Genomic DNA, 284,820 nt, shown 5'->3' with positions numbered 1-284,820 from the left:
ACTCCATTGACTTGATTGTCGGAGGCGGATCGCCGATCAACTCGATCGGCTCTGTTTCTAACTCTGTTCTTCAGGTCATTCGCAAGTTAGCAATGATTCAATCAACTCAGACCAAAGCAATCCGACTTGGTATGGTCTACAATCTTGGGGGATTCAACACCAACATTTGGTGTTGTATGTGGGAAATAGAGCAAGAAGTTATTGACTTGATACCTCTGTTGTCTCCTCATAGACTGGATATTCGAAACAGGCCCAAACCCTCCACATATTGCATGATAACAATGGGTTTGTGTCTCCTCATAGACTGCATACCTCTGTTGGACGCCCACAAAACCCAAGCCACTGCTATCACAGGTCACTCAGCTTCAATACATATGCCGAAAAGGGTAGTGAGCATGCAAAAAGGTAATCTAGCCATGCATTTAGACACCTAATATAATGCACATAAATGACTAGACAAAAGTAAAAGCGGCAGGGGCAGTGGGTGAACCACAACTTCGAGTTAATATACATGCAATGCATTATCACCCAAATTTGCAACACATCACATTTACAACCATAATTCAAAAGGAGTTGGATAATAGATAAACACAAAATATCACCTTACCATTTATCCGTGCAAAGTCTCTTGCAATTCACAAGAAGATATTTGACATTTATCATAACATGAATTACAATCATATAGAATACACAACATACATGAAATGTTGCTTGATAAATTAGTCTCCAAAGCCCAATAGTTCCACAATTAAAGAGTGTCAATAACCCATAATTAACCTAGAAAACAAAAGGGTTAAATTAGGTTTTAATTGAAAATCGAATTGGACATCAATTGGACTCAGGTTGACCGAGCGGCAACTCAGCCTCACTGGGCCAATTGGCTCATCCGGTCACTCACCCAGTTGACCGGCCAGTCGACCGCCCACCTTGGCTACAGGTGAAAACACTCAATTTCGAGCTCATTTTGAAGCCGATGCAAATGGGGGGGGGGGTTTAGAGCTTCAAAAGGGAGTTGAAATACGCATTCCATTCCAATAAAACCCACCAATTTTATCAATACATCAAATCAATCCACAAAATACCAAGAAAAATGCTTGAAAAAGGGTTTTGTAGAACACACTTGCCTCAACACACGATTACCTTTTTTATTCACGTTTTGGCACCTTCAATCACTCAAGATCGACTCCAAGATCCTTCCTCTTTTCTTCTCCCATGAACTCAACCTCCAAACACACCAAAAATCCCGTTTATGAGGTTAGAGAGCAAAGATATAGGGTTTTAAAAACAAATTTCCGAAATTACCCTGATTTTGGGCAAGGGAGGGGAGTCGGATATAGACCAACCACCCCAATCGACCGTCCTTATATCTATGTGTTACATCTCTAATCTAGCTGATAGATGAGGTGCTACTTAATCTTTTGAGCCTTCTCGAAAACTTAGACTTCCGCTGATATACAATCTTTCGTTAAACTCTTATAATTGATTTAATTAGACTAATTTAGGATGATGACTGTGATATCAAATGTTGGATAAGTGTAATAACATTTTAATACTTATCACTTTAATCTTTTCTTGCTCTTTGATTAGACTATATCGTGTTGTGTTATGGATTTGATCGTAAACCTAGATCCTATAATGTATCACCCCTATGGGTATTCAGGTAATATCACATCCAGTTGGGTGGGGTGTGACATTGATAAAGCAAAACTTTTGCTTGATAGCTGAAAATGATCAGGGGGTTGAGTATGTTCCCAACACAAAAAGATCAAGCTAGATAAAAATGCTACCAATCATCGGATCCCTAGGAATGTCATGTGTCAAGGGGCTAAAATCCTACCACGTAGACCTCAAAAGCGAATTAATCTAGTAACTCATCTCAAAATTATTTTGATGAACTCTCTCAACTGAGATGCACTCATAATAAATTTAAAAGAATCTAGCGAAGATTCGTTGTGTTCGGCCCCCCCCCCCCCCCCCCCCCCCCCCCCCCCCCCCCCCCCCCCCCCCCCCCCGAACCCACCGAATAGAACAATCGCAAATAAGAGAAAAGAAGAACACAATAATAACAACTAAGAGAAAAGAAAGACACAATAATATATGGGCAAGAGAGAAAACTCCACTATAAATAAAGAAATATCCAAGAGAGAAGATATTTGGGATGATTAAAGAAGAAGGAAGAGGCATTCTTTATAGCCTCTTCCTCTCCACATATTCCCACATCGGTCGATGTGGGACTAATATTACAACAATCTCCCACTTGGAGATTAGATTGAGAACCAATCAATCTCCACACCGCTCTATCTTGCCACCACCATGTTGTCTATGTCTCTATCAAGCCATACAAGGATCTGCACCAAATGAACTTGTCGGTATTGATTGCTTTTGTCAATGCATCTGCTAGGTTCTCTTTCGTGTGGATTTTCGCATATCCACCCTTCCGTCTTCCACCACTTCACAAACAAAATGATATTGTACTTCTATGTGTTTTGTCCCGGAATGAAAAGCTGGATTCCTTGCAATGTGCAAGGCACTCGATGTCACAATACAAGAGAATCTTCTCGTGTTTGTGCCCAAGTTCTTCCATGAATCTTCGGATCCGGATTGCTTCTTTACAAGCTTGTGTAGCGCCATATACTCACCGTTGTAGACAGTGCTACAACGCCGTAGTTTAGATACCCACTCACGGCTCCTTCGCAATTGTAAACACATAGCCGTAGTGGATTTCCTTTTATCAAGATCCCCGCAAAATCGGAATCAACATATCCCTCGACAGAAATCAGATCCTCCATAACATAGAGCAGCATCCAAGGTTCCTTTAATGTATCTTAGGATCCTCTTCACTATAATCCAATGCTCTTGTCCTGGATTCGCCATATGCCGACTAATCACTCCCACCGCATGTGCAATGTCCGGTCTTGTACATATCATAGCGAACATCGGACTTCCCACGCTGATGCATACGGTACTCGAGACATCTCCATCCTCTCGCTTCATTGCTAGGACACATACTTGAGGATAACTTGAAATTAACGGGAAGAGGAGTAGAAAGGCACGCCAAGAAGGAAGACCAAGAACCGAGAAGCAAACCGAGCGGGAACACCAGAACGGGGGCCGACACAAACAGCAAGAGCAATGCGATGAGGGCAACACAACATATCAGACAAAACAGAAAATGATGAAATCATCATCACCAAACCCTGTAATACGCACAAGGGTCTAAGCAAGTCTGTTGATCCAAGGCCAATATGAAGGAATCAAACTCTATACCAACATCTTGGCGCGAAGCGATAGAGAGCAACCAAACCAAGCCCGGTCAAAACCGGGGAGAAAGATCCAAGATCCCAGAAGAAAGCAAATCAACGCCAAGATGAGATCAAACGACACAAAGGCGAACATCCACAAAGAGAAGCGAACCGGAGAAAAGATGGAAAGACACCCCGAGCAACCGATCACCAGCAGAACGCCACTTGAACAGGGACGAAACCCATACAAGGGCCGCGGTAAAGGTACAAGCCAGACATGAAGAGCTCTAGTTCCGAAGCGCATCCAAAGTGACGCCGAGCAAATCGCAAATGTTGATGGTCACCATCTCTGTAGAAGACAAGATGCAAGCTCTCCATAATAGGAAAGAATGAAGGTAGGGGTAGGTCATTTCAAGAACCGTCGAACTTCTACAATGTAGACTCAACTTATTGTTCCCATTCGAATCTCGCCAAGAACCGAAGGACCCCCCCGAAAACCGAACAGAAACAACACCAACCAAAAAGACACCGAGACAACGGCGGGACCAAACCCACCAACCCAAGAAACGGAGACCAACGAAACGAGAACACACGACAGGACCCCAAAGCGGAAAATCACGCGCCAGCCACATCTCCACGGTGTCTTCAAATCAACGATCGGGGACGAAACACAACAGGGACGCACCCCAAAGGACAGCCATACGCGTCTCAACAGTCTCGCGAGAGAGTTCATCAAGCCACCCAGGAGGAGGAACCAGGAGGCCGAGCCCAACAAAACCAAAGAAGACCCGAACACCGCCAGGCGAGGCAGACGCAACTCCAAGGAAAAAACACACACCCGAAAAACACCCAACACTGGAAAACACAATAAAGATACAAGACCCCCCCGAGAGAACCGGCGCCAACACAGGAAAACGAAACACCCGGAATCGGATGCATTGAACTTCAATCACGCCAACACGCCACAAAAGGGAAGAAACGAGACGGAGAAGAGAACCAACCCCACAGGCCAAGAGCCACAACCCAAAGGATGAACGACCACAGCCCAACGACAAAAGGCCCCACCAACAACAGGCCCACACCAACAGAGGCACCCAACACAAGCCCAAAGACAAAGACAAGCCCACACACAGAATAGTCACCAACCACGACATCTCAACATGGTGCCAACTCCAACAATCCCAAGGCAGACATCCAGACAAGACACGAGAGATAGGTTCAAAGCTGAAACCAACCGCAGAGGTCATGTCCATGTTGCGAATCCAAGATCAACACACTAGTCAACACCGCAGAAAAGAAACCACAACACAGAGTCGAAACAAGAACGAAGGTCCCCCCACAAGAGCAAAACCACCGGAGACCTCAACTCCCAGGAACAGCGACCCGAGCAAACAAACGCGGTGAGCTGACGCCGACCCAAGAAACACGACATCACAAATACCAAAAACGGAGAGGATATTCCGGTTAAAGATAATGATTGGGTCAATGAATCGGAAGACTTGGAGTAGAACAAGCTGGTGAAACATTAGCAACGTTGAAAGTTGAGAACAAACGAAATCGAGTATGTAAGTGCTCTCAGAATCGATGTAGATTCGACACCGTAAGGTATACAACTTCCTTCAAGAAGATTTTGTTGTGAAGTGATTTGGCTCATACAATTTGATGAGGTGACCAAAGCACCCTAAAATATCATCAAAGCAGATGCAAAAAAAGCACAACCACGGAACCAACAGAGCAACAATAAGCACCAACAAAGAGAACAAAGAGCAAAGACACAGGAAAAACCACACAGAAAGTCCAGACTCCACGGAATTAACCAAAACACCAGAAAACGAAAGGAGGGACACAAGCCCAAAAACAAGACAAAACCAGACACACAACACCCAAAACCCAGGAACCCGAAAAAAACCACGGAAAACAGAACTCAGATGAAAAACAATATCACACCGAGTGAAAGATCCACCAAGGGCAATCACAGAGCAACAAAGAGAACCACACCCAAACCAAACAAACAAACCCCCAAGGAACCCGAGGGAAGGAAAACAGAGCAAAAAAACCGGAACCACGGAGAAGAACCCACAATAAACAACACAAAAAGAGAAAAGAAGAACACAAAAAACAACTAAGAGAAAAAAAGACACAATAAAATGGGCAAAGAGAAAACCCACATAAATAAAGAAATACCAAGAGAGAAGATATTGGGAGATTAAAGAAGAAGGAAGAGGCATAATACATATTCCCACAGCGGGCAAAAAATGAGGGGGGAACGGCAAGGGGGGGGGCCGGGTGGGGGGGAGGAAGAAGAAGAAAATCGATTAGTATCCACAGTGGATATAACTGTAACATATATTAATACGTGTCTCTATCAGATTGTGATGCATCCAAAATCTGCTCAAACTCCAAATCCTTGAGGAATGACCTGCAAAATAAGGTTAGATGTGGCCCAACCGCACGGTCGAGTGGCCACCTTCGAAGGCTAAGTCGGTAATGAACTGATTACAGGGCTTTGACGAGTTGTAGAGCTTGAATTGAATATAGTAATGGAGGGAAACGATTCAGATACCTTCACTATGCGTAACTTTCTTGTTTAAATAGGTTTTACCTTTTGATTCTCGATCGTTGGATTCGTTCGTGCTTCCTCTTGATGGCCGTTCGATTTTAGGGTTTTACCCTTTTTTCGTAGATGATGACAGTTACCATGATTAGCACGATTGTCCAGTTACCATGATTAGCACGATTGTCCACTTTGCATAATGGTAGTTACTGCTTATAACTCGATCACATATCCCTTATTCTACAGGATCATGCTTATCTTGATAATTGTAAAGTCTTTTTATCCTCAAGTCTGGTTACTGGTCTGAACTCTAGACCGACCTCGACTGGGTTTTTTGACCCGACCGTGGTCAAACCCGGCTCAACGTATCTTATCATCAGATTGTATTAAAATACATTGGTGAGTACATATAATATTTAGCACAAGATGATGCATCTCTTAAAATCACCTTGTCAATCTAATACTTAATACCAATAGCTTAAATCCTGTCTGTGACAATTGAGATTGGTTGATGCCGATTCCAATATGAATTTGGTGGCTCACTGGTTCAGACTTAGGTAGGTATCAAATCAAATCCAAACCCAAACCCAAACCAGAACTGTTATAGAACATCAACAACCATCGGATTGGAAGCGAAAAAGATCAGTCTGCACAAATCTGGCAATTGACATTTGACAGAACAAAGTAAAGAGAAGACATGCCGTCATGTCCCCATCAGGATTTTTGTTCATTGAGATGATCGAACGGTACAGACCCTAATAAAGTGGCTCACATCAACTTGTAGAGAATAAACATGCAAGGCTCAGAACCTTTTTCTTGTCCCTTTTTCGTAATTTAAGTTACTTTTTCTGTTTTGAAATTTTACCAGTGTGAACTTTTTTTGGTATGAACCTGTAAACTATCATATGACAAGAAGTCCCGAACCATTATACTCTAATAATGTATTTTGACGGAATCATTTTGTTTTGGCCAAAAAAAAAAAAAGTATTTTGACGGAAAAACCCCCTTTAAAACAAAGACCTTGCTTCAGTCGTATGCATTTAATGCTCTCAGAATACTCAAGCCGTACATCTTGATGCGTCGGATCGAGATCTTATAGAGATTTCGGATCCAACGGTTTAAAATTTCGTTTAACCTTCATGCACACTGAAGCAATTTCATTAAAACAATCCATCTCTAGATGGGTACAATTGTTATCATTTTTATGTAAGTTTCAGGAGATATCCATATACGAGTTCGGATTATCTTCCTTGACGGTTGTTGACTACAAATTACAGGGGGACTCATAGGGTTAGGAGTAGTTAAGAGAGCACAGACTGTCAGGAGAGATGATCTACACTTTCAATATACATTGAATACTAATTGAAACAATGTTTTACTTGAATTAAGTATTGAAAGTGAGTATTCTTAGAAGACTTTGTGTCATTGTCCCACCGGGAGCCAATTACTAAAGCTGAAACCTGGGGTTGGGCCACACTGAGCCCAGAGCAACTTTCCTAGTTTGTCTTTTGTCCAATGAGTTGATTGGATATAATTAATTCCATGGACCATGGGGAAGGTCACGTTTTTTTTTTTTTTTTTTTGTAAGGGGACATACCATATTAGCCAAGTTTTCCAGCAGGTTTGGTATCATTAATGGGGTTGCCTCTGAGTTAGGTCAGCTTTCTTATTAGCATTAACGTACTAACTTAATTGATTTTTTATTCTTTTTTAATCAAAAGAAAGCTCATATTAGGCTTTCTAGAAAAAAAATCTATCAAAGGTACCAAGAGAAAGCAAAGCAAAGTAATATAAAGTTCATCCCGGGGAACCCACCGGGAGACCCCCCACACAACCACAAAAACACCCAAAAAAAAAAAAAAAAAGAAAAAAACACCCCCCCCCCCCCCCCAACAAACCAACAACCCCCCCCCCCCCCCCTATTACAACACCACCCCCCCCCCCCCCCCCCACAACAAACAAAACACCCCCCCCCCCCCCCTTTCTTAATTATAATTAAAAATAACCATTAAAAATTTAAAAAACCCTCAAAACACCCCCCAACACACCATTATTTTTATTTTTTTTTTTGATGCGGATCACTTATGCTTCTGGATCCGGCTGAGTCACCTCTCGTATCCGGGACAGTGAGTCCTGCAAAAAGGGTTAGATGCGGGCCGGCTTGTACGCCGGGCAACCGCCTCCGATGATGAAGTCAGAATATGAAGAGCGAGAGGTCTCGTGTTAAAGCTACACAAGAATAGACTCAGTGTGTATTGGTTACCTACCAGAGGGGTGGTTCTGTGCATTTATAGTGTGGGTGTTACCTTTTATGTATTTGGTAAGTCCTGACCCACACAGCCGTGTTAGTCCCACATCCGGAGATCTGCCTCTACGGATGATTAGTCCCCACCTCGGCGGTGAGCGGACCGTTGACTATCCTTATTAGGTGAGTATCTTATTTGGGATGGTGTCCCGTGGGTCACCTCAACGGGTCGCCCGACCAGACAATATAAGCCCCCCCGGGTTATACCCGTTTTAACCATAGAGGTTCCATATCATAAGCCCCCTATCCCGATCATTGTGTGCAAAGTTCGGGATAGTAACGAGGTTCCACCTGATGTCTGTACCGATGATTATTCGGGAAACTCCCCGGCCCTTGATCGGAGTATCGTCTACTCTTGCTGTTTGTGCAAAGTTGGGGATAGTAATGGGGTTCCATCCGTTCTGGACAGATGGTTATTCGGGAATTCACCCGATCCTTCAATGGAGTATCGTCTGCTCTTGTTGTTACTCCACGTTAATCGGGAAGTATTTAAAAACATTAACTCAAGATGCATTAAATGCTCGTCATGAAGTGACCGGCCGTTTTTTCCTTTTTGTAACGGCTCCTCGAGTTCCTCGCCCAGTCTGCAGTTGACACGTCAAATGCTACAAGTAGGCTCATCATGAGCGTTTTCCGGGAGTCGAACCGTCCTCCTTTCATAACCGTTGATCATCAATGGGTTTTAACTGTTCCATCAAAAGGTGTAACGCCTCATTCGGTTTGTATAAATAGGGGTTCTCCTCTTCATTTCTTTTCACAACGCTTGCTCTGCTCTCGACCAAGGACTGATCCCGCCTATCTCTCAACGTTTCTTCCCGTCTCCAATCAGTAAGTATTCTTCCTCATTCTTCATGGCGCCAAGAAAATATAAGGCCCCGAAGAGACCAAAAGTCAGTTTGAGGGGTTTTAGGCATCAGCCTAAGGTTCCCATTCCCGTCTACCGGGAGAAACGTCGCCGAGCCGAGGGATACACTAGTGAAGGTGATAGTGATCAAACCCGAAAATTCAACCTTACCGGGGATCGTCTCAAGGACCTTCACGAACAAACCTCAGAGGAGCGATCTGGTTCCTCTAGCGGTTCTACCGAAGATGATGACCCTCGGGTTGCTTGGGAGATTCATGAGATGTTCCGTAAGGACAGAGAACAACGCGAGGCTCAAACCCAGACCATTCCCGCGGCTCAGGGCGAAGTAGAACCCGAGATAGGGGCCATTCCCAGCGTTGAGTCCCGAGAAGGTCCTGACCGGGATTCAAACTTGAATCCAGCCCCTGCTGCTGAGTATGCTACTGCTTCCATTGAAAGCGTGTTGAGACCCGAGTCCACTGCCACATCCCGAGATCCTCCGGCTTCAACTTCACAAGCTTTTCCTCATACTCACATTCCATCTACCTCCCGGTCGTCAAGATCAAAAGCTCCGCCTCGTCCTCCTTTTCAACGCCCAAGCGGCTCGGGGCCCATTCCTCGTAAGCCCGATCGCAAAAAACTGGACTCTGCCGCTCTAGCGTTGGCCGAGTCTGAGCCTCTAAGTCCTTGGCACGTCGATTTTGTCCAAAATACCTCGGGACCAGAGTTCTATCTCTGTTCCCTTTTTCCCGAAGATTTAGAAAGGTTTAAACTTAGCTTTGGTGTACCCGAGGGATACCAAATCATTCTCCCGACGGATAATCAGAGAGTGAACAGTCCTCCGAAGGGATTTTATCCCTTGTACTACGATGCTTTCATCGGGGGGCTGCGTCTTCCTCTGCACGATCTTTTTATTGACGTGCTTGACCACTACGGGCTTAGCCCGTCTAATTTGAGCCCGAACAGTTGGAGGATCATGATCGGGTTCGTTGGCTTCTGTAAGTCCCTAGGAGTCTTCCCGACTTTCGGCCTATTCCATCATTACTACTCCCTTCATCCTCACAGCCAACGTGGTTGGTTTTTTCTATCCAAGAGAATTTCCCCTTCTCAAGGGAATTTTATTTTAAAAGACACACAAAGGGTTTTATCGGGTCAAGAAGAAGGAGATATGTTGACAAGGACGAGGGGGTGGGAGGGAGATCAGGAGAACGAAAGATCAAAGAAAAGTAAAACCGAGTGTGAAAAAGCGGGCGTAAGATGGGTGATGAGTAAGCCCATGTAGGCCCGGGATCTGGTTAGAGGGTATTGGGAGGAGAAAGAAGAGGATCAAATGTAAACGAATAAGTTTAATGAAGTAGGTCTAGAAAGGAGAAAGAAAAAAGAGCCCAAAAGAAAGTAAATATAAAGGGAAGTCAATGACAAGAAGTCGAAGGTGTCAAGATTTAGGCCAGCCTCTTATTGGAGAAGAATGAGAAGCCAATAGAGACAAGTTAAAAAGTTGGAGTCTGGAGAAGCCTTAGCAGGTGTGTTGGAGGAATACTTCAGACCAAGAATTTAAAAATCTCACTTTGGCTATGTACGCTTTAAGAGAGGTATGCAGTGCCTTTAAAAGGCCGAGCAAGGATCTCCCCTAGAGTTGGAGAAGCTCTGGACGGTTTATGATGAGAGTGGAGGTCTGAGCTTGAAGATTTCCCTTTGTGCTATGGATTATATTGATCTTTCCCAACCCGAGACAGAGGAGGGAGGGTGAAGATGAAGAAACACAGCCGAGAAGAAATTAGTGAGCTACAAGATGAGCAGATCGGGAGAGGAAGAGGTCAAGGTTCCCGGATACCGTAGGTATGCTGGAGTCCCTTGAAGGCGCGACTGAACCAGCTACTGGAGAAGATCTTCCCGGGAGTCCTTCTGTGAAGATTGACTAAGGTTTGATACCAGATATTGTGATCCTCTTTTGGTTTCCCTTTTTGTCCCGACCTAGAATATTGTAATCCTTTTATGAATGAATCAAGTTTTCCTCTATTTCTTGTTGCACATAAGTGACCAAACAACTGCCCTCTGTGGATTAACGAGATAAACCCGAGTGATTTGTGTCTCTTAGATGTAAGTTCCTTCAAAAAAGAAGTAATTGATCAAACGGTAATAACCCGAGTGACTTGTATCTTTTAAGAAAAGATGTAAGTCCTGAAAAAAGGAATAATTGTTCAAACGGGAGTGACCCGAATGACTCGTATCTTTAAGAAAAGATGTAAGTCCTAAAAAAGGAATAATTGATCAAACGGGAGTGACCCGAATGACTCGTATCTTTAAGAAAAGATGTAAGTCCTTAAAAAAGGAATAATTGATCAAACGGGAGTGACCCGAATGACTCGTATCTTTAAGAAAAGATGTAAGTTCCTTCAAAAAAAGGAGTAGTTGATCAAATGGTAGTAACCCGAATGACTCGTATCTTTAAGAAAAGATGTAAGTCCTTAAAAAAGGAATAATTGATCAAACGGGAGTGACCGGAAAAGAAGGAGTGACTCGTATCTTTAAGAAAAGATGTAAGGCTTCCTTCGGACCAAAAAGGAGTAGTTGATCAAACGGTAGTAACCCGAATGACTCGTATCTTTAAGAAAAGATGTAAGTCCTTAAAAAAGGAATAATTGATCAAACGGGAGTGACCCGAGTGACGTATCAAGAAAAGATAAGCAAGGAAAGAGACGTATCTTTAAGAAAAGATGTAGAATCCTTTAAAGGAGTAATTGTAAACGGGATGGACCCGAATTTATTGTATCTTTTCTTAGAAAGATATGGTCTAGTAAAAGACGTCGGCACAAATGGAACAGACCCGATGCCTATAATGGTTATTGGTAGAACTTTCTCAAATTGGTGGAATGCCATGAACGATCAATTGGTTTTCCACTCTCCACAGTCTTCAGTCGGTATGATCCCGGCCTTGTTTCTTTTTCTACCAGGTAAGGTCCTTCCCATGTTGGAGTTAGCTTTCCTTGATTTCTCGGGTCTGAAGCCCCAGTACGACTCAAAACCAGATCTCCCTATCGGTATCTTCGGTTCTTAACCCGAGAATTGTAGTGATGTGTTGCTCTCCTTTGGTACAACAGATTCTTCTGTTGTGCTCTTGTCCGGGCTTCTTGCAAAAGATCTAAATTCTCCCTTAGTCCCTGATCATTCTGTTGCTCATCAAATGCATCATAACGCAATGATCCAGCCAATACTTCCACAGGAGCTAGGGCTTCAGTCCCATAGGCTAAACAAAAAGGGGTTTCGCCAGTCGGGGTTCGCACCGTAGTTCTGTATGACCAGAGGACACTCGAGAGTTCCTCGACCCACATTGCTCGATTATCCTCCAACCTTTTTTTGATCCCATCGAGAAGCATCCTGTTGGTGACCTCCACTTGCCCATTGCTCTGGGGGTAGGCAACCGGAGCGAATCGATGTTCTATATGATACCTCATACAGAAGGATTTGAACCCTGCGCCTTCAAATTGTTTACCATTGTCCGTCACCAAGATCCGGGGTATCCCGAATCTGTATATTATCTTCTCTTCAAAAAACTTTTCCATCTGTTTCTCCGTGATGGAAGATAACGGTTCGGCCTCGACCCATTTTGTGAAGTAATCTATTGCGACCACCATATACTCCCGATTTTGGGAGCTTTTGGTAGTTTCCGACAAGGTCCATTCCCCACATCGCAAATGGTGTCGGGTTTGAGACAGATATCATGGGGACTGCTGGTAACTTTGGGACATTAGCGTGTTTCTGGCATCGTTCGCATTTGCGGACATATTCAATCGCGTCCTTTTGTACTGTAGGCCAGAATATTCCCGACCTTAATACCTTTTGTGCCAACGCCTTCCCGCCCATATGTGCGCCACATATCCCCTCGTGGATCTCAGCCAGGGCGTAACTTGCCCGGGATGGCCCAACACACTTCAAGAGAGGATTTGTAAACGACCTCCTGTACAGCTGGTCCCCGACCATGGTGAACCGAGCGGCCTGATTCCGAATTTTTTTCGCTTCCTTTGGATCAGTCGGGAGAAGGTCGTCCCGAATATACGCAATCAGAGGTGTGGTCTAGTCCGGCTCCTTATTGATCTCTAAGGTTTCTACCTCCTGGATGCTCGGGCTGCTTAGTTCTTCAATGTAAACCGCCGAGTCCAAGTTTTTGTAGCTTGCCATTGACAATCGGGAGAGTTCATCCGCGTTTTCATTTTCTTTTCTGGGTATTTGTCGGTATGTTACCCGTTCGAAGAAAGTTTGAAACTGTCCGACCTTGACTAAATACTTAGCCATTCTTTCATCCTTTGCTTCATACTCCCCCTTGATTTGGTTGACAATCAGTTGAGAATCACTTCTTACTTCTAGGTCCCGAACCCGAGGGCTCGGGCCACTGAAGCCGCATGACGCTTCATACCGCTTCATTGTTTGAGGCTGGGAATTTAAACCTTATAGCATAACTAATAGTGAAGTTCTCGGGACTACAGAGGGTCAAGCCTGCTCCCGATCCGGAAACATTGCTCGAACCATCAACGTGTAGAATCCACAAGTCGGATATTCCAGCCGTTGGTATTTGGTCGTTCCTCTGTGGTAGGGTGCTTTCGACAACGAAGTCGGAAGTACCGAGCCTTTATGGCCGTCCTCGTCTAAACTCGATCGGTACTCGCTAAGCTCCACGGACCACCCGACCATCCTCCCCGCACATCCGGTCTTTGTAGTATTTTCTTTAGTGGAAAATTGGTCGGGACTATTATCGGATGTGATTGGAAGTAGGGCCTTAGTTTCCGTGATGCCATGAGGAGCGCCAACTCCTGTTTATCGATGTCCGGGTACCGTTTCTCAGCATCTATAAGCACATGGCTCACATAATAGATCGGGTTTGAACGGTATCACCCCGAACCAAAACTGCACTGACCGCCATTGGCGAAATTGCCAGATAGACCGTAAGAACTTCCCCGGCCAGGGGTCGGGCCAAAACAGGTGTTGTCCCGAGATAAGTTATAAGGTGATCAAAGGCCTGTTGGCATTCCGGTGTCCAAGTGACTGTTCCCGAGCTTGACGTAGTTTTCAAGGCTTTGAAGAACGTGTTGCATTTTTCTCCAGCTCGGGATATGAACCGGTTTAAAGCGGCTACCCTCCCGGTTAAACACTGGATTTCTTTTATTGTAACGGGTGGTGTCATCTCGATCGGTCTGGATCTTTTCGGATTAGCCTCGATTCCTCTTTGAGAAACCATGAACCCAAGGAACTTTCCCGAGGAAACCCGAAGGCGCATTTTCGGGGTTCGGGCGCATTTGGTACGTTCGAGTACATCAAATGTCTCTTCCAAGTCAGCCAAATGCCCTGCCCGAACCAAGCTTTTTACAAGCATGTCGTCTACATAAACCTCCATGTCGCCCGATCCGCCTTTGAAAAATTCTATTGAGTCTCCGATAAGTTGCCCCCGCATTTTCAAACCGAACGGCATTACTCGGTAATAATAACTCTCCCGATCATCATAAAGGAAGTGTGTTTCTCATCCTCCCGACTCATCAAGATCTGGTTATATCCCGAGTATGCGTCCATGAAACTAAGGACTCGTGGCCTGCGGTGGCATCGATCGAAGATCAATCCTCGGGAGGGGTAATAATCCTTAGGGCAGGCTTTGTTCAAGTCGGTGTAGTCGGTACACATTCTCCATTTCCCGTTCGCTTTTTAACCATAACTACATTGGCCAGCCAGGTCGGGCATTCGATTGGTTCTATGAAACCCGACCTCTCTAATTTTCAACCTCGACCCCGATTGCTTCATGCTTTTCAATCGCAAAATTTCTTCGTCTTTGGATGACCGGGTTGCATCCTTCGTATCCGAGTTAGTGCTCGCTACCCCTGCTATCCCGGGCATATCATTTGCGATCATGCGAAGATATCCGCATTATCACACAAGAACCGGGTAAGTTCTTCCTTGAAATCTTCCGATTGCCGAGCCAATAAACGTTCCTCGGTCGGGAGAGATTGACTAAGCTGGATCCTTTCCAGCTTTTCCACGGGTTCGCCATTGCATGCTCTCCTCATCACGATCGTCCCGAACCTCGACTTCATGGCTGTTCCCGAACTTTCGGCTACGCTTTTCCTTCAAGTAGTTTGTATAACATTGGGGAAGCCGATTGATCTGAGCAACATTCCCCGACTCTTGATTCGGTCGGGAACTTTAACTTCATATGTCGGGGAGACACGACTGCTTCAAGTGCATTCAATGTTGGTCGTCCCAGAATAACATTATATGCCGACAGCTCCCTGACCACCATGAAGTTCACCCGAACCAAGGTATCTTGGGGTGACTTTCCAACTTTGAGATCCAGATGGATCGTTCTTTCCGCCACTGTGGAGGATCCTGCGAAACCATACAGTGGCGTTGACGACGGTGTCAACAGATCATCAGCCAACTTCAATCTTTTGAAGGCATCATACGAGATGAGATCAACAGAGGACCCTGTGTCCACCAGAACTCGGTGAACCTCCCGATTTGCTATTTTAACTTTGATGATAATCGCGTCATCATGTGGCGACGTGACACCATCTAAGTCCGCGTCCGTAAAAGTTATTGGTTCGGGACATGCCGGATTTTGCTTTTTCTTAGGCAAATGAACAGCCCCTACGAACCGAGCCTTTTGCTTTGCCTTTCTGATTGATTCCACGGTTGGTCCCCCCATAATCACGTACACAGGTGATTATGCGGATCACTTATGCTTCTGGATCCGGCTGAGTCACCTCTCGTATCCGGGACGGTGAGTCCTGCAAAAAGGGTTAGATGTGGGCCGGCTTGTACGCCGGGCAACCGCCTCCGATGATGAAGTCAGAATATGAAGAGCGAGAGGTCTCGTGTTAAAGCTACACAAGAATAGACTCAGTGTGTATTGGTTACCTACCAGAGGGGTGGTTCTGTGCATTTATAGTGTGGGTGTTACCTTTTATGTATTTGGTAAGTTGACCCGAAAGGAGCCGTTATCCATCCGGAGATCTCGCTTTTCCGTTATTAGTCCCCACCTCAGTCGGTAGCGGAGTTGACTGTCCTTATTAGGTGAGTATCTTATTTGGGATGTGTCCCGTTCACCTCAGTCGGTTACGTCCCGACCACATATAAAGCCCCACACGGGTTATACCCGTTTTAACCATAGAGGTTTCATATCAATTTTAAACCCTAAATTACAGTAATCACCTTAGTAGTTAAAATACTAAATTACCCTCAATTAAAGTAATTATTAAAAACCAAAACATCATAGTTAAAACCCAATTATCTTTAATTATTAAAAGCCCAACATACCCTTTTTTTTTTTTAAATTATCAAGCAATTAAAAACACCCAAAATAGTAGTACGTGTTTAATATTTTCAACATACCTTTTTTTTTAATTGCATTTTTAATTTTACTTGATAGTAGTATGAGTTTTTTTTAATTGTTTGATAAATTATAAATTAAAAAAAAAGAAGATATGTTGGGCTTTTAATAATTAAAGATAATTGGGTTTTAACTATGGTGTTTTGATTTTTAATAATTATTTTAATTGAGGATAATTTAATATTTAACTATTAGGATGATTACGGTAATTTAGGTTTTAAAATAAAAAATATTTGGGTAAATATCACTTACCTCCCCTCTTAGCTGGACAAATATCACTTACACCCCCTCTTAGTTGGATAATATCACTTACCTCCCCTCTTACCTAGCAAATATATCAAACACCTCCCCTCTGTTAACTTTCTCGGTTAAATTTAACTTTTACCGTTAACTATTTTTCTAAAACCCCAAACTACCCTTAGCTAAAAATCTTTTTTATTTTAAATCCTAAATTACTGTATTCACCCTAACATTTAAACTACTAAATCACCCTCAATTAAAATAATTATTAAAATCAAAATAGCATAGTTAAAACCCAAATTATATTAAATTATTAAAAGCCCAACATACCCTTTTAAAAAAAAATAAAATTATCAAACAAGTAGAAAAACCCAAAATAGTAGTACGTGTTTAATTTTATCAACAAACCCTTTTTTTTTTCTTCTTTTAATTGCATTTTTAATTCTACTTGATAGTAATACGTGTTTTTTTAATTGTTTGATAAATTTAAAAAAAAAAAAAAAAAAGGTATGTTTGGCTTTTAATAATTAAAGATTTAGGTTTTAACTATGGTGTTTTGGTTTTTAATAATTATTTTAATTGAGGGTACTTTAGTAGTTTAAATGTTAGGATGATTACGATAATTTAGGATTTACAATAAAAAAAAAAGGCCAAGGGCGGGGTTTTAGAAAATATTTAACGGAAAAGTTCCGGAAAGTCGGGGGAGGTGTTTGTATTTGCTAGATAAGGGGAGGGGTTATCCAACGGGGGGTGAGTGCTATTGCCTAAGAGGGGAGGTAAGTGATATTTACCCAAAATATTTTTAACCAAGGGTAGTTTGGGGTTTTAAAAAAATTTAACGATAAAAGTTAAATTTAACCAAAAAAGTTAACAGAGGGGAGATGTTTGATATATTTGTTAGGTAAGAGGGAAGGTAAGTGATATTATCCAACTAAGAAATGATGTAAGTGTTATTTGTCCAGTTAAGAGGAGAGGTAAATGATATTTACCCAAATATATATTACGTCTCTTTGGAGATATCTAATAAAATTGGAACGATGCCAAGAAGATTAACATGAACGTTGCGCAAGGATGATAAACACAAATTAGGAAATGGTCCAAATTTTGAATAAAAAATAAATAGATATATTACAACAAGATGAGTGATAGTATCTATACAATATCACCTCCTTCCTTGGTTACTTGAAGGTAAAAGATTATCCTCCCTTAACGTGCTGTCCACCACACGTTCCGGAATGAGATTTATTTCTAAATACTAACAAGTATATCCCCTTGAATATATTATAATAGGAGATCAAAGTAGGATTATTCTCAGACAAAGAAGCCTGACTCTCATCACCATGCCCCTTCCCTAGACAATTGAATTGTTGAACGGATTCCTCATTATTAGTCTTGTGCATCGAAAGTTGTAAGTACCCTCGCCCATAAATAAGCCCACCAAGGGAAGTAGATCAGAACGAGAATATACCCGTGGTTGTAAAACAGATCAGAAACGAGATTCACCTACACAAACGGAATGAGATTTAGGTAAGGGGTGAAACCGGAGTTTAAAAAGCTATACATTGCACATTCACAAAACCACGACAAATAGTTTTTAGGTAAACCCGATCATTCCACAACCAAACATCTAATTATATAAATTATAACTCCATAGATTTGAAATCTCTAGACATTTGAAATCTCCAGACTCATGTAACCAAACAGGCCATAAAGCAATTTTAAGAAAGCATGGATGTCATTGAAGTTGATAAACTTAATATAAATGAAATGAATATGCAAAGATGGATGACTGACAAAACTATGAAGGATAAAATAAGAAACGATCGTATTATAGTTGATATTGGAATAGCTCCAATAAATGACAAGTTATGATAAAGTTATTTGAAGTGGCACGGCCATGCTTAATGTAGACTTGTAAATGCCCCTTATACGAAGAACTGATTTAATACAAATTGAAATAACTAGAAGAATTAGGGGTAGACATAAGACAACCTTAAGAGAAGTGATGAATGATATGCATAGTTTAAGCCTTGCATTTAGTATAACCTTAAATAAAACTACTTAGAAAGCAATAATTCATGTAAGAAACCTATTTAATTGAAACAAACTTGGTGTTGTAGTAGAATTATTGAGATAATCGAGGTTACAATGTCAAAACTATCATATAGGAAGGAAGTATAAGACTATAAAATTAATAAAATAAAACTTATCTAATTGGCGCGATATATAATATCCCTATTAAAGTTGAAGAAGAGATTGATGACACTGTTATGCATCTTCTAATACAATCCTATACATGAGTTGAGTTATATAAAACGTACTCTCTTTAAAGTATTTGAATGTCCATTTGTTGCACAAACCATGTTACCCATAGCATCCTCACCTTCAAGATAAAATAATTCTCTAGTTTCAATGGCATGTACTTCAAAAAAAATTACTAACAAAGAAAGTATTTATGTAGTTAGTAGAAGAAACACCTATAAAAGATATCACCAAAAGATGTCTCAAATCATGTATTTTCCCTTGAGATTTTTGTTTTTTAGCCATTTAAACAAGTTTATTCATAAAATATCCATTAATTATGGTTTTTTTTTTTTTGGTTACAAAATAGGGTCAAAAGATCCAAAGAACAAAACCAATCAAACTAAAGCACAACTCTTGAGAAAATCCTCTCTAAGGATGTCTGTCATTTCTTGTGAGGGGTCATTGAAAAAGACCAGATCATCTTTTCCAATTAGCCGCCTCTTAGACAATCAATCAGCAGCCTTGTTATTTTAACGCCTCACATGACCAAATCTAACATGGCCTCGAGAAGCAAATAGGCTTCGAATTTTAGCAACTAATCTTCCCATCGATCCTTGCTCGTTAACTTCTGGGTCCAGTAACCTTATGGCCTTCAGCGAGTCTGATTCTATTTGGATTGGCCATGCTCCCATATCCAACGCTACCTTTACCCCTTCTTTGATTGCGCGCATTTCCGCCTCTATTACATGGCATAGAGGAATCTTGATAGCAAATCCTCCTCTAAACAGGGCCTTCGGATCTCGGATCACCCTAGCTAATTGAACATAGCATTCCTTCACTTTCACAGCAGCATCCGTGTTGCACTTGAACCATCCTCTTCTAGGGCATGTCCACCCTAAAACTTCCAACTCTTTACTTGGATCAAGAACAGGGCTTCGGCATGTTGTCCAAGCTTCCTTATTGGCTCGATAAAATTTCTCGATAATGAGCACACCATTCTCTGGTCTGGAAAAATATACCTCATGGATATCTCGATTTCGCCATCCCCAAAGAAATTGTAGGGTACACACAAATCGCTCAAGCCAATCGTGGCTCCATTTGGCAGCAAACCCACAGATATTGGCATAGATCCATTCCTGTTTTTTGCACCTAAAAAACCATATTTGATATCGTGGTTTAACCATACGTTTCCAAATGCTTCTTGCAAAACAACAATCCCTAAATACATGTAATACATGTTCCACCTCTGTCATGCAAAGATTGCATTTATCATTATCGTGAAGATGCAAGTGGCACTTTCTAGCATTAGTCATCAACCGATTCTTTACAACTAGCCAAAAGAAACTGCAAAATCGGTTTGGGAGATGAAGTTTCCAAGAAGTATTCCAAGATTTTTCATCGAATATTCCCATATCTATAGCTGGTTCGTTCTTTATCAATGTCTCATATGCGGAGCGTATCGAAAAATTACTTTCAGTGGATGGGATCCAAGACATGACATCAGATCCATTGTTACTAGAGGGGAGTGGGAAATCCTTTAGTTTGGTGTAGATTTCTGTGGGGAGGTATCCCTCAAATTTTGTTGTCCATTCCATGCCATTACTTTCTAAGTATTGGTTAACGACTTCCCACTGCCACTGACTGGGAACTGGAGAAATCACATGGTCTTCCAAATTACCTTTTATGTCTAACCAATTGTCCCTCCAAAAAAAGTGTTCATTCCATCTCCAATTTTTATTTTGCAATGCTCTTTCATTCTATTTTCAACTCTGCAGATAGCTCGCCACAATGGAGAATCAGGAGAGGCTACTTTAAAGGGGTGTTTATACATTTTTGATCCATATTTATCTTGAAGAAATGCTGACCACAGTGAGTTCTGCTTTTTAAGCCCCCAAGCGAGTTTCATGATAAAGGCTTCATTCATCACCTGAAGCTTCCTAAAGCCTAAACCGCCTTCCACCTTCGGTCTACAAATCTCGTTCCAGCTCACAAGATGTGCCTTTTTTTTCTTCTGATTGGACTCGCCCCATATAAAGGCTCGAGTTAGTTTTTCAACTTCACCTAGGATCCCTTTTGGAATCAAAGCTGTATGCATCGAGTAGTAAGGCATAGTCATTACAACTAATTTTGCCAAGGCAACTAGTCCCGCAAGGGAAAGCGAAGAAGCTTTCCAACTGGAGAGCCGATCTGATACCTTGTTAATAATGTATTGATAACTACCTTTCTTGCCTCTTTTATAGTGAATAGGTACCCCTAGATATCTGCCCAAATCATCTGTCATGGTAAAGCCGCTTCTTTGTGCAATCTCCTTTGCTCTCTGACTCTCTACATTTTTGGAGAAGAAAATACGGGTTTTCTCTGTGCTCACTTTGCTTCCCGATGCATTGCAAAATTTATCCAAGCATTCCTTCTCAATGGTAATTTGCTCTAGGAAAGCTTCTGCAAAAAAGAACTACATCATCAACAAACGTAAGATGGGAGATTCCCATACCCCCTTTACGAATACGACCAAGGATCCACTTCCTTGCAGCCAATGCATCTTGGATACAGTGGGTTAATCTCTCCATGCAAAGGACAAATAAATAGGGCGACAAAGGGTCCCCCTGGCGAATTCCTCTGGAAGGTTTAAACTCTTTTGTACCTTCCCCATTCCAGAGAATTCTAAAGGTTGTACCTGTAACGCACATCATAATCACATCGACCAGTTTGGATGGTACTCCTGCTTTCAAAAGTGAATCAGCAACAAATTCCCACCGGAATCGATCATATGCCTTTTCCAAGTCCATTTTAATAGCCATCTGATGGATTTTTCCTCCTTTTCGCTTCATGGAGTGAAAAAATTCTTGTGCAACAATGATGATACAATGATATTATCTTGAATATTCCTTCCAGGAACAAAACATACTTGATTGGGTGCAACAAGGTTAGGCATAAACTCTTTCAATCTGTTAGTTATCAACTTAGTCAGAATTTTGAGGCTAACATTACAGAGAGATATAGGCCGGAATTGTGTAATCTTCTCAGGTTTGTCTATTTTGGGAATCAATACTAACAAAGTTTCATTGATCTTAGTCTCCAACTCTCCATGAAAGGCTCTGGCTACAGTCCTGCAAACATCTTTACCTGTAATACTCCAAGTTTTTTGATAGAAAGCAGCTTGAAAACCATCTGGTCTTGGAGCCTTCCATGGACCAATTTGATGAACAACATGATAAATTTCCTCATCAGTAAGCTCATTACCAAGGATAGATAACCAATCATGGTCTAAAGCTGGGAAACTATGATCTGTTTGGAAAGGATCTGGATCAATATCATCCTCAGTAAAGAGACCTGTGAAATAATTGACAACATGATTTTTTAGATCTGCATCCTCAAAAATCCATTGATTATCTTCTCCCTTGAGGCCTTCAATTTTATTTCTCTTTCTTCTATTTAGAGTAGATATGTGAAAATACCTTGTATTCCTATCACCTTGTAAAGTCCAACTTTTCCTCGATTTTTGGGCCCATAGAATTTTCTCTCTCTGCAAAACTTTTTCAAGTTCAACTATAAGACCCTCTTCCAATCTCCCTAAAAAAGAGTTATAGGGTCCTACTGCAAGTTTTCTTTGGATTCCCCCTAGGCGAGCATACAGACTTCTTTTCGCAGCTTCAATGTTCCCGAAAGTTTGTTTGTTCCAAGTAGACAATTCTTCTTGCAAATGATGTAAGGCAGCAGGCAAATGATGGTTTGTTTTCCAGCCCTGTTGCACAATATCAACAAAATCTGCATGGGTGAACCACATAGCTTCTAATCTGAACGGTCTCTTTTTGTAGGGACATCTAACTGAGTTCTTCTCAACCAATAAAGGATGATGATCGGATTTGAGTCTGGGCAGAGCACTCTAACTATAGCATCTGGTCACAAGATACGCCACCCACCTGAACAGAGTGCACGGTCCAAACTTCTATAGATTATTTGATAACCGTTCCACTTGGGTCATCTCCAAGTAAATTTTGGACCCACAAATCCCAAATCTATAAGATTGCATAGATTTAAATTTTTTTCTAAACTTTGTACATTTTCTGATCGACACCGGACTTCCACCTCTTACTTCAGATTGATCAAGTACATCATTTAGGTCTCCCACTACTAAATATGGATAATGATAAAAATTCAATATAGTAGCCAAATCCTCCCACCCTTCATGCCGATTGGATTCAATGGGGCTGGTATATATAGCCACAAGACCCCACCTATTATTATTGACAGTATCCAAAATTTCAATAAAAAGAAATTGGGTATGTGTATGAATAAGAAATACCTGATAACTTGTATTGAATAAAATGAACCATATGCCTCCTGATAGCCCAACTGCATCGCTTTTAAAATGACGCACACCCTTAATTTTAGTTATGACACGCTCTGCCTTCTCTCCACTTATTCGAGGTTCCATAATGATAACACAATCAAGATTATGCTTTTGTCTATAATGCTAAAGAGTAGTGGCAAATGCTTTATTGCCCGCTCCCCTTGAATTGCATGCAAAAACCTTCATAAAGAAACTTGATATGGGTTTTGGTTACCGTCATTCATCACCACATCATTCCCAAGGGAATGGTTTTGTCCTTCATTGAGCATCGGTGTTTCGACCACAATTTCATCCATATCGTCAACTTCATTAGGAGGTTTACCTTGTTTAGGTAAGAGAGCAAGAGAGCAAATTGAGTGGTTACTTTTTTCAAAGCAATTTCCACTTCTTCCAACCATTAGATTAGGATCAAAATTCTCCACATCCTCTTTTTCTCCTATTTGGTCCTGCATCTGAAGTTTCTTCTCATTTACAACTTCTTTAGTCAAATTTGTTATCATATTACTTGCCTTCTGTAACTTCACTGATAAAGAGTAGTTAATCACATGTTGGCCACTTGACGGAGGCCTTGGACTTTTTGAGTTCTCTTCATTCTCCTGTCTAGTTTCTAACACACCTCTTTGATTATGATTTCGAGGAGCCATCACGTCTCTACCCTCTCTTTGATGTGTGATACGCTGCCATGTGGCCGAAACACAAGTCGTGTTAGTTTCCATGTTAGATACTACTTCCTGATATTCTTGGGAAACCATTGCAAGTGCTGCAAATCTAGAGCCTGATCCCACTCCACTAACTTTATTTCCGTCTTCCGTACCACTCTGGCTTCCTCTTTCCGGTCCGCCATTTTTCTCTCCGGCATTATCAGTAGGGCTCCGGTGATTGTCTTTTCTGAATTTTGTTTTCTGCACATGTAACCACGGACCATATGTATCTATTGGTGCCCTCTTTGCCTCAGAATTTTTAATGGTTTCAATCGCCTTTTGTGCAACCTCTTCGGGTTCAGGCGCTGGTACATCTTCCTCTCCGCCATAGAAAATAGAGCATTGTTCTTTATGATGGCCATATCTTCCACAATCATAGCACAACAAATTCATTGACTCGTAAGGAATTTGGTGAACACGGCCTTTGAGTCTAAACTTGAATAGCAAGGGTTTGGATAAATCAATCTTGACACAGACCCGCGCATACTTACCGTGGACAGCTTGGGCTGTTGTTGAATCAATTTTAATTACCTTTCCTACTCGGTTACCCAGTCTATTAAAAAATCGAGTATCAAAGTACTCTATGGATACGCCAGGGAAACACACCCATACTGCCAATTTCTGCAACATTTATTCCTTGGGATTGAAATCCGATTGCCATCTCCTCACTCATAGATAATGATCAGCAATTACCCAAGGACCATCAACTAGGGTTCTCTAAAAATCTTCTTTAAAAGCAAATTTTGCAATATAATAATCATTGCCAATGTCAATAAGCTCCAACGCTCCTGTAGGTTTCCATAGGGCTGATAATCTATCGGACAAAAACTTAAAACCCACCGTTTTTCCTACCAATTTAACAATGAAGGTCTGTTGCCATGGTTTCCGCAATTTTTCTTTTTCTTTTTTGGACAAGGTAATACTAGGGCAGAAAGCATCGTCTTCCTTCTCGCCATCATCCTCATTCTCATCGTCCGTGTCCCATTCAGAATCGGGTTGGTTCAAAAATCCATCATTGTTGAGACCGTCGATCTCCTCAATCTCCATACCCTCTTCTTGGCTAGGGCTAGGATAATTCCTAGTCACCATCTCTGCATACGATCGTTGCACCTCCACCGGTGGAAGCTTTACATATGTTTCATGACCTCGCTTAACTTTCTTATTGCTTCGTTGCATCTGGTCAATTTCCTCATTCGATGCTCCATTCAAATTCGTTTCAGCAAACGCATCTCCCGCATCCAATCTTTCCATCTCTATCGTCGAAATCCTTTGTTTCAGTGGAACCCTTTTCCACCGGAACCCTCTTTCAGCAGCAACCAGAAACCCTCTTTTCCAGCGGCAACCAGAAACCCTCCAATTTCCATTATTTGCTTGCACTCTCCAACCGATAAAGGAATTTATCACAAGGTTCTCCAACTCGGTTCTGGTTTCTGGAGTAAATTACTCGATCTTTATCTCACCTTAAAGGCGAGATCACAGGAAGAGAGATCGAAAGAGATTGTGGGTTCTCAGTTGTATAATTTCCAAAGAAAACTGTTGTGGAGAACATATAGCTTGAGGGGGGGCCCGAGACGAACGTACACCCCCACTCGGGATAGAAAAGTCTTCTTAAGGGAAGTCCTTTTAGGAGGATTCTGAGAATCCCTTCTGGAGTAAAACACATACCCCCTCGGGACATGTGTCTTCTGCATGCTCGGGAGGAATAGTGTTCTCCCTTGAGAAGCATAGAAAACCCCCTCGGGACATGTGTCTTCTGCATGCTCGGGAGGAATAGTGTTCTCCCTTGAGAAACACAGAGAACCCCCTCGGGACAGATATTGAAGCTTGGGAGGAAAGGCTCCTTGACCGAGAAAACCCCCTCGGGAGGAAGCTTATTGATCCCCTCGGGAGGAAGCATATTCACCCCTTCAGGGAACATGCACGGAATAAGCTCAAGAAGCCCAGTTGGAATAAGTCCAAGAGTGACGTTACAGATGGCCAAGTCAGAAGAGTTAGTTACAAATAACTACTCAATGAGGTCGTTCCGAGAATTGGGGAGACGAGTCATTATATAACGGCTCTGTCTGGTCTGACAAAGAAGGAGCTGTTATTCCGAAGATATTTCACTCACTCTTCAACTATCGATCCGAAACTCAAGGAAGTGCTGCCTTCAGGTAACCTCTATATAAACCCACCTCCTACATGGAGAAAGGGACGAGAATTCATCTGATCATTAATGCATTATGTTCTTGTTGAGAACTCTCTCAAGAACCCTTATTGTTGCCTTGGCTGATTTGGGCGTCGGAGGCGGTTCTCCGGTCAAAACTTGGCCGGACCGTTCTTGTTTTCTGCGTAGGTGTAGGTATCTCAGTTATTACAACTTGGCTGAGGAGCTCTTAAGGCGATCATCTCAGTATTCGGCCCCCAAAGAAGTTCTAGACTCAACAAATACGAAACCAGATAAACTCTGTAATTTTCAGGAACCCTGTATAGATTTATGATGATATGTCACACGAGGAAGCTTTCCGCGACCCCAGCTACCAAGTGTTGATGTCGAGCAACCAGGTTCGAACAGAGTATGCGAGGCATTAATTATGGTATCTAAATAAGGGATAACATCATCACGATATAAGATATTTTAAAATTTGTGTGTTTAAAAAATTAATTTAAAATTACGACATACAAGAATCGGTCGGGTCCCATTCGAGTCGGAGTATCCGATTCGACCTCTTTTAATAATTTTCCTCCTCTACTAGTAGGGTTAATTTCGTCAATCGACGTGTCTATCAAATCAAAGACATCCTTCAAAAGCAAATCAAAAGCTTAAAAGAAATAAATTGCGAGAAAATAGGCTTTATAGTTAATAGGTGTGATCATAGGTACCCCTAGGGTTTCTGTACTGACGTGATTGAATGACGTAAGTTGATGAGAGATTGTCGTCAAGTATAGTTGAATGTTTTCTCTTTGTGGTCTCGTTTTTTCAGTTTTTGGAAACTCTGAAAAAGCTTTTTGCCTTTACTCTTTTGGCGTATAAATTATTTCCAACCAATTTTTAATTAATTTCAATAAATTTTTATTATCTTAATCTACTGCACGTCTATCACTGACAGGGTCTCTGGTAAGTAGTCTTTCAAGAAGATTGTGTACACGATCTCTCGTGGGACCCACTCATTTAATTCTTACGAACTTTCTTTGTATATTACAACATTGCCCCCCCTTCTTTTCTTTTTTTGATATATCCTCGGGTTTCCTGCCAGCCGTCAGATGTTAAACAAAAGTTCGAATCTAGCGGTTTGCATGTGAGTCACGGATCTTATCGTAATTTTGGTAACACGGGTGATGTTCTCCTAACGTTCTAGGAAGACAAACGAGACTTGATTAGATACGTCCGTACATCTCTACTGCTTTCACTCCTGACTTATTATCTCTGCTCTACCAAAAAAAAAAAAGACTTATTATCTCTGCCTTCCTCGGTAAATGGTGATACATCTTAAACCCCCAGCAAGTAAAAGATCTGGTGAGACTTGAAAGGCAACACTCAAACCCAAAACCAATAGAAACCATTCATTAATTTATAAATACAAATTTAAAACCCCTCGAGAAAGCCTTCTCAGTGATCCAATTCCACCCATCACCTCTCTCCTGAACATTCCGCTGTTTTTGGGTGTCAAGAAAACCCTGCCGGCCTGACCGGTTCAAAACAAATTCCGAGTCTACGGGAATTCTTGGTTTAAAATATTTCCCAATACAATATGATATTAGTCGATATATATTCATACTTGACTAAATCGATACGATACATCTTGATAAGTCTCTCTATTAAATTACATTAAACTATATTAACCAGAGCTATACAATACTCGATACAGGATGGTACGTTTCTTAAAATTACCTGACTGATACAATATTCGATACTGATATTTTAAACATTGCTCAAAATAATAGTTTAAACAAGGTTTATAATATCCCACAATATCATATGATACTTGCTGATATGTATCTATATTTGACCCAATTGATATGATACATCTCGATACGTCTATCCTTTGAATTACACTAAAATACATTAGCCAGAATAATACAATATTCGATATAGGACAATACGTTTCTTAAAATCACCCGATCCGATACCCATACTTTAAACATTAGATTTAAATTATAAATAACTTATATAATTATTTAAACAAGTATTTAATTAATTATATTATTAAATTAGTTTAGCTGGCAAGCATTAATATGTTTTAACTAAAACAAAATAGAATCTTATAGGATAGGGATAGGGTTTGGTTTGGGCTTTTCAAACCTTAGTTCGACTGTATAGTATAGGGTATGAATTCGGGTTTTAGGGCTATGAGATTAAAATGTGCTTCTAAAATAAAATAGTAAGTGCAAGAAAATTATGGGTTCGTACGTCCACAACTACTACACCTTCTCCCCCTCCCTTAGGCCTACCGGCCTAGTCATCTAGTCGCTACAATTGGTTGACGAATATCCTAAAAAATGAAAACCGAAAATTGTCAGGGGTTTTGTTGTATTTTATTTATAGAAAAGTGGCGGTAGCGTGTTATTTGGAAATAGGAAATTAGGAAGTCTGAGAAAGTTTTTTTTATTATTTAAAAATCAAGTCTAGAAAGTTATGGGTTCGAATCTTGCCACCACCGTATTTTTACCCTTCTATCTCCGTTAGGCCTGTGGGCCTAATCACTATAATTGGTTTACGATAACCCTAAAAAGTAAAAACCGAAAGAATCGCCAGGGGTTTTGTTGTATTTTACTTAGCTCCAAGGTTACTTAATTACTTATTTACTTTACATCCCTGGTTGTTACAGGGGTATTTTCGTTTATCTACGAATACATGAATGGTTTAATTGTGGTTGGTTCCTCATTTACTACCCATCGCTTTCAGTAGCTTTTCCTGGTCTCCCGGCTGTGCTTTAATAGCGCGCGAATCATTTATGGTGATAAAAGAGAAGTCTCTGTAGCTGTTCGGAGGTTGAGGGGAAAAACTTCTTTCTAAGGTTTTTGTTTTGGAGCCTTTCGGTCTTGCATTTACACCAAAAACTCCAACAAACCGTTTCATTTCGACGTTAAATTTAACGTCCGGACAAGAATCTTATGGTTTACTGAGTCAGCTGATGGGAAAACGTTAACCATAATTAACGGCGATTTGATTATCTTTTTTTTTCGCCATTATCGTTATCGAGCTCCCTTCCCTGCTCGTACAAAGCTTGTTGATTAGGTTAGCTTTGCTTTAACGTCAATTCGGATTGCTCCTTGCGAGCAAAATTGCTGTGCTTTTCCGCTTTCAGTTGAGTCTTAATCCAAGCTCTATGACGATCTTTACACGCGAGGTAATCATGAATCTTGTTGTTACATCTTTTCCACTGGTCACTTCGAGATTCCATGCTTTCTCATCCTTGATCTACTTTGCTTTCTTCTGTATCGGTGTTCAACCATATTCGACGGTTGAGGAATCATCATATTTTGAATTCTTCTTGCTTTGCTGATCTCAGGTCACTGTTTCTCCTTGGAAAGGGAAATGATTTGGCTTCGGGAATTATTGGATGTGTTTGAGCTTTGAGAACTTATTCTTGGATCCGGTACTATGAAGTCGCGATCACCGACTCCCGAGTTCAATTAATTCAGATTGTTTTTTTCAGTTCCTGTGAGAAAAGTCTTGACACTGCTAATCTTCTTTGTAAGGTTAGGGTTTTGTAATCTGGAAAACACTTTTGAACACTTCTTTTCAGTTCTTACTGTATGCTGTTCATTGGACGGCGTGCCTTATTTCTCGTGTTCTCTGAAACTTTGGTTTCGCTTTTCTCGTGATACCTGAGGCTTTCGTGTTTAAGTTACCTACAGTAGTTAAACTGCACTCTTTTGGAAACTTTCGGAGTTTGGAGTTTATGACTGGAAGTGAAAAGCTTTTTTGTCTAAAGCGCTACACAAACAGCAGAGAAGCGATGTGAGTGTATGAAAAGGAGAGAACTAAGAAGTCACTGTCTTTTTGCTTCGCCTTCGCACCTTCGACGATTCATGTGATGTCGCTGAAATCGGAGCACTCGGTAAAGTCTCCCGGGTAAGTGGTTATAATTATATGGGTTAGCGATATCTTTTCTGTTTTGTTTTGGTATATTACAAGATTCTAACACTAATATTTATTTTTGCCCCTCTCTCGGCTCGCTTTGTTGTTTTCTTGTGCTGTCTGTCTTGTGAGGAAGTTGTTGATTGGGTGTGTAGAGAGAGAGAGAGAGAGAGAGAGAGAGAGAGAGAGAGGATTCTGATACGATAATAAATTATGGTGCTGCAGGTTTGAAGGGTTTCTGAGCTTAAATGTTTTCCTAATAATGAGGCTACCTAATTCTATGTTGTATGAGGTTGCAGGAGTACGACGTGAGATTTGGTCTAGCAAAGCTTTGAAGTGAACTGGAGCTGAAATAAGAAATCGAGTACGATCCATGTCTGACAGATTCGAATCGGATAGATGCTTCAACCAAACGAGTACGAGCTTCGAGACTTCGCTTCTGGGATTAAGCAACTGTAGGCCTGAATCACATGTAGCTCAACAAAGTCGCCGTGACAAGTTAAGGGTTCAACATCATTCAAACCCATCTCTCCCTGAATCTGATTTCTCAACCCACTTGTTACAGCCATCTACCGATCTTATTCAAGTGCGGAATGTTAGGAGTTGTGATCTGCTTTATGATCCAGCAATGTATTCTTCTTTGGGAATGTTAGATTATTCAACGAATAGCCACGGTTTGGTAGCTCACAGGGATGCAATGCTGCAGCAAGAGGCAAGTGTTGATAGAACTGGTAGGTCAGTGGGGGCTGAGGATACCCCGTTTGTTTCCCTTCCGGTTCATTCTGATTTCACCTCTCCTGCTAAGGCTGGTGAAGGCAACCATCCTGGATACTGGAAAGGCTTTGGGTCACAACAAAACTGCGATTGGATTGTGAATTATTTAGGTGGGTCAGCTGACAACGGTTGCAATCAGAGCCCCTCATTTGTAGGGGAAATCTTACCAGGAACTAAACCTGCCTCCATTGGTTATGAAGATTTAAGACCTCCTTTGGCGAGTTCATCTAATGAAATATCTGAACAAGAGAGCATCAAGCATTATGGAGAAATGCAGTTCAGTTCTTTGTACCAAAATACCCTTCAAGAAGTTGTGACTTCTTCAAGTATGGCGAGGCAAGGTTTTGCAATGGCTGCTGTTTCACAGCAAAGAATTAATGAAGTTGGCTCATGGATTAATGATGGAAACGAACTGGTTCTTTTTCCTTATGGAAACCAGAATAATGGTTCCAGTGTTGATGCTTCTGCTGTGTTGATGCATAAGGCAGTAGATGGTAATCTCCAGTTGAAGTCCGAATTAGATTTTGTGGCGAATAAGAGTGATTCTATGGCCCAGGGCTTGTCACTGTCACTTTCTTCTCATCGACCATCTGACATGCTTTCTGTTCAGTTTGGACGAAGTTTTGGGTGTGACAATTTCCCGTCTCAAGCGATTGGCTCAAGTAGTTCTCAAGGATCATTCACTAGTGGCTATTTGTGTTCAAGTTCAAAATCACCTCTTTCTATAGGCTTTGGGAGTTCCACTCAAGGAAATATGAGTTCATCTTCTACAAGTGTTAGAAGAAATACGACTCCTCTTGGTCCCTTCACTGGGTATGCAATGATTTTGAAATGTTCAAAGTTCTTGAAACCTGCCCAATATCTTCTGGATGAATTTTGTGATGTGATGGGTCAAATGTTTAAAACAACGGAGAAGGGTTCAAGAAACATTATTAATACATGTGATACCGCCAACAGTGAGACTGATATTGGCACAAGCTCTGGAAGATCTGGCATCTTCTCATCTTCATTCTACGGTTCTGATAAAGCTGGTGGTGAACGTGGAAGTGGACCTTATCTCTCATGTCATCCTGAGTTCCAGCAAAGGAAGGCAAAACTATTGTATATGCAAGAAGAGGTAAGTCATACTTCTGCTCCTGCTATACAGCTTAGTGGATTTTGTGATATTATAAGCATGGCCTATGAAACTTTTGGAGTACTTTAGGGTTTATTTGTCTTGGTTAGGTAGCTGTTCAATCACCATGCTTGGGCAGTGAATCCGGATCTCCTTTTGACTTCTTTTGTATGAACATTGATACAGATGTTCCCACAAAAAGGAGGGGGGGGGGATTTGGTTTAATTAATCTTCAACTTGGCTTTCTTTTAATGAGTATGGGAAGAAATTATTTTTTGGGTAGAAAGTACGGGAAGAATTCAAGTTATGGATGTATGTAAATGTACGTGTATTAATGTCACATCTCACCCTAAATGGGCCAGACCTAATGGCGTGACCCTATGCCACCTGACATTGTCTTCCGATTCGGATCATCAATGCAACATTATAACCATACAAGTCCAATCATGAAGCAAAGATCAAATGACATTTACACAAGTGATTCCAAAGATTGCAATATAAGAAGAGTAATCATATGGAAGATTAAATAATAACAATATAAGTGTAATAGGTTTCTCTCTAGTTATACATCACATATTCAAGCATAAACTGAGAAAGATAGTATAGTAAATCCGAATATAGACAGTCGAGTATACTGCATCGAAGAGCTCTGTTGAGTGTATGCACACGGAGCATCATGCTCCTCAACCTCATGCCCCATAGGCTCATCCACATTGTAATGGTCCATCCCATATGCATCTTGTTCTGCAGGAACCTCTACTCTTGCGTTATCATCTGAAAGAAGAGGTTTCCATCGGAGTAATCTCCCCCGAACTCTTGAGGGGAAAAAACAAGCAAATATAGTATAAATGAATGTATAACCATAACCTACATGCCAAAGAATATATGTCAATGCAAGTCCACTACTTACATGTTTTGTCTATTGCATTGGTAGCCAACCTTTATGGATTTGGCTTTTTGAGCTAGCCCCCACTTTGATAACCCTACTAAACTATCGGATGTCTCTCAAGGATTGGACCTTCACTTTGAACACTCATGAGTAGCTAGTTAAATGGTATATTGGTGTTAGTTTGTGGCCCCTTGGAGATTCGCCCTCACTTTGGGAAATCCCACAAGTAATAGTGTGGACATCATCACATTGACATTGACCAATCTATACCAGGTAAGAGCCGTAACATTGGAAATACCATAGCCATGTATGGGTCATCTATTTTTTTGTGCTTCCCAATATACATGGGATACTAACCCGTACAAAGTCGGCCTTCGCTTAGGTTCGTACCCCCAATAGCCCTACTAAGTTATATTGTGGCCCCTTAATGATTCAGCCTTCACTTTAGGAAGCCCACGAGTAACCTAGTCACTGGTACACACCTATGTTACCTTGTGACCCCTCACAGGTTCATCTGCTTGGGAAAACCCACAAGTAACATGATGAAACCCAGGAGTTCTGGGCCAGTCTTCAAGATCTTAAGTTAGGTTCAGCAGCAGTCTTTTCTTAGGATTCTGTAATTAGGTTTTTTGATTGAATTTTAATAGGACAGCAGTGAAATTAGGGTTTCAGGGGTCTGTGGCAAAGGGGAAATAGCCTTTGGACCCTGCGGTTGGGTAATCTAGGCCTTGGGGACTTAGGGCTGCTGTAGGGTTCTATTAGGTTCTGCCAATGCTGATTTCAAAGTAATTTACTGCTGTTTTTAATCGGCAGTCAGAATTCTAGGGTTTGTTTTTGAAAGAGGAAACTGAAACTAGGGTTAGGGCTTCATGGTTGGGGTTCTACTTGAGGTTGAAGGTAAAGGGGAAGGGTGCGATGGTGCTTCTAGGAGGGTTTGGGTTAGGGATTAGGAAGTTGCTGCGATTTAGGGTTTGGGGAGTTTCCAGGTGCCACAAGCTTTTGGGAAGAAAAAGGGAGGTAGAAGTGGGGTATTTGAGGTGGGGTGGGGTTAGGAGTGTTCTTACTTGATGGAGGACTGTTGTAGAATGAAGCATGAAAAAGAAAAACCACTGTACTAGGAGCTGCAGGGCTCCTAAGCCCTGAAGCATTTTTGCGCTCTTCCTGCTGCAACTCTCTTTTCAATAATTTTATTAACTGGTTTGAGTTACAAGCCTACATCTGTATTTATAATCTACTACAAGTGAATGCTACTTGGACTCTAACAATTAAGAATCCCAAACTAACCACTAATAAGACTTCTAGTTAGGCTAGCCAACTTAAGGGTCCTCAACTAATTAACTAATGGACTCCTACTTGGACTGAAACTCTTTAATAACATAACCAATAAGAATTTAAATAACAAAACTAAATTAGATTGACTCCATAATATTCTAGCTAATTAAACACTGATAGGGACTTGAACTAGGGATGGATACTGACCAAAATACCCCTAATATGGTTCAGCCCCTACTGGAAGTGCTGCAGGCTAGCTGCTGGCTTAGGTCTTCTTTTGAGCTTTCCTACGTCATAACACTTCAATCCTGTCATTTGTGCCAGGGGTCACCCAAGACCATCACCTATTGTTGTAAGTCTGGAGTTTTAAGTAAGAAGGGTAGTTTTGTCTGTTAGGAGTTTTATTATTTTAGTCCCACATTGGGTATTCTTGTACTCTCTCTTTCATTCTAATTAAGGCTTACAGTGTCATACTGACATATGCAAGGATTCATTCAACATTCCAACATGGTCTTAGAGCCATGTCAGACCTAGGGCACCACCATCCCATTGCAAGTCATAGCAGCCATCAACGATCACCATCCCAGGCCTCAGAGAGACCAGAATAGCTTCTGCCACCACCATTTACCTCTGTAACTGCATCCCTCACCATCACCAACCCGAACACACCTTAATCCTCCATATCCTTCATTGCCCTAGCCTTACGAAAACATCCCAATCCTGATTGAAACACCAATAACTCTTTTTACTTCCAACGATGGATCCTAGAAGAGTCGCTGTAATTTTTTTGACTCTTCTAGGGCCATCGATTGCCTCTCATGTACCCTAAAATCACCTGTAGTCACTCCTAGGAGTGTCGCCTAGCCTTTGCGACTCTCTTGGGATGATCAAAATCTCCCATTAAACCCAATACTCGTTCGATTGTTCTCTTTTCCCCTTTTTCTGTAGTGGTAAGCCGCTAATAACTAGAAGGACCTGAATCCTATAATAGTCCATGTAGTTTCTATTGTCTTGCCTATTCAGACTTTTTGAATATTCCTAGAGCCATGAATGTCGCTTAAGGGTGTTTCCAGGTTCATCGCAATTAGCCTTCCATTATCAGATTTTTTTCCTTTCTCTAAAAAAGTTCCGTTTCTAATCTATATGGGGTTGTGAGTATTTTTTTTAAGACCAATAAAAATTATTTGCTTCATCCTTGAGTAATACCTTGTTCTTGCGATGGCTGATCCCACTACACCTAATTCTTCTAGTACATCTAAGGATTTTTCCGTTTCCTTTATTCCTCGGGATCGTGAGTTTTCTCTACTTCAGATGACTACTGTGAGACTTAATGGGACCAATTATCTTTGACGGTTTCGTTCTGTTCTCTTGCTATTGGTGCTCGTGGTCTTATTGGCCATCTGGATGAGACTTCTACCAAACCTTCTGTTCTTGATCCGCAATATACAAAGTGGTGTACAAATGAATGTTTGGTTCTGGAATTTCTCCCTAATTCCATTGAACCAAGCGTCAAAGACAGCTACCATCTTCTTTTTTATGCTGCCACTATTTGTAAAGTTGCTCTAGACACATATTCCAAAGTAAGTAATGATGCACAATGTTTTTGAGATTAGAAGAATGATTCAGCAGCTGCAACATAAGGAACTCACTCAGTCACAGTATTACAACACACTCAAAGGGTACTATCAAACACTTGACTTTTATGGAAAATTTATCCCACCTAATTCTCTGGGCGCTGCTTCATATCAGAAGTGGGAAGACAAGCTCCGAGTTTATGATTTTTTGGTAGGCTTGAACATAAAGTATAATTAGATTGGGGCACACATTCTTTCCTGGGAGCCTCTACCCTCTCTAAAGTAAGCCTATACAATGATTGATGCAGAAGATAGTCAGCGGACAGCTATGGTGCATGCACAGACTTCTGAGAGATCAGCTTTAGGTGCTGGTTTTGGAAATAACAAGGCTGGTTTTGGTGATTTTCAGCCAGCTGTGAAGTGAATATTGTGGGAAGGAATGTCATACAAAGGAGAAGTGTTGGAAGCTGTATGGACATTTAGCAAATTCTTGTGGAGGTAAAAGTGGTAATAGGGGCAACAATCAAGCATTTGCCAATCAAGCTATTTTAGACACCCAGAGTACTCGAACATCTCTTTCCTCAAATGAGATAAAAAATCACTTTCAGTTGATGACCAGGCTGGATGTATCCTCTTCAAGACCGACTCTCAATGCAAGTGTAGCCTCTGCTGTTACTTCCACTACTGACTCTTGGCATTTCCCAAGTTTTTTCAGTTGTTACAATGTCAACTCTGTTTATCTATCCTGGATAATTGACTCTAGGGCAACCAACCACATGGTAGATTCATCTTCTTTATTTCTTTCATACTTATCTATTCCTTTTGGTTAGGATGTTAGAACAGATGATGGATCTCTCTCCCCTATGTTTGGAAAGGGTTCTATTATCTGTTCTCCTACACTTACCCTTTCCTTTGTTTTGCACGTTCCTAGATTTTCAGTTAATCTTTTGTCTATTAGTAGCTTTACCCATGATATGAATTGTAAAATAACATTCTTTCCCACTCATTGTGTTTTTTAGGACTTGGATATTGGTAGTGGTAGACAGAAGGGGGGGCTCTACTTATTGAATGGATCACCATTAACTTCTTCTATGGCCTCTATATCATCCTCTCCTACACTTTCATCTTTATTACAATGACATTCGCCTTGGCCACATTTCTTTATCGATTTTGTCTATATTATTTTCAGACCTAGGTAAAAGATGTAATTTGAATGACTTTTGTTGTGATGTTTGCATTTTGGCTAGGAAAACTAAATATGTTTATCCAATTTTTGATAATAGTAGTAAAGTTTCTTTTTCTATTATTCATTTTGATGTGTGGAGTCCTTCTCAGATTGTGTCTATATCTAGTCATCGTTGGTTTGTTTCCTTTATTGATTGTTGCACTAGAACCACATGGGTTTATCTTTGTTGAGAAACACAAAATTGGTAGAATGGCTTATTGATCCATGATCTCAAGCCCTCTATTTATAATTAAGTGGAAAATACACTATTACAAGGAATATAATTTTACATGAATTCAAACTCTAATTTAACTCCTATACAAACTCTAATTGGACTCCTAGTAGAATCCAACAATCTTCTTAACCAAAAAGTGATGTGTTTTCCTACTTTCAGAATTTATATAATATGACTAGGACCTAGTTTGGGGCTATTGTGAAAATCCTTCGGACCAATAATGGGACTGGAAACTCGGATGGGCCTTCGGACCATTTTGGGCAGCCGTATCCACGCAACTGGTTTGATGTATTATGCCAGAGTCAGAGAGATATCTTTGAAATTCACCATCAATATACTCAGTGCCATTGTCACTGCGAAGGATCTTCACAGTGGCATTGAACTGAGTTTTAATCATATTATGAAAATCACGAAAACATCGGAAAACCTCATTTTTTTGTTTTAAAAGATAAATCCATGTAGAACGAGAGTGACAATCAATAAAAGTAACAAAGTACCTACGACCAGTAATAGACACGTCGGCAGGGACCCCACACATCAGTATGAATTAGCATAAAAGGAATAGGTTTTCTATTATGAAGAGAAGGTAAATAAGTAGAACGAGTCTGTTTGCAAAAATGCAGGCTTTGCAAAAAAAATTATCCTCATTACAAGAAGAAACCAAATCAGGAAATATTTTCTTAAGAGTTCCTAGAGGGGGATGACCTAGCCTACGGTGCCACTGATGAAGGTCTGATATTACCGAATGGATCGGATTAGAAGATGTAGTCAAAGCAGACGCAGATTCTCCAATTGGCTCAAGCAAATAAAGTCCATTGTCTAGTTTACCACATCCAATCTCCTTCCCCGTGACCAGATCCTGGAAGACACAGTAAGATGGAAAAAAAGTCACTTTACAATTCAAGTCATGTGTAAGACTACTGATAGAGAGCAAGTTAGTAGAGAAAGAGGGAACATGTAAAACTTTAGACAAAGAAAGTGATGGAGAATGCTGAATGGTCCCTTTTCTAGCAATGGAAGAATAGGAGCTATCAGCGATCCGAACTTTATCCTTTCCAGAAGTTGGAGAATATTGTAAGAAAGAGGAGGATAAACCTATCATATGACCTGTGGCTCTTGTATCAATGATCCAAGGAGTAGAAACTGAAGAAGCTTGAAAGCTTGTAAAAGTTTTACGCTTGAAAGCTTGTAAAAGTTTTACCTGAAGTAGCAAGGTAGGAGTTTGTATGGGGAGTAGATGAAGCAATGGACGAGGCTGTACCGGCAGTAGAAGACTGCAGAATACGTCGCAGAGTAGCGAACTCCTCCTGTGAAAAACCAACGTCTGCAGAGGGTGTGGTGGAAACTGTCTCAGAAAGATTAGCCTTTGGTTTTCTCTTTCTTTGTGCTCGTTTTTGCTTAAAATCAGCAGGCTTCCAATGAAGTTTCCAACAATTTGCCTTGGTATGATATGGTTTGTGACAGTGCTCACACTTGACAATCTCCTTAGCCGGATTAGATTTAATGCGAACAGAATGTAAATCTGATTTCTCCATAATAGGAGTATGAAGTATGGCTAATCGACGACTTTCCTCACACTGAACAAGAGCATAAGACTGTTCTAGCGTAGGAAAGGGAGAACGACTTAAGACTTGCACTCTGACCTGATCATACTCCACGTTCAAACCTACCAAGAAGTCATATACTCAAATCTTATCAATGTGCTTCTTATAAGTCGCCACATCATTTGGATTAGTGGGGTGATTGATCCAACTCTTGCCAAAGAGATCGCAACTTAGCATAATAGTGGGCCACAGCCAGTTCCTTTTGGGTAGTCTTATGAAGCTTCTTTCATAGCTCATAAACCTGTGCATCATTCCCCAACTGTCCATATGTTTCAGTAGTAGCCTTCTAGATTTGGGCAGCAGTATCAAGTAATAGATATCCACGGGCAATATTTGGAACTATGGAATTCAAGAGAAATGACATAATAAGAGAGTCATTCGAGATCCATTTATCCTGTGAAATGCCTGTGGTAGTAGGTTTGATGGTGGTACTCGTAATGTGTCCAACAAGTCCTCTTCCAGCAATAGTCAAGTAAGCAGATTGGGACGAAATCAAATAATTTGTCCCATCAAATCTTACTGAAAGAAGATGAAGAGTGAGGTAATTTTCAGAGCTAGTGGGAGCAGGAGTATCATCAATAGTTGTCATGTTGACAAAATTATTTGCAGTTCTTCAGTCTTCACCTTTTTGAAGTAACAGAACAAAATAGGATTTCGAACAGGACAATTGGGAACAAATTATGGTTTAGAAATGTGGTTTGGTTTGGTCCAGGTGGGCTTAGTTGGAGAATTGAGGAACAAATTATGGTTTAGAAATATGGTCTGGTTTGGTCTAAATTTGGAGAGAACAAAAAATGTGGTCTAAATTTGGTTTGGTAATTTGGAAAAAACCAAAATATGGTTCGGCCAAAGAGAACCAAATATATGGTCTAAAGTTGGTTTAGGAATTTGGAAAAAAAGAAAAAAAAAAAAAAACCAAAATCGAGAATGGAAGAAAACCAAATCGAGACAGTGATGGCGATGGTGTAACTTGGTTGATGGCCGATGGCTGAAGACAGCGATGGCGATGGTGTTTAATGGGATTTCAGGATTGCAGAAGCATCCTCCCAAATCGAGAATGGAAGAAAACCAGAGCAAATCGATTTCAAAAAGGTTACCTGGGTGATGGCGGTGGTTCGATGGAAGAAGCAGATCGATGTCGATGAACTTTTTTTCTTCCCTTTTTGTTTATTTGGTCGATGGCGGAAGCAAGGTTGAAATGAAAGCTCTGTTAGGTGCGATGGGATGTTGCAGATGAAGAAGAGATGTTCGGTTGCAGCGGTGATGGTATAATTGCAGCGGTGATGGTTCTTCTTCTCTTCTTCTTTTTATTCTCTTTCAAGGATGAAAAAAACGATGGCTGCTTGGAGAGACGTCTCGGTAATGGAGGAGGTAGGTTTTCCTCACCGAGATTTTTTTTTCTCTTTATCTTCCCTAATCGAACTTCGGCTCTGATACCATGTTGAGAAACACGAAATTGGTAGAATGGCTTATTGATCCATGATCTCAAGCCCTCTATTTATAATTAAGTGGAAAGTACACTATTACAAGGAATGGAATTTTACATGAATTCAAATTCTAATTGGACTCCTAGTAGAATCCTACAATCTTCTTAACCAAAAAGTGATGTGTTTTCCTACTTTCAGAATTTATATAATATGACTAGGACCTAGTTTGGGGCTATTGTGAAAATCCTTTGGACCAATAATGGGACTGAAAACTCGGATGGGCCTTTTTCTTTCTTATCTTGCTGCTCATGGGATTATCCATCAAACTAGTTGTGTGGATAGTCCTCAAAATGGGGTAGCTTAGTGCAGAAATAGACACCTCCTTAAGGTGGCACGGTCCCTTGTGTTCACCATGCATATGCCTCCTCGGTATTGGGGTGATGCAATTCAAATTGCCACATATTTGATTAATAGGATGCCTTCTCGAGTTTTAGATCAATGCTATCCTCTTGAGGTTCTTTTAGGGATCAAATGCTATCCTCTTTTACAATTCCTCCTAAAGTGTTTGGGTGCGTGGCTTTTGTTTGCAACCATCATAGTCATGGTAAGCTAGATCACCGTGGGTTACGGTGTATATTCTAGGTTATCCATACACAAAATGGGTATAATTGTTATCATCGTGGATCTCGTTGGTTTTTTGTATCTATAGATGTTGTCTTTTGAGAAGAAATTCCTTTCTTTTCGTCTACTCTTCTTTGAGGGGAGAGTGTTAATGAAGAACTCCAATGTTTCTTGAGAGTCCTCCTGAGGTTCTTACTGTAAATTCTCTTTCGGAAGATGGAGTGACCAGACAAGAGTAGCCGGTGGATAGTGTGCTAGGGGAGACTAAACCTCTGAAGACCTATCAAAGGAAGTAGTAATTACCCCCTTCTGAACCACGCCAGTTGGGAGCACCAACTCCTAGTTCTAAAGAAGGCGTTCCTCCTGGTGAGTTTGTCTCTGACCTAGATCTACCTATTGCTTTGAGAATTAGTCGCATACTTTTACTAAACGCCCTATTTCTAATCATGTTTCATATCAGTCCCTATTCCTATAATTTCAGATCTTTATTTCCTCTTTGTCCTCCACCTTTATCCTTGACTTGCGGTAGGAGGCTCACTCAAACTGGAAGAAGGCTAAGGATGAGGAAATGCAAGCCCTGGAAAAAAAAAAACAAAACGTGTGAATTGGTGTCTTTTCAAGAACTGATTGGGAAGTTGATTTATCTGTCACATACTAGGCCAGATGTTGCTTTTGCAGTCAACCTTGTTAGTCAATCTATGCATGATCCTTATTTTCACATCTTGAGATGCTTAAAGGCATCTCCTGGAAAAGGCATCTTAATTTCTTCTCATAGGCATTTTAGAGTTGAAGCACATGCAGATGTAGATTGGGCAGGATGTTCAGATGACGGGAGATCTACATTTGGTTATCGTGCTTATGTGGGGGCTAACTTGGTGTCATGGAGGAGCAAGAAACATGCTGTAGTTGCTTGATCTAGTGCTGAAGTGGAATTTAGAGCTTTGGCTCAAGGCATTTGTGAGGTACTTTGTTTGAAGGGTCTGCTTTAGGAAGTTGGGGCAGATCTAGAAGAACCTATAAGGGTGTTTTTTGAAAGCAAATGAGCCATAACTGCAGCCCATAAAGCTCAGCATAACAAGACCAAACACGTAGAGATTGACAGACATTTTATCAAGGAGAAGGTTTTGTTTGGGCTGGTTTAGATTTCCTTCGTCACATTTGATAATCAACGGGTTGATGTGTTCACGAAGAGTTTGAGCGTAAAGTTATTCAGTAGCATTACTAGCAAGTTGGGCATGTTAGACATCTATGCACCAACTTGAGGGGGAGTGTTGTAGTTCAGGAGTTTAAGTAAGAAGGTTAGTTTTGTCTGTTAGGAGTTTTATTATTTTAGTCCCACAATGGGTATTATTGTACTCTCTCTTTCATTCTATTATTATAAATAAAGGCTTGCAGTGTCACACTTACCGATGCAAGGATTCATTCTACATTCCAACACCCGTGTTAGTAGGGTTGTAGCATGTTTGGGGCTACCTACCATGCATTCTAACATGATACCATGCAAGGAAACATATTCAAGATACCATAATTCACATTCGTATACACATCCCCTTGCTCTTTCACATCCTCATTCTCATGATAACATATCAAATCCAGTGTCACAACATAGTAGATGCATGAAACAATATAAATCATGATAAATGATCTGTTACGAGAAGGACTTATTAGTACCTCTTGTACTGGTGCTAGCGCTAGAATCGAGAGGTATAAAAATCTCTCTTGTATTTCATCTTGAACTCTTTTTATTTGGTTTAGGAATGGGGAAGAGAAGCTGCAGATGGGAGAAGAAGGAAGAGGGTAGGGCTGGGGGTGGCGCTTCTTATACTTGTAGGAGAAAGAGGGCCTGAAGAACTTGTAATCTGCCAAAAATTATAAACGCACACAGCCATAAGTCTTCCTTCCTAGGGGAAAACCCATGACTTTACTCCTTTGCACCTTCAATCTCAGATTTGATTATTCATTAAATCTGTCTTTTACAAGCTATGGAGGCTTTATTGATCACTTAAATGAAGGAACTCACATTAGGACTCAAACTCAGAAGGTGATTCTAATTAGGACTCTACTTGAACTAACGACTCTCTTTCCAACAAGGACGTTGCCATCACTCAACCTAGAGTGATCCAAATTACAGATTAAGATTAGATATGGATTCCTTGTAAGAAGTGGACTGTAACTACGGGAATCCCTTTGTAGTTGGGACTCCTAGCCTAAATAGGACTCTTCAATGACTTGTCCAAAAGTCAACCAAATTCAAAAACAGAAGTAGATTTTTGGATCCTACTATCCAACTGAGCCCAAATTTGACTCGACTATAATAATGCAAAGTTACCAAAATACCCCTGGTTTTACTAGAGGGCTGTAGGGTGTTGGGTCATCACCCTAGGCCCTATTGCAGCCCTGATTTTGGTTCACATAATCTTTAGTTAGTTGGGTAATAAGGTCATTCCGGTTCCTTTTTAACACACTTAATTGTACCAACAGGTTGATTGGTGGATCAACCGGTTGATTCAACCCAATCAACTGGAGCACTCTGATAGTAGTAGGGAATCTGACCCTATCTGCTATTGGCGCCATAACTCATTGATACAAGATGCCCTGATTCTTTTTGCATTGTGACTTAGACTCAAAGGGTTTCATTTAATGTGAAGAACCCATTTCAACCTATTACCCCCTCCAAATGGGCTAGAACCTGTCTCTTCACTCTTCAGCATACAACAAAATGCTTAAGGATTCAAGCGTGCTACCTGGTGGTTGGGGTCCAACATCCTCATCTCTTGGAAGTGGGTGATCCATCCCCTTATGCATCCTGTGCACACACTGTTAAAGCCTCTCCTCTCTATCTAGATGATGGCCATGTCTGTGGAATCACCCTCATGGGCCTCATTCATCTTTAAGGATTCTGGTTCCATCTCTATGCTGTTCACCTGTATGGACCTCAACATGCCATTACTCGTACTTGCAGGTTCGGGTCCTAAACATGTCATACAAGTTAGGAATATTATGGTATTATGATTGATGCATACAGCATGAGATGCAGCAAATTTTGATTGTTACCGGGGTGTCAATCGGTTCAGTTTAAGCCATTTGGTTCGGTTTTATGGGATGATGGTATGAACGAAAAGAACCCAATACCCGAGCTGGTTCTAGAATTGTAATCAAAACCCAACCTACGAGGATTCAGTTTTGTACAGTCCCAATTTGGTTTTTAAAGAGGTTCTAGTGACGGTCTGAATTCGGTTATATATTTTGGTTCTTATCCAATTTGCTATGTAGCAAGTCAGAAGTCTATGAGTTTGTGAAGTCTAAAGGTTAGAGAAGCAGTTTATTTTTTTAAATGAAAGAAAAGCAGGTTAAGCAATTGTTACTACAACCTTGTATACATACGGCCACAGGCAGCCTTGCAGTGTGATGGTATCTTTTGAGGCTGTGATCATGCGATTGAGGATTGTGAGATAGTGAAGGGAGTTGAGAATTGAGTGAGACAAAAGTATATCTTTACAACTGGATTTGATCACCTCATCCATTGCTTTTTATTCAGCAAAAATCAGCTAAGCCTGAGAAAGAGACAATACATGCACAATGTTCTTGAAAAAGTGTTATTTACCCCTCCTTTGGTTGGGGGTGGGGTGGGGGAGTGGACAAAAGGAAATTGACATCAACTCTATGGAGTCAAACCCTGTTAGCTGCAAATCGTTTTTTGACTCCCTTACATTTTGCTCCAAGTCTCCAAGAGTTTTTCATATTACAACAACAAGATCACAATACATTCCGACTAATTGCAGTTGAACACATGGATCTTAGATCTCAAATCAGCTCTATTTGTGGTCATAGTGAGGGTAAATCTTAGCTAAACGTCTCTTTCCTTACCCCATCACTTAAGGTTACCTTAGCCTTGTCCTTGGTTCTTTTGTCACTCCTTTGGACTGCGGCACCCCCTCCCCCCGGGCGGGTGCCGCCACCACCGCATGGGGGAAGGCCATTGTTGAACAATGCCGTACCACCTCAAACATCTCTCTTTAATGTTATAATGAACTGGAGCAATTCCCAACCTGGCTGCAAGTTAATCATGGCCATACCCTTCCATGTATCATTGTTCACCATAAATTTATTGTTAATAAAAGATTTTTATTTTAATGTTATTGCTCAAGTAGAGCGGGTATTAGCTACAATATCAATTCTTGGGAATTAGATACCTGAAGACACTCGTGACTGTATTATGAACTTTCTCAAAGATTTGCATTTATGATATGACCTAATTTGCACAACTTGGTTTATCCTTAGTCTGATCAGATATTTGATTCAATAATGATTCCTTTTCCTGTTGTATTCAAAGATTTGCAGAAGGTATAAGCAATACCACCAGCAGATGCAAGTTGTGGTATCATCATTTGAATCAGTAGCAGGTCTAAGTGCTGCCACACCCTATACCACCTTGGCTTTAAAGGCTGTTTCAAGACATTTCCGGGGCCTGAAGAATGTCATCTCCGATCAGCTTGGACACATAAACAGGGCCACTGGGGAAGGTTTGTTGTTCCCTAATACTGGTACAAGTAGTAGCAGAGATACATCATCACCAAAGCTAAGATTCAGTGACCATGTTGTTCAAAAGCACAAGTCAGTTGGGGACAGTCCAGGCATCCTTCAGCCCCAACAGCACATCTGGAGACCACAGAGGGGTCTCCCAGAACGCTCAGTTGCTCTTCTTAGAGCCTGGCTGTTTGAGCATTTCCTTCACCCGTGAGTGATTTCTCTCCTACTCTCCTCCCATGTGTGCACACCTTCCTCTATTGTATATAATGGTGGTTTATTTTTGTAGGTACCCAACAGACACAGACAAGGATATGTTAGCTTCTCAAACTGGTCTTACTCGAAACCAGGTGGATCCTTTTGATAATTCCTTTTGATTCAGATTTAGTTGGTTCTAGGTATTTGATATAATTCACGTGTTTTTTTTTTTTTGAGTCTGAATGGTTCTTAAAAATGAGGCATTTTGGCTCTGAAGGTTTGGGTCATTCCAAATAGTTAAGGAGCCATTCAATTGGCCCGAAAATTTGGAACCATTACAAAGCATCAAGTTTAAAGTTAAAACTAAGAAAATAGACCAGTATCTATGTAATAATTTAATATATAGAATATAGATTAAGCAGAACCTTACTTTTGTTATTATATTATGCTTGTCTAACCAAAAACTACACGATATATTAACTTTTTTTCTAGCTTTCATGTTATTATATTATTGAATCCAAGTTTACTGTGGATTTTATAATTTATATCAGTCCACTCTTTTTTTTTGGTTGCCAACCCCGGTTTCCAAGGCTTTGCCTTGACTAATCCGGTGTTCGACTTGGGTTGCACACCTAGTTGTGGTGGGTGAGTCTCCCAGCGGGGATTTTTTGCATCCACAAGGTTTCGATATCAGTCCACTCTATTCCTTGTATTTTGGCATAATAATTACAAGTAAAATATTAAATCATGTACATTGTTATTTTTCTTTCCTTGCATTGGTTAAGCATGGTCCGAGATGGGGTAAAGCGTAATGCTTTTCCTATTGATGGAATTTGAATTCACTATTGTAGTAGCCAAAATCGACCTCATATCTATAACTACTGTGCAGATAGAGTGCCTAGAAATTATGCATTACTAGAGACATTGGATTCTTTCGGGGTTTTTTTTTTTGTTTGTTTTGTTTTGCAGGGAGAAAATAGGTAAGAGACAATTAAGTGTTGAGACAAGAAAATGAAAGTGATATTCAAATTAGAACTACAAAATAGGAGGATGGTAGTATCTTAAGGACTGGAAGAAATAGTTGAAATTAGAAGCAAAAAGATTGTAGGTGAACCAAGGAGAAAGATGAAAGTAGAAGATTGAGTAAGGGGATGGAGGAGTTCAAGAAGAATAGAGATGATGGAGCAATGTTGTGTGGAGCATTCAGACAGCATCACTACCACATCCCAAACGGAGGGTCTGCTCTTACCTCCTTTGATTTGACTCGTTTTGGACCGTTCCTATGCCTTTCAATCCCTCTTGGGTTTGGAGAAAACTGCTCCTGTTGAGATCATGTGCTCTCACTGCTGTCTCTACCTTATTTCCATTGGCTCCCCTACCTCCTTTTGGCTTGACCCGTGGCATCCGATGGGCATTGTTTTCACCTTTTTTGGACCCTGTGCTGTTAATGTTACCCCTAATCCTCAAATCCACCCCTCTTTCCTCCATCACTAATGGCTCCTGGGCCCCTCTCCCCCACCCTAGTCTCACACAGGTTTGGGATTCGCTTCCCACCCTTTTGGATTCCCCTCAGGACCTCACTATTTGGCTCCCTTCCCCAACCAAAATTTTCTCCACTGCTTCAGCCTGGAACCTCCTTCATACCCCTTCCCCTCAGTCCTCTTGGCCCCCTTTGGTTTGGTTTAAAGGCCATATTACTTGTCATTTTCTCACCTTTTGGGGAGCCCTTAACCTTGCTTTCCCCACCCAATCCTTCCTCATTGGTCGCCATATCCTAGTTAGCCTCAATTGCATCTTTGTTGGAATGCTTTAGAGGACCTAAAGCACCTATTCTTTTCTTGCCCTTTTCTCTAGTACCCTTGGGGAAAAGCCCTAACTTCCATTTGGTCATGTTTGAGGCGTTCTTTTGGCTTTGCTCGAGATTGGTCTTGGGTTTTGAGAAACTTTTCAGGTTCCTCCATTTGTGACCGGATTGGTAAGCTAGTCTTCTGTGTCATTGTCCATCATCTGTGGTGGGAGTGTAGTCTTAGAAGATGGACCTCCAAACTTGCCCTTTAAACATGATTTGGAATGCCATCTAGTTTGATGTTTCTGCCAGGCTACTTTCTATCCCCCATCCCCCATCCCCCATCCCCCATCCCCCTTGTGGGTGATACACCAAGGAACATGCTCATTGTTGTCTCTTAGGGTCTTAGCTCCTCTTTTCGGTCTCCTTCTTGAAGGCTGGTCTCCCTTGTCTTTTCTTGGTTTTTAACTTAATTATTTATTTATTCAAAAAAAGAGAGAGCAGGAATTACGTGCACCTTCCTAGGGAGATAAAAGCTAAAAAGGAAAGTTACAATATAAAGCAACTAGATGAACTCTTTAACATTTCACCTCAAGCTGGAGATTAATGTCATAGATTCCTCGGTTGCATGAAAAGTTATCATAATGATAAGGGATTAGCCTCTTGCTAAAGATTTCAGCCGGTGATCGCCTATCTTAAATACGAGTTGATGTTGCCAAAGTCAATCTTCGCTTTGATGAGGTGCATTGCCACCTCAATATGCTTTGTCTGTCATGTTGCGCAGGATTGTGTGGGTTAAATTATGGTGGCCTTGTTATCACAATAAGCTCCTACTGCTTCAGTGACGAACGTCAGCTCTTGAACCTCTTCTACCATAGGAGTGCATAAACCCCATGAGCTATAGTCCTAAACTCTACTTTTACACTTGAGTTGGCCGCCACAGGTTGCTTCTTGCTTCTCCAAGTGACTGAATTAGCACCTGTAAATGTACGACAACCTAATGTAGATAACCGGTTCAATATGCATCATCATAGCTTTTAATTTTCAAGGGGTTGTGTTTGGCATATAGGTGGCTGATATAGGATTCCACGGCTGCCCTAGGAAGACTCAAGGAAAGTCCAGGGATGCCGCCTAGCACTGTGCAGCCCTGCCAGCAGCATAGGGAACTTGGGGCAACATGAGGGGCTATTTGGTAATTTTGGGTTGGTCCTAGTCAAACTCAGCTAGGTCCAGTTGGATTTAGAATTGTATTAGGAGTTTAGTCCTACTCTAGTCAGCTTAGATTGAGAGAAGTAAGAGTCCAAGTTGGAGTAGGGGTCCTAATTATATTAGAAGTTCTTTATTTTGGTTTCGAAGTTGAGTGCTAGTAGGATGTGTTTAACAAAGGCAATAAATACGGCCTATATAGGTTGTAACCAAATTAGTTTTGATGAAAAAAATTTGTGCAAAGGAGCTTCTGCTAAGGGAGAGTGCGGTTGAGGTCCTGCAGCAGCTTGTGTGTCTGTTGTTCTTCTTCAAAGTTCATCCAGCCCCAACCTTCTACAGCAAGTGACCTCCCCTAACCCTTCCCCTCTCCTAACCCCATCATAGCCCTAAATATTCCCCCTTCTCTCTCTTGCGGCACCTTCTCTCTTTTTCCCCAACCCTAGTTTCGAAGATCTCTTAATCCCACACCCTTTTAGACTCTTTGCCCCCTCCCCTTCCCTAACACTCGATCGTTAGAAGCAGCCCCATTCATCCCTCAAGGCATTAAAGAAAAAAAAACACTGGACTTTGAAATTTGAATCTGAAACCAAAACATCTAGGTCAGATTTAGATCTTCATCAGCCCTGAGCTTCTACGCCACTACCAAACCCCATATACATTCCCCTTCTACCTTGGAAACTCTGGCCGCAGAGGGTGTAGGAATCCTAAATACCCTAGTGGTAGGGTCTTGAAACCCTATGTTTGCTTGTTGGTTCATTATTAGATCCTGGATTTGGCCCTCCTATTGGGCCTACATCAGTGGTATTTTCCAAGGCAAGACTTTGTATGTACCTAAGAATCCAGTACAACATGTAGGTGCATACTTTTGTGGTCATGCATTTATGGACTCACCACCCAACTACATAAGCAAAATGTGGGATAGTCAATGAAAGATAAATCAATTTTCTCAAGAGTCTCTCGCACTTCCCTGCTTCAACCAGTGGAAGTCCACAATATTCCCCTAGCAGATTTATTGACATGACATAGTTGGCACACCCAAACACTTGATGGCCATCAAGTTTAGTAGGCATGCGATTGATTGAAAAGCCGACAAGAAGGGTATCAGATCGAAAGGTCTTGGGGACATGCATGCCAAAGAGGAAACTCCTGGTGACTTCCAACAAATGGTACCCCCACCCCCACCCTTCTCTTTCCCCCTCCTTCAGCCTCCCTATTCTACTGAGGTGTGAACAAGCTAACTAATGGAAAGTGCCATCATAGTAAAGAAATCTTAGAGTCCATATGCTTACTTCCAACCTTTATTAGATGCAATTTTGAGTACCAAATTGAATAAATATAGGATGACAAAATTTGAAAGCCTGCATGGACATTACTTGTGTAGTTTTTTTCACTAAATTTTTCCCCAAAAAAAAACTCATAAAAAATGAAACAAAAACAATGATAACCAGACATAGAAGTAACGGAATTAGCCCCATAATGTTAGGTTGCACAATATGAAACGATCACTTAATCTACTACCATTATAAGGATAAGAAGAATGACTACATTTACCAAACAAAGGGAACTTGGAATAGAAGACATATGTGGAAAAAGAGGGCACTCTGCGCTTGAGAAGGATGACAAGTATACAACAGAACTCCACATACAAAATGGTTTGGACGGTAAAAGGAGGGTATGTGGCTGATTTTATATGGAGGAGTTTTTCTTTCTAATCTACACCCAATTACACTAGAGATCAGGCCTTTTCTCCATTAGTTAGTGGTTGAGTCACTGGGATGGAATATGATAAGAATACTTTTGGCTGTAAAAAAGCCTTTCCACTTGCTCAGAACAGGCTTTTCTCTGTAGAGACTTCTTTCAAATGGCATAATTGTCTTCAAATGCACTTCGATCCTCAAAGAAGATTGACTTTTACTCTCCTGTAGGATAGGATCATCGATGGTCCTTTCACTGTTGACCTAACTGTTTTTTTGGAAGTTTTTAGGGGAATGCTTGTGGGACTTGCTTTTCGCTCTCAAGACAGCCATCCTTCTTGTTACAGTGAAGCAAAGCACATTCCTCTCGTAATACCGAATGAAGGTGGTGAAACATTGATGCCACAAATCACAGTTTCAACAATGTTATTGTCAGTATGTCCACATGAGTAAGACTAAGCAATAGGTAGAGAGAATGTTCTTGGTTCAAGGAGGTAGAGTCCTTTTTCCTCATGTCCACTGTTTTTTGTCACCAATCCTTGAAAGCACCATGAGATGTGAACGAAATGACATAACAATTTGGTTATATGTTTAGGTAGCTTTTAGATTTAGGGTGTAAATGGATAACTGAAATCCACTCTTGAATTCGTATCCTCCGTCCGATTACCAATAGGATGCGGATATGGTATACCCCTTTCCTACCGATTATTGTCTGTCTGATAAAATTATCCAATTAAGTTACTTATTTGAATTTATTTTTCTTACTTTTATAATTTTTTACTTGAGATATGTGACTATTTTTATAGATTTTCTACTAAAAAACTACCAAAGTTGCTAAATTCTTAAATTTCAAACGTAGTCTCACAAATAAAATGGAAAAGATGTCAATAGGTAGTCAAAAATTTGTATTCATGCCCATTTAAAAGAATCTTTTTAAGAAAATTTCTATCCGAATATCATCCAAATCTGTCTGAAAAATCGACAGGATATTATTCGAATCCGTATGAATTTAATAGGATGCGGATTTAGTATTACCATTTTCCGATTCAAATCCTATATGCTTACACCCCTGAATTAGATTAGAGGTTATTGTTGATTTTGGGAAGATGTAGAACATAGTCGAGGGAAATAGAAGTGACACAGGCACTAATATGAACCATGAAACTAAGGTGTGTTCGTCATAGGTCATTGGGTGTAGAATCAATGACGCATGGAGGGCAGTAGAAGAAGTAGATGTTGAGGTCTATAAGGTGGAAGTTGAAGAATCTTATGTTGCATGATAAGAAGATGATTTATCTAGATATGACACAATCCTGTGAAATACTCCAATATCATCCTGAGTGAGAAAACTCATGTCTGTCTGCAGTCCAAATAGATATCCATTAAGTATACGCAAGCCTCAGTCATTATAGTGCATGCTATGGCTCGTCTTCTCTTGGTGCGGTGCATACCAGGGGACAACAATAAAGCATCCTACATCTCTCCCTAGTGTGCCTAGATTTCCCCCAGTGATAATATCTAAATAAGCTTGAGTGCTATGAAGTCTTAATCAGTATGAGAAGCTCCACAGCCCTATCATGGAATACTTTTCTCTCCTCTGTCTGTCTTCTTCTCTCTTCCTCAATTCTTAATCTTATTTACAGGAGAATGAGGAATAGGTACAACTAAGTCCTGCGGTTATTGAGCAATCCAAGTTAATTTGATGGCACAGAGAACCAAAGAATGATGGTCAGCCTAATGAGATTAAAGGATGAGTGACAGTGGGTATCACTTGTCATATGAAAGTGACACCAATTGTACCACAATAGATCAAAGACTTCGTCTGAAGATACAGCTGCTTCTAGTGCTTGAAGAACATCACCTGACAAATGATACTAATCATATTATCTTGTTGTTGTCAACGCTTGACAATAGAGTGGTTAGGATCAAGGAAATTTTTTTGATCGATATGAACATTTCGACCTTGGAAAAGGTCGAAATTTCGAGGTTTAACTGGATACTGTTTTCCTGATTCTTGAAAACTCAATTTCGAGCCTCAAATGCACTCATATTGATTTGGATTTTTGCATACTAGCTATTTTAAGCATAATAAACACTATAAAACTACTAGTTTACTAAAAAACTACTGAAAATGTAACATCCAACATTCCAAGTATATAGTACATGAATTAGAGAAGAAGTGGGAATGTTATTACTTACAAGTCTATTCTATTCAAGCCTCAAGGTCTCCCTCTTCCATCTGCACCCCATACAAATGACAATATAACTCCCATGATGTTTGCCCCCGCCCGGTATAGTTTTGGACATAGTCAAGAACTGCATCTCTGTATGTGGCCTCATCTAAATGCATAAGATTCCCTAACGGTGGGAAGTTGTGAATCTCCAAAGGAACTGGTGGTGGTGGGCCTTGTGGCTGTGGAATAGTGTGGAAGATCTGCTTAACAAATGAAAGATCACCCTGGCTCTCAGGACTAGGAGAAGGATAAGGATACTGATAAGGTCCCAGTGGCTAACTCCGATAATTGACAATGGGAGGGACACCATAAACTCCATAGGCCGCTCCATAACCATAAGGCTTCAGTCGTGGTTGACTGGCCTGACCCTGAATCTGATAGCCAGGAGGGACACCATATGGTCCATAACCATAAGTCAACTCGGTAGAACCAATACTCTCCACAACAGTATCATATGAGGACTCTGCAGGCCTATGCCATCCGGATCCTCTGGAGGTGGAGTCTCTAGCATCATCAATGCTCATCGATCTCATAGATCCCACCAAGCTCTCGGCATCGGTTGGACCCATATGATGGTGTGTCCTCTGTGCTCCAGTCGTGCTGTCTCCCCTTCCCCTTCCTCGAATATGTAGAGGAAACATTTTTGCTTCGAGATGCAGCTCCAGTATGGACTGAATCCTGTGTCGCGTGGGTGAACTGACTCTCTCCTGTGAATCTCGGTGGTCGTCCGCCCCCCTGACTCTCACGTACTGCTGGTGGTGGTCTGTCCCTAGGATCAGCTGAATCCTGATCACAAGGTCCCACACCCTCCTCATCCCCTCCATCATCACCGTCAATGCCATCGTCATCATCACCACCATTGTTGTCATCGCCGGAGGCCTGAGTCACCTCATCCTCAGTGTCGGACCAGAAAATCAAATCCTCACTCTGGGTGGATGCACTAGGGTGTGGCACGAAGGGACGGGCGGGCTCTGCATGTGGCCTCCCCTCCTGGGCCATGAAGTCCCCCACATCAACCCCCATCTCCTCTGCAATCTGACTATTGGGAAGACCTCCCTCCTCATCCAGCAATCCGTGTCCACTATCCCTGATCTAGTCAACTACTGGGTTATCATCATCATCATTCTCAAATATGTCGGCCAACTCGATATTGGTGCTCTCTCTATCCATCCCCTGTCTAATATGATCCTCTCTCAGTCTCATTATAGTGTAGGTAGACAAGGTCCTCTAGACGCTTCACACCTGATCGGTTGCGCCTCTTCGAGTGAATGAGCTGAAGATGCTCCAATTTCGCTCACAACCAGTGGAGTAACATGTCTGGGAGAGCACTTTGCTTGCAATCACACTCAAGTGGTGTGAGTCACGTCCAAATTGCAACCACCACTCAACTGCAACAAACATAGACTCCAAGTCATTTTAATACTTAAATAACTAAATTAAAGATAGAATATAATAATTAAATGTATAATGAAATAAATGAATGAACTTACCCGGAGGGGCGGTTTCCCGTCCCGATACAGCCACAGCACGACCGAAGCGCCCAGTGGCATCCTAAAAGCCTTTTATCTAATATATAAAGAGAAAAAACAATAACTAGTTACTAGGTTAATGACTTAGTATAAAACTACGAATTGTAAATATCAAATGATTCAAATCATTATCTTACCTCCATAAGGATGATTGCTTGTTTAGCTGTTTCCGGTTCGAACTTCTCCACTACAGTTTGGACAGCATCCATCAAATCTTGCCTCATCCCAAGATTGTCCTTGTAATGGTACTTGGGATTTAAATAGTATGCTGTGTAAGAAAAAGTATGTCATAAAAGGGAATAGTTAATACTTAATAGTGTGATAACATAATGAAAATTAAATTAAATACTAGACTTAACAACTCACCAGCCTTATGCAGTGGATGCTGCAACATAGACTCCCATCTACTGTTGATGATTTGAAGGACTTTCTTGTTGCTGCATGGGTGGACCTGAGCAACTTGTTGCTTCATCCTATCTACTGCAGCAAATATGTGTGGTAGAGTAGGTTTTCTCTGCTGATCTACCATATTTAACACATTCACCACAGGCTCAAGCATCTTCACCACTATCTTCACATTGTGCCAGAAAGTCTCATCGAGGATGGTCAACTGTGCTCTCCTTCCTCCCACTGATGAAAAACCCTCCTAGTTAAACCACTCCTCTGATGCAAACATACTCCTAAGGCCAGTCTTCCTACTCTTAAAGCTCTACAGTGCTATCCAATTAGTAGCAAATCTGGTTATGCCTGGCGTCACTAACTCACCCTGACACTTGTCCCTCATCATCCTTAATGCATAGGTGTGGTTATATATGAAGGTGCTAACATGTCAAGCTTGGTCCACAGTATGCTTCACAAGCTTGACCTTTCCAATCTCCTTCAACATTAAGTCAATGCAGTGAGCAGCACAAGAAGTCCAAAAGAGCCTATATCTGTCCATCCATCAAGGCATCAAGCCATCAATACAACGTTATAAAGTATACATGTATATGTGTAATGTAAATATATGTATTTACAAATGAAAATTAATACTATATGTTTAGATACCTGGAGTTCTCCTGCATCTTCAACCCAACTTTCTTGTAGTTGGAGCCATTATCAGTCACAATCTGAACCACATTTTCCACTCCAACCTCCTTCACCACTTGCTTCAATAATTTGTAAATGTATTTTGCATCCTTCTTCTCACCGGATGCATCTACTGACTTGAGGAACACTGTTCTCCCATCACAATTCAACATGAAATTGATGATGGACTGTCTAGTGGGACCAGTCCAACCATCAGCCATCAGAGTCACTCCATAATGATTCCACATGGGCTTTAATCCCTTAATGTACTCATTTATGACCTCTTTATGCTTAGGCAAATACACATTATATATCTCATATGGAGTGGGGCCCTGTACACCACTCCCAGCCCTGCCTATCTGCTCAATCATATCTCTGTAGTAGGGCCCCTAGGCTGTATGTGCTGGAACACTATAGTAATGCGCCCATTTGGAGAAAACCATCCCCACTTTCTCCTTCACAATCCCCCATAAGTGCTTGAACTTTCTCTGTTTATGCTCAGGCCTCGCAAATAGGGCCGGATCATTGCAAAGAATCTCAAGATCCGGATCTTTAGTATGTGCTGAGGAAGCTCGACCCCTTGTAGGGGCCCGTGGGATAGGAGCCTCCTGCGTCACACTCTGAGACCTCATAAGGACTTGGGAGCCTCCTGTGCCTCCCATACCTACTGGCTCTCTAGAGGACCCACAACCTAGACCCCTCTGTTGCCTCCTCATGTCATCAATCCTCTGTTGCTCCCTACTCATCATCATCGCCCTCCTCAGCTGATCGGCCTCTGGATCAGGGTCACTATCTCCTGGCTCATCCCTACCATAACCCTCAGGATCTGAAAGGTCATCTAAGCAAGCATCCTCGAACTCATCCCTCTCTGTTCTCTTCTCTTTCCTCTTTTGCTTTGTACCAGTAATATATGAGGCCATTGCCCTCTTGACCTCTACGGGCACCTTTGGGCACCCTGTTACATCTCTGTTGCCACCAGCTAGATGCACCTTCAATTTAGTGGCCCCACCTCCTCCTATTTGTTTCTTACAATAATTACACTCACTCTTCCTCCTATCAGCTGTCAGTGGCCTCCCATGTTCCCAAGCTATGTTTGACATCTTTAAAATAGAGTGCCTGATAGAAAAAACACACACTAAGTATCTTGAAAAGCTCCACAATATGCTCCAAAAATGACATACATGCTTCTAATAATAACCTCCTATTGTTAATTATAAAAAAAATATATGTATATAAGTAGTTTTTAATATATAAATAATTTTAAAATATATAAAATACACACAAACTATCTTAAAAATAAATATCCACAACATGCTCCAAAAATTGCATACATGCTTCCACTAATACTCCGCTATTTTAAAATTTAAAACAGAAATTAATTGTTTTTTTTTAATATTTAAATATATATTAAATACAGTAAAATTACATAATTAACAGAAAAAAAAATTAATTCAACACCATCACAGCAATATGGTGTCTCAACTCTGACATACATTCATTTGAAGCTTATACATGTACTATACATATACATTTTTAGCAATATACATAATTTAGTAAATAATTTTTTAATAACAGAAAAAAAAAAAATAGTAGGAAGAATAAAAAAAATATATTGACACTACAAATTCATAGATCAACACTCTAAAGTAAACATATATAAATTTGGAAGCAATCTAACATGATTTAAGGCACAAATGAAACAAAAATAAAAAAATGAGGAAGTTGGTTACTCACCTTGCAAGATTTGAGAAAATGCACAAATGGATGAGCAAATCAAGTGTTTGATGGAAATGGAATACTAGAAATTAGGTGTGGAAGGGGATGAAAACAAGAGAAATCAGCAAAAAATTTAAAAGGAGCTCGAAATGGCTCTGGCGATATGGCTCGGTAGGTCGAAACAGCATCGAAATGTCGAAAATGAGCTCGAGTTGGATACTTTAAAGCCTACGCAGGTATCATTTCGGCCCGATACCATATCGGGCCGAAATATCGACTCGTACCGACTGAAATATCGGTCGATACGAAACGATACATGATACATTTTGTGCCTACTACTACATTTCGTTTCGATTTTGAATTTTGTAGGCATTTCAGTCAAAATTTCGACCATTTCGATCGAATTTTTTTCCATGGTTTGGTCCGAGTTTGACAACATGTTGAAGAAGACTAGGAAAGGACTGAAAAATGGTGGAGCAGGTGCAGAAGATTTGTTGTCGTTTTTAAGCTTGGGTGTTTGCTGAAACTACCTGACGATAGAGATACTAGGCGCTGGGTCTGTATTCTGTACGGTACAAAGTCTCGTCATAATTTTCAAGAGATTCTGCTTTAATACAAATGATCTTAGAAATAAAGACAGAAAAAAGAAGTGCTGAAGTCTAGTGTTATGACCTTGTTGGGGGCAGTTAAGATCTATTATATGAAACAAATTTATTTTTCCACCAGGAATAAGTTGTAAAAGAAAGTTCATTCCACTGAATAAAACCACGTGCCTGACTGTTAAAAGCGATTATAGCCATTTCCAATTCATTGATTCCCTCTGCTGTTGTTTAAACCCTCATTGACCAACAAAGGTAAAATTGTGGTCAATTATCTCCTCTTTTTCAAGATAGGCGTGAAGTTAAAATTCCTGACTAGGATGGGCACTACAGAACTAAGTGAAGGAGGGATGCGTACTTTGGACCTCGTCCAGTTGCACACCATGAAACTTTTTCTTCTAACTCTTGACTTTTGAATGGCAATGAGTCATACTGGATGTAAATTGTCTGAATTATAGTCCTCAGCAGAATAATACCCCATCTTAGAAATATGCAGCTTCATTCATAATGTTCATTCTGTATCTTCTATAACTTGTGCAAAAGAAACCATTGAAGGTCTTCCAGATATCTCTTGCTGTGGATAATCCAACAATGATATAAAGGCAAGATATAGTCAACTTGCTTAGGCTGTCGTTATACATACAGACTTTGTAGGTTGTATTTACTGTTGTCTTCCTTGTTACTGATAAAGCAAAGTTAAGAGGATTACTTATGTAAGCCCAATTCCTGCTCCTTGCAAGTATGGATTGGGTTCCACATCAAATCAATTCATACAAGTCAATTTGAGTCTAGCAAAGGTTAAAAGATGATGCAATTCGTCAGCTGTAATCTTCATAACTGAATAAGATCAGTTGAAGTACCATTCACCCTATATTCTGAACTCGAATGATAGTTATAATGTACTCAAATGCACTTCAGAACAAAATGGATATCTTAGGCTTTGGTTATATTTCATTTATAGGATATAGGAAAGAGTACAACCAGTTAAGCTTTAAAGCTGGAGGGTAAAGTTATATTCAAATAGAACTCTTTATCATAAGAGGAGAATTTCGTTCTTTTAAATGTGGGAACAAGTAGGGCCTAGTTATCTGCTTGATTTCTTGCTCAACCCAGTTGTCTGGTGTGAAAAGTAGAAGTTCTAGCCCTGTCACTTGTTATATGTCAGTGATATCATAAAGCACATGACCCACCTTGATGCTGCTATGCATGGCTTGGTGTTTGGGACCTGGGTCAATGCATTACGTCATGAGGTTTTAATTCTCCATCTGGTATAATGATCTTTTCTGTCACTACTAGCATTATACTGGTGAATGAGTTAAATATGGGGTCAACAATGCATGTGATCGCTCAGTTTCCATGTATGTCCATTAGTTGAGAACTTCCCAATCATGAAGGTTTGGCAGCCAAAAGGAAAAATGTTTAGCCTCTGTTACCATAGCTAATTATTTTGCATTAGATTTACTGGTGGTTCTTATTGTGTGATGTATGTTGCTCCAATAAATGCTTGGCCTTGATTTTCGATTTTCAGTGTCACCAACTGTTGTTTTGTACAGGTATCAAACTGGTTCATCAATGCTCGAGTGCGAGTGTGGAAACCTATGGTTGAGGAAATTCACATGCTTGAAACCAAAGGATCTGCTGAGACCAACCTGAACTCAGGTTGTAATGTTGGTGAACCTACGGCAACCAATGGTAGCAGTGAGCGCATGGGAGATCATAACCTAAACAAATTCGCGGTAGATGTGGTGTCTGAGAAGGGATCCGAGTGCTCGGGGGTGGTAGCATTGCCATGCAGGGAAGATGATCAGAGTTCTGAAGAGAGTAATCAAGGGAAGCGTTTGAGAACCGACGATCAGTTTCCAGCTGATGTTTGTGGGGGCTTGATGGGATTTATGCCATTCAACCAAAACAAGCTAGAGATGGGTGGGGTGGGTGCTGTGTCACTTACCTTAGGTCTTAGACACAGCACCGAGGGTGCACAACAGCTGCAGCACAGACAGGTTAGACATCAGGAACATGAGCTAATCAGTCATTTCGGTGCTCAGATGGTCCATGATTTTGTGGGTTGATTATGGTTTTAAGCAGAGGGGGAGTCATGAGAGAACTGAAGATGGATGGAAGAAGATGATTTGTTGCCATATATTTTTTTGGCTTCATAATTGCGAGAATAGATATGATAGAAATGATGTATGAAGTGCAGAGAGTTGATCTAGGGCAGTCGATCACCATCAAAAGATTCTTTGGGTATGATGTGTCTAGCTATTGTAGGAGGTGTCCAAGGCACATTGGGGTAAATGGAAAGAAAGGCAAAGAAACAATTGGCGTCATGGGGTACTGTAATGAGTCCTTTATTGTCTGCAAAGCTCAAGAGCTCTTACAAGTAAAGTATTTCTCTTAACTTTTCCTTCTTTCTTGCCTTCTTGTTAATGGTTACTGCCTTGGGCTGTGTCTGGATGTTGGTTGCAAAAGAAAAGAAAAGAAAAGACGTTATATCAAAAGTAGTAGGGGTAAGAGAAGTAGTTACCTATGTGAGTTATGGATCTCAATCCAGATCCTGGTGTCTTCATTAAGCCTGCCATTTTGGCCCTCATTGGGTAGCTCCACTCTTTAGACTGGGCTGGCAATGCGTTTGCTAATGAAATTCTCTCCATTTCTAGGAAAATTCTCTACTGTTTCAGTTTGTAAATAGAGTTGAAAAATCCCCTTGGTGAGGATTCAAAACATTTAATCTTTCTCATGTTTGGGTTGGCTGTCTCCCCCAACTTTATTGTGGATAACTCTTGTTGCTTCCAGTGGCTTTTCCGATGGCTTTATGTATGTTTCTTGTTGACCAATTTTTTTTTAAAGAGAGAAAAGGAAAACCTAAAATTTGAATATATATATATATATATATATATATATATATATATATATATATATATATATATATATATATATATATATATATATGAGGCACCTTGAAATCTAGGGGATGCGCCTATCAGGTTAGCAAGATCTTGATCAAATGTGAATATTTATGGAAACTTGCTCTCCAAGAAACCAACTTCAGAAATCTAGATTTGCGGTAAGCTTAGGGTTGTGAACGGACTGGATTCGGATCGGATAGTGATATATTCATATCCGCATCCTATTATATTCGGACGGATTCAATAATATCCTATTGGTTTTCGGAGGGATTCTGTCGGATTCGGATGATAATCGGATAGTTATTTTCTTAAGTAGATTCTTCTAAACGGACATAAGTATATGTTAAATACAAGTTTTCGACTACCTGTTCACATCTTTACCTTTTTATTTGTGAGGACTAGGTTTGAAATTTAAGAATTTAACAACTTTAGTAGCTATTTAGCAAAAAATCTAGAAAAATAGTCACATATAACGGGCAAAATTTATAAAAATAAGAATAGGACGGATAATATTCAGTAAGAAAGGGTATACCATATTCGCATCCTATTGATAATCAGACGGATTCGGATACTCTTAAACGAATGTGGATGCAAAATCGGAAGCGGATTTCGATTATCCATTTACACCCCTAGATAAGCTCAGGATATTGACTAAACGATTATCCATGCACCTGACAGGATCTTCCAAGTTTCAGTTGTCTCTTAATTGAATGTTCAATCTACTCCTCTACCATGAAAAAGAATGTTCAGTCTTGTCTTATTATTTATGAATACAAATTAGATCAAAGAAAAAGCTGAATGAAAATAAGGGGAATTTCAATGCCACCCGAGTTAACTAGTTAATATTAACATCACTCGTTATTCAACTTATTAGTGAGACCTTTTATTATTACTACCATAAGTATTAGTTAGTTTTTATTTTATTCATTTTTAATATTACTCATATTTTAGGATTAGTGTTTATTTATTCATTTTCAATATTACTCATATTTTAAGAGAAGACAGCAAAGGAGTGGAAAAAAAATTCATATCAGGAGATACAAGAATTGGAAGAAGTTTAACTTTTTTACATTGATATGGAACTTTGAATTTTTAGAGGGGTCTAATTGATAAATTAGATAACTAAGGGAGTGATACTAATTAAAGACGCGGGTGACGCTAAAAATTTCCCTCAAAATAATGTTTGCATGATAAAAGGGGAATCTTTTGGGAGATACAAACAACTAATAAAGTATAGCTCAAATTCTCACCATCCAACGGGTTGTCCTCCCATCTTCCTCGTCTCACAGTTGGCCGGCACAAGCCTACCTGTGTGATAAGTAAAAATAATGATCACAAACCAAACAAGTTGAACCATGGTCGGATCGATTTATCTCTGTTGAGGCCGGAACGAGAGGTCAACACGGAAGTGCCTTGAGCACAAAGGGACTCGACGATTATGGAAAGAAACGTGATCCTGCCAAATTCGGGATAGGCAATCGTGCCTAAAATAGAATTAACAACTAACTCAGATTGGGGGAATCAAAACCCTACGATTGTGTGGCTACAAAGGAGATTCGTGTATCTATCCAACAGTAAAAAATAGGAGATAAATCATATATAAATGAATGAATAACACAGAGAGTTAACTGAATCGTTTCCCTCCATTGAATCTTTCAATTAAGCTCTGCAACTAGCCAAAAATTTTTGTTGGTGCAATAATTGACTTATTGGAGGTGGCTTCCTGACTGCTGATTTGGCCCATGTCTGACGTTTGTTTTGTAGGCCTCCAACGATTGGATAATTTGTAGTCGCATCATTTGGTGTCGTCTATAGGAAACGGTTTAGAAAAGTCATGGTAGAGACTAGATTGACATTTCTGAGAAATCAAAATTAGGTTTGTCCACCACCTTAAAGGGGGACCCAATCCTTAAGGATGGAGATCCGTTACAAGAGATTGAGGAACGAGAAGAAGAAGATGTAAAACCCAGCCCTAACCTTGACCCGGAAACCTTGTTATTTGTAGGTCTCATGACCCGAAGTAAAGTAAGAAGTCAGCTTTGGGCCATCCCGGGGAGGACTTGGTGCGGCTTTGAATCCATGAAAGTTGATGATGAGGTTCAGGAAACTGAATCCCGATGAAGATCTGATTACTGATGGACTTGGAGTGCTCTCTATCTTGGTTTGAAGGCATTTCTACCTATTAGGTAAGTCACTTGACTTGTGTGCAAAACCCCTTAGGATTGGATTTGATCCGGACCTTCAATCCGTTTGGCTGCGGCATTGGTCGGATTGGTCGACGGGCCGACGACCAATCCACTCGACCAATGAGCTGTCTTTGGCAATTAGGTTGTTCTTGCTCTATTTAAGTCCAATCTCGAGTCCACCGTATTGCGCCTCCAAACCCGGAACGAACAAAGACCCGAAGCACTCTCTGCATCCTTGGTGTCTGACGGATCTTCGCGAAACTCTTCTTTTGCATCAAAAGGTATGTCTACCTCTCTTCTTCTCCTCCATCTTTGTTTTTCTTTCCTTTTGAGTTGAGACAGTAGAAGAGATGCTGCATCCGTTGCAAACACCGAACATGTTCTCATGATCATCCTAAGGATTTGAGGCAGAACAATGATCTTAACCAGACAGCAAGCTTTTGAAGGAACATGATCAAACCAGATCAATCTTTGTTAAACTCAATCGAATCGATCTCTTTGGATCTTCTATGTTGATCATGTTAGTAGTTAATTACGTGTTTTCCTCCATGATCCATAATCTATAGATCTCTAGTGTTCTCTTCTACCTTACTATGTGTTCTTCATGATGCATGGTAGTTACATATATGGTAGGTTTTATTTCCTTATTTAGATTTATGCTTCTAAGCCTTGTTCCTTGAAGATCTAAGTATGTTTTCATGATACCTTTACCTGAAGCAATGATCCATCCTCCTATTGTTCATGTCTTTGTTTTCTATTTCAAATTCATCAAGATCCATGGTTGATTTAATTATGGTAACTTTTGTTTCCTAATTTGGATCTTGATATCTTGATTTGATTGGTGTTTTGAGGTCCCCTATATGTTAGAATACTACGATGTAGTCTACCCCTTGATTAGTACCCTTTGAACCACAAATTCGGATTTCATATCTTAAAACTCGATTTTATAGGCAGTCGCATTGGTGATGATTGGTCGTTGGACCGTCGACCAATCCACCGACCAATGAGTCAAGAACTCGAATTGGTCTATGTTGGATGTTTTGGTATCTTTTCGTTAGGGATCTTTCCTAATATGTTGTATATACTTGTTTAGGACCTTCTTCTCAAGTTTGGAGATCTTACTTGACTTCTTAGGATTCCTTTGCGAGTTATAGAAGGTAAGGATGGTTATTTCCTTAATTACATAGATAGCATGAATCTAGTTTCTATATTTGAATATCATAGATATGATTCCTAAATTAGATTCTTACAATGATATACTACTGTTGCATAACTTTGATTACAATAGCATTTCTTATTCATATTAAATTGATTCATGTATGATTTACTTACCAATGTTATAAAAGTGATTGTAATTATTGATTTCTTTCCATATATGAAGTTACCATATATGTGATGATATGAATTGATGCATGTGTATGCTTAAGTATGGTTTGGAAAGGAGAGGTGTCCTTTTGACACTCGTCCTTGGACTACTACGGGAATATTATGGGATGTTTCCGGAGATGCCCTCGGACACCTTCCTAAACTGTTGGATGACATATCTAGGATTGTCTAGTAGTGTTTGGCTAGGATGTCCTGTTATGTCGACCCTAATCGGAGGGGTATTGAGACCGAACGACCCGTGGTAGCAATGGGGATTCATAGGCGCTCAAGACCGGTAACCAACCCGTGAGAGGACAGGAATCACATTGTGGGGGCCATTTATTGATAGGGTTGCATATGGTTAGACTTGGGCTCACGGGCGCTTAAGACCGGTAACCAACCCGTGAGAGGACGGAGAGCTTCCCGTTACCATATGTGGATGATCAATAGGGTTGATGAGTCCGTAGTCGGGGACTATGAGGACTCTAGTGTGAAGGATACCGGAAAGGATCGTCGGGGACGAGGAATGGAAGTATCTGGATTCGACTTGATGTAACTAAGTAGAAGACTTGCATTTGGCTAGATTTTACCCCCGACATGCGCCAGACTTATACCAAATGGTTGTGAGAGAGTGTGTTGACTTAACCCCCGCCATGGTTTGTCCCGAGGGATGAAGGACCCATTACCAATCGGCTGCTCAAGACCGGTGAAATGATCCGTGAGAGAATCCAAGATATCTTAAATGGTTGAGGATGTGAGTGGACCTTCCTAAAGAAGTACGGTGCTATGACTTAAAGCATGTCGCCAATAGAGACCAGCATACATAGAGTTAGATTCATTCATTCATTGTTTGTCTCATATCATATTGCATTTATGTTTGTTCGGAATCCTGCCATTTATGTTATTATGGATTTTAATCGCCTTACCGAGTTTCTTTGAAACTCATTCCTTTATTGTACAATGTTGTTAGACTATCCTGCAGTCGAGTACTATGACGGTCCCTATGAAGAAGCGCAAGGCGAAGAGGCATATCTCCGGGAAGGTGATTGCGGTTACCACAATTACTCGAAGATCCCGCGAGTGGTTATGCTCCGTACGATGCTTAGTCCGACCATTGAGTGGAAGCGTCCTTGTGCCATTTATGAGATTTACACTTACAAGGATGTTGTCTATAAAGTGGAGAACAATTTAGTTACCCAATGTACTAGCTCTTGGGATTAGATTTTATTTAGTTTATTCTCTTTAGAGCTACTTTCCCCCGGTTGTAAAGTGGGATTTTTGCCTCACTTTACTTATCAGTTTGATACTCGATTATATCTATTATTCCGATTCATTTATGATTCATTCTTTCTTTATTGGATCTATGATTTATCTTCCGCACTTTTATTATGATTGTTCATGATTATGTTATTGTTTATGTGGGAGGTTGATCACTCGATACCGATCTTCGGGCTGTGGATCACACTCTCGGGTATGCCGGATAGGGTACCGGCTGGGAGGGCGTGATGATTGGTATCGAGCCGGTTCGAGGAGATCCTAACCACAAAAGACAACAATGAACATTCCTGAGTCATTGATCCGAAATGACTCTTCTACTCTTAGAAGTGAATAATAGAACACCGAATTAGAAACTTGACCTTTGAGGCATAACGAACATTTCGAATAACATACCATAATTATACTTGAACAAATGTCACTAATGCAAGGAAAAGAAAGTTGCATAACATACAATAATTAAAGAGGAACAAAATGAACTTCATTAATTTCAAAAGTTTTTACAATGATTACATCCGAAATGCATAAATGGAAATCCTAAGGGCAAGGGAGAGGAAGGGAGGAGAAGGGACATCCCGAAGGGACACCAGCAGGAAGCACGACAGGCCCAAGAGAGTGGAGGAGGGAAAGTGGATGAAGGAAAGGAGAAGGGCCGAAGAAGGCTGATCACACAGGAGAACCCCAGAGACCAGATACAACCACCCGAGGGAGAGAGGGAGAGAAGGGAGTCCCAAAGAGTATGGAGGGCCGGGACCGAAACCAGAAAGGAAGAAAAGGAGCCCAGCAAAGGGAGAGGGGAAAAGGGACGGAAGAGAGGAGAGACGAGAAGAGAGATGCGGAGATGACTAAGGCCCCAAGGACCGATGGGATGTCGGGGAAAGCGGCGACAGGAGAAAGGGAAGATCCGTCCGCGGCCAGGGGAAGCAGACGGCTATCCAAGCGAGAGCAACGGGCCGACGGCAGGAGGGGAGCGGGGACCACACAGGGGAAGAAGGAAGAAGACGGGGGGAGAGAAGGAAGAGGAAGAGGAGGACAAGCAAGGGAGCCGGCCGAGCGGAAGAAGGGAAGAACAACACAGTCGGAAGGAGATCCGGAAGAGAGAGAGAAGGGAACGGAAAAAGGCGAGTGGCGAAGGAAGAGAGCCACAAAGAGAAGAGGGGAAGGCGAGGGGAAACAGGGCAACCGAGGCAGGAAGAGCCAAGAGCACCAGAGGACCAGACCCACGCCGCCTCCCCTGAAGTGTACGTGAAAGAGACAAGAGACAATCCAATTAGTGCTAAAGATTGAGCCAAAAGGGATGAATTTTGGAAAATCAAATTTGGGGGAAATTGATGAACAACTAGCAGGGAATACGGAATTCATGTCTATGAAGTTGTTTGATGAAAATCGATCGAAAACTGGATTAAAGGAAAAATCAGCAAGAAGGAAATTTGGGGATTTTGCAATTTAGGTCAAAATTGGATTTTTGAAAAGTTGAAATTGGTTAAATCAAATGATGGACCTATCTACAATGTCACTGAGCAGAGCATTTGATCTCAGGAAAACAAGGGGAGAGGAAAGAAATTCAAAGATAGATTGGTATAAAACGGAGATGAGCACCAATAGTAAAACTGTTGCTATGCAGGCATGTGTTAAAACCTAAGGAATATGTTTCTAAGCATTCCTAAGCATGATTCTAGCATGGATACAAGTAAAGCAGGATGAAATGCAAGCAGAGAAGATGAAAATGGAAGGAAGATTAAGAGGTTTACCGTTGTGAAGATGGTGGGTGGTGTGTGTGAAGCACTAAATCACCCAAGAACACTTGTGGGAACTCGGAGATTTCCAGAGCTCTCTCACCGGAAGAAGTTAGAATGAGGTGGAATGTGAAAATGAGGCTATAAGGAAGAGAGGCGACTCATTGGTCGAGGGAGACAATCACCGACCAATGGCAGAGACCATGGGAATTGGAAAATGTGATTTTGCAGGAATAGTGATGACATATGGATATATTGAGCATGATTAAGTTCAAACATTGGACGTGGTAGGAACGAAACGGAGATGTCCGGGGAGAATGGTTACGAGAAGTGGGGGGGAACCAGGGGTCATGGAGGTGGGAAATACCTCGGGAGGTGGTGAAGTACCTCAGGAGGTGGTGGGATACCAAATGTTGAGGGGACCAGAGATCGGTGCCCGAATGTTGGAAGTGAGATATTGCCAATATAGGGAAATGAGAGAGAAGAGCGGCAACGGATGTTGGGGGTAGAGCAAAGAGACGGGGGCAAGTGAACAGGAGCCCGAATGCGGGAGGTAGGAACTCCAACGGATGGAGAGTAAGATGCAAGACCACAGGAGTACCAAGGACCCCTGTTTCCAACAAGTGGCCGTGAGTTGGAGAAGGCGACAGCAAGCGGAAGCGGAAGAGGGAACGAGTGAACAAGAAGCCGATGCATGGGGATCTCCACGCGTGGAAGGTTTGCATGCAGGAGTTGTAACGGGAGTTATTCAAAGAGGCGATGAATTACTCGAGGCGGAAAAGATGCGAAGGAAGGAGTTAGATCGACTCAAGGAACGCGGGGAGTACCAAGAAGTGAGGAGCATTGCTGATGAGGGAGACCGGAAAGCAAAGAAGTTCTCAAAGGAGGCGCATAAAGCACCCAGCAGATAGTGAGCAGCCAAGTGGGAGAATGAAGAAGTGGAAGAAACAGAGAAGGAAAGGGGGCAAAAGCCGGCGCAAGGAACGGTTGGGGATGAAGAGCGGGAGACCACACCACCCCACCCACCGGAAGAGTGAGGGAAAGGGAGAGAGGGGTTAGACAATATGGGAAACGACCACAAGGCAAGGCAAGTGCAAGTGCAAGGCCTTGTGAAGCCGGAGCCACGTGGATCAGAATCGTTGCTCAGCAAGAAGGGCATGGGCGAAGGGGCAGAGGCCTGCCGGGGTGAAGAGTGCTGCTCCTCCTCGGTAGAGTTTTAGATTTCAGTGCGAGCAGGATCCAAGCCAGATGTGATTACAGGTACATTGTTAGTCGCTCTATTGCATTTGTCTATTTGATACGGGTGCATCTCATTGTTCATGTCATCGCATTCATCAAGAAGACTAACCAAGCCCCGAGAAGTTGTCTAGTTGTTTATTGATTAGTACACCTACGGTCGTTGTGAAACTAGATAAGGGGTTATCTAAATGTCGTGTTGATTGGTGAGAAGAACTTGGAAGCCAATTTGTGATTCTTGACATGAAGGACTTCGATGTTATTTTGGGAATTGATTGGTTGACAGCCCACAAGGGTGTTCCTTTGTTCCTCAAAGAAGACAGTCCATATTTGTGGAAGTCCGGTCTTTGAATTTAGGGTGAAAAGAGAAGGGTTTGTAAGAAGGTGCGTCGGACGATGCAAGTCTATGCCCAGTGGATGATGCTTCATCCGAAGGCAAGGGTATAGTGGAGAAAAGAGTCGATGAAGGAGTTGTCGCGACTTTGTTGATGTCTTCCCGATGATCTATGGGAGTGCCTCCGGACGGAGATGTCGAATTCTCTATTGATCTCGCGGTGGCCGGTATCTAAAGCTCCGTACAGGATGGCTCCACCGAGTTGAAAGAGTTGCAAAACGGCTGAATGAGCTCATTGATAGAGGTTTCGGCAGCCTAGTGTGTCACCTTGGGGAGCTCCGGTCTTGTTCGTCAAGAAGAAAGACGGTAGTATGCGCTGTGCACGACTACCGTGAGTTGAATAAGTTGACTATCAAGAATAGATATCCGCGCCCGAATCGATGATCTCTTCGATCGGTTGAAGGGTGCAGTTGTGTTCTCAAAGATTGACTTAAGGTCCGGATATCACCAATTGAAAGTGAAGTCTAGTGATATCTTCAAGACAGCTTTCCGAACGCGGTATGGTCACTACGAGTTTAGAGTCATGCCCTTCGGATTGACCAATGCTCCGGGTGTTCATGGACCTCATGAACCGAGTATTTCATGATGTGCTTGATAAGTTCGTGATTGTTTTCATTGATGACATCTTGATCTATTCGAAGAGCGATGAAGAGCATGCGAGTCATCTAAGTTTCACTTTGCAAAGGTTGCGAGAAAAGAAGTTGTTCGCTAAGTTTAGCAAGTGTGATTTCGGCTTAAGAGAGTGGTATTCCTTGGTCATGTAGTTTCAGCCGAAGGTATTCGTGTCGATCCCGAAAAGGTCCAAGCTGTGGCTGATTGGGAAAGACCGAAGTCGAACGGAAATAAGAAGTTTTCTTGGATTGGCGGGTTACTACCGAAGGTTTATTGAGAACTTTTCTCGGTTGGCTGCTCCTATGACTAAGTTGACCAGGAAAGAAGAAAAGTTTGTTTGGTCCGACGCCGTGAGAAGAATTTCCAAGAGTTGAAGGATAGATTGACAAGTGCCCCGGTTTTGACTATACCCGATAGTTCCGGTGGTATGACAGCTTATACCGATGCGCCAAAGATTGGTTTGGGTTGTGTACTGATGCAACATGGCAAGGTCGTAGCCTATGCTTCTCGGCAATTGAAGGATTATGAGCGGAATTACCCCACTCACGATCTAGAACTTGCCGCCGTTGTCTTTGCTTTGAAGATTTGGAGACATTACCTTTACGGTGAGAAGATTGCCATTTTCACGGATCATAAGAGTTTGAAATACTTCTTTACCCAAAAGGAGTTGAACATGAGACAAAGGAGATGGTTGGAACTAGTCTCCGATTATGATTGTGATATTCAAGATCACCCCGGGAAAGCAAATGTTGTTGCCGATGCTCTTAGTAGGAAGAACCGAAGAAGACTTTGGATTTGAATGCTTTGAGTTTACCATTGTGGTCTTCATTGAGAGTTTTGATTTGGAAATCGCCCAGAATTCTGATTTTATTCTTTCGCCATGACGGCAAGATCTGGTCTTAGAGATAAGATTGTTGCTACAGAGTTCGATCAAGAGTTTTTGATCAAAGTTGAGAAGATTTAACCCGAGCGGACCCCGACTTTGGATATCCATGGATGGTGCTTGTTGTTTAGAGGAAGACGGCGTGCCCGCAAACGAAGAAGTTAAGAAAGAAATATTGAAGGAAGCACACCAGTGGCACTATACACCCGGAAGCACCAAGATGTACAAAGACTTGAAGGAACATTTTGGTGGATTGGTCTAAAGGCGGATGTTGATGATTTTGTTGCCAAGGTGAGACTTGCCAACGGTGAAAGCCGTCGACAACCTCCATCTGGATACTCAGCCCTCCATTCCTAGTTGGAAGTGGAGGATATCTCCATGGACTTGTGACTAGCTGCCTCGGACAAGTAAAGGCAATGACACCGGTGGGTGATTGTTGATAGGTTGACCAAACAGCCCATTTCATTCCAGAAGACACTCAACACTGGATAAGCTAGCAAGGCTTATGTGGATAATGTGGTTCGCCCGCATGGTGTGCCATTGAGTATTGTTCGGATCGGATCCAGGTTCACCTCAAGGTTTTGGAATAGTTTGCAGAAGGCCGGGAACCCAATTGAACTTGAGTACAGCTCATCATCCACAGCCGATGGACAACCGACGACAAAGACATTGGAAGACATGCCGATCTGTGTGGTGGATATGGGTGGTAATTGGGATGAACACCTAGCTTGGTTGAGTTTGCCATAACAACAGTTATCAAGCAACAAAGGCATGGCTCCATTCAAGGCTTTGTATGGCAGACTGTAGGACACCTTTGACCGGACCGAGACAGGAAAGAAAAGTCAGGTCCGAGATGATTGAAGCTACAAGTGCTATGGTAGATATGATAAGAGAAAGGATTAAGTCCCCCGAGACAGAAATCTAGCCGATAAGAGAAGGACCGATTTGGAATTTCAAGTTGAGAGAAAGTCCAAGGTCTCACCAATGAAGGGTGTGATGAGATTCAATGTTAAGGGAAAGCAGCCCTCACATTGGACCCGAGATTTTGGAAAAGGTTGGACCCGTGCGTATCGATAGCAACCTCCGCCTCTTTGGTGTTCACAATGTGTTTCATATTCGATGCTCCGAAAATACATAGAGAACCGAACACATTTTGCAGCAAGCACCGAAGGACTTAGTGCTGATTTGACCTATGATGAAGAACCGGCCGAAATCTTGGATAGGAAGGACAAGCACCGAACGCACCATTCCTTGGTGAAGACGGTGGAAGAACCAACCCCAAGAAGCTCGGGAGAAGGAAGAAGAATGAAGGAGAAGTTTCACCCTTTGGAAGCACAGTACGCCAACGGGGACGAAATTTTAAGGGGGGAGAAGTAAAACCCAGCCCTAACCTTGACCCGAAACCTTGTTATTTGTAGGTCCGATGACCCGAAGTAAAGTAAGAAGTCAGCTTTGGGCCATCCCATGGAGGACTTGGTGTCCGGCTGAATCCATGAAAGTTGATGATGAGGTTCTATGGAAACCGAATCGATGAAGATCTGATTAGTTGATAGACTTGGAGTGCTCTCTATCTTGGTTTGAAGGCATCTACCTATTAGGTAAGTCACTGACTGTGTGCAAAACCCCTAGGATTGGATTTGATCCGACCTTCAACCTGTTGGTCTTGCCGAGGTGACGAGGAGGCCAACACCAATCCACCGACCAATGAGTCCGTTTGGCAATTAGGTTGTTCTTGCTCTATTAAGTCCAACTCGAGTCCACTGATTTGCTGCCTCCAAACCCGAACGAACCAAAGACCCTGCAAGTCATCGCATCCTGGTGTTTCGACGGATCTTCGTGAAACTTCTTTGCATCAAAAGGTATGTCTACCTCTCTCTCTCCTCCATCTTTGTTTTCTTTCCTTTGAGTTGAGACAGAGAAGAGATGCTGCATTCTCGTTGCAAACATCTCCAACATGTTCTCATGATCATCCTAAGGATTTGAGGCTAGAACAATGATCTTAACCATGATCATTGCAAGCTTTGAAGGAATCATGATCAAACCATGATCTAATCTTTGTTAAACTTCTAATCGAATCCGATCTCTTGGATCTTCTATGTTGATCATGTTAGTAGTTAATTACCGTGTTTTCCTTCCATGATCCATAATCTATAGATCTCTAGTGTTCTCTCTACCTTACTATGTGTTCTTCATGATGCATGGTAGTTACATATATGGTAGGTTTTATTTCCTATTTAGATTTATGCTCTAAGCCTTGTTCCTTGAAGATCTAAGTATGTTCATGATACCTTACCGAAGCAATGATCCATCCTCCTATTGTTCATGTCTTTGTTTTCTATTTCAAATTCATCAAGATCCATGGTTGATTTAATTATGGTAACTTTTGTTTCCTAATTTGGATCTTGATATCTTGATTTGATTGGTGTTTTGAGGTCCCCTATATGTTAGAATACTACTGATGTAGTCTACCCCTATTAGTACCCTTTGAACCACCAAATGGATTCAATCTAAAACTCGATATAGGCTAGGATTGCGACGATTGGTCGATTGGACACGACCAATCCACTCACCAATGAGTACAAAGAATCAGAATGGTCATGTTGGATGTTTTGGTATCTCGTAGGGATCTTCCTAATATGTTGTATATACTTGTTTAGGACCCTCTCAAGTTTGCCGAGATCTTACTTGACCTTAGGATTCCTTCGAGTATAGAAGGTAAGGATGGTTATTTCCTTAATTACATAGATAGCATGAATCTAGTTCTATATTTGAATATCATAGATATGATTCCTAAATTAGATTCACAATGATATACTACTGTGCATAACTTTGATTACAATAGCATCTTATTCATATTAAATTGATTCATGTATGATTTACTTACCAATGTTATAAAAGTGATTGTAATTATTGATTCTTCCATATATGAAGTTACCATATATGTGATGATATGAATTGATGCATGTGTATGCTTAAGTATGGTTTGGAAAGGAGAGGTGTCCTTTGACACGCCTTGACACTACGGGAATATTATGGGATGTTCCGGAGATGCCCTCCGGACACCTTCCTAAACCGTTGGATGACATATCTAGGATTGTCTAGTAGTGTTTGGCTAGATGTCGATGTCGACCAATCGGAGGGGTATTGAGACCGAACGACCCGTGGTAGCAATGGGGATTCATGGGCGCCAAGACCGGTAACCAACCCGTGAGAGGACAGGAATCACATTGTGGGGGCCATTATTGATAGGGTTGCATATGGTTAGACTTGGGCTCACGGGCGCTTAAGACCGGTAACCAACCCGTGAGAGGACGTGAGAGCTCCCGTTTACCATATGTGGATGATCAAAGGGTTGATGAGTCCGTAGTCGGGACTATGAGGACCAGGTGAAGGATACCGGAAAGGATCGTCGGGACGAGGAATGGAAGTATCGGATCTGACGATGTAACTAAGTAGAAGACTTGCATTTGGCTAGGTTACCCCGACATGCGCCAAGACTTATACCAAATGGTTGTAGAGAGTGTGTTGACAACCCCGCCATGGTTTGTCCCGAGGGATGAAGGACCCAACCAACGGCGCTCAAGACCGGTGAAATGATCCGTGAGAGAATCCAAGATATCTAAATGGTTGAGGATGTGAGTGGACCTTCCAAAGAAGTACGGTCATGACTTAAAGCATGCCGCCAATAGAGACCAGCATACATAGAGTTAGATTCATTCATTCATTGTTGTCTCATATCATATTGCATTATGTTGTTCGGAATCCGCCATTTATGTTATTATGGATTTTAACGCTACCGAGTTTCTTTGAAACTCATTCCTTTATTGTACAATGTTGTTAGACTATCCCGCAGTCCGAGTACTATGACGGCCCATGAAGAAGCCAAGGCAAGAGGCAACTCCAGGAAGGTGATGCGGTACCACAAACCAAGATCCCGCAGTGGTTAGCCCGACGATGCTAGTCCGACCATTGAGTGGAAGCGCTGTGCCATATGAGATTTACACTTACAAGGATGTTGTCTATAAAGTGGAGAACAATTTAGTTACCCAATGTACAGCACGGGATTAGATTTTATTTAGTTTATCTCTTAGAGCTACGGGTTGTAAAGTGGGATTTTTGCCCACTTACACGTTGATACCGATATATCTATTATTCGACATTTATGATTCATTCATTCATTGTTGCCATATCATATTGCATTTATGTTTGTTGGAACCCGCCATTTATGTATTATGGATTTAACGCCACCGAGTTTCTTTGAAACTCATCCTTTATTGTACAATGTTGTAGACATCCTGCAGAACGAGTACTATGACGGTCCCATGAAGAAGCGCAAGGCGAAGAGGCATATCTCGGGAAGGTGATTCGGTTACCACAATACAAGACCCGCAGTGGTTATGCTCGTACGATGCTAGCCGACCATTGAGTGGAAGCGCCTGTCCATTTATGAGATTTACACTTACAAGGATGTTGTCTATAAAGTGGAGAACAATTTAGTTACCCAATGACTAGCACCGGGATTAGATTTTATTTAGTTTATTCTCTTAGAGCTACTTCCGCTGGTTGTAAAGTGGGATTTTTGCCTCACTTTACTTATCCGTTTATACTCGATTATATCTATTATTCGATTCATTTATGATCATTCTTTCTTTATTGGATCTATGATTTATCTTCCGCACTTTTATTATGATTGTTCATGATTATGTTATTGTTTATGTGGGAGGTTGATCACTCGATACCTGATCTTCGGGCTGTGGATCACACTCTCGGGTATGCCAGATAGGGTACCGGCTGGGAGGGCGTGACAGAGGCCTCCAACGATTGGATAATTTGTAGTCGCATCATTTGGTGTCGTCTATAGGAAACGGTTTAGAAAAGTCATGGTAGAGACTAGATTGACATTTCTGAGAAATCAAAATTAGGTTCGTCCACCACCTTAAAGGGGGACCCAATCCTTAAGGATGGAGATCCGTTACAAGAGATTGAGGAACGAGAAGAAGAAGAAGTAAATGGAGGTGGGCGCTTGGACAACCAAAATGGAGATATACGAATTATCACGGCCATCCAAGAGCAGATGAATCAAAGTCAGCAATAGATGAACCAAATGTAGGCCCAATTCCTCGAGATGTAGGGGCTACTTAGAACAATGGCAAGACAACTAGGAGCCCAACGGAATCCGAACCATTATGATCAGGCGAGAAGACAAGCTCGGGCACGAAGGAGGGCTTCACCCGTGAGAAGACTCTCCCTAGGAGGAAAAAGGAACCTGGCCGAGGGACAAAATTTTTGGCAACCTCCTAACAGGAACCCAAGGCGTCATAAGAGAGAAGAAGCCAAAGCGAACGCTCGGGGGTACGAAGAATAGGAGAATTCCCCCAGAGGATGATGTTGATGTGCAAGACCGATTGCAAATCAATTGAATGGGAACTCTTACGAGATATGAAAGGGGTGTCTAAACACATTACAATACATCATGATGCTCTGACGGGGGAAGCGTTTGAACACCCAACGTTAGAGTTGTTCAAATCGATCGGGAATTGGCGGATATAAACCAAAAGCTGGGACAACTCATGAAGGGAAAGAAGATAGATGACATTTACTTGATCATCAGGAAAACCCCATTCGTCGATGTGATCGCCATGTATGAATTCCTCTACAATTTTAGACTCTTGACCTTCTCTCTATTTGATGGATTTGGAGATCCAATGACCATATAAGCTACTTTTAGCAAACAATGGCAGTGGTTGGGAATTCATACGAAATCTTATGCAAAATTTTTGAATCTTCTCTTATAGAAGCAACACAAAAATGGTTCTCAAACCTACACTTGGGAGGAATTTTTGGATTCGATGAACTTGCCCAAAAGTTCATCAGTCGGTTTCAAAGTGGCATACAAACGAAAATATTGAGGAAACTCTATTTACCATCAAACAAGCAAAGAATGAACCCATTCGGGATTACCTACAAAGGTTTAATAAGGCAACAATGGAGATTGAGAATCTTAATGAACAGGTTGTAAAAATGGCTCTCTTCACAGGAATTACCCATAGACGCCTCCTGGAGCTGTTACTACAAAATATGCCGACTACATATGCCGAACTGGTCTAAAAATGCTAGAAGCAAGTAAAGGGGACCAAAATCTTTGATGCCTGACAAGGAGAAGCAAAGGTAGCAACTAAAGAGAAAAAAACTTTTGAGAACGGCCAAGGTTTTAAAGGACCAAACAATGATGGGGGAAACAAGGGGCGAACCAATTGGAGGCAACGATCTCCTAATAAAGAAGAATACAGACCCCTGAATGCTTGACAATCTAATATTTTAATGCAAATCAAGGATAGGGACATATTGAGATGGCCGCCGAGATGGTATCCAAGCCTGAGGAAATAAATATGAACAAGTACTACAGATTCCACAGGGATTATAGGCATTACACTTGTAACAAGCCCCGTATTTCTAACCCAGGATCCGTATTGCAGGTCCGAGTACCCGAAGGTTCAACCGGAATAAATTGTGGAGTATCTGGATTGAAGTCTACGATCCATACCCTAAACCCATGGATCTAGATCCCACCGATGGAGAACCTGCGTTACTAGGAATCCGAAGAAGAACCTGTAGAAACCCTGATGGACTGGGAAAGTGGATCATCAGTCGGAGTCAAGTTGTGATTGAAGATGTCCCAGATTAAGGTAAGAAGACCCCAACATGTTAATTAAGATTAGGTTTGAGTTGGGGACCAACCGATTGAGCAAAGCATCCAAGTACTAAAAAGTAATAGGGGGCGATTTCTTAAGGTGGTTATTGATCAACCAATTGCCCCAAGTGACCGGCCAGGTTTGCTTATGAGAATTAAACCCTATTTTGCTCCAGTCCACTACAAATAGGTAACCTCAACTTATTCACTTATTATTATATTTGGGATTGCTACTGTGGACAGTTAGGAGGCAGAGAGCATGTGTTGGAAGGTGAAGGACGCGTGATTTGCGAGGAAGATCCAATCCTTCGTCAGTTTAGCTAATCAATCGGAGGTAAGTTAATATCACACTCTCTATACCTATTCCTCTTCTCTTAGAATAGTGTGAATCCTCCTCCTATGGTTCTGTAGTTAGTTATTTGTGATGGTTCTATTCCTCTTGATTGGATCATGTTTGAAAACGGATCCTTACGCTTGAATAAATGATTGATCTAATTCAAGAAAATGATGTGGTTAATGAATCATTAAATTTCTAGGGTTTTAGTTTGTGCTTATGTTGTAAGCTCTTTATAGACAAAATTTGGATTTAGATCATCCCAAAATCGGATTAAAATTGGAAGATCAAAAGTCGAAATTTCGGACTTGAGTTGCTCTTCGTAATAGGGGTTGTAGCTCAGGGCGGTTGATTGGTCCAACCAACCACCATAAGCGACCGGCTGGCTCACAGAAGCCCAGTCAGTCCAATTGTTGCTCTGTTTCGACTCTCATTCATAATGTAACTTTGTAGTCTTTCTTTAGGTAATCTCTTAGGAATACTGACGAAAAAAAGAAAAAAAATTAAGGACAGCTGCAGCCCTTGGCCGAGAGACCCAATGGCCTCACCCTGATCCACCCGAGACCGCCAACTCCATTCGACTCGCGCCCGAGGGAGTGCCGGCCTCACAGACACTATAAATATAAACCTCACCCTTGGTCAAAAGGGCATTCTCTCTCTCTCACACTCTAGAAGCATCGAAGTATCGGCAGCGCAGCCTAACACACAGACACAGCGAGCAATGGCGTCTCCAGCTCCACCGTTGCCTCCACAACCAACCCCAGATCCACCCATGACATTGCCGGAAAACCCCATCGGAAACCCACTCTTCGTGAGAACTCGCCTTGGTAACAAAGACGACGTCCCAAGCATACACAAGCTCATCCACCAAATGGCGGTGTTCGAGCGTCTCACTCACATGTTCGCGGCCACTGAAGCTTCCCTCTCCTCCACACTCTTCAATTCCCCACCTTTCCAATCCTTCACCATCTTCGTCCTTGAAGTTTCCACTCATCCTTTCCCAGAGGATCTCCATCACAATAACCCTCTTTACACTCCTGTCGTTCGCATCATCAATCTCGACATCCCGATCGACGATCCAGAAGCTGATTCGTTTCGATCGGCTGAGGGTATTGTGGTGGCCGGTTTCGTTCTCTTCTTCCCCAACTACTCCACTTTCTTAGCGAAACCTGGATTCTACATAGAAGATATCTTTGTGAGGGAGTGTTACAGGAGGAAAGGCCTCGGAAAGATGCTTTTGTCGGCGGTGGCGAAGCAAGCGGTGAAGATGGATTACGGGAGAGTCGAGTGGTGCGTGCTCGATTGGAATATTAATGCTATTAAGTTCTATGAGGAGATGGGTGCTGACGTAATGCAAGAATGGCGGATTTGCAGGCTAACTGGTGAGGCTCTCCAAGCTTATCGAAACTGGCTTTAGGATTCTGGTTTTTTCATTGATATCGTGGAAGAAAGGGGGTTTGGGGGAGAGTTTTTATTATAAATAAATCAAGTTTTAGGGTTTAGTTGTTTTTATTTGGTGGCTTCAAAACTTCGTTGCTGACAATTTAGTGTGTTTTGAGGACCATTTTGAGAATTTGGTAGCAATGAGTACTGGAGTAAGTTAGGGAGATGGTCATTGATGCTTTCAAGTGATGTTTTCACTTCTTATTGTCAAAAGTTATGAACCCAGAAGTTTTAATTTGTTCTCATCTACTCCTTTTATGGGCTATACCAATTGAAGAGAATCCCGTAGTTTAATGGAAGTTGGGATTCTCATCATCCCACAATTTTATACTTGATATTGCATTTCCATTGTATCCTTAGTGCTTGGGAACTTGGAAAATGGTTTGATTTAGTTCTTCCGTTGTTAGTTACCTTTCACTGGTTACATTTTGTTTGGGCCTATAACTGATTATATTACCTCCTTGTCTCTGTGATTTCTTCAAGTTCTCTCTCTCTGCCCCCATGTAATGGGAAAGGCTGAACAGCTCTTGTGCAAAAAAGAAAAAGGAAAACTATTTTCTGTTTCAGTAGTTACAAGTTTTCTTCAATTCAAGAAGAAATGGGAATGCATAATCTATTTTAGAAGTTAAAGCCCCAAATGGATAATTTTGATTTGGGAAAATTTCCTCCTGGATTTAGGTTTAGGGTTTAGGACAAGTGTTGTAATGCACAATCCATTCAAGGATTACAACATTTGTCCATGTAGGTTGGTTTAGGATGATGTGTTTTGGGTGTTAGGGTTATAGTTTTTTGTGTAAATTGAAGATTTTACAGTTTGGGGGATGTTTTGTTCAAAAGGGATTTTCCATTCAGCTTTGAAACTTTGAATGGGGGTTAAAGTCTTTTTGAGAGCAATTAAATTGAAATCAACATCATCCATGATCATCTTGATCTACCAAGCTAAATGAACCTTATGCTATAATACCACAAAGATGGCTCGATAGGGAAGATAATGAACTGAACGAAACTTGATAAAGAAAATCTGGTTGAGCGCCCCTTTCTCTGAGAGCTTAAAACCTGTGCTATTGAATTCCCTCTCTAATTGTTTCATGACCATACTTTCATGGATCTATTCTCAGGGTCGAGCTGATTCTTGAGGTTGCATTTGAGAAAATTGACATAAACCTTGAGTCCTTTCTCTTAGTAGATTACATGGATGGCTTCATAGAAAATAGTCAAAAGCACATGATTGAAAAAGGATTGTGATGTTGGAGTGTAGATCCCTTTTCTGGCCAGTTCTGAACCTGTTAAAATTCACCATTCTCTCTTGCTCTCAGATGTTATAGAAAAACCACCATTAATAGAGTCGGCTGAGATAGAGAGGGTGAGTTCCAGAGCTATGGGGGCAGTGGAGTGCGGCAGTGGAGTGCAGGTTAAAGTTTTGTATTATTATTATTATTACCAGAAAAAAAGGAGGTTGAAGGGTTGTAGAAGAGGAAGGGTGACAAATGATTTTATAATCTCTAGCTAGTCGGGAATTCAGGTTTTGTTTTATCCATCTCAAAACATTCATTGCTTGCATTCAATTAGTGAGGAGGCTAAGCAATAACTGGGTGGTATATCATCATGGCCTTGTACAAGACCAGCACCAGCAGATCATGTCCTCTTTGTCAAAGGACGTTGGCACGGTCATCACCAGCAGCCCTTAGGTTTTTTTTGTCTTTCTGTCTACCCAGCCTAATTCCACTTCAGTGTTGCTGTAGTTTCTCTTAGGGCCTATTTGGTTACATGAATCTAGAGATTTGAAATCTCTAGATTCATGAATCTGAGAATTATACCTGTTTGGTTGTAAAAATCTCTAGATTCATGAAATCTAGAGATTCACCTTTTTACACTAAAAACGTGAGCCTGTAGATTTATGTGTAAGGGGTTAAATCCAAAGATTTCAAAAAAGCTATACTTTTGCACATTAACAAAAATCACATCGATCAAATAATTTTTTAAGATTTTTTAAGATTAATGTACATATTTCATTCCACAACCAAACATTTAATTTTATAAATTATAACTCCATAGATTTGAAATCTCCGGACTCATGTAACCAAACAAGCCCTTAAGTATTCTTATTTTTTATTTATATATATATATATATATATATATATGAGAAATAAAATAGAACCTTACCTGACACCAAGGTTTAAAGTATCCTATGATACTATACAATATTGGTCGATATGTATCTATATTGGACACAGTCGATATCATATATCTCTCTATTGAATTGTACAAAAATACAGTAAAAAATACGATACAATAGTCGATATGGGACGATACGTTCTTAAAATCACATGATCGATACGATACTCAATGCTGATGCTTTAAACCTTGTCTGATACATCTAAAAATTGTTCAACCTTCAGAGACTTGTAAAACGAATGTTAGGCTGACTCTGGTGGAGAAGCCACCTTCGATGGTTAAATCAATAAGTGCACCACCAAAGAGCTTTGGCGAGTTGTAGAGCTTAGTTGAAAATTCAATGGAGGGAAACGATCCAATTACCTTCTGTTTGTGCTATTCTTTTACTTATGTATGATTTATCTCTTATTTCCGACCGCCGGATCAGTTCACTAATCTTGTCTATTGCCGTGCGATCGTTGGTTTAGTTCTCCTAATTCGAGTTGGTTGTCGTTTCCTTCTTGAGCACGATTGCCCATCCTGAATCTGGTAGGATCATGTTCTTTTCCATAATTGTCGAATTCCTTCATGCTCAAGGCACTGCTAGGTGGGTTCTCGTTTTCGGTCCTGACCGAGATAAATTGAATCGACCATGGTTCGACCTAGTTGGTTTGTGATCATTATTCTTACTTATCACTACCATATGCCTTGTAGGTGTAAGGATGCCAATTAATTTTTATTTATTTTATATTATGTGACATTATAAAATACTTTAATACTGTATACATAGCAATAAAATCTGTTTCACATTCTAATTGAAATTTTTTGAAATTTAAGACTTTATTTGGTACAACCACAATATCGGAAGAATTTAGAGTCCAACTATTGCATGTTTAAAGCTAAATAAATATATATCATGTTCAGGAGAGAAAGAAAGTGGGTAAAGGGGCATTAACATATCTCAGACTGGTTGACTCCGTGAAACTAACTTTCTAAAGCATGCCAAGTGGATAATTTTCTGAGAAAAAAATGAAGAAACAGCTAATCGATGAACGATATTTCCACAACTAGTTAATTGTCAAAGTCTAGTCTTGGTGAGTCTTACCATAGACCTTAGAGACAGCTGGCGGCTACTTTTGAATATATTTCCTTTACTCATGTGTTTAGGGAGGACAATTCAGTGGCAGATGCTTTGGCCAAGGAAGAGGTGTTAACAGAGGAAGCTTTCTTATAGGTGCACACACCCGCAGATTATGTTCGATGGTTAATGCTTTTTGATGTATTATCTATAGGTTGTAATCGCGGTTTCTCTATCTAATAAAGTGTTTCCTTGCCAAAAAAAAGAGTCTTACCATAGAGATTGATGTCACAAATCATCGCACGTGTGATTACCTTCGAGGTAAGTATATGCCTTGCTATACTACCAGTTATCATTCTTTTCCCCCTTTCTTATATAGGGTAGGAAAAACTCCTAGTAACATTAATGTGTTGTTGGGAATCTCCTCAGGAACTTTGGATTAAGTTACTGAAAAAGGCTTTTCAGGCTATGGAGGGATAGCGAGAGATCATGAAAGTAATATGCTCCTTTGTTTTGGTCAAGGTCGTGGCTTTTCAGAAAATCCGTAATAGCTAAAGTTCTAGTCATTAGACAAACTGTAAGATGGGCCAAGGACAAACAAATCCATCGGCTTATCATGGAACGTGGCAATAAGGGCATTGTTCGGCTTCTCAATTCCCTCTCTTCAGCTCCAGGATGTAAAGTTAGTGTCAAAATGCACGACATCAAACTCGTCTTGTCATTCTTTTCTACAATTCAATTTCAGCACTCTTAGAGAAGCCAATTTTGTAGCTGATGTAGCTGCAAAGAACCAGTCTCAGTCGCAGTTTGTACCCGTAAATATCCCCACCTTCCTTTCTTGGGCATGCATTACTGTTAGATAGATTACCTTGTATACTCCCCTTTGAGTTTGATAAGTAACTAGCTATTTACAAAAAAATTTTAAAAAAAATTAAAAAAAAAAAAAAAAAAAAAAGAAAGGAAAAAACTAATATTTCTAGGTCAATAGGAAAGGGTACACTAGCAACTTCTCTCACCTCGCATGAAAGGACCCCTTTCCCCTAGTATACAAAACAAATCAGTCACACCTCATTGGTGCTTCAGTCAACATACATTACTTGCTTGTTGAACCATCTCAAGTGAGGCATTGAAGTCACATAATTTCCAAGAAATGTAAACGTAACTATTTGCAAAGATATATAACTTGCCTTACTGCTGAGGGTCTTTTAAGTTTTAAAAAAATACATTAACCATCAACAAAGGGAAAAAAAATTAACATTACCTTAAGTGACTTACGTCCAATGTACAATGAGGACACCTAGCAAAACGAGCTAAGAAAGCAACCATGCATGTCATTTTTGTTGGAGTTTGATAAGTTGCTCAAAGACTATAAACCCATTGGTTGTAAGCGGATAAGACCAAGAAGGATTTCCAAAGAAAGATAGAGAGGTTTACAACCAGACTGGTAGCTAAGGGATTTACTCATAAAGAGAAAGTTGACTGGTGAGAATTTTTCATTTATCTCTTCTATGAACTGTTTCAAGGTGATCATGGTATTAGAAGCTCACTTTGATATGGAGTTACACCAGATAGATGTGAAGACTATCTTTCGAATGGTTGTTTCACATTGCATTTTCCATTGTATCTTTAGTGCTTCATAACTTGGAAAATGGTTTTTTGGCTAAGTGTTTTTATTGTTAGCTTTCACTGGTTACATTTTGTTTGAGACTGTAACTGATTTTAGTATCCTGGTGTCTGTGATTTCTCCAAGTTCTCTCTCTCTCTCTGTGCCCCCTAATGTAATGGAGAAGTCTAACAGCTCTCCTGTCTGAGAGGAAGAAAGAAAACGATTTTCTGTTTCAGTAGTCAAAATTTTTCTTCAACAAAGAAATGGGAATGCACAGTCCATTCTTGTAGTTAAAGCCCCAAATGTATAATTTTGATTTGGGGAAACTCCCTCTGGATTCAGGGTGTAGGATTTAGGACGAATGGTGTATATGCACAATTCATTAAGGATTACAACATTTTTTCCTCTATGTTGGTTCAGAATGATGTGTTATGGTATCAGGGTTGTAATTTTTAGTGTCCAAAAATGAAGATTGTATAGTTTGGGGATGCTTTTGTTTAATAGGGTTTTTCCTTAAAAGGTTTGAGACTTTGGATGGTGGTTAAAGGTTCGTAGAAGAGGATGGATTACAAATGATTTTCTAATCCCTAGCTTAGTTGAAAATTCTCGAATGTTTACTTCTTCCTTATGGGTTCAAAGGCCATAATAGTTAAAGATGGTGTTCTCCTATTATAGTTGTAGTTGTGGGGATGCTAATTTTAGTTTGGTTGTGTTGGTGCAGATTTCGTCAGGTTTGTGAACTGGGAATCTCACACCAAACACTCAGATCTTGATCGATTTGGTTCGAACTCACACTTCCTGCAAAACGAATGAAATTATTAGAAATAGAGCCGATCAATTGGATCGGCATTCCATCTCTGACGATTGAGTAAGCAGTTGATCTGAAGAAATGCTTCAGAGCTCACTAATAACTTCTGAGGAGGTTTAATGGAAAATGAGCAGGAAGAGTGTGAGTCTTTTATGAAAATTAGAATGTGTTACCTTCTGTGTGTGTCTTGGCTCTATTTATAGGCCTTCCACGTGACTCTTCATTGTTGATAACCGTTGGATGGGAAGTTCGGATCGGATGGTCATGATTTGAACTTTGTCTAGCTTTCGGGCTGACCCGCAAAATGGCTTGTATCATTAGTCGAATCCGGTTGAACCAGTGTGAACTGGAGTTAGGGTAATTTATTCACAACAAGCTGAAACTGGCCTACTAAATCAGACCCATTTGTTAAACACGTTGGGCTTAGCAGAGGAAAGTGAGCACAAAATGAAGGCTTGAACCTGCTCCATGTCGGCCTTGGTGCAAAGATCATCTCAAGCTCATTAAGAAGCGCATGACCATATGTTCCTGAGAAAGGTGAATCTCATCTAGAAGGTTTCTACACGAGCAAAGTCTACAGCATGACCTGAGCCTTGTCAAACATGTCCATAGCCTAAAACCTAGATTGATCGGGCTTGACTACCTTAATGGTTTGGCATGGTGTAGTCTGTTTACACCACGGTTAGGCTCGATTATGCTCAATTAAGCTCGATCAAGTACGATAACCGTGCCTAACACCCATGTTACTTGGGAAATTTTTCAAGACCATTTCCTTATCAGAAATAGACCATCCATTTCCTTGACATCGACAAAGTATGACCTTGTGCATACACATAAGGCCATGCAAAATGACTATAACACAAGAATATTCCACCAAATAATTCACGGATATACATGCATGTGGCGTGAACAAGAAGATATTGAATAGTGAACGTAGATCGATACTGACAAATTTGTACTTCCCTTTTTCCTAAAGGAAGAGAGAGAGAAAAAGAGAGAACCCTTTTCTTTCTTTCTTTTTTGGGTAGACTGAGAGGGAAAAATAGGATGAAAAAGAGGTGTATGAATCTTCACCAATAATAGAAACTCAATAAGGACATCTTCTTTTGTTAATTTTAGAAATCTTTGGCACTATTTGTTTGTAATGAGGTGATGAAGAAGGAAAGGAAATAGATGAATTTTATGAAAAAACATTAAATATAAATTTTATTTTATTATTTTTTACAAAATTCATCTATTTTGTGAGATTTTAAAAAGACATGGAGTGAGATAGTTAGTATGCCACTTCAACGAGAAAATTTGTTTGCTAATTTTCACATTCTAGTAAACTAAACAAACCACACTTTGAAATATTTATTTTTAAATATTTTTTTACCTTTTTTTTCCATTTCACATTTATTCTAACAAACAAACGTTTTCTTTTTTTTTTTGGTAATGACAAACAAACGTTTTCTTATAAAAAAGAAAGTTATCATGTTCAGACTAAGCAAAAGAAACAAATTTCAGGTTGAGAAGCAAAAAAAGAAAAGTGGGTAGAGTTGCAATTGATCTTTATGTCATTTTCACAAAGTGGGTAAAGTGGCATTGACCTATATGTAATTTTCACTTTGACAAACTGGTTGACACCGTGGAACTAATTTTAAGCATACCAAGTGGATGACCTTTCAAGAAAAAAGACAGAGAAACAACTAATCGATGTAACAGAAATATGTCTAAATTAATCAGTGTTAGTCTTAGCCAGTCTTACCATAAAGGTTGTTCTTAGATGTAATGATAATTAAAGATAATTTCATTGTGACTAAGTGATTATAGGTTTCGATTCTCTCAAAGTATTTTGACGGATCTTACCCAATGTTTAAAATATCGGTATTGAGTATCGTATCGGTCAAGTGATTTTAAGAGATGTATCGTATCGGTTGAGTCAAATATGGATACGTATCGCATGGTATCATGAGATACTTAAAACCTTGACCTTACCCATATAGTAATTTTGAATATGAATTCATCATAATACTTCTTGTATGATATGAAAAAGTCATTGATATGTGTTGCGTTTAAGATCTGATCTTGGCCCCAACCAAGCTGGATTGAAACTCGAGTGATATCCTCAGTGTAAAGATGATGGAACCTGCAAAAAGGGTTAGACGCGGGCCGGTTAGGATGTTGAACAACCGCCTCCAATAGCTAAGTCAGTCAAGGATCAGATTAAAGTCTCGAGCGAACGCTGCTCAAGGATTAACTAGAAAATATCCGTGTCTTACTTAAGGATCGAATCCTTGTTTAATAGAGTGTGGGTTACCTTGCTTAGAACCGACAGGAGTTTCATGATTGTATGAAACGATCAATATGGTCAATCTGATCTTGAACAATATGTCACTTGTCATATTTTTTCTTGTCGAACAGATTTTCTAATTGGTCCTCTTAAGGTCTTTCATGTGGCTGCATCGAGCAATTGCTTTCATACCATAATTTCCATCTTTCACCAATTAAATTTCAGGTTTTTTTTTTTTTTTCTCCTCCTGATTATTTTATATACAGGAATTTATCTCTGACCCATAAAATTCGAACTCTTGACCTTATATGATGAATCAATGGTCTTTACAAATCAACCAATCTTATAAATTTTAATTGAATCTCAGGATTTTTTCGCATAAAGAAAAAAAAAAGAGGTTTTACATTTGAAGATTCTAGATGAATCATTTTCTTGTGAATAGTAAATATGAAGTAAATAAATAAATAAACAAATAACAAGGTCAAGAAGTTGAAGGATATCCTTTTGTAAGAAATTTTTTGAATTGCAACTTAGTCTCTTATCTTTATCTAATTCTAGTAAAGTTGATTATTTTACTGACACTAAGATGACAAGAAAAGATATTGAAATCTTTACTTAGTGTGAAGATTTTTCTTCTTTCATTTTCTGTGTTGGAAGCACTCCACTAAATTTAATATCTAGAACTTATTAAAAAAAAGACTAATTAGAATATATTGGAGAAATTATTTCTTACACGTATATACCAAGAGGGCATGAATACATGCCACTTTTCTCAAGTAGATTGAAAAATTGGTAAACCTTACATTGAATAATTAGGGATTATATATGACTATCAAGTTTGGATTGGTTGATTTGGATATGAATAAACCATGATTAATTGTGATTTCACTTGACCAATTCTTGATTCAGAATTAATGAATTTTTAGATGTGAGAAACATTTTGATGCATCATACTCTTTAAACGCGTAAATCTTTAAGTATTCATTTGATTAATTCAATTCTTCGAGATAATTAGCTTCAAAGGAATAGTCAAATTGACAAGGAATGATTGTTTTGGGTTTGACTCCTCATATCCTATCTTCAAACCACTCACATAAGGTGTTTAATGCTCTTCGCTTCTTTAATTGAAAATTGAATAGTTCTCATTTAAACTCAGTACGACCTGCTACATGCAGTTATGAGATTGATATGAATTAATGAGAACATTCACCCTTAGTATGAACCAACTAAATAAAATCAAACTTATGATTGACCAACCATCATTTTCATGGATTGAAAGGGGAAGGAGGCCAGGAAATCACATAATGCCTCTATGAGTTAATCTTTTCTAAGAAGAATTAGTTCCATCATGCATTTAATGTAAGCTAGTACATATTTTGCTTCTAGAATCCTGTCTTTTTATCTCCATTTATTGGAAGGTTCTTACAAGAACACCATAGGAGAATGAAATTCACTATGTTTGTAGTTTTCTTTGGTTTCTCATCCCTTGGCTAGTTCAACTACGTACGCTATTCATAGCATCTCAAAAGGTCGTCTATTGGCTCCGGCTTGAAACATTGAAAAGACTAGTTGTGTATTCTGACTTCCATTCTTGTCGAGAACCTGAACATCTCAGAAAGTGAGGTGAGGTTATTTGTATTCTGGAGAAACCTCTGCCCGCCTCACCATTCAACATTTCTTTGCCCACTATTAGTCGACCATACCATAGGGAGAAGAACGAGTGAATGAAAGAAGGTGATGTACTTTGGCAGACGTAGGAGAGACCCTTAGTTTGAATTCATTATTTGTTGCCCCCCCCCCCCCCATCTCACTGGCCAACCTTGACCCTCTTTTTTTTTTTTTTGGGGGGGGGGGGGGGGATCATATCTAGTATTTAAAGTTTGCATCAACTTGGTACCACTTTTACAGCCTGAACCAAAACAATACTTTATCCATAGATGTTCTGTCAATACTATGAATATTGAGTTGGGATCCTCTAACACTCGAGGTCTGTACTCCCCTCACATCCTCCATGGCTCCACCACTTAAGAGTGGACTCACCTCTAAATTACTAAAAAATTAAAGGTTAGTCGGAGAAGTGTGAGAAGAACACAAACGGTTGAAGATTCAAACTATGAATATTAAGTGATAGTCAAACACCCTAAAGAGATATTTAATTTTCGAGAACAAACCGAATTACACATACATAGTTTGAATTGTTTATGTTCCAAAAATATGGAGAGGGAAGAAAAAAACAAGAAAAAAGAAATGTTGACATCCAACCCCTAAAATACAAATTTATCAAAAACATGCAAGTTTAAAAAATATATTTTTAATTATTCAAAAAAGATTTGTCAATAAGAATCATGTGTGACCCTCATTTTATTAAAAAGAAAGTACAAAGCATGTCTCTCTTCCACTCTACCTCTATAATATTTAATTTATAGATATGATTAATTATTTGTTATAAAAAGATTAACTTTAAACTAGACAGATAGCTACCCGCAGGTCTTATACTCTCTGACATTTTTTTAATTCGGAAAGAGAAAACTACAAAACTGATAATTAAGGCTTGTTTGGTTGCCGAGAAAAGAAAGAAAAAAAAAAACTTTCAAAATTTTTTTGTTTTTAAAATCTATGAAAACAGATGGACATTCAAATTTTAGTTTCTTTTCTTAACAACGAGTCAAACGAGTCTGGGACTCTAAGTATGCGTTTGGTAACGTTTCTGTTCTGAGAAATCAATTCTTATGCAAAACCGTTTTTTAATGTTTCTGTGCCAAAAGATTGTTCTTTGCTTGAAAATGGGCATTTGATAAATCCATTCTGAAAATATTTTTAAAACACTAATAGAATATGTCAGTTTTTTTTTGAAAAATAAGTTGGTATTTGATAAACTTGTTCTAAGGCTTTAATTTGAATCAATTTTATCACTTTTGTTTCTGTTCTTTGGTAAAAACATCTTTTTCATGTTCTACAAAAAGCGTTCTTTAAAACACTTTTCTAGCCGGTCCGTTCTTAAAGAACAGAAGAACGAACCGTTTTATCAAACGTCGCTAACCCGTTCTTCCGTTTCCAAATAATAGAAGAACGCCAAAAACATTTTTCAAGAACATTATCAAACGCGCCCTAAGATAACTTCCCCAAAACAAACACGGAAACTCATGTCATCTGAGTGTCTAAGACTTACGTATGAACGCGAATTCGAATTCCAAATGTATTTTTGTTTTTCTTTTTAAATTTTCATTATTTTTGCATTTTTTCGTTGCTATCATCATTTTTATTATCTGAAAAAACTTTTCCACCGCCTTTCCAGCGCTGCCTCGGCAGCAGTGGAAAGAAGCCGTATGTGGATTCAATGCTGCTTTCGACCGCCAGCTCCAGCTGCGCAATCGACTTCTTCTTCTTCTCTTCCACCACCTTCTTGTTCTCATGCTCAACCACAATCTCAATCTGGCATTGCCCAGATTTCTTCTGCAACGACTTCTGCTTCTATTAATCCTCATATCTCATCCATTCCTGAAGACCCAATTCACAGAAACCACAGCAGCGCATTGGGTTCTATCTTCCGCATGTGTAGATCAAAATCGAGAACCGATGCAACAGAGCCCAGAACCCACCTGGGCATCCACAGTTCTCGATCCTCACGACCTTCGAAACGCTCTTCCGCCATCGATTCTCCAACTCCTCTGTCTACTTCAACTTCCAGTGCTTTGCCTTCCACCAGCAGAAGCAACCCTTCGAGCTTTGCTAACACTACCGGTTCCAGCGCTTCCAAGGCTTCTACTTCCAGCAAAACTTCCCTTGCAAGCCTCCGTGAAGCCCTACCCGAAAACCCCCACATCTACGGTTTCGCTGAAATCTGCACTGCCACCAACAATTTCTTGGCCAAACGGTTTCCTTCTTCTTCCGCAGCTTGGCGTTGTTCTCTCCATGGCAAAGACGTCGTCATCTTCCAACGCAGGCTTCGTCGCTCCTTGGAAGATTCCAGGCTTCGCGATCTCTTGTCCTTGATTTGTAGAAGCCACCACGCTTGCTTGATCAACCTTCTCGGCGCTTCCACCTCCGGCGATCACATCTACCTCGTCTACGATTACGTCAACGGACCCAGCCTCGCAGATTGCCTCCGAAACCCTAAAATCCCAAATTCCAACATTCTTTCCAACTGGATGTCGCGAATGGAGGTCGCATTAGGTATCGCCAACGGGCTCGATTACATTCACAACTCACTTGGCAAGACTTTCGTCCATAACCACATCAAGAGCACTGGCGTGATCATCACCGATCAACCCTCTTTCCATGCGAGGATCTGTCATTTCGGTACGGCAGAACTCTGTGGAGAAATCCCCGAATATCAACATCAGAAGAAGCAGGACAAGGAGATTGCAGAGATAACAGAAGCTTCTTCTTCTTCTTCGTCGAAATTGAAGAGAACAAACAGTAAAGGCATGAGATTTGAAGGTACGAGAGGGTACATGTCGCCGGAATTCCAAGCTTCCGGCATCGGAACTCAGAAATCCGACGTCTACGCGTTCGGAGTTATTCTCTTGGAACTTTTATCGGGAGAAGAACCCTTGAGATACAAGATGGACAGAGAAACTGGGAGTTACAGAAGAGTTTCGGTGATCGAAACGGCGAAGGAAGCGATGGCGGAGGAGAGTACCGGTACGGGGAGAGATACACATACAGGTGAGAGAGGCCGGTTGAGAAGATGGGTGGACCGGCGGTTCAAAGATTCGTTTCCGTTAGACGTGGCGGAGAAGATGACACGTGTCGCGTTGAACTGTGTTGACGTGGAACCGGACCGGAGACCTGACATGCGTGATGTCGTTGGACGGATTTCGAAACTCCACTTGAAGTCTCAACAGTGGTCCAACCAAATGGGCGTTCCCACGGATTTCACATCGTCTTTCGCTCCTCGTTAATGTAAGTTTGACACGTGGAGCTTTGCTGATTTGGCAAGGATATTGCTTGCGGTTGTGGTTCGTGAATTGTGATGGTTAACGTCACTGGTGACAACAAGTTAGATTGATTTTCACTGGGTTTGGATTTGGTATACCAATTATTTAAAAGCACGTGGCTTGGAATTCAAAGAGAAATTCTCAAAAGTATAATATGATTGAAAAGTCATGAGGTAGGCCCGCTCACATTAATTAGTTTGTAAATTTTTAGAATTTTATTCGTTTGGTTATTTTATTTGATTTTTTGTTTTCTTTTGGTTGAACGTTTCTATTTGACACAACAAAGACATCATTTGATACGTGAAGATCATGGAAAATGTTACATTGAATGAAGCTTTATTTGACTTAGAAAAACTTTATAACCCCCTTCTATTTGGGGGAAAATATTTTGTTGGCAATTTCTTCTGGTGTTAAATAATCTATGGGTATTATAATTTTTAATTCTTGTTTTAGAATAGCTTCTAAATTGTTCGATGAAATTAATATTTATCAAATATTCCAAAAAAATATATGAACCCAGTCATTCAGGTGCAGAATACATCTGCATATTCGATGGATTTGAATTTGGTGGTAACTGAATCACTTGTAGTATTAGTCAACTGTGTGGCATTGTTTTGTTGGGGGGATTGACACTTAATTACTTTTAGAGCAAATTACACGGTACTCATTATTTTTTGGGTAAAACTGGTGATTACTCACTATTATTTCATAAATTACATGACACTGACATGCATAATTACAAGTTACACATAGTTAAATTTGTTGTTAAAATATATAATAAAATTACTTAAATGTCATTTATTGTCAATATCCAACTTCTAAGAGGGAGAAGCACCCATCTTCTTCCCATTCCTGGCCCAAAAACGCTCACTCATATTTTCTTGTCTTCAAATGTTTGAGTTGATCGCATCATCAGAATGGAAGAATATTCAAAGTAAGACATCGAAATCTCTTAGGGCCTGTTTGGTTACATGAATCCAAAGATTTCAAACTTTTGGATTCATGAATCTGAGAATTATACCGTTTGGTTGTAAAAATCTCTAGATTCATGAAATCTAGAGATTCACTTTTTTATACTAAAAATGTAAATCTGTAGATTTATGAGTAAGGGGTGAGATCCAAAGATTTAAAAAAAGCTATACATTTGCACATTTACAAAAGTCACGTCGATCAAATAGTTTTTTAGGATGAATCCACTGATTCCATTCCACAACCAAACATCTAATTTTATAAATCATGACTCCATAAATTGAAATTTATAGATTTGAAATCTCTAGATATTTAAAATCTCCAAACTCATGTAACCAAATAGACCCTTAAGTTATTTTTCCGATTCCTAAGTTTGAATAGGAAAGTGTCCAATTGGTGGATGAATCTTTTACGAATTGACCTGTTAAATTGGATACAAGAACAAGTTGAAATTTTTAGCAACATCGAAATGAGTTCCACTATTTCCTTCCCATGTTCCATATATTTGGGCTCTCCATCATCACCCATGCACGAGTTGCAGAGGGACAACATGGTTCTAACACTCGGGAAGTTCGATATGGACATGGTTTTAAGCGCAGTTGAGAAGTATAAGGTGACCCATTTGTTAGTATAGAGAGAGAGATGGGGGCGGGCTGTGGTTGCCGGCGAGGAGGGGATCTGGTTGGCAGCGGGCAATTTTCAATGGTGGTGAGCATTTTCCGACAAGGGATGGGAAGAATCTCTCTTCACCCACCTAGGGGTTGGGTATTGGCAACAAAAACATTTAAGTAATTTTACTATCTATTTAATAACAAATTTATTTGTGGGTAATTTGTAATTTTGCATGTGGGTGTCATGTAATTTATGAGACAATAATGGATGGTCACTAGTTTCACCCCATATATAGTGGGTGCCGTGTAATTTGCTCTTACTTTTATTATAAGTTGAAAAATTTTCCAATTCTATTAGAGTGAACTAGCTAGTGCTTCTACCTTGTGATTGATTAATGGTGTTTGAATGGTGGGGTGCTTCTCTCTCATGGTTTTCCTTGCGGTCGGCCAGATGGCCATTTGTCGATTGCCGCCGGTGGTCTCTGATATGAATGCTATCATGTCTTCTCCTTCTTATGAAAGGGATTATCAGAAAATCTAGGTAGTGTTTCGAGGGTAGACGAATGGTTGAAGGAGATGATTCTCCTCATGCGTAGCCAGTATTGATTAAGGAGAAGGAAAAACAGTCTCTGGTGTTTCTTGCTTTGTGAATCTTCATACTTAGTAGACAAACCACGTTGGTTGGTGATGCGCCAAAACCCCGCCCGGAGCCCAGCGGGGCGCGGGGGGAGCCACCCCGAGGCAAGCGGAGACTAACCGAGCCCCGGGAGAACGGGAAAGGACAGACGGGCGAGAACCGAGCACGGCCGACCCCCACCCGAGAGGAGGTAAGAGGTACCGAATCTCCTCAGAATGAACTGAGCCTCTCGGGAGTCGGGATCTGCGACCGGAGCAAGACCACAGTTGGACAGAGAGGACCGAAAACCAAGGTCGATATTATCCTTCGAGATTGCCGCCGCTCCTTAGGGTTCCCTATCCATGTGGTTAAGGCGCGAGCGAATAAGAAGCCATCTCGATCCGGTCGCTCGGGCACGTCGGCCCCCCTCCGGTCGGGGATCGACCCGATCATTTTCTCTGTTGGGAATCAGCTTTGGTTAGATACATGGTCGGGCCAAAACAAACACACGCTTGGTGCATTAAGAAAATTAAGATGGCAAACTAGGGGTAAAAAAACGAAGAAGCAATAATGCATCATGAAAAGACACTATATAAGAGAATTTATTTTGAAGCTAAAACTCTTATATCACCATGATGCATTACAAGATCTCTATTCCAATGAAAACAATGACCAAAAAACGAATTCCATCTTCTTCTTTTTTTGGTCAAAAGCTGGAATCTTTCATTAAGAAAGAAAAGCTGTTAATGCCAAGAGACATGGACGACAACACGGACCTATCTATGATAAAGAGAGGTGGAAATGACCACCAAGATCTAGAAAGGAAGTGCCACATGCACTACGAGCAAGAAAATCTGTCAAAACATTGAGTTCTAAGAACATAATTAAAATATGTAGTTTAATCTTATAATCTCATAAACTAAACTAATGCTCATCCAATCCAAAGAAGATGAAAGATCCTGCAAAGCTAGCCGATAGACAATCTGAGTTGATTTGCACACTCGAGATTCCTAAGGATTTGCTAATGATAAGGGCATTTGCACCACCTCAAGCTCCATGATATAACAGCTTGGGTAGCCCAACAAAAATTACACTGAGCTGCAATGAAAGTCCCTCCTGCATCCCAAACGATGCAACCTCTTGCACCCTTTTTTGAGTTATAACCTTCCCATGAACCATCTACAAAAATCTAAAGAGATTCAAACCCCAGTGAAACTAGCATCACCTGATTCTCTCCTCTATGTCCTTAAGAATATCTGCACAAAGGAAAGAAAAATTAATCATAGTAAATTAAACACAAGCCTCAAGACCACGAAAAAGAATTGCATTCCTAATTTAAAAACCAATTCCATCTAGCAACTAGGGCAATTGGGAGTAAAACTAGAATAGAAGGGGTGGGGAAATCCAAAATCGCTAAAATTATCAATGTAACTATACGATGAAAAAATATAAAGAAACAAGTCAAGTTTAAGGTCCTTCATTCAAGGTTATTCTTATCCTAATTAACTATATTACACAAGGAAACGGGGAGCAAAATCACCCACGGGCAAAAAAAAAAACCAGAGGGCAAATAGAGGCAGGGGCCTGAATATATTTATAAAAGACGCGATTAGCTTGGGCAAGATGATATCAGAACAAGGGGCAACATTTAATTGTGATTTCTTAAATGTAGGATGTCTCTTTAATATGGGTGGATTGATAAAAACCTGGTTCTTTCTAGCCACCATTTTTTCCGATTTTTATTTGCAGCAGCGGCTGTCTCTGTTGCTGCCAATGATTAGAATTGGCCACGTAGTCAAAACTAAATCAAATGGCTATAAAAGAAAGTGCAGGTATATATGTAAATATAAAAATATTTTTACATTTAAAGGTTTAAAAGTTTTCAAATTTGCAAAATCTAAGTCCTTGAATCTACCAACCCAATAATTCACAAACCTTCTTTTCTCCAAAATCATGCTCTCCCATAAACCCCCAATAAAATGCAGGTTTTGGGTCATGGCCAATAACAACCCCAAATCAAAAATTTAGTAATGGGAACCTAATATGAACTTACATGGAAGGACAAATGTCATTTTCATTTTTTTTTCTCTTTCTTTTCATCCTCGTGATCTAACAGCCATAGCTATATCTGTTCTTTGGAAAGCAACTGTGTAGTTCTCCTTTTTTTTTTCTCTTCGTTTTTCTATGTCCATGATAAGTAGCCATAGTTGTTGTTCTGTTCAAAATTCAAACCCCCAACCCCCCGACGGCCGGCCCGGGGGCCAGGCGCGCCCTCTTACTTTTTTCTCCACGGGGGGCCGGCGGCCCCAGTGGGTGCCTTGAATTTCTTGTCTTGCTTATTGACAGGATAGTTCTACTACTAGGATTTTAAATATATACTTTGAGGTAGAATCAGCCCAATTGTTAACAATCATGTCTCAAGAATGACTGAATGAAACAATTTTTTTTTTTTCTCCTAATTAGTATCACTGGATAAATCATGCTGCACTAAGTATTGATCCGGCATGAGATGGGTGAGAAAACACATAAACTAATGGATCTGAGTGATTATTTACAATTTTCCAAGAAAAAAAAAGTGATTATTTATAGTTAAAATACCATGCAAATTCTATTGATTGCTTTCTTTATTAACTGCAATCTTTTGTCACCACAGAGTGTTATCCTACCTGCAAACCTTGTTCCAACCAGCTGTGAAACGACAAGGAGGTGAAGCGGAGGAGCAAACAACGTTTGGAAATTTGGGAATTGGATGGGTTAAATTTAAGGACTTGATTTTGTAAATTTAATTTTTGAGCAAATTACACTGACACCCAAAATGAAGGCTTAAGAGCACTAACCACACTCTTTGTTTGAAAAATACAGACACCCAAATTCATTAAATACATAATTCAATTATGTTAGTGAAACAGTTAACCCATTGTTTATTTTTCTTTAATTTCAAAATTGTCCTTACTAAAATCTGAGGGAAAAAAAAATCCAACAACAATGTCTTCATCAAATAACCTTTGTAAGTGGTAGAATGTCTTTTTTTTCTTTGAAAAATGAGTATAAGATTTCTTGGAAGGATATAATAGTCTTTGCGATAATATAACTAACCATTCTAATAGAATATAACGTATGTATTAAAAAAAGTAAAGTATAAGTGCTTTAAAACTTCTATGGTGTCAATGCAATTTGTCCTAGAAGGGCTGGTGGATGGATTAATCCTAAGGAATGATGGTTCAAAATAAATGTAGATGCATCACTATGCAAAGAAGAATACAGTCAGATAGAAGGTGTAATTCGCAACACAGAAGACAGCTTTCTTGGAGGATTCATGAAGAGAAAAATGAAGATGAATATTTTAGAAGCTGAATTGGGCGATCTATGAAGGAATTAATATTGCATGCGAAAAAAATTTCATGTCTTTATATGTGGAATCAGACTCTTTCAAAACTATTGATCCGTTAAAGTCTAATGCAAGAATACAAGAGAAAGTAACAAGAGTGGTGCATGCAGTAAAGGAAGAAGTGGGAAGCTATGAAGGAATTAGATTCCAACATGCGTACCATGAGTCCAACTACGCTACTAACTAGATCACGAAGAGACCAACTTCTTTAGAGGAACCTTCACGATTCTTTCTGGATCCACCCCAAGATTTGGAGGACATCCTACTGGCCGATAAGATTTGCATGCTTGAGTAGTTTTCTTTTTCAGGGTTACTAAACCCGTGTATTTGTATATTTATTTGTATATACATCCCTCTGCATTTTCTTTTAAAACAATTTTATTTAATTTTTTTAATGGCCAAAGCCTAACATTTGCAGCGGCTAAAAATCCCATTTTCTCAAACACACCGCACGGGAAAACTCTCGAACACAGAACACGCAAAACTGCCGTTTGTAACGATTCTTGGCGGGCAAACTACTGAACCCATTCCTAAAAATCTCTATGACAAGGGCTTTGCTGTCTGGGTCTGCGAATTTAATTCGAACTCTGCCCCTTCGGCTCTCTCCCAACATCATCTCTGTACAATGCCGATCAACCCTTTTAGGGACTACTGGCAAACTCCATTTCTCTTCTATAACTTCGATTTCCAAAGCTCCTAGAAGGTACCAAGGCGCAACCAGGGTGTTGAAGCTGTATCAGCCTCGAAGCTGCTATACAGACACCATGGTTGTTACTAAAGATGGTCTTGTACGGGAATAAACAGGTTATTAGTCTTACGCCTCAGCTTTATGATTACGTTCTTGCCAATGTCAGAGAAACAAAGGTAAAACCCATTTCTCCAACTAATATTTCTGAGCCCATGTTTACAGTTTGGAGGTTTGCTTCTTAATTTTCGGTTATTGCAGATTCTACGAGAGCTTCGTGAAGAGACTGCTTCAATGCCTGGGAGTCAGATGCAGGTTAGTGATAATCTTGTTTGAACTTCTAAATTCATTAAATGTGAAACAGTGGATTGCCCATGTCCTAAAGTTACATGGATTATGTACGGTATATGACTTACTTTGTTCTTGTTGCTTTAGTTGTTCTTCTCCATAAACCATAACCTGATGTAAACCAAGGAGAGGAAAGGCTAATTTTACTGCTGTGGATGATTAGCAACAAAATTTAGGGGGGATTAAAGGAAAACTGCTATCCAGGTGTTTACTACTTGAATCTTTCTTTCTTTTATTTCTTTTATTTCTTTTATTTCAATCTTGACTGATCTTGAATCCTCCAACTTAGGGTTAGGGGTTGCTCAGGGTTTAGGGATCAGTTCTAGGGTTTCCAGGGGTGGGATGGGGCTGCTACCCACAACCGAAGGGTATAGGGGTATGGGAGGCTGCTGCTAAAGAGAATTAGGTCTAAGAGTGAAGGGACTGGTGTTTCTTGAAATTACAACAATAAGAAAATTCCAGAAGGTTGCCGCTGAATCAGGGGAAGGGTTAGGGCTAGGTAGGGGGATGGGAATCAGACACTTACTTGCTGTTCTTGAAGGAGAAGGGGAAGATGAATTGCTCCTGCTGTTGCTGATCAAGAATCAATCAAGAAAATGAGCTCTCAAAGATGCAAAAGGGTTCCCCTCAATGGAGCCCAACGTGATACCTTCTTGGCTAGAAATTCTCAGCAATTTCATGCGATTCAATACTGATCTGTCAAAACTTTGGGCCTTGATTTTATAGCCAACAATAAAAACTCCAAGTAGGACTCAATACTAGAGAGTTTACTCTAGAAAGATCTAGGATTTAAGACTTGAACTCAAACTCCTAATTGCAAATTACAATCTGAAATCAATAATAGAAGACTACTAATAACTCAGTTATGAGTCTTTTATTTAGAAAGAATCAACTCGACAAATACAAGACTAAAAGAAGTTGAATTTTAACAAAAAGACCAAAGTACCCTTAAGGGTTGCGCAAAAGCTTGGTGGCAGCTATGGCTTCTTGCGGCTTCTGTTGGGGGCAGGGACGTTTGGAGATTACATCACAACCCCACCCCAACACAAGTGCAGAAGCAATCATACAGGAGATTTTTCTGTGCTAGGGAGGGGGAAAGCAGTGAAAAATCCCTTTTAGCATCAGTTGTCTCTAGATAAGAAATGTGATACTCTTCCAGTATATTTCCATTTGTACTGCTCACTTGAATGAGAACTTTCCATGTTACTACACATTTGTCAACAGGTATCTCCTGATCAGGCTCAACTACTTGCAATGCTTGTTCAAATTCTTGGGGCAGAGCGATGCATTGAAGTTGGCGTTTATACTGTATGTATTTGAAACTCAATTTCCTGCCAACAAATTGTCTTCTTAGTGTTGAGTCTACCTGATTCCAAAGTTTCTGGTCTTTACTCGCTTTTTCTCATGTGAAAATCCATATATTTGATAGTTTTGTTTATTTAATTCCTCAGTTTTATAAGAGGACGTCACTGACTCATATATTATCATCATATTTCCTCAAAGACCTACTTTAATAAAACAAAACAATGTGTAGAGTACAAAAGTAGCAACTGAAAACAATTGCCTAGAATGCAATTCTTTTTAATCAGAAAGAAATGGGCCTAAAGCAGAAATACCACGGACGGAAGGATTGGAGAATGTTAATTTAATTATAATAAATGTTCATATTAATTTTACCGAACATGTCACAAAGCAGTTGATGTGGTGATTGCTTCAGTAGTTAATTCTTTTGCTTTTTCCCAAACACCCCCCCCCCCAAAAATAATAAAAACCCAAAGAGTCTCTTCTCATCCAGTTTGAATGTAACTTGATGATTGCTCTTAATTCCTTTTAGCTATGTTTCCCCGCTCTCCTATTAGGCAGCCTCTTGCTAAATTTGTGCTTATTGATATTGACTGTGACTTGATGATTTCTCTGTTTGTTGGGAACTGAAATGTATATTACTTATTTCATCTTCAGGGATATTCATCATTGGCTATAGCCTTGGTCCTTCCGGAATCAGGTCGATTGGTTGCATGTGAAAGAGATGCAAAATCTCTTGATATTGCAAAAAAGTATTATGAGCGAGCTAAAGTTTCCCACAAGGTGATTTTCCTTTTTATGAATGGACACTAGTTTTAGTAAGTGAAAGTGTTGTTAATAAATTGCCAAGCAATCGTCTCAACATTTGGATTATCTTTTTTTTTTTCTAGTTGACCAGCTATTTACCGTAATAATCATTTGGTAAACACACTTCTCAAGAGATATCCTGTGAAAATTTAGAAGGCATCAACCAGCCACCACCCAGGAGCTGTGTTTGCCATCATCATTGTCTTAGCCTCGCCCAATTAAACTGTACAAGTTTCATCTTCTACTGCTGCAAAATATCTACTGGGGTTATTTTGGTTGATTATAAATAGAATCAATAACTTCCTCTTTCACCTTGTTCTTTTCTTTTTCTTTCCTCTCTCTTTTTTTTTTTTTTGTTTGGGGGGGGAAGGATGAATAGGTTGTTCTGTTCTACAGATATCGAATCATTTGCAAAAGTGGATTCATTTTTAGGCTTAAGAAAAACTGCTTGAATTTAGCATTTATTTTGCTTCAGGTGGACGTGCGACATGCATTAGCAGCAGACACTCTAACGTCCTTAATTGATAATGGAGAAGCTTGCAGGTATCTTTACAAAATGCAATTATTTAAATTAGCAAATAATGTATTTAGTGCTTTATGCACATTTTGATTTATTTTTTCCATCCTTAAAAATGAGCCAAGTTTGATGTACAACACTTTCTAGTTCAAGCTCCATAAAGAACTTGAATGGATTAGGTAAGATTTCTCTGCCAAGTATCGGGATCCAATACACTGACTGGATGGAATGGGGGGAAAAAAGTAGTCAAATGAATAATTTAAAAGTTTTTTTTTTTTTTTTTTGGGCGGCTAGCCCAATGAAGCATGGTGAGTTTAGGAGGATCTACAGAGGAAGTGAGATGTCAAGTCATGGGTACTGAACTCATTTGCACTTCTTATCATAGGTTGGCCCAATAGAGTTTAAATGCAGGGAGTAAATTTTTGTATGTGCTCTCTCCAAATTTACACTTTTTTTTTTAAAGTAAAAATTTAAATATTTGTGTGATACTATAAAAAAAATGTCTGCTACATGAAATATTTTGCTCCTTTCCCGTTTTATCAATTATTTATTAGCCTTCTTTCTTGTTTTCCTTTAAAGCTCAAAGTAAAATTCTATAATAAAAATCCTATAGGACCGTCATATGATCAACTATGATGTGTGTTGCAGATTGTTGGACTATTTTGAAACATCATATAGATAAACTCAACGTAGCATAAATGAGGATGCTACTATGAAGGATAAGGTTAGGAATGATCATATTGGAGCTGGTTTTGGGAGTAGAAATGATAAGCTAAGAGAGAGTCAATTGAGGGTGGCATGGGCACATTCAACGAAGGCCTTTAAATGCCCCTATAGAAATAATTTAATTAATTTAGATAGAAGGAATTAGAAGAACTAGGGGCAGACCTAAGATAACCTTAGGAGAAGTGGTGAAAAATGATATGCATAGTGTAGGCCTTGTATCTAGTATGGCCTCGGTAAGCAAGGGTCCATGTAGCTGATCCCATTTAGTTTGGACAAGGCCTATTCTTCTTGTTGTTGTTGTAGACAGTGATCGTGGATTGCATCTTGATTCATCCCCTCATTATGCAGTTATGACTTCGCATTTGTTGATGCTGAAAAGAGAATGTATCATGAATATTTTGAGCTGCTTCTACAATTGGTAAAACAAAATTTCTTTTTTTGTTATTCGTTCCCATTTGATCCAAAATTTGGACCAGCTGCTTGTGGGGATATAATTTTTCATTCATCACACCCTTTTGTAGGTAAGGGTTGGAGGTGTAATTGTGTTTGATAATGTTCTTTGGCATGGAAAAGTGGCTGACCGCCTGGTAAGGCAGCACCTATTTTGTCCTGAAACTTTTACTGCTGGGAATTTACATATATTAACATGTTTTGGGCAGGTAAATGATCCGAAGACTGTTAGCATTAGAGAATTTAATGAAAAAATTATGGGGGATTCTCGTGTTAGCATCAGTATGGTAGGTGCTTGGATTTCCATTGCAATGATTTATTGCTATTATCATTGGCAAAACATTTTCTAAATCCTCAGTTATACTTTGACCTCGGAATGTTCTAGGTACCCATTGGAGATGGAATGACAATATGCCGGAAAATATGACCTGTTACAGATACCCTGTTTCATGAAAAGCTTGACCTGTTTCATGTCATTGTCCTTTGATCATTTCTCCTGGATACCTTTGGCAATGTTGGCTGGCTGCAGGAAATTGCAATTGAGGAGAGTGCATGCAAGAGTGCTCGGATTTATTCACTAGCATCCAGAGCCTCCTGATAAACATCATTACTAATGGAATATTCTGGGTATACACTGTAGAGTTGACATTTCTTGATTTACTGGGGGGGCTCTAATTCCTGGAAATGTGAATATTTAAACATCCCACCCCTTCTTGATAACATGATTCTGTAGTTTTTTCAGGGTAGACTGTTTGAAATTGCAATTTGGGAATGCCGTGTTAATCCACTTTTACTAATAATGCTAGACACCAGTTAATTCTGAAATGCAGCTCATCACTTGAGTTTCTGTAAAAGTAGATTATGTAGCTAAACAATTCTGGAAGCTCCCTGACACAATAATTGTCTTGCAGGCCTGTCTATAAACCTTTTTTTTGGGGGGGGGGGGGGGGGGGGTTAACTTGTAATTTTTTTTGGACAGAAAACTTGAGAGAAAAGTTTCATATTATTGAAAAAGTAAGTCTACCCATTTTATTCCATGTTATTGTCAACAGAAATATTTGCTTTACTTGAGGAGACTGATTGTTCTCACACTTATAACCTTTGCTTCACGACTGAGGTTGAATTTGGCTTCACTGCCTGGATGACAGATCCAAATGCTATAGCTTTGTAAATTGAACAGCATTCTGAATAAGCTTGCTAGGGGCACTGGACTTACTTGCAAAGCATCCATTGTTTTGGTGTCGGCTGCTATATTTTTCGCTCCAGGACTTCGTGGAGAGTGGACCAAACTAGACTTTTTTTTAAGTCTCTTGCCTGCCCCTCAGAACCATTGGATCCTTTACTCATTAAACCGGATCCCTACTTTACATAGATAATTAAGATATCTTGTCTAAACCAACAAAATTGCAGTTCCAAGCTACATGATTCTGCATGACAACCAAGTCTTTAGGTGAAGAGTATAATTAGAGGGAGGGAGATAAATTAATCTTATAAAAAAAAAGTGGCTCTTCTTGACTGCAACAACCAATTAAATTGACTTAGAAAGCTTCCATTGGGACATCCACCGAGGTATAATGGATATGATAGGAGAGTTGACCAGCACTCACTCACTCTTCATCTTTCCGCCTCTGTTGACAAGTCATCAAATAGCAAGACGTTCTCTCCGAACAAAACAAGGGGATGACATTATGACAACGTAGTAGAGAATTCATCTTTTGCGTCACTCTTACCAACTCTTTGTCAATTTGTGCTGCATCTTATCTATTTAAAGCTAAAAGAAGAAGGGTTTATGAATTGATGGAACGCAATTCCAGGCTTCCCTATACTCCGAAAGTCCAAACTCGCAATCATAGCTACCACTAACACCAACCACCACCAACAATTCATTATTCACATGATGTTTCAAAACCCCCATCATCGCCCTTTGCCCGGTAGCCTCTTTGGCACCAGAGAAACCATCTTTTGAGTTAATTCCTCATAGCGGTATACCACCTTGTAGTCTTCAAGGTAGGAATTGCCAGATCTGCCTCAATCGTTAGAAAGGGAATTCCAACCAATCAAAGAAATTATGAATCAAAGGACATTTTCTGTTACAAGGATCCTTGTTATACAAAATTTGCTGACAATATTAAAACTGATAAAAACTGTTACATGTATGCATGAAAGTTACCATAATTTTTTTTCTTTTTCCCCAAGGAGGCCACCCTCAATCCAGAAATCTGAGACATGACCGATAAAACTGCAAAAAAGTTGTACTGAGCAAGACAAAAGTTCGTCTATTTTTACAACTGCTGGCATCTGCAGCAATGGTTTTCCAATGTAAAGTGGTCATATTAGAAACTGTACATATGAAGAAGCGAACCAATAGCCGGAGACTGGGAAACCACGTATCTCACTTCGACTTCCATTGTCAAGAAAAAATGTTCCAGCAGCAATCTGTTGACCCCATGAAACAGTGTTTCCTTCATCCAACTAATTTCAAGATTTGACTTTTCCTCTGGACTGTGTGCGGCTAATAGGAGTACTGGGAGCAGAAGTAACGGGAGCAGCAACTGGGGAAGCATACGAGAGGTTGGTCTTGCGCTCTCTCGGGTATGGATAAACGATGGCAAGTTCATTCACACGCTGTAGTACATATTGTGGTATGGGCCGGCAGGAATTCTTCTGTCCTTCAACCTACAAACACATTTTATAGATCATTTATTTTCTATATTAAGGACGAATAAACCAATTAATTTCTACAAAGAAACAAACCAACAGCCCTAGCAAGACTTTCTTTCATGGAGACATCAGATGGTGGTAACATGTATTCAATATCCACTTAAGCATGGTACATACAACAAAGGGAGGAATACAATTTAGTTCAGTGTAAGCTCATGGAACCCGAGTCAGTGTGCAAATATTAATATTTGATACTGATAATTCATTATGGACTACAGGAACTACATACACATAATGGCCAAACATGGTTTCTCAAATTTCGCAAATTGAAGCAACAACTTCAAGAAGTTCACCATTCAATAAATCACTTCACACACCAAAATCTATTCGAAGTGGCACCAACATTACTTATTTTGTCTGCTTACATATCCCATCAGGGAAGGAAATCATTCATTAATGGTTACCGTTCATCGGCCAGATTAAGACATGAATTCATTCTAAGGTCCTATGTACTACAAAACCTTGCAAGACTTTGAATATCATAAAAAATTTAAGGTTTTTACATGACTCACTTCATCAGAAAGACATTGAGATGCAGCAGGACAGTAGACATCTCCATCTATAAACTGTGTGTGTATAGCCTTTAACCATTTATCTCAAGTCAAAAAAAAAAAAAAAAAAAAAAAAAAAAAGGAGACCTAACTTTCAGTCAATGGCTGCATCCACATTCAAATCAACCCAAATTATATTGGTAGAGTTGCCAAGGTACTACTCTCTGGATTAGCAATATACAATTATCAATAAAACTGTTGAAGTATACGTAAAAACAAATTCAGCAACCTTAGGCCTGAATAGGAGAAAAAAAAGGTTTGCAGCAAAAAAGAGGTAACAAAGGTATCCAAGTTCTGGAACGTGTAAGAGTAAGATAATAGGTAGAGAGAAGATCAATTCACATGAATATCTGATCTAACAGTCCATAATATACAGCATTAGGTGGCTACACACCAAGGAAAACAGAAAAAAGAACTTCGGAAGAGAATATTGAGAACACTATTTTGATTCAAAAAAGCTCTGATACCATGTTAGAAAACAAGCTTTAAATAATCAAAATAGTGTTGTTCTCAATATTCTCTTCTAAAGTTCTTTTGATTCAGATGAATGTTTCTAAGAGTTATTGGTGTGATGCAGTTTTGACTGCTGGTCATTTAATTAACCGCATGCCTATGCCTTTGCTTTCTAAAAAGCTCTCAAGACTTATGTAGCAAGACTCCCACATTAGAAATAGAAAATAGAATAAAAACAATAGCATAATACTATTCACGTGAACAGATTTTATCCCAAATTTACGTAAACTTCAACAAAAACCAAGTCGCCCAAAGAGCTCTTGCCTCCAATCAGGTCGTGGGCAGCTGATCGAGCTCCCAGAACAAAGATAAAAATTATGAAAAGATCAACATATCCTTCATTCCAGAATCCTCAAGATCAAGAATACAAGTAATGTAACCCAAGTTCTGGGTTAATCTCCAGGACCTTTCTGTAGTTAGAACTAGCAATAAATGAGCTGGGAGCTTTTGGGTTAAGGGATGTTCAAAAAATCATGGGTTTTCTTAAGGGGGGGAAGTTTTAGGGTTTTAACATATGTTAATATGGGCTAATAGTTTAGAAATCAGTTAGGATTCTAACAAACCCTAATGGATGGAACTTTGGAGAGAAAACAGTTCAACTTGTGGAATGGGATGGGGAGGGTCTAACAATTAGGGAATAAGGAACTTGGTTGGGTATGGGATGGGTTCTTGGGGATTTCTTGATCTTGCCTTCTTCCCTCTTTCTTTCTTTGTCTCTTATCTTTTCTTTCTTTCTTTCTTCCTTTCTTCCTTCTTTCTTGTTTTTCTTTTCTTTATCTTCTCTCTTTTCTGTTTTCTCTTTTATCTATGCTGCCGCAAGATCAAGATGGACAAGAAGGGGAGGGAATGGGGAAGAATGGTAGGGGAGGGATGCCACAAGGTTTGGTAGGGGTAGGCAAGGTGATGCAGAATTGAAGACATATTTACGAAAGAAGAAGCCCATTGGGTTAGGCCCATCAAAGGCCTAAAGTTGTCACCTGAATCAGCCCATGGCTTTCATGGGCTAGGGCTGTTTTAGTGGGTTAAAGTTAGCCCACATATGTTGAACTTCATAGTCTAGACCTAAGCCTAAGTCTAGTTTTTGGAAAGTCAATAAAAGGGGCTTTAGTTTGAAAATAAGAGAACTCATTGTCAAAGGAGTTCTCCTTTGTCAAGAGTTAGGTAGTAGACTAGTAGTTGAGTTATTAATAGGTAGGTGGTGTTAGCTAGTGGTTGGATGTTGCCATTAATGTTAATGTCTCTTTAGAATGCTATATAAAGAGACTTATGTAAGTGGTGAAGACACAACTTATGAATTGAAATCAAATTGCTTGCTAGCATTCTTCCTCTTTGGAGAACCCTTGTGTTTGATCAAGGTAGGTTGGTGTTCGATCCAATCGATCCACCTTGCGGTGTGAAGCCCGGGTGTTACATGTTACATTGTTATTGTCACTTTCTTCATTATAGTTCTTTCCCTATTTGAAGATCTATTCAGCCCGTTATAATACCATTCTAGTTTCAGCCCCTCTTTCCCATCTAAACTTTGTTTCACCTTAAGTCCATCAAATTTGAACTTGATTCCCTGAAAAAGGTCCTATTTGGCTACTGTTTTGATCATTCAAATACAGTACTACATTACAAGGCTTCTTGGGAATGCCACAGGGTAGAGGAAGAGGGGTTGGAATGGAAGGGGGGGGGGGGGGGCTCGCTGATGCACTTACAGATTAGGAGGCTGCTCTTGCACTTGAGCTGAAGAAGGGAATCACCAAGAGCATTGCTAAAATTTCAGAAAATACTCAGCCCAGCTCGTGTGGTATCTTCCCACGACTCCACACCTTCAATTTGCGTTAATCTTCAACCATCCTTCTTCCATGGAGTTGGAGGGCTACAAATAGCCTTACATGGGAGGAAAAAGGATTAGAACTTAAACAAAGAAACCAAATTGGACTCAAATAGGGAATCATAAATAGATTAGGATCCCCTTTACAACTCAATAAATGTATAACTTTCTTAACTAATAACCAAGACCACTAAAAATATTAAGGGAAAAAAATTGTCTAAAAGGAATCTTCACAAATAGAATCCAACTAGGACTCTCACATAGACTAGGACTATTATCTTAACCATGACATAATCAACTAAAGAAAATAAAATAGATCTAGACTCGTCAAGGAATCTAACTGGACTTGGGAGGCCCCAAGGAGGGGCATGAAAAACAACCAAAATAACCCCCTAGCACATTCAGCCAACCCTAGTTGCTGCATGGACGGGACTGATTTGGGACCAAATTTCAGGCCTCCATGGGCCTGCTGACCCTGGTTACATTAATAAGTACCACCAGTAAATGCATAAACCATTATTTCTTACAAAATCAGGCTAGGCTGTTGTTCTTGGATATAATACTAGAGCTTTTTGCCCTGCCTTTTGGGGGAAAAAACTGAGGATCAAACAGAATTACACCAACAAAATAAACACTAAAGTCATCGCCATTACCTCATCCTCAATCAAGTTCAAGCATATACCAACACTACAGTTATCACCATTATCTTGTTCTCAACCAGGTACAAGACATTCTAGCGTAAGCTAAATCCCCAAATGTTAGCTAAATGTGAACTCAAAAACATCTCTTCACTGTGTACTGTCAGCATTATAATTTTTTCATATGAGGATGATTTCATGTGTAGCAGCATTAAACAGTTATTAAAAGGATGATCAGATGTTGCCCCAACATTAAGGTGGTTTATAAGTACCCGCGGATCGAATATGGAATTTAATATTAAAACAGAGAAATTAACAAAGATAAACAGGTTACAATGGTTTGCTGCCCCTCAGCCGCAGGCTGCCCAAACACTCACAAAAGCATTGCCAACCTTTTCCTCACACTTCCCCTCAATTTATAATCCCCCAATCACCTCCCTCCCTCTCTCTCTTCTCCACAGGGCCTGATCTCATGATCCCCAGGCCCTAACATTACCGGCCCCTTGAAATTCACCTTGTCCTCAAGGTGAAGGAAATTTAAAGTTTGATCTTCACATATTTGCCATACAGCCATGCCGATTAAGCATCATTCACATAGGCAGAATAGCAGGCACATTTCCAAAGACCCAACTGATGTCCAGTGTCCTCTTTCCATTTCACCCTTGTCCCTGGTATTTTTGAGGTGCCCACGTCAAAGAAACCAAAAGTCTTCAAAAAACTTGGCATCTTCAAATTGAGGGTTTGGAATGATAGTAAAGGGAATTGTTTGCCCCGAGTTCACCTCTGCCAACGAACTTAGATACTCGAAAACTTCTGGTTTTCATCGCTCAACAAATTCCTAAGTGCAGAAGGAGAAGCAGTTACCAAGATCTAGAGTAGGTTTGTTGATTTCATCAGCCGTCGGGTTCACCATCATCGCCCTTGCCCTTAGTGTGAACCTCAGAACAGCCACCCAAGTATCATTGATAACTGTTCCTTCGAGCACACCTATCCCAGCATCCTGTCCCTATGTGAAAAAAATCAACTTAGTGAGAGGCAGAGTCCTTGCTTGCCTGGCTATGAGCAACTCCTCCAAGATTATGGAACAAAAATTGTGTCAAGTCTTCCGCACCAAGACCGAAACAGATCTGCAAGAAATCTGGGGGAAATAGCATCAGATCTAGCGGCAATCCATTCGATCTTTTTGCTTTTGTCGCCAACAACGAAACCAACACCCAGCTCAGCCACAGCTGCCTCATTCTCTCCTCCACTGCCTCAACTTTGTGAGGATGAAGACGATGGTTCCCACTTTTGGCTCGGTCAAACTGCAGCTTTGGTGATTCCTTGGTTCAAACCGGTCCTAGGGTTGGACCATGTTCTATCTGAATTATTTGGGCCCAAGTTAATGAAGAGAAGGCTTGGGCCTTGGGTTAACAAAATGGGCAACGTTGGTGGTGGATCTTTTGAATGGTTGGGGCCCAAATACTTAAAAGCCATGGATCAAAAAAGATGGGTTGGACATCGGGTTAATGTAATGGCTAGGCCCAAGGGGAGAAAACCTAATGGCCTAGTCTTCAAATCTGGTTTGCCTGGGCTTAATTGGTCCTTGGTCTTCAGAGTTCGTATCAAACTGGTGAATCGGCTAAGGGATGATTCAAACTGAAAGGTCTCCTTCAACCTCTCTTCTTCTTGTTTGTTGAGCTGCAACCCTAGCCGTCACCTGCTGTTTTCCGCCGGCTGCTCTAGGCCTCCTTCCACTCCACTTCTCATCGTGGTTTGTTGATCCAACCTTACAACTAGTAGCCTCTAACATCGAGCCTCCCTTCTGCTTTCTTCTCTCGGTTCGGTGAGAAGGAATCCTAGCAGTCTGCCACTGATTTCCTCCGCCCTCTGTTCCACACCATCTTCCAATATGTGCCCTCCTTCTGTCTCTAGAGTCGAACTCAGCTTCTCCAATTTCTGAAGGGTAGACCTCGTAGACCTCCAAGTCCCAGTTCTGCTTTACATCAATCGATCTGCAAAACCTCCTTGAAACTCGCCCAATTCAACACTAACCATTTCTTCCCGTAGAGCAACTCAGGGCTTCTCCTTCAAAGTGTTGTACAGCCACCCCTAGCCTACGCTTCACTTTCAAACTGGTGCTCCCAACAGAATGGCATAACTTTGAGAAGCCATCTCTACCCATCCCCTTCGCCAGAAAACATGGACAATCCAGTCTCCATTAGATCGAAACGTGCTCTAATACCATTTGATAAGTACCCTTGAATCGAATATGGAATTTAATATTAAAAAGAGAAAGTAACAAAGATAAACTGGTTACATTTGTGGTAGTCAACCCCACAGCATATTGTTGCCCCTCAGCCACATGCTGCCAAAACACTCACATAAACATTGCCCTACCTCTTCCTCACACCTTCCCCTCTATTTATAGTCCGCCAATCACCTCTCCTCCACTTGGCGTGATCTCATGACCCGATAGCCCTAACAGTAGTCAATTGAAAATCCCACCAAAAGCCCATGGTTCTTGGAGAATATTCTACGCAGATTCACTAGACAGGTGATTGGATTGATCATCTAGATCACTGGTACATAGGGCTGACCAATCCAAAGGCCATCTCATCATTATGTGTGTTGTAAACCTAGTACCTTGGACTCGTAAAACTATCACTGAAAATTTATGCAAACTATCATAGCTGGACAAACATAACAAGAAGTTAAAGTGAACCTAATGTCCAATCAAGGTGGTCATCCATAAAAAAAACTGTAAAAGAGAGATCCAACCAAGATTTCAAGCAACAAAGAAGTCAACGATGGAAGTGGTATATCTGTCAATGTAGTTAACCATTATAGTTTTAAGAAAGCCTAATAGTAGGTTAGATCGTTCAGACTATTTTATAATTCTCTAAATAAATAAGATTTTATTATATTTACTATATTTATTTTTTCATTTTTTTAACACCCAAGAACTCAGGAAACAAACTTTTAGAAGAATGTGATAGCCTCACATCAGTCATACCCAAGCCATTGATGTAATGCCCATTACTAACTGCTAAATTATTGTTATTCTGGCATGAAGCGATCCTAAGACACCACATTTATCAGTGAGGGCAAGTGTAAAGGTGAACTAAAGGCTAATACTTACTGTTATTGAAACTGAATTTTACAGAGCGAAAGAAAAAGGAAAAAAAACTATAAAATGCTAACCTCCCTCTTGCTTCGCAACTGTGCACAGCTAGCCCTTAACAGATTTCGCCATTTATCCTGCAAAGTGTGTAAATTGGTAAATAAATTTACAGAGTCTGGAGATAATGGGTTTTTTTTAAAAGCCAATTTGGGTTTACCTTTAGATCAACAGATGTTCGATAAGCAGATGAGGAAAACAAAGACCTCTTTATTTCAGTCCATCTTCCAACTCCATATTGCGAAACACCATCAATCAATTTCATCACTTCAGAAAGAGTCCACAACCTGTGGTGTTTCCGCCTCATCCTGCCTTTTGCAGATTTATTTGTCGTGACACAGTCATCAGACATGTCATCTTGTGATTCCACAGCCGTCTCAGTACTCAAATTTCTACTGGGAACTATAGGTAATTTGTCTTCCTTCATACCATCAGAGTAATATCCCTGAGAAGAATGTCATCAATTAAATACTAGAATTTAAAAAGAGCAGCATATATTTGCTATTCTAAGATGGGAATGGGCGCTCTTCCAACTGCAGGAAGGGGAGGATTGAAAAACACAAATATCTCAATGGAAATTTAACAATGTGATCTAGGCTTGCAAAGAATTCTTATCAGCTGTCTATTTCCCTATAATTTTTAATCTAATAATTAGTCTGAGACAGACAAAGCCCCCATGCTAAGGCCACCCCATTTGCTATGAGAAAAAATTGATCAAAGAGCTTTATGTCATCCGTTTGAGCGAAAATTTCGTGAACAAATTGATTCTTTCCTTAAGGCAGCACTTCCCAACTTTGCCTATATTGGAAATGTCTCAGTATGTAAGATATGTTCATTGGAAGGGTCTGCAGCAAAGTTCCTTTCTGGAACACATCAAATGTCCAACTTCAAAATGCAAAAGTAGACATTTCCAGCAGTCCGGTGCCTAAATGTAAACATAGAGGTTGCAGAGATCCATATACGGAGGAGAACAAGGACAAGGCAGGATATCAGCAGCTGTGGCAGGCTGGAACACAACAAAAGTATATGGAACAGAGAAGAGTCTCTGAACTTCAAATTTCTTGCCTAAAGATTCAAACAAAGAAAATAAACAACGTAGAACCAAGGTCAAAAACCCCATTTGGGTTTGCTATGGGTCCACTGAAGTGGCCAAGGGTCAAGTACACAGCAGCAGTCTTGACTTCGACTGCAACTCTCAATGAAAAAGGTCACAGGAAGGAATATGCCAACAGAGGAGTTTCCCACCCAAGGGTTTGATCTGATTTGGATGGGTAAATAATACTGCAAACTGTACACTGATCAGAAACTAATCCAGCAACAAGTAATTCAACCAAAATGTGCCAACAGTCGCAGAAAATTTGTTTCGGGTTTGTTATGGGTCAACTGAAGTGTACAAGAGCCAGGTATAGAGTGGCACTCTGAATTTTGACTGCAAATCTAAATGGAAAAGGTCACAGAAGGAATGCCAACAGAAGAGCATTTCACACCCAACATGTACCAATAGTCACAGGAAATATATTTGCGTTTGATCCAATCTGGATGGGTAATAAGTACTGCAAATATAAGTTTACCACCCAACAAGAAGTAATCCAAACAAAATGTAATAACAGTCACAAGAAATATGTTGAGGGTGGGTCTTGACTAGACAACTAGACAGCCTAAGATTAAACATATCTTAATATAAGCTTGTGAATAGATCTCATCTGACATGTCACATTCGCAGTTGCCATCCTCTGTCTGTGAATAAGCAATGACCTTTTTCATTCTCGACAAGTGAATCTATTAGGTCAATCTCTTCTTCTCACTAAAACTTGACTGGGGGTTGCAGACAAAGAGGAACCATGAAACATAGGAGGTCTACCAAGGAAAGGAGAATGAGCAAGAGAGATAGAGAGAGAGATCACCAAGGAAGGAAGAAGGGGAAGCATATGCCAGGCCACACAAACACTCAAACAAAACCAATATTATTCCAAATCAAATCTTTGTTCTTGGTTACATAAATACACTACTTGTACATATAAGATAATGAAAAAAAGACCCTTAATCCTAAATTCAAATTTTAACAGAACCAATATCTCAAATTATTTTTAAAAAAAAAGAAGAAGAAAAGGAATAAAACAATACCACACTCCATAGCCTAAGTACAACAAATGGTAACAAGATAAATCCAGATAAGTAAATAAACTACTCTATCCTACCAGACCCATATCCCAAATTGGATTGGTTCTCAGTCGGGGCTCTCAAACAGATTCAGCCTAGTCGAAGGAAGTCCTGCTGCTTCCAGAAGATAGCCTTCCAAAATAGTAGTTGGGTCATGGCCATCAAGAAGAACTGGGAATGGATGAAGACAGAGCATGTTACCAGAGAAGATGCTCGAAATCTTTTTTTTTGGAAGAATACTGAGAAAGAAAAGCTCGGTAAGGTGAAACTAGTGACAAGGATCCACGTCAAGAAGATTCAAAAGTAATTTCTTAACCGTAAACTCAATAGTTTGGAAGTAGCCCACAACTGAAGAAGATATTATTGTTTTTGCTGAGAAACTCAATTGCAAAGCCCAGCATGATTGACCTGGCCACAAGGCATCTCCTAAAATGGCAACAAATTTCAAAATTTTCTATTAAAATTCAGAACCTGAATAGCAACTTGATGATGGACCAAATATATAATGCTCCAGCATGAGAACTGAAATTGATTAAATACAAAATTTTGCAATGAGTAGGCAGGACTCCTTGTCTAACCGGGAGTATCAGCCGGATCTGGATCCAGATCCAAATACTGACGGTATTTACTTAAAACCTGTAGTAGGTATCTTGTGCCTAAACAAGACTAACAGAAGAGATTTGAACCAACAAGAAGAACCCTGTAAGTTGATAGACTAATCATGAAGGATGAACTGGATGACGAGATCACCAAATCCAATGATATCCAGCAAAAAAGTAGCTTGCTAGAAGTCAAAATGGAAAGCACATGAAGCAAACTCTCTGTTTTCTTCCCCTGTAGTTCATGTTTTTACTTGTTCTTCTGTCTGTCCTGGATTTCTAAGTAAACGAAAACCGAATCATCAACATCAAGAAGCCAGGCAAGGCTCAATTCATGAGGACAATTTGGTAATGCATGGATTAGAGGAAAAAATGGGCAGGACAGAGCAGAAATTAGACAACAAGAACCTTTGGAACATGAAACCACCCTTTTTGTCAAGATTCTTACAACTACCCTAGCAATTGGTGATTTCTGTTGATGCATTTGATTGGAGCCCAGGAGGTAACGATAGAACCATGTTTCAAAGTTTTCCTGCAACGGAGCCAACTGCAACACCTGGGTCTTACCAAGTTTGAGTTGAAATATTTCAAACCAGGATACACAGAAGTAGAAAGTAGCTCTAGTTAGGAAGGGGCAACAAACCAAAATGCATCAACCAGGTAAAGGCCTTTCACATTTTGTATAAATAGCTAAAAAAAAAAATTAAATAGTGCCACAGGAAGTCTGTCTTCTTTTGATTATCACTGCCAATGAAAGAACATCAAAAAATAATTAAAGGCATCCGAGGTTGGAAAGCTTATTAATATGGTCAAAGCAACACGCTGAAGGCATTAAAAGTTTCGATATATATACAGAGGTAATAATCATAAATGCTATCAGATTTTATGTTCCAGTTTCAATAGCTTTGTATGAAATATTCCTTATAATACAATTTCCAATTGGATTTTATAATATAACCTTTTAAATCTCACACAAGAAATTAAATAGACAAGTTTAGCAACAGCTACTTGGTGTTTTTGTCCAGGATCTGCACTTCCACTGTCTTGTTGTTCTAAATTTTGCATTTTATTATATAATTGACAACTGTAAGATCCTGTGGCTGTGGTTAGGCAGTGATATTATGATTGAAAGTGTTTCATGCCTTTTCAATTATCTCCTAAGCATTAGGGAGTAACTCCAAGAAGGCAGAAAGTTTCTTTACATTTTTCATATATATCAACATAGAATTATATCTACAGATATCCACCTCAAGTACCAGACTAATAAATCCTACTTAGCAAAAGATACCAAGTCTTTCTTACCGAAGCATATCTACTTTTCTTTGGACGCCCTTTCCGAGCCCGATGACCAAATGGCACCTGAATACCAGAGCCACCAAGATAGTCCTGCCGACAAACCAAAGCCCTGGCTCCAAAACCCCTCAGCTGATGCTGATATTTAACTGGGAAAACCTTGTCTCTCGAACTGGTTGTGGGAACTTTCAAAGCCGGTAACTCTTCAATGTACCTCCGTGTGGGCTTGCGCAATCTCTTCTGTCTCAGAAGCAAACTTTGCCCATCTCCGAAATCCGCTTCAGCAGAAGTTGTCACTAATTCAACACCCACAGAAAGGTTTTCCCTTTCCATACCTCTGCTGAATGATGTACTTTCACTCCCTTGAGCATCTGGATAGAGCTGATGCATTCGTCCCAAAGAACCACTACTACAAGTGAGCATATTGCCTTTGTTCTCATTAGTTTGCACTCCACACTCCATTAAGCTTGAAACATTCTCACACTCCATTAAGCTCGAAACATTCTCACACTCCATTAAGCTCGAAACATTCTCAAACTCAACAAGGTCTTGTAAACCAAATGAGATACGCCGCTTTAACCACTCCTCGTCTGAGACAGAAGTTTCACTTCCAAATGTGCTCCTGAATGTTTCATGCAGGTCATAGATGCCGATCTTGTCAAGTAACATAGCATTTGGATCAGATGAAGTTTCAGGAACTGGAATAGTTGATGTTGGCAATTCTGATAACAGAGGAGTTTGAGTGATTCTCCCACTCCATTCAGAGGATAGACCTTCCAACTCCATAACTCCCAGACAAGACCCTCCGCATGAACCATTATTCAAATCAGAAAATTTACCAGCAAATTCAGCATCTGAACACATGAATCATAGGATATAAAAACTTTTTAAGGAAATTTACGAGAACCACTTTCAAATCGAGGCTACCAGAGGAATGCTTACCTAACAGATACTCATCACACATAGTAGGAAGCCCATTTGTTTTATGAAGATCCCCCTCCCCATCAACTCCATTCAACACTCCATCTGGAAACTACAGATATTTCAATCTTGTCATGATGCCATCAAAGAATGTGTATCAATGAAACAAAAGGGGCAGTAACCATTTATAGGGCTGTCACTCAAACACACAAAAGGGGAAAGTACATCATATCCTTTTTATTATTATACAGAAGTAAAATAGCACCAAAAAGGAAATGAGATTAAATTATATAGTTTTACCACAGAAACAAAGTCTGAAGATTTCTCCAAAACCAACCATTTCAACGGAAACCTGATTTTTTCTGAACTCCAAAGATGAACTATTAAATCTTAAGAAAACCAAAATATCATAAAAAGAAGCCATTTGCAGGCATGAGGTTGTTAAATTCATAGCAGTAATGCAAATAATATCCAACCTCAAATATTACAACAACTCTTGACACCTAAAGACGGAATTTGTAACTGATGCAGTAAATCAGAAACATAAGTTTCAAGAGCAGAACATATGGAGGTCTAATTTCCCAGGGATAAGCCAGCCAAATCAAGCATTAACACCATTCCCCAAACATTTTGTATTCATCGTAACTATTTTTGGCCAGGGATTAGATTTTCTATTCAGACAATTGTAATTGAATTTAAATTTTTAATTATCGCTATTAACCTAACTTGGAGACATTTCAGTGCACAAGGCTCCTGCCACTGCGGCATCTGGGGAAGATCACATATATGCAGCCTTCCTCTGCTTTGCAGAGAGGTTGTTTCTTGAGACTCAAAGCCAATGACCACTAGGTTAAAATGAACTTGCACAACGAAATAACATAAAATAATTTCTTTAGTCAATTAAACAAATTAGAAATAGTGCACTCCTTATAACCAAGGAATAGTACTAACAGTTGACAAGAGAATGGAAAAGTAAACTTTAACTAAGTGGTGAGGAAAAAGATAAGTTATGCCATAAAGTAGAGTTTAAACACCTGGTTCACCACTTCACCGAAAATCTTAAACTGCTAGAAAAAGGCGAACTTCCCCAGGTCAAACACTTGACCTCCCTGTTTTGATATTGTATTTGCTAATGTTTCACCTAAAGCTCAAACTAAAGGTAAGGGTAGCATTAATAAATATGTTAACATATCCAACAAACCTCATATATTTAAGATTTGGGATGGGATGAGATGAGTAATAATATCTACACAAGAAAAAGAAGAAAAAAAACACTCTCAGTAATTTAGAATAGCCCCATTTATTTATTAAAATAAAATAGGGTGCACCAGACCATGGCTTCTAGCCTTCTACCACTACAAGGTCTAGGGAGGGTCATGAATTGCGCTGCCTCCACCATGCTTTCACACAAACATAACTACTAGCTTGCAATGGAGCTTACCATCGTACCAAGGACTGTCTTCACCAATTATTCAATTAAATACGAAAGGAATTTTTAACATCTATGACAGAACAAACTACTTGAGTACCAATACGAGATTAGAGATGTGGTCTAAATAAGTACAAAAGAAAATGAATACGTACTTCAAATTCTGATTCCTCCTTGCCTCCTTGAGAAGTCTTAAAATCCTGTGTTTCTAACCAATAGATCCCAAGGAAATGCACATGCATTAGAATGACCAAAACCTCAAGAGAGGCAAAGAAAAGAAACATAAAGTAGAAAATAAAATATGCCTGAGACCCAGAAGATGAAAGGAGTTAAAAGAATAGTCTCGACAAAATGAACTAACTTCCTGTCAAATAGTATCAATCAAACAGAAACAACTATAGCAGCCAGTCCAATGACATTTCACACAAAAGACAACTCAAGCAATGCAACGAGTATGTGCGGTGGGTGCTCAGAGGCAGGAATAATAGTAACGCGACCACCATTATTCAGTATAAGTCAAGACATCTAGTGATCCTCCATAATAAGGGAAACTTTTTCTAGGGTTTTCAAACCACTCTCACAGCATAACACACGAAACAAAGGGATACCATTTTGCAACCAGCCATCTGATAAAAAAAGACACATTGAATAGTTTTAAAGGCAAGTTTGGAGACTTTCATGTCTTTTGCTACTTCAGGAAGATTCGGACAGTGATTTCTGCCTTTTTAAAGGATGCAAAAACACCCTTCCCCCTGTTTTAATTGATCAGTGACAGTCTTGAAAAACTGCTCTAGCTCACAAAAATGAACAGTCCAGCTCCCACCATCTCAATAACCTCCTAACTTTTATGTTGCAAAATATGGTGTAGCTGGACCATCAATCTGAAAAATGAATCTTGATCTCCAAGGTGTCATTACCAAAAATATTAATTATAACTTTGGACACTGCTCTATCTCCCAATAAATACAGCAGTCATATATTTAAAAGTTTTAGAAGAACAAAAACAAACCCTTTCTTTTTTAAGCTACATGACAAAGGCTAGTTCAAAAAAATGCAGTGCAGAGGGATGTCTAAGCAGAAAAAGAACTGAATCCATTTCATGGTTGCCAACGAAGCCATCATGCACAAGCCTCCCTCCCTGAGCAGAAGAAGTTTAGTTGAGACTAAGACTCCTATTAACTGTGGTTTTTGCAATGAATAGCAGTAAACTAAATGTGATTAATGAATCAAAATATATAACTGGGACATACCAATACTGTAAGGATGGGAAGTCACAAATGAAAGCTTTTTTCAAATAGAGAAGCCCTAAGTCAGATCGGGAAGTAAAAGCAACATTAGTCGACAGCATTTCTAGGCTGAACTTTTCATGATAATAGAAAACCTAAAAAGTCATGAGGCATCCAGCTTCCACTCCAGAAATACGAAGACATAAAAACCAAACCTTCACACCATCCCCCGACAAGTCTTTATGTCGGGGACCAACCTTTAGATCAAGTTTCAAAGACTCCTAACATCCAGAGTCCAAGCAACCATTTACATATTGGATTCAAAATCAGTAGCTTGATACCTGTCATTGAATCCTCTAAGTCAAATTCTATCTTCTTCTTTTTCTTTTTCTTTTTCTTTTTTCCTTTTTTTCCTTTTTTTTTTTTTTTTCTTTCTTTGTTTGGTTTTAAAAGTTAACAATAAACTTAACATTAAAAAAATAAAAAGGCACCTATTATAAGAACAGAAAAACACTACCCAGCAGATACATTCATATAACTACACGAGGGTCATACAGACTCTACAAGAGACCTCTTCCACCCTCTGACCACTGTATATCAGACAGATTTAAAAGGGTTATTCTTAGCCATCAAAGCAAACTGACCCTAGAGTTTGCATCCTATTACGCTTTTGAAAATTTCTGAGACCTAATCACTAAAACTTCTAGAAAGACATTGACATCATGCAAGAATCATTATGAAAATTTGAATGAGCAGCTGTGTTGAAAAAACAACCATACGTTTAATAACGTAATAGTCAAGGGTTCACCTAGGTTCCCAGTTGCCTAGGCACCTTGTTCATGTCTTCTTGCATCCAGGACTACTGAATATGATCGAGTCAAGTGAACATGAAAACTTCATTTTTAGACACTTACCCTTATTTGGGTTGACACATAAGATGTTATCCATTATAACCGTGCCACTCTTTGGTTCCACAAATAAATGCTCAACTTCCATGACATCCTCTTCTGAAGCACAAAGAAAGGATACATCATCCTCAACCTAAACAAGGCATGATAAATACATCAGAAACAATAGTCCAAGTTACAAAGGTCTCATCTGTCTATTCTCCATTAGCAAAACAGCAATGTCAAATGAATAGCATCTCAGAAGTAAGCCTACCAGAGAACACATTTGGGGGGAAAAAATGCAAGATCATTTACAAGATTTGAGACCATGAGAATATATTATGATTTGATGGATCATTTATCCATATATTAGTGGACAAATCATTTAGGCATAACTTAGTATATGAAGGAAAATTTTCGTACTTTTGGCAGTTCCGAGTACATCTTTGATATCGGCAATTATCAATAAAACTTTACCATGAAGAAGAATAAATTTGCCTTTTTCCCAGTTTTTTGACAGTGCCTTTCCCAGTTTTTTGGCAGTTGAGCGGACAGCCTTGAAATTGATAATTACTTGAAAAAAGTTCACCAAAGAAGAATAAGTTTGCCTTTCCCTGCCTTCGAACTGTTTTCATATATCTTGAAAACCCAGATGGGTGTAGGACTAATTAAGACCAATGCCCCAGTTCAGTTTTTTTTTTTTTTTTTTCCCTGTGGAAGGAGAAGGGAATCAGTGTCATATGACCAAACCCAAACCAGTTCAAGAGCAATCAAATGGATCTATCTTAGTATATAAAAGGGAAAAAAGTTTTTTGTTCAGAAAAAAAGGAAAGAAGATTCTCAAAATATTTTCCCATTTAATTTAAAAGATATTTTATTGTATTCTTTTGTGGGTTAAGCAATAGGTCCCAATGAACATAGAGATGCAAACAGAACCAAAGAATAGCAGTTATAGAATATAAATTTGAAATTAATAAAAAAGGAGAAATTTTAACTACTATTTTCCCCCTTTTTTCCTCTTTTCCGATACACAGTGACAAAGTGAATTTAATCAATTTATTAAGACTAAATGTACGAGGCATCAAGGAAAAATAAAACATTAAAGAACCATTATGCACCAAAATCATATCCACTTCTGCAAATTCCTTCTTCAAAGCCCAGTCACATGACTCACATCATGCATATCCTTAGGACTTTACATACATCAAACATTCAAAATATCCGGTTCCTCTTCGTACAACCCCATAATGTTGCAAATGTAACTAGTTGCCACAATCTCAACCCTTTATCCCCATTGTAAGCTTGGAAATATCATCTTCAACTCATGCATTGATATTTCAAACAGCTCCCAGAAATTTTTCAATAACAGCCACAACCAAGAGAGTCAAATGAAAAACTTTCCCTACTTCCTCATTGCAAAAGACCCCCGGTGAATTTGAAAGCCACCCTTACTTTTTTGGTTCTAAGCATCCTTATAACCCATGTAAATATCAGGACGTGTAAACAATGCTGTTATTAAAACACCACAAAGAAAATCATAATATCATTCTCTCGCGTGGAAAATTTTGAGTATTGGTATCAGGTAGCATATCAGAGTGGGTCATCTAGTTAGAGATGTCTTTGTCAGCAAGAAATGTTAAAAACATGAATGGAATTAGTCAATAAATGCATGGATGAGCTTATCACACATACAAAAAAATTAAAGCATAGAACACTTTCTTATGCAGTATAAATATATCAGTTTGATGCACGGATTGAGTCGTTTTTATCTGATCTAGTGATGCATAACCAGAAGGGGGGGGAGGAAAAAAAGAAGAGCAACTTAACCACTTCTTCATAATATTATGATTCATGATTTGATCAATATGAGTCCCCAGACCTTGTTGAAACAGTGAAGATCAAAGTCCTTTTTATGTTAGATGATTTTCCTACAGCACAAATCAAAGAGAAAAACAACTTTCCAAGATCTACATGTCTCTCAGCTTCATATATCTCTCTCAGTTTCTGTTTCACAGGTTATCCAAAAGGAAGTTCATCTTACTTGTATTAGACCATATCAGATCCATACCAATGGATACAAAAATTTCTTTGAAAAATTAAGATTAAATCATATGCAGGGGTCTGCGCTTTTACCACACATTAAAAAGGGCTATACCAGTGCAGAGCGTTCCAGCATTTGTTAGGACTGGGAAGGGTCAAATGTACAAAGCCGTTACCCCCTGTTTCCAGAGAGAAACAGTTGTCCAGATATGTTTTATGATTCTCATTTCAGCAACAGCTCTTGGGCCTTCAACAACAAAACAAAAAACACTGAAACCAAAAGACAGCAACTAACTTAGTACTTGCTTTTTTCTGATTTGGTCTCCTATTGTATATTTTTCCACCACAACCTCCCAAAAACAAACAAACAAACGAGAAAAAAAAAGCCCAAACCAAGAGAAGGAAGGTCATTGTTGACATATACATTTAAATTGCCCTTTCCTAACAGTTTGAGCATCTAGGTGAAAAGATAGTTAATTTGGTATCAAAGCAGGTAGATCACCTGTTCGACCCCTCGAAGTGCAATGGAAGTCTCCCCCCCCCCCCCAAAACAACATTTCTTCTCCCTAGGGACCATGTGATCTTGGCCACATGCGAAAACCAAGAGTGTGGGGGATTGCCAATGTATAAATTTACACAACCCTTCCTCAACAGTTTGAGCTTTTAATTGAAATGATAGCCATCAGTTATATAAAACAAAAGGATCATCAGCTATTTAATCCATCAACAAATAGCATCATCATAATACAAGAGTCAGAAAGAGAGAGAAGATGTGGAATTGCAGAACCCCAGTAGATGTAAAGGATAGCTACATCATCCAATTTTTTTGAACAGGAAAAACTAGAAACCAACCAGCTAACTGGAAGAAAAAAAAGGTAGCCAGTGTCAGTTAATTGTGAACCAACCAGCTAACTGGAAACCACAAAGGTAGCCAGTTCTAGTTAACTGTGATTAGATTGACCATAGTTACCAAATAGCCTAGGCAACCAGGTTTTAGGAAGCCCAAGGCAATGGCCCACATTTTGTCTGTAATAAAATGTATGCACTATGTCACTAGGCGAAGCCAAGGCAATGCCTTGTATGCCATAAGGCAATTATGGGCTGAGCAGTTGCTTTTTTAACATTTTGTATATAGGTCATGTTTTTTAGGATTTTCTAAATGATCAAAATATGTTCCACACTACATACTATTGGTTGTTCACTTTTTTAGCATGACCTTATTTTACAATTAAAGAAATTGTGTCGACTGAGGGCTGAGGTCATCTTTGGAATACATTAAATTTATGTAAATCATAATTACTTGTTATTATGCAGTGTTGCTATTGAATTATGACAAAATGAACTTATTTTTGTTTATTTTAATTTAATTAATGAAAATTCACACAATTATGAATTTAAAATTATTTAAAACTTGTTTAGCTTATAAGCAGAATAATATAAGTTCTAATATGCTATTTATGCCACATAAAATAGCATATTAAAAGTTACGCAATTCTACTTATAAGCTCAAATAGAGGCGGGCCTAGGTACAATCGTCAGTGGTGACCGTTGTAGCTTGAGGTCAAAGCCTCGAAACAACCTCTCAGCAAAAACTGCTGTGGTAAAAGTCTGCATAGGAAATTGCTCCCCTGACTCTGCTGGTATAGAAGCCTCGCACACCTAGTTTGCCTTTTTATTTATACCACATAAGATGGTTGCACAAAAAAAAATGTACACTAAAACATTTTGTCTGCCAAGGCAATGCAATACAGCTGCCTAATCACCCTGGCTCTCAGGAGAGCCCTCAGATGCCATGGTCACTTTGCCACTTTAATAGTCATAAGGTAGACCAATTTCAGTTCTTAAATCAATAGGGCAGCTAACGCCAATTTTTCTTATTTAAAAAGTGCTGGAAACAGAAAAAGAGAAACATGAATTAAACTATGAAGAAATAAATACAAGACACCATGGCAAGCATAATAGACAGAAACTTGACAAGCACCCTATATGATACGGTACTTAAAAATAACAAACCGACATTGTTAACGTTTTCCAGAATCAGCAAAATGTTTTATTTATGCACATAAAATAGTTGATTAATAGAAAAATGTTAGTCAAGGATTACAAACTGAGACAAGCAGGTGGAATGCTTTAGTATTACAACAACATGAGTAAGTCAAGAAAGCAGAAAAGACCATTTTCCATCTAAGGTTAGACAATGGCACTCCATACCAGAAATTTGCACATCACGGTATTTGTTTCGTCACTTGGAGTCATGGAAGTGTCTTTGTCTCCTCCAGCAGAATGAGGCACTATCTCTGATACAGGACTCTGTTGCCTGTTTCAGTACATTTCCTTTAAATGGAAGCCACACTAAAGAACCATGGAGAAGGAAAAAGTAACATTTCAACAAAATTAATACACAAAGGGTTGCACCTACTACAGTCATCACTCATCAGGGCCATAGTCCTCATGGAATATAAATAAATAACAGAATAAGGAGAATTAAACCAGAGGAATCATGTTCGGCAAAAAAAATTATGTACATCATGAACCTCAAAGATAAGCCAGTCATTATTATTTCATAAAATAAACCAAACCCCAATCCCTACTCTAGTCATTTCCCTGGCAGGATATAACAGGGCTGTCACTGCCTTTCATTCCAATATTCCTGTACGATAAAATTCCCGATTTAAGATCAAAGATCACCGACTAAAGCACTTACTCTGCTAGCAGAGACCTCCAAACATTATGTTGCAGCATACATTCAACCTCTTTTTCTTTTAATCCAAAAGTAACTCTACAATATCACAAAATGAACAAAGTAGCAAATCATATAGAATACTTAACCTACTTCCCTACAAAAAAAATCCTTGAAATTTTCTAAGTATTGCTGACATACCCCTTCTACTAGATATGTCAATGCTTCTTGTCAAAGAATCCCCAAGAAGGAATACCTTGGAACTCATACAAGATTTACTCATCTAATTATTGTTCTGTTTGACCTTTTATGTCCCTACTTTTCCATGACGGTTATGTCATGATGCTCTTAAAGTCTTAATCATCAGTTAAAATGTTATTTCTCAAATTTCAACGGTAATGCCCCCATCAATGTTATTAACATCAAAAAAGGAAGACAACTGCATTTTATCATGAATATATGGCAACTAGCCAAGAAATATTTCATTGCATAGATAAAAGCATTGACGAGCATCTCCCTCTGCAATCCTCTCTACAAATTCATTGCAAAGATCCCTACCAATTGCCTTCTAAAAGCCATTCCCTCTATGGTTAGCCCTAACCAGTTTGCCTTCATCTCCAGCCACAATATCTCAATTAACATCCTCCTTTACTCAGAGATCATGCATGGCTTCAACCATAGGCACTCCTTAATGTAGTATTGTATTTGATTGATCAAACCAGTAGCCAAATAGGACCTTTCACAGGGAATAAAGTTCAAATTTGATAGACTTAAGATGAAACAGAAGTTAGATGTGAAAGAGGGCTGAAACTAGAGTGGTTTTATAAGAATAATAGCATAACAAAACGGGCTAAATAGATCTTCAAAACAGGGGCAAAACTATGATGAAGAAATTGAAAGGACAATATGAGAGAATTGAAAATAACAATATAACAACCAGGCTTCACACCGCAAGGTGGGTCGATTGGATCGAGCACCAACCTACCTTGATCAAACACAAGGAGTCTCCATAGAGAAGGATTGCTAACAAAGCAATTTTATTTCAATAGATGAGTTGTATCTTCACCTCTTACATAAGTCTCTTTATATAGCATTCTAAAGAGACATAAGCATTAATGGTAACATCCAACCACTAGCTAACATCACCTACCTATTAATAACTCAACTACTACCTAACTCTTTGACAAAGGGAAACTCCTTTGACAATGAATTCCTTTATTTTCAAACCACAACCCTTTTTATTGACTTTTCAAAATTCTAGACTTGGGCTTAGGTCTAGACTATGAAGTTCAACATATGTGGGCTAATTTTAACCCATTAAAACAGTCCTAGCCCATGAAAGCCATGGGCTGATTTGGGTGATAGCTTTAGGCCTTTGATGGGCCTGACCCAATGGGCTTCTTCTTTCTTAAATATGTCTTTAATTCTGCATCACTCCTCCACTGCAACCCTTCTCAAAATTGACATTCACAAAGCTTTTGATCCTTGCGTTGGGACTTCTTCACCAAGGTTCTCAACCAAATGAACTCCCCCCCCCGTTTCTCCCACAAGATGTTTTTCTTGTGTTTCTTCCCTATCCTCTTTGCACTTGTGAATGGCTACCCAACTGGCTTCTTCCCCCTCCAACGTCAAGATTCAATAGGGTGGCACTTTCCCCCTACCTCTTTTCCCTGAGTCCAATCCAAAACCGACCTTCACCTCATCTCGCCTCTACCCAGATGCAAGTCCTTTAAGCTTACCCACCTTGCTTTTGCAAATGACATCATGATCTTCCACAAAGTTGATATCTCGCTCCATCTCCAACATTATGGCTTCCCTCTAGCTTCTTGAATCCCTCTCTATCTAGCCCATTAACCTTCTCAAATCTGAACTTTTCCACTTTGGCACCTCCAATTCCCTCCCCTCATTTCCTACACCTAACTGGCTTCTCTCTTAGAACTCTCCCTATCACGTATTTCAGGCTCCCTCTCATCTGGGAAAACATCCTTTGTTGTACACATCTCTCTACAGTGCACAGCTATATAATTTTGTACCAAATGGTTGGCTGAGAAAACAAAGCAAATACAAGACTATTGAGGATTCTAAAATTTAAAAATTAAGCTTTTAATATTAGCATTGTATTTGGTACAAAAGTGCATTGTGCACAGCAGAGAGATGAGCACAACAGAGGATGTTCTTCCCTCTCATCCCCGCCTGTCTCCTTGCCCATCGTTGACCCCCCAGTGACCAAGTTCGCAAAAAGCTTTAACTCTGAAAGTGCAGACTTGTATCACACACCGGGAGAGTTGTCCTAATCAAATCCATTCTCTAACCCTCTTATAAATACTAGTGTGGAATTTTTTCTATGCCAAAATCCACAATCCACGACAAAGTCCCTCTTCTGTAGCTTCCTCAGGAAATGCCAAGGATCTCCGAACTTCATCCACCGCACCAATTGGGCCTCCATCTGCAAACCAAAATCAAGTTGAGGCCTTGGCATTTGTAGAATCAAGGACCAAATATTGCCAGCCTCCTCAAGGTAACCTGGAAAGTTCCCTCTAAAGAGGACTCCGTTTGGGTCAACTAGGCCTCCTCCAAAAGGAGATATGGACCATCACCCCCTAACTCCTTCAAGACTTGGAAAGCCCTCCTCTCCCTCCACCTGCTTGCTATTACCATTATTTCCTACTCCATTGCTGACGGCTCCAAGATCTTCTGGCTCAACCTTTGACAACCACTTGGGATTATCTTCAATGTTGTTGGTGCCAAAGCAGTCTACTCCTCCAACATCCCCAAAACTACCTCCTCTCCTCATCCATCTCCAACAAAGTCTAGTAACTTCCCCTCTCCCCACCCTTTTAAGCTTGATCAGATATGGACCCTCACCACCACCCCCCCCCGGGTAAAAAAAAAGAACCTCTCCCACTCCCAAGGATAACCTCCTCTAGCTCCCCTCTAGAAAAGCTTTGCTCGAAATCTCACCTACACCCCCTCTCCCAAAGTTTTCTCGTATAACCTAGTTTGGTTCAAGGGACATATCACTAGCCTTCACAGCTTAGAGAGCCCTTTACCATTGCCTACCCACCTAATCTTTTCTCATTAGCTGCTTTATTCAGCCGGTCGATTGTCATGCGAGAATTTTGATTACGGGGACTTTTTGGGAAGATAATGGATTGATCCAATTTCCTTTCTTAACCGCCCTAAACCCCTTCCATTCCAAAGAGGATGAATTAGAACGATTTGGGGGGTTTTGGGAAAGGAACTCCAGAGAATTTGGGAGATGACCAGCGTTACACAAGCTTCCAGGCAATTTCTTGGAGCTCTGTCCATTCGTGAAGTTTCCTTCTTTCTTTTAAACATCTCTATTGCTTTCATTAGTTGATGTTTACAATAGAGATGTTTTAAGTTTTCATTTAGTGTGTAGATGATCATTTTATTTTCATGATAATTAATTGGATCTTTTATACAATTCATGAATATGAATTCTTGACCAACATGACTATAAGGCACGTAATTGTGAAGCTTTCGTATAGGTTAAAAGGAATCAGAACAGTGAGTTTTTACATCTAGCGCATAGTAGTTCTAGGTGTCTTTTTCAGCCTTTCCTAGTTTTCCATAATCTTATTGTTGAGTTGATTCTTGACCGACATGACTATGAGCTGATACTTGATAGGATGTTCCAAGTGAATTAAGAACATCAGCACTGTCATAGGTGTGATTGTCCAATTTTGGGGAATTCTGCCAACGGGAAGAGAGATTGAGTGAATTGTGTAATAGAATTGATTGGTTACTTGTGCAACAATTGGTGAAGTCGAAACTCTGATATTCATTTTGATATTTGAGTTGTTAAATTCTTGCTCTGTTAGTTAATAAATTAATTATTTTTAATTATTCCCCGTAGAATAGTTTAGAATAAAATTGATTTCTCAAATTATTGATCAGCTAAACAACTATTTCAAATTGGTCTTCGTTGGGACGATACTCGACTTAACTATATTACTTGTCTCAATTCCATACACTTGCAGATTGCATCAAAAACAGGTACCAAAAGGTGAAAAGGAAATGGGAAGATCAATACGCAGTTCACCGATGCTCCACAAGGAAGTCAATGGAAAAATATATATTTTTCAAGTACTATCAAGCAGGAGGTGGTCAGGTACCAGAGTAGGTCAGTCCACGAAGAAGGTGGTAAACATACTTAGGTAAGAACTCTGACCAAGTTCCTACAATGGTTATCTCACAGAAAATATTCAGATCAACATATGTCAAATCCAACCAGCAGCTTAAAGTCAAACTCATCAGCACATAAATGGCAGCCCAATTTCCCCCGGGGGGGCGGGGGGGAAAAAAGGGCGGCCGGGGGGGGGGGGGGGGGGGGGGGGGGGGGCCATTTTTGGGGGGGGGGGGGGGGTCCCTTCCTTTCTTTTCCCCCCCCCCCCCCCCCCCCCCCCGCCCCGGTGGTGGGGGTGGGCCCGGGGGGGGGGGGGGGTGGGGAAAAAATAAAACCCAAGGGGGGGGGGGGGGGAGGAGGGGAAAAGAAAAAAAAAAAAAAAAAATGGGGGGGGGGGGGGGGGGGGGGGCGGGGGGGGGGGGGGGGGGGGGGGGGGGCCCCCCCCCCCCCCCACCCCCCACCCCCCCCCCGGGGGGGGTCCAACCCCGCTCTTCCCGGGGAAACGCACAAGCTTAAGACATAAATGGCAGCCCAATTTCACTGCAGGCTCGCAGTAGAAAATTAGCTAACTGCTGATCTTGCAGGACAAGGTGTTGCAAGGCCAATTATTTTTGGGAGGGTTGATGTTCCTCTTAATGTTTCTATTACACCAGTCTTCTTAGACTCCCTCAGTTTCAGCTTGAGGGACTCTGACCTCCCTTGCTGTTTTTGTTTTTACTCATAAATATATGACCTTTTTTCTTTTTCCACTTTTTCCCTCCTAAATTTGTTATTAAGTAACAAGCACACGGTTTCCCATTTATGTCTTGTAGCCTCCTTTTTGAAAACAAACTCCTAGATCAACCATCCTGGATATGAAAAAACCAATTATTTCTAACTCCTCAGCACTACAGGTCACTTGAGCGATATCTCTAAAGGCTAAGGCAATAATTCTAACTGGATGATTCTTGGATGTTATGTATGATGCATAATTGACATTACCATGTTCAAATGTTGAAATATTCAAGGTTAGCCGTTCACTCTTGCAATCAAAGCGTAAATCAACGTTCATAAATAATCACAACCATTATCAGATATCTTCCATGCATGGCCAGGAAGAGGCCATGCATGCCAGCATTCATCAGATTATCATTTCTTAATGTAACTACCATAGGCACTAAACACAACATTGCATGACCTTCAACCACCAAATAATTTCAAACGCAGCAACAGTAAACATTCAAAAATCTCAGAGCAACAAAAGTAAAGTCAGAACCGGATAACAAAACAAGTAAAGAAAGAAAAAGAAAAAACAACTTTACACAATAATCCAAGCATTATCGCAGCAAACTGAAAACAATACAATTTAGAAATGCCTGGTCATATATATCAAAATCAAAACAGACAACACTATACTCTCGGCAAATCCTAGCATCCACATATAAAGCTTCAAACTTCACACTGTAAACAGTACAAGTTAATTAAAATGTAAGAAAAAATCAAAAAAGCAAAAAACTCGGAAAGAAAACGAAACCCGGAAACGAACCAAACAACTGATCGAAGTCTGGTAGAAAAATATGGAGAACACAAAACTGAAACCAAACTTGGAGAACAAAGTATGAGTTAGATGAACACAAAAAGAAATGCACGAGATCTTACCTCGAGTGGATGTGGCGTGGAAGCAAGTGAAACTGTGGGAAAAACGCAGAGAATGAGAGGGAAAAGAAACTTGAGCAGTAAGCACTCACTAGTGAGAGAGTGAATGAAGCAGCACTGTAGAAGAACAGCTGAAAGGCGGTTTTACCATTTTCCACAACGGACTCCAAATGATTCATAATCATAATAGAAACTTTGCTTTGGAATCCGCTGCTTTCACACGCGGATAAGTGCATTGACGGTTATTGTCGTCTCCGTCCACGTAGTTGACGACGTTAATACGGACAAGGAATTAGAGATGGCGCCGTCAGTATATCTGAAACTTACTCTGGAAAATACTTAAATGCGGCGCTCATCATTCCGTTATCCCTATTTGGGATTATGATAACATAGACCTAAATTCATACCCTATCATACGCATGAATATGGAATCTTAAACCTAAATTTCTATCTGTAATAGAATATTGTGTATTTAATCAGATAAAATCATATTGCCCTAAAATATACTAAAATGATGGTGTCTGACAATGGTCTATAGTGTCGGATGTGGTCCCCTTATTTGTTAGGAGGTATCAGCAAACCTATGGAATTGTTTTATTTTTTTTTTTTGAATGAGTTTCATCCGGCCAGCTTGCGCATACTACGACTACATCCTCTAAGGCGCTTTTTTATATAATTAATATAGGCGGGGCGTCGCCCCTAGCCCTGAAGGAATTCAAACTCTGACCTCCTATGTGAAAACATTGCTCTTTACTAATTGAGCCACCCATCGGGGTTGAATTGTTTTATTCCTGTGCATTTACTATCGAGCTGAATTTCAGATCGTCGGATCCGAAATTTCGATTCGACGGTTGAAAATGTTTTGCCACATTAAATGCACAGGACTGAAGCAAGGTCCACAAACCTATGCGCTTAATTCTGATAATGGCTACCTAGGGTTGCTCCATTTGTAAGGCAAATATCTATTAGACTATATATATTTGCCAAAGTGGAATGAAAAAAAATAAACACGTAGATCTCATATATAATAGGATGAGAAAAAACGAAAAGTCAATAATAAATTTTGTAGAAAAGTGATAACTATGAGTTCTACTTTGTTGTTTTTCATAATTTTTCAAAAAATTACACTTATTTTGTGGAATTTTGTAGTAGAGTTAGCAGTCAACTTAGCAGACAAGATTTTTTAATTTAAATAAGTTTGTTTATCAACTTTTATAATAAAAAAAAAAAAAAACCACACTTTGAAATTTTATAAAAAAATTTGTTTTTTAATTTTTTTTCTCAGCCTACTTTTATTTAAGTAAACAAATGGTGCATTAATGAAGAGATCGATTCTGCGTGATGGTATATTTTGTAAAACTTGCATCTCCAATATATATAAATCGTCTATTCTAAAAAAAATCCAAGAATTATTTTCTATACCAAATCTTTTAAATACAAATTAGAATATTACAAATATTAAAGAAAGGAAAATCTGTCCAGGCTCAAACCAGTAGGAAATATATTTTTTTCCAATGTGCGTGCAATTTCTAATTGATTCCATCGAGTAGTTTAATAATTTGGATTTAATTTTAATAATATGGAACTGGTTTGATTTGTCGGCCTCTTATAATAGTTGAAACCGAAGGAAACCAATGGATTTGAACTTGGCATTGGCTTTTCATTTTTGTCGATCATGAATGATATTGTTTTTTTTTTTTGGCTAATATGAATGACATATTTTATTCTTTCCCTTTAAGATCTTTGCAAATTAGAACTCATATGTTCTCCATGCCTCCTTTTAAAATCACAATTTAAAAAATAAAATAATATATGGATGGAATTTTGCATACAATTCTAAAAGAGATAAGCCGTGAAGCGGCAGAACTACTTCTTATTGAAGATTGGTATCATTAGGACCGAATCGTTAAAACCGAACCGCACCGGCCCGTTAAAACCGAACTCAAATCGCACCAAATCGAAACCGGCCCAAAACCGTTATTTTGCACAAAAAAGTTTACCCACTTAAGAACCCAAAAGCAAAAGGTAATTTTTATCTGGCCCTAAGGTTTGATATATGTTATTATTTTATTTTTTTTTTGAGAAAATGAGACTTTATATTCATATAAATAAATAAAATACAAACAATAATACAAGATTAGGTTCTAAAAAATCTACGACCCTGTCGCTCTTCTACAACATATTGAGAGAGCTGAGTAGGGAAAGAGAAAGGATCCAACAAAATTTCTTGGTCCGACGTTGCCAATCCAACTAAAAAATCCGCGCACCTATTAGTCTCCCTAACACTATGCACTAAAATATACTCCTGAAACAAAGATCTCAAGTGAAGAATATCCTCAACAATGTGTAGTATCCCCCCAATGTGGACGGTAAGTACCCAGTAAAGTCCTAATTGCCACTTCGGAGTCTAAATGCACCAAAACCTTATTGCAGCCATATTGCTGAGCAAATTGCAAGCCACACCGAATTGCAAGCATCTCAAAGCATGAAAAACACCCACATTAGCACAGCCACCAGAACAAGCAAAAATAACATCACCTCTGCAATTTCAAGCCATAGCAACATACCCTCCAATATGTCCCCGGAGAGAACCGTCACAGTTGATCAGAATCCAAACCCATGGCGGTGGTAACCAATAATGAACATAACTCTTAACCTGGGCAAAAAAAACCGAAATACCCCAACTAGAGAAGAATTGTCTCTGTCTCTCGCAATCCTCCACCACTAGCTTTGCAAACTGAAACCGTAAACGGGTCACTCCGAGAGCCCTTCTGAAAGGTACGATTATTCCTTTTCTGCCACAAAAAGTAAATCATGGTAACAAAGTGAATCGTCTCAAATCATTCAAGCTATCGGATCCCTTGAAATGCTCAATGCACCATTGCAAGGCATCTGCCCAAGAGAGAGGATCAAGATTCTTGAGCCCATGAAGGATCATGAGACGACTCCAAACACCAAACGAGAAAGGACCAGAGAAGAAGATATGAGCATGTGATTCTCCTACCGATTGGCATAACGAGCAAGTTGGGTCAATATTCTTACCCCATGAGATTAATCGGTCCTTGGTATATGTTATTTGTAGTCTCAAAAAACGATGACTTTCCATCTGCCTGCCCTGTGTTATAGAAAAAATCAATTTGAGAACAAATTATCACTTATAGGACCAATTTGTCTTTATTATTATTTTTTTTAATTTAATTTTTTTACATATATACCTCCACCTACCATGATAAAACTCATGATTCATCTTTTAGTCCAAAAATTATAAAAAAAATCATAGTATTCAAATAAATTTTAAAATATGAACAAAATACCCTTATATGTTAAAATGATTCAAGTACCCCTTAGATTAAACCCTATTTGCAAAGTAGAATCTTAGTCAAGATGGATATAGATTCCCCATTCACCCATCTTTTTCATCTCCATTTAAGGTTAATCTGTAAATAGGATTTAAGGCTTTAAGCTAAGGGGTACTTGAGTCATTTTAACATATAAGGGTATTTTGGTTATATTTTAAAATTTATTTTAATTTTAGGATTTTTCTGTAATTTTTTTACTTAAAGGGGAGTCATGATTTCATGGCAGGTGAGGGTGTGTGTAAAAAAATTAAACTAAAAAAATAATAAAGGCAAATTGGTCATAAAAATTATAGTTTGTCCTTAAATTGAATTTTCTATAGCATAGGGGAGGCAGATGTAAAGTCCCAATTTTTTTGGACTAAAAATGACATAAACCTAACCTTAGGAGTTCAGATAAAAATTACCCAAAAGCAAACTACCCATTAATTATAGTTGTCCAAAATTCTGAAAATTTTGGAACTCATAGTTTATTATTTATGTTAATATAAATAGAGTAAAACTAAGTGATCAAGATAAAATTTTACATGATTCATTCAAAAATTGTCCAGTAAAAAAAGGAAGAAGATTATGATCCTATCATTTTCTTTTATTTTTTCTATCCCTCTCAGCTCTTCTTAGGAGACTATAAATAATTACAAATGAAATATCATACTTCGAATGGACTATGGTAAAAATGTCCATGTACCCAAAAGGATGCCAAAATCACTACAATATTTTTTTTAATTTTATAAGTCAACACAATATTGTATATTGCAACAACTCCCTTTTGTATTCCTTCTATTCATGGAATCTCCAAGTCCACATAATATTGCATATTGTACCAACTTCCTTGTATACATTGTTTATATATGGAATCTCTCAATCAATGCAATCTTTTCGGACGCTTTTAGCCGTTCAAACGGGCTCTAAAACATTTCACATGGTGAAAATTGGTCTTCACTGTAACCGTTTAAATTTGTCTTGACCTTGAACTAGAACAATAAAAGTCAAACTGATCAATAGCATAGAATTAGATCAATCAACACCCCTAATTAGCTTCGATCAGACAACTTACCACCCAAAGAGATCAAACTTAAGCACACTCCAATGCTTCCCAGTTCAATATTCCATATTTTATTTTCGTTTAGCTGTTGTAACATTCTAATTTGATCGAGTAAATTCTAGTTTATAATTGAATTCAATGTAAAATTAATATAATTATCATTCGAACAATCCTTAAACAATCTCTCTCCTCTCTTCTTCATCCTATTTTTTTTTCTCACACAAAATCCGAATGATAATATAATTAAGATAATTAACTACTATATGCAACCCAATTGAATCATTCATAAAAAAAACAATATGATCATTTTGTGCGAGGAAGAAAAAGATAAATCCAAAGGTATGTTTCCAGTGTGCACAGAATCATCAATAGGTAGGTTTTTTTTCCTTTTCAAAGGGGATATGTGTTGGTATTTGATCGCAGCCATTTTTCCTTTTGCCTAACTCATATAAACTCTATTGAGGCAGCCAAAGCATTGGGGGGGGGGGGGGGGGGATGATAATCCAAGATGGCACACTTTTGATATGATTTTGAAATGCATTCCCAGAATCCAAACAAGTAAGCTATTTGTGTTTCTCATGCATTCTATAGTTCCACTTTTATGGCTATAGAAACAACTATTTTTATCTTGCAATAACGCAAAATGACGTAAATAGCATTCCAATATTGCATACCAAATGCCACATTATTAGTTTTCTTGTTTACAAAATTTCCCACCATGAGTTTAGATACAATTCTGGTGTAACAAATATACAAACATTGATGACAAATGACTCAACTTTCTTGAAAAACAATGTTTTCACTATAAGGATCACCTATAAATTCAAACACTCCATGGCCATCTATAGGGTTGTTGTGCATTGTTTTGAATATTCAAATAATAGAAACATGATTTTTTTCGATGTTTGTATACAATATAACTATCATCTTCCAAAGAATATTTAAAATGTCACTTCCTTCTTTTCTTTTCTTTTTTTAAGAAATGTCACCTATGGTGGCTGCAAGAAGGGAGGAAAACTACACGACCAACAAATACTGAAACTCAAACTCATATGGTATCTTATCAATGACATCTGATAACTTGCTGTTTACCCTAAGGCATTCAACCATTGATTTTCTTAGAGACCCAGATGCTGGTAATTGGTGGCAGATCCAATCAACTAATGTATTGAAATTGGTAGCAAAATCAACCATGTTTCGAAGCAAGAGCTCTGGGATTAAGATCTTTCTTGTGTTTGTCACCACTATGGAAGCTTGTAGGTACTCCAACTTTGATTTCTCCAACTCAGATGAGATACTTTCAGCTGTGTATATCCTTACCTATGCACACAAAAAATAATTTATTTTGATACGTGTGAAGACATAAAAGATTAGGGAAGAATAGATCGTCAAAAAGTGTTAAAGAGGAAAGAGAATGTGTGAGAAAACATAGACGACTTACAGCTGGAGAAGAACGAGTCCCACAACATAGAGCAAATGTCACATTTGGCTCTGGATACTCAAGCCCATAGATACTCCTTACCATATCTTCTTTGTCATCCATCTCACCCTTCTTGTAGACCTGTTAAGTAGGACATTATTATTTAACCCCCAAAAAAAACATAAAACCTTATTTGAGGGGTTCAAAACCTCAACGGAAAGATACAAAAAGCGTGAATTAGTAACACCCCAATAGATCTCCTTTTAGAACATAACAAGTTATTTTAATTCCCCTTATCTTACTAAAGGATTTACTTTAAGATACAAGTATTACAAGGATTTTGTGAATAAATGATTTGGACCGTCGGACGTAACACATCCTTGTGTCATTGTAAATTACAACTTTTACTCCACCAGTGTTTGTTGCTGGTCCCAAGCTAGGGTAAAGGAGGATAGTTGGTGCATTAGGATGGAGGTAGGCATTGGAAAAAAACCAACTAAACCCTTTTTACATGGATTCGACAACCTTATATATTTAATATTGGCTCAAATAGAACGAATTGGAAGGCAAGAATCCATTTAGTGACCTCCATTTAGTTGGGACAAGGCTTTTTGTTGTATTGCAAATCATAATTTTCAATAGAAAAAGAAAAAATGCATTGCATGTGTCAATAGAAGAAAAACAAATTATGCTATTGTCATACTAAAAGGGCAAAAGAGTATGATAACATATTATTTGAGGCCATGAAGAATGTTAATGAGATAAACTCATGTATCAAACTTTAGTATACTTACATCTTTTAAATTGGAACTTGATCGATGCCTCAAGATGAAATGCTCTATTGCTAGAGCATTTATTTTGTTGCCTCCAATATTCAATGTCGCCTAACCCATAACACGTGAATTCAGATTAAGATTAAAAACTATATTGCTAGATGAGATTAACGTAATGATGACTAGAGGATGATTAAGGCTGAAGTAACTAGTGTACCTTGTTCATCAATGTTAGGAGTTTTTCTGTACTTGATGGCACTCCATATTGAAGAAAACCCTGAATGCAATGTAAAAAGCAAATATATGAGATTAAATCAATGAGAGCACTTGAACAGATATATAGGAATGAAAATTGGATTTGATCATACTATACATGCATGATGCAAGCATTGTACATATTGATCCAAAATGCTAATTTCTGTTGATAAGTCAAAAACCTCAAGTCCAGCTTACTTAAGTTGTTCATTAAAACCCTGCAAGTCAAGAGAACAACAGTAATAAAGGATGTGTTTATCAAGTAACTAATCCCACTTAAGCACAGATTATGGCAACGATCTATAACCTACCTTAGCTTTTGCAGTAAAGGAACAGAACTGGAACTTGAGATGTTTTTCGGGTCCAAGGAAGTTGATGTGAATCTCACAAAATTCTTGTATGGACCAATGTCTCTAGGAATACAGTCTTCAACATCAAAGATGCCATATGGGTCTTGCTGTCTTGATCCCTTTTCTAATGAAAGGCCAGATTTGGAGTTCAAGCTAACATCAGCTCTGAAACTTCTGGATAAGGATGAGAAATTATTAGACTTGGAAACCGCACCGGCCGCCAACTTCTCTAGCTCCATTGCTCTTGATGTTCTGATCAGTCTTACAAAAATAAAGATCAAACATTTCATGATATTCTCAGATAGCTTGTTTGCTTGCAACTTTTGACCAGTTTCTTCTAATGGACTTGAATTCGATAGAGATTTTGTCTTGAGTTGTGTTGAAACCTCTAGTTCATGTTCCATTGGCTGAAGAGATTCATTGAAACTTCAAATCATTAGAGAAGAAACTAGTTATTAGTTTATATCTGAGCATCTGGTAGAAGAAAATTGTGGCTAACCTTTGATGTTGATTGCTTCGGCAATAAGGTGGGTGAAGTTGGTTTTTGTATTCCACTTTTTCTTGAAACCTTGTCTTGAAATCTGCTTTCTCCATTTGCAATAGTACTTCCTTTCAAATCATCATCTCTGTCCTTTTGAGTGCTTATGTTCTCATTGTTAGAGAAGTAGTCAAGTGTGTAGTCACCCTTAATGGCTTTGCTTATAAAATGTAATGCCTTTGTGTCAACTGCTTGCCTTTCAGGTATCCGTTTGGGAAGAGGGGTTGGATGCCTTGGTGGGGAAGAGTACTGTCTACGAGGATTGATGCTTGGGGTTGCATGTTGCATTTGTATGGATTTTGATTCCTTGAAGGTCTCCTGCTGCTCCTGACTTAAACCATTCTGAAGACGGCTTATTTCGGTTTCAAGTCGAGTTATCTCATTCTCAACCATTGCCAATTCTGCTAAGAGCTCCTTGGTCTGCAATTCATTATATGTACAGTTCTGCTCAATTTTCATTAAAACACAAAAAAAGTGCTAGGCTTAAGCACAAAGTTGCTTAAAGCATTACACCTTGAATATCTAATTTGTAATACTAAGGCAGTTGTTTCCAGCTAATTATAGACAATGGAATGGATCGTAACCAATTTGATAGCCTATGGGCATAACTCAAAGACCTCAACAAGAAAGTCATAAGAGAGGTGGAAGTGGAGGTCATCACCTTATGTGGAAGGAAGCTTGGGATTTGAACAGCAGAGCCAACCTGTCGATTTGCTGCATGTTCTAAAATCCGGCGAACCTTTTCTTCCCGATCAAGCATCCTCTGAAGCATAGAGACCTAGTTCATGCAACATAATCATCATCATCTTCTCAAGGCTTGACAAAGATGAGCATGTATGTAAGAGAAATGAAAACCCAGAAACGATGCAAAAAGTTAATTGAGATTGCAAAATAACAATGCAACTACCTCATTTTCAAGATCCTCTATTTTCTGTTGCCCGTTAAGCTTCCTATTTCTCTGAAATTTGAGAAAGATGATAGTATCATGAGAAAAATATAGCTGTAAGATACCCATATATCATATAAAGGAGCCGACGAAAATTCTGGAGTTCTTGTGGTCTATACATACTCTTACAGAGAGAGGATGTGCCGATGCTTCGGCCTGATCGGCCATTAACGAGATGAAAGAGTGCAACTGAGCTTCAAACTAAGATAACCTGATATGAGCGGAAGGTGGAAACACCATGAAATGGCATGCTATTTGTCTTAAGGTATGGTTGGAGAAGAGAGAAGACTTGGAAAGCAAGGCAGTGTCAAGGGTCATTGTTGCAGTTAGATTTGGCAGGAGAAGAACTAGTTGTGCTTGGGAAGATGAGAAAGAGCTTTCAGAAGAGTCGGTTTGATAGAGTATGGCATCATTCAACTGGTGCTTTGGGTTTCCGTAACTTGCAATTGCAGTTTTGGGTAGTTTCAGTAGTTAATCTCTCTCTCTCTCCCCCATATTTACTTTTTGAGTTTTAGTGTGTATTTGAAGCTTAATTATTAATTAAAATCTACAAGAACTACCAAAGCACCAATAGCTTCTTCATAACGACTAATAATTTTCTTTTCTTTTTTGAGTTTTATTGTGTTTTCCGTAATATGCATGATGGTAACATCTAATTAGAAAATAGAATCTTAATTTATCCAATGAACTCTAAAATGAAATTAAGGAGTTGACTTGATTTTTTTTTTCTTCTTCTTTTTCCCTCTCTGTTGGGTTTTATGGCACCTGTACTTGGAAGTTGAGAAGATGAAATCTTGGGAGCTAAGGAGGCATAAAAAAGTGATGGGGCTTTGCTCAATTTAGCTTTTTCTTGTTAGGTAGTCATTCTCTAGTGCTTGTTTACCCAGAAAAAGATATATTCCACTATTTCAAAGAGTTGAAACAGTGAATAAGAAAAGACTCTGCAACTACCTTCTTTCCCTTTTACATTTGTATAGTTAGAGCTCTCAAATAAAATTGTTTCATTACTTTTACAAGTGTTGTTTCCAATATTTTATGCATTAAAAGTTTCTATCGTTTCTTTAATAATTTTTTTTTGGGTAAACTTCATTTATTTAATACAGAGGAAACCTTAAAACCCTAATTCCTGCAGAATTATGTACATGCTGGATAAAGACAAACTCAACCAAATCAAAGATATAAGTTGAATAATAATTACAAGGACCTACAAATATAAACACACCCAACTCTAACAATCTCCAGATTTTCTTTAATTCTGCAAGTGAGCTTAGGAAGGCTAGTGTTATTGTCAATTTTGCACCCTCTATTATTATTTCTAGTTATCCTCACAATTATATGGGGTGTCCCATGCAACTCATCACAATATGGTGTGACTTGATTCTACTTCTCCTATTCTTGCAAGGAAGGGTATCAATTAAGTACCGAAACTCATATTGAATTGTTTCAAGAATTGTATAATCCGACTTTTGAAACAATAATGGCGTTATAGTATGGAAATAGTTTTTGGGTTGAAACATCGATACATACCAAAACCAAGGTTTGAAATGTTAGTTGAAAATCATGTGTCGGTGGCTGGCGGCACCACCAACATGACGACATTTCGGCAACTTTTGATGGTGGAACTTCGGTAAAAATGTTGGAGTTACTCGAATCTTGTTGCTGCTTCACCTTTGTTTTCTTCATCTGGAATTGGATGTCTACAACTAATCTAAACTGATATGGGAAATTTGAAGATCAAACTCTGCAATTTCATTGACTTAAAGACTGAAACGAGATCCTTGCAGACCATATATCATCACAATCTCTTTTCTGTTGTCAGACATTGTTTCTACTATATATATGTTTTAGGGTATCGATTCTTTTCCCTTATGGTGAATGATCTGTTTGTATAATTTAGGGTTTTCTTTGGTTTTGTTTGGATTTTGAATTATTGATTTTTGCTTGGCATTTTTCCATCATTCTTCATCGTGCTTCACCTAAAATGAGAGAGAGAGAGAGAGAGAGAGAGAGAGAGAGAGAGAGAGAGAGAGAGAGAGAGAGAGAGAGAGACAGGAGAAAAGAGTTGCAGCGGTGAGGGCTATGAGTGTTGAAGTTGGAGAAGGTGAAGGAGAAAGCTTCAAAAAACACCTGCAATAGAACTTATCCCGCCGGTAGTGAAAGCTTCAATTTTTGCCGATATTTCACTAGTTTGGTGATTTCCAGCAACTTTTGGTTGCTTTGGTTTCGATGCTTAGTTTCATGTCACTCCCTTGAGCGACATGCTGATTTTTTCGCCGAAATGCATATACCTTGACCAAAACTATCATGTATACTATTTAGAGGGATACATGTAAAATCACAATCAAAAGAACATAAATATATAAATAAACAATTAGTCCTATAAATTGATCCTTGATTGAACATATATGACATGACAACTAGAATTTTAAACTTAATGTGAGGTTTCCAAGGAGTGGAACCAAGATTCAACATGGGGGGGGGGGGTGAAGAATGAAAGTCCAAAACCCCTTCCTATTGGAGAAGCATTAATGTTTTTTAACCACAGATATTGTGTGGACCCTTATAAGACCCATTGGGGGTCCCACCTCTAAATGATTTTATTATATTAAGGCTTAGGTCCACATATATTTTGTGTGGCCCTCACACATTTTAAAAAAATAGGTAAATTATTGACAATGACATGGTTGGAGGTATGAGATGCAAACTAGTGGTAGTTATTTACCTTACTAACTATAGACATTTTATTCACGTTATAAAATCAAATAAAAAAATTGCAGAATAAATAAAGAAATATATAATATAAAATCAAATAAACAAGAATAACAAAAAATGAGAAAAAGATAAAAAAATAAATAAAATAAAATAAAGAAAGAGAAAGAGTACTAATTGTGGAGAATTGTTTTTTTTTTTTTTTCAAATTTTCCTTATCCCACACTTATAGAAAAGAAAAAGAATAAATAGGAAGAAGAGATGAGAGAGTAGAGAGGAGAGAGAGAGATAATAAATAGGGATTGAGGAGTTAGTTTCTAATTAGGCATGACATTTTAAATAACTAATAAGATTTTTTTTCAAAAATTTTCTTAACCCAAATTTTTAGAAGAATAAGAGAATGAACGGAAGAAAAGATGAGAGAGAAAAGAAAGGAAAATAGATAAGGATTGAGGAGTTAGTTTTTAATTGTGAATGACACATACATTAATTGGAATGACCGGAGGTAAATAATGATATTTCACATGTGGGAACAAACCATCATCCCTCACTAACCTTCCATCAGCATTCTCAAGAGTTCAAGTAAGTATGGAAACAATCAGCTAAAACAATAAAAAAATGATAAATATCACTTACCTCCCCTCTTAGTTGGACAAATAGTACTTACATCCCCTCTTAGTTGGATAATATCACTTATTCCCTCTCTTACATTGGGAATATATCACATACCCCCCTTACTATACGGAAATTTAATTTGGACCATGAAATATTTTTCTAAAACGGCAAACTACCATTGACTATTTTTTTTACACCCTAAATTACCGGAATGACCTAGCGTTAAAATGCTAAATTACCCTCAAGTGAAATAATTGTTAAAAACCAAAACACCATAGTTAAAACCCAAATTATCTTTATTATCAAAACCCCAACATAACCTCTCTCAAAGTATCAAACAATTGAAAAAACCCAAATGGACGCTTTAATTTATCAACATACCCTTTTTTTATTGCATTTTAATTTTACTCATAGTACGTATTTGTAATTGTTTGATAAAATTTTAAAAAGGAAGGGTATGTTGGGTTTTTAATAATCAAATACCTAAACCGGGTTTCAAATATAGTGTTTTGATTTTTAATAATTACTTTAATTGAGGCTAATCTAGTAGTTCAACTGAGATGAACAATAGTTTAACATCAAAAATTCTTTTTGCCTATCGTAGTTTGGGTTCTAGAAAATCTTTAACTACTTAATAAATTTAACTAAAAAATTAATGGGGGGGGGGGGTTTTATAGGATCTGCTAGGAACTATGAAATTCCAACAAATGGACTAGTAAAAATAGATAAGAAATATTTCCCTAAAAAGACACCCCCAATTAAAGTAAAACATTAATGATAAAACATGGTCAACTAAAATAGTCTTGCTATAAAATGCACGATGGGCACACTAAATATTCAGGACACCCTAAGATATAAAGTGAAACACATAGATTCCTCTCAAGTTTGTTTATTTGGTAGACAACTCCAAATGTTAATTCAAACTGTATAATAGCACACTAGGAAGCGGGGGAAGGTGGGGGTGGCAGTGATTTCTTGTAAGGAGTAGGAATTAGATGTGAAGGAGGAATTCATTCCCCCACCTAATGGTTGATATAGAATGAAACCCATGGTTAATTTAGTAACTTAATATTAGAAGTGTATTTTGATCATTTCATATTGGAGTTAACTGACACTTACGACTGTTAAGCTGTGAGCTAGATGCAATTTAGTTGTAGGTTACACAAAATTTAGACCACTTAGGAGAGCTAACACGAATTTTGGCACAACTTAAGTGGGTACACATAAAAAACTTATAGTATTTTTAAATTTATGATGTGAGGGTAGTATTGTAAGTGATTAAATAGAAACTAATTGAGACAAGCAGTGTTAATAATAAATGTTGGTTTGATAAATTAAATAACTTAGAGGGTTGTATAAGGGCATAAAAAATTACCCTGATTTTATGCTGAAGAGGGACAAATTGAAGGGTGTATTAACTATTAATTGACTTCTCAACCAGGAAGATATATACATGGGTACAGTAGTAATTTGAACCATCAAGGGTATAATGGTCTCTTTCCAACTGCCTAACCAGTGATATTACCAATCTGGATCATCTTCCCGTCGAGGGGAGCACAATGTCTTCCTGACCACAAAAACCAGTGGGTCCCACTGGCAAAATTTTTTTTTGTTTTTTTCAAAAAATGTTTTTCACCGTGGGCCCCACAGGTTTTTGTGGTTAGGAAGTGTCGGGGTGTGCTCCCCGTCAGGTGCAGATCCGGACTCTGATATTACACATTTACACTATTACCAGAATAGGGGGAGATTGTTAATTCGACAAACTTGTGGGTGTTTATGCCTTTTAACATATCTTGGGGTATACCGTATACGTATATCGCTGAATTTTCCCAAAATTGAAAAAGAAAAATAATAAAAATATTTCTTTCTCTGCTGCTGCCTCCGAGGTTCGGAGTTTGAACTCCGTGTACTAAATATCGAGAACATGGCACCTTGTATTCCTTCCATTTCTTCAGTTTACAGTAGTCGATTCTCAGCAACGAATTCCTTGGCAATGGCGGGTTTGTTCACTCACATATCGAGAAGCCAAGCTCCTTTTTCTATGTTGAAAATAACGAGAAGCTTCGGTTTCACCTCGCTTCCCACCGCTAGAAAGCCATTCAGAAATTCCTTTCAAGGTTCGTAATTCCTTCATCTATCCATCTTTTTTTCTTGAGAAGTGTTCAATTTTTTTTCACATTTTAATGTGAATCTTATCGATTTTATCTATTGAGTTTTCTTGTAGCTCAAGAAGTTGTCATATTGGTTTGATGGTTCTCTTTTCCGGATTTTCCTTTTTCACAAGTGAATTAGAGATAATATAATTCAAAACTTGAAAACTTGAAAAAAATAAAATAAAATGAAATAAGAGTGATTACAGAAGGATTTGGCTGATAAAATTATGACCTTAAAGAATGTAAGTGGACATTGGTGGAAAGCTCAATGCCTTAGCTTTATTTATTTTTATTTTGTGTTTATAAAAATATGGCCATGACTCATGGGAACGATGGAAAGAGCTTGAAAGTTGACTCTTTAAGATTTTATTCCTCCCTCAATTTTATAGTGAGAGCGGTCGCCACTCCTGCTGAAGCTGTTGTTGGTTTTGATGAGATGGCTGCTGGAACACAGCGGAAATACTATATGTTAGGTGGGAAAGGAGGGGTTGGAAAGACAAGCTGTGCTGCATCTCTTGCTGTTAAATTTGCAAACAATGGGCACCCCACTATTGTAGTATCCACTGATCCAGCACACTCCCTCAGTGACTCTTTTGCCCAGGTACCAACAGGTCATGTTCTAAAATTTGATCTTTTTGGAAGATTGATACTAGTAAACTTAAATTTGTTCAAAATTTCCATGCATTTGTTGTTTTGCTTTAAGTTTGGTAGAGATTAATGTAATGGGTCACATTTTATTCAATGTTGCTAGGATTTGACTGGGGGGACACTAGTACCAGTAGATGGACCGGAATCTCCACTGTTTGCTCTTGAGGTATATTGAAACTTAAGAGGTGAAATCAGAGTACATTGGCTTCCTCATGTAGAACTTTGCTAGGCATATGTTTAATTGGTAATATTTGTCTACAGATCAACCCTGAGAATGCGAAGGAAGAGTTCCGCACTGCTAGTCAGATAAATGGTGGGACTGGGGTCAAAGACTTTATGGATAGCATGGGTCTTGGGATGCTTGTTGAGCAGGTAAAAACTTTCTGCAAGACTTGGGTTTAGCAAGCTTGACCATCTTTCTTGATGGTGTTATTTGATTTTGTGTTTGTAGAAACAAGAACGATGTTACTAATGTTCCTCATGTTATTTGTTCAAGTTAGGAGAACTAAAACTAGGAGAGTTGCTGGACACACCTCCTCCTGGTCTGGATGAAGCTCTTGCAATTTCCAAGGCATGAGTTCTCTCTGCCTATTATTCCCCTGTGTCACCCATAATACAAGTCTGGTCCCATCTTCATTTCTAAATATGGAGCTGCTTTTCAGGTTATGCAATTTGTTGAAGCACAAGAATACAGTATGTTCACTCGGATAGTTTTTGACACTGCACCCACAGTAAGTGAAACATGAAGTGCATCTAATAGACTTTCTTCCAGGATGTTCTCCATCTTACTTATGGACTGCCTTTGGTAGGGTCATACTCTTCGACTTCTATCACTGCCAGACTTCTTGGATGCATCCATTGGCAAGATCTTGAAGGTGCGAGCCTTGAACTCAGATTCAACTATGAAAGCTGTGATTTGTTAATATACCAGAACTATGCAGAATACAATTGAGTTTATCTAAATCTAAACATACGAAATACACAAAACAGAATATTAATCATAAGTCAAAAACTGATATTGGACAACTTCTTGAGGGCTCTTAGTGACAAATGACCACATATATTATCTTAAAAGGAGTTGGAATCCATTCTAGGTTATTATAATCAGTTCTACCAGTTGTATCACCAGCTTAATGTTGTGTAGTAGTGATGATGAACATTTAAGAAGCACCACCTCCACTCTCATATACTCTTTCCATGACATTTTCAACAGCTATATTTCAATGACTATTTTCTAATGGCTATATTTTAGATATATTTTAATGGTTCTATTCCAATGGTTACATTCCAACAGTTCTATTCCAACGTCCAGTTCTCCCATCCCCAATGTACGCATTCTGAAGTATAGAAGAGAAAAAGAGAGGATAATTTGAGTCGAATGTAACATCTCGTGCTAAGTCTTATTTTAGTTTGAGGTCCTCTTGTGATTGAGTGAGTCCCAAGCAACCCTAGGGTTAAGTGGTCCTTTTGTCCCTTCTTATCTTGTACCTGATTTTGTGTTTTGAAATTCAACTCTTCTATAGTTTTCAAGTTTTACTTTTGTGTTGCATCAAATTGACATCTAGCAAGTTCCAATCTTGTGCACCATGTTAGGGTAGAGCATGAGTTGAAGAAGTTTGATCATCACACCTTGACAATGAAGACGATTGCATCAAACTCGTTGATGGCAGAGAATGATATAATCATGATGATAACATTTAATACATGCTCCACTTTGTCCCGTGCAATCTTTCTAGGCGTTTCCAATGGCTTTATTTTAGTGACTTCGTTCCAATGAGGCAATGACTATTACTTCCTTTCCCTGTATATGTATTCTGGAGTATGAATGAGTATAAGAATTTGATTCAAACGTAGCCTCTGCAGTGAGTGGTCCCACTCCCACTCTTGGGTGGAGTGGTTCCCATTGTGGTTCAAAAACTCACTGAAATCTCAAGAATCTCAACCTTGTCAAGATTTGAATGACTTGACCGAAATTGTGATTATCTTGAGAAGCTTGTTAAAAATCTCAAATATTTTAGTATATTGACTTCCTTAGTAGGTAGGTGGTCACCTACTAAGAGTAGTGCATTGTTGGACTTGGGAGTTGAGACATGAAAGACTACACTAATAGGTGCCTAAGTGGTCTGTAACATGTATTAGTCATTTTACTTGGGTTAGGTATCTATGCAATATTCATTGTGAACACTTCATTCTATCTTGGATTTATGGTAAAAACTAATAACTTTGATTCTTTAATTATTTCATAAATAACTGTGCCTCCTAGTAATCGAAAAATATGCGGAATAGGCAATTTTAGCTTTAGGGGTCAATGGTTACTGCTAACCAAGGATGCAATTCCAAAACACCAAAATTAGAATTTTTTTTTCTTTCCCAATTTGAAAGATAATAAGTCTAGAGTAAATTACGTATACACCAAAAAATTCAACTACCAATATACCCCTACTGTTTAATTTCTGAGGTTAAATGGTGGTGTCCTCCTAATAAAATATCTGAAATACCCATTTTATGTCCCCCCTTTGATTACCTTCCCAAAAGATATTGTAGAAACCTGAAATTGCCTCCCTTTAGAAAGCTGTTAGGCTGATATTCCTCTACCTTACTTTCCCCTTCACCTGCTATCCTACGACTTTCAATTTCAACCCCTCAATCTACACACTTCCCTCTAACATTTAATCTATCCTTTTGCATAGGGCTTCAAATCCATGCCTTTGAAACCCATGAAATGAATTATCAAATGCATATGAAAAACCAGCACCAGATCCATACATAGTCCCATCAGCAAAATATACACCTGATGTTTGAATGAATTTGAGGTGTAAACCCATGACCGCATACCATACAGACGTTATAGCTACTGCTTTTAATGGAAGTCCAGTAATCTCTGATTTAATGATGAATTGATGCTACCAGATTTTGGATGCATTCTCCTTCATTAATTTCCAACTAAAGCCCTTCCTCAATAAATGTCCAAAGTAACGAGATAAGGGTCAAAAAGAAAAGAGGGGAAAAAGAAATAAAAAAGAAAAAATCGGAATATTAGATTGTTTCATCGTTGTCTTCTCTCTTCTTCCTGGACCAATAGAGGAGATGGAGGAAGATAGATAGGCTGACTGATTAAGTGCAGAAGAAAACCCATAACCGAGATTTCTTTGTCTTGATTTTCTTCAATTATTTTAGTTTGTTGATTATCTGATATTCTTGGTTTAGAAACTATGAATCAGATCGATCCAATAGGCTGGTTTATATTGAAATCTGCCATGACTAATCAGAATGGATTGATGGGTTTCAAATATAAGAGACTTTGAGTTCATTAAGACAGAATTAGTAGACCAACAACAACAACAACAACAACAACAACAAGCCTTGTCACAACTAAATGGGGTCGGCTACATGGATTCTTGCCTTCCAATTAGTTCCTAGTTTGAGGCCATGCTAGATATAAGGCCTAAGCTATCAGCTATGCATATCCTTTCTTAACACTTCTCTTAAGGTTATTTTAGGTCTATCCCTAGCTCTTTTAGTTCTTTCAATTTGGATTATATCACTTCTTCGTATAGGGGCATTTGTAGGTCTCCGTTGAATATGGCTGTGCTACCTCAAACAACTTTCCCCAAGCTTATCACTTATGGGAGCAACACCCAGACCGACTCTAATATGATCATTCCTTATTTTATCTTTCCTAGTTTTGCCACTCATCCATCTTAGCATCTTCATTTTTGTTACATTGAGTTTATCCATGTGATTCTTTTTAACAGCCTAACACTCGGCACCGTGCATCATAGTTGGTCGAACGACAGTCCTATAGAATTTTCCTTTAAGCTTTAATGGAATATGTCGATCACACAAGACCCCAGACGCACATCTCCACTTCATCCACCCTATTTTAATTCATTGGGAAACATCATCCTCTATATCACCTCTTTTGTTTATGATTGAACCTAGGTGCCTAAAAAAATCACTCTGAGGAATCTCCTTATTGTCAAGTTTCACCATCTCATCGTTTGCCCTATTATGACTAAAGTTACAAACTAGATATTCTATCTTCGTTCTACTTAGGAAGCAAGGAAAAGGAAATATATTATTGAAGTTCATCAATCTCAGCATTATAGGTTGAAAGAATCTCTCTCAATAAAAAAGAGTATTGCTAATCAAGGAGATGCATTGATGAATAAAATGGGACATACATCTATTTTAAATGAGAGGATGGTGAATCAGCGCTGGCAGACAGACCTTGTGGGATCTACAGCCTGGCGAAGAACAAGGCGATCACCATATGACTCTGAATGTCAGATCAACAACATAATGCTAAATTTGCAACAGATCTAGACCATGACTTTTGATTCCAAAGCTGCTTTCCAATGATTCTAACTTGGTATTATCCCCACTTGAGTCTCATCTATCAGCACAATATCATCAGCAAAAAGCATACACTACGAGACCTCGTATTGAATCTCTTTGGTTAATTCATCCATTACAAGTGCAAATAAATATGGGCTTAAAGTTGATCCTTGATGTAGCCCAACTGTAATTGGGAATTCATTACTTTGTCCCCTCACTATTCTTATACTTGTCACTGAACCATCATACATATCTTTAACTATGTCTACATATTTATTTGCAACACTTTTTTCTCTAGTACGTGCCAAATTAACGCTCTAGGAACTTTATCATATGTTTTTTTTAGGTCAATAAATACCATATGAAGGTCTTTCCTATACTCTTTATACCTTTCCATAAGTCTCCTAATCCATTACGACCTTCCCGGCATAAACTCAAACTAATTCTCCATAATTATGGTTAAGTGTCTCAAACGGGTTTTAGTTACTCTCTCCCATAATTTCATAGTATGGCTCATCAATTTAATGGCCCTATAGTTATTACAGCTTTAAATATCTCATTTATTTTTGTAAATTGGAACCACGTTATGCTTCTCCTCCATTCATCTGGCATTTCCCTTGTGCAAACTTACAAAACAACTTAGTCAACCAAACTAGCCTAGGGTTCCTAAGCTCTTCTATACTTCTATTGAGATTTCATCAAGACCTTGTGTCTTGTCTAGTTTCATCCTCCTTAGTGCTTCTTTTACTTTGGACATCGAAATTCTCCACATATATTTTTGAAAATTGGTGCCTTGGTGAATGTTTTAATCGTCCGAATCACAAGTGCTTGAAGCATGCTCATTTAGTAGACTAGAGAGATAGATTTTCCATCTTTTCTTAATGTCCTCATCACATACTAGTACTTTACCATCTCCATTTTTAATAAATCTAACATGGTCAAGATTTCTATTCTTCCTTTCCCTTATTTTAGCTATCTTATAAATAGATTTTTTCCCCTTCATGCCCAACTTATTGTATAACTCTTCATACTTCTTCTCCCTTTCTTTTCTTGCAAGTTTCTTAGCTTCATTTCTAGCCAACCTATTCCTTTGAAGATCTTCAACATCCTTAGTTCTATGCCATGTCTTAAAACTAGCTTTCTTATTGCTAATGGCAGCTTGAACCTCATTATCCCACCACCAAGTCTCTTTATTAGAATGTAATTTTCCTTTTGATTCACCTAGGACATCTTTAGCCACCTTTGTTGATACACATAGCCATCTCATTATACATTGCATTAGTGTCCCCCTTAAAATCCCACTTTCTTTGTTTGAGTACTTCATTTAGTGAAGCATTTCAAGCACTCTCCTTTCAAGTTCTACCATCTTATCCTGGGATAGTTAACCTTGCATCTTTTATGAGTTTTTGGGGTTAGACACATATCCAATACCACAAGTCTATGTTGTATAGTTAAGCTTTCCCTTGGTATCACCTTGAAATCCTTGCACAACAATCTATCAGTCTTTCTAGTTAGGAAGAAATCTATTTGGCTTCTATGATGTCCACAATTGAAGGTAATTAAATGCTCCTCTCTCTTTTTGAAACAAGTATTTACAATAGATAGATCAAAAGCAACAACAAAATCTGAAATTGTCCTTTCCTCATTCCTCTCACCAAAACCATATTCTCCATGTACACTCTCATAGCCTCTTTGACCTTTTCCAATATGTCTATTTAGATCACCTCCTATGATAATATTTTCTCCTTGACGAATTTCTTGCATTAATCCATCCATATTTTTTCAAAAATCTAACTTTATACTTTCATCTAATCCTACATGAGGTGCAGATGCACAAATTGTATTTACAATATCTTTCTCCATTCCAAGCTTGATAGCAATAATCCTATGACCCACTCTTTTAACATTCACAACATCATTTTTAAAATCTTTATCCACTATTATACCTACTACATTTTTATTAGTTTTATTTCCAGTATACCAAAGTTTAAAGTCATCCAACTCTTTAGCTTTTTTACCCTTCCATCTAATCTCTTGACTGCAAGCTATATTAATCATTATTTTCCTCATAACATCTATCAATTCTAAGCTCTTACTTGTTAAAGATCCTATGTTCTAAGATTCCAATCTAATCCTACATTTTTCAACAAGCTTCTTTACCTGCACTAGTCCATGGTGCGGGAACCCTTGCCTACTTATCATCGCATCCTGGCGCCGATGCGATGCATCGCTTACGGGGGACGCCTTAGCTAATCCTTACCCATTTATCACTACACCCGGGCCATAGTGTAGTGTGTTGCTTCTTTTGTTGGGGAACGCTCTAGTATAGCATTTATCATATAAGGTTGAATCCATGAAAAAGGGTTTGACTAGATTTTTTCAGGTGCCAATTGCCGACCTGACACACCAACCCTCCTCCTTTACTCGGGCTTGGGACCGGCAGTAAAACACTAACGGAGTTTGGCAAACCAATTTGAGGCATTGGGCTTAAAATAATGCGACAATTATTATTTCCAGGATTTTTAGAGATTTTTTTTCAGTACAAGGAGGATAATAGAGGAAAAGCTCATCTTTCCAATGATTTCTTCAATGGATGAGATGCTGATTTGACCCTGTATTTGAACAAAAGAACAGAGGAGGGGCTTTGTGATTGATGCGACGTTTTGATGGTAAGCTTGCTTTTCATCTTTCACCATTAACAAAATCAATTAGAGCGGAAGTTTTTAGGTCTTCAAACCTTGAATGATGGAGATGTTTGAGACATAGTTGTCACGGCGACGAGGCGATGCGAGGCGGTTTTAGCTAGTTGGGGCGATGAGTCGACGAGGCACCCTTCAAGGCGCTTTTGAGGTGTTTTAAATGAAATTTTTAGTGTACATCTCATACACTCTAATTCATTATAAATGTATCATATCTTTTATAATCAGTAGACTATAAGCTAATAAACTGGTCTCGGTTATACTTAATAAGTTATAAGTTGCAATATGGTTAAAACATAGAAAAGAAAGAAAAAAAAAAGAATGCGGCGACATACCGTCGCCTGAGAAGATGGTGATCAAAATCACTGGAGTTTAATGCTGTTAGTGTTAACAAAATCTGTTAACAGAGAAAAAAAGAAAAGCAGAAGAAAGAAGAAAAACAATATGTTGAAGTTGCCAACCTTTGCCTGAGACGCTGTGATGCAAGAACTGCCGGAGTGCCGCGCTGCCGCTGCAACTTCAGATTTGAGGGTCGCTGCAACTGCAAAAGCATTTGCACCAGAATTTTTAGGAAAAGAAAAAAAAAGCAGAAGAAAGAAGAAGAATGTAAGAAACAACAGTGGAACCTTCGCCTGAGATGCTGCTGCCGGAGTGCTGCTCCCACCGCCTGAGATGCTGCTGCCGCTGCAACTTTGTACCAGACTTTTTAGGAAAAGAAAAAAAAAGCAGAAGAAAGAAGAAGAAAGTAAGAAACAACAGTGGATCCTTCACCTGAGATGCTGCTGCCAGAGTGCTGCTCCCGCTGCCTGAGATGCTGCTGCCGCTACAAATTTGTACCAGACTATTTAGGAAGAAGAAAAAAAAGGAAAGAAAACAGCAGAAGAAGTCGCTGGAGATCAAAGGGAATGGTCACTGCAACAAATCGTCGCCGTTGTCACTGTTGCCGTCATCGTTCGTCGTCGTCCCCGTAGCCATCGTCATCGTTGTCGCTGTCGTCGCCATCGTCAATCGAGAGGAAGAGGAGGCCAAGAGATTTAGGGCTTTAGTGATTTACGGTGGAAGTTTTGGTTTTGACTCGAGCAGCTCGAGTTTAATTCTCCAACTTTGTGCCTTTTTTTCTTTTTGGTTGTTAATGTAACAATGATCCCATGTTACACTAACCATGATCCCATGTAACACCTTAAGTATTCAACCATTAGTTGATTCTCAATCGGAATCTAATTTTCAATTCCTTTTCTACCTTAGATTTGGAATAATAAATATTGTTATTTTTTAAATACACAAAGGCGGTAGTCTAGGGGTCTAAGGCATCCGAGGTGTTGCCTAGGTGACGCCTCAGAGCCCGAGGTGACCACCTTATGGGTTACAAGTGAGGCGACACTCGCCTTAGGAGCTCCACAAGCGCCCGGACGCCAAGGTGACGCCTTGACAACTATGGTTTGAGAGTGTGAAAGGGTGGAGAAAAGTTGAGGAATATTCCTTGCCTGATTCCCCCTTTGTAATTAACGAACAAAATAAGGGTAGTTAGGTCATTTCAACTACTATTGGAAGGGTTAATAAGAATGTTTTGGTCTTTTTAATTTCAAAACTAACAAGTCTTAGTTTTCAAGGCTACATTTGTAGTTAAATTTTGTAGGGGTAGTGTTTGTTTGTATCTAAAGATGCTATGCAAGTGCACGTGTCACAATCAAGTATTAAAAAGTAGAGTATTGATCTTATGGAGAATATTATCCTTGAATTTCAATGTAAAAGGGACACTAATTTAAACAAGATTGACTAAATTACTTGTAGTTATGAACTAATTAAAAGAATGATAGATGAATTAAACAAGAGAGCCTTAATAAAAAGAAAGCGCGCAGTAACAAGAACTTCAGTGAGTGGTATGGATGTTGGGAATCAATTTCCCCCCTCCTGAAGTTGGGCTATGAATGCTACGGCAAAGATGCATCGCAAAGCAAATCAGAAAATCTGGAACAAAATTATACATGGGTATCTTTTGATCCACTTTTGCATTAGTGTCCTAGTTTAAAACCATCATATTCCTGTGGGGAATTGAACTAAAGATGCGAGTTATGCACGGGTTCTAATGGTGGTTATGTGAGGCCGGTGAATATCCTTATCCTACTCGCTAATTAACTAAATCAGCATGTGGATCAAGCTGACACACATTGTGCAACATTGGTCTAGCTCCGATTAATTTTCCAACAAATTGAAACCACAACATTCACTTAGAGATGGCCAATCAATAAATGAAATTGATAAAAAACATATATGTTGAACACACTGATAATATGTTGAACACACTGATAATGAATTAGGCTACAACAAGGTAACAGCAAACTGAACAGTCTAGCTCAAATTACAGGTTTGGGTACTTTGTCATCCCAACATTACAAAGAAATTAATTCATATTAAAGCTAAAAAATAGAGAGATAAATACAGCCATTAATGGAGTTCTAATAAAATGAAAAGAGATAGGAAACATAAAACCCAATAAAGAGCTTGAAAAATGCTTCCACAATGCTCCAGCTCCTTATGTCCAACAACTCCTCCTCTTGGCTGAAGTCTCCTCTCTTCGTCTTTGGTTCTGCCCTGTTTTGATGCCTCCCCCTTTTCTCAATTACCCCTTTCTTTCCTTATGTGATAGGGTAAAAATGGATTGTAGGATTAGAACATTTTCTTTTGAGATCAATAGCTGAGATCCTTCATGTAATGACAAGAGGAATATCTAATCAGCTAGCCCTTTTTCTGGTGATGCTACGTGTGTCATTTGATAATCCAATCTGGAAAAATTATGCTGCAGCAATCTCTGTAGCAAACTAAGTAGCCTTATTCTCTGTTCCTCCTCTATGACTCATGCCATTTCTTCATCCATTATAACTCTTCTCCTATAATGCCAAGAAAATTAGGGTTAATCAATTCCATCCATTAACTCAAGGAAATTCATCCAAAAATAATATAAAAGATCTCTAAAAGACTTAAACACTAAGGCTCTCTAAACTACAATCAAGTGAGATTTCTCACTAAAACTAAGAGAAATCACTCTTAAATCAAGCTATCTCAAATATAAAAACCCTAGAATTAACTCTGTTTCATAGAGTTATCAAGTAGTAGATATAAGTTTTAGTAAATCTAGGGGGTGTATGTTTAATTTGCTTGTAAGTTTCTTGTGCCTGAAACAAGCTTCCTTTGGTGCCAACTTTGGCTATTTCCCACTGAAACAATTATTTGAACCGATAAGAAATAACATGGACTTGCTGAAACCTCAACCATCTTGACCTTTTCATGACAAGTTTGAATCATGGTCCCTGTTTGAGTTTGAGGTCCCCTTTTTGTTGAGTGAATACCTAAACAACCCCAGAGTTCTTCTTTGTCTCATCATATCTTTGTACTTAATTTCTTATTGACTGTAAAACTCCATTACATTTTCAAGTTTATTTTTAAGCTGCATCACCCTACCTCCCATCCATTGCCATGGAGTAATCTCCTTATTGCTTAAGTGAATCTGCGAGTAACTACTTTTTTTTTTTGGTTTTGTAATAACTCATTTGAGAACCTGTTCTAATTATAAGCAACTCCGTTTTTGGGTTCTGCCCACAATAAGATTTATGTTATGTGTTAGTTATTTTCTCAGCATCTGAAAGTTGTGCCAGCCTGATCCTGCTATTTTCTGCATTAGGTTCCTGTTGCTACGGGGCCTGGGAAGGGTCATACTGTATGTAGCATTGTCCTTGCTTTGTGGAGAGTCTGTTTCACGACTTGAAACCATGACTGCTAGCTGCTAGGTCATAACGGAGCAACCTCACTGCTGCACTGAGGGCTACCTCTCTCTCCTTTTATATCTGTAGAAGAAAAGTTCTGTGTGGAGGAGTGTACTGCCCATGCCCAAACCAAGTTTAAAATCTCATTTCCTTTCAGTGTTTCGGTCAAACCAAAATATCTGAAGTACCGAAATCTTGGTGATATTTCACCACACTCTGGTATTCTTCCTACCAAGTTCCAGTGTGTAATTTTTGTGGGGCCAGATTTAAGTCCTAAAACTTCATGAAAAGCCGACTTTAGGCAATGTAAATACATCTAAATGGTCGCTCCGAAAGTAGTCACCCAAATTGGCATTTTGGATTTGCTTGATTGGTAGTATGACATATGTTTACACTTTTTTTAAGTATTAGAGGAGCTAAACAATAAGCAATTTAAATCAACAGTGAAATAAATTAGCCAATGCAGGGTTGGTTGAGTGGTAAAGATCCATACTTCTCAGTGGAGAGGTTGTGGGTTCAACCCTTGCAGATGGCATTCCATTTCCAGTATTTAAAAAAAAAGCACCAGCTCCAAAAAACAATGAAATAAATCATTCAAATATATTGTCTAAGATTTGTAAAAATTAAATACATAATTTTCAAGGAATCAATACTCACCAAAAGTCCTAATACAGTTGGCTAATAACTAGTAGATACTGACGATAATTGTTATGCTGTTTAGGGTTGATCCCATTAAAGGTCCAATGGTGCCAACGTGTATTATTTCTTCGAGTGTATGACATACAAATACAACATCATTGTTTGTGCGAAGAGATGCATATGGTCCTCCATAGTTGATATGTACGTTGCATCATTGACATACTAAAGGTAACCTATCTTAGGGTATGGATCACCAAACTGTGAAGAAATCCACTAATCCACTGTGATGGGATCATAGGAGTACTGTAGAATGTAGGTTGGTGGTTTGGGTAGGAGAAGATGTGGTTCAAGAAAATTGATCCAATAAGTTCCTTTGAGTGTGAGTCTTACTCATTTATGGAATTTTCAAGATTTCAACTGAAATTCCTGAAATATATGATCTTTTCATTTCAAACCAAGTTTTTGTTTGACACCAAATTTTCAAAATTTTGTCGATACTTTTGAACTAAGGTCCATGCATGGAGAGGGAAGAAATGACCATTCCCCTCCCCCAACCCCCCCCCCCAAAAAAAAAAAATAAAAAAATAAAATGAAGCCAATTGTGTAATTGGATACAATGTTTTCTGTTTTTTTGGATGTCCTGAAGCACTATCCCAGTTGTTTAGCGATAATTGGCTTAAGACTACTGTTTTTAAGTAGCTCAACCTTCAGGTCCTGACCACCCTCACCACCACCTCCCCCCCCCCCCCCCCAAAAAAAAAAAAAAAAGAAAGAAAAAAAAAAAAAAGAGAGAAATAAACACTAGGCTTTACTTTATCGTTTTTCTTTGATAGTTACTTAGTGAATGTTTTTAGCCTTTGTCCATGAGCAATGGTGTGCGACTTACATACGGAAACTGGGAATAGAGTTTTCACTGCATTTCAATTCATGCCCGGGAATGATCACTTCACGAATTTACTGCTATCATGTCTGTTACAATTGAATCTGACCCCTTGGTTGAACTGCGCTTGAGCCTTGGATGGTTGGGAACCCTGTTCACTAGAGAAAATGATCAGAGTTGGCCAGCCAAGATGGTTAGGAAGCCACCTTCAGTGCTCAAGTCAGATTCAATTGCAGCACCATCCTTAGGTTGGGGTTTTAGAGGTCTGAGCTGAATAGCTAGAATGAGTGGGAAGAGTGGTTGAGAGTTACCATTGAATGAGGTAGGTAAGAAGTATTTATAGCATGACTTGAGGTAGGGTGACCGTTGGAACTTCCAAGCTGGCCCTAATCTCCTCTTTGATTGACATGTCGGACATCAGTGGCAACCATCCTGACATGTCGGAGCCGGTGGGTGGTTGTGGTAGGTTCTGCCAAAGTGTAGGTCCTCAGTGGTGAGTCGACATGCATGCCTCTCAAAGCAGATATGATGGCGAGTGAAAGTATCATGTCTTTGTCAACCTGAGCACTGGGAGCAGTCCCAATAGTTGAATGGTCTTCCGGAGAATAACTCGAACAATGAAGATAGGTGCTCAGGAGGTCTGAACAGTTGAACGTGCATTCCTGAGCATTTTGCCTTAGGTCATTGGTCCATTCTCCCAGTTTACTCCAGCCACATCCTGAGCTGGTACTCTTGAGTCAGGTTTTAGCCCCCCCGGGCCAATGTTCGCCAGATTGAACATGAAGCATCTGGTCTGATCACCAGTTCAGGTTTTAGCCCCCCAAGCTCCTGTACTTGGTGAAACTTGGCATAACCATGACTGATCAATTCATAATTTTACTTCTATATACAGTATGAAAGTCATGGTAACTGCAAGATATGTAACCTGCAAGGGTATTTATGGACCTTTTTTAAAGCTTGTTTACTGCTATAGTTAGACTCTTTGTTGGACTTGTGAATATAAGGGACGTTATTGTATTTCTGCCTTTGATTTCTTTATTGTAAATAGAAGGCTTGCTGATCTCATAAGATCACACAAGAATTAAAAACTAATCGATTCAACAAATGCTACTTTGTTTTTTCATTTGAAGTGATCATCAAACCAGCACTCGTTCTAGAGATGCAATTATGTTGGGGACTTGGAGCTAATCATATTCTAATTTTGGTCCCTAGATACTGTTTGATGAAGAACTACCTCCTTTGGCATGTGTATTAACATTATCCCTCTTTCCCTGTTGTTGTTTCAGCTGAAGAAGAAACTAACTTCCGCAACTTCAGCCATCAAATCTGTTTTTGGGCAGGAAGAGACCAAGCAGGATGCTGTAAGTCTGAGTCATTTGCTTGGAGATGCTCTAATTTTTCTGGACATTGGTCCTTGATTGCTTATGTATTTTTGTAGTCTGACAAATTAGAGCAACTGAGGGAGAGGATGGGGAAAGTACGAGAACTTTTCCGGGATACGGACTTAACTGAATTTATCATTGTGACAATTCCCACGGTAATATCCTGAACTTCTGTGCTTCTTTTCGTAGAATGCAGAGGCAATATTTATAAAGGCTGTATCTGGTAGAAGTGAAGTAGGAAAGGGAAATGAAATTAACAGGAAAATAAAATAGAAGTTACAACTTTGTAATCTAGTAATTGATTTCAGTCCACTAAACCAAATTCTTTGGTTTTTAAAAGGCCAAATTAGTTACACAATCATGATTGCTATGCTTTTGCTTTTTCAAACTAATTTCACTTGCCTTATTTTCCTATTCTTGTAATGAGATGGAACCAGAAATGTATTTACAACCCAAAACAAAAGCAACTTCCTTATTTTGTCTCCTAAAATATTCTGTGAAGCTATGTTATAGAAGGGAGAATTATCATAGTGACATTATCCTCAGTTCCAGATGCATCCTTTTTGGGTGAGTTTACTTGGTGTTAGATTCTCTTTATATTGCATTCTTCCTTGCCCGTAGTATGTTATATATACTTTGATATTTAACTCTAAAATGATTTTTGACCTTTATTTGGCAACCTGACCATGGAAAGAGTAATTGGAATACTATAATGATTATATTTGCTTGCTATTTAATCTTTCAGGTCATGGCTATAAGTGAGTCTTCAAGGTTGTGTGCTGCTTTGAAGAAGGAAAATGTTCCAGTCGAGAGGCTTATTGTTAATCAGGTTCTACCACCATCAGCATCAGACTGCAAATTTTGTGCAATGAAACGGAAGGTATGATCTTTTGAATTTCTTTTTTTTTCCTTCCCCTACCCTCTTGTTCTCCTCCCCCACTACTCCCAATCTCTCTTGTTTCTCGTTATTGGGACTTGGGAGATTACAGTTGAAGTATCTGAAGCTAACCATGCAAAGCAGAAGCTCAGTTTTCTGTAAGGCAGGTGGTCACAGCTCACAAGTCATGATTTTGATGGATGCTCCCACAATATGCAAGGGGAATAGTGGAATTCCCTGGATAAGATCATAAGAGAATTGGATTCAAATATGTGATTCATTTATTTCTACGGATTTGGATTATATTTAATTTCAAATTTTTGTCCAGAGGCACAAGGTTTTCAGATGGAATACTGATTTCCTTCTGTTTGGTTGTCTAAAGTCTAAAACTATACAATTTGGCGGCTTAAGCTTTTGAATCTCTCCATACTTTCCAAGTTTTTTGTTCCTGCTGATTTCATCTGAATTAAACAGTTTACTACAGAAAATATGAAACAGGAGCTATGGAGTATGGAAAGCTTGTACTAAAATTAGGGGCTTTTCTTTTCCATGAATTTTCTGAGAATCAAATGTGGGTCAATTATTATTATTAATTTTTTTTTGGTCAGTATACCTTCTGGTTGCAAAGTAGCTGCTTGAAAAATCATGTTTTCTTTACTTCCCAAATGATGATGGAGCATGGGCAAATTCAGAACTTTCTTTGGTGGGTGATAGTTAGGGTGAACACGAGTTCAAGCTATATATCTCCCAGATTAGATCCCAAGAAATCCAAATCAGAAGTTCAACCTAAAAGCCGACAGAAAAGTAAACTTCCTTCCTCAGATGAATGCCAACTTTGAAGGCCACCACAACTAATTAATATAGATTTCCTTTTGAAGATGGTTATAATTGAATGACTGGATCAGAAGTACTTTTTTTCTATACGTAAATAAGAAGCTGGAACAAAAAACAGGAAACCTCAAATTAAACCAAATATCTGATATTTAAATTGAATTCTCTTGTTACTGGTCTTAAGCATCCTGAATATGAATCTGATCCAAATTGAAAGCTCAGATCTTGGATTAAGCAGGAAAATTGGACAAATTAAGTGTCAGCAGAATCAAATACCATAAAAAGGAGATACCTGGTTGAAGGTTACTAACAGGGTGGCCTTGAATGTTCCAGATCTTCGCTTAATTAGAGTAATAAATCAATAGCAGGTTAGAAATCACATTTGACAGAAAATCAGCTTAGAACAGGGGTGCTACAGGTCGTTCCGATCAGATATAATGATGTTGAAACATTATCAACAAATTAAATACTTGAATCCAGTGTAGACGAGGGGAGCCACATGTTATTGAATCCAGTATCTTGATTGTTAGAAATAGTATGCAATAAGGGAAAAGGAGATAGCCATGGCTTCCCACCAACTAGACCTGAATCCTGTTGTCTGCCTGTCCAGACAGGCTTCACACTGATAGAACTACACAGCCAGTTGCAGAAAACCAGACAGTCCAGACCTCAATTATTCTTCCATCACATGTTGCCTTGTCTTTTCAAGCTTAGACATATAGTTTATTTTCTAACTTGACTAGGAAATCAAATCCTATTGTATTTCTATTTACAGAGCATAACTGAGAAAGGAAACATGGTTCAACCAGGAAAGCTCAACAAATTATCTTAAAATTTAAGTGAATGGGATGAGAAACACATAGCCTGAGCTAAGCCTGTTGTTAGCCTCTTTTCTTCTTGCTGGAGCAGGTGATGTACACCTTTCCTGCTTCATTCTTGTTGTTAGACATGTTAGTTTTGATTTTCTTTTTCTAACAAAGGGATAGGATTTATTAAAGCCACACAGTGGTTGGATGTTGAAGGGAATGTTATATTAGTTACAATAGTTTACTGCAAGGGACCCAAAGAAGAAAGGACAAAATGAAACAAAAGAAAACAAACAATGCTGCACAAGCCCATCAAGGGAAGGGGCTAGTGGTCGAGGGCAAGCCCTTGGAGAAAGCAATGATCCTGTTCCTTGGGGAATCCCTTACAGAAAGGAGGGGCAGCATGGAAAGCGTAGGACTAACTACAACGAATATGGCATTCCAAATCTTACCATTGAATGGAGTGGAATGTTCATCTGTGAAGATTGCTTCCATCCAAGTATGGTTGATAGTGGGAAAAAGAAAGCTTGCCAACTGCATCTCAATGAGATTCCCCTCCAATTGTCATGTAAACCAATCCACTTTCTCTGAAGGGGAATGATTCTTCTATTTGGACAGCACTGAGGACTCTCTTCCAGATAGAAGAGAAGAGGTGCAGGTGAAGAAAAGGTGGTCGACATCTTCCATTCCATTCCAACATAAGCAGCATAAGAAGGGAGCTGAGTCTGGCGGTGAATGAGGAAAGACTGCATTGGGTGGAGGCGCCAAATACTAAACTATCTTTTTTCCTTTTTGGGGTGGGGTGGGGTGTGTGTGTGTGTGTGTGTGTGTGTGTGTAAGGAATGTGGCCTTTAAACCAAATGATCCCACTCCAAGGGTAGAGGGGCTATTGAAGGCCCATGTGACCATTAGACTTGATTTTGTTTTTGAGATCAGCAATTGAAGGAGATTTTACAGATAAATCAGGAAAACTTGGTTTTTTACCCTTTTCTTTGTGCTACAAATTGATGTATTTAGATTAAACAAAGTTGATTTATCAAAGTTTGATTTTTTTTGCAAGGATTTGTACTCAATGAAATATTCTTGTCCCATACACGCTGTTCTCTATTTTAGTTTTTATACATGATACATGTTATATATTGCTTATCTATATTGTCCTGTTTTTTCTTACCTCTCTAGAAAGTGTATTTCCATGCATATCCTAGCATATAATATGCATCTCAGATATGATACCCTACCCTAGTACTTCTGTTGAGTGCAGCTCATTTTGAGTTCGTTCGTTGTGGTTTCTTATAGATGCATTGAAGTGTTTTAAAGAGACATCTTACAAATTACATAATAAACTTTATGGACTATGTTGTCAATGTCATTGCTTTTGGCTCATCAAGATCAATCTTCCAATTTTCTCCATGTCCAGCGTTGATTCTCACCAATATATATGATCTATATCTTGTTGATCAAAATTGGTAGTATGGCAAACTGTGGCATTTTGCTTCTCAAATTGGATCCCCCCCCCCCCCCCGGTCCGTTTGTTTGTTCCCACCCTTGCACCCGGGGGGGGGGGGAGGTTGGTGTTTGGTAGGGGTGCTACAATGCTCAGAGAAGAAAACTACTTGCATCTGGTTTTTTATAATTATGTGAGACTAGAGTTTTTAAGTGTCAGTAGATATTGTACCATATTGACCAATATGTAGAAGTATTGGTGGGTATTGTTCTGATGTAAAAACAGTAAGTTGAACAGTCCAAGTCAGGTTAAATATTTAATATGGTCTTCTTTAAACATGCAAAACAGAAACTTTTAGTGAGATACAAAATTAAGAACAACCGAGGGCTTCGAAGCTTGTTTTTCTCTTTGTTATGAGTTGGGGGAAATTATCAAACATAAAAAACAACCTTGTTTTTGCCAGTTCGAGAAGTTTGGGGGGATTTACTTTGTCAAATCATTGGTTCAAATAGATTTTGGTCAATAAGTAGTAAAGTTGCATACTGCTTCACCATTTTCAACATGTTTTAGGGGATTTTCTATGTCAAATCATGAATTGAAATAGATCTTGGAAAATAAGTGGTAAAGTTTGTAGAAGTTTTTTTTGGTCAATCAGGGTCTGGGATGCATGTATGTATTTGCATATCACACAATAAGGTGTTTTATGCTTCAAAACTATATTTTATGTCATAAGCACATCCATGCATATCTTGAATGTATCTTTGGTCCCTGACATGATATGTCTCCTAAAATTACCCCTCCAATACAGTAACCTAAACTGATTCTTAGATCCTTGTGTGGAATAGCAACTCTCTCATTATCTGAGTAAAACAAAAAAAAAAAATAAAAAAATGATGCTAATCAAATTTGAGTGCTAAAAGTTTTCAAAAAACACATTGTTTGATTCTTTATATTCCTTTTTGTTTATTGCAGGATCAGATGCGTGCCCTTGATATGATACAGAAGGATCCTGAACTTTCTGGGTTGAGGTCAATCCAGGCACCCCTAGTTGATGTAGAAATCAGAGGTGTTCCTGCTCTTAAATTTTTAGGGGACATGGTTTGGAAGTAATGATCTGCTCCAGGATATATGCTTAATAGGTAACCTATTTATCCTGCAGAGTCAGTTCCCTTAGTCTTCAAACACCATTTTTGTTTGTGTATGCTGCATTGTCTTCAGGTAGCAGTATGGGTAACAGCTTCTACTAAAAACTGGATACACCCTAAAGTAATATTTACTGCATCAGTTCCATGCAATTATCCTTTCTAAATGGTGTTTGCATTACTTGATCCAAATATCTATTATGTTCGAATACTATAAGGGAATATAGAGTAATGTCTTCATCCTGTAAAAGATGGTGAGAAATTTATGAATAGAAATATACATATCCTAGAAGAAGCTTGTGATAGAGGCCCTAGAGAGTTAATTTGGCAAGTTTTAGAGAAGAGAAATAGTCAGTGGACAACAATTATGGTTTGAGGTCAAGGTATTGAAACAGCCTCTCAACAAAAATTGTTGAGGTAAGGCTATGTAGGGAAATTGCCCCCTCCTTCAAGACTCTGCTAGCGCTGAAGACTTAGGCACTGGGTTCGCCCTTTTTTCACAGAAGAGAAATATTTTAAGTAAATATGTCGATATAGTTAATTATATGTACAAAGGTTAAATTACTGCGTAAGAACTTGGGGCCAAGATAGTGAAATTCCAATTAAAATTGGGTTATATCAAGGATTAAGTTTACACCCCATGTTTACTTGCACTCATCATGGATGGTTTATCTAGAGACATTCAATATGATGTTCCTTGGTGTATGCTTTTTGCTGATGATACCATTTCGGTTGGTGATATGCAAACAAAGACTAATGCCAAGTTAGAGATATGGAGATCAAGTTTGGAGTCAAAAAGTTCTAGACCAAGTAGAATGAAGATGGAATATGTAGTGTGTAACTTTGGTTACACTCAGACAAATAATGAGATGGTAAAACTTGACGAGAGAGATTCTGCGAAGTAGTTATTTTAGGTAATTCGACTGAAATCATAAATGAATAAGGTGATATAGAGGATGATTTTTTCCTAGAAGTAAAATACGATGGATAAAGTGGAGAGGTGCATCCGCATGGTTTTCAAAGCGTCTGCCTAGGTAGTGCAACATGGTTTTCAACCACCTTATTTGTTGACATGTAGTCTTTCAGCCGCTTTTTTGCCTAATCGCTACTGCTTTGTTGCCTTGTGCACTGTATTGCTGCCTAGACGCCAAAGTGGTCGCTTTTTTGACTATTATTATACATATTAGTCATTTCGGAATCGGGAATCAATGAATCATTAAATGGATAAGGCATTTATTTGGCATCACACTACCTTAGAGGTAAGTTAATATGTAAAATTACTACTTTCATTTTCATACTTATAATTTGATATAGTTAATAGTCATATTTTCTGAGGCTTGATGAGATGAACTTTCGTTTGTTTTCTTTTTTTGGATAATCTTTCACAATTATGATTCTTGAATGCTTTTTTTTTTTTGGGATTAATGTGATTTTTGAATGTTTGTTTAGCTTATAATAGAAATTTATCAATTTAGAAGTAGTTGTATTGAAAAATTTTGACCCAACCGCTTTGGTCGCCTTATTGCTGCTTAGACGCCGTTTTGTTGCCTATTTGCCTAGGCGAGCCCCAACCGCTTTGATTCGTCTTGCCACCTTGGCAACCATGGCGTCCGGGGTTTTGTATGATCGACACATTCTTTTAAATCTCTTTTATTTTTTTATTTTTTATAGGACTGTTATAAAACTAGCTATGCTGTATGCAGTAGAAAGCTGCTCTTAAGAAGCATCATATGGATAAATTCAGTATAGCGAATATGAGGATGTCGAGATGGATGATTGGCAAAACTAGGAAGGACAAAGTGAGGAAATGATCATACTAGAGATGATTAAGGAATACAAGCTGCTTTATCCCAACTAAATGGGGTTGATTACATGGATTCTTGCCTTCCAGTTAGCTTTGTTTAAGGCCATGCAAGATATAAGGCCTAAGCTATGCATATCCTTTCTCACCACTTTTCTTAAGGTTATCATAGGTTTGCCTTTAGCTCTTCTGACTCCTTCAATCTGGATTATATCAATTCTCCGAACAGGGGCATTTACATGCCTTTGTTAAATGTGGTTGTGCCACCTCAAACAATTTTCTCATAACTTATCACTTATCGGAGCTACTCTTAGACCAACTCTAATATGATTATTCCTTATCTTATCCTTCCTAGTTAAGGAATAACTCCGATAAATAATAAGCTATGAGAAAGTCTTTTGAGGTGATATGGCTATGCTAAATGGAGGCATTTAAATGACCCTGTGTGGAGGAGTGATTTAATCCGGATTGAAAAAAGAGCTAGGGGCAGGCCTAAGATAACCTTTGGAGAAGTGGTGAGAAAAGATATGCATGGCTTGGGCCTTGTATCCAATATGCCTCGAATAGATCTGATCGGAAGGCAAGGATGCAGCTGGTTCCCATTTGATTGGGATAAGGCTTGTGTTGTCATTGTAGTAGAGTATACCTGTGTTGCATCAACTTTTTGTTTTGAACATTCAATTTTAAGTATATCATAAGCAAAAGTTTCCATTTAGGTATTCCCATGTTCCGAAAGACCTATGATTTAATTGGGGACATAAAGAAGGATGAATAAGATAGGGGGAATCTTAGAAGAATCAGTCTTGAAGAAGGGGAATGATACTCATAAGAAGAAGAAGAGGAGAGAGAGAAAGAAAGGGGGGGGGGGGATGCAAACGCCCACTGCTAAAGCTTAAAGTCATCTTTTTTTTTTCTTTCTCTAAAACACGGTTGTCAAGGCAACAAAAGTGATTGGGGCTCCGCAATTAGGCGACAAAGCGGTGCCTAGACGGCAATAAGGCGACCGAAGCAGTTGGGTCAAAATTTTTCAATACAACTATTTTTTATAATAAGCTAAACAAATATTCAATAGTCACATTCATCAAAAAAAAAAAAAAAAAGCATTCAAAAATCATAATTATGAAAAGTTATTCAAAAAAAATAACACAAACATATGTTCATCTCGTCAAACCATGGTTGTCAACGTGTCAGCCTAGGCATTTAATGATTCAATGATTCTTGATGTTGAGTATGGCTTATGTTTCACATTCTATGTCACTTTGGGCCTTCGAGTTCCTTTGTAGATTGGGCGTCAATTAAAGCGGTTCAAAACAAAGCGGCTGAAAAACCGCTTTGCAGCCTAGGCAGGCGGACGCTTTGACAACCATGCTCAAAAAGTCTTCTTCTTTTTTATTGCATGTAAGGGCCTATTTATAGCTGGCTAAAGCTTTACAAGAAATAGAAACTTTGTATACTAAAGTAGAAACTAATTTCCTAGTAACTAGTAACAATATAATCTTATAAATATAGAAACTAATTAAAATTAGAAACCATTAGGCTCTTTATATTTCAGCCTCATGCATGAATAACAAAAATAGAAACTAAGTAGACTAAAGATATAAACATTGCAATAAAATATAGGAAGTCTACTAAGCTAAAGATTTTATGGGCAAAATATCTGATGCTTGTCACCGAAATTGGTGGATATATATATATATATATTTTGCTTTCTCGTATCTAGGTGGCCCATGCATCAGTAAGGTAAGGGCCTATAGGCAATATATGATGCTTATCACCAGACTATTCTTTCTCACTGGTGTTTTCTGATATTATTTATTTGAGAAACTCTTCATAGATATATTCATTGATTTACCTCTTTTTTCTTCTCCTCTCTCCCTGCCTCTCTGGTATTGTGCTTCAGTGATACATGCATAGAAAGTGCCATAAACCACCCTTTTCATGGAGGTGCCTGCACATCAAGATCTGTCCATGTACTTGCAGGAAAACTCCCTTCATCCTCAAAGGATAGTCGTGGATTCTGAAAGGCGAGCTTCCCAGTTGAGTAAAGGTAAATCCAGAAGTTTTTGGTTTTCTTGTGAAAGAAACAGGAAATTGGTGATTCTTCCCTGAAGTTTTTCTTGTTTAATGTATGGCTCCTGTTCTGAAATATTGTTTTCTTCTTTCCTCATTCTATGGAAACTGAGAATGCCAACCATGAGATGGGATGCTACAGTGATGCTACAGATTTTAAAAATATAAGAATTAGATCAAAGAAAAACCCCTTGTCAAATTATGCTATCAACTGCTATTGTCATTATTAGAAGTATTGATAGGTGACATTCCTGTTACACAATTTGGTAATTGCTTCCATGATTAGCCCATGAATGAGATACTGAGCGTGCAGTCAGGAACAGCCCCAGCAATACAATCTGGCAATCTTGCCGGATTAAGGTAAAGTGCATGTCCCAATGTGAAAAATCTGAAGTTCTATAAATTCAACTATCAAAGTTGCCTTGACATTAGCCAAGCTATATGTAGATTCTCAAGCTTTATATTTCCTTACTGGGATTGAGCTCAGATGTGTCAAAGAGAGATGTTCACACGGACATGTCTGAAAAATTTACACACAAAGAAAGATGCCAATGGATTGTATCCATTTATATTTGAATATGGTCTTTCTCCAAATCCCAGTTTGAAAACTTGTTTTGACAGTAGGACTTTTGAAAGCAAATACATTATAAACTGTATGGTTGATATGGAACTGTTAACTATTTCTTATCGGATGAAGTTGCATATTTGCATTAGTTGCAAAGTGAAATGTAGGGGCTTGAACATTTCTCAGAGAAAATATTTGCACTTCCCTGACAACGAAATGAAGGACTTATCAGGTCGTATCGGTATCGATCAACATGTCAAAAGTGATAGATCCCTTCTTAATCATGCGACGGTAATCATCCATCGCCATGGATGTGCCTTTCATAACTCGAAAATTCAGATGCAGACGGCCTTACCATCGCTTGTCATTGGAACCGATCAGTGCCAATTTATGATCTTGGATTGTATTGGAATCCTTCAGAGTTGGTCTTTAAGAACACTGTAATCAACTCTCAGATCCATCAGGGGAGCTTTCTAGGGTTTTTAGGTTTGTTCCCTAGCATGTCTTATATATTTTTCGAATCAGATGATTCAAATGTAGATTCATGAGGGTAGTTCTGTAGTGCTGTGACCAAACGAGAACTCCACCCGAAATTGAAGAATTTGTGTGCCTTGATGCTAGGGAATTCTATCAAGAAGAGGTAATCCGATCAAATAGCTCATCTCAAGCCTTCGATCATTGACTGGGATAGGTGTCAACTTCTTTAAAGTCAATCATCCAAATGAAGCTACAAGAAAAAACCTGGGTTGTGCTGATTCCATTAAAGTTTGTGAACATTTGTTTTTAAGGATAAATACTGATGCCTTTCGTATTATAATTACAACGTTATCTCTATTTTTTAGAAATACTATGCTGGATTTCACTATTGCCCCCTACTGTTAAGAGCCAGATGACATCATGGAGATAACGTTAACCAGGTTCTGAAAATACCAAAAATGATCGTTATAAAGGGTTTATTATTAATAAACGAACCCAGGGTTAGTAGGGCCAACGGCGGGCGTGGCGGGCCAGCGCCGGCCGGGCCGACATGGACAAAAAGGTAATAAAATTAAAAAGGGTATATGTCACTTATCTCACCTCTTCATTAACCAAATGACACTTGGATTCCCTTTTAGTTGGATAATATCACTTACTACTTCTCCTACTTGGTAAAGTTATCAAATGCCTCTCTTTTGTTAATTTTTTTTCTTTTAATTTCTAATTTAATTGTTAATTATTTTTCTAAAACCCCAAATTACCTTTAATTAAAAAATATTTTAGTTTAAAATCCCAAATTACTCTCAATTTAGCATAGTAGTTGAAAGTTGAAATCCTAAATTATCCTCAATTAATATTATTATTAAAATTCCAAAATACCATGAATTACTTTAATGGCTATAATCTTAAATTACCTACAATTAGATTTATTCCAAAACCCTAAAATATCCCTATGTCTTTTAATGTAGATATATTTCTTTTATTAGGGAAAAAAGAAAAAGAAAAGAAAACTAAGAAAGACGTTTAATTTTTTATTTTTTAAAATTCTAATGAAAAAGAAACATATAAATTAAATAATATATGGATATTTTGGGATTTTAATGATAAATTTAATTGAGGGTAACTTAGGGTTTTAACTACTAAAATAATTAAGGATATTTTAGTTTTAATAATAATATTAATTGAAGATAATCCAAGATTTTAAGTATTATAGTAAAATAATTTAAATTTTATATTAAGACATAATTTTAAGAGCAAATTGCACTGGCACCCCAAAATGGATGTTTTAAAGCATTGACACCCCACTTTTTGTTTGAAAAACTAAGACACTTTAATTCATTAAACACTTAAGTCAATCATGTTAGTAAAATAGTTAACCCACCGTGTATTTTTCTTTAATTCCAAAAAACCACTGGAAAAAAAAATACCCTTACCCAAATAATTTGACCTAATAATATTAATCTGAGGGTATAATTTTTCGTATTAACTAACCATTTTAACATAATATGACCTATGTGTTTTTTAAACAAAAAGTCAATGTTTTAAAGCCTCCATTTTGGGGTGCCAGTGCAATTTGCTCTAATTTTAATTACATGTAATTTGGGGTTTTAAAAAAGTTAATAGAAATGAGGTGTTTGATAACTTTGCCAACTGAGAGGGGAGGTAAGTGATATTATCCAACTAATAGGGGGTTCAAGTAGACCTGTAAATGGATCGGATTCGGCTTGGATACATTAATATCCAAATCCGATTAGCAAAACCGCTATTTGAATCCGGTAGAAATTTGGAGAAGGCATTCGAATTCAAATTCAAAACTTTATTGGATATCTGATAATAATCCGATCCAACAAACTATCCAATTATTGATTGGTTTTTTTCTTTCCTTTTCCGATTTACAATTTCTGGTTACCGATTACCAGTTTCCGAGTCCATTTATCAGCCCTCTTTCGAGAAAAATATTTAATACTTTACTCTAACCGGATAATTTTTTATTTCCGACTACCGGTTTTTGAATCCAAATTATCATCTATTTTCAGAGAAAAAATGTTGAATACTTTACTCTATCCGGATATTCCGATAAGTAATTAGGGGTATAAACGGACGAGGGAACCAACCACACCAAAGAACGGAACCACGGACAGCCCGGACGGATGATAATCGAATAGACGAAAAAATAAATGGCAAGAATATAGACAAGTCCCCAGGACATCACCACTACCGAGGTTAGGTCAAAAAGAATTAACAACAGAGTTATTTTAGCAGAAACTAGAAAAGCACGATTCAGTAAAAAATATATAAATAAGAAAACAAACCAAAAAGAACTAATCGGATAATTTCGGGCGGAAGAGGGTAACCTCCGCATCCAAGTATCGGACGGATTCGGATACCTCTAAACGGATGCGGATGCGAATTCGAGAGCGGATTTCGGTTATCCATTTACACCCCTATAAGCAATTATCCAAATCCGAATCCGGTTGCTTAACGAACGGATACGGATATTTTCCGATAAGAAAAATTTTGGATACGGACACCCTTAAACGAATACGAATGCGAATTCGAGGCAAATTTCAGCTATTTATTTACAAGTCTAGGTTCAAGTGCCCTTTGCTCAACTAAGAAGGGATGCAAGTGATATTCACCCAATTAAAAAAGGAAAAACAATCTAATTTAAAAAAAATAAAAATTAAGGACAAATTCATCAAACACCAGAGATACTTAAAGACACCAAATCCTATGTTGATTTCCATGTTGCCAAACACCATTTCGATACATGTTAATAATGCTTCAATGCATACTTGATCACGCAATGATCATTTTTGAATTTTATATATGTTTCTGGTTGGGCTAATACCAGTTGTAGAGGAGCTTCATTTGGACCCAGAGTGTTTACCCAGTGCGCCAGGTTTATCTGTGAAGAAACTCCAGGATAGAAATTCTATCGCTTGTACTTTCACTCTTTACATCCATACTATAATGTAATATAATATTTCTCACCTGGCTCCCAAAAAAAAAAAAGTTAAAAAATTCTTGTATTTAGTAAGCACAAGCTTGGCAATGTAACTTTTGGCACTAAAAGGGTTCCAGTCTTTGAATTATTGAACATTTACATGATAAAATTCATGTGCATCATCACCTGTTCTGTCAAATACCAGTAAGGAAACAAGAACACAACAAGATACTTATTAGAACAGTCCAACATGACTCATAATTTGGTGAACTTAACCCACCAACCCCACCTCACTTTAATTTTAACAGAAAATGCTTCATATATCAACCAGATTTATGCTTCCTCTTCCTTGTGGTTAAGTTTTTTTTTCTTCTCTTCCCTTAGGACAATTTCATAGATTCATTGGATTACAAAACAAGCAAATGTACACATAAAAACCTGGGTTACCCTGTCCACCATCGATGCATACATCCAAAAAAGCAAAGGATAAAGAAACCATCATAAAAAATAGTAGAACACTACTGCTTTCCCTCCCACCTCCAAGCCTCAGTAGTAGGCAGAGAAATACCCCATGCATGGAAAGTATTTCACTCAACTGGAATTGCCATTTTAATCAATTTTAATGATCATAGCCATCAAATTCTATAATACAATGTGCCTTCATGTTGACAAGCTTACAGAATTAACGGTCATGTTTAGATGCCGGTGCCGTTTGCCAGTGGTTTCCGAGAAAGATGGGGGATGGTGGGAAGCTACCAATTCAGAACCACCAAAACTGCTGTCATCTCTTGTACAAAAAATCACCATAACAATTATTCTCTAGGCTCACTTCTTTTTGAAAGTAACCAAACAAAAGAGTGCTGCTGCTCGACTAACTGTACCAGTGACCCCAAGGAGGATTAGGCACTGATTCCAATCATTGACATCATAACCACTAGCCATGAGTGAACCACAACGAGTAATCAACCACACTCCTGAGTACCTGGAAATGTGGAACACATGGTGAAAATTGTGCATGATTTACAAACATTACAAAATATTGAACTAATATTACACACAAAACCTACTTTTATATTGCAATCACTAGTAAACCAAAGACTTTCTCATTTTATTTCCTTTTTGCAGCGTCAGTACGAAATTTTGTATTGGACCTCTGGTATGACTATTTGGCAAGAGAATCTCTCTTTATGTATCAAATCTTGAAGCCTATTAGATGTTCAACAAGTTTTGTGAATGAAAGAAATCTTTGCTTCAATGACCATGTGAGAAACAGAACTATCGTGAGAGATGGTGTAAACATCATTAGAATTCTGGGGATGATCAAGTGGGAGGATCTGCTCCCCTTTTCCTCCGCTTCTGAAAAAAAGTGCAAGATTGATTTCTGAATTCCTACCATGCTCTCAACCTCAGTAGAATACAGTTAAAGTTCTGCTCCTCCCCCCTTCCTATCTACCTTCCCCCTTTTGGGGTTTTGGTATAAATTTTGTACCCATATACCCCGAGGGGATCTTTAGAATTACCACTGCTTAGCTTTCCATTCACGTCTGAAGTATGAATAACAGTCCCTCCTCTTTGGAGCAAGGAGTGGTTCAAGTTCTGTCGGTGCTTCAAACAATTCTGTTCTGTCTTCTCCATACCATGTTTCTAGAACCCGAGGAACTACTGAATTCAATCACTTGTTGCCATTACTCTTCAGTTTTGTATTGAGGTCTATCCCGTAGAGGCACTCAAATTGGATCAGTGATCAATTCTTAGGTTTCATCGTAACCTAATTGGTTACTTACAACTACATAAATCAATAGTTCAAAGTTCGAACTGCACCAAAAAGGTAGGGCATTTTGTGATATCCACTCGCGTCCAAACCTGAAACCTAATTGCAGGCCCGAAGACTCGTAGATACAGTGCTAGGAAGTTGTGATCCATCCAGTTAGAGACCACGGGATCAGAATCCAGACCCATGGATTTGGATGGTGGAGAACCAGGTTCTACAGCCATATTAGAGAAAGATAGAAGGAAGAGTTCACACTCAGACAGAATGGGAAGATGGATTGCAAGCTTCCGAAAATTGAGGTATGAGTTTTGGAGTCTTCCAGAGGTTTTCTCTCATGTCTGGAACCACCCTGGACCATCCGGCCCTTCTGTTCATTGACAGCAGGGGGCGGTTTGTTGGCAACCAACCGCCTAGACGACTCGGTTGGTTGGGCACATCTAAGAAAAACAAGGTATTTTGACCCTTGAGCCCCCTAATTAGTAGCTTAAACTCTAGTCTATGAGTTCATTCAGTCACTAGGCTGTTGAGAGTTCCAAAGTGTTGAAAGAAACGATTGTGGTGAATGGCTTATTGATCCATGATCTCAAGCCCTCTATTTATAATTAAGAGGAAAGTAAACTATTACAAGGAATAGAAGTTTACATGAATGCAAACTCTAATTTAACTCCTATACAAACTCTTATTAGACTCCTAATAGAATCCAACACTCCCCCTCAAGTTGAGGCATAGATATTAGTCATGCCTAACTTGCCTACAATAGGAAGGAAATCTCTTTCTTTCAAACCCTTAGTGAAAACATCTGCTACTTGGTCTCCAGATCTTACAAAAGGCATGCAGATAAGTCCTTGTTCCAACTTTCCTTTGACAAAAAACCTGTCAATTTCAATGTGCTTAGTTCGATCATGTTGCACTGGATTATTAGCAATACTAATAGCAGACTTGTTGTCACAATATAACATCATAGGGTTTGGAACTTGGACTCCAATATCTTGCAGCAAGCCTTTCAACCATAGTAGCTCACAAACTCCACGAACCATAGCTCTATATTCAGCTTCGGTACTAGATAAAGCTACCACATTCTGTTTCTTACTTCTCCAAGTAACTAGATTACCTCCAACAAAGGTACAATAACCTGAAATTGACTTCCTGTCTGGAGATCTAGCCCAGTCTACATCAGTGTATGCTTCTACTTTTAGATTATCGGTGGGGGATAGAAATATTCCTTTTCCAGGAGTTCCCTTCAAATACTGTAGTATTCTGGTAACAGCCTTCATATGAGCTAAATATGGATCATGCATGAATTGGCTCACTATCCCTACAGCATAAGCGATGTCTGGCCTGGTGTGGGACAAGTAAATAAGCTTCCCTACCAGCCTTTGGTATCTTCCTTTGTCCACTGGTTCTCCCTCTTTTTCTTTAAGTTTAGCACCAGCTTCAATAGGGGTATCAACTACTTTACACCCCAACATTCCCACTTCTGATAATAGATCTAGGACATACTTTCTTTGGGATAGGAATATACCTTTTTTTGATCGAGCCACCTCAATCCCTAAGAAATACTATAACTTCCCTAGATCTTTAATTTCAAACTCTCTGCCAAGAAAGTCTTTCAACTTTTGAATTTCTTCACCATCATTCCCTGTGATGACAATATCGTCTACATAAACAATGAGAAGTGTGATGTTAGTACATGACTTCTTGATAAATAGTGTATGATCAGCATTGCTTTGCTTGTACCCAATAGAAGTCATTGCCTTCAGAAGGCGTCCAAACCAGCATCTAGGAGACTGTTTTAACCCATATATTGACCTCTTCAACCGACAGACTTTCCCTGCGCAGTATTGTCATCGGAAAAACCATGTGGGATTTCCATATAGACCTCTCTTCGCTAACTCCCCATGTAAGAAGGCATTCTTTACGTCTAGTTGGTGCAAGTTCCAGTGTTTGTTCACAGCTACAGACAACAGAACTCTGACAGTATCTAGTTTTGCAACAGGGGCAAAGGTCTCCTGATAATCAATCCCATAGGTCTGGGTAAACCCCTTTGCAACTAGTCTAGCTTTCAACTTGTTGACTGATCCATCCATATTTTGTTTAACCACAAATACCCATTTGCAGCCCACTGTTTTTTTTCCGGAGGAAGTGTAATCAGCTCCCAAGTGTCATTTTTCTTCATTGCCTGCATTTCGTCTACCATAGCTTCCTTCCATTTCTTATCAACATAGGCTTCCTGCCAACTTTTAGGAACAGATACATATGACAGAGAGGATATAAAAGCACGGTAGGAGTCAGACAAAGAGTTATAAGAAACATATTTAGCTATGGGATGTTGAGTACAAGATTTGACCCCTTTTCTAACAGCAATAGGAAGATTGAAAGAAGATACCTCGAGAGAATCCGATTCTCGGGAGCAGGAGACCGAAGTGGTAACGTATCACCTTTCTCCACCGCTTTAGCCGGTTGTATTTCTTCCTCTGATAAGTCTACACCTCCTTATTCTGGTCAATCTGGTTTTGAAAGACCCCAACTGTGTCTCACAGGAGTGGTCTCCCCCTGGCTAGGTTCTTAACATGGTTCAGAAAACGAAGGGGGTGGATTAGAGTCCTCAATTATACTGGCCGAAGTCTCCCCCTGGTCAGGAAACTCTTTTGGGACTCTTAAGTTGTGTTGGTCTATGATAGGAAGATCTAAAGTCGGAAAGAACACCTCTCCTCTAGGACTCTCCCCCTGGAGAGGTGTATAGTAAGGGCAAAACTCATGAAACATTACATCCATGGATACAATGGTTTTCCGGAGGGAGGATGATAACATTTGTACCCTTTCTGAGTAGCAGAATACCCAAAAAATATGCAACGTAGGCCGCGGGGAGCCAGCTTACTTTAGTGGGCTGTGATTCTGGCATAGTACACGCATCCAAAAACCTTTGGGGGAACAACAAAAGAAGAGGCTCCCTAAAGAATCTCATTAGGACATTTAAAACCAAGTATCCTACTGGGCATCCTATTCAGAAGGTAAGAAGCAGTGAGTATAGCATCACTCCAGTACTGGTCAGGTACATTCATAGCAATCATAATGGAACGGGCTATCTTTAAGAGATGCCGATTCTTCCTTTCGGCCACCCCATTTTGGGCAGTCGTATCTACGCAACTGGTCTGATGTATTATGCCAGAGTCAGAGAGATATCTTTGAAATTCACCATCAATATACTCGGTGCCATTGTTACTGCGAAGGATCTTCACAGTGGCATTGAATTGAGTTTTAATCATATTATGAAAATCATGAAAACATCGGAAAACCTCATTTTTTTGTTTTAAAAGATAAATCCATGTAGAACGAGAGTGACAATCAATAAAAGTAACAAAGTACCTATGGCCAGTAATAGATACATGTTGGCAGGGACCCCACACATCAGTATGAATTAGCATAAAAGGAATAGGTCTTCTATTATGAAGAGAAGGTAAATAAGTAGAACGAGTGCGCTTTGCAAAAATGCAGAGGCTTCGCAAAAAAAATTATCCTCATTATAAGAAGAAACCAAATCAGGAAATATTTTCTTAAGAGTTCCTAAAGGGGGGGTGACCTAGCCTACGGTGCCACTGATGAAGGTTTGATTTTACCGAATGGACCGGATTAGAAGATGTAGTCAAAGCAGACGTAGATTCTCCAATCGGCTCAAGCAAATAAAGTCCATTGTTTAGTTTACCACGTCCAATCTCCTTCCCTGTGACCAGATCCTGGAGGACACAGTAAGATGGGAAAAAAGTCACTTTACAATTCAAGTCATGTGTAAGACTACTGATAGAGAGCAAGTTACTAGAGAAAGAGGGAACATGTAAAACTTTAGACAAAGAAAGTGATGGAGAATGCTGAATGGTTCCTTTCCCAGCAATAGAAGAATATGAGCCATCAGCGATTCGAACTTTATCCTTTCCAGAAGTTGGAGAATATTGTAAGAAAGAAGAGGATAAACCTGTCATATGATCTGTGGCTCCCTGTATCAATGATCCAAGGAGTAGAAACTGAAGAAGCTTGAAAGCTTGTAAAAGTTTTACCTGAAGTAGCAAGGTAGGAGTTTGAATGGGGAGTAGAGGAAGCATCAATAGTTGTTATGTTGACAAAATTATCTGCAGTTCTTCAGTCTTCACCCTTTCGAAGTAACAGAAATGTCGCAGAATGCAATAGCCAAACAACTCAAACAGATCTTTCTCTCTCTTTTTTTTTTTTTTGAAAAATTACAAATATGCCCCTATAAAATGGTAGGCGCAGGAAGCAGATGCAGTAGTAGCAGAGTGTTTTTGTCTGGTGTTTCGACTCCTCTTTTTCTGTCGATTGCACAGGAAGCAGCAGCAGTTCCTCACAAGTGCGGCGGTAATCGGAATCGTAGGCATTTGCGATAGGGCGATGGTAGCAGCAGTGGCAACAGGAAGCAGCAGCGGCGGTAATATGGAGCGAGATTCTTCTTCTCTTCTTTTTTTTTTTTTTTTTTTCTTCTGGTCTTCGATGTTTGCAATAGAAAAGATAGTGCTGGTAGTAACTGAAAAACGATGGTGACCCAATTGCGATGGGTTTAAAAAAGGAAGAGAGAAGAAAAAAATCCTAATCGAATTTAGGCTCTAATGCCATGTTGAAAGAAACGATTGTGGTGAATGGCTTATTGATCCATGATCTCAAGCCCTCTATTTATAATTAAGTGGAAAGTAAACTATTACAAGGAATAGAAGTTTACATGAATGCAAACTCTAATTTAACTACTATACAAACTCTTATTAGACTCCTAATAGAATCCAACACAAAGAGAGGAAGAGAAGAGTTCTGGGAGAAGGAGATCATCCTTGTTGCAGTTGAGACCCTGGGTTTGTTAGATCTCATACAAGAACCGATCTTGAAGGTATGCCTCTTCTCTATCTTCAATTCTATCTTAATTCTGGAGGGATTTGATGTAGGTTATTGAGGCTTTGATTTTGGAATTAAAATCTAATTAGAGAACCTTGTTTTCTAATTATCTCTGATCAGATTTAGCAAGAGGGGATGAGAGATAAATCTCCTAATTGCTGTGATTTCAAGATCAAGCTATTTTCCTTCAAGATTTGTTTGAATTTGAAGATCTAGGTCAGTTGTGTGTTTGATTTGTGAGTGTTGGAATTCATGCCTGAGATCAGCCCAAACCACCCTAGTTTTTGGGGAAGGAGTGAACTTTGGAATGGATTTTGTTCTGCAACATTGGTGGCCGATCAGGGGTGGTTGATTGCAGCAACTGCCCATTTCCTAGGCAACCAACCGCCTAGGTTGCTGTCATTGATCAAGTTCTTTTTCGGGCCAGATTTTATTCCAACTAAAATCTAACTTAACCAACATGTTCTTAGGAGTTTATGGAAGGCTTTTGGTGTCTGTTCTTGAAGTTGAAAATTCAATTCAAGCTTTTGGAACGCTGTTAAGGTGAGGGGATTAGATGCTAGACTTAAGAGTTTAGTGTTTTGGCATTTCATTTACCTCTAAAGTCATGCTTGTGATATGCTGTAAGGTTATGTAATGCTGGTTAGGACATGCATGCATTTGCGGAATGATGGATGGATGATTATCCTATTGTTTCTGATGTCTGTTTCCTTTATATAGCTGTATAATGATATGTGGGGATGGTTTATCTTATTTTGCATCCATATCATCTTATATTTACGGTAATGGCTTCAGCCATTGCTTCTGTCTCTTCATACAATTCACATGATCATAGTTAGGCATATATGTGTAAGTCTCTGGATGCATGGTTAGGATGCCCCTGACATGTTACCACCCTTTCGACGGGGGTAATGAAGTTGAATGATATGTGGTAGCGGTTGCTGACTTATGGGCATTCAAAAGACGACTTAGAGCCGTGAGGAGATAGAGTACTACGGGCATGCCATTCATGGTCTAGGTTGCATATGGTATAGGACCGGGCTTGTGGGCACCCAACAAACGGTTGAGAGCTGTGAGGGGACAGAAGTGCCATTAGTATATCATATGTGGATGGACCATAGGGCCGTGACATGTTCATCCAAAAGACGCTTGGGAGCTGTGAGGATCAACATTCCTAGAATGGAAAGAATACCGACCAACAAAGTGACATACTTGAGGAATGGTATTGTTTCCATGATTAGCATGATAAGTAGAAGACCCTTGCATGGCTAGGTATTTAACTAACACGCGTCAGTCTCAGACCAACGGTCATGTACTTTGTTTTTTGGAGATGGACAAATGACCCCTTAACCTTGGTTGTGGTGAGAGAGAGGTGACTTACCCTAGACCCTTGGCCGTTGAGATGATGATGATGATATGAGAGAGTGGACATACGCAAAGGAGGCTAGTATGCAATTTGAGTACCTGAGATCTCTAACATGGTTAGCATCTTAGATGGCATACTAGGACATCATATCACTTTGCATATACATTGGTTGTTTCCCATCATGAGTTCATACCCCTTTTTAGGGATCTCTCTTCAAATGATCTTGTAGGTTACGATGGATTTGTTGAGCAGGAGGTATATCCTTCGGCATTAGCATACGATAAAAGCTAGATAGGTTGCCAACGGATTCAATCAGACCTTGATATTTAATTATCAGGATTGCTTGCATATGCTGTAAACTTGGGATGGGATCTCCAAAAATTAAACATGAAGAATGCCTTCTTACATGGAGAACTATAAAAAGTCTATATGAAAATTCATCCTGGTTTCATTGATAACAAACCCAAGGGAAAACATGCAAACTTCGGCGTGCAATATATAGGCTGAACCAGTCACCTCGAGCATTGTTTGGTAGATTCCACAAGGTATGGTGTCAATATGATACAAGCAAAGTAATATTGACCATACTCAATTCATTGAAAGGACATTATTTTAATTATCCATGTGATGATATAGTCATCATAGGCAATGATGGTTAAGAAATAGTGAAACTAAAAAAAAAAGAAAAATCCCTAAGTCTTGAGTTTGAAATAAAGATCTAACAAAGCTAAGGTCCTTTCTAGGGATTGAAGTTGCCCATTCTAGTAAAGGTATACTTCTGTCCCGAAGAAAGTATGTCCTAGAGTTGTTATCTGAAACATGCTTACTAGGCTGTCATCCAAGTGATACCCCTTTGGAAATCACTACTTCACTTAAGGATAAGAAGGGGAGATTGTTGATAAAGGCTATCAATGACTAGTGGGGAACTAATCTACCTATCTCATACACGACCTGACATTGCTATAGCAGTTAGTACTGTGAGTCAGTTCATGCATGATCCACATCCTAATCACATGTCAGCCATCTTTCAAATTCTTATTATAGCAATCAGCAGCAAACAAGGGTGTTCTTCTATCCCCACATAATCATCTCCCTACTGAGGCCTACACGGATTCAGACTAGGGAGGATCAGATGATCAATCCATCTCAGAATACGATACTTTTGTTGGCAGTAATCTAGTCACTTGGCATGGTAAAAGTAAAATATTGTTGCAAGATCTAGTGTTGACTGTTGAAGTAAAATTTCAAGCTATAGCTCAAGATGTTTGTGAACTATTATGACTACATGGTTTACACAAGGATCTTGGTATGCTAGTATTCTTCCTATGATTCTTTAATAAAGCAACTATAAGCATTGGTCATAATCATTTACAACATGATAGGACAAAACATGTGGCAATTGACAACATTTTATCGAAGATAAATCGGAAAGCAGTATAATCTATATGCCATTTGCGAAGTTTGAAGATCAGATAGTAGATGTCTTCACCAAAGTGTTACCTGGACATATATTCCATCTTACTTTAACCAAGTTGGGCATGCTTGATATCTATGCCCCAATTTGAGGGGGAGAGTTGTTATGGTATTTTGGAGAGGATTTGTACCTCTTGAGACTGGTAATAGCTAGTGCTAGTTCTAGATAATGAGAAGTTGTCCCCCAATTTTTGAAATTTCTTTTTTCCTCTCCAATTTTTTGAAATTTCCGCCATTCCCTTCCCAAAATTGTAGAGGTTCCACTTTGATCCTCTTTTCATGTATGAAATTAGTACTTGGGCCTTTGATTGGACAAAAAAGATAATGGGTAGAAAATACATTGCGTTCTGTGTGAAATATTGATACTTGGCCCCTCTCGATGTTAAATCCTGGCTCTGCCCCTAATGAGAAGGATGCTTCCCTGATAAGATCCTTATAATATCTTGGAAAATTAATACAAAGTTGCAAGAAGATAGACTCTGGTTTCTATGGTGCCAGTCACCCCCACAGCTCACAGCGGTGTCCCTCAGCCAACCTTAGCCAACGGCTGCCTAAAAAAGCTCTCATAAAATATTTCATACCTCTCCACTCAATTGTCCCTCTATTTATTACCTTCAACTAACCCTAATTCTCTCTCTCTCCTCCACATGGCCTCATCTTAGGGCCCTAACACTACTGGCCCCTCGAAAATCACCTTGTCCTCAAGGTGATGGAAAATTTAAGGTGTGGTCTTGATGCTTCACAGCACAGGCTTGCCACTTTAACACTGGGTTTGGAAGATTCGAGCGTTTCTGCCGCACGAGCAGCCTCTCCAATACAGATCTGCGAAAAGATGGAGAAATAGCATCAAAGCTTGGTGCGATACACTGGGTTTGGAAGAGTCTGTTGCTGGCAATGAAACCAATGCCCAATGCGAGGCTGCAACTCCCTTGACGCCGCCCACTTTCCATTGCGATTTCAAGAGGTTGAAGATGAGGATTTTCCCATTTTGTGGTTCGGTAAGTGCTTGGTTCGAAGTAATCTTAGATGTGGGTTGTGGTCTAACTAGGTTATTTGGGTCTAAGTGGTAAATGAGATATATTGGGTATTGTTGGGAGGAAGTGGGCCAGGCCCATAGTGGATCTTTGAATTGGTGGGGTTCACACACTTAAACCCATGAGTAAAAAAATATAACCGGGTACCTGGGTTAACAAAATGGGCTGAGCTTAATAGAATGAGCTGGGCCCATAGTGTTGCTTGTAGGTTGGTTAAACCTAACCACTTGAAATCATGGGCTAAGAAATTTGGGTTAATGCAATAGAATGGGCTTGGGTTTAATGGAATAGGTTGGGCCCAAAGGGGTTTCTTGGGGAAATTAACAGCCCAATCTTTGAACTTGGTTTTCTTTGGGCCTAAGTTTGATCCTTTGCATACCTGGGTTGGGTTGAATGGATAAGAATTTTGGCTCTTAATATGTGAACCAAATCTATAAACCGGTTTGAGTTGAGTCGAACCAAATCCAAAAACCCTAAAACTCCATCGTCTTCTTCCTTTCCTGTGAGACTCATCCACACCGGCTGCAATTTCCAGAATAAGACTTGCAATCAACAGCTTGCAGTGACCTTCCTCTTTTACCGTCGATTGAGATTCTTCCTTCCCTTCTTGAGTTGTTTCCAGAAAATATTTCGCAATCATAACCCTCAATCCGAATAGGGAAACCGATCCTTGAAGATCTTCCCATATAGGAAACTTGCGTAATAAATGCAACTCTGTCACACACGAATTCTGCAGAAAATCAAGCTGTCTCTGCTCCAATGGTTCTGACAATTCTTCTTCCATAACTGTTGCCATCATCCATGGGGGTTTCGCAAGAGATCGTGCTACCCAACTGTCATTATCTTTCGATAGACTGTGTTTCTCCCATGGTGGTTCTGTTAAGAACTCAACTGATGCCTCATCGATGTTGATTCCCCAGGTCTGAATTGCTTTGATGGTGTTTACAACGTCAGTTACTTCAACGTTTTCGGTAAACTTTAGAGGTTCAGCAAGCAATCGTAGGTCTCCTTGTGCGTTAACCTTTTTTAGTTTCACATGATTAAAAGCCCTTCCAATCTTCTCAACTCCACTGAAACTGAGTTTCAAAGCTTCTTTGAAACTCGCCCAATCCAGTACTGACCACTCCTTCTGGTAGAGCCACTCAAGGGCTTCTCCTTCCAGATGTTGGAGAGCCACACCTAGCCACTGTTCTTCCTTGATCTGGTTCTCCCAGCAGAACAAAAGAACCTCTAAAATCCATCTCTGCACGTCTCCTTCACCAAAAAACGAAGGCAGTGCCATCACCTCCTTGGATCGTGAATGCTCTAATACCAGTTGATAAGGTCCTTATAATATTTTGGAAATAATACAAAGTTGCAAGAAGATAGACTCTGGTTTCTAAGGTGCCAGTCACCCCCACACCTCACAGCGGTGTCCGTCAGCCAACCCTCAGCCAACGGCTGCCTAAGAAAGCTCTCATAAAATATTTGATACCTCTCCACTCAATTGTCCCTCTATTTATTACCTTCAACTAACCCTAATTCTCTCTCTCTCCTCCACATGGCCTCATCCTAGGGCCCTAACATTCCCTTTTCTATTTCTTTCTAGATTTAGTAGGACTTAATTACTAGAAATCCTACTTTGAGTTTTATTTTATTTTTCCTTTTCATCTCAATCTTGTATTCCCTTTCCTTCTCCAAATTCTTTACCTACTGCTTGTGAAGTATAAATACCCCATTAGGAGCTGTGAATATAATATGAGACTCCTAGATTCGATTCCAGCTTATGATTTACAATAGTATTGTTTGTCACAGACTTATTTTATATGGGTATATTATGAATATGACAGGGGATTTAGCCTTATATCTCATCATACAGATTGAAAATTTGTGATCCAAAATGGAACTCTCATTTAGACCCTTTTTCTAAATAAATTTGAGGGTAACAACACTGTGCCCGAAAAGCCTAGAATATGCATGACAGAAGAGTTCAGCCCCAACAATGATGTGAACCAAGGACCTAGGGTTTAAGAATTGATGCGAGCCCTAAATCTAGGTTCACCCTCAGGATCTTAATCAACTGAGCCAGCAGTAAATCTTGGGTTTGAATACCCTGCGGTTAGGTGTAGGGCTGATGGGAATGGTTCTAGGGCTTAGGAATAGGGCCTATGGGGTTCGATTAAGGCTTATGGTCCAAGGTTTATTGAATTCCAGATCTGAACCTTACTGTAATTTAAAGTTTACGATTGCATTCCAAGTCCTGGGTTTAAAAAATTACGGTTTCTTAAATTCTAGGGTTTCTAGGGGATAAGCTAGGGTTAGGGTCAAGTGTCAAGTAGGGTTTAGAAAGATGATCCTCAGGGTTATGGGTTTGGATGAGAGGTTGAAGAGAATTAGGGTTTTGAAGTTTTAGGGTTTTAAGTTTTCTAATGAAGAAGATGAAGTGCAGAATTCTGGGGTCTAAAAGAGGGAAGGAATGGGGATAGGGATTGAGTGCGAGAGAGGGGTAGGGGAAGGTAATTCCTAAAAGGGTGAAGGATTGGGTGTGGGGGTTAGAAAGATATACGAGAAGTCAGGTTTACAGGGTTGGGAAAATTTAAGGACTTAAATTTCTGGGAATTCCTAAGCTGCTGCAAGGAAGAAGGAAGAAGAAGTAGAAAAAATAGAAAGAAAGAAAGAGAGAGGCCCGGGAATGAAGATCTAGGGCTGGGAGTGGGAGGGGATTACGGAGTGGGATGAGTGAGGGGTACAGGTGCTGCCCGGGAAGGAGGGAGGGCTGTAGTTGCAGGTTTTAGGGTTTGGGGATGGGGAGTTTTTTATACTAACTTGAGGAGGGCAAGGGGATCCATTGGCTTCACAAGTTCTGCAGAATTCTTCTCACAGCAGCAGCCGCAAGTTCTGTCCAAGGGAACCCACTACTCCTAAGCATTGCTCCTTCAGATCTCAAATTTTATTCATAATCTGCATTTTTCAAACTACAAAGACTTATTTATAGCCTTTAAGAAGGAACTCACACTAGGACTTTGCCATGAAACATGATTTTGGTAGAATAGCTTAATTTGATCAACGCGATCCCAAGTCCCTTATTCATAATAAAGTGGAAAGAACACTATAACATAAACACCCTTACTTGGGCAACAAGAAATAGAAAATTACATGAACCAAAACTCCTAATGGAATTGAACTCCTAATAGAACTCAAACAACACTCCCCCTCAAGTTGAGGCATAGATTTTAGTCATGTTTAACTTGCCTACAATAGGAAGGAAATCTCCTTTCTTCTAACTCTTAATGAAAATATCAACCACTTAGTCTCTAGACCTCACAAAAGGCATGCAGATCAGCCCTTGTTCCAGTTCTCTTTTGACAAAAAAATTTGTTAATTTCAATGTGCTTAGTTTGATCATGTTGCACAATATTATTGGCAATGGTAACGGCAGCCTTGTTGTCACAATACATTATCAAAGGGTTTGGAACTTGAACTCCAATATCTTATAGCAAACCTTTCTACCATAGTAGTTCACAAACTCCATGAACCATAGCTCTATATTCAACTTCTGTACCAGATAAAGCTACCGCATTCTGTTTCTTACTCCTCCAATTAATTAGATTACCTCCAACAAAGGTACAATAACCTAAAATTGACTTCCTGTTAGGAGACCCAGCCTAGTCTGCACCAGTGTATACTTCTACCCTTAGGTTATCAGTGAGCGATAAAAACATTACTTTTCCACGAGTTCCCTTCAAATATTACAGTATTTTGGTAACAACCTTCATATGAGTTGAGTATGGATTATGCAGGAACTGGCTCACTATCTCCACTACACACTGCATAAGCAATGTCTGGGCTGGTGTGGGAAAAGTAAATAAGCTTCCCTACCAGCCTTTGATATCTTCCTATGTCCACTGGATCTCCCTCGTCCTCCTTAAGTTTAGCTCCAGCCTCAATAGGGGTATCAATTGCTTTGCACCCTAACATTCCTACTTTTAATAATAAATTTAGAACATATTTTTTCTGGGATGGGTATATAACCTTCTTCGATCGAACCACCTCAATTCCTTGGAAGTATTGTAACTTCCCTAGATCTTTAATCTCAAATTTTTTGCCAAGAAAGTCCTTCAACCTTTGTATTTTGTTACCATCATTCCTTGTGATGACAATATCATCCATATAAACAATGAGAAGTGTGACATTGATACCTAACTTTTGGACAAACAATGTATGATTAGCATTGATTTTCTTGTACCCAATAGAGGTCACTGCTTTTTGAAGGCATCCAAACTAGCATCTAGGAGACTGTTTCAACCCATAAATTGACCTCTTCAATAGACAAACTTTTCCTGCAGTATTATCATCAGAGAAATCATGCAGGATCTCTATATACACTTCCTCCTCCAACTCCCAATACAAGAAGACATTCTTTACATCTAGTTGGTGCAAGTTCCAATCTTTGTTCATAGCTACATACAACAGAACTCTGACAGTCTTCAATTTCGCAACTGAGGCAAAAGTCTCCTGATAATTAATCCCATAGGTTTGGGTAAACTCTGTTGCAACTAGTCTAGCCTTCAACCTGTTGACTAATCCATCTATATTTTGTTTAACCATAAACACCCATTTACAACCCACGGATTTTTTTTCCTGAAGGAAGTGTAACTATTTCCTAAGTATCATTTTTCTTCATTACCCCCATTTCCTTTATTACAGCTGCTTTCCATCTCTTATAAACATAAGCTTCCTACCACCCTTTAGGAACATAAATAGATGATTAAGAGGGTATAAAAGCACGGTAAGAGTCATAAGAAACATATTTAGTTATGGGATGTTGAGTACAAGATCAAACTCCTTTTGCATTAGTAATAGGACGATTGGAAGAAGATATGTCAGGGGGAACAATAGAATCTGATTCTGGAGTAAGGGACTGAAGTGGTAACATGTCACCTTTCTCCACCTGCTTTGGTTGATTGTAATTCTTCCTCTGATAAGTTTGCACCTCCTTATTCTAGTCAATCTTGTCTTAAAAGATCTCAATAGTGTGCCTCAAAGGAATGGTCTCCCCTTGACCAGGTTCTTCACAAGGTTCAAAAAATAGAGGGGGAGATTAGAGTCCTCGGTATACTAACCGAAGTCTCGCCCTCATCAGCAAACTCTTCCAGAACTCCTAAGTTGTGATGTGGTGGTGTGGGGCTTTATATGTGTAGTAGGAAGGTCCAAGAGTTGGAAAGAACACCTCTGTTTTAGGACTCTCTCCCTAGAGAGGTGTATAGCTAAAAGGTAAAACTTATTAAAAATTACATTTATAAAGACAATGGTTTTCCCAGAATTAGAATGATAACATTTGTACCCCTTATGAGTAGCAGAATATCCAAAAAAATATGCAGTGTAGGCTGCAGGAGCCAGCTTACTTTGGTGGGCTGTGACTCTAGCATCACACACACATCTAAAAACCTTTGGAGAATAACAAAGGAAGAGGCTCCTTGGAGAATCTCATTAGAACAATTTAAAACCAAGTATCTTGCTGGGCATCCTATTCATAAGGAAGACGCAGTGAGAATAACATCACTCTAGTATCGATAAGTGGCATTCATAGCAATTATAAAAGAACGGGCTATCCCTAATAGATGCTGGTTCATTCTTTTGGCAACCCAATTTTGGGCAGCCGTATCAACACAACTAGTCTGGCATATTCTACTAGAGTCAAAGATGTATCTCTGAAATTCACCATCGATATACTCCGTGCTATTGTTATAGCGAAGGATCTTCACAGTGGCATTGAACTAAGCTTTGATCATATTATGAAAATCACAGAAACATCGAAAAAACTTTTTTTTTTCCCAGTTTTAAAAGATAAATCCATATAGAATGAGAGTAACAATCAATAAAAGTAATGAAGTATTTATGGCTGGTAATAGACACTTGTCGGCAAGGGCCCACACATCAGTATAAATTAACATAGGGAATAGATTTTCTATTATGAAAAGAAGGTAAATAAGTAGAACGAGTCTGCTTCGCAAAAATGTAGGCTTCATAAAAGAATTCTTCATTAGTACAAGAAGCAATTTAAATCAAGAAACACTTTTTTAAGAGTTCCTATAGAAGCGTGACCTAGCCTATGATGCCACCGATGAAGGCTTGACATTACCGAATGGATTTGATGAGAAGATGCAGCCAGAGCATAAGTAGATCCTCCAATTGGCTCCACCAGACAAAGTCCATTGTCTAGTTCACCACCTATAATATCCTTCCCCAACACCAGATCTTGGAAGACACAGTAAAATGGAAAAAATGTCATTTTACAATTCAAGTCATGTGTAAGACTACTGATAGAGAGCATAAAGAGGGAATATGTAAAACTTTAGATGAAGAAAATGATGGAGAATACTGAATGGTTCATTTTCTAGCAATGGAAGAATAAGAGCCATTAGCAATTCAAACTTTATCTTTCTCGGAAGTTGGAGAATAATGTAAAAAAAGAGAGGATGAATTTGTCATTTGATCTTTGGCTCTTGTATCAATGATTCAAGGAGCAAAAACCAAAGAAACATGGAAGCCTGTAAATTTTTTTACCTGAAGTGGCAAGGTAGGAGTTGGTATGGGTAGTGGAGGAAGCAGTGGTAGGGGCTGCACTGGCAGTAGAAGACTGCAAAATATATTGCAGAGTAGTTAATTCCTCCTGTGAAAAACCAATGTTTGAAGAGGGTGTTGGGGGAACAGTCTCAGAAAAATTAGCCTTTGATTTTCCCCTTCTTTGTGCCCTTTTTTGCTCAAAATCAGTAGGCTTCCCATGGAGCTTTCAACAATTGGCCTTGGTATGATATGATTCGTGACAATGCTTATGTTTGATAATCTCCTTGGTCGAATCAGATTTGGTGCTAACAGATTGTAGGATTGATTTCTCCACAATAGGGGCATGAAACATGGCTAATCGATGGCTTTCCTTACACTGAACAAGGGCATAAGATTGTTCTAGTGTAGGAAAGGGATAACGACTTAATATTTATACTCTAATCTGATTATGCTCCACATTCAAACCAATCAAGAAGTCATATACCCGAATTTCATCAACATGCTTCCTATAAGCAGCCATATCATCTGGATTAATGGGGTGATAATCACCATAACGATCCAACTCCTGCCAAATAGATCACAACTCCGTATAATACTGGGCCATAGTCAATTCCTTTTGGGTAATTTCATAATGCTTCTTCTTTAGCTTATAAACCTATGCATCATTCTTCAACTGTTCATATGTTTTTGTAGTAGCCTTCCAGATCTAGGTTACAATATCAAGTATTGGTATCCACGGGCAGTAGTTGGATTCATGTAGTTCAAAAGGAATGACATGATAAGGGAGTTATGCGAGATCCATTTATCTTGAGAAACTCCCAAGTTATACAAGATCCATTTATCTTGAGAGACACCTATGTGGTAGGTTTGATAGTGGGGCCCGTAATGTGTCCAACAAATCCTCTTTCAACAGTAGTCAAGTATGCAGATCGAGACCAAATCAAATAATTTGTGCCATTAAATCTTATCGAAAGAGGTTATTCGGAGCTAATGGGAACAGTAGTACCATTGGAATTTGCCATATCAAAAAATTGTTTGTAGTTCTTCAATCTTCACCCTTTTGAAACAACTGAAATGTTGCAGAATGGAATAGCCTAACCACCCAAACAAATCTCGGAGTTATAGGATGCATAGGATAAAGGACAGCATCATCTTTTTTATAAATGAAAAAGACCCTGGATATATAGAAAATCACAAATAGATCCCTTGGACATATGCAAATTCACAAAAGAGGGTCGATTGGAGGGTATAATGGGTTGTTCATTGATTTGTGGGCAAGTCGATGGAAGTTGCAGATGTTGTGGGTCAAGGCAATGGTGGTTGCAGGATAGGTTTTAAGGCTGTGATGATGATTGGGTTGATTTCAGGTCTACGATGGTGGAGTAGCAACGACAGGTCTGTTGATTTTGGAGTAGCAGTGAGGCGAAATCGATAAAGCCTCGTTGAGTTTTTTTTTTACTCCAGAATCGATGGGGTTTGTGTTCCTTATTCTTCTTTAATCGAATTTTGGCTCTGATGTCATGTTGAGAAACACGATTTTGGTAGAATGGTTTGAATCGATCAATGTGATCCCAAACCCTTTATTTATAATAAAGTGGAAAGAACACTATTACATAAACTCCCTTACTTATGCAACAAGAAATAGAAAATTACATGAACAAAAAATCCTAACAGAATTGAACCCCTGATAGAACTTAAACAACAGACCCAACTTTTGAAAGCAAATCTATTGAGAAACACAATTTTGGTAGAATGGCTTGAATTAATCAATGTGATCTCAAGCACTTTATTTATAATAAAGTGGAAAGAACACTCTTACATAAATACCCTTGGGTAACAAGAAATAGAAATTTACATGAACAAAAACTCTAATAGAGTTGAACTCCTAGTAGAACTCAACCAACACTCCCCCTTAAGATAAGGCATAGGTATTTGTCATGCCCAACTTGCCTACAATAGGAAGGAAATCTCCTTCCTTCAAACCCTTAGTGAAAATATCTGCCATTTGTTCTAGCTTTACTTTGACAAAAAAACCTGTCAATTTTAATGTCTTAGTTCGATCATGTTGCATAGGATTATTGGCAATACTAATAGCAGCCTTGTTGTCACAATATAGCATCATAGGGTTTGGAATTTGGACTCCAATATCATTTAGCAAGCCTTTCAACCATAGTAGCTCACAAACTCCACGAACCATAGCTCTATATTTAGCTTCGGTACTAGATAAAGCTACCACATTTTGTTTCTTACTTCTCTAAGTAACTAGATTACATCTAACCAAGGTACAATAACTTGAAATTGACTTCCTGTTAGGAGATCCAGCCCAGTCTACATCAGTGTATGCTTCTACTCTTAGATTATCAGTGGGTGACAAAAATATTCATTTTTCAGGAGTTCCCTTCAAATACCGCAATATTCTGGTAACAACCTTCATATGAGCTAAATATTAGACCTGTAAACGGATCGGATTCGGCTTGGATACACCAGTATCCGAATCCAAATCCGATTAACAAATCCGCTATCCGAATCCGGCAAAAATTTAGAGAAGGCATCCAAATTCGAATCCGAAACTTTATCGGATATCCGATAATAATCCGATTCGACAAACTATCCGATTATTGATTGATAATTGTCACTTTTTTATTATAAATTTCTAATTTCCGATTACCGAATACCACTATTCGAATCCGATTACCGGTATCCGAATTCGATTATCATCCATTTTTAAAGAAAAAAATGTTAAATACTTTACTCTATCCGGATAAATTTTTATCCGGATATTATCCGATCCGATAAGCAATTATCCGAATCCGGTTGCTTAGCGAACGGATATAGATATTTTCCGGTAAGAAAATTTTCGGATATGAATACCCTTAGACGAATACGAATGCGAAATCGGAGGCGGATTTCGGCTATCCATTTACAAGTCTATTAAATATAGATTATGCATGAACTCGCTCACCATCCCCACGGCATAAGCGATATCTGGCCTGGTGTGGGACAAGTAAATAAGCTTCCCTTCCAGCCTTTGGTATCTTCCTTTGTCCACCAGTTCTCCCTCTTTTTCCTTAAATTTAGCTTAAGCTTCAATAGGAGTATTAACTGCTTTACACCCCAACATTCCCACATCTGATAATAAATCTAAAACATACTTTCTTCGGGATAGGAATATACCCTTCTTTGGTCAAGCCACCTCAATCCCTAAGAAGTACTGTAATTTCCCTTTAATCTCAAACTCTCTACTAAGATAATCTTTTAGCCTTTGAATTTCTTCACCATCATTCCCTGTGATGACAATATCATCTACATAAACAATGAGAAGTGTGATACTAGTACCTAGCATCTTGACAAATAATGTACGATCAACCTTGCTTTGCTTGTACCCAATAGAAGTCATTGCCTTCAGAAGGCGTCCAAACCAGCATCTAAGAGATTGTTTTAACCCATAAATTGACCTCTTTAACCGACAAACTTTCTCTGCAGTATTGTCATCAACCATGTGGGATTTCCATATAGACTTCTTCCTCTAACTCCCCATGTAAGAAGGCATTATTTACGTCTAGTTGGTGCAAGTTTTAGTCCTTGTTCACAACTATAGACAACAAAACTCTGACATTGTTCAGTTGCAAAGGGAGCAAAAGTTTCCTGATAATCAATCCAATAGGTCTAAGTGAACCCCTTTGCAACTAGTCTAGCCTTTAACCTATTGACTGGTCCATCCATATTTTGTTTAACCACAAACACCCATTTGCATCTCATGGGTTTTTTTCTTGGAGGAAGTGTAACCAACTCTCAAGTATCGTTTTTCTTCATTGCCTTTTTCATTTCCTTTACTATAGCTGCCTTCCATCTCTTATCAGCATAGGCTTCCTATCAACTTTTAGGAACAAATATAGATGATATGGAATGCTGAGTACAAGATCTGACTCCTTTTCTAATAGTAATAGGAAGATTAGAAGAAGATACCTCAGGGGGAACAGTAGAATCTAATTCTGGAGCGGAGACTTGAAGTGGTAATGTGTCACCTTTCTCCACCTGCTTTGTCCGGTTGTAATTCTTACTTTGATAAGTTTGCAACTCCTTATTTTGGTCAATCTTATTTTGAAAGACCTCAATAGTGTGCCTCACAGGAGTGGTCTCCCCTTGACTAGGTTCTTCACATAGTTCAAAAAATGGAGGGGGAGAATTAGAGCCTCATGTATTATTAGGGCCCTAGGATGAGGCCATGTGGAGGAGAGAGAGAGAATTAGGGTTAGTTGAAGGTAATAAATAAAGGGACAATTGAGTGGAGAGGTATCAAATATTTTATGAGAGCTTTCTTAGGCAGTCGTTGGCTGAGGGTTGGCTGAGGGACACTGCTGTGAGGTGTGGGGGTGACTGGCACCATGGAAACCAGAATCTATCTTCTTGCTACTTTGTATTAATTTTCCAAGATATTATAAGGATCTTATCAACTGGCATTAGGGCATTCACGATCCAGGGAGGTGATGGCACTGCCTTCGTTTTCTGGTGAAGGAGATGTGCAGAGATGGATTTTAGAGGTTCTTTTGTTCTGCTGGGAGAACTAGATCGAGGAAGAACAGTGGCTAGGTGTGGCTCTCCAACATCTGGAAGGAGAAGCCCTTGAGTGGCTCTACCAGAGGGAGTGGTCAACACTGGATTGGGCGAGTTTCAATGGAGTTGAGAAGATTGGAAGGGCTTATAATCTTGTGAAACTAAAAAAGGTTAACGCACAAGGAGACTTATGATTGCTTGCCGAACCTCTAAAGTTTACTGAAAACGTTGAAGTAACTGACGTTGTAAACACCATCAAAGCAATCCAGACCTGGGGAATCAACATTGATGAGGCATCAGTTGAGTTCTTAACAAAACCACCATGGGAGAAACACAATTTGTAGTTAGATAACGACATTTGGGTAGCACGATCTCCTGCGAAACCCCCATGGGTGATGGCAACAGCTATGGAAGAAGAATTGTCGGTACCATTGGAGTAGAGACGGCTTGATTTTCTGCAGAATTCGTGTGTGACAAAGTTGAGGTTATGGGGCAAGTTTCCTATATGGGAAGATCTTCAAGGATCGGTTTCCCTATTTGGATTGAGGGTTATGATTGCGAAATATTTTCTGGAAACAACTCAGGAAGGGAAGGAAGAATCTCAATCGGCAGTAGAAGAGGAAGGTCACTGCAAGCTGTTGATCGCAAGTCTTATTTTGGAAATTGCAGCCGGTGTGGATGAGTCTCACAGGAAAGGATGAAGACGATGGAGTTTTAGGTTTTTGGATTTGGTTCGACCCAACTCAAACCGGTTTATAGATTTGGTTCACATATTAAGAGCCAAAATTCTTATCCATTCGGCCCCCAGGTATGCAAAGGATCAAACTTAGGCCCAAAGAAAACCAAGTTCAAAGATTGGGCCGTCAGTTTCCCCAAGAAACCCCCTTAGGCCCAACCTATTCCATTAAACCCAAGCCCATTCTATTGCATTAACCCAAATTTCTTAGCCCATGATTTCAAGTGGTTAGGTTTAACCAACCTACAAGCAACACTATGGGCCCAGCTCATTCTATTAAGCTCACCCATTTTGTTAACCCAGTACCCAGGTTATATTTTTTTACTTATGGGTTTAAGTGTGTGAACCCCACCAATTCAAAGATCCACTATGAGCCTGGCCCATTTCCTCCCAACAATACCCAATATATCTTATTTACCACTTAGACCCAAATAACCCGGTTAGACCACGACCCACATATAAGATTACTTCGAACCAAGCACTTACGGAACCAGGGCCTAACCGAACCACAAAATGGGGAAATCCTCATCTTCAACCTCTCGAAATCGCAATGGAAAGTGGGCGGCGTCAAGGGAGTTGCAGCCTCGCGTTGGGTGTTGGTTTCGTTGCTAACGACAAAATCTTCCAAACCTAGTGTACCACACCAAGCTTTGATGCTATTTCTCCCATCTTTTCGCAGATCTGTATTGGAGAGGCTGCTCGTGCAGCAGAAACGCTCGAATTTTCCGAACTCTGTGTTAAAGTGGCAAGCTTGTGCTGTGAATCATCAAGACCACACCTCAAATTTTCCATCACTTTGAGGACAAGGTGATTTTCGAGGGGCCGGTAGTGTTAGGGCCCTAGGATGAGGCTATGTGGAGGAGAGAGAGAGAATTAGGGTTAGTTGAAGGTAATAAATAGAGGGACAATTGAGTGGAGAGGTATGAAATATTTTATGAGAGCTTTCTTAGGTAGCCGTTGGCTGAAGGTTGGCTGAGGGACACCGCTATGAGGTGTGGGGGTGAGTGGCACCATAGAAACCAGAGTCTATCTTCTTGCAACTTTGTATTTATTTTCCAAGATATTACAAGGATCTTATCAAGTATTCTAGCCAAAGCCTCCCCCTTCTTTGTGCCCTTTTTTGTTCAAAATTAGCAGGTTTCCTATGGAGTTTCCAACAATTGGCCTTGGTATGATATGGTTTGTGACAATGCTCACACTTGACAATCTCCTTAGTCGAATCAGATTTAGTGCTACTAGATTGTATGTGAAATCCCCTGGATTTCTAATCCTTTAAGTTAACCCATGGTTAAAAGACTGTGAACCCGAAACTTGAGTTGAAGACAACTGTGGGCCATTCAAGTCAAGCCCGAAGGTTTGGAAATGAACCCAATGATTGTGGATGACCCTTGTGATGACTCAACAACTCTCCTAGAGTTTAAGAGAAGAGGGAAAATTAACCACAATGGTGTAGAATGGGCAATTTTGGCACGTCCGTAGACCGGCGACGGAGAGTCCGATTGACAAGCTTAAGGTATCCAAACGAAGAGCGTCGAAAGACCTTTCCACCAAGCCAAAAATCATCGGAATCGGACCTTTGTTGGCCCCTAAACTAGGGCAGGTCGATTGGGCCGGTTGAACGGCCGGTCGACCGCCCTCTGCCCAGTTCGAGGCAGAATCGGGTTTTTCCTCTTTAAAACCCTATTTTGAGTTCCTATTCTCTCATACTCGCATTTTAGAAGGCTAGTACGAGGCTGAGGCTAAAGGAGGAGGAGAAACCAAGGGAAGGAAGGGATTCTAACCATTCGGAAGAGTGCCGGCACCCGAATCATTGCGGAATCTTTATAAAAGGTACGAATCCTTAAACCCTCTTCTTTAAGCTTTGTTTTATGAGGTGTTCTTCGCAATAAATGTTAGATTGGGGTAGTTGATGTATGTTAGGAATGAATGCTTATATTTAGTTATATTTATGCTTCCTTATAGTTTAGATGTGATTTGTGCGAATTGTTGCGAAAGATTTCGTGTTTTGACTCTCCGAGACACCCGCGGACCATTCGGAGAGCCAAATTTGGGGCTTTTTGATCCATAATGAATTGGATCGAATTGAAGGTACCCTTAGGACCTTATTGCTGCCAATTAGACATTCCCAAAGTTTCGTTTCGATTTGACTTCGAATTGATGGCGAAATATTGATTTTCGCCGAAACTAGGTTGAAAATGGTGGGTTCAAACCTAGTTGGAAGATTAGGCTTTTTTGGGTAATTTTGGGAACTCTATTAAAACCCAATTGAGTTCTAATTTATGTCTATTGATCTTCTTACATGATTAGGTTTATTTTGATTATAATCACCAACTCGTGAGTGTGACTTTGGAGAGCTTATACTAACTAGAAAGGTGAGGAATATACTTAACCTTATCTTGCATGTTTAATTATATTAGTTAATTTTCATTATTGATATCCTACCTTGCTTTAGCATTTATTATATTGTGATTATGTGTGGGACTTTGCACGAATGAAAGTTAAGAAAATATGTTTACTTCTATTTTTCAATATTCTTTGAATGAATGATATGAGAATGTATGAGATGGATGAGATTGGATGGATTGAGTTTTTCTTTTATATTTTAAATCTTAAATTATTGATATGAACATATATGGATGATGTTGATTGATTACTCCTTTTATTTTAGGTTGCTAACTAGGGTTGTGGGTTTGCCCATTGCCCTAGTGACCTTATGTGATTGCCTAGATTGTGATTGAGGAATGGGAATGGGGAATGCCATTTTGGCGTTTCTGTCATTGGACACTAGAGGCGGTGGTATGAGACGCATTCCTATGGTGTCCCTTGGCGCTTTCCCTGATTACTGGTTGGCATACCTAGGGCATGTTTAGAAGTGTTTGGCTAGGTGACCTTATGAGTACTACTACCCTTTCGGCAAGGGTATTGAAGCCAGTTAACCTGTGATGTTAGTGGTTGGGTCTTGAGTGTCAAGCAGGCCCACTATCATCATAGAGTGGTATGGTTGCATATAATAGATAAGGGCTCCTAGGCACTCAATACTGGTAACCAACCTGTGAGAGGACATGGAGAGCATCCTGTCCATTATATGTGGATGACCACTGGGTTAAGGAATGGGATCCAATAGATGCCTCCTATTGAGGATTCCATTCATAGGTGGGAAGGTATCGAACCAAAAGGGCACTAGGCATGAGGGGAGATATTTGGACCATATATAGTACGAGACTGTATGACTTTGCATTGGGCTAGGATTATCTTTGACACGTGCCAAATCTCATACCAAATAGTGACGTGAGAGAGTGGTGACCTATACCCAAACCATGGCTTGACAGGACTTTACCTAACAACCGTGGATAACCTATTAGACGTCTCTTATTGAGGGAGAGTGACTGAGACCGCCCAAAGGAAATTGGTGTTTAAACTTAATGTGTGTCTACCATAGAGACCTCATGATAGAGTTAGGAGCATAATATCATAATCATTCATACATCATATCATTATCATTAATTATATTATTGATATTCATGCAATATGTGTGGTGTGGAATCTTGTGAATGAATGCATGATATGATGTGGAATCTTGTGAAGGAATGCATGATATGATGTTGAGTTGATCTCACTTGAGTTCGTTGAATCATTCCTTTTTATATGTTTGTTTCTATTAGACTATACTATAGGTTATAAGGACTCCTTCCAAGTGGAGGATTCGTCGCCGACAAACTTTTTTTTAGGAGTGACTGAAGAAGATGTAGATTCACATGGAGCTTCATGCCCGTGCAAGGGCTGTTCTTATGGGGTTGGATTCCATTAGGGAATCAGTTTAGTTTAAATTCTGCCGTAACAATCTATTCTTCCTTCAAACTCTAATGTCCATTTTGATTAACTTTAGATAATGGATGATTGTAACCTTTTGATAATTCAGATTTTATAACTTTATATTTGAACTTGATTTATTCTTGTCCTTTCAATTATGCTATATTATGTGTTGTATGGAATTGTCACCGAACCTAAGTCTCGTTGTGTATCATCCCCACGGGTATTCGGGTATGACCGGATCCAGCTGGGTGGGGTGTGACACTATAAGGTTGATTTCTCCACAATAGGAGCATGAAGCATGGCTAATCGATAGCTTTCCTCACACTGAACAAGGGCATAAGAATGTTCTAGTGTAGGAAAGGGAGAACAACTTAATACTTGCACTCTGATCTGATTGTACTCCACATTCAAACCTGCCAAGAAGTCATATACCCGAATCTTATCAACGTGCTTCCTATAAGTAGCCACATCATCTGGATTAGTGGGGGTGATAATCCCTATAATGATCCAACTCTTGCCAAGCTTCTTTTGTAGCTCATAAACCTGTGCATCATTTCCCAACTGTCCATATGTTTCGGTAGTAGCCTTCCAGATTTGGGCTGCAGTATCAAGTAATAGGTATCCACGGACAATATTTGGATTCATGGAATTCAAAAGGGATGACATAATAAGAGAGTCATTCGAGATCCATTTATCCTATGAAACACCTGTGGTGGTAGGTTTGATAGTGGAGCTCGTAATGTGTCCAACAAGTCCTCTTCCGGCAATAGTCAAGTAAGCAAATCGAGACCAAATCAAATAATTTGTTCCATCAAATCTTACCGAAAGAAGGTGAAGAGTGGGGGTAATATTTGGAGTCAGTGGGAGTAGTAGTACACTAGTACCATCGGTAGTTGCCATGTTTAAAAACTTGTCTATAGTTCTTCAGTCTTCACCTTGTCAAAATAACTAAAACATCGCAGAATGCCATAGCCAAACCACCTAAACTAATGATAGGATTCAAAAGTTGCATATAAGGAACACCATTTTTTTTGGGATAATTACTATTGCCCCCCTGTACTTTGATTTTATTACTAATGTATCCCCTGTATTTTGAAAAATTACTAATCCAACCTTTAACTTTGTCTATAATTACTAATGCCCCCCTACTGTTAAGTTCCGTTAGTTTAATGATGATGTGGCATCTCCATATTTTTTGAAAATCCCAAAATACCCTTTTACTTATCTCTTTACTTATTTGCCCTTTTGTCAAGTTACAGTAATACCCTTAATTAATTGTAGAGAAAAAAATTATCATAATCTGTTTTACTCTTAAAAAAATCACCAAAATAAAGAAATAATAATTGAATAAAATTAAAATAGAAACCGAAGAGGAGGGAAGATAGAATTCAACTCAAATTTGGAAATTGAATATCACCTACCGTTAATTCCTTCTCGGCAAGATTTTGTGGTTTCGTCAATGGTGGGTTAGTAAAGCGGTTAAAAGTCTAAACCTCATGGGGAGGTGTTACGTTTGTTTCCAATATTAAAAAGCACCAGTCCCCCAAAAAAATTTAAAAAAATTGTGGTTTCCTTCCCTACGATGCTAGAGGAGAAGGTGGGAAACCAAATCGAATGAATTTTGCCAATTTCTTTAATTCAAAATAAATAAGTTTAGTGAAGGTGGAAAACTAATATTTTTTAATTCAAAATAAATGAAGTTAGGGTAAAATTGACATTTAACTGGTTTATAAATGGGGTAGTATCGTCTTTTGATTTCTTAATTTTAATGAAGGACAAAGTGGACATTACATATTCAAACTTAACGGTTACTTAACACCGTTATAAGGAAGGGGGGCAACAGTAATTTTGTAAAGAACAGGGTTTTATTAGTAATAAAATCAAAGTACAGGGGGGCAATAGTAATTATCCCTTTTTTTTTTGAATTATGGGAAATTACAAATAAACCCCTGAAAAATGTGAATTCGCAAATAGGTCCCTAAAAATTAAGGGTCAATCAGTACGGTTTCGGTACGTTACCAACTTTGAATATCGGAAACGAGACGTGCGAGGACTTAAACGGTCTTCTTTATGTACAAAAACGGTTTGGTACGGTTTCGGTATTAAATCGGTGCGGGAAAACGGTTTAAACACGGTACCTAGTGTGGTACAATTTTGGTACGAATGAACTTATGCCACTTTTGTTATTATTTCATTAGGTTTCATTAAGATCCTAATGAAATTGTGATCAACCAATCGATAGAATTTGAAATTAACAGAGATAAAACAAGTAAATTTAATTAATAGAGACAAAACAAGTAAATCTAAGAAGAGGAGTGAATGATGAAATGAAAATTGAAATAGGGAATTAGGGATTTGGTAAAGGTAAAGTGTTTTAATTGCAAAATTACAATTTATATCTCTTAATTTGGTATGGTACCAATTCGGTACGGTTTCGGTACGTACCGACGGTATGAGTACCTAAAACCGGAACCGTACCGAAGAAATTCGGTTTCGGTACTGTACGGTGCGGTTTTAGATGGCGCGGTTCGGTACGGTTAAACGGTTTCGGTACACAATTGACACCCTTACTAAAAATATGTAAATTCACAATAGGTCCCTGAGACTATGCACATTTACAATTAGGTCTTTGAAACTATGCACATTTACAACTTGCCCCCTTGAAATATGCAAATTTACAAACGAGGCCCCTAAAACATCAGTAATTTTCATTTCTTTATTTGGGCTAATAGTTAGGAGGGAAAAAAACCAAAATGTGGTTTGGTTAAAGTTGGGCTGGTCTGGTCCATGTTAATTTAAGGGTTGAATAGGTGTTAAGAGCTCTTGTTTCAGAAGAAGAGAAAAAAAAATCAGGAACATTGCAGCGTGGAAATTAAGCAAGAAGCCAAGAATATTGAAGGTACAAACGAATCACCTAGAAAATAAGTGGAGAATCACCACAGAATCTCCCTGATCTACAAATGAATCTCCAAGAACAGTGCTAGAGTTGAAGAAGCAGTTGAGATCTTTGCGTTTATAAATGGTGAGGGCTTCTGCGATGTGTTTCAGAAGAAGAAGAAAAAAAAAAAAAAAAAAAAAAAAAAAAAAGAATAAGACGACGGAAGGAAAAGAAGGGTAGAGATGGGTTTGATTGTGGGCAATAGGTTTCAGAGATGACTGCGATCAGTGTTGGCGATGGTCTCTGCGATGAGTTTCAGAAGAAGAAGATGAGGTTGTAGCGGATGGTTTCGGTGATGGAACAGTAGCCGCAGCGGTGGAGGCAGGTCTTCGTCAGGCGAGAGAGAGATTTTTTTCTTCTTTCTCTTCCTTAATCGAACTTAGGCTCTGATGCGATGTTGAAAAACACAATTTTGGTAGAATGGCTTGAATTAATTAGTGTGATCTCAAGCCTTCTATTTATAATAAAGTGGAAAGAACACTATTACATATATACCCTTACTTGGGTAACAAGAAAAGAAATTTACATGAACAAAAACTCTAATAGAGTTGAACTCCTAGTGGAACTCAACCAACAAAATCAAACTAGGACTCCTTCTAGGACTGAAGACTTAATTCATAAAAGGACTTTAACAGAACTAATGCTAGGATGATCAGAATTGAAAAATAGAAGTAGATATGGAACCCTTGTAGGAATTGGACTCTAACGAGGGGACTCCCTTACCACTTGGGCATTCAGACCTAACTAGGACTCTTCAATAACTTGACAAACAAGGACTCAAATTAAAAAATAAGTGTAGATTTGGGATCCTAACCTAATTAGAGCTCTTCAATAACTTGACAAACAAGGACTCAAATTCAAAAATAAGAGTAGATTTGGGATCCTAAAAGCTTCTACTAAGTTGATTCTACTAGAATACTATGAAATTACCAAAATACTCCAGTTGTATTAGAGGGCCATAGGATGTCGGGCTATCACCCTAGGCCCTATTTCGGTCTTGGCTCTGCTTCACATCAAACAGCCACCATATACCCCTCAAGTTGGACATTCTAATTTAAAAGAAAAGGCAAAAGCTTCGCAAAATTTTAAGCCACTTGGTCGTTTGAGGGTATTAACATGTCCAAAAGTAGGTAAAACACCAAGTTTCAGCCCTAAAAGCCATATATATCGCTCGAGATGGACACTCCAGTTGAAAAAGAATATGCAAGAAGCTTGGCAAGACCTCGATCCAACTTGGACTTTTGAGGGTCAGTGTTGGCTTTCAAGTTTGGGTTCTTAATTTATGAGTTGGCCCTCAAGTTCAGGTTTCTTGAGAGGGATTTTTTGTTGTTAGAGGGGCATTTTGGGCATAGAAAAAGACCCAATGAGAATTAGTGCTAGGCAACATTTCAGACCAAAGATTTGGAATGACTCAAGTATTCTTTGGGTATTGAGGTAGCACAACCCAAGAAAGGTATATTCCTATCCTAGAGAGAGTATGTTATTGATCTATGTCTAAAACAATGGTGCTTAGACCTAAAATTCTAGAGACTCCCATGGACCCAAACTTGAAACTCATGCCAAATGATTGGGGAACTATTGATAACCCTAATAAGTATTTAAGATTGGTCGCCAAATTTAAATATTTGACAGTAACAAGGCCTTATTACCTTCCCTGTCAGTGTTATAAGTCAGTTCATGTCTACCCCCAGACAGCCCACTGATGCCGCCGCGTGGATTTTGAGGTATCTCAAAAATGCTCCTGGACATGGGGTACTATATATAATTATGGTCATAGGTGGATGGAAGGATTCTCAGATGCCGATTGAGTAGCTTCTCCAATTGATAGAAGGCTACCACAGGTTATTGTACTTTTATTGGAGGAAATCTACTGTCATGGAAAAGCAAAAAGCAAATTGTGGTAGTTTGGTCAAGTGCAAAGTTTGAGTATTGAGAAATGGCACAGGTTAGTTGTGAACTGATGAGAACAAAGGATTGCTTAAGGAACTTGGTTTTTTTTTAATGATTTTCCTATGTTACTATAGTGTGATAACCAAGCTGATATTCACATAGCATCAAACCTTATGTTTCATGAATGCACAAAGCATATTGTAGTTGATTGTTTGATGTAAACCTAGTTTTAGGGTTAGGGTTTTTGAGAATTTTCCCTAAAACTAAGGGCTGCCCAGAATCTTTCAGCAAAGAGAACTAATTTTATTGGATATGTGGAGTGGGTTTACTGCTGTAATGCTAATTCCAGATGTGGTTTTTAACAAAAAAGTCTGAAAACTAGGGTTTAGGTGTTTCAGTTAGGTACTTGCTGTCTTGTGGTTTCAGACCTTGTTCTAATGGTTTTAGAATGTAGGAGAGGGTCTAAGATGAATTAGGGTTAGGTTTTAAAAGTTGAGACGATCTGCAGAAAATTTGGATGAAGAAGATGAAATGCAGGAAATTTTCAGACCTAGGAAAATAAAGTTTATTTACGAAACTAACAATAGGACTGAAGCCTAGGAATTGGGCGATCCTATAGAGAGAAGAAAAGTGGTTAAGGGGCTGGGGAATAAGGAGTTCAAGGGGGTGGGGGTTTGGTGCTGCCGCAGGGAAGAAAAAGGGGTGGGGAAGTTGCAGGTGCCAGGCGAGAGGTGGGGGAGCGGTTGGGAGATGTCGCAGGGAGTCGTGGAGGGGGATAAGACTGCTGTCAGGGGTGGGGAAGGGCTGTGGGTGAGGGAGGAGGCAGGGGAAGAGGATGGGGGCTGCTGTACTTACTTGTCTATAGCTGCAGCTCTTGTGGAAGATTATTTGAACGCTTCCAGATGCTGGAATGAAGAATAAGAAACTGGAATTGATGGTAGAGGTTCTGATCCTTGAACAAAACTCTTATTTACTAAACCATGGCCTCCTAAACAAGGAGCCATGATCTTAAAACTAAATTTTATCCAATAATCAGACTTGAGAATTACAATGAGAAATGAGGCTTATTTATAGCCTTTACAACAAAAGAAGAACTTGACTCAAACTCAACTAAGACGACACCAACTTAACTTGGATTTCCTTTATAAGTTAGGAGACCCTTTTACACCTAATTAACAACCACCTAAATAAAGGAATTCTTCTTGAAATAAAAGCTTATAGAGTCCTCTTAAAAGAAAGACTCATTTCCTAAGTAAATCACAACCACTAATAAAGACAAATAGGAATAGAAGAGCTAGGGGTAGACCTAAGTAAATCACAACCACTTATTAACGAATGATCATATTAGAGTTGGTTTGGGAGTTGCTCTCATAAGTGATAAGCTTCAAGAAAGTCATTTGAGGTGGCATGGTTGTGTTCAACAGAGACCCATAAATGCCCCTGTACTGAGAAGTGATATAATCCAGATTTAAGGGACTAAAAGAGCTAGGGGTAGACCTAAGATAACCTTAAGAGAAGTAGTGAGAAAGGATATGCATAGCTTAGGCCTTGTATCTAGCATGGCCTCAAACAGAACTGATTGGAAGGAAAAAATCCATGTAGCTGACCCCATTTAGTTGGGACAAGGCTTATTGTTGTTGTTGTTCGGGCATAGAGAAATGCTCATTCAAAGGGCTGACTGTTGAGTTCAAATAGGATGATAATCCTTTTCTTATGGGTAATCTGTTTCTTTATTTTCCTAGCTTGATTAGACATGTAATAGGCTCCAATAAATAAAGCCAGAAGGCATTGGAGGCTTCATGAGTTTTTTGTGAGGGTCCAGTGTATTGTGGATTCTTCTTCTCTATTTCTCTCTTATCTCTTCCTAATTTGGAGTTCTATTTACAGTTGTAATCTGACTTTAGGGCATTTCATGTATGTTGTAATTTCATAGTGTCCTGGGGGTTTACTTGTAAGTTGTAACCAATCACTTTCTCTTATTATAAAACATGTTATGCTCTCCAAAAACAAATTTATTTCCCCCCCCCCCCACTATCTCCTTCTCTCATTCATCAAACTGAAATCCCTCTCACTCTTCCCTGTCATTAGGAACCAAACGGACACTTGAAAAAGTACTCAATGACGTAAAAGCTAGTCAGGGTCAAACCTTTCAGCATTTGCAATCACAAAAGCTTCCAGAGCCCACTTTGTATAACATAGTTTGGCTAGAGTTTGCACAACTGCACCATTATTTTTCTGCTGAGTTCCGATGAGAGTCAAAACAACAGGCAGAACCACTGACCACTGCCAAAAAAAAGTTCCTTGTAAATGAATGTATACATTAAGTTGATGAGTAAATTTTCTTCCAAATAAAACAGTACAAGTAAAGTATTTATCCAATACACACCAGTTGGGCTGAACCTTGTTCGAGTAAGATAGCAAATACATAGGCAATACCAGTCACACAATAGACAAGGCAGACCAGAACAATGTAATTATCTGTGAAAGATGATCTGGGGTTGTTGAAGAAATAGAACATGGACAGATAAACCAGAGGCTTGATCAGCGTATTGAAAAGGCCAATTGTATCTTTTGAAGCAAAATAAGCCAGGCTGCTTATTCCCGCGCTACTCTCTCTCCAGTATTGTAACTTGTCTTGAGAAAATGATCTCAAAGCTGCAATCTTGCATAGGAGAGCTGTAGCACAGCAAGATTGAAGGAAATGAGCATTAACACAGTTAAGGAAAATCTATTAAAAATATTTCACCTCAAGTTACGTGCTATTGGTAAGAAAAACCAGATTCAGTTTTCTTCAACAATGGGGAAAACAAAGATAAATAAGATTTCCGACCAACTTTTTAATCTATCATGTCAATTGCTTTAAAATAGAAAGAAATATTTAACAGACATTGATTCCCAGGAATGTCAGAGTAATTTCAACTTACAAACTGCAATAACAGTATATGTGTAACCGAGTGCTCCAAAGGTTTCATCACTCACTTTAGCAAGTCTTCCTAAACAGGCTCCAACTACTAATAAGGTAAGATAATCAACTGCTTGTATTCTAGCTTCTCGTAGCCATTGCTTGAGAACCCTAAAAAAAAAATATATTACAGGATTGCTTGTCAGGAGGAGGGGACAAGGAATTAGGAAATATAAAACGTTAAGTCATTCAGTTAAAAGATGCTTGAGAAATTGATTAGCCAAAAAGGAACAAACCATATCTATGGTCACAAGTAAGCTTTTCATGTGTCAACCAGCACAAGACTCCTGAATTTAGTTGAAATAGGTCTTCCTAGAGCCACTGCTTCCTATTGGTCTGGGTCTTGTTTGACCTAGAGAAGTTAGTGAAGTTGGGGTGGAATGGAACCCTTACAATGCCCTGGATTGAATGTAGAAGGTGGACAGAAACACAAAGAAATTCTCACATATTATTAGCAGTATAGATCTCTGGCCACTTTTGTGAACTCAACTTCATTTCGATTAGAATGAATGCAACTCATTTGAATACCTTGTTTATTGAAGATCAAATTCAGTCCATCAGATACCCTATGAATTGGGCCAGCACGGTGTTAAAGCCTTAGTGCTTTCTGGTTTACTAATGCCAATCCAGCATCAGTTTTATAAGACATACCAGTTTATTTCTCCTTTTGTCTTGGGTGGGTCCCCAATGCCTCCCCCCCCCAAAAAAAAAAAAAAAAAAAACTCTGGCGCTTATTAAAAAAAAAGGCAGTGACACGTCTGTGTAAGATGTCATTTATATATCAGAAAAGGGGAACTGAAAAGACCATTCACTGGCATTACTTTGTCATATGGCTCTTGAAGTGTTGTGTTCCTGTGTGGTATTTTGTTGTTTTTTTGAAGGCGAAAAACAGTAGATTTTCAAGTCCAAGTTCATTGTCAACCATGCGAGCAGTTTCTTATAGAAAAAATTTATCCAGGATTTGTTTGATTTTTGTGGGATCAATTCTCTCAGCCATGCTTTGGCTTCTCATGAGTATATGTTGAAGGTTTGAAATTCTTTTGAGGATGCTTATGCAGATTGTTCACCATCCTGAGAAGTACCTTCATCTTAAAATTTTGTTTAACCAACTATTATTATTATTTTTTTCTTGCTCTTCTGGTTGTGCTGAAATTGACTTATTTGCATCACAAATTTTAGCAGCAAAGCTTTATTTTTTTCTTTCAAAAATCTAAAAATTAGATTGAATCATTGAAGTAATTGTGACATCTCCACCAAATATTGTTAGCTTTACAACATCCATTGCACAGTTTTCCATTGACCCACAAAATGAATGGTTTTAGCTTTTTCACTGTTCAATTGCACGTAGGGTGCCAGGGTGCTACAGTGAAAATTAATAAGGATGGAAAATTGCTATTTCTTTGTTGCTGTAAATTGAAAAGTGTAGATTGAAAGCAGAGTGTCCCACTTCAGAGACTAGAAGAGTCATAATTTAACAACCTCCCCGGTTCCCACTTCTCTGGGGTAGATTCCCAACTTGAATCCATGGTCATCAGGTCAAATAAACGTTCTAAGGTCTTTATGAATAGCTTTTTCTAGGTTAATAAAGAGCTATGAACACCTTTCTTACACTCTCTATACCTTTCCATAAGACTCTAATAAGGTAAATAGCTTCCATTGTAGATCTTCCTAGTATAAACCAAAATTGGTTCTTTGTGATAGTGGTTTCTTGTCTCTCAAACATGTCTCTTCCATAATCTCATAATATCTTACAGTTTTATACCTCTATAATTATTATAGCTTTGAATATCTCCTTTGTTTTTTGTAAATTAGGACCATGATGGTTTTCCTCTATTCATCTAACACTTTCCGTGTGCTCATAATTTTATTAAACAACTTTGTCAGCCAAGCTAGCCCATAAGTTCATAAGCTTTTCCATACTTTTATTAGGATTTTATTAGGACCTTATGCCTTGCCTAGTTTCATCTTCCTTAGAGTTTCTTTTACTTTGAACATCCTAATTCTCTATATATAATTTTGAAAATTCGTGCCATGGCAGATGGTGTAATCATCCACATCACATATGCCTGAAGTATGTTTATTTAGTTGGCTAGAAGAACAAAATTTTCATCTCCTTTTGATAACCTCATCACATAGTAGTACCTTCTCATCTTCACTTACAGTACATCTAACATGGTCTAGATCTCTACTCTTTTTCTATTTCATTTTATTATAGCTATATTATGAATAGTTTTTTGCCTTCCTTTGTGCCTAACTTATTATATAAATCTTCACACCACTTCTCCCTTGCTTTCCAACAATTTTCTTAGCTTCATTTCTAGCCAACTCATACCTTTTAGATCTTCTACATCCTTAGTCCTTTGCCATGTCCTAAATCTAGCTAAATAGTAAATATTCATATTGAATACTAAATAGTATCTAATTTCTAGAAACTTTCAAGAATATGAGGGAAATTGTTAGATACGCATCAGGTCATTTGCATGATAGAAACTTAAAAAATAGCCTAACTGAGTTAGGTTACTTCCATTAACAAAATTAGAAATTACAAATACGAAACCAAAAATAATTCCATTACTATTGGAAGGCAAGAATCCATGTAGCTGGCCCCATTTAATAGGGACAAAGCTTGAAGTTGTCTGTGGTTGTACCATTTGATGTAGAAAACAATCTGTATAGAAAAAAGTGAGCATTTAGCTGTATGTCCTCATCCCCCTCCTACACAGAAGAACTAGTGTGATGTTTTGGTTTAAATGCATAAGCTTTAGTCCTCTTATATGCACTTTCTGTGCTGCTTTTCTCCTCTCTCAGAATAATGTAACTTAGTAGCAAATTAGTAATAACACCTAGAAATGTAATATGTACAGGAGTCAAAAAAAATTGTTGCAACCCCTAAATAAATGTATCTTGAGAATTGGAGCATATTGACCATATCATATGACACATTGATCAATTCAGTTTGATACTGATTGATACCATTTCTATTTTCCCAAAGAAGAAGACATATCTCCTAAGTATCATACTGATACCTTGCAACACTAATATGTATCAATCAATAGAAGATGATACATGGCAATATTTCACTTTCAGATATAGTTTTCCTGATCATCAAAGGAGAAGAAGGTATCCAGATTAAGGTATTTTTCTACTAAGATTAGTCAACTCTAACAAAAAGATTCCTACAACTGGATCATATTCTCCCCCCCGGAGGGGGGGGTTGGAGTTTTTTTTTTTTTTGGGGGGGGGGGGGGGGGGACAACCACACAAACACGGACGAACCCAACCACCCCAACAACAAAAAGGGGGGGTGGCGCACAACAAAACCAACCCAAGCCCAACCCAATAATAGAATTAATTCTTTTTCTCCTCTCCCCTCCCCCCCCCCCCCCCCGCCGGCGCCGCCCCCCCGCCCCCTCTTTTTTTTTCTTAAAAAAAAAAAAAAAAAAAAAAAAAAACAAAAGCCTTTTCCCAACTAAATGGGGTGGCTACATGGATTCTTGCCCTCAATCGGTCTGTTCAAGGCCATGCTGGATACAGGCCTAAGCTATACATATCCTTCTCACCACTTCTCCAAGGTTATCTGGTCTACCCCTAGCTCTCTAGTTCCTTCAATATGGATTATATCACTTCTCCGAGCAGGGAGCATTTATAGGTCTCCGTTGAGCGGGCGGCCACCTCAACGACTTTCTCTAAGCTTATCACTTATGGGAGCAACTCCCGGACCAACTCTAATATGATCGTTCTTATCTTATCCATCCTAGTTTTGCCACCATCCATCAGCATTCTCATTTCGCACTGAGTTTATCTATATGATTCTTTTAACACCCAACACTCGCACCGTACATCATAGCTGGTCGGACAACGGTCCTATAAAATTTTCCTTTAAGCTTTAATGGAATACGCCGATCACATAAGACCCCGGATGCACCTCTCCACTTCATCCACCCTATTTTAATTCTTTGGGAAACCTCATCTTCTAAATCACCTCTTTTACTTATGATTGAACCTAGGTACCTAAAACAATCACTCGAGGAATCTCTTTATCGTCAAGTATCACCACTTCATCATCGCCCGATCATGACTAAAGTTACAAACTAGATATTCGTCTTCGATCTACTAAGTTTAAAGCCTTTGATTCCAAAGCTACTCTCCATGATTCTAATTTGGTATTAATCCCCACGGGTCTCATCAATCAACACAATATCATCCGCAAAAGCATACACCGGGGGACCTCATCTTGAATGTCTTTGGTTAATTCATCCATTACCGGTGCAAATAGATATGGGCTTAAAGTTGACCCTTGATGTAGCCCAACTGTTATCGGGAATTCCTTACTTTGTCCCCCCGTCTAACACTAGTCACCGAACCATCATACATATCCTTAACTATATCTACATATTTACTTGCAACACTTCTTTTCTCTAGTACTTGCCAAATTAACGCTCTAGGGACTCTATCATAAGCTTTTCTAGGTCAATAAATACCATATGAAGGTCTTTCCTACATTTTCTATACCTTTCCATAAGTCTCCTAATTAAGTAAATAGCCTCCGTTGTAGATCTTCCCGGCATAAACCCAAATTGGTTCTCCGTGCGTAGTTAAGTGTCTCAACCGGGTTTCAATTATTCTCTCCCATAATTTCATCGTATGGCTCATCAATTTAATGCCTCTATAGTTATTACAACTTTGAATATCTCCTTTATTTTTGTAAATTGGAACCACAACACTTCTCCTCCAATCATCGGCATTTTCCCTGTGCTCATAATCTTATTAAACAACTTAGTCAACCAAACTAGTCCATGGGTTCCTAAGCTCTTCCATACTTCAATTGGGATTTCATCGGGACCTTGTGTCTTGCCGAGTTTCATCCTCCTTAAAGCTTCTTTTACCTCGGACATCGAAATTCTACGTATATAAGTTCGGACACCGGTGCCTTGGTGAAAAGTGTAATCGTCCGAAACATAAGTGCTTGAAGAATGCTCATTTAGTAAACTAGAGAAATAGGTTTCCCATCTTTCTTAATATCCTCCTCACAAACTAATACTTTACCATCTCCATTTTTAATACATCTAACATGGTCAAGATCTCTACTCTTCCTATCCCTCATCTTAGCTATCTTATAAATAGATTTTTCCCCTTCCTTTGTGCCCAACTTATTGTATAACTCTTCATACTTTCTTTCCCTTGCTTTTCCCGCAATTTTCTTAGCTTCATTTCTATCTAACCTATACCTTTGAAGATCCTCAACATCCTTAGTTCTTTGCCATGTCTTAAAACTAGCCTTTTATTCCTAATGGCAGCTTGAACCTCACTATCCCACCACCACGCGTCTCTATAAGAATGGATCTTTCCTTTTGATTCACCTAGAACATCCTTAGCCACCTTCTTAATACACATAGCCATCTCATTCCACATTGCATTGGTATCCCCTTTAAAATCCCATTTTCCTTGTTTGACTACTTCATTAACGAAGGATTTAGAGTACTCTCCTTTCAAATTCCACCATCTTATTCTGGGATAGTTTACCTTAGACCTTTTATGTGTTCTTGGGACTAAGCACATATCCAAGACCACAAGTCTATGTTGTGCAGTTAAGCTTTCCCCGGTATCACCTTGCAATCCTTGCACAACAATCTATCAGTCCTTCTAGTTAGGAAGAAATCTATTTGGCCATCTGTCCACTTTGAAAGTAATTAAATGCTCATCTCTCTTTTTGAAGTAAGTATTTATAATAGATAGATCAAAAGCAGTAGCAAAATCCAAAAATGAAATCCCTGTCATTCCTCTCCAAAACCATAACCTCCATGAACACTCTCATATCCTCTTTGATCTTTTCCAATATGTCCATTTAAATCACCTCCTATGATAATCTTCTCCTGAGAATTCTTGCAGTAATCCACCCATATTTTCCCAAAATTCTAGCTTTAGACTTTCATCTAGTCCACTTGAGGTGCATATGCACAAATTATATCCGAACTCTCTCCATTACAAGCGAAGCAAAATCCATCACCCACTCTTTAACATCCACCACATCATTTTAAATCTTATCCACATATACCCACTCCATTTTATTGTTTATCCCCAGATACCAAAGTTTAAAGTCATCCAACTCTGGCACCCCTCCATCTAGTCTCTGAAGCAAGCACATTAATCCCCCCAAACATCTATCAACAAGCTCACAGTAGAGATCCATGTTCCAAGATGCCAACAATCAGCAGGACAGCTACCCCACGCCACGGCGGAACTGCAACACCGCACCGGGCGCCGAGCGCGCGGCACGGGGGACGCCTAGCAACCCGCCACATCACACACCCGGGCAAGGGCGCGCGCTTGTGGGGACGCAGCAGCTTATCATATAAGGTCGAATCCATGAAAAAGGTTTGGCTAGATTTTTCCGGTGCCGGCTGCGAGCAGTCTTGGTGCACAAGTTTTGAAAATTTGGGTTTCTATTTTAGCTAGTTTCTATTTTGGTTACTTTCTATTTTTATTGTTGCTTGGTTGACAAACAATCTCCCTAGGTTAGTAGATTTGGGAGATTCTATGCAATATATAATTTTTTTTTCTATAACTCAGTTTAGGAAAGTTTCCTAAACTGAGATTTGATTTTACATTATAAATAAAGTACCAGGGGAGAGCCAAGACATACATGCAAGCTCTCTCCCTCTTCTCCTTCTTCTTCTTTGGTCTTCTTCTATTCTTCTTTTTTTTCTGAATTTCTTTTCAATCTTTAGGCTGATTACAGGTGCTGAAATTCTAACATGGTATTAGAGAGATTTTAATCAGCCTAGGGACTGCTTCTTCTCTCTCAATATTCTTTGCTCTTTTTTTCCCTTCTTTTTCTTTCTACCTAGTGCACAGCCACCCCTTGCTACATTAATAATATATTAGATCCTTCTTAACAATTCATGAAGTGATCTACATACTTGCTATTACCACTACTAAAAAATCCAGAAATTAGTTAAGTTTTTTGGCCACAAGAGGACCTGTTAACCTGATACAGCGCTTCTCCAGCCTGAACATCTATTTTGCTTCCAATCAACTCTGTTTTGCTTCTCCGAACTGCATCTATTGCCTAGAGGAAATTTGTTTCATATGTTTTCCTCAACAGCTACTGCTCTTTAATTGGTTTTATGTTCTGAAACATACAGCCGATGCAGTATTTGATTCTGCTGTAAGATATATTGCTGGTTCCCCTACTTTATTGAATTTTTCTACTCCAAAAAATTCTGTTGATGCTGTATTGCATTCTACTGCAAGTTATACACCGCTGCCCCTATTTTGTTGAATTTCTGTTGATGCCATATTGCCTTCCTATTGCTTCTATCACTGGTTTTGACTATTAATATTGTTTGGAAACTTTTTTGAATAACACGGCTACTCAATTTACCAGAATAAATCTCAATTGTGTTTTTCATCTGGTAGATGGAATATTATAAGGATCATTAGTTCTGGAGCCCTATTTACCAGAATCGACATCAATCTCTTTTTCCTGGTAAATAAGGGGGTTGCTCTACAATTGCTATTACTCAGATCTTCATGTGAACTATAGAGTGCTACTGGAGCGTAGATTACTTGCTGTCCTACATCATTAGATAAACATGACATTGTCTTACTGCTGCTACAACATTGGTGTTGCTTGTTCAATAGTTTTCTTTGAGTTAATTTGCTATTTGTTTGGGATGTCTGGAACATACTACTGGTTGTCGTCTCTTCTTCAGATGCATTCCTTATGTTAACATTGGTTGGTGCTTCCCTTAGTGCTACATGTTTACTACTATTAGATAAACATGACATTGTCTTACTGCTGCTACAACATTGGTGTTGCTTGTTCAATAGTTTTCTTTGAGTTAATTTGCTATTTTTTTGGGATGTCTGGGACATACTACTGGTTGTCGGCTCTTCTTCAGATGCATTCCCTATCTTAACATTGGTTGGTGCTTCCCTTAGTGCTACATGTTTACTACTATTAAAATACCTCCTCCCTCCCCCCCCCCCTTGGGGGGGGGGGTGGGCTTGCGGGTGATTAAATTTTCCCCTGTGTTGTCTAGAGGCCCTCCCCCCCCCCCCCCTCTCCCCCGCCCCCCCCCCCAAGCCCGGGTAAAGGAGGAGGGTTGGTGCGTCAGGTCGGCAGCCGGCACCGGAAAAAATCTAGCCAAACCTTTTTTCATGGATTCGACCTTATATGATAAAAGCTATGCTAGGGCGTTCCCCGACAAAAGAAGCGACGCGCACACTATGGCCCGGGTGTAGTGATAAGTGGGCAAGGGTTAGCTAGGGCGCCCCCGAGCGACGCGCGCATCGGCGCCCGGATGCGGTGATAAGTAGGCAAGGGTTCCCGCGCCGTGGACGAGTGCGGGTAAAGAAGCTAGTCCATAAGCATAGGATTAGATTGGCATCTTGGAACATAGGATCTCTAACTGGTAAGAGCTTAGAATTGATAGATGTTATGAGGAGAAGAAGGATTAATGTAGCTTGCATTCAAGAGACTAGATGGAGGGGTAAAAAAGCCAAAGAGTTGGATGACTTTAAACTTTGGTATCGGGGATAAAACAAATAAAAATGGAGTGGGTATAATAGTGGATAAAGATTTAAAAAATGATGTGGTGGATGTTAAAAGAGTGGGTGATAGGATTATTGCTATCAAGCTTGTAATGGAGAAAGAGTTCGAAATATAATTTGTGCATATGCACCTCAAGTAGGACTAGATGAAAGTCTAAAGCTAGAATTTTGGGAAAATATGGGTGGATTACTGCAAGAAATTCGTCAAGGAGAAAAGATTATCATAGGAGGTGATTTAAATGGACATATTGGAAAAGATCAAAGAGGATATGAGAGTGTTCATGGAGGTTATGGTTTTGGAGAAAGGAATGACGAGGGGATTTCAATTTTGGATTTTGCTACTGCTTTTGATCTATCTATTATAAATACTTACTTCAAAAAGAGAGATGAGCATTTAATTACTTTCAAAAGTGGACAGCATAGAAGCCAAATAGATTTCTTCCTAACTAGAAGGACTGATAGATTGTTGTGCAAGGATTGCAAGGTGATACCGGGGAAAGCTTAAGCGCACAACATAGACTTGTGGTCTTGGATATGTGCTTAGTCCCAAGAACACATAAAAGGTCTAAGGTAAACTATCCCGAGAATAAGATGGTGGAATTTGAAAGGAGAGTACTCTAAATCCTCGAATGAAGTAGTCAAACAAGGAAAATGGGATTTAAAGGGGATACCAATGCAATGTGGAATGAGATGGCTATGTGTATTAAGAAGGTGGCTAAGGATGTTCTAGGTGAATCAAAAGGAAAGATCCATCATAGAGAGACGTGGTGGTGGGATAGTGAGGTTCAAGCTGCCATTAGGAATAAAAAGGCTAGTTTAAGACATGGCAAAGAACTAAGGATGTTGAGGATCTTCAAAGGTATAGGTTAGATAGAAATGAAGCTAAGAAAATTGCGGGAAAAGCAAGGGAAAGAAAGTATGAAGAGTTATACAATAAGTTGGGCACAAAGGAAGGGGAAAAATCTATTTATAAGATAGCTAAGATGAGGGATAGGAAGAGTAGAGATCTTGACCATGTTAGATGTATTAAAAATGGAGATGGTAAAGTATTAGTTTGGAGGAGGATATTAAGAAAAGATGGGAAACCTATTTCTCTAGTTTACTAAATGAGCATTCTTCAAGCACTTATGTTTCGGACGATTACACTTTTCACCAAGGCACGGTGTCCGAACTTATATACGTAGAATTTCGATGTCCGAGGTAAAAGAAGCAAGGAGGATGAAACTCGGCAAGACACAAGGTCCGATGAAATCCCAATGAAGTATGGAAGAGCTAGGAACCCATGGACTAGTTTGGTTGACTAAGTTGTTTAATAAGATTATGAGCACAGGGAAAATGCCAGATGATTGGAGGAGAAGTGTTGTGGTTCCAATTTACAAAAATAAAGGAGATATTCAAAGTTGTAATAACTATAGAGGCATTAAATTGATGAGCCATACGATGAAATTATGGGAGAGAATAATTGAAACCCGGTTGAGACACTTAACTACGATTACGGAGAACCAATTTGGGTTTATGCCGGGAAGATCTACAACGGAGGCTATTTACTTAATTAGGAGACTTATGGAAAGGTATAGAAAATGTAGGAAAGACCTTCATATGGTATTTATTGACCTAGAAAAAGCATGATAGAGTCCCTAGAGCGTTAATTTGGCAAGTACTAGAGAAAAGAAGTGTTGCAAGTAAATATGTAGATATAGTTAAGGATATGTATGATGGTTCGGTGACTAGTGTTAGAACGGTGGGGGACAAAGTAAGGAATTCCCGATAACAGGGGCTACATCAAGGGTCAACTTTAAGCCCATATCATGCGGTAATGGATGAATTAACCAAAGACATTCAAGATGAGGTCCCCGGTGTATGCTTTTGCGGATGATATTGTGTTGATTGATGAGACCCAAGTGGGGATTAATACCAAATTAGAATCATGGAGAGTAGCTTTGGAATCAAAAGGCTTTAAACTTAGTAGATCGAAGACAGAATATCTAGTTTGTAACTTTAGTCATGATCGGCAGATGATGAAGTGGTGATACGACGATAAAGAGATTCCTCGAGTGATTGTTTTAGGTACCTAGGTTCAATCATAAGTAAAAGAGGTGATTTAGAAGATGAGGTTTCCCAAAGAATTAAAATAGGGTGGATGAAGTGGAGAGGTGCACCGGGGTCTATGTGATCGGCGTATTCCATTAAAGCAAAGGAAAAAAGGACCGTTGTCCGACCAGCTAGATGTACGGTGCGAGTGTTGGGCGTTAAAAAGAATCATATAGATAAACCGGGAGCAGAAAGAGAATGCTAAGATGGATGAGTGGCAAAACTAGGATGGATAAGATAAGAAACGATCATATTAGAGTTGGTCGGGAGTTGCTCCCATAAGTGATAAGCAGAGAAAGTCGTTTGAGGTGGCACGGCCACGTTCAACGGAGACCTATAAATGCTCTGCTCGAGAAGTGATATAATCCAAGAAGGAACTAGAAGAGCTAGGGGTAGACCTAAGATAACCTTAGGAGAAGTGGTGAGAAAGGATATGTATAGCTTAGGCCTTGTATCTAGCATGGCCTTGAACAGAACTGATTGGAGGGCAAGAATCCATGTAGCCGACCCCATTTAGTTGGGAAAAGGCTTATTGTTTAATGTCAGGTCCCCAAACACCAAATGGGGGCACCCAAAAAGAGCCCCCCTGGTTGTGGGGAAAAAATTTTTTTGGGGGTTTCCCATGGTATTCTACCGCAACACCTAACTAATTACTTGATTACCTTTACCTATCTACTTGGTCTGTAGTAACTTATACTACGTTTATCAACCTACTTGGTCGTAGTAACCTATACTACTTTTACCCGCCTACTTGGCCTACTTGGTCTGTAGTAACCTATACCACCTTAATCTACCTATTTGGTTTGCAATAACCCATACTACCGACCTACTTGGTTTGCAAGTAACCTATACTGTCATTTACCTACCTATTTGGTCCACAATAACCAATCCTACCTGACATACTTGGTCCGTAGTAACCTATACTGCCTTTTACCTACCTACTTAGTCCAAAGTAACCAATACTACCTTTTAACTACCCATACTTTACCTACTACTTGCCTTCTTGCGAAGAGCTTATATGGAAATTGAAGCTGCACCTTTACTCGGAGCTGCACCTTACCTACCTGTGATATGCGACTTTTGGCTCAAATTTTATCTTCAAGTGTGGAGATTCCTCCCTATTATTGGCATTATTTAGATAGTGCCATTGATGCTGTTATACTTATGGATTTTGTTCATCTTCAATATCGTCGATTATTTTCATTATTGGATGGTTCGTTTGATATGAAGAAATAAAGTTTTTTTAAAGTTGATGTTGATTATCTCCTGAGTGAAGTTCTCTTAAATGTTTATCAGCGTCTACTATTGCTACACGGTTCAAGATTGAGGCTGCCTTTCAAGTTTATTCTTATTGTCCAAGCTGGAGTTTTCTTTGTGTATACTTTAGTTTGAGAGGGAGTGTTGAGAATTGCGGCAGCTTTGGTGCACAAGTTACTATTTTGGAAAAGCAGTCTTGGTGCATAAGTTTCAAATAATTTGGGTTTTTATTTTAGTTGCTTTTTATGTTTCTTGTTGCTTGGTTGACAAGTAATCTCCCTAGGATAATTTTCTTTTTAGTAGATTTGGGAGATTCTATGCAATATATAATTTTACTTTTTGTTGTAACTTGGTTTAAGAAACTTTCCTAAACTGAGATTTTATTTACATTATAAATAAAGTACCAGGGGAGAGCCAAGAGATACATGCAAGCACTTTTTTTTCTCCTTCTTCTTTTTCTTCAGTCTTCTTCTATTCTTCTTTTTCTTTCTGAATTTCTTTTCAGTCCCTAGGCTGATTACAGGTGCTGAAATTCTAACAGTTTCTATTATAAAAATAATCATGTATTACCATTACAAATCAACTATGAGACACTTGGAGATTCCTCGGGAAAATTGATGTATGCTGTTGAGGACATCAAGTTTAAGCAGAAAAGGGGAGAAAGTATCATCCCCCTCCCAAAAATAAAGACAGAAAAGATGTTGATTTGCTAGGCATAAGAACATAGATTATGCTTGGGCCAGGATACTGTACAGAATGGTCTGGATGACAAAATACCAGCTTGGAAACAGTAATTCAATGAGCTGAATTGCAGACTAGTTTATCACCTTTTAAGTCAGACCTTTTGTGAATTGTTTTTTAAATGTAAATGGGCCTTAAACACTCCATGTCATACCTCTTCAACTCTAGTTTAAGAGAACTGGAGAGTTGGGAAAGCTAATGTTTTGGAGAATCTTGCGTTTTGAACAGTGGAAACCTTTGGATGGCCAAGTATTGGCTAAGGCCATCAATTTTTTTTTCTTCTATTTTTGCTGCAATCACTTTACGTAGTTTTGCTTCTTCTTTTGCATGTGTGTGTGTGTGTGTGGTTGTTGTTTCTGTTTATTCTATTGCTGCGATTTCAAAGGTTGCACTTTATTTGTCACTTAAATGTGCTTAATAATCTGACAAGCTCTCTGCTCTTAGACAATGGATTTCCCAGTTATTGCCAGATTTAATTGGAGAATAATGTGGACATCTGCACCAATTGTTGGCTTAGTATGGAACTGATAATAGACAACTCTGTTCTAGGTGGTACTATCAACTATGTCTGACTCTCAGACCTTTAGCTCGAGCTGAATACTTCTGCTTCTCATTTTATATGTTTGGTGGATCAGTTGTGATTTGGAATTGCAAGGAATCATATTGCATGAACATGGCTCTAGGAATATGGCAATGGTTAAAAGTGGATGGGCAGCTAGCGTGAACACCGGAGGAGCTACCTAGTGAACTTCTTGAAATGATTGGGAAGGATGTGGCTTCATATGTGTTTTAAAGGTGCGATTGGGTGTGCCTACCAGTTTGGGACAAAGGCCTTGGGTGGAATGCCAACCCACCTCCATGTTTGGAGGATTCTAGGAGGTGCCTTTTCCGCAGTTTTCCTCTATCTAATACTTATAAAAAGAAATAAATCTTTGAACCAAATTTTTTTTATTTCAAGAGTACCTATTAGCTACTTACCACAACTTTCAATATATTTGATATATACCCATTTTTCAAGAGAGTTTTAATGAACTTCCAGATTTTGTGAAAAAAGTTTGTATATCCAGTCCAGGGATGTAATAGGTTGAGTAAGACATTAAAATGAGGTTGTGTTAGCTTAAAACTGATACCTGTGATCCACGTTCAAGCCTAGTGTCAACTGTTGGCATCTAAAATATCATCACATATGAGATTACTCAAAGATTTTATAAACACCGAATTCAGCAGTCAAAATTTTTTTTTCAAGTGATTAATTTTTGAGGCAGTACATAGGCACCAGTAGCAATTCCAGGACAGAAGGATAGTTTGTGGCTTCAGAATTTTCATAAAAATTCCTACTTTCTCAAGGAATAGCTTCACAAGAAACCCAATTACTAATCTACTTAAGGTTCTGTTCTAGTTTCCTTTCACATCTGGATTATTTTTGTATGTCCCAGTTCTGGTTGGATTGAAAAGGATATCAGATCTGTTATGAGTTGATTTGCTTTCATTATATCAATTGTTAAGTCCTAGTTGGTTTAGGAACTCAAAAGTCCAAACACAGGTAGATAGTTTCTAGTAAGCATTGGAATTATTTTTTAATTCTGTAAACAATAAATTAGATAGAAAGTTTAATTCACCAAAAAGAAAAGTAGCTAATTTGATTACTAGGTGGTTTAGGCTATTTCTAGTCATGCCAGGAGCCACAGGGAGTTAATCTATTTTTTTTCAGCCAACATTTAGGTACATAAAATTGAGCAAAAGAAAGATGCAGTGAGATGGAAAGGTTGGCTGGTGGGATTCCAGTCAGGTTCCGAGGGAGAAGCTCAGATCATGTATCTTCTTCTTATTCGTATTTAAGTCAGTATCTTAACTTTAGTCTTTTATGCGCGTACCATATCTTGCTGATAATCAGGTTCTGTTAAACATATTTCCAGACTATAATCTCTAGTGTTTGTTTGTATTCCTACCCTGTTCAAAGTTTTTTACAAACCAATACCCCTCTCTTGGTTACTTGACTGCTTACTAGAATAGTACAAGGAATTTTTTGAAACCTCAACTCCAACCATTGTACTTCACAATCCAGTTGCAAACATAGCAATTGATTCCTGTTCTGAGCTTCAGATTCAGAGTTTCATATTTGACTAATTTATTGTTTTTCTAAATCCACTCTGGTTTCCATCAAACTGACTTTCAAGCTCTATTTTCAATCTCTGATTTCAGATTCCAACTCGTTACTAAAATTGCGTGTGTTGGCATGTCTCAAACCTACATTACAGAAAATAATTATTTTTGATACACTGAGCGTCGTTAGTTAAAGCTAGAATTTGAAATACCTGGACCTGATTTAAATTTTAATCAAGGTGAATTTTTTTTTTCTGGCTTGAAGACTGAACTAGATATGCCGACTGCCATCAATCCGGCCACTTAATTCAGATTTAAGCAAAAACACACGTACAGAAATGAGAGAGATGGAAAAGGATATGGGGCGCAGATTTGACTTTGCCGGTAGAATTTAGACTGGGAGATGGAAATTGAGACCCAAAAGAGAAATAAGGGTTAGGGTCTTTTACTTTTGTTTTAAATAATTTGGGAATGAGGTTAGTAAAATAAAAGGGTTGGGTTCGGAAATGTAGGAGTTATTCTTTGATTAGTGAATCTTCTCATTTTCTTTGTTGTTAATTAATGTATGGAGTTGGGAGAGGGATATATTAATGTGATCTTAAAGTTTCTTTTAATAATCATATGTCAATGTTTATACTTCATATATTCAGAAGTGAAAAACTAAAAAGGGAGAGAGATACTAGTATTTATTAGGAAGTGGAGTAGTCAAAGGTAACATATGAAATTACAATAGATACTTTGAGGGTATTTTAGGTAATGAAAAAGTACCCAAGACTCTTCAATTCATGCTTTTATCATTATATCTATATATAGTACACATATTCGGTATGTTTATTGTGAACATTATGCTGAGCCTGACGAAATCATCACTGAAGCTCCAGCTTGGGAATCTTCAGATTCTAAGTCTGAAGGTTCAGTTAAGCCAGATTTCTGAGACTATATTCGCTCATCCCGTTCAATCCTCTGAGAAATGTTTTTGGCTGAAGCTAATAAGAATTCAATCAATTCAGATTTCTGAGCTTATCTTCTCACATACAATTCAAGCCTTCGAGCAGAATTTTGGCTAACCCTTCGATTCTCTGTTATTTATTTTCTTTCAAAGTGAGGTTTCTAAACCTGTAACCAAATTCTGGTTTGATGTATCTCTGAACCTAGTGACCTTTGGCATCTAGAAACCCACCCTTGTGGCACCATACCCTCAAGGTTTAGTTGTTGGCTGATCTAGTACTGTCATAGATTTCTTTTATCAAAAAAGAAAGAAAAAAATATCCTGCACTTCCAAATTCATGTTGCCACAAAAATCTCATTTCTTCCTTCATATTGTTCTTTGCAACACAATCTGGGGGAAGCAGAAAACCACCTTCAATTTACCAAATGATCCTTCTATATATAAATTAGCTCCGAAAGGAAGTCATTTACAGATTTTGCTTTATGTTATTCTCACATGCACAAATGGGTAGACATATTAAAATATCCGTATAATTATGGGTCAACCAGGGCCATATATATTTCAACAGGTGAGGTATGAGATAGGCCATCAAATGTCAGAACCGAGCATAAAAGCCCCAAACATCACACCAGGCCTCAAAATCACCCTTGGTAAAGCTCCAGGATGGGCCACTGCAGCTCTACCATTGTGCTTTTAGAGTTTTGCCTCAACTTACCAGGTGATCTAAAGACACTAATTTGATGGCATTGTCGCTTCATCAACAAATGAACAAATCAAAACAGTTTCCACTGAGTTTTTTTTTGGTGCACTCCAAGAATAATGGAAGTTACCGTTGGTAGAACTTTAAGAGAAAGTTATTGATAACAACTTCTCCCAGTACCATCAGTGAAAGGCAGTAGAGACCACTATGAGCATTATTAATTTTTGGACACAATTATCTTAGGAAGTTTTAAAAAGCTATTTCCATTTTCAAATCCTCCCTATTAACAGAAATTTGTAATAAAGAAGATCACTAAATTGGATTACAAAATAAGATTATTTACCTCCCAATATAGTACCGGTATTGCAGGAATACACCAGGAGTTATTCGGTTGGATAGATCCTTGGACTTCAAGAAATTGTGCTGGATATGATCCTTCTCAAGCTCAACAGTACACTTCACATCCTGCCATAAATCTCCAGCAAAAGATTGTCCAGATCCAGAAGTAGCAGGATCAATTCCATTGCTCGGACTCGCAGTAGCTGAGGACATTTCAATCCCATCTAAACTATGACACATATCTGGGGGTATCGGATATCCATTGTAAAGCATCCATCTGATAGGAAGCTGGCTATAATTTACACCTGAACTTGTCTTCGGTTTTACAATGCCCTCCAAAATGTCAATGAAGTAGTCTGGAGGATTTACATGGTCTGGAACATGGAACCCAAGTCCTGCAAAATATTCTTCCACTTTATCCACTGGTCCATGATACACAGTTAGGCCACCTTTAGCTAGAAGTATCAAATCATCAAACATCTGGAACAATCCATAGCTGCATCAGAAAATTTTCCCTAACCATTAGCCAGAGTCAATATCCGATATTACTAAATGCCATTGGACCTTAGTTACTAACATGTTCATCAACATACTAGTATACAAATCTCAGGGGAAAAAAATTATCAAGATAAACCATTTTGATTTAGTGATTGCATATTCCGTATGCATGGCTCCAACGTGGCAATCATGTTTTGACAGAAGCAGCAGCCTAATATTTTAAACCAAGGGAGTTCAAATGCTGTGACTAGTTGCACAAAAGGTTGAGAGAGGGAAAAAGAGAAGCATTAAAGCTACACCAGTCATGTTCCATGGACAGGTGAGACTCAGATGGCTTAGCTTCTTCTTACTCCACAAGCAAGAAGAGAAGAGAATGATCTATAGCCATTTTCTCTCACTCCCCTATATAGTAATAACACAAACAGTATAGTTGATACGGGCCCTTTTGGTGATATATGCTAATATAGGGTATTGGATAGTTTGGTTATATGGTAATCCTTACTTTGTCTTCATTGTGTTATAAATAAAGAAGCTAGTGTTAGTCTTGACACAAGTCTCAATTTCCCAAATTCAAACATGGTATCGAAGCAGACATCCACTTTGAGATCCCAGCCTTCTGGACAATAGGTTGTAACCACTACGATGAAGTGGAATGCTTAAATATCCTACTTTACACAGCTTTATCAATTAAATTAATAAAATTATACATTTAATGTAAAACAACTTCAATAAAAAATAGAAACCTTCATATTACATTCTCTTGGATGTGCTTGAAAGCAGGCTAGATTGCAGGGGCAACTCTAATGAATTTACCAACGAAAATTGACCAAAATCTTAAAGAACTAAGCTTCCAGTAGCAAAATGCAGGAAATCGAGTGACTTGGAGCAAGATATCACACATTTTTATTGAGCTCTGAGTCCTTTTAAGTGTTGAGTTGGTCCGGAATTTGGTCAAACTGAGATCTCACCACCAAGATATCTCACAAGTACAGGTAGTTTTTAAGTCCATCATTTGTCTCACAAGATTTGTCTAAGATCTTCTGAGTTCTTGATCCCCAAAGCACACCCAATACTTGGGTTAACCCTCCACTTATCACCAAAATTTGAGCTGGTTCCTTAAAGATCCTAGAACTTGCCCTAGTTGATCTCCAGCCAATTTGGGACTAAATTAGGTTATTTTCATGTTCTCCCTACTCAGGCACTTCAGTCTGCATATTCCGAAGACAATTCTGGTGTTTTACATGTTTGTTTTTCATTTTGGCACAAACCAGGCGTTTCAGATAGTTTTGAGCCTCATTGAAGAGACAATAATCTGGTGTTTCTTCGGTTGACAAACATTTCGTGTAAAAACATTTCTGACTTGGGAAACTAGAGCTTGATTAATTTTAATTGTTAATTTATTTTATTTTTACTTTAAGGCAATCCCCATGTCCACTCAATTGTTCCTTCATTTGTTCAAAACTAAGGTGCTACTGCAGATTCAACAATCCATTGAATTTTGTTCACCCAACAGATAAGAATTTTATAGTGAGCACATTCATACTTTGAACCTTTTGGCTTTGGGAAGGACTAGGTTTTGATCAATGTCTTTGAAGGAAAATGCAGTCCTCCAAGCCTGGACTGAATGACATGATGTTGTTGGATTCTACTAGGAGTTCAATTAGAGTTTGTATATGAGTTCAATTAGAGTTTGTATTCATGTAAAATTTTATTCCTTGTAATAGTGTACTTTCCACTTAATTATAAATAGAGGGCTTGAGATCATTGATCTATAAGCCATTCCACCCAAAATCGTGTTTCTCAACATGGTATCAGAGCCTAAGTCCGATTAGGGAAGAGAAAGAAGAAAAAGAGAAAAAAGATCCGCTGTGTCACCAAAACCGTAACCTTCCGCCTTCTACTTCTGGTTTTCTTCTGCTCTGAAATTCTGCAACTGCTCCGTCACCGAAACCATAACCTTCCGCCTTCTTCTTCTGGTTTTCCTCTTCTCTGAATTTCTGAAACGAGACTCCCATCTCCATCGCAGTTCTAATTTTTGAAACGATATTCTGAATTTCTGAAACCAGACTCCAAGCAGTTCTGATTTCTGAAACGATATTCTGAAATTCTGAACCCAGACTCCATCTCCATCGCAAACTCCATCGCAGTTCTGATTTCTGAAACCAGATTCCATCTCCATCTCGACCGCAAACTCCATCGCAGTTCTGATTTCTGAAACCAGACTCCATCTCCATCTCCACCGCAAACTCCATCGCAGTTCTGATTTCTGAAACTAGACTCCATCTCCATCTCCATCGCAAACTCCATCGCAGTTCTGGTTTCATAATGATAGCTTTACAGCCTTTTACATCTTCTTCTATCTTCTTCTTCTGAGTTTTGAAACGATACCTCCTTAAAAACATACTCAACTCTTGAACCAAAACCATGCCTTGAACCAAATCAGACCAGGGGTCTACTTGTAAATTCTTATAGATGAATGGTCCTTTTTTTGAGAATTCATAGTTTTACAAGGACCTATCTGGAATTATTCATCTTTACAGGGGGCCTATCTGTAATTATTCATATTTTCAGGGGCCTTTATGTAATTTTGCATATTTCTAAGGGTCTATTTGTAATTATCTATGTTTTTAGGGGGGTTTTATGTAATTATCCATATTTTCATGGGGCTTTCCTGCGATTTTGCATATTTTGGAAAGAAAGGGGGAAAATGGTGTTCCTTATATGCACTTTTTGAATCGTGGTTTGGCTATTGCATTCTGCGACGTTTCAGTTATTTTTGAAATGGTGAAGACTGAAGAATTGTAGACAATTTTTTTAATATGGCAACTACCGATGGTACTGCTGCTCCCACTGGCTCTGAACATTATCCCACTCTTCATCCTCTTTTAGTAAGATTTAATGGCACAATTTCCCGGCTGTCCCTGGAGGCTGTACTGGCCCCATCAATCACTCCGATGGCTCTGCTCCTCGAACATTATCCCACTCTTCATCCTCTTTTAGTAAGATTTAATGGCACAAATTATTTGATCTGGTCTTGATCTGCTTACCTGACTATTGCTGGAAGAGGACTAGTTGGACACATTACAGGCACCACTATCAAATCTACTACCGCAGGTGTTTTACAAGATAAATGGATATCAAAAGACTCTCTTATTATGTCATTCTTTTTGAATTCCATGCATCCAAATATTGCCCGAGGTTACCTATTACTTGATACTGCAGCCCAAATCTAAAAGGCTACTACTGAAACCTATGGACAGTTAGGGAATGATGCACATGTTTATGAGCTACGAAAGAAGCTTCATGAGACAACCCAAAAGGAACTAACTACGGCTCAATATTATGCTGAGTTGCGATCTCTTTGGTAGGAGCCGGATCATTATGGGGATTATCATTCCACTAACCCAGATGATGTGACTACTTATAGGAAGCACATTGATAAGATTCGGTATATGACTTCTTGGAAGGTTTGAATGTGGAGTACGATTAGATCAGAGTGTAAGTCTTAAGTCGTTCTCCCTTTCCTACACTAGAATAGTCTTATGCTCTTGTTCAGTGTGAGGAAAGTCGTCGATTAGCCATGTTTTATACTCCTATTATAGAGAAATCAGCCTTACAGTTTGTTCGCACTAAATCTGATCCGGCTAAGGAGATTGCCAAGTGTGAGCACTGTCACAAACCATATCATACCAAGGCAAATTGTTGGAAGCCTGCTGATTTTGAGCAAAAACGAGCACAAAGAAAGGGAAAACCAAAGGCTAATCTTTCTGAGACAGTTTCCACCACACCCTCTGTAGACGTTGGTTTTTCACAGGAGGAGTTCGCTACTCTGCGAAGTATTCTGCAGTCTTTTACTGCCGGTACAACCTCGACCACTGCTTCCTCTACTACCCATACCAATTCCTACCTTGCTACTTCAGGTAAAACTTTATAGGCTTCCAAGTTTCTTCAGTTTCTACTCCTTGGATCATTGATACAGGAGCCATAGATCATATGACAGGTTTATCCTCCTCTTTTTTACAATATTATCCAACTTCTGGAAAGGATAAAGTTCGAATTGCTGATGGCTCCTATTCTTCCATTGCTGGAAAAGGGACCATTCAACATTTTTCATCACTTTCTTTGTCTAAAGTTTTACATGTTCCCTCTTTCTCTACTAAACTTGCTCTCTATCAGTAGTCTTACACATGACTTGAATTGTAAAGTGATTTTTTTCCCATTTTACTCTGTCTTCCAGGATCTGGTCACGGAGAAGGAGATTGGACGTGGTAAACTAGACAATGGACTTTATTTGCTCGAGCCGATTGGAGAATCTACGTATGCTTTGACTACATCTTCTTATCCGGTCCATTCGGTAATATCAAACCTTCATCAGTGGCACCGTAGGCTAGGTCACCCCCCTCTAGGAACTCTTAAGAAAATATTTCTTGATTTGGTTTCTTCTTGTAATGAGGATAATTTTTTTTGTGAAGCCTGCATTTTTGGGAAGCAGACTCGTTCTACTTATTTACCTTCTCTTCATAATAGAAAAACTATTCATTTTATGCTAATTCATACTGATGTGTGGGGTCCCTGCCGACGTGTGTCTATTATTGGCCATAGGTACTTTGTTACTTTTATTGATTGTCACTCTTGTTCTACATGGATTTAGCTTTTAAAACAAAAAAATGAGGTTTTTCGATGTTTTTATGATTTTCATAATATGATTAAAACTCAGTTCAATGCCACTGTGAAGATCCTTTGTAGTGACAATGGCACAGAGTATATTGATGGTGAATTTCAAAAATATCTCTCTGACTCTAGCATAATACATCAGACCAGTTACGTTGATATGGCTACCTAAAATGGGGTTGCCGAAAGGAAGAATCGGCATTTCTTAGAGATAGCCTGTTCCATTATGATTACTATGAATGTACCTGACCAATACTGGAGTGATGCTATACTCACTGCTTCTTACCTTATGAATAGGATGCCTAGTAGGATACTTGGTTTTAAATGTCCTAATGAGATTCTTCAGGGAACCTCTTCTTTTGTTATTCCCCCAAAGGTTTTTAGATGCGTGTGTTATGCTAGAATTATAGCCCACCAGAGTAAGTTGGCTCCCCGCGGCCTACACTGCATATTTTTGGGGTATTTTGCTACTCAAAAAGGGTACAAATGTTATCATCCTGCTTCCAGGAAAACCATTGCAGGGGGAGAGTCCTAGAGGAGAGGTGTTCTTTCCGACTCTAGATCTTCTTATCACACACCAACACAACTTAAGAGTCCCATAAGAGTATCCTGACCAGGGGGAGACTTCGGCCAGTATACCTGAGGACTCTGATCCTCCCCCTTCGTTTTCTGAACCATGTGAAGAACCTAGCCAGGGGGAGACAACTCCTGCGAGACACACTGTTGGGGACTTTCAAAACCAGATTGACCAGAATAAGGAGGTGCAGACTTATCAGAGGAAGAATTACAACCGGCTAAAGCAGGTGGAGAAAGGTGATACGTTACCACTTCAATCCCTTGCTTCAGAATCAGATTCTACTGTTCCCCTTAAGGTATCTTCTTTTGATCTTCCTATTGCTGTTAGAAAAGGGGTCAGATCTTGTACTCAACATCCCATAGCTAAATATGTTTCTTATAACTCTTTGTTTGACTCCTACCGTGCTTTTATATCCTCTCTGTCATTTGTATCTGTTCCTAAAAGTTGGCAAGAAGCCTATGCTGATAAGAGATGGAAGGCAACTATGGTAGAGGAAATTCAGGTAATGAAGAAAAATGACACTTGGGAGCTGGTTACACTTCCTCTAGGAAAAAAACCAGTGGGCTGCAAATGGGTATTTGTGGTTAAAAAAAATATGGATGGATCAGTCAACAAGTTGAAAGCTAAACTAGTTGCAAAGGGGTTTACCCAGACCTATGGGATTGATTATTAGGAGATCTTTGCCCTTCTTGCGAAACTAAATACTGTCAAAGTTTTGTTGTCTGTAGCTGTGAACAAAGACTAGAACTTGCACCAACTAGACGTAAAGAATGCCTTCTTACTTGGGGAGTTAGCAGAAGAGGTCTATATGGAAATTCCACATGGTTTCTTCAATAACAATACTGTAGGGAAAGTTTGTCGGTTGAAGAGGTCAATTTATGGGTTAAAACAGGCTCCTAGATGCTGGTTTGGACGCCTCCTGAAGGCAATGACTTCTATTGGGTACAAGCAAATCATTGCTAATCATACACTATTTGTCAAGAAGTCAGGTACTAACATCACACTTGTTATTGTCTATGTAGACGATATTGTCATCACAGGGAATGATGGTGAAGAAATGCAAAAGTTGAAGGACTTTCTTGGTATAGAGTTTGAAATTAAAGATCTAGGGAAGTTACAATATTTCTTAGGGATTGAGGTGGCTCAATCAAAGAAAGGTATATTCCTATCCTAAAGAAAGTATGTCCTAGATCTATTATCAGAAGTGGGAATGTTGGGGTGGAGCTAAACTTAAAGAAAAAGAGGGAGAATTAGTGGACAAACGAAGATACCAAAGGCTGGTAGGGAAGGTTATTTACTTGTCCCACACCAGGCCAAACATCGCTTATGCTGTAGGTTTAGTGAGCCAATTCATGCATGATTCATATTTAGCTTATATGAAGGTTGTTACCAGAATACTACAGTATTTGAAGGGAACTCCTGGAAAATGAATACTTTTGTCACCCACTGATAATCTAAAAGTAGAAGCATACACTGATGCAGACTGGGCTGGATCTCCGCATGACAAGTCAATTTCAGGTTACTGTACCTTTGTTGGAGGTAATCTAGTTACTTGGAGAAGTAAGAAACAGAATGTGGTAGCTTTATCTAGTACTGAAGCTGAATATAGAGCTATGGTTCGTGGAGTTTGTGAGCTACAATGGTTGAAAGCCTTGCTGCAGGATATTGGAGTCCAAGTTCCAAACCCTATGATGTTATATTGTGACAACAAGGCTGCTATTAGTATTGCTAATAATCCGGTGCAACATGATCGAACTAAGCACATTGAAATTGACAGGTTTTTTGTCAAAGGAAAGTTGGAACAAGGGCTTATCTACATGCCTTTTGTAAGATCTGGAGACTAAGTAGCAGATGTTTTCACTAAGAGTTTGAAAGAAAGAGATTTCCTTCCTATTGTAGGCAAGTTGGGCATGACTAATATCTATGCCTCAACTTGAGGGGGAGTGTTGGATTCTACTAGGAATTCAATTAGAGTTTGTATAGGAGTTAAATTAGAGTTTGTATTCATGTAAAATTCTATTCCTTGTAATAGTGTACTTTCCACTTAATTATAAATAGAGGGCTTGAGATCATTGATCTATAAGCCATTCCACCCAAAATCGTGTTTCTCAACAGATGTTCACCACAATAGATGTTGTGGTTTTTTTTCTTCCGGAGCTTGAGTGATTTGTTTGTGTCGAAGTAACTTGGGGAGCAAGTTACTTAGTGTGCAAGTCAGAGCTGGAGTTTGAAGATCTTGATTTATTTCTTATGTTTATTTTTTGTTGCAATCCACATCAATATTGACTTTCCTAAATAGTATAGGGCTGTAACTTACATTATAAATAAAGCATTATAGGGGAAGGAGAGAACATCTCTAGTAGAATCTCTTCTCTGATATCGCATCATGGCATTGGAAGAGTAGTTAAATCTAGGGATTTTCATCATGTCTCTCATCTGAACAACCCTAATACATGCTTGTTCTCTTGGTTGCAGCACCACAACGCTGCCTACTCTACCCATATTTGTTCTCTTGGTTGCAGCACCACAACGCTGCCTACTCTACCCACGTTTGTTCAGTGCCATTAAGGATACCAAAATACCATTAGGTATTTTTATGTGCCATTAAATTTTCATTGTTTACCCTAATTGTTTCTTTACTCTATGGCCGAAGCTGCGAAAGTTGGATAGTTTCAGATTCAAATCATCACCAACAAACTCAATGGTGTTGGTAATTACTTACTATGGTCACAATTAGTTCTTGCATTCATACATGCCAAAGGAAAAACACCCGACAAAGGATACTCCACAATTGGAGTCATCGAATGATAAATCTGCTGCTGAGTTCGAAACATGGAGTAAAGATGACTCGACTATTAAAATCTGGATTTGGAATGGCGTCGAGCCACAAATTGCCAACAACATCATGTTTCATGCTACTGCCAAAAATATTTGGAATGATCTAAAGGAGAACTACTCCAATGAGAAAAATATCTCTCGTATCTACCATCTCTATGAAAAGTAGTTTAATATTACACAAGGGGATTAATCCTTGGTTGACTACTACAATGCATACAAAGGAATTCTAGAAGAATTGGCTGTTTATCAGCCCTTTACTATAGATGCTGAAAAAACTACGAGAACAAAGGGCCAAATTACAATTGATAAAATTTCTAGCTGGTCATGACTTTGATTATCAGTTTGTTCGCAACCAAATACTGACAAGAGAAAAAGTACCATCTCTATCTGAAAGCTTTTTTTGATTACAACACGAGTCCTGCAGGAAATATTGTTGCCCCACCTAAAGAAAACTCACCCATAGTGGCTGGCCGTGGGGGAGAGCTTCCATCTCGAGGCAGAGGAGCCATTGTCCATGGACGAGGTAGAGGAAGAAGTTCAGCCTATTCTGAAAAAGCTTCAAAAATATGTACTCACAGTGGTAAACAAAATCATACTGAAGAAACATTTTGGGCAAAGCATGGCATACCAGATTGGGCAGATAATCTCAATAATCAATATTGGTCTAAAGCTGCAAACACTGTTAAAGCACCTTCAAACTCTAAGCCAGGCAGTTTGGCCACTAAAGATGAGTTATCTCAAATCCTTCAGCGTCTTCAACAACTAGAAACCTCTCTTCAACCCACCTCAACTACGATATTGGCACATTCAGGTAACCTTGTTTTTCTTTCTTCTAGTCCTAGTTCTTGGTTAATCGATTCTGGAGCCTCCTCTCATATAACTTCAGAAAATTCTAGTTGAAAATTTTCAGAAAATTCTCTTGTCAAACTTCAGAAAATTTTCTTTACTCATTATCTTGGCTAATGGAACTACTATACCTGCCATGAGAATTGGAGGTGTATCTCCTTATCCCAATTTTACACTAAAATCTATACTTTTTAATTTTCTTGTCAATCTCTTATCTGTTAGTAAACTTTCCCGTGATTTCAATTGCACTATAATTTTTAATCGGGTTTTCTATGAGTTTTAGGACGACAGGATAGGGAGAATGATTGGTTTAGGACATGAACAGTATGGCCTTTATTACCTAGGATCATCTGCCTAACTTCCATCGTTGCTAATTTTGTTACAAAACCGAGTGCATTACAATGGCATAGGCATTTAGGTCACATTTCTTTATCAAAACTTAGAATTGTGGTTCCCTCCTGCAAGAATGTTACATCTCTTGAATGTGAAGCTTGCAAGTTAGGGAAACACCATAGAACATCATTTCCTTTGTCTGATTCTATTAATGTAGAAACTTTTGATTTTAGTGCGTTCAGACATAAACCGATTCAATTATGAGTATTTTGTGACTATTGTCGATGATCATTCTCAAATGACATGGTTATACATAGAAAAATCCAGATTTGAGTTTATGACAAATTTTCAACAACTTTTTATTGAAATTCAAACACAATTTGGCAAAACAACTAAAGTGTTTCGGTCAAACAATGCCCTGGAGTATACAAAACATGAGATTTTGGTGTTCCGTGCTTCAAAAGGGACCGTCCATCAAACAAACTACTCCAATACTCCACAACAAGATGGAGTCGTAGAAAGAAAAAATAGACACCTCCTAGAGGTCACATTGTCACTTTTGCTGCACATGAACGTTCCTAAAAGGTTTTGGTGTGATGTTTTAACTGTATGTACCCTGATTAATCATATGCCCTCATCGGTTCTTCAAAATAAAAGTCCATTCAAGTTGTTTATCTGGATTGTCCCCTGTTTAATCTCTCTCCATGGATTTTTGGGTGTATTTGTTTTCCTTATGTTTTTTTATCTATCTGATAAATTGAGTCCTCGAGCCATTGAATGTATATTTCTATCTACTTTAAACCTAAAAAGGTTAGAGGTGTTTTGACCCCATTAATCGTCTTCAATATGGTTCTACAGATGCCAATTTTTTCGAAAATACCCCATATTATTCTTCTCAAACTGATTCTGAAAAATTTGATCCTCCTCTTCCCGTAATACCTATACCTGAGACCTCCGGTTCCCTTACGGACTTATCAAAGAAAGAAGAAAATGGCAAATGATCCTAGGCAGGAAGATCTCCTACATGATTCTACACTAAGAGCAATTCCTATTGCTGAAAATTATGAGGACCTACCAATTGCTCTACGGAAACCTATTTGCACTCCAAAAAGTATAGCCAATGTTGCCTACCTAATAACCAGCTTTATGACTACTTCCCCTTTACCTTTAGCCTATCAAGTTCTTGATAAATCTCTTAACAAACATCCCATACCTACTTTTGTGACCGAAGCCCTACATGATCCCGCCTGGAAGGTTGCAATGGATACTAAGATGAATGCTATGCGATATTGTAACACTTGGACATTAGTGGACCTACCTCCCAGAAAAGAAATTGTGGGGTGTCGATGAGTCTATGTTATTAAATACCGTGCTGATGGGACAGTTGAGTGCTTAAGAGTGTGTCTTGTGGCCAAAGGATAAACCCAGGATTATTTTAAGACCTTCTCTCTAATGGTCAGATTAAATTTAGTACACATTCTTCTTTCCCTAGCTGCCAATCTAAATTGGCCCTTGTACGAGTTAGATGCCAAAACTACATTCCTCTATGGTGATCTTACAAAAGAAGTATACACGGAGCAACTTCCTGGGTATGCTGCTCGGGGGGGGGGATTCTATCAAGGTACTTAGACTTCATTGCTCCATTTACGTTTTTAAAACAGTCACCAAGAGTGTGGTATGATAAGTTTGTTTCCATGGTTTCAAAAGTTGGTTTCCATACATGCTACTCAAATCATTCAGTGATGGTAAAAAAGGAAGGTGATAAAATTGTGGTTTTGGTTGTCTACGTAGACGACATCATTGTATTTGGAAATAATGAGGAAGGCATTGATTAAGTCAAAAAATATTTACAGCAACAATTTCAGATTATTGATTTGGGGCCATGTAACCTATTTCCTAGGAATTGAGGTGGAGAGAAGCCAAAAAGGGATAAGCCTCTCCTACAGGAAATATATGCTTGATTACTAGCCGAAACTGGCAAACTTGAATGTAAACTAGCTAAAACCCCAATGGAGGAAAAATTTAGCCTTGATGATGACAATGAGGAAGTTCAATGAAGACCCCCTATAGACATTGACAACTTGTAGGGAATAACAATCGCACGATTGGACATTTCATATGCAGTTGGGGTGGTGAGTAGCTATATGCAAACACCTAAGAAGAAGCATTGGGGAGCCGTATGCAGGATCTTGGGTGCTCCAGGAAAATGGTTGATTTACAAACCTAATGCTAGTATTGCAATACAAGCATATTCAGATGCTAACAGGACAGGCTTGGCAGATGTTCAGAATTCTACCACAGGCTATTGTACTTTCTTTGGGAAAAATCTTATTACTTTGTGGAGCAAGAAACAAACCACTATTGCTCTATCTAGTGCAGAAATTGAATACAGAGCAATGGCCCATACAATGTCAAAACTACTATGGATTAAGGGACTCATGCAAGAACTTGGGTTTCTAATGAAAAAGCTATGAAACTATTTTATGACAACCAAGCAGCAACTTATATACCAAGTAATCTCGTCTTTAGTTAGCGTATGAAGCACATTGAGGTGGATCTCACTTTGTTTGAGACGAGGTATTAAAAGGCACCATTGTTACTCCTTTGGTTCGATCACACGATCAATTGGCAGACCTATTTAATAAAGCCGTATGTGGACCCTCTTTCAAGTTTGGATGTGTTAAACTTGGTCTTGGTAATGTATACACTCCGACTAGGGGGGGTCAAAATAACTTAGGAAAAAAGTTACTTAGTGTGCAAGTTAGAGCTGGAGTCTGAAGATCTTGATTTATTTGTTATATTTAGTATTTTTTATAATCCCCAACTTACATTATAAATAAAATATTATTGGGGAAGGAGAGAACACACATGATTTCTCTCTTCATCCTCTCTTTTCTCTCTCTCTCTTGTCTCTAGTAGAATTTCTTCTTTGATATCGCATCAGTTTGTATAATTCTACACGTTGAACATGGGTGCCCACTGATTTAGCAATACTGCAACCATGGGTAATTTGATCTAGGGTTCAAAATCTATGTATCTTATCATTATTGTGTGGTTTTTTTTTCATGTAATATTTCCTTCTAGAGAAGAGTTTTATGAAGATAGGTTTGGAGAAAACCGGGGGGGCGGGCACTGAAGTTTGATCTTCAGTTATTTTAATGCTAAAGGGATGGTGAAGCTGCTAATCTCAAGAGGTTACGCGATTATGAAATCACTAGAGTGGTGGTCTCCTTCGATGCCATTTTTTGTTTCAATTGATTTGCCTAATTTAAGAAAATCAAAAATACCTTTTTCTCAGTCCAATCCAAGGATCAAGAACAGATTTAATGATTTGAAGATGATCTTTGTAAGTCTTTATTCTAATTGTCTCCCTTTTTTTATTTTGTTGAGTCATGATGGTATGGGCTTGATATGTTGTTGAAGACTTGGTGATGCGTCCAGAAATTGTTAAGCCTCCGGATCTATGAAGATGATCTGCAAAACAGGGTTAGACGTGGCCCAACCCTTAGGGTCGGGAGGCCACCTCCGAAGCTTAAGTTATTCGTTGAACTGATCATAGTGCTCTGGCTGAATGCAGAGTCTAAAAATGAATACGAATAGTAGGGAAACGATTCAGATACCTCTGGAGTGAGCGGATCACTCGTTTATATAGACGTTACCTCCCATTTTTTACCTTAAGTGAATTCTCGATCTTTTCAGATGACCGTCCGATCGTAGGGTTTTTCCCTAGATATTCGGGGGTGTAGGTAGTTATCGTTCGTAGCACGATTCACTCTCCGTCTTGACGATAGTTGCTTCCTACAAGTTAGCTCTGCCTACCGCAAGATTCGGGAGGTCATTAGTGACTAATAGCAATAGTACGGCGCCCTCATCCGATCGTGAGATTACGTTAAGGTGGGTCCCAATTGTGGTCTAACCGGGACAGAAGGTTTGAACCCGGTCCAACAGGTTCCTTGCAATTTTCTTCATATCACTAGGATATCTGTTCTTTGATCTTTGGTACTTTGAGTATAGTTCTGTTTTTCCAACTGATTTTGATCTGTTTATGTTAACGGTTTGGGTAATTAGCAGATCCAATTTTCCTAAAACTTCACAGACCAAAAGCTCACAAGCAAGGCAGTGACTCCACATATTAGCAGAGTAAGCAGGGTTATTGCTAAATTACCTACTCATTCACCTTCTCACCTACAAAGGCCACAACTTTCTGATAGAAGTGGAGTTTGAAGTGCCAATCTCCGATTTTCTTATTTTGTTCTTGCTATTTTTGCATTATACCTCATAGATATTATAAAAAAGATGGTTAGAGAAACCACAAGTATGCTGGGATCAAAACTACTGGCTCAGTGAATCTTTTTCAGGCTTAAGAAGTTCAAGCACCGACTAGCTTCTGCATAGGAGAAAACTTGAGTACAAAAGGAATTGAAGGAAGCCAAGAGATTGGTCAAGGAGACAAATAAGAAGCTCTCTGAGGCCCTGGTTGCTCAGAATCGACACCTTGGGATGCGTTGTTGGCTTCTAGTTTAGCTTCCTAGCCCAAATGGGCTAGATATCATCTGTGGCATTTTAGTACAATTAGAAAAATTTGCGTTAAATGTGGCACGTACAGATTTTGTCTTTCCTAAGTTACAGAAATGCTTTTTTGTACGTGTTAACTACAAAACTTTAGGACACACAAATGTGCAAATTGCAAAAAATAGAAAAGGCAGAAAAAGGGAAACATTACCATTCACAAGCTTATCTACTGTTTTACCTAATTCATGATTTCATTCTATAATGTAACCCAAATTAGTTTTTTTATGATTTAAAGCAAACTAGAACCAGTTACTCCTGTTTGGGTAAATCAGAGTTCAGTTGGGTAAATCAGAGTTCAGTTCCTTTTTGATTAACTCATTCTACTGTAGGGGCCCCTACACATTGTGTTGTTGTATTCGGCTATCTTAGGTCATAATATGTTATAGCATACATTGATTGTCATCATTGGCTCACTTGACTCTTCTTGATGTATCGAAAGAGTGAGGTACTCGATGTTTTTGGCATTTCATGCAATTTCCATGATGTAGGACCCCACAGCCACACCAGGAAGACCCAAAGAATGCTTAGGGTTGCTGCCAAGCACCCCACGGCCCTCCCAGCATCACAAGACAGTTTGGCCTGCATGAAGGGCAATTTGGTAATTTTGGGCAGTCCTGGTTAAGCCCAATTAGGTCCAGTTGAATTCAGAACTGTGTTAGGAGTCTTGTCCTACTCTTATTTTATTGTTTGAGTCAGTCAAGGTTGAGATAAGTAAGAGTCCTAATTGGAGTAGGAGTCCTATTTAAAATATAAGTCCTTTACTTTGGTTTCAAAGTTGAATACTAATAGTTATTTAATAAACGCTATAAATACATAGCCCATGCTTGTAACAAATCAGTTTTGATGAAAAAAGTTATTGAGAGGAGTTACAGCAGAGGATTGAAGGTTTGGCCAGGGTTTTCGGCATTCTCCAGCACAGGAAAGGCTGTGGCTGCCTGGTTTTGGTGTTCTTTCTTCAGCAAATCTTCATCCATCTTCATCTAAAGCAGTAGGTACTTGCACTGCTCCAATCACCCTCCTAATCCCATTGCACCCTACTCTCTTTCTCTTTTTCTAGCCTGCGGTACCTTCTCTCTCCTTCCCGAAACCCTAAATTCTACATCTTTCAATCCCCTCCACCAAATCCCACATTCCCACCTCCTCCGGGAATCATCAGCCCACTCCTCTCTAAGCATTCAATCCCAGCCCTAGCTCTAACCATTCCCTACAACCCTAGAAAACTGAAACCCTAGCTTCCATAAACCCTAGATTTCAAAATTTTGAATCTGAAACCAAAACTTCAAGGTTCAGATTTAGGATTTCATCAACTCTAACGCTCTACACTATAATAGAACCCTTATTACCCTCTTTCCAAACCCTAAAACCCCTAAAGAGCCCCTAAGACCCTAGCTGCAGTGTTTTGAAAAATCCTAAGTTTGCCTGTTGATTCATTGATTGATCCTGGAAGTTGGTCATCATCCTTTGGGCTACATCATTTCAACATGGTTCCTGGTAGGGCGCTCCTGGCAAATTCAAAATCTGACAGGAAAAACTAGGAGTGTTAGTTGCATGTACCAGAGGAGCAGAGTTGGAAGCCCTACATTTAGGAGTGCCAAGGCTGCTGTATACAAAACAGACCATTTGACAAGAATACTATAAAACCAAAGTAGAACAGACACTACGTCAAGGATAATGTAAGCCTGCTCAAGGGATGGAAAGGGTCCGCAGGTAAAACAATGCGCCAGGATCTAACCATACTCAATGTCTAATCCTACTGCAAAGAAAAGGAGTTTGTTTGTGAAAAGCAAGAGCGTTCATCTACAGAATCCAAATTAGATATTTTAGTACTGGGAGAAGGATAAACCCTTTTTCTGCAGTTGATGAATCTCGCATTGAACTTCAAAGCAGTAGACATGATTACCCACCTTGGAATAGATTTCCTTCACAATATTCCACAGTAGCTGAGCTATCAAGAAGAAGATAGCCTTATGAGATGGCAAGATCAATATAATTAAGCAAATATCCATAACCAAACACTCACTCATCAGTCTCACATTTGTTTTGAGCCAGACTAGTAGTAAGAAGCATCACAAAGGTGCCACTGAGATGACCAGAAAGACCTCATGAACCAACAGTAGGATCACGAGAATGAGACCACCTTAAATAAATATTCCATGTAAGCTAAAAGGAGTTGATGGGAAACAAAGAGAAGTCGCATTCACACAAGGGAGTAACATCCTTGGCTGATGATCCAAAAATAGCAGTGTAGACATAGAAGGAAGAAAAAATCACCACATACATAGTTATATTCAAAAGGATTTAAATAATAAACAAATATGAAAGCCTTTGGTGGGAGTACTCAGCACCAACAGAAAGCCAGTAAAAATTGCATGTGGAATGGCTTGCTAGGTTGTTGAGCCAAGAGAGGAAGGGCAGAGGTGGTTGGGGCTTTATGGAAGAGAAGCAGAAGTTCTTCGGTCATGGAAGGGAGGTTGAATGGATGGGGTAGGAGGCAGTGGTCATGTGATGAGGTGGCTAGTGTTGGTGCTTTAGCTTCAAGCAAAAGGGGGAGCAAATCTCAGAACCAATTAGTCTGATGCCATGAAGAAAATTTTGGGAATTAACCTTGTTTCAATATGACAATGACCCCATTTATATGTGACAAAAGATAGGAGTGCAAGTTACAGAAATACCCATATGGCTACATAAAATATAACCCAATGGACAATTCGACCTTTAAACCCATAATAGAACATACTTGCTTTTAAATATAATGTGATAGCCTACATATATTACAAAGCTAGTGTAATTAGGTTGTATGCTCTATGCACTTTCTGACCAAGCAAACTAGACTAGGTTTAAAATTTTTCTTTCTTTTTTTTTTTCTTGGGAATTGGTAGCTTTATATAAGGGGGTCGGGACCATTACATAGACTAGAGGGAGAGTCAAAACCGGTGACCAAGGTGCTGGCCATTACCGACTGAGCAACCCTTTGACTAGGTTTAAATTTGTTCCATGAAGCATGATAGCATAAAATATGTAGAATTGGTCTAAATAGAACAAGACCAGCTTCTGGCCAGATTGACTGGGTAATAACTGGCTGACCAGTGACATCCATGGTTGTTATTTCTCTCCATAAAAGGGGAGAATTTATGGGTTCTATACCTTTTATTTAGGTAACTACTCCCAAATAACAACCATGGATTTCACTGGTCAGCCAGAACTTTTGCACACATGAATTAGGTTGAAGATATCTCCTAGGAATGGATCTATGTATTTCAGCATTTGTGGTACATATCAATATCTCACTGGTACTCACAAATACAGATTTGCCTTCCAAGCATGCTGTCCTTTTAAAGAAAGAATAGAGATATCAATGTTTTCAAACATATAAAGTTTTGATTGTTAGAACTTAGAACACACCTTGGTTGGTGAACCACCATGCAAATATTGACCCCTTCAAAAGCCTCACGTCGAAGTGCCCTAAGTAGCAACTGGGAAGAAGAACTATCTAAACCAGATGTTGGCTCGTCTAATATCAATAAAGAAGGCTCCATGACCATTTCCAGACCAACATTTACTCGTTTCCTTTGGCCTCCAGAGATTCCACGCTTCTCCACTGTTCCAACTAAGGAATCCCGTACAGTCTGTAGCCCCAAGGACTCAATAACTCGTTCAACTACTAAAACTTTATCTGGTATTGGCATGTCATTAGATAGTCTCCATGACCACAAGGAAAAAACAGCCATGTCAATGCAAGGGACAAAAAATAGTTAATTCATAACCACAGTACATAGATCAGAAAGTTAACTTAAAACAAAGCATCAGCAAAAAGCACAAACCGCAGATTAGCAAAATAGAGTTTGTGTCTTCAAGGAAGAATATAGGCAAATTGGATAAAGCAAACAATTGGGACTGACCAACAGAGAGCATAAACTTGAAACTGTTCAAGCAATAACTAACAGATTGGCATAGCAGCTAAATGCAGTAGGGAAGCATGGTTTATCTTCTGTTAATGAAGTGATTATGTTTTCATCAAAACCATCTCCAAAGAAATCACTCATGTTGTGCCCTGAACAATAAGGTGGGGGAAGTTATAGCCCTCATTTAATATCCACCCCCGTATAAAATGAGGGCACTAGAAAGAATAAGTATCAGCACAAAAACTGTTCATGTTAAATATCAAGACCGATAAATCTGTTCGCTAATTAATAAGTAAACAAATGCCAATTACAATGACTTTAGAAGTTATTGAATCCACAAGTAAAAGTAATGCATGTAACTTGATGGTCACACACAAAAAAAAGTAGCATAAACAGGATAAGTACTGTGTTTCTTGTATTTATGAACTAAACAAGGCATACCTGCACCTCGCACTGAACCATAAATTCTCTTCCACTGTCAAGTTACCATGAACAATATCATCTTGTGGCACAAACCCAATAATTTTCTTGTATGAACGAAGGGATTCTAGCTTTCCATTTATAAGGATTGAACCAGTCATTGTGCATCCAGATACTTTTCCAACCAAAGCAGAAAGAAAAGTTGTTTTTCCAGCTCCAGATGGGCCCATGACAGCAGAAACACGACCAGGCATAATGTTCCCAGTAACACACCTCAGGAGATTCTTGTGCTTCCCTTTTAAAGTGATGGTTAGATCTTTGAAAGAAACCTCAATCGCAGGTCTGGTCCTGGTCGTATTTTTAGTAGCCATTGAAATAACTCCTGAAAAGGTCAAATTCTTATTCTGTTGCTGAAGAGCTTTCTCCTTCTCTATTTGACTGTATGCATACTTAAATATTTGGGTTTGAGTATTTATTTGTTTTCCCTTTGGTGCATTCCTTTTGTTATTGTTATCTCCAATTTCCAGATTGAAAGCTTCATTACTCTCAGTGTTCTCTGGTGCATGCATCATCTTCGTGAGGTTACTTGGTTCTTTTTTCTTTCCCTTTGATGATGTGGATGTTGGCTGAGATGGACCTGGGGCTACTGATAGTAACAAGGACTCATCAATTTCAGCTACTGATGGTAACAAGGCTTGATCAATTTCAGGCTTGGCTTGATCTAAAACCATTAGCGGCTCTGGCTGTTTCATAGATTTTTTACGAGAAAAAGTATTTGATAACTGGGATTGCAGTCCAATTGCATGCTTCTTGGCAACATCCCGTGCAAATTTCCACCTTTCACGTGCTCGTGCAGTTTGTCTAGCACTCCTTGCTGCTGCTTCCCTAGATTTGGCCAGTCTTCTTTCCCGAGTAGTAAGCACTTGGTCAGAACAGTTATAGATAATAAGCAGCAAAGTACTCAATCCAACCTACATTGGAAGGTAACAAAGTCAATTCCGTAACCATTGGCAAAATGGTAAGAATCTAGTGCTATGCACATAACTTTTGCAACCAAGCTAGACAAAAAGGAAAATGCATATTGAATATTGCATTAGACACCAGAAAACGAAGGTTCCAAGAAGTAAGCCATTCCTTTTTTTCATGTGAATAAACAAACACCATGACCCCAAAAGGAGAGGAGGAGAAAAAAGAGGGAGGAAGAAAATCCACATGGGGGAAGAATTGGAGGGGGGGGGGATCGATCCATAATGTAAAACTCATGATACCTCACTTTTTCCATTTAACGAGAGGGATGACGGGCTTTGTACATAGAGGTCTCGAGTCTTGAGTTCTAACTAGGGTGATTGGATTCTCGAATGAGCTTTGTAACTTGAACTATGAACATGTCTAATGTATTAGACTTGTTTGAACTTTGAACTTAGAGCATTTATGGGGAGTACACAATGTAGGTCACTTAAGGTTTCACTTTAGCATAGCAGTTTCAGACTTGGGGTCTGAAGTGGATCACACATTTGCACAGCTTCTTAAATCTAAGGTCACCAATGTGTGTTTAGAAGGGCTGAAATAGGCAGGACAGCAATTTTGAGGCAAAATGACCCTTAATACCCCTCAAGTTGGATGTTCCAGTTTTTTTTTTTTTTTGTTTGGGGGGGGGGGGGATTCCACCAACTCAGCAAGATCTCACCAACATTTGAGCCAACTCACTTTTCTGAGTTGGTGAGATGGACCTTGAGATCAAGATCTTGAACCATGGTTTCAATTAGACCGGCCTTGACAAGGAGGCTAAGAAAGGAAACATCAAAACACCAGAAAACAACAATACGCTTGTTCCTCGGGGTATCGACAATTGGTTTACAGGAAAACAACTTCAGTTTGGTGCTGATAGAAAATGAGATGGCCACCTGAATCAAGTTAACAGAGAAGGATTTGGATGTCCCTCCTTGGAGACTCAGCCCCACCCGTACGTGAGAAATAGCAATAAGCTTAGCAACAGTGACAAAAACAAAAATGCCTGAGGAAACCCTACTCACTTAAAGCCACTCATCAAATGGAAGGGGTCTTCCAATCCAATGCCCAGTAGAGGCTAAGGCTTTTTTCTAGATGGAGAGAGAAGGGGGCAAGGGAGGAAGAGGTGGCTGGTGTGCCCTAAACCATTCCAACAAAAATGCAAGAAGGAGAAATAGGGATATCTTGGTTAGAAAGAATGAATGGTTGGGTAACAAAGTTTGAAGGGTCCACCAAACAACTAAACTATGTTCAAGATATGAGTTGGAGAAAGAGGGTTGTTTAGAGCATTGGGGGGACATAGTGCCTAACAATGGCCCAAGTAAATGAAATGCTAAACACTCTTTTTCAAGGAGGAAAGAAAAACAACCCAAACCTGAAAGTCAACCTAGAAGAGGGGAGGGGGGATAGGTTGTACTAGTGGATAATGCCTTTTTTTTTATGAATAAAAAACTTTACAAAGCTACTGAAGCTACTAGAGGAAAAGGAATGTACAAAGGGACCAGCCTTCAAGAGGGGGGCTAGAGAGCTGAGCCTAGACCCCGAGTAACAACAATGAGCCTATTCCTTGCGGTGTCATCAATAGGGGGTAACTGAAGCCTAGTATAGACATCAAAGTAGATCGCTTTCAAAATCATGTCCATGAAGCGAGATTTGAGAGTCCACCTCCTATGGTTACGCTCCCACCATAGATGATGGATGCTGGCATCAAAGACTAGCTTACAAACCTGGTCATGGGTAAATGCAAATTTTTTAATGGATGCCTTAATTAACAAATAAATGCAAATTTTTGGAAATATAAAGCAAAAAGAAATAAGGCAAGAGATAAGGCAAGAGATAAGGCACAAGATTTCATAGTGGTTCAACTCAACTGAGTCTATGTCCACTCCTCTCTAAACTTAAAGAGATTCCACCAGTTAGTCCCTTTAAGTACAATGGATGGGGACCAACACCTTCAAAATAATCTTGAAACAGGCAAGAGTACCTTTACAAGAATATTACTTCTGGTTAAGAGTACCTAATTACAAACAATGAAATAAAATAAAAGTTACCTCTAGTGTGGCACAAATCTTATTTGAATATGAATGAGAATGAATGCACAATTGTCTCTGAGTAGCTTTCCTCCTTGAGTTCAAATGTTCTATCGAAGAGATAAGGAACTCTGAAGGGGTTAGGATATTAAAGAGACAAGGCTATGAAAGCAACTAAGAGTAGGCCAATTAATGCTTCATAATTCGTGCTTAAGGGTGTCATTACAGCCCCAACTTATAGCCAAAGTAGTGGGTTTGAATTGGGTCCAACAATTAGAAAACAATCGAGCTTTTAAGTGACGGTTGACCAATACACCTTATCAATTAGTTGGCTGGAAGTAGCTGTCATCAACTAGCCATTGGAGACAAGGTTGTCTTTAACGGTCCTATCGATCAATTGGTACATCAACCGTCAGCTTGGCAATCAACAAGTGGACTTGATAGGTGAAACCGACAAGTCTATGTTGTAATATCCCACCTAGACTCCTAACCGGATACTAGGTTGTAGGAACCGGATCCGAGAAATCCTGCCCATGCTGTGGACTACACAAGTGGGCACCATCAAATTGAAACCTGAACCCCAAAATATGATGGAGGGGACCCCAGCAAGGTCGCCATAATCAAGTCCAAGAGTACGAGGGGTCTTGGCATATCAGGTATGGGGAGGTGGATTGGACATTTCCAAGCAATGTACATCACCAAAACACATGATCAGGTAACATTATACGTTCATTAACAGTCCTGACTGCATACAACAAAGATAATTTAGGATAGGATAGAGTAGGAGACGGGTCCCAAGCCTTTCACATGAAATGAAGGCCTCCAAGACTTGGAAACAATGTAAAAAAAATCAAAATCAGTTGAATTTAGTATCGAAAGGAGTTATGGCCAGGACAATACAAAGAGGCCTGACTAACTGGGAGGAGGGGGCGGTTGACCGGATCAACCAACTGCTGATCAACCGACCCCTCAACCTTGATAATAAATCGAATATGAGTAGGGGATCTAGAATATGCTAAATGCCCCTAACTAAACATCCTATCCTAATTTTAGACATCTTATATGGAAAGAGTGGAAGAAGAAGGCAAAGGGGCTAAGGGTTGTGCAGAACTAAAGGGTCACTAAGAATTGTTGGGATTAAGCAAACAAAATTGGATTCTAAGTAGTCCTTGCTAACCTCTACAGCCCTTTACCATTCTTGTATCCTTTTGTGGGTTCTAGCTAAGGAACTCAATGGCTTAAGCTTGGGAATTGAGGAAGCCCATGGGTTTCCATACAATAAGATTGAATATGTGATATCCCTACTAAAGTGAACCTAAGGTGATAATAATACTGCAGAAATAGTAGACTTGAACCTCACCCATTTATAGGTAGATAAGTAATGGAAATGATGGACTAATTATGCAAGACCATGACTCCCTATTCAATTGAAGTGATAAATTCTTCTGAAGTGGGAATGAGACTATCCGGATCAGGAAAACCCCAATAGAACCTAGGGAAGAAAAACCCCAATGTTCAAATCAATTCTGAACACAACCGGTTGAACAGGGAGCTATCTGACTAACCACCTGGTGCAAACAGAGGATTTTGAGAAATTAGGCTCGATAAAACCCCATAGCACCTGGAGATGGTTTTGATCGCTTTTTCAGTGGAAAAATCACAGAACTGGGCAAAGATACTTCAATAAACATCAAACTTGTAAGATCTAGAACAAATCCAAGGAAAGTCGCAGAATATTTGAACACTTCAACTCTAATTATTGATCCTTAAATCTCTAGGAACCATAGTTGTAAGACACACTATCTTGCAAAGGTCTTGGTCCAACTCTGTTTTTTAGCAAACCAAGATTCTAGAACCTTGCCAAACAGACAACCATGAAGCCAACAATTTTCCAGTTATAAACAACCATGATGGCATGGTTAGAAGTAAAGAGACAAACACTTACAATAAGCATGACACCATATGCATGGAGATTTTGATTTGCAGTATTTGGATCACAAGCAGTCAACCTGAAGCACCCTGCAAGTGATCGTTAAATATTAAATCCTATGACAAACATTCCTTTGATATGAGTTTGGTACTGTAAGCTAAATACGAAAATGTTTATTTTTAGGCAGCCACAACCAAAAAAAAATATATGAACAAGTTGTCATGTTTATATCTATTGCGATTCATGTGTGAAAAATAAGGAAAGTCTGAATATAGTGGAGTACAAGCTGGCAAATCTGGTGACAGAATAGGAAAGTTTAGGTATTTTACAAAGTAGGAAAGAGAAGATTTTATTGCATATTTTCTGTGAGATTTGGGATTATATTCTCTTTCCTTTTTGGGAAAGATTTAGACCTTTAGAAAATTGGTTTTTTGTTTTTGGATCAGTAGGAGAAATAGTACTCAAGGAAGCAAATAGAATACGTCGGTGGTTGCTGGTCGTGGCCGTGGCTCTTTTACATCACGTGAAGGGGTACTAGCCGAGGAAGAGGAAGAGGAGGCCACGCTCCTCCTCCAAATTTATCAAAGGGCAACTAGGTTTGTTCTTACTATGGCAAACAGGAACATACTGAAGAACATTGTTGGGATAAACATGGTTGTCCTGAGTGGGCAGAGAATTATGTAAATATGACAGCATCGACTGGAGAAAACCCTACAGATAACTCACTTGGATCCCTCTTGTGGTGTCTATAAGTTCCTTGTATCCTAATGTTAACTTCAATCAAATCTTAAAGAGCGTACAATAGTTAGAGCAGAGTCAAAGTGCATCCACTTCCAATCCCGCCCAAACAAGTATATCTACTAAGTATTATCCTTTGGATTCCTAGATTGCAAACTCTGGGCATCCGAACATATGATAGGTATCTCATCCTTATTTTCAGAATTTTTTAAGTTTCCTAACCCTACCTCTATTGTCATGGCTAATGGTGAAAAATCTTCTGTTGTTGTTCATGGAAGTGTTTCTCCTCTACAAAATTCAAACCTTTCCTTTGTCTTATTTATTCCAACATTTCCAGTAAGTCTTATTTTTGTGAGTCCTATTGCCAAAGGCTTACATTGTTATGTGTTGTTCTTCCCATCTTTTTTCTATCTCAGGATCTAAGGACCAAAAGGAGGATTGGTGGAGGAATTGAAAAAGATGGATTGTACAGTGTGTCTCCATTGGACTGGCATTATCATTTGGATCACCTTCCTCCTAGTAGGCTTAGGTTAGTAGTACCAGATTGCAAGAATTTTACTTCAATAAATTACAAGGTATGTGACTAAGGTAAGCATCGTAGGACAAATTTTCCTGCTAAGACTGAACCTAGAAGTACGAGTTTGTTTTCTTTAGTTCATTTGGATTTTTGCGGGCCTTATCACGTTCCCAATCGGTTTGGTTTTCAGTACTTTATTATTACAGGATTGAGTGAAGTTTTAAAAATTAATACAGATTTTTTTGCTGAAATTTCTACTCAATTCAATATGGAAATTAAAATTTTCCATATTGATAATGCTTTTGAGTACATGCAAAATGTGATTTCTGATTTATGTTCCACTAAAGGCATTCTCCATCAATCTAGTTGTCCTAACACACCACAACAAAACGGTGTAGCCGAACAGAAACATAGGATTTGTTAGAAGTAACAACATCCCTTATGCTCCATTTAAGTATACCCAAACAGCATTGGTGTGATGCAATACTTACAGAATGTACCTTGATAAATTGAATTCCATCTTCAGTTTAGCAAGATGAGGATACCCTTTCGAGTTGTTTATCCAGAGTCCCACGGTTTTCTATCTCACTCAAGGTTTTTGGTTGTGTATGTTATGCACTTGTTTTGCCCCAATCAAAAAGATAAGTTTTCAGCCAAGGCTCTTAAGTAAATTTTTCTAGGTTATTCTCAGTACCAAAAAGGATACAATGTTTTTGACCCGCTAACAAAGCATCAATTTGTCATAGTTGTTGCAACCTTCTTCAAAGATATTCCATATTATAATCATAATCAGTTGTCTAAAGATGATAAGTTTGACGCACCCGCCCCCCTCCCCTCCAACACTTTACCAATAGTGTTGTTGTTTCCAATTGAAACACGTAGATCGGGTGACTTGCCTAACAAAGAATAGGATTGTGGTGCTCCAGAAGAACCGCTTGTATTTCCAGGCCCAAATGAGGTGCTAGTTCAATTTCCCCCGATACAAGTCTATCATCGATGAAAGAAAGAAAAATAGTCAAATGGTACGGCAGTTGATATCACTCCTTCTACAGATCCTCCTCCAACGTTTGATAATCCTAATGATCTTCCTATTGCTTTGAGGAGAGGTACACATTCTTGCTCTTAAAGGTCAAATGTCATATATCCTATTTCTCATTATGTTAGGGCTTGTTTGGTTACTTGAGTCTGGAGATTTTAAAAATCTAGAGATTTCAAATTTATGGAGTCATGGTTCATAAAATTAACTGTTTGGTTAGCCTGAATCTTTGGAATGAAATCTGTAAATTCATCCTGAAAAAACATCTATGGAGTCATGGTTCAAATGTTTAGCATTTTTATAGTAAGGATGAAATCTTTGGATTTCACCTCATACCCATAAATCTACAGATTCACGTTTTTAGTGTAAAAAGGTAAATCCCCAGATTTCATGAATCCAGGGATTCACACAACCAAACGGATATAAATCTCCCATTTATGAATCCAAAGATTTCAAATCTCTGGATTCATGTAACCAAACTGGCCCTTACTACATCTCACTTACCCATTCAATGCCATTGCCTTGCCACGTCTCTATCTAATATGACTATTCCATCTACATACTCTGAAGTTCTCTCTGATCAAGGTTGGAAAGCTACAATATAGCCTAAAACAAAGGCTCTACATTCTAGGAATACTTGCAGTCTCGTGGATTTGCCTCCAGGTAAGGACCTCGTCAGATGTCGTTGGGTATTTATGATTAAACATAATTTTAATGGGTCTTTGAAGCGCCTTAAAGCGTGATTGGTTGCGAAGGGATATAATTAAACTTATGGTGTAGATTATTTTTAAACCTTTTCCCTCGTAGCCCATTTAAATTTAATGAGAACTTTATTGTCATTGTCAACCAACTTTAAAAATGCCTTTCTATATGGAGATTTGGCTAAAGAAGTGCATATGGAGCAACCACCTAGCTTTATTACTCAGTGGGGGAATTCTACTAAGGTATGTCAACTTCACAAGTCAATTTATTGACTAAAACAGTCCCTAAGAGCATGGTTTGAAAAGTTCAATTCAGTAATATCTAAAGTGGGATTTTCTAATGTTATTTGTATAATTTTGTCTTTGTAAGAAAGACAAGAGTCTAGAATTATGTTAATAATTGTTTATGTGGATTACATAATTGTTTTTGAAAGTGATAGTGCAAGCATTGATGAAGTAAAGAAATTTCCCAATACACAGTTTCAGACAAAAGACTTGGGGCATTGCAATATTTTCTTGAAATTGAAATTCTTCGGAGCAGTTATGGAATTAGCCTTTTTCAACGGAAGTATGTGATGGACTTGTTTGCTAAAACCGGCAGGCTCAAGTGTAAGCCTATAGATACACCCATTGTCTCTCATCTTAAACTCCCCAAGGACGGAGGAGAGAATTTTTTTAGTAGGGTTATTTATTTAACTGTGACTCGCCCAAACTTGTCATATGCCATAAAGGTTGTTAGCCAATTTATGCAATTCCCTAAGAAGACTCACTAGGACGTTATAATGCAAATTTTGTAGTATTTGAAGAAAGCTCTAGGAAAAGGTCTTGTGTACAAAAGAAATGCACATCTAAGGTTGTGTGCCTATTCAAACACAGATTGGCCAAGGTCATAAGATGATCAGATATCCACTTCTGGTTATTAAACTTTCCTTGAATGGAATTTGGTCATTAGGAAGAGTAAAAAGCAAGTTACAGTGGTTTAACCTAAAGCTGAGCATGGTACGAAAAGTCAGCAAAATATTTTCGAAATTTGCACGATATTTCACCATGACAAAACCTCCAAAATGAAAACAATGTGCAATATGGGTTTTGCAAAAAATCAGCCGATATAATGCCGATTCTCAATAATATATCGTCGATTTCTCATAATATTGCAAGAAATTCGGTGATATATAACCAAATTTCGCCCACTTGTCCTCGAATTTTACCTTGCTTTTTCAGGCTTTTGTAGATCTTCTCTCTCCCCTATTCCTTGCATTTTTTTTCTTTATTTTTCTTCGATCTTCCAGATCTACCAATAGATCTTGCTTCATTTTTTCTGGCAATCACGTTGTTTAGGTCCATCAAGCAGGCTCTCACACAAATCAGCAAGTTTTTCATCTCAAAGGTAACCATTATTCTCCAATTGATTTTTCCTAAAATGTATGCCATAATGTTGTTGGATGGTTATGAAATTGAAGTATGTTGAACATCATGGCCGATCTATGAACTCACGGTGTCTGAAAATTTTTTCACAATGTAATTTATTTTTTTATTTTTAAGCATAAAAAAATGCATTTTTCTGCACTAAAAATGCTTACTTTTTACATGACAAATATGTTGTATGGTGATGGAAAAAACATATATGGAACTCCATAGGCCAATCTAAGAACTCACGGATTTGAAATATTTTTTCATCCATAAATAATTATTTTATTTTTTAAAATTATTAAAATGTTAATGGAAAATATAAATAATTATGAAAAAAATAGTAAAAAAGGTTTTGAAAATTATGGAATAAATATGTAAGTGTTTTTCAAGTGCTGCCCATGTGATTTCATCGCCGATTTTGGTATGGGCAGTCTATTTTTTGCCAAAAATATTAAAATTTACTTTATATTGAAAAAAATTGCTAGCTTGGTACATATATATATATATATATATATATATTGTCTAGAGAAAATTATTTTGGTGTTGTTCAGTGACTTATGCAATCATTTTGAATGCAACAGTTATCTAGTGGGAGTCAAAGGGGAGCTAGTTCATACAATGGACAACCCCAGCCATAGAGCCACAGAGGCATGCAATAGGAGGGAGATTTGACCCAGCATAACAATACTATGTGATTACTGATGGAAACAAAAATAGAACACAATGTAATTTCTGTGGGAAGAGGTTGAACTTAAGTGGCATCATCAAGTTCAAGGGGTACATCACCAGGAGTTCGAAGGATGTGGTCACATGCATAGAGGCACATCCAAATGTAGTGAAGGCATTTAAGGAGTTAGAGAAAGAAAAAGAGAAGAAGAAAGAGGATAAGAGGAGCGTGGACAAAGCACTAGATGATGTGGTGTGGAGACCGTCATCATGCAGAGTTAATTCAGATTCTGATCAGGATGTTAATCTAAATGATGTGGGGAGACCAGGAGGAGAGGGACTTGAGGTAGGCCATAGCAGAGAGAAGGGAGATGCACTATCAAGAGCAGGATAAGGCTAGAGCTAGAGCTTCAAAAGTTGGTTCCTTTAGGTTTATAGGGTTGGAGCATATAGATTAAGGTTGAAGCATCTGGATTTGGGAGGAAGGGTGGTATATTTGGCATGTTAGGGCCACCCGTACAGCAGATCCAACATTATGTGATTATCGATGCCATGGGGACCCGATCCTAAGAGCAAGATCTTAAAGTTTTCAGGAGGAAGAGGACCAAACAGCCCAAGATAATTGGTGCATGGAAAGGTATGGGTAAGAAGGTTCAAAGGGTAGTGGCAAAGTGGATGCTACACAATTCAATTCCAGCAAACACAGAGCAGGATCCAATCTACAAGCACATTATTGATGTAGATGTAGGTCTTGGATATGAGGCTCCCACCCCTAAAGAATTGATGACTTCAAGAGGAGAAGGAGGAGCTGCAACAGTATATAGACAGTATGAGACCCTTCTAGGATACATATGGATGCACCATCATGTCTGATGGATGGATCGGTCCAACAAGAAAGTCCATTATAAACTTTATGGTGTACAATATATTGTGATAGTAGTACAGTTTTCTTGAGATAAGTGAATGCTTCTGGTCATACAAAAGACCACAGATATATACATGGTCTCCTATAGGATGTGATAAGTGAGGTTGCGAAGAAGATTGTGGTGCAAATTGTCATCGACAATGGCTCCAACTTTAAGAAGGCAGGTGAGGTGTTGATGAGTTCCCCCGACTACCATATTTTTTCAACACCCTGCACAGCTCATTCTATCAACCTCATGTTGAAGGACATCAAGTCAACATTGTCCATACCCCAGTGGAAAGAGCTAGACAGGTAACAAATTTTAACTACAATCATAACATTGCTTTGGACATGATGAGGCAATCATATAGAGGTGAAATAGTGCGACCTGGTCCGACGAGATTCTCGATGAATTCCGTCGCCTTGAGCAATATGCAAAAGAAGAAGTCAGGACTCATATCCATGTTTGCATCCCAGGAGTGGTTTGATTGGGTTGATCCAAATAAGATAATTATCTGTTATTTCATTTTACAAATTATTATACTATGACTATCTAGTATATCTAATATCTACTAACTTAATGTGTTTGTAATAATTCAATACGAACAGAAGGTGTGAAGCACAAAGCAACATATCATTTGATGGTTTCTAAAGAAATGTGACTATAGTGTTGCAAACCTTGGAGCCCATTCAAAGGTCTTGCATATGTTGGACTTCTCTTTGACGGGACCCACTATGCCCCATCTGTATGCAGCCTAAGTGTATGAAGGTTGCCACACACAAAGCAAATCCTAGAGGGCATTGGGTTCTCTTGAATATTGTGCATAAACAATGGACTGCTCATTTGATGCATCTGTTGCATAGGGCCAGTAAGTAATTATTGTGGGTTGTTGAATTCAAGGAACAAATTTCGGTCAAAACCTGGATTTTTGACCCAAGCGAAGGCCAAAATTTTCAGGTTTCAACTAAAATTTCGGTAAAAACATGACTTTTTTCTGAAGTTTTAAGCCTTATATGGACTCAAAATGATTTAGATTTGGTCTCCTACCTATTCCAAGCATAATAAAACAATGGAATTACTAGTTTACCAAAAAAACCATTGAAAAGTTAACACTCAAGTATATAATATATGAGAAGAACCGAGAATGTCATCATACAAGTCTGCCTAATACATGCCTTCCTCTTCCCTCCACACCCCATCCCAACCACAATACATGTCTCATGATGTATACTCCACAATACTTGTTAGGTAATGGTAATTTATTCAGTCCTAACTATAACTGTGAGTTTTTGAATTTTGCGGCCTATTATCTCAACCCCAAATATCAATATAGCGAACATTTAGGGTTGAACACAAACCTGCCCAATGTCGTGATGCATGTGATTCCAAGTTGGAGCCGAATCAAATGGTCCAATCATTTTTGCCACAACATTGGGATTTCGAATAGTTACAACTTGCATTTTATTCTTGAAAGAATTTAGCTAAACATCAATACAAATGATTGTAGATAAAGCTGGTTAGGGTCGCATTTGGGTCCTTCAGTTCAAACGCTGCTATATGGGGTCGAGAAAACGTTGATCCAGGTTAGCTCTTAGATGCACAATTAATATTACTATTATTATCATTATTACAATTTACAGATAAGTTAATTTATGTTAACTATTGAACTTTTAACTTAATGCATTTGTGATGATGCAGCTGAGTGGTGGGTTCTCTATGGGAACAGTGCATCGAACCTCTGGAGACTAGCGATCAAGATCCTCTACCAGACTTTCTCCGCCTCTAGGTGCGAGAGGAATTGGAGTTCATGTAACATGGTCCACTCCAAAAGGAGGAACAAGTTCAAAAGCCTAGCGATCAAGGCCCTCTATCAGATAAGTTGATTTTATGTTAACTATTAAACTTTTTGAATTCTACGTGTTCTTGTACTTGTTATTATATTATTGTTACATTTTAATGAAAATTTCAATGTTCTCTAACATAATATCCATATTCATATTTGTAAAAATGAATGTTCTAGACTTCCAATTTCATCTGCATATAACGAAGCATGTGCGATGAAGAATACCAATTTGTGTTAGGTTTAGTCAAAATAACAATGCCATTGTGTTTATTAGCTTAGGCTGTACACCAAAAATAGACCCCCCCCCAAAAAAAAAAAAATTACAAACTACCTGAAATATGCTGCCAAAACATGTATAAACCTGTACCATGTTTCGCCGAGATCTCGTTGTCTTAGGTGTCTTGATAAGAGACGAGATTTTTAACTATGCATATGGGTCTTCGATGCATATATTCACCTTGTCAGGCACAATGGTATCCATGAGCTTGGAGGAGCCTAGAGGTAGAGGATCCGGACAGTGGTGAGCACCATCATTCATTGATATCCAAGAGGACATTGCTATGAAGAACATTGTTATGGTCCTTATGGAGCATATGCTGGGTTGCTGGTGGACTTTCCTTTGAGAACACTGCAGGATATGGTTATGGACATGAGAGTGTATAAGGGGGGTCATCTAATACTAGTATGTCTGCACATGGATACGGGGATGGAACGGGATCAGGTGCATCATTTTTGAACTCCATCTATGGATATCCATCACACCCAGTTTATCCATCATCCTCTTACAGTGGCTACGGTGATACATTCCCTAGGTTAGGACATCTAGCTCATGCTGACGAGGAAACCTATAGATTCGTAGTTACAAACCACCTGAATAGTTTGCCTGACACCGTGACATAGATGTTTCTGTGCACCATTCAGAGGAGACAGTCAGACAATTCCAGAGGTACATTGCTCGTGGGATGGATCCACTGAGGAACTCATCTTGGATTTGAGAGGAGATGTCAGTAAAAGTTCCTACTTTTACTGTCATCAAAACCACTCATCAAAGCTTGCTGTCAAAATTCCTGACCCCAACTCAGTTTCAAGGCTGGTCAAAACCGGCATCAAAACCGAAATCTCAAACCTTGGTCCAAGCAGCATGAGGGTATCGATTTATCCCAGGCTAGAACAAGCAAGCGCATCCAAATCTTACAAACTGTTCATAAAACAAGCCCCCCAGATTCAATAAACCAAAGAATGTTTTGAACTCATTTTAGCCCCTGAATCCCAGGATCATTAAACAATGCTTTAAAGATTTCCTTAATATAGTTTAATAGAAGCAATTATTGTCTACACAATAGACTTGCTATAGACATTTTTCAGCTTATGCCAGTCACAAAAACAAATCTGCTGTCAAAAAAATATAATTTGTGTGGTCATGCAGATATTAAAATGCAAGGAAAAATGTCATAAGACAGCTTGTAGTCATCTCCCAAATCAAATAAGAAACTTACTTCTTTCAGATGTAGACCCCATTCTGCAATAATGTCTGAAATTACCAAAAGACAAAAAAAAATTAGTAATAAAGAGTTGGAAGGTAAGGAGCAATAAAAATATGACCATAATCATGCCTAAGTTAATTAAATAAAAATTCTAAATTATCAAAGATTGACAAAGCATGCTGTGACAAGTAAATTAAAGAGGAATTATAAATTATGAAATAATGCCAAAGCATGATGAAACAAACAAACAAAAAAAAAAAGTGCTTCTGTTTTCTTGCCACTAATAGGAAGGCACTAGAGCAGTTAAGAAATAAAACAATACCCACTACTGCAAGGAATCTTTTGGGTGGTAGATGGACAGTACGATCCTGCAGGACAGAATACATCACTACTACTAGAAACATCAGCCCAAGCATCTGCTGCACCACAAGTATGATTTGGTTGTCCAGGAGGTAGCTGGTACTGGTATCTGTGAAATTTTCTTGCCATAATAAGAATTAAGAAAGAAAATGATGCACGACCCACAAAACCTCAGGACAATATCAATAAGGCTAATGAATATGGTCACTTTAACTGCCACTCAGAAAACATTAGTGGGTGCATGTGATAGAGGATCTTCACACCCATCTCAACAATCAAGCATCATAAAAAAAAAGAATGTAGTATGCCTTTCAGAAATTAACAACAGGTTATAAATACTCAGGAATTATAATTTTAAATACTTTCGTAAAACTTGTTACCTTGGACCACCTTTTGAGCCATAACACAATCTCCTTTTATGAAGCAAGTTATTGATGAAATGGGTGTGTGGTCTCTTACAGCGTTATCCCATGGACCCCCCATGTTTGCCACATGATAGTGATTTATCATATTCACTAGAATCAATAACATGACAAGTGTAGGGGGAGAGAGAGAGAGAGGTGAAGAAACTTCATAATTAGAATGTCAACTTACGGATCACATATGCCGGTAGTTTTGTTGAGTTCCGCAAGAGGACAGTATGCACCAAGTGGACAAGCTTCGATAAAAGGGGACAAAGGCAATTCATAAGAAACAATTAGAGGAACTTTCAACGCCATGGATTAGATAAAGATGTCATATTTATTCTCTTTTATGAGACAAAGACATGAAGGCACATGCACACAATATTCAAGGGATACTATAATCTTTGAAATTTCTGTTAGCTCATAAAAAATATTATCCACTAAGATTAGCCATTAAAGAAATTGCAATTTTTAACCATTGTTAATGGGGGAAGGGAATAAATTGTTTATACAAAAGAATCATTTACAACCGTCAACAGATCTGTAGATAAATGTTTGAAAATATGTAAAGCTCTTGGATGAATGAATAAGTAAATTCAGTAATTGCCACTGGAATATGTTTTAAGGGCTACCCAAGAGCTCGAAACATAGAGAATTTCAACCCTATTTAAGCACTGTTCAGTCCAAATTGAACTACAAGCTTATTTGTCATGGCATCTAAGCAATTCAAGGCATTTGAGGGGGAAGAGTAATTAAAGCAACAAGGCATCATGTAGATGACCAAAGCAACAGCAGCAATGCACTTGGACGCCTAGGCAACACCTTGACAACTAAGCCTACAAGTTAGCAACAGCAGAGATGAGGTTCTTAATCTTAGTATCCCAAATACATGCCACATTTTAAATGCCCAACAGAGCTGCTAAATTTAGGAAAAGCACCCGAAAGGAAATTTTGTGGAGTTTGAAGTGTTCAAGGGGGAAACTATGTGAGATAGAAGCAAGGATTTCAACTAAATACTCAAATGAGATGACTAACCACTTGCACAAGTGCCATAGGACATATCAAGTTGAATCCCTTTAGTTTGGTTCACTCTCATATGTCAGCTGGAGATTGGAACCCTTAGCATGCGGATTCTCCAATTGATAAAGGAGTCAAGAGTTTCCTAAATATACATGGGATTTTCAGGCATAACTGCTTTCCTTTAGAGACAAGTATAATAGGTTTTGGATGATGATCAGTCTGTTTTTGTAAGTAGCATGACTGCTCCTCTTATGACTCTTGTCTCAAACATTCTTCAATTTTCTATGTTTGGGCAGTTGGATGCCCCAGGGACATATTTTACGCAGACATTGATACAGGATAGAATTTGCCCCATTCCAGTGGTGGTGACTTCCAAATAAGTGTGATTTGTGCAAATCCCCAAAAAGAAGGCAACTCAACTTTGTGTGGTGTAGTGTTATTAGGTTATACTGGAACTCTTTCATTTACTCTACTGTATGTTGTCTTCTCCAGCATCATCACACTAGAACCTAAATAGCTAGTGGGAGGACTCAGTGATTAATGCCCCTCTATCCCATGTCTAGGCCAGGCGATATATCTGAGAATTGTCGAAGAAGAGCTTCAATGTTAGACACCTATGATGAATCGTTGATGAACAATATTAAGTTGGGAGATATATCAATGAAGTATGGAAATATGAGTCTCTTCCATGTGGCTGTTAGATGAACCTTGGTTTAACTCAAGTTGACCAAGAAAGTCATTTCTTTTCTAGCTCAATAAAAAGGAAGCTTCTATGTTATAACAGAACCAAGATAATTTAAATGTGCACCATATGAAATCAAATTAAGTAGTGAATCACATGTAGAAGCCAAAATTTTAAAACAAAAAAAAGGGTGGGGATAGAGGGAAGAAGCTTCGTAAGAAGTGAATATACACTATATCTCTCACACTTTCTACTCCATGATGGTAAAATACAAGGGTTTCTGTCAATTTCTATAGCTGAAATTCTTAATCTAGGTCCAACACAACTAAATGCTGGGTATTTATATTCCCATTTAAACGCCTGATACGTCAATCCACTAGACCACAACAATCCTATGTAAACTATCCTTCATATAGTTCATAATAAAGCTCTTTGTTCAATGATTGGACATTAGAGTTGGTCAATTTTTCCTAGAATGCTCCTTGCATCACCCTGTATGTGCCACCCAATGTACTTCTCCAGTATGGACATGGCATAAATGGTAAGCAGAAAATTAAACTCAACTGGAAAAAATAGTTCATCACTAACAGCAAATTACTTTTTTCCATTTTATGTGTGGTGTCATTGAGGTAAAACCCGACTGTTCTAGTTCTTTATTAATAAAAAGAAGTAAGAAAATGCTCGTGGACTCAAATACTTACATATCATGCAAGTAATACCATGAGGGCAGAAAAATCCCTCACAACAGGGCTTGCAATTAACAGCCCTACTCGGCATGTCCTTTGAATTCTTTAAGTCAACCTTCTGATCGGAGCCAACACTACAAGCCCATCCAGGCTCACATCCAGACACCCATGAAGTCAAGTTACAGTTCTTGTTGAGTTGCAAGTAATTAGGACCCTGTGACCCTTTCTTGAAGAAACTATTGAAATAAAATTTCATTTCTGCTGCTGTACACAAGCGCCGAGTGGCATCTCCTGTAGAACCAATTCAGTCTATCATCAAAACTGAGACAATAAATTGCACACGCACAACAATATCAGCAAAAAACTTTGAAAACACACCTGACAAAATGCTACTACTTCTAGCATAATGTTGGGAATCTCTAATTTCAATAAACAGGTCAAAGCCTAGATTTTCCAGGTATTCAGGATCATATTCAATCATTTGCTTACACATGTTAGTTTACATGGTAAAGATAATTACAGAGTGATGCAGAAGGAACCCAATGAAAAGGACTCAAGGAAACCAAACAGCTTTTCAGGAAGAATCACTTGACAGCATCAGGGTAATCAAACAATTTTTCAAGAAGGATCACTTGACAGAATCAATGTAATGAAACAGTTTTCGCACAATTTCAAATATTTACAGTCTCAAAAGTCAAAAATAATGTTAATTATGTTCCAGAGATTTATGCAACCAAACATTATATGTATAGAATCTAATAAAAGTAACAAGGTTATGAATATATGGGAGAAAGTTCCGTGAAATGTAGTGAGACCATTGCATACAGAGGCAAATAGAGTAAACATGGAAGCATCAGGTAGATTTCCACCTATCATGGAGAGATGGGATGGTATTTTGTGTAAATGTGCATCCAAATGCAAGAACTATGCTGTCTTTCAGGATTCTTTATACCTAATATATTAATTATACAATAAAAAGAAGGGCAAACAGTAATCAAATGAATACAATTTGTAGACCATACTTTGTTGTCACAAATGATTTCTCAAAAATAGGTTATAAATACAACTACAAACCATACCAAAGAGAGCCTAAAACAGAAAAGTGTTAACCCATTCCTTAACTAATAAAGTAACCTAAATCTCTATCACCCTTCTTGGCCCATCTACATTCCGTCCAATCAATCGTGATTCATCGGAACTAATGGTTTTGTCCTCTGCCCACCTATTTCCTCTCCTATACCTCTCAGCCCTTCTATTTCCTCTACCTCTTGTGCACCCCTGCCAGGTAAGCATCCCAAGTTCACCCATTGGTAACCCCCATCCTCTCCCCCTCTAAATCTACCACAAGCATGATTCTAGCTAAACACCCCCCTCTCCTTCTCAACGAAGCACATCCCTACTCATCTTATTCTTTATTAACCAATGAGACGATTTTGGTCCTATGAGGAAATCAGAGGATTGTGAAACCAATAGCTCAAGTTTGCGGGCAACAAAGCATGTGCATTCAATTATCCTCCCACCCAGTGTTCACTTTCTCTGTAATACCCACAAGTTTTAAAATCTGATTGTGATTTAAGCCAAGAAATTCATCTTAGGGCATTTATATTTTACACTATAGGGACAGAGATGTAAATTCAGAAATAAGTGTTTCCTAAATATTATTGGGTGTACTGAAAGCTATTATGATAAATAGAAATTTTATATGAACTTAGATGTAGATTAATCCTTTAATTTAAATATTCAATTGTTGTCAACTTAATAAATGTGTGGAAATCTAGCCTAGTGGTTGGGACTGTAACTAATGTATAAGGCCCAAGGTTCAAGTCTAATAAGCATCAAATGAATACTAATATTAATTGTCTTAATATTGGATTAGATAAATGAACGAAGAATTTGAATAAAACGAGAAAAAGGGGGCAGATTATAAAACTTGGAAAGAGACGGAAAGGGATAGGGATTCCTAATTAATAGGAGTAAGGATTCCTATCTGATAGGAGCTGTGAAAGGAATGATAAGGGGAGAATAAAAAGCAACGAAGAAATCATTGGGATCATGAATGAAAGGCGGGGGAGACAGAGGGAGAATTACTGGAAAAAAGAAAAGATATTAGAGAGAGTTTGAATCGTCAGATAAAAGAGAGAGGATAGAGGCAGCATAGCATAAGAAGGAAAGGGAGGCAGCATAGCACAAGAAGGAAAGAGAGGTCAGCAATGGAAAAAAAGGGGAAAAGCAGTAAACTGAACAGGAGATGGAAAGATATAAAGGAAGAAGAAAGGAAAGAGGGAACAGTGATCAATTCTGGTTTCAGGTAAGAGTTTATTATCCTCAATCTGTTGGTAGAGTTCTACTAGGAGTCCAATTCTATTAGAGTTTTTATTCATGTAAATCTCTTGTTACCCAAGTATGGGTATTAATATAATAATGTACTTTCCACTTAATTATAAATAGAAGGCTTGAGATCACATTGATCACTAAGCCATTCTACCACAATCGACTTTCTCAACATGGCATCAAATCCTCAAGACAATAAAGGAAGAAAACGAAGAAAGAAAAAAAGAGAGAGAAGAAGCTACCGCCACTGCCGCTGCTGCTTCTTGTGTGTAGGAAAGAACAAAAATAGAATCGCAGCTGCTGCTGCTTCCTGCTTCAAGAACAGAATCACAGCTGTTGGTCGCTGCTTCCAGCTCCTGCGACTGCGGCTTCCAGCTCCAAGAATAGAATTGCAGCCAACACAGTTTTCTTCTGAATCACAGCCAACAGAATACAAACAGTTCTGGCCCATCGATCATCTGAATCGCAGAATATCGATCGTCTAATCACACCCAAATCGTAGCCAATACTCCACCCATGGTAGCCAATTAATCCAATCCTTCGGTTGGCGAGCGCAGAAGCATCGTAGGTAAACCTCAAGGCTGCGATTTACCACCTCCATTTGACCATCCGTTTGAGGATGGTAGGCACTACTGAACTTTAGGTTGGTGCCTGCCAACTTGAAGAGTTCCATCCAAAAATTACTAAGGAAAATGCGATCCCGGTCAGAGACAATGGATCGAGAGAACCCATACAATCGGATAACCTCCTTATTGAACAAGGTAGCCACATCCTTGGCGGAGTAAGGGTGTGAAAGAGCACTAAAATGAGCGAACTTGGAAAGACAGTCAACTACAACAAGCATCGTATCTTCGCCCTGGTTTTGGGTAACCCACCAATAAAATCCATGCTGATATCTTCCCAAATGCGGTCCGGAATTGGTAGAGGTTGAAGGAGACCAGCGGGTTTCATGGCTTGATATTTACTGCGCTGACAATCATCACAACTAGCCACAAAATCCCGGACAGCGGTTTTCATTCCAACCCAATATACCACCGCCGCCAAGCGTTTGTAGGTTCTCAAAAACCCTGAATGCCCCCCAATTGGTGTGGAATGATATTCTGACAACAGCTTGAGAATCAATGGTGATCCCTGAGGGATGACCAACCTATTCTTATAAAGGAGAGTCCCATGCGGAAGCTGGTAGGAGGGTGGTCCTGAGATCCCTTCAGCAAAGCCTGAACAATCTTCCGGTAGCCGTCCGAAGCTTGAACTTCCTCATCTAGCCCGTCGCTCTCTGACCATATTGCTACTGATATAGATAAGAGCTGCATGTCGCCATCTGTTTGGTGCGAGAGACCGTCAGTCGCTCTATTCTCACTACCAGTCGATAAAAATTTTCAAAATCAAATCCCAACAGCTTCATCACCCATTTTTGTTGATCCGTTGCCACAATACGTTGTTCCAAGTTCCAACAAATATTTTAGACTTTTTTTATCAATCCACACTTTGAAATGTCTCCCCATCAAGTAGTGTAGTCATTTCTGGACAGCCAGCACTATTGCCATTAATTCTTTTTCATACACGGACTTGGTTTGTACGCGAGAAGATAACACCTGACTCCAGCAAGCAATTGGGTGGCCTTCTTGCATTAGAACCGCGCCTAACCCAAAACCGGAAGCATCAGTTTCTATGACAATCTCCTTTGGCTGTCTTCAAAGCGTTAAACGCCTTCGTGGTTGCTTTGCTCCACTGGAAGGCATCTTTCTTCAACAGGTTAGTGAGTGGGGCAGCGATCTTTCCATAATCCTTGACAAATCTGTGGTTGTATCCGTTTAACCCCAGAAATCCCCGTAGGTCCTTAAGGTTCTTTGGCTGGGGCCACTCCTCCATACTCTTGATTTTTTGGGGATCTGCTGCGACTCTGTCTTTAGAGATAATGTGCCCTAAATACTCCAGTGTAGCAACTCTAAACATGCATTTTATTTTATTTTTGTTCACTACAAGGTTGTGTTGTGTGAGCAACTCAAAAGTAGTTCGTAAGTGACCCACATGCTCCCTTATGGTCCTGCTATACACCAGAATATCATCAAAAAACACTCTCATAAATTTTCGTAAATGTTCACGAAATACCTCATTCATAAGTGATTGGAACGTGGCTGGAGCATTCGAAAGCCCGAATGGCATTACAAGGAACTCATAAGGCCCATTATGGGTCTGAAAAGCTGTCTTTTCTTCATCCTCCTCCGCCATTCTGATCTGATGATATCCGGATTTTAAATCGAGCTTGGTGAACATCGTGGCCCCTCCTAACTCATCCAACAACTCGTCGATTGCTGGAATAGGGAATTTGTCAGGAACGGTAAGTGTATTTAAGGCCCAATAATCCACGCAGAATCTCCATCCTCCATCCTTTTTCCTTACGAGCAAAATTGGACTAGAGTAGGGACTCACACTAGGCCGTATTATTCCTGCAGTCAACATTTCCTATACTAAACTCTCGATCTCGTTCTTCTATGAGTGCGGGTAGTGATAAGGCTGAATGTTAGGCGGTGTACTTTCGTCTGCTAACCGTATCCTGTGGTCCTGTGGTCTGCGAGGTGGAAACCCCATGGGTTCTTCAAATAGTTGTGAACTCTTCTAACAGACACGATACACCCGCATTCGCCTGTTTTTCCCTAGCTTCCTTCTCTGTGGTTTGAGGTTGCAGCCAGTATCCATCGCCACCTACCCATACAGACTGCAACACATTCTTCATTGTTATCTCCAGTCTCAATAAAGTTGGATCTCCACACAATTTTAATGGTCGTCCTTGCCACTCAAAATTCATGGTTCATGAACGCCAATTGCTTCTCACCTCCCCTAATGTTTGTAGCCATTCGACACCTAGGATAGCGTCAATACTACCCAAATGGAATGGGTAAAAGTTCTGTACGAAAATCTCACCGCCCATGTTGATCGGAAGATTTTGACACACTCCCATCACTCTATGAATCGTGCCATCTCCAAAAGTTACCTGAAAGTCCTTCTTGTGTACTTCCAGCCCTAAAGGCTCCACAAGCTCCTCCGCAACAAAATTATGCAATGCACCACAGTCAACCAACACGATGACGTCGTAGCGGTGGATCTGCCCTTTAAACTTCAACGTGTGTGGTGGGTCGATTCCAACCAAAGAGGTGTGGGAAAGCTCCATCTTGATCACAGGGTCGATTTCGTCAACTCCATTGCACCCGTCGGTCTTGTCTGCCATAGCTGCGACATCTTGTTCATCGGTATCGTGAAGTAGCAGCAACCTCAGTTGCTTCAGAGGACATCGATGACCTCTGGTATAAGGTGCATCACATTGGAAGCAAACACCCTTGTCCATTTTGTCCTTGATTTCGTCCTGAGAGAGCCACCGTGAGTGACCGACTGCTCCTGACATTGACGAAGTTGCATATCGATTTAAAGAGGAAGAAGATGACAGGTCAAGCCTTTGGGTTGGCCGAACCGGGTGGTGAGTCCTGGTTTGTTCCAGTTCCTTGGTTCAAACTGGTTGCTTTAGAATTTGAGTTGGTTGGACCCAAGTTAATATAATGTTGGGCTGAGTTATGGGCTGTTGGAGTGGGTTGGGCCCAAGTAGATCTCTTATTAAAATTTCCAACCAAGTTCTTGGCCTCTGCTGCTTGGGCCAGATCCATTATTTGGCCCAACGTAGTGGGTCCAAATATCCTCACCTCAACTCTTACATCCTCATTTAACCCTGCCAAAAACACGCCTTTCAGCCATTCTTCTCTACAGCGCCGGCAGACGCTGTAAGCACCTCAAATCCATCTCTGTAAGCTGCGAACAACCCATCTTGTTTGTGGGTGATCAACGCTTCTTGAGGGGTCTTCATCTGTGCCGAATTAAAACGTTGGATCATTGCTTCTTTCAAACTCCTCCATAATAGTAATGGTTGGTGCAACTCGCGAAAACGTATCCACCGGTCCACCCTAACGCAACTCCTTCAAAGCACAAGGTTGCGGCACGAAGTTACGCTCCATCGCTTAATTTGTGCAGGTCGAAATATCTTTCTGCCGGCGTGATCCGTCCCATAGGGTCGTCTCCCAGAAAAATTGGCATGTCAAGATGCCTAGGAAAAAATTCCTTTGATTTTTCGGTATCACCCATTCTCTCACCGTGGTCTGGTGTTTCTTCAGTCAACTCAACTGTTAGGACATCGGCTGATTTTCCTTTTGAAAACATAAGTCTCAATTCGTCATTGGCCCTTTCCCCTTTTTCAATCTGATATGCTAAGGCTCCTACCTGACCTTGAATCTCTTTAACAATGGTTTCTAATTCCTCTACCCTCGTTAATATGATATGCTAAGGCTCCTACCTGACCTTGAATCTCTTTAACAATGGTTTCTAATTCCTCTACCCTCGGTTCCATTCTACTTTTAACCATTACCCTGGAGTCGTTTGGCTCTAATACCAATTTGTTAAGTACCCGAATGGAGTGACTCAACAATGGAAGAACGACACAAAGAAGTAATAATAATAATGAACTTTGATTAAATGCTGAAACAGAAACAGAGCACACTACCAGCAGTAGGTGTACCTACGGCTACCCGAGAGCAATCGCCCTCTCCCTTATTTCCCTAATAACTCAAAAGCTTGCAAACCTACTCTACCTTCCCAATACTAATAGTAATTTCTTGCCTACAATATCCCTCCATAGAATCTCCCCAAATCTAATAGAATCACCCCAAATCTCATCCTATAAGGCAATCTGAATCTGAAGATCTCACAACCATTTCCTTCCCTTCTTGATTAGATTTTGTGGATCCCCTTGCCATGCTTACGAGTGTAGACTCGTGATACAGGGCTTATCAAATAGTCACATTCATCCCAAAAAAAAATCAAGAATCATAATTACGAAAAATAATTCAAAAAAAGAACACAAACATAAGTTTATCTCATCAAACCATGGTTGTCAAAGCATTTGCCTAGGCATTTACTGATTTATTGATTCTTGATGTTGAGTATGGCCTATGCTTCACATTCTGTTGCCGGCGGGGGTGTGGGGGCATTTACTGATTTATTGATTCTTGATGCTGAGTATGGCTTATGCTTCACATTCTGTTGCCGGCGAGGGTGTGGGGGCAGCGCCCTTGGAGCAAAAAATAGGTTCTATGTCACTTTGGGCCTTGAAGTTCCTTTGTAGATTGGTTGTCAATTAAGCGGTTGAAAAACCGCTTTGCCGCCTAGGCGGACGCTTTGACAACTATGCTATGCTCAATCATAAATGAAATAGGTGATATAGAGGATGATGTTTCCCAAAGAATTAAAATAGGGTGGATGAAGTGGAGATGTGCATGTGGGGTCTTGTGTGATTGATGTATTCCTTTAAACCTTAAAGGAACACGTCAAGCGCAGAATCAGAGTATGGACTATGGCACATAACACTGATGAATTTATGTGAATTAAACAATTGTTAAGAGAATTTGGCTTTGGTGATGATTCATCTATGACATTGTATGTGTGATAATCAGGCTGCTATTTCACCTAGCAACAAATCCTATATTTCATGAGCACACAAAGCATATTGAATTTTACTGCCACTTTAATCATGAAAAGCTGCAACAAGGACTAATCTCTCCAAGACATGTCCACACTGGAGAACAATTAGCTGATTTGTTCACAAAATCTTTAGGGGTTACTGTAGTTGATTATATTTGTAACAAGTTGAGCATGTTTAACATCTATCCTCCTACTTGAGGGAGTGTCAGAATGAACCTTTAGGAGCAAAAAGGAAAGAAGAAAAGTGTTTCTTGTAACCTTTTCTTATTTTATTTGTTTCCTAGTATGATTGCCTCCAGGTTTTCTATAAATATAAGATTTGGGTCGGAGAGTCTTACAGTCTAAGGTGAGGCTTCCTTGGATGTTAGAAACTTTTTCTCCTCTTAACCTTCTTACATTCTTTTTTTCTGTAACATTACACAGTAAGGAAATCATAATGGTCATACACCAAGTCTTGAAATTCCATACGCTCAAAATATCCAATGACAATAATCACTAAAGAACAGCAAACCGGAGGTTAAGTGGTGAGATGAACTATTTAGGAACCTGGGTAGGACTCTTCCTTAAAAGCTAGTGGTGAAGGGGAGGGTGCCCAAATACTCCAAGTCTCGACATTGAGTGATTCCCATCCAATTTTGGGCTATTGCTTCCACCTTCTATGAGGAACAACAAGAACTCCATGTAGGAGCAAACAAGATCTTCCTTGTCTCCCCCTCCACACAAAAGCCAACAGAGATCTTCTTTGACTACATCCTCAAAGACATACTAGGTTGCCAAACTCTGGTGTTAACAAAAATTTTACCCTTCCACAACATTTTATTCCTATTGAAACTGTTGAGAATTGCAGCAGCCTTGGTGCACAAGTTTCTATTTTGGAGAAGCAGTCTTGGTGCACAAGTTTTGAAAAATGAGGGTTTCTATTTGGTTACTTTCTATTTTGGTTACATTCTTTTCTTATTACTTGGTTGACAAGTAATCTCCCTAGTACACTATCCTTTTATAGTAGATTTAGAAGATTCTATGCAATATTTAACTTTCCTTTTTGTTGTAACTCAGTTTAGGAAACTTTCCTAACTAAGACTTGATTTTACATTATAAATAAAGTACCAGGTGAGAGCCAAAATATACACATGCAAGCTCTCTCTCCCTTTTTCTTCTCTTCTTCTCTTTGTCTTTAGTCTTTTTCTATTATTCTTCTTTTTTCTGAATTTCCTTACAGCCCCTTGGTTGATTACACATGCTGAAATTCTAACATGGTATCTTTACCAAAAAAAAAAAAAAAAAAGAAATTCTAACATGGTATCAGAGCATGTTTAATCAGCTTAATGACTGTTTCTTCTCTCTCAATATTCTCTGTTTTTTTCTTGCAACCTGGTGCACAGCCACCCCTTTCTGCATTAATGATTTATTAAATACTTCTTCACAATTCATGAAGTGATCCACATACCTACATTACCACTACTACAGAATCCAGAAACTAATGAATTTTTTTGGACACAGGAGGACTTGTTAACTAGATACAGCTCTTCGCCAGCCCAAACATCTATTTTTCTTCCAATCAACTCTTTTTTGCCTCTCAGGACTGCATCTATTGCCTGGACGAAATTCTTTTCAAATGATTTCTTCAAATACTACCGCTCTTCAATTGGTTTTATGTTCTGAAAAATACTACTAATGTTGTATTTAATTATGTTGCAAGATATACTACTGAAGCATAGATTACTTGTTGCCTTATATCATTAGATGAATAGGACCTTGTCCTACTGCTGCTACAATATTGGTGTTGCTGGTTCAATAATTTTCTCTAAGTTAATTCGTTATTTTTTCTGGATGTCTGGGAAATACTATTGGTTATTAGTATTCATTCTGATGCATTCCCTACCTTAACATTGGTTGGTGCTTCCCTTAGTGCTACACTGTTTACTAGTATTATGAATACTACTTTTTCTACTGCCCCATTTGGGTTGATGCTGGTGATTCGAAATTTTCTACTGTAATGGCTGGAAGTTCTTGTCCTTGGTATCACCACATAACACAATTCCTCAATACTAACTTTGAGATGTTGGCAATTGGTTGTCATCATATTTGTCCATGTGTAGTGCTACAAGTGAGGGGGAGATTGGAGACTCTTTCTATACTATTCAGGATTTATTGAAGAATATTATTGGTGAAGATCGTTATCCTCCTAAGATGGTATTCTAAACAACACCTAACTAATTACTTGGTTACCTTTACCTACCTACTTGGTTTTTAGTAACCTATACTACCTTTATCTACCTAGTTGGTCCATAATAACCTATACTAACTTTACCTACCTTCTTGGACTGTAGTAACCTATACTACTTTAATATGCTTACTTGATCTCTAGTAACTCATACTACTTTACCTAGTTGGTCCGCAGTAACCTATATTGCCTTTTACTTACCTACTTGGTCCATAGTAACCAATAGTAGCTTTTACCTATCCATACTTTACCTACTACTTGCCTTTTTACGAAGAGCTTGTATGGACATTGGAGGTGCACCTTACCTACTTGTGCGGACATTGGAGCTTCATTTTGCCTACCTGTGCGGACATTGGAGTTGCACCTTACCTACTTGTGATATGACTTTTGGCTCTAAATTTTATCTGTTAATGCAGAGTTTCCTCCTTACTACTAGAATTATTTGGATCATGCATTTGAAGATGCTATACTTATGGATTTTGTTCATCTTCAATAGCACCGATTGCTTTCATTATTGGATGGTTCGTCTGACATGAAGAATTAAAGTATTTTTTTAGTTGATGATGATTATCTCCGAGTGAAGTTATCTTGAGCGTTTAACGGTGTTTGCTATTGCTACATGGCTTAAGACTGGTGCTGCCTTTCAAGTTTATTCTTGTTGTCCAAGCTAGAGTTTTCTTTGTGTATACTCGAGCTTTTGACAATTGCAACAGCCTTGGCGCACAAGTTGCACAAGCTTCTATTTTGGAGAAGTAGTCTTAGTGCACAAGTTTTGAAAAATCCGGCTTTCTATTTTGGTTATTTTTCATTTTAGTTACTTTCTATTTTTCTTATTGTTTGGTTGACAAGTAATCTCCCTAGGATAGTGTCCCTTTTAATAGCTTTGGAGATTCTATGCAATATATAATTTTCTTTTTCGTTGTAACTCAGTTTAGGAAACTTTTTTAAACTAAGACTTGATTTTATATTATAGATAAAGTACCAGGGGAAAGCCACAATATACAGATGCAAGCTCTCTCCCTTTTTCTTCTCTTATTCTCTTTGTCTTCATTCTTCTTCTATTCTTCTTTTCTTTGTGAATTTCCTTTCAGTCCCTAGGCTGATTACACGGGCTGAAATTCTAATAAAAACCATAAAACAAGCTCAACCTATAAATGAGCATCTGAAATCTAATTCAAATGTTCCAATGATATCAAAATTTTCCCTAAATCTGGCACATGCTTGACCTAGTCAAATTCCACATAATCACATCAAACATTTGAACCCATACAAACATAGAGTTTCAATCCCAACAACCATAGTTTCCACATTATTTTGTCATTTTGGTGGTACTAGTCTTAAGTTTTTTTTTTTTTTTTTGGATGAATGGTACTAGTCTTAAGTTTCTTAGGATATTGTAGCAAACTGATCCCTTGACTAAATACATGAACTAAACCAGAATTTGCAATGTAGTCAAAACTTTTAATGCCTCCTGAAGTACTAAAAAGGATATTTCCATCATCACTGCAGGTTCCAAGTCACCAATATTCAATGGTTTTATATTTGTTCTCCTCTTTTTTATCCTCCTTATGTTCCTTCCTTATATGACTATATTCCTTGCAATAATAACAAGTTATTGCGAAACTTCTAGACTTTAAGCGAACGTTATACTTGTTATCTCCTTCAATCTGTTGTTAGAACTACCCCATCCTGAGTCACTACTTGCAACCAAGGGCAATACCCCTTACCACTGGTTTTCCTTATATGACTATATTCCTTGCAATAATAACAAGTTATTGTGAAACTTCTAGACTTTAAGCGAACCTTATACTTGTTATCTCCTTCAATCTGTTGTTAGAACTACCCCATTCTGAGTCACTACTTGCAACCAAGGGCAACACCCCTTGCCCAAAAAAAGAAAAAGAGATGAATTTTTCATTCATCAGCAAAGCAAAACTTACGTTGTGTTGTAATCCAGTAGTATTATTCATAAGGGTAGAATTGTCTGTAAATATGTTTTATTGTAGTAGTCCCGCATCGGGATATTGGTTTTCTCCTTTCCATGTTACTAATATAAATAAAGGCTTGTTATGTCACTCAGACATAAGTTAAGATTTCACAGATCATTCATGGTATTAGAGCCCCAAATTGGATATTCAGATTTGAGAAACCCTAAGAGAAAAACAACCTCAGCACTGCCATGCTCCTCTCTTCTCTTCCACCTCTTTCTCTCTCCTCACCAGAAACACAAGTGCCCCTCCTAAGACCACAGTCGACCTCCCTTCAGCCTACTGATAGCTCCTAGGAGTCTCACCTCTCTCCTATGGGACTTCTAGGGGTGTCGCCACCCAACATTAGCCTCTCTCAGCCCCCTAGAGCCATCAGCTCCCTCTTGCAACGCCTCTAGGGCTGTCGAAACACCCTTCCGCCAGCCAAGCGATAGCCTTTAAGGCCATCGCACCTCTTGCGAGGTCCTAAAGCTATCGTAAGCCTACCGCAAGGCCTATAGGCCCTTCAATCCTCCTTGTTTCCTTTTTTCACCTCCAAAAACCTTTTTTCATTCACCTATTGGTCCTCTCCTTTGGTTGTGAGCACTTTTTCTCCTACCAACGGTTTCTTTTTACCTATTGATGCTATGATCAGTTTTATGTTTGATTCTGTGTGATGGCATCTGATTCAGTAACCTCTGTCTCCTCTGGCACATCAGAAATGGAGGAAACTCTAATTTCACGGAAGCGCGATTTCTCCCATTCCAATAAACACTACCAAACTTAATGGGGCAAATTATCTTTGATGGTCGTGATCTATTTCTCTTGCGATTGGTGGTTTGGTGCTCATGGCCTTACAAGCCATCTACATGGTACTTTTGTCAAGCCATCCTCTCCCAATAAGCACAAGACAAATCGGAGCAATGAATGCTTGGTTATGGGGAATCCTTCTTAATTCTATTAAACTAAAGTCTTTCTAAGAGCTATCTCCTCCTTTAGGATGCTGCCACGATTTGGAAATTTGCCAAGGAAACCTATTCAAAGGTGGGAAACAATGAAAGGTGTTTCAAGAATCAGAGCAAGATCCATCAACTGCAATAAAAGGAATTAACTTTGTCTAAGTATTATAACACTCTTCGTGAATACTATCGACCCTTGATTTCTATGGGCGCTTTACTCCAACTTGTGCTGCTGACGACGTTGCCTATCAGAAGTGGGAAAATAAACTTTGAGTTTATGATTTCTTGGTCGGACTGTATACTGAGTATGATTAAATATGGACTTAGATCCTCTCACAGGAGCCTTCTCCATCCCTTGAACAAGCTTATGCTATGGTTGACAATGAAGAAAGCAGCCAAACAGCAATGGTGCACACGTAGATACTAGAGAGATCCGCATTGGTGGCTGGTACAAGAGGCAACCAAAGCCATACAAGTGATTCTTTTCGTACACCAGTCACCAGTAAAATGTGATTATTGTGGTTAAGAACGCCACACCAAGGGCAAGTGCTAGAAGTTGCATGGTTGTCCAGCTAATTCCTTTGGAGGAGGAAGGAATGCCAAACAGAGTGGAAATCAAGCATCTGCCCACCAAGCTAATCTCAAAGAACCAAGTGCCCAACACCTCTTTCCTTGGATGAGCTCAAACGCCCTTGTCAGTTGACAACCAAACTTGAAGTTTCTTCTTCCTCTGTGCCAACTTCCACTACAAGTGTCACTTCTGCTTTGGTTCCCCATTCAAACATGCATTCCACCACATACCTTCAATTGTCACTATGTCACCTCGAGTCATCCCCCTAGACAATTGACTATGGGGCAACCGATCATATGACTGGGTCTTCTTCTTTATGTCATACATATTCCTCTTTTCCCTTAAATCAAATTGTTCGTATTGTTGATGGGTCTCTCTCTTGTCTCTGAAAAGGGGTACAACATCTATTCCCCTTCCCAAAAGTTATCTTCTGTTTTGTATGCTCCTAAATTTTCTGCTAATCTTTTGTTTATTAGTAGTCTTATTCGAGATATGAACTCTAAATAACCTTTTTTCCTTCTCACTGTGTGTTTCAGGACCTGGAAATAGGGCATACGATTAGCAATGATAATTAGCAAAAGGGCTCTATTTGTTGGACAGGTCTCCATCAGCATTTACTACGGTCTACAGTTCCGCTTCTCCTGCTCTTTTCACTCTTTTACAGTGGCATTATTGTTTAGGCCACATTCCCCTACACATTTTATCTAAGCTTTTTCCAATTATAGTTAAGCGTTGTAACTCAAATGATATTGTGATCCTTGAATTTTAGCTTAGCAAACTGGGCATATTTACCTTATTTCAGATAACCGCAATAATATACTTTTTTTGTTATTCATTCTGATGTGTAGGGCCCATCTCGTACTTTTCTCAAAATGGAGTTCCCAAACGCAAGAATAGACATCTTGAGTTTGCATGCTCCCTTATGTTTACCATGAATGTCTTTCCTCATTTTTGGGGTGCTGCCATTCTCACTGAGGTCTATATCATTAACCCAATGCCATCCTAAGTGTTGTAACAATGCTGTCCCCTTGAGGTTCTCTTAGGGATATCAGCCTCTACTATTCCTCCTAAGATTTTTAGGTGTAGCTTTTTCCTAGAATCATCATCTTCATGGTAAGCTTGATCCACGTGGGTTACGATGCATCTTTCGAGGTTATTTTGCAACTCAAAAAGGCTATGAGTGCTATCATCTTGCCTCTCGTCAAATGCTTGTATCCATGGATGTTGTGTTCCAAGAACAAATTCCCTTTTTTGCTCCAACACCTCTTCAGTGGGAGAATGCTTGTTGATGAACGTCCCTTGGAAGATTGAGCTACCAGACAAAAATAGCTGATGGATCAGGATAGTGATGTGCAGAGGGAGCAGCGACCTCTATAGACATATCAACGAGATTAGTAAGAGAAGATCCTTTATAGTGCCAAGCCAATTAGAAGCTTTTGCTCCTAGTCTCGAAGCAACAACTCCTAGTGAGTCTATTTCAGAACCATCTTTTGATCCCACTTTTGACTTACCAATTACATTAAGGAAGCAGCCACGCACAAGCACCAAACACCGAATCTCCAACTTTGTTTTATATTAGTCCTCATCCCCAGAGTTTCAAAGCTTTATTTCCTCTTTGTCCTCTAATTCTGTTTTTAATACATGACAGGAGGCATTGACTCACTTAAATTGGAAGGACGGCATGGATGAGGAAATAAGAGCTCTAGAAGAAAAATAAAGGAGAAAAAAAAAGACATGGGAACTAGTGACTTTGCCTACAGGAAAGTGGATTGTTGTGTGTAACTGGGTATTCATCATCAAACACAAGGTAGATGGAATTGTGGAAAGATACAACCAAGAAACTTCGACCAAAACAAGAATTTCAACCTTGCAAAAGGCCGAAATTTCGATGTTTCAGTCGAAACTAGACACTTTTTCTGGAAATTGGAACTTCAATTTCGGGCCTCATATGGACTCAAAATGATTCGGATTCTCACATACTACCTATTTCAAGCATAATAAACACAATGGAACTAGTATTTTGCCAAAAAAAAAAAAACCATTGAAAATTTATCATTCAAATATACAAATGACTGGTTCCAACAAGTGTTGTATTGCATATAGGCATTAGAATCATCAGCATACATGAATTGTTTGGTAGAATGGTTACATATACAACAAGTCAACAAAATAAAATGACCGACTAGATCAAGTGATGGTGTCTCACATATATTAAGTTGAAGCCTATATATCATATATACATAAAATAAAAATAAATAATTATTAAAATCAGAAAATGAAAAAATAGTTTAACAAAACACGATCATAGATCATCGTCTTAGGCTAAACATATATTAATTTCAAGGCAATACAAGATCATTGAAGGCATAAACAAAACAAAAATAAAAAAGGGGAAGTCTGGAACTGTTGGGTATGGCTTATGCTTCACATTCTATTGTTGCCGGAGTTTCCTTTGTAGCGTTTGTGGCTAAGGAGATGTTTGGAGGCAAAAAAGGAGCAAAAGAGGTGTATGAAGGCAAAGGAGTTGTGGAAATTAGGTGAAAATAGGATAGAAATCAACAAAAACTAAGGAAAAACAAGTTGGAATGTTGAAATGGTTGAAATTTCGGTTCGAAATTTGACACTTTTCGGAAATAATTGAAATTTCGTTTCGTTTTTTTAAAATGCAGACATTTCGACCGAAATTTCGACAATTTCGGTCGAATTTTCTTCTATGGATACAAAGCAGATTGGTAGCCAAGGGTTTCACTCAAATCAAACCTCTGGAATAGACTATTAGGAGACATTTACCCTAGTTGCCAAGATGAATACAGTTTAGACAATTCTTTCATGTGCAGTAAATCAAGGGTGGATCCTACAGCAACTTGATGTGAAAAATGCTTTCCTCCACGAAGAAATTCAAAAAGTGGCATATAGGGATATACCACTTGCATATGCTACCACAGAGACTCATGAAAAAATTTGCAGGTTAAAGACAGCCTTATATGGCCTGAAGCAGTCTCCAAGAGCTTTCTTTGGGAGATTTCATAAAGCCATGGAGTCCATAGCTCCCATACGACTATACTACTAGTTTATGTGGATGACATTGTTACGGACGCAGGGGAGATTCACCTGAGGACCGGAACCCAATTTGAGATTAAGGATATGGGGAAACTCAAATACTTTCTAGTCTAGAATTGGCATATTTGGCCAATGGTATTTCTTGCTCCCAAAGAAAATATACTCTTGAGTTGTCAACTGAAAATGGAATGTTGAGGTGCAAGCCAGCTGAGACTCATATCTAGCCCAATCCACATTTGAAGGCAAAGGAAGGAGAACCAATAGATAAGACTGGCTATCAAAAGTTGGTAGGGAAATTAATTTACCTATCTCATACCCAACCAAACAGTACATTTGCTGTCAGTCTAGTCAGCAGTACATGATTTCTACTCTTCACACCTAGATGCAGTCTACCGAATCTTAAGATACTTAAAGGCTACTCCATGAAAGGGAATTATGATTTTTGGTTATGGACACTTGAAGATCGAGGCATACACAGATGCAAATTGGTCATGGTGTCCTAATGATAAAAGGCTTCACCTTTAGTTATTGTATTTATGTAGGAGGCAACTTGATAATTTTAAGGCATAAAAAACAGGCAATGGTTGCCAAGTTCAGTGCTGAAGCTGAATTTCAAGCAATGGCACAAGGTATCTGCGAAGTGTTATGGCAGAAGGGGCTGCTTCAAGAGCTTGGACCAGATTCTCAAACACCTATGCAGTTGTATTCAGATAGTAAATCAGCAATCAACATAGCTCATAATCAAGTACAGTATGACAGGACTAAACATGTGGCAATTAACAGGCACTTCATCAAGGAAAAGTTCAAGTCTGGACTGATCTACATCTCCTTTGTTACCTCTAACAATCAAAGGGCTGATGCGCTTACAAAAAGTTTTAAGTACCAAAGTCTTCAGTAATATCATTAGCAAGTTCGGCATGATAAATATAAATGCACCAACTCGAGAGGAGTGTTGTAATGCAGGTGTATTATTCACAAGGGTAGAATTGTCTATTAGGATGTTTTACTCTAATAGTCCCACATCAGGAATATTTGTTTTCTCATTTCCATGTCACTGATATAAATAAAGGCCTGCTATATCACATAGACATAAGCCAGGATTTTTCAAATCATTCAACACGTTCTCAAGTTTGAGAGCATCCAAACAGTAGTGTAGTTACAATGTGATTAAATGAAGTCGTACCTCCAGCAGGTGAGGTGTCTTATCCTCTTCAATCTTCACAATAGAAGCCGACAAATTTTGTCAATATATTTTTGAATTCATCCAAGTGCACCTCAAGCTCCACCCCTTCTAGTCACTGAAGACCAACACAACCAGTTTGTTATTGGCTTGGACTTGTATCTACATTCCAACAAATTTAAACCCCCTAATGGAACCTCACTGGAATGAGGGCCAAAAACCAAAGATCCCCAATGACCAACAAGCAAATCAGGGTTCACAAAACCCTGTGGCTAGGGGATTACAGGCTGTTTAGGGCTTTTAGGATTCGTAAGAGGGGTGTACTAGGTTAGGCTAGCGTTTATGGCTTAGGGTTGTTGAAACACAAATCTGAACCTTGCTGGTTTTGGTTTCAGATTCAAGTTCCAGAGGTTCTATGGTTTTGGAAAGTTAGGTTTCAGTTTCTAGGGTTTATAGGGGGTGATTAGGGCTGTGTTGGAGCCGAGTGCTAGGGGGAGTGACGGGGTGGTGATTCTAAAAGGGGAGGGATTTCGGTGGTGGGGTTTGGGAGTAATAGAATTTCAGGTCTTGGGGAAGAAAGGTAAGGCCAAATGGATTGGAGAGGGGAACTAGAAGGTGAGATGGAAGGAAGGAAGAAGAGGGAAGGCTGGGGTGTTTGCGATTTCAACCTTTGTTTCACCCTAAATCATTAACTCATTTGTCAAAACTTGGGGGAAAAACGCTTGAAACTTGTCGAAACTTGGGGGAAGAAGTTCACTTGATAGGATATCTACACTATGTGGATGATTCCATCTATAGAAACACAATGTCTCAGTTCATGGATAACTTCATCGGTAAAATGTCATGGCCAGCTTTCATCTAGTACTCAGAGTACTACTATAGACAAGGGATAGATCGATCGGTTCTAGGCAGGCACTCAACATGGAACTGAAATCTGGGACATTGTAGTTGCGAGTTGGTCATTGTATTTTGGAGAGTTGTCGTACATGTAATCATTTTATTAAACAATTCATGTATGTTGATGATTCTAAGCCTATATACAGTACAGTTTGTACTTCTCGGAACCAGTCATTTGTTCGTATACTTGAATAATAATTTTTTAGTAGTTTTTTTGGCAAACCACTAAGTTCATTGTGTTTATTATGCTTTCAATATGTCGGAGGCAAGAAATCAAATGAAACGGAAGCCGTATAAGCCATGAAATCTAAGGTCGAAACCTTGCTCAAAAAGTACCAAGTTTCGTTTCAACCAAAATTTCGGTCGAAACCTGCAAATTTCGGTCTTTGGCCAGGTCAAAACCAGCCTCAAAACTGAAAGTGCGATCCTTGGTTACAAGCATTCAGCTATGTGTTTGTGGTCTTTATAAGACAACTCCTACCAATACTCATCTTTGAAACACAAATTTACAAGGGCTTCTATTTAAGATAGGACTTTCACTTAACTTCTCCTAGGCTGAGTCAAATGAATTACTAAAAATAGAACTAACTCCTACCAAATTCTGAATTTATCTAGACCCACCTAGGTTCGATTAAGACTGCCAAAAATTACAAATTTGCCCCTATTGTCAGATCAAACTTCTATGCTGTTGGGCAATGCTAGAAGCTGCTGGGCAGCAAACCTGGGCCTTCTTTCGGACCTTGGGGGCCTTCTTACAATGGGTGTGGGTTCCTACATCACCTTTTCTATAACTAACACCCCAGTGACCTCATAGAGAGTGTTATCTACAAAATACAGCTAGTTTATACTGTTTGCTATATCCCTCAACTCCAACCACTCATCTTACCTTATGTTTTCTTCTTGAGGGTCTTGATTGTCCCCTCATATGTGACAATATCAGTTTTTCATCAATTCTCACTACAAAATGAGGCAGTTTGCCACTGAAGCATCCCATGGAGAAACCTGAACCCCTCACCACCATACAATTGATCTAACTTGTGCCTAATAATTAATATTCCTGCCATCAACCTCAAAACACCTGATTATTGCTGATCATTACATGATTGACACCAACAAAACAGAAATCCATCTGATCTGAGTATAACATTCTTTAAAGGACACTAAAAAAACCTTACAAACACCTAACCCCTGTACAACTACAACTTTGCCTTAACCCAACTTAATGGGGCTGGCTACATCGATCCTACCTTCCAATCAGCTTTATCCGAAGTCATACTGGATACAAGGCCTAAACCATGCATGTCTTTTCTCACCATTTCTACTAAGGTGATTTCAGGTCTGCTCCTAGCTCTTTTAATTCTTTCAATATGGATCAAACACTCCTCCATACGCATTTAAAGGCCTCCATTGAACATGGCTATGCCACCTCAAACAACTTTTACGTAGCATATTATATATCAAAGCTACTCCCAAACCAGCTCTGATGTGATCATTCTTTACTTTATTCTTCCAAGTTTTTGCCAGTCATCCATCTCAACATCTTCATTCTGCTACACTGAATTTATCTATTTTATTCTTTTTAATTACACAACACTCCACTTCATACATCATAACATACCACTCTCTCGACAAAATCAGATTTTTCATACAAGGCAAACCCTTACAGTATCTTATAATTGTAAAGAGAAATTCTTCTACTTTTGTTCACATACTTCACATTTTTTTCCTTTTTTCAAAAATCCATGAAATGAACAAGCACCTTTCTCTTTAAACCAAAAAACAAAATGTTGTACTCCATGTACAAAAAATGGCATACTTACAATCTAAGGAAACATTCACATTTTCTCTTCTTTACCATAACTCCTCACTCTCCCTTGATATGTGTAAAAGTTCACCAATTTTCTTCTTCACAACTCTCCTTTCACACCTTGGGACATGACTTATGACATTACAATGCATTATACTACTTTTTACACACTTTATGGATCATGAATCTATGATAAGAAAATGACAGGTCTTCTTATTATTCCAGAATTGTATATGGACAATGCCTCACTAAACCAACTCTATTTTCTTCACGCAAACCAAGGTCAGAACCTTAATTTCTTATCTTCTCTTTCTGATATCAGGTTCCCAAATTGTACCTTCATTCCGCGCTTTGGAAACCTCCTTCCCTTGCTCTCCTTGCACACTCCCTTTCCTCGGACCTCTACACACACCTGACAAGAATCTATAGAACCATTTGTAAGGTGCTGGGGGAGATACCCTTAAAACCTAAGCATTACAGTAAGGTTCCCAATTACATAAGAACCTCCACATGGGGCTATTCGCATTTTCTGTGTATTATTGCTTCCACCTATGACCTTCCACATGGAAACACAACATGAACAACAAAGAGGGAGGTAGAATAAGGAAAGAGGCAAGAGAACAAAGAAGAAGTATTTGGGATATTGAAAGTAAAACATCACTCATATACCCCAACAGCTAGAGTGAAGGAAGGCTGCAGACAAAAGCAAGGCTAAAACCAACTCTAGGAAAATAAACAAGAAGAGGAACAAGAAGTGCAGAATAACAGGATCAAATAGAACTTTGGAGGTAAACCATTGGCCCTTGAGAGACAAAACAGAAAGGGAAACTTGGAAGAGAATAACTGCAGCACAGTTACTGCAGCCGACAAAGCCTCTTCAAAGAAGCCACTAGATAACAAAGATGACAAGGAAGAGGCCTAAACCACCTTTGTAACTTCGTCAGAAGAAGAGATAGGCAAGGGGACACTGTGGAAGCAGAGGCAGAAAATGTAAAGTAATGTTTTGAAAGAACAAGAATACTCTGTATTAGCTGCTAGGAACAGAAAATAAAGGGTAAGCTGACACATTCAATTGTTAGGACTTCCCCCACAAGTGAGAACAGGGATGGATTTCTCGTAGTGACAGAGTGAGAACATACTCATTTTACTTACTCATTGTCAGCGCAGAAAGGACTTTGTAAGCTCCGAGGCCAAACCCAAGTGAGTAGCCATTGAAGGAATCACTGTTGACTCTGAAGGATTCAGCTTAGCTTATCCGAAGTAATGATGGAACAGGTTTATATGGTTTTAACAGTAAATATTAGCATGCGTTATCATAAGAATAGAATCCAGGAGGACATCTGAAGAAGATATTAAATGTGGGTTTTTCTGTACAGCGTCCAAAGATTCAATAGAGCTCGCTTTCCTGATTGTTAACTTGAAAACGAAAGGACATTGCATGTTCCCTGATTTGTTGAATAACAAAAGCTCAGGGGGCATCAATATATGTCGAACTAAACTACAAACAAGAAAAACGAAAATCTTACAAGTGGAGAAGCTTCTACCTTTTGTTGTCTTAAGGCAATTAGACAAGAATTCCGTATTTGAAGAGAAATTGAACGCCCCATTCAAATCCGTTTCCCTGTTCAACAGTTAAACACACTCAAATTCTGGAACAAAAATACGCTAGCAATGAGTAGAAAAGAACATGATGAATGAACTGAGCTTTCTTTTTCCCCCTTAATTAAAGAGGGTAGGTGATTCGAGTAACGCACGGATTCCTAATGCAGAAGCCCAGTTGTTTGCTGATCTCCGCGCCAAATACAACTGTGAGATTGGACATCTGATTGTAGAGTAGGTTCGTGAGGAGTGGAAGGACCGCAGGATCATCCGTTCCAGAGTAATCTCCATTGTCTTGGCACAGAACGAACGGCGAACAACTAGAAAGAATGACAACAAGGATGAAGATAGAGGGCACCCAACAGGAATCAACCCTCTTTCTGCTCATTTCAATTGCAGGTAATTCCGGAAAATACAAGTTCTATGGAAATAGGGAACACTAGTTGGAGCAGAATGCCCAGGTGAAGGAAGACCAAAATAAAGTGACCCCTGCAGATATCACAGCATTGCTAGTGGAGATCCTGATCTCTTACTACATTGAAGACGAGCAAAGGATGATGTTATGCTGGGTCCTGGGAGAAGTGCAAAACCAGAACATCAAGTCAAACTTTCCGCAAAATTTAAGCTGGAGATGAAAGCTATATTCTCGGAGAGCAAGACGTGCAGGAAAGTCGGTCGTCAGTTCTCTTTCACATTTAATTAAAATTTTGAAGTTCAAAGAGAAGCTTTTGTTTATAAATTATAAGTTAAAATGTATCATTTACCTAAGAAAATAATAATCATAATAATAATAACGAGTTTTCGTCCATAATTAGTTTTCGTCTATAAGTTATAACGGCTATATTTAATGCTAAGATTTAAAACTTAACTAAAAATGTTAGAATTTTTTTTTTTTGGGTAGAATTTAATGTTTAACGGGAAAACTTTGGGTTAAATAAAAAAAAATTAACTGGTTAAATAAATAAAAATATTTACTTGATAAATTATTTAATACAATTTTTATATTAATAGATGTTTTGATAAAATATTTTATGTTAATAGAACATAAAAATCCACTCAGTTAGCAGTTGTTAGTTGAGTGTAATTAAAAAAAAAAATTACTTTTATAAAATTATTTAGGGATAATAATTGTTGCCCCTGAACTTTGATTCTATTACAACTTTATTCCCTTGTACTCTTTATAATTACTAATCGAACCTTTAATTGTGTCTACAATTACTAATTCTCTCCTACCATTATGTTCAGTTAATTTACTAATGATATGGTATTTATATTTTCTTTAAAATCCTAAAAATAACCCTAGAGTTATTTCTTTACTTTTTTTTTTTACCATTTTATCAAATTATAATACTACCATTAATTAACTATGAAAAAGAAATTAACCTTAAATATATTTTCGTCTCAAAAAAAAATCATCAATAAAGGAAAGATGTGATTGAATAAAACATAAAATAGAAACTAAAGATGAGATGAGGAAATATCAAATTTAATTCAAAATTGAAAATCGTCTAAGGGCCTGTTTGGTTACATGAGTCTTGAGATTTCAAATATCTAGAGATTTCAAATCTATAGATTTCAAGTCTATGGAATTATAATTTATAAAATTAGATGTTTGGTTGTGGAATGAAATTTGTGGATTCATCCTAAAAAATTATTTGATCGACGTGATTTTTGTGAATGTAAAAATGTATAGCTTTTTTGAAATCTCTGGATTTCACCCCTTACCCATAAATCTACAGATTCACATTTTTAGTGTAAAAATGTGAATCTCTAGATTTCACGAATCTAGAGATTTTTACAACCAAACGGGTAAAATTCTCAGATTCATGAATCCAGAGATTTGAAATCTCTATATTCATGTCACCAAACAAGCCCTATATAAGCTAACCGTTGTGCAAATTACTAAATTTTCTATCAATTAACATCTTATATGCAAATTTGTTTGTAAAACTCCATCATTGTGATTATGGAAATTTTAGGTAAGCTTGAGAGTTTCAACAATCATAAGTGCATGGTCCCACCAATCTCCAAATTAAATACTCAAAAGAAAATAAAGAGAAAAATAATTTCAAAAAACACTTTTGTTGAAAATGAACCTTACTTGAAAATCCATATGATTTATACTTTTTAGTGAAATAGTAAGACCCACATTAACAAGTATCACGTTGCAACACGTGTCATTGTAGTTTTATTCTTTATGTAAATTCCAAGAATTACAACACACACACACAAATTCATATCTTTTTTTCATATCATTGCTCCTGTGGTTTGAATTTAAATTTATAATGCGAAATAGTTAGTCTTCACCACGATGCACATTTTCATGGAGTTATGGATGAAAAAGCAAGATCTTAAGAAGTAACATATTCACAAAGTTTCTTGATCTAGGTCTTCAGCACATTTTAAATGGAGATGAATGATACTCTTTCAAATCCAAAATTGATTCTAAAATATAAGATTTTAATGATATAATTGGTATTCAATATGATTTCTATAAATGAGGGTAATGTCATCTTTTTGACTTATTAATTTTAATGAAGAGAAAAATAAACATTACATATTCGATATTAACAACCACTTAACACCGCTAAAAATGGGGGTGCAATAGTAATTTCATAAATAATGAGTTTGATTAGTAAAAATCAAAGTATAAAGGACACTAGTAATTATCAAAATTATTTAATAGAATTTATATTGATAGGCTGTTTTGTAAAATATTTTATATAATAGAAGATAAGAATCCAAGTTTTTAGTTCAGTATCTCAGAGAAAATGGAAGTCTTTTATCTCTCTGAACCTGGAGGTAAGAATATATAATTCTTTATAAGAATAATTACTTGTCCCCCTATACTTTGATTTTATCATTAATCAAACCTCATTCTTATGAAATTATGATTACCTCCCTCACTTCTAACAGTGTTAAGTGGCTGGTAACATTCAATATGTAATGTCTATTTTACCCTTCATTAAAATTAAAATTTCAAAAAGATGACATTACCTTCATTTATAGAAATTATATTGAATACCAATTATATTCTTAAAATCTTATATTTTAGAATCAATTTTGGATTTGAAAGAGTACCAGTCATCTCCATTTAAAATGTGATGAAGACCCAGATCAAGAAAGTTTATGAATGAATTATATCTTGAGGTGTTGCTACTTCATCACTAACTCTAAAATGTGCACAGTGGTAAAGACAAACTATTTTGCAGTATAAATTTAAGTTTTAAAAATAAGGGCAATGATCTGGGAGAAAGAAATAAATCTCAAAGTGTGTTGTAATTCTTGAAATTTACATAAAAGAACAAAACAACAATGATCTCTATTGCAGCATAATACTTGTTAATGAGGAGTTTATTATTGCACTAAGAAAACATAAGTCACATAAATTTTAAGGTAAGGTTCATCTTCAATGGAAGCGTTGTCCTGAATTTTTTTTTTTCTTCTGAGAATTTAATTCGGAGATTGGTGGACCACACGCTTATGGTTGTTGAAACTCTCAAGCTCCACTTAAATTTTCAACATTCAAAATGATAGAAGTTTTACAAAACAAATTAGCATATAAGATGTTAATTGATAAGAAATTTGGTAACATGCACAATGGTTAGCATATATTAGGTGATTTTCAATTTCCAACTTTGAATTAGATTGATATTTTTTCATATTTAGTTTCTATTTTGAATTTTATTTAATCACATTTTTCCTTTATTCGATAATTTATTTTTAAAGAAGAAAAATCACATCTTTCCTTTATGTTCATGGTTCCTTTTAGAGAAGAAAAATCACATTTTTCCTTTATTTGGTGGTTTCTTTTTAGACAAGAAAATGGATTCAAAGCTACCTTTTTCCCCATAAGTTAATCAAGGGTAGTATCATACCTTGACAAAAGGGTAAATTAGTAAAGAGATAACTCCAAGGATATTTTTGAAATTTTGAAAAATATATAGATGCCACGTCATTAGTAAACTAACGGAGCTTAACAGTGGAGAGGCAACAGTAATTATCCTTTCTTTATATCATAACATATTTTCAATTTTTGAATAATCCAAGATTTATTTAGTGTAGAAAACAAACTCCCCTGCAGGAGATAAATCAAATTCTGGATAGAATATGTTAATCATTTTATCAATGAGTTTGAAAAGTTAGGTTTTACGAGAGGAATTAGAGATATAGTGGGTCAGGATCTTATATATGGAGTCCAACATTTCTTTAATGGGGGTATATGCTTATAAACTTAAACAAAAATGTGATCTCTCTCATTCTCAATAAGTGCAAATCTCAAGAGGTGTCTCACTCAAGATTGATTAGCTTATGCACAATCATATACAATGTCATAGCCAAGTGTCTGACTAATATGCTTAAATTCATCTTAAGGAACATTATTAGCTAGCACTAAAGTGCTTTTGCCCCTCGAAGAGTTGTATCTAATAATGTTTACCTTGCTCATAAGCATCTACACTTCCTCAAGAAATCTCAG

The 284,820-nt window shown here is 38.8% G+C and overlaps 9 protein-coding genes and 1 non-coding gene across 16 annotated transcripts; 6 read left to right on the top strand and 4 right to left on the bottom strand.

The window, feature by feature from the left end:
- Nucleotides 1–15,042: 15,042 nt before the first annotated feature.
- Nucleotides 15,043–15,633, bottom strand: LOC149023486 (uncharacterized). Its single transcript, XM_089142751.1, has one exon. It carries the CDS (start codon nt 15,631–15,633, stop codon nt 15,043–15,045), a length of 591 nt encoding a protein of 196 aa, XP_088998877.1.
- Nucleotides 15,634–17,561: 1,928 nt separating this feature from the next.
- On the top strand, nt 17,562–17,664 carry LOC149023485 (U6 spliceosomal RNA). The gene has a single exon (XR_016171873.1). It is a non-coding gene; the product is annotated as a U6 spliceosomal RNA (small nuclear RNA).
- An 11,148-nt stretch (nt 17,665–28,812) lies between these two features.
- Nucleotides 28,813–60,059, top strand: LOC149023484 (uncharacterized). 3 transcript variants are annotated; one of them, XM_089144017.1, is made up of 7 exons: nt 28,813–29,183; nt 29,346–29,535; nt 29,695–29,911; nt 30,217–31,808; nt 44,986–45,389; nt 45,469–45,529; nt 58,763–60,059. In XM_089144017.1, the coding sequence occupies exons 4-7, from the start codon at nt 30,291–30,293 to the stop codon at nt 59,276–59,278; spliced, it is 2,499 nt and encodes an 832-aa protein (XP_089000143.1). In that variant the 5' UTR covers nt 28,813–29,183; nt 29,346–29,535; nt 29,695–29,911; nt 30,217–30,290; the 3' UTR covers nt 59,279–60,059. The 3 variants fall into 3 exon arrangements, with proteins under 3 accessions (XP_089000143.1, XP_089000141.1, XP_089000142.1); XM_089144015.1 differs by having other exon boundaries at nt 29,346–29,911; XM_089144016.1 differs by lacking the exon at nt 28,813–29,183 and having other exon boundaries at nt 29,195–29,911.
- A 17,425-nt stretch (nt 60,060–77,484) lies between these two features.
- On the top strand, nt 77,485–80,334 carry LOC149023483 (GCN5-related N-acetyltransferase 8-like). Its single transcript, XM_089144014.1, has one exon. It carries the CDS (start codon nt 77,549–77,551, stop codon nt 78,242–78,244), a length of 696 nt encoding a protein of 231 aa, XP_089000140.1. The 5' UTR covers nt 77,485–77,548; the 3' UTR covers nt 78,245–80,334.
- Nucleotides 80,335–89,314: 8,980 nt separating this feature from the next.
- LOC149023482 (protein CYTOSOLIC ABA RECEPTOR KINASE 7-like) lies at nt 89,315–91,745 on the top strand. Its single transcript, XM_089142801.1, has one exon. It carries the CDS (start codon nt 89,515–89,517, stop codon nt 91,090–91,092), a length of 1,578 nt encoding a protein of 525 aa, XP_088998927.1. The 5' UTR covers nt 89,315–89,514; the 3' UTR covers nt 91,093–91,745.
- Nucleotides 91,746–97,121: 5,376 nt separating this feature from the next.
- On the top strand, nt 97,122–102,459 carry LOC149023481 (uncharacterized). Its single transcript, XM_089142800.1, is given in 10 exon segments — nt 97,122–97,497; nt 97,499–97,576; nt 97,659–97,712; nt 98,970–99,053; nt 99,705–99,830; nt 100,330–100,397; nt 101,446–101,515; nt 101,619–101,684; nt 101,757–101,834; nt 101,933–102,459. Coding segments are annotated over 10 exon segments (909 nt in total). The 5' UTR covers nt 97,122–97,254; the 3' UTR covers nt 101,975–102,459.
- A 1,113-nt stretch (nt 102,460–103,572) lies between these two features.
- Nucleotides 103,573–130,148, bottom strand: LOC149023480 (uncharacterized). The gene is made up of 9 exons (XM_089142750.1): nt 129,973–130,148; nt 123,716–123,821; nt 119,492–119,618; nt 117,507–117,559; nt 115,944–116,034; nt 115,011–115,855; nt 111,110–111,394; nt 110,973–111,029; nt 103,573–104,223 (listed from the first exon to the last, which is right to left on the bottom strand). Exons 1-9 carry the CDS (start codon nt 130,146–130,148, stop codon nt 104,026–104,028), a joined length of 1,938 nt encoding a protein of 645 aa, XP_088998876.1. The 3' UTR covers nt 103,573–104,025.
- Nucleotides 130,149–135,022: 4,874 nt separating this feature from the next.
- On the bottom strand, nt 135,023–139,101 carry LOC149023479 (electron transporter, putative (Protein of unknown function, DUF547)). Its single transcript, XM_089144013.1, has 10 exons — nt 138,776–139,101; nt 138,614–138,664; nt 138,368–138,484; nt 137,668–138,126; nt 137,130–137,575; nt 136,937–137,036; nt 136,781–136,840; nt 136,585–136,674; nt 135,812–135,931; nt 135,023–135,690 (listed from the first exon to the last, which is right to left on the bottom strand). Exons 1-10 carry the CDS (start codon nt 138,818–138,820, stop codon nt 135,388–135,390), a joined length of 1,791 nt encoding a protein of 596 aa, XP_089000139.1. The 5' UTR covers nt 138,821–139,101; the 3' UTR covers nt 135,023–135,387.
- A 4,725-nt stretch (nt 139,102–143,826) lies between these two features.
- Nucleotides 143,827–168,264, top strand: LOC149023478 (ATPase GET3B-like). 2 transcript variants are annotated; one of them, XM_089144012.1, is made up of 12 exons: nt 143,827–144,093; nt 144,519–144,730; nt 144,881–144,943; nt 145,039–145,149; nt 145,274–145,348; nt 145,440–145,508; nt 145,587–145,652; nt 158,381–158,455; nt 158,533–158,631; nt 159,222–159,356; nt 163,407–163,573; nt 167,358–168,264. In XM_089144012.1, exons 1-11 carry the CDS (start codon nt 143,901–143,903, stop codon nt 163,542–163,544), a joined length of 1,236 nt encoding a protein of 411 aa, XP_089000138.1. In that variant the 5' UTR covers nt 143,827–143,900; the 3' UTR covers nt 163,545–163,573; nt 167,358–168,264. The 2 variants fall into 2 exon arrangements, with proteins under 2 accessions (XP_089000138.1, XP_089000137.1); XM_089144011.1 differs by having other exon boundaries at nt 167,278–168,264.
- A 3,232-nt stretch (nt 168,265–171,496) lies between these two features.
- LOC149023477 (ABC transporter G family member 28-like) lies at nt 171,497–281,025 on the bottom strand. Of its 4 annotated transcripts, XM_089144007.1 has the most exons (14): nt 280,499–281,025; nt 280,289–280,365; nt 258,241–258,516; nt 256,028–256,091; nt 255,396–255,542; nt 255,086–255,120; nt 245,789–245,862; nt 240,827–241,776; nt 239,886–240,182; nt 222,153–222,644; nt 205,375–205,523; nt 204,837–205,126; nt 204,597–204,733; nt 171,500–172,418 (listed from the first exon to the last, which is right to left on the bottom strand). In XM_089144007.1, exons 1-14 carry the CDS (start codon nt 280,729–280,731, stop codon nt 172,262–172,264), a joined length of 3,378 nt encoding a protein of 1,125 aa, XP_089000133.1. In that variant the 5' UTR covers nt 280,732–281,025; the 3' UTR covers nt 171,500–172,261. The 4 variants fall into 4 exon arrangements, with proteins under 4 accessions (XP_089000134.1, XP_089000133.1, XP_089000135.1 ...); XM_089144008.1 differs by lacking the exon at nt 245,789–245,862 and having other exon boundaries at nt 171,497–172,418; nt 255,400–255,542; XM_089144009.1 differs by lacking the exon at nt 222,153–222,644.
- Nucleotides 281,026–284,820: the final 3,795 nt, after the last annotated feature.

The sequence above is a fragment of the Hakea prostrata genome, chromosome 2 (genome assembly GCF_041222555.1).
Source record: "Hakea prostrata isolate BN-2017 chromosome 2, UWA_Hpros_2, whole genome shotgun sequence".
NCBI lineage: Eukaryota > Viridiplantae > Streptophyta > Magnoliopsida > Proteales > Proteaceae > Hakea > Hakea prostrata.
Note: the sequence above shows the minus strand (reverse complement) of the source record. Positions and strands in the feature narration are given on the sequence as shown.

What these genes read in the sequence shown, in the direction of transcription:
- LOC149023486 (XM_089142751.1), bottom strand. Translation starts at nt 15,633, where the DNA reads ATGGGGGGACCAACCGTGGAATCAATCAGAAAGGCAAAGCAAAAGGCT.
- LOC149023484 (XM_089144017.1), top strand. Translation starts at nt 30,291, where the DNA reads ATGTCTGACAGATTCGAATCGGATAGATGCTTCAACCAAACGAGTACG. An exon ending in TTTGAGCATTTCCTTCACCC is followed by an intron (nt 45,390 to 45,468) that starts GTGAGTGATTTC and finishes TTATTTTTGTAG; the next exon opens with GTACCCAACAGACACAGACA. An exon ending in CTGGTCTTACTCGAAACCAG is followed by an intron (nt 45,530 to 58,762) that starts GTGGATCCTTTT and finishes TGTTTTGTACAG; the next exon opens with GTATCAAACTGGTTCATCAA.
- LOC149023483 (XM_089144014.1), top strand. Translation starts at nt 77,549, where the DNA reads ATGGCGTCTCCAGCTCCACCGTTGCCTCCACAACCAACCCCAGATCCA.
- LOC149023482 (XM_089142801.1), top strand. Translation starts at nt 89,515, where the DNA reads ATGTGGATTCAATGCTGCTTTCGACCGCCAGCTCCAGCTGCGCAATCG.
- LOC149023480 (XM_089142750.1), bottom strand. Translation starts at nt 130,148, where the DNA reads ATGAATCATTTGGAGTCCGTTGTGGAAAATGGTAAAACCGCCTTTCAG. An exon ending in CCGTGATGTGCAAATTTCTG is followed by an intron (nt 119,619 to 123,715) that starts GTATGGAGTGCC and finishes TGCCTTGTTTAG; the next exon opens with GTTGAGGATGATGTATCCTT. An exon ending in AGTTGCGAAGCAAGAGGGAG is followed by an intron (nt 104,224 to 110,972) that starts GTTAGCATTTTA and finishes ATGTGTTTGTAG; the next exon opens with GTTGAAGGACAGAAGAATTC.
- LOC149023479 (XM_089144013.1), bottom strand. Translation starts at nt 138,820, where the DNA reads ATGGCCGATCAGGCCGAAGCATCGGCACATCCTCTCTCTGTAAGA. An exon ending in ACAATGCTTGCATCATGCAT is followed by an intron (nt 136,841 to 136,936) that starts GTATAGTATGAT and finishes CATTGCATTCAG; the next exon opens with GGTTTTCTTCAATATGGAGT. An exon ending in CAAGTTCCAATTTAAAAGAT is followed by an intron (nt 135,932 to 136,584) that starts GTAAGTATACTA and finishes CCTACTTAACAG; the next exon opens with GTCTACAAGAAGGGTGAGAT.
- LOC149023478 (XM_089144012.1), top strand. Translation starts at nt 143,901, where the DNA reads ATGGCACCTTGTATTCCTTCCATTTCTTCAGTTTACAGTAGTCGATTC. An exon ending in ATTCAGAAATTCCTTTCAAG is followed by an intron (nt 144,094 to 144,518) that starts GTTCGTAATTCC and finishes TCAATTTTATAG; the next exon opens with TGAGAGCGGTCGCCACTCCT. An exon ending in TTTTTGACACTGCACCCACA is followed by an intron (nt 145,509 to 145,586) that starts GTAAGTGAAACA and finishes TGCCTTTGGTAG; the next exon opens with GGTCATACTCTTCGACTTCT.
- LOC149023477 (XM_089144007.1), bottom strand. Translation starts at nt 280,731, where the DNA reads ATGAGCAGAAAGAGGGTTGATTCCTGTTGGGTGCCCTCTATCTTCATC. An exon ending in CATATGGTGTCATGCTTATT is followed by an intron (nt 241,777 to 245,788) that starts GTAAGTGTTTGT and finishes CTTCCAATGTAG; the next exon opens with GTTGGATTGAGTACTTTGCT. An exon ending in TACCGGTACTATATTGGGAG is followed by an intron (nt 205,524 to 222,152) that starts GTAAATAATCTT and finishes TTTTTTTTTTAG; the next exon opens with GGTTCTCAAGCAATGGCTAC.